We start from the raw sequence: 232,514 nt of genomic DNA on the forward strand, positions 1-232,514 counted from the left end.
CAGCAGACTGCGATCAAGCGATGGAGTCCGAATTTCAGAGGGGCAGAGCACCCATCACCGGGGCTGGGTCAATCCTGGATTTTTCGGTTCGCTGGCCATTGTAAAAAGACAGGGAGAGGAAAGGTGTGTGTCCGGCCCAACGAAACACTGTGTTTCCATTTTGGCCGTTTTCGATGTTTTTGATTTATTTTAAAATAGAAATTAGATTTCAAAACAACAGGTCATTTCGAGGACAGCAACAACAACAAACCATTTTGCTTCAAAAAAAAAAAAAGGCCACGTGAAACAATGTGGCACTCTCCACACAAATTTGCAAAACATTTGGGGGATCACCAAAGCGGCATTTTTTCCCCCAAAATATCACTCAGCTCTACTTGCAGGCACTTAGTACTTGCACTGACTGTCCATGCGGATAAACACAGCCCCTGCAGGGCGGGCACAGCAATGGGGTAAGGGCATACAGTGGGGAGCATAGGCCACTGGCTCCATGGAAATGAAGGGGGGGTGTCACCCTGCAGACCTCCCCCCACCAGCGTACAGACTCGGCAGAAAGGCTGCACCCAACCCTGACACAGCACAAGGGCCGGGTCTGCCCTAGAAACACCCTTCCCCTCGGTGCCAGATGTAGGTCTATAGCGAGCAAGAGGGACAGAGCCCAGCCCCGGCCCCCCAAAGTGGCGATCCCAGCTGCTCCTAATATCTTAACAGACACGCCTGCTTGGGACCACTGCTGGAGATGGTGTGCGCCTCTCACAGCTTCTCTTTGCTTCTCCTCAGAATCTGTCCTTCTGCGGGGAAACAAAAAAACCCTGCAGGGGACATGAATTCTGCATGTGCCCCGTGACACAGAATTCCCCCTTGGAGGATCACTGCCTACAATTTCAGGACATTACCTGCCCCTCTCGGAGTTCACTGTATGCTCCTAGGAGGGAATCATAAAAGCGCAAGGCTGGAAAGGACCTAGAGAAGTCAAGTCCCGCCCCCTGCACTGAGGCAGGGCTCTAATAACCCATCAGGACACAAAACCACCATGTCCCAACAAAACATCAGGCGAGCGTGAGACAGGAAGACCTATCCTGCTGTTGCAACACCCAGTCCCGAGCCGCTCCTCACTGTCAAGGCTCTTCCACGGTTCTCCCACCCAAGCCCTGCCCCTGGACAGCGCCGGAGAGAATGGGGTCAGAGGGATCCACCCCCACAGTCGGGACACTAGGGGGTCTCCGGGCTATTGCAGCAGAGCACGGCCAGGCTGCATCTTTGGGGCAAAAAGAAAAGGAGGACTTGTGGCACCTTAGAGACTAACCAATTTATTTGAGCATGAGCTTTCGTGAGCTACAGCTCACTTCATCGGATGCATACCGTGGAAACTGCAGCAGACTTTGGGGCAGTGACGAGAAACAGTAACTAGCCTCTCAGCAGCCACAGGGCGGTCCTCTTGCAAACACAGCGCCGAGACCGAACCCGTGCGTGCACACCCACACCGAGCAAACCCCCCGCAGGCAAGCGGGCCTTCCTTTTTTGTTCAGCAGAAGCCGCCCAGGGAGGTGACAGAGGGGCCCCGGGGACAGGAAGGCGGGCTGGGCTCTCTCTCTCGTTTGAAGCAACTCTTCCTGCTCACTCATTCTGTGCTTTCCTACTGACAACAGCGCAGGGGGCGGGTTCGCCCGCGGAGCGATCCGGATTTAAGTTACACGAGAGCACGTGTCAAGCTCTGCCCGGATTCAGACTCCCCACCAACGCGGGGTTGAGTCATATCCCTGCAGCCGTTTGGGCAGCATCCGAAAGGCTGGATACCTGCCGCTGCATTCTCCCTGGATGAGTCACGTTCGCGCACTCCGGCCAGAAAGCAGCCTTTCCGGCTGCAAAAGTGGGTGGCGCCCAGATTAGCATAGGCTGGGCGCGAGTGACTCACAAATCCGCTAAACTCTGCCTTTCTCTCATCAGCAGCGCCTGTGGGACGAGCTACTCCGCAGCCAAGGCTGCCTATGTACAGGCACCTCACTCAAAACAGGTGTTTTAGCTGAACCCACGTTGGGAGTAGCTCCTGACTCCAGTTAATAAATACTTTCCCAGCAGATGGTCAGAGATCCGTTGTTTTCAGGTAAAACACTGAGAATATTATTGCAGAGAGGGGTTGAAGGATGAAATGAACTGATCTGCTGCAAATCAACGCATTGCTTTCAGTGCGGCCTCTTGTACAGACCCAGATTTCCTGGATACATTGTCTAATTTAATCAACCAATGTCTCTTGTACCAATCAGCATGATTTCTTAGCACCATCCAAGCAGGAGCTGGGCCAGCCTGAAGGGAAGAATGGGCTTGTGATTAAAGCACTGAATAGGACCCAGGTGACAGGTCCAATTTCTGACTTTGCTGCTGACTGCTGGTGTGACCTCAGGCACATCCTCAAAGGTATTTGGTGCCTAATACTATAGAAATCAATAGGAGTTAGGTGTCTAAATGCTTTCAGGAATCTGGCTTTTAGTCTTTCTGTTTCCTGTCTGTAAAATGGCCTCCATCTCTCCTTTCTATTTAGGTGGTGAGCTCTTTGGTCCAGGACTGTCTCTCATGATATGCATGTGTAACACCTGGCATCATGGGGCTCTGGCCACAGTCCAGAACTCTGACTGCTACTGTAGTACGACTAATAAGGCCCTGGCCATCTTCTCTGCAGATCCTTCATTGAGGTCTTATTGCACAGGCCTTTTCCAGAGGCAGATCTCTAAGGGAGAAGGAAAAACTCACCAGCCAATGTGCCACTGACTCTATTGAGGGAAAGCTTTGCCAAGAGATGTTTTTTGCAACTCAGGGCCCAATCCAAATGCCATGCAGGTCTTGAATGGGATTGGGATCCAGACCTAAAAGTGGCAAGACATGAAGTCAACCTGATATCCTGCAGTAGGGAGTTCCACAGGTTGGCATCCTGTCCTGCAAAAGCTTTCCCCCAGCTCCTGGAAGCTTCCCCCTGGCTAGGCACAGTGTCCCAGTCAATCCTGGTACTGTTGGTTTGAGGCAGGGAGTCTAGTTCTGTGAACTGTTCAGGTATAGAGACTAGAAAAAGTTTAGTGGCAGGGTCCTGAACAGCACCAGTTTATTCTGAGTAAAAAGCAATAAATCCTATCCTGACTGATGGGACTTAGTCACCATGTCAATAAGGAAGAGGGCATCTAGGGAGTCTTCCTCCTTTCCCCATGGGCAAACCTGGGGTGAATTTAGCTTTATACCTCAGTATAAAGGATCTGGATCTCCCCCTCCTGGAATTCCTCTGGGTATCACAGGGCTGATATAACAGCCTTTTGCTTCTCCCCGCCTTGTATTCTTGGTATTAAGGCGTGCTGGGATTAGCCAGACTGCTCTGACCTCCAGCTGTTCTGGGCTGCTGGATGGTCCTTTGGGGCCATTGCAGCCCAGGCATGCATTAGAGCAGCTCCTGGGGCTGATTTGGCCCTGGTAGCCCCAGAATTACAAAGATGCAAACATAGCACAAAGCTGTCTTCTCCTCCAAGGCCACATGCACCGCCAGCCTGGGCTGTGCCTCCTGAGAAATGCAGCTCAGAATCAGGGCCTACAACTGTGAACTGAAGCACTGATCTCCTACTTGTTGGTACAGACCATGTTCTCACAGTTTAAGCTTTCATGGGTTAGAACCAGACAAACATGGCTACCATTCTAAAACCTCATACCCTACAGTAGGAGAAGTCTAGCCTGGAGCCACAGCACTCACGGTCTGTCTCTATTTCAGATCTCTCGCTGTTTTCCAAGGACACTTCATATTTAACCTAGACTCTTTAGGACAGGGGTGGGCAAACTTTTTGGCTCAAGGGCCACATCTGAGTGGGGAAATTGTATGTGGGGCCATGAATGTTGAGCTGGGGCAGGAGCGTAGGAGGGGGCATGGTGTGCAGGAAGGGGCTCAGGGCAAGGGGTTGGGGTGCAGGAGCAGGGCAGGCAGTTGGGGTGCAGGAGGGGTGCAGGGTGTGGCAGGGGCTCAGGGTAGGGGGCTGGTGTTTGGGGTGCAGGCTGTGGCCCAGCATCACTTACCTTGAGCAGCTCCAGGGTGGCAGCAGCATGCAGTGGGGCTAAGGCAGGCTCTCTGCCTGCTGTGGCCACGTGCTGCTCCCAGAAGTGGCCAGCATGTCCACAGTGGCTTCTGGGGGTGGGGTGGGATAGGCGGCTCTGCCACGTGCTGCCCTCACCTGTGGGCACCACCCCCAAAGCTCCCATTGGCTGCAGTTCCCCATTCCCGGCCAATGGGAGCTGTGGGGGGCAGTGCCTACACGCGAGGGCAGCACACAGAGCCCTCTGCCCCCCTCCCCCAGGGGCTGCAGGGACATGGTGCTGGCTGCTTCTGGGAGTGGCACGGGGCCAGGGCAGGCAAGGAGCCTGCTTTAGCCCTGCTGCGCCCCGGGGCTGGTAAGCCCATGGGCTGGATCCGGCCCGTGGGCCGTAGTTTGCCTTCCCTTGCTTTAGGAGTTCCTTCTGCAGCTCAGACTTGGCTCCATTTAGCCCACCCACCTCTTAATACCTGCCCTGAAAATTTAGTCATGCTTTTGCCGGACCCCCAGATCAGTGTTACAAATGTCAACTACTATCCAATAAATCTAATTTCAATCCCTAGTAAAATTACAGGTTTGTTTCTCCTAATATTTGTTCTGTTAACACCTGTAGAATAACGAAACCATCCTTATGGCAAAATTCAGAACCTCTGGTCGATCCCTGAAAACCTTCTTGCCTACTGAACCAATGTGCCTATGTCACACATTGCTCAAAGGCTCCCTGGGTTAGATTTTGCTGTCAGTTCCACTGGTGTAAACCGGGAGTGATGCCAGTGGGACCACTTCAGATTTGCACTGGTGTCACGGACATTGGAATCTGCCTCTTGGTCTGTAGAAGTCAGAAGCGACTTTTGTTTTCTTCTGTCGGTTAACCGGTGATACACTGGGATGACTGGCCCCAGGGGTTAATTTGTAATGAAAGAGGTGCCGGGGCTCAAGCAATTTTTTAAAATTCATAACTGATGCAGGTTTCAGAGTAGCAGCCGTGTTAGTCTGTATTCACAAAAAGAAAAGGAGCACTTGTGGCACCTTGGAGACTAACCAATTTATTTGAGCATGAGCTTTCGTGAGCTACAGCTCACCTCATCGGATGCATTCAGTGCCACTAGTACTCCTTTTCTTATAACTGATGCAGCAAGCCCAGAGGTGCCTGGCTATGAACTGCCAAGCCTAGAGGTGCTGAGGCTCAGCTGTGGCACAAATTAAGCACTAAGTGGCAGATCAGGTGGTTCTCTTACCAAGAAGGTAGATTTACTTTTTGCAACTCTCCTGAATACCAGTTTCTTTAATGAAGCCAGAGATGGTGGTAAGTATTGTTTAGCAAGTGAAGTTTTCTGTTGATTTTTCCTATTTTTAATTGGAACAGATGGAGTTTGATTTTCTCACACTCATTATGTGTTGAGAATAACAACTCTTAGATCAGTGCTGAGGAGGTGGAAAGGGGTCACCAAACAGCACTGCAAATGCTCTTGCTGTCTGGACTTGGCTATGTAGAAATGCAGCTTGGAACGCAGAGAAAAGACAATGGGTACATGAGGTATTGATTAGACACCCCCCCGCCGTCATGTGATGGACCTTCAGCTGGTGAGCAATACGCAGCATGCGCTTCAGAAGCACAAATCGCTTCAGAGGCACAAAGGATGCCAGACAAATTGGGTTGCTTTTTCAAACAGAATTGCAAAGGCTCACTGCACCAAATGCCTTACTGAGACCCAAGCTATATTCCATCCCCTGCATGCCTGGTTCTCTGCAGTCAGTGCAACTCCATGGACAGTGGATTTACTCCTGATTTACACCCGTGGAAGTGAGAGCAAAAATCAGTCTGTCTCTGTCTCAAAGCCTTACCTCCACAATTAATTCTGCTGGCACCGTCACGTGGATTGAAAACTGAGCGAATGCAGTCAGAGCTATAAACAGCAATGTGTCAAAGGAGCTGCAGCAAGCCTAGATGTCAGGTCCTGTTTTATTTACCATCTTCGCTAAGAGGGAGTGAAACGGCATGTTAATAACATTCAGAGTTGTTGCTGAATTTTATGGTGATGTGAACAGAGGACAGAGAAATAGTACACAGGGACTCAGGTTTGAACCCACACCCACTGAAGTCATTCTAGATTCTTCCCATTAATGTCCCTGGGCTCTCGCTGGGCCCCCAGTCAGAGTCAGAAATGGGGACACAAACTAAGAAACTAACAGAGCTGCTCAAAAACCGGGAACATTTTTGTGAGAAATGTATCCCTTCTTTTTTATTGAAAAATGTTGAATTTTGAAAAATTTCCACCAGCCCTAGAAAATAAGCCTCGGTGTGGGAGAACACGAGCGAACGTATCAGCAGGAAAATAGCTGCAAGGCTAAAGAGGCAACAGGCAGTGGGGACCTGAGGTGGGCACATAACGGACTGCAAATATCTGACATGGTGACATACAAGGAAGAGAAAAGGAGTCCTTGTGGCACCTGAGAGACTAAACATTTATTTGAGCATAAGCTTTCGTGAGCTACAGCTCTAGCATAAAAGGCGTATGGGCAGAAGTGATGGGAGGCGGTTTAAAAAAAAAGGAAAACACAGGTCAGGCAGAGCATGAGAAAATATAGTGGAAAGATTGTCATGCATAGGCAGAGGCTCACTCTCGAGTAGGGGTTGGCAACCTATGGCACGCATGCCAAACACGGCACGCGAGCCAATTTTTAATGGCACGCTGCTGCCTGCCAGACCCGGGCAGACAGCAGCGTGCCACTAAAAATCTGGCCCAGCCCTCTTTTTTCTGCCTCCCACCCACCGCTCTCTCCTTGCAGGGCAGGCAAGCTTCCCCCTCCACCCACCTCTTCCCCCAGCGGGCTGGGTTCCTGCCCCTCCTTCTCTCCCTCCCTGCAGCTGACGGCCCTTGCTACAGATGGGGAGAGGTAAAAGCAGAGCCGCAGTGCGCTCTCTGCTCTGGGGACTTTAGGGAAGGGGGTGAAATTGGCATATCCCCTCCAGCCCCCTCCCGTGAGCCGCTCAGGGCAGGGGGCTGGGAGCACTCCCGTGAGCCGCTCAGGGCAAACCCCCAGCCTTCTTCCCTGACCCCTCCTCACACACACCCCCAGCCTTCGACCCATGCACCCTCCCCACAACCCGTGCCCTGACCCTGGCACCCTCCACACATACCCAGCCCCTCCACACCCCATGCCCTGACTCTTGCAGCCCCCACTCCCACCCTGAGCACCAAACACCCCCATTCCCACCTGCACCCCTCGCACCAAATAGGAGCTGCCCAGGTAAGCACTCCACACCAAAACCTCCTGCCCCAACCCTGAGCCCCATCCCTCATTCTAGCTCCTGGCCAGACCCTGCACCCCAATCCCCAGCCTGCTCCTTCACCCCCAGCCCTGTGCTCAGCACACTCCCACCCTCATCTCAGTGCAGAGAGAGGAAGAGAATGGCTAGAACCAGGGAGAAGGTAGGTACCTACTCTATGTGGACAGGGCCAGGACTCCAGACCGGCAGCAGGCTGAGCGGGGCTGGCAGCTGGGACCCTGGCTGGCAGGAGCCGGCGAACGGAACCCCAGACGGACAGCGGGCTGAGCCACTCAGCCCACTGCCAGTCTGGGGTCCCAGCCACCAGCCCCGCTCAGCCCACTGCCGGCCCGGGGTTCTGGCTGCTGGTCCCTTGCCAGCCGGGGTCCTGGCCGCAGGCCCCGCTCAGCCTGCTGTCGGCCTAGGTGAACGGAACTCCCGGCCGGCAGTGGGCTGAGCAGGTCGGTGGCGTGAGATCAGCATTTTAATTTAATTTTAAATGAAGCTTTTTAAACATTTTGAAAACCTTGTTTATGTATGACAATAGTTTAGTTATATAATATATCGAGACTTAGAGAGAGACCTTTAAAAAACGTTAAAATGTATTATTGGCACGTGAAACCTTAAATTAAAGTGAATAAATGAAAACTCGGCACACCACTTCTGAAAGGTTGCCGACCCCTGGTCTAGAGCAGGGGTAGTCAATAGGTGGACCGCGGGTCTGGACTACCAGACACTTTTGAACAGACTGTAAAATCTTTTTAATTGACTTATCATGACTGTTATTTTCTCTGGAGTCTGGATCTTAACTATACCTTGACCAAGAAATCTGGACCTTGACAAAAAATAATTGACTAGCCCTGCTCTAAGGCTGGATGGCCTTCTGGTTAAGGCCCAGGGCTAGGACTCAGGAGATCTGGGTTTAAGTCTTACTCTGCCCCAGCCTCTCTCTGGGACTTCACCTGAATTTCTGTGTCTCAGTTCCCCACCTGCAAAATGGAGATATCGCTTCTGTGCCCTTTTTGTCGGGAAGAGTTTTGGGGCAGTCTGTCTCACTCCATGTATATAATGTGCTTAGTGTAATAGTGACCCAGTCTTGGTTGGTGCCGCTAGGTGTTAATGTAATCACAACACTATTCTTAATGCTCCTAGGACCTGGTGTTTAAAAACCAATGACTTATGGTTTTTTCCAATCTCTGATTTGTCTGTTGCAATAGTGAGTGGGTACTGGGACTCACCCCAGTCCCAGTACTCCCAAGCTATGTTTAGTGTTGCTTTCACGAGACAGCCCTGTTCCAGAGCAAACTGAAGTCCTATCACAATACAGTGTAGTATGACAAAGTGGAAGAGAGACTTCTATGGCCCAAAGATGCTGATGCAGGGCACAGGGCAAATGGTCACCGCCTGTCAGTCTTCCTCAATTTCCAGCTCTGTAAACTGCAGCTAATATCCGATTTTACAAGGGGGTTGTGAAGTTTACTTAATGTTAATCCCCTGAAGGGGCATCTGCAGGGATTATCCCCCAACGCCTGGATCTAAAACTTCTACTGCTTGAGCTAAAGGAGGAACTCCATTCGTTTGGCGAGGGTAGCAGCCTCACCAATCACTTACATAGTCCTGCCCCTAGAGAGAGACAGAGATCCACACTGAAAACTGGGAATTACACTCACATACGTAAAGCACTTTGAGATCTTTCTTAAGGTGCATTGCACCTTTAAATGCCATAAATCGATTTGGCCAAGTGGACTCAGCCTAGGGATGAATTGTGCTCAGCGTACATACTGCCCTGCGGACATTACTTTTTCTGGCAATTGCCATCCTGGAGACCACACGTACTTTTGTCTAGCAAGGAAGGGGTTAAAATGGTTATGAGTTAAAGTGCTCTCTCCACACTGCAGTCATTGTACTTCTTTTTTTGGCTCCGCTACATAAAAAGTCAGCCCTGTTCAAGCTGGGTCTGAAACTTGAATGTAGCAAGCGTCCCACTTCCTCTGACAGCTGCAAAGAAAAGAAACGGAGGAAAGAGGATGCATATTCAGCCAACCCCAAAGCTGTTGCCAAGGTTCCCTTTCTAAGCGAATGTGAATTCTTTCTTCTGACAGCCGAGAGAAAAATTTTAAACCCTTCTGTACATAGGGGAGCTTAAAGATCAGTAGCAACTTGAAATGGATTTGATTTTTTTTTTTAAAGGTGTCACTGTGTTTAAGATCATTGCCCTGGAGTTCTTTCCATATGTGTCCACAGGCATTGAATTAGGCCCTAAAAGTTTCATGAGAACATTGTCAAGGCACCTAAGGAAAAAAAAGAGATGGACTCAATGGATTACTTAAACATTTCCCCCTCAATAGCTCATGCTTGTAACTTAAAAACTAGAGGTATATTAAATATTCTGATGTTCAGCTTTCTGCAATTCTTCTCTGTAAGCTCCCCGAGTGCATGCTTTCTCTCAATAGCAGTGCCCCTACCCCTAGATGTCAGCCAAACTGAAGGGCAGGTAACTTTCAGGAGAAAGGATGATGTAGATAAGGAACTGGATGGGGACTCCGGTGATATGGGTTTGATTCCTCGCTCTGGCACAGACAGTGTGTGCATGATCTTGGGCAAGTCACTTCATCTTCCTGTGCCCAGCACTAAAAGGGGGATAGTAGGCCCTCCTTTCTCTCTCCTGGTGGCTATTTAGACTGCAGCGTCTTTGGGACAGGAACTAGGTCTCTTACTATGGCAACATGCAGCACACAGCACAATGGGACCTCCGGGGCTGCTGTAATACAAACAACCCCAGGTGGCAAGACCCCTGGAAAGGGAAACCCATCTTAAAGCCTAACTTTTCCATAGCTTAAATGTCAAAGAGCAAATATGTTCAAATAAACTAATTCACCCAGCCTCTGGATTGATCTTTATTTGTAATAGGGGTAGCACCATGTTAGGAGTTATTTAAGGACATCTCCTACCTACTGGAGTAGTGCAATTTCGGGAAAAACAATCAATTTCATTACCTACTGTTAAACCTACTGGATAGGTCCAGGCAGTCCAGTTAAATGTGATTTGTACAGCGGGAAACCATGTGTCTCAGACTCACAAAAAATATAAAGGCATGAAGAAGCTCACATTGTTTCCCCCCCCCCATTACAAATTCAAGTCTTCTCCCCACTTTTTCCTGGAAGACTCTATGGATGGCTGGAGAACCAAGGCTGTAACAACATCTCAGGTACTGACAAAATGAATGCCGATTAATTGAGAAAAGAAAGGAGCTTTATTGAGACTGTTCAGAAGTCATCGTTTTTCAATTTCATATTTTTACAACTCACTCAATTTTTAGTACGTTTTAGGAGACCAGGGAAATTCCAGAAGACTGGAAGAGTCCTAATGTCATGCCAAGATTCAAAAAGGGCAAGGGTAAAAGGCCCCTTAGCTTGACATCAGTCTCAGGTAAAATAATGGAAAACATGATGAGGAATTCAGCTGACAGGGATTAAAGGATAAGAATAGAATTACTGCCCTCAGCATGGGTTTTAAGGAAAAGGTCAGACAAACCTACTTCATTTTTGAGGTTACAAGTTTGGTGGGTTGAGGTAATTGCGTAGATGTTACAGACTTAGACTTTTGGAAGGCATTTGATTAAAAAAAATTAGCATGATACATGATCAATAAAGCACATGTTAAATGGATTAAAACCTGGCTAACTGACAGATCTCAAAAAGTACCTGTCAGTGGGGAATCATTATTGAAAGCGGGCATTTCTAGTGGGGTTCGACGGAGATTGGTTCTAAGCCCACCCCTATCCAACATTTTCCTCAATGATCTGGAAGTAAATATAAAAGCACCGCTGATAATGCATGTTGAGGGTACAAAGATTGGTAAATGACGATGAGATGGGGGGATGGGTCATGCAGCATGAGCTGGATTGCTTGGTAACCTAGGCCCATTCAGACAAACTGGTTTAATAAAGCCAAACACACAGTTATATGTCTAGGAACAAGGAATGCCAGCCATGCGTACAGAATGGAGGACTGGATCCTGGGAAAGATGGACTATGATAAGGATTTAGGAGTCATAGCGGATAAGCAGCTCAGCATGAGCACCCAGAGCACCACTGGCAAAAAGCACTAATGTGAGCTGTGGATATATAGAAAAGGGGAGTAGGAATAGGGAGGTGATTTTACCTCTGTATACAGCATTGGTGAGATAGATGCTGGAGCACTGCATACAGTTCTGGTGCCCACACTTTAAAAAGGGATGTTGAAAAACTGGGGCGGGTGCAGCGAGAATTCCTTCCCTGAGAGTCCTGAAGAGCTCGGTGCGTTTACCTTATCGAAAAGAAGATGGAGAGGCGACGTGATACAGTAGAACAAATACCCTCACAGGGAGAAAATACCAAGCACTAAAGAACTCTCTTAATCTAGCAGAGAAAAGAGAGAACAAGGAACAATGCCTAGAAGCTGAAACCAGACAAAAATTCACATTAAAAATAAGGCACAATTTTTAAACTGTGATTCAGGTGATTAACCATTGAAACAAACTACCCAGAGAAGTGGTGGATTCTCTGTAATTTGGACGCCTTTCTGGAAGATATGCTTCAGCCAAGCCACCTATGGTGCTTAAGACAGGGGTGATTGGATGAAATTTAATGACCTGTAGCATACCTTAGGGCAAACTAGATGAACAAATGGCCCCTTCTGCCTTTAAACTCTATTAATGAAGCAGAAGAAGGGCCAATACTGGGTCAGACCAAAGGTCCAGCTAGCCCAGGAACCTGTCTTCTGACAGTGGCCAATGCCAGGTGGCCCAGAGGGAATGAGCAGAACAAGTAATCATCAAGTGATCCATCCGCTGTTGCCCGTTCCCAGCTCCTGGCAAACAGAGGTTAGGGACACCATCCCCGTCCATCCTGGCTCATGGCCATTGATGGACCTATCCTCCATGAACTTATCTAGTTCTTTTTTGAATCATTTGTATTAATACCTATTTAATTCAAAAGCCTAACTAGAAAAAAAGCTCTCTGTGAAAGATTGAACAGAAACTCTCTTTCAATTAAGGGATTAGAAACTTCCTCTTCTTTCCAACAAAAACAGGGAAACAAGACTTGATATCCAAGAAATTAGAAAAATAAAATGCAAGAAAAACACTTTCAGGCCTCTTTTATTGATCATAAAGCAGCAAAAAAGGGCATGGACTTTCAATATTCTCCCCTTTGTAGGTGACCTTTAAAACTGAACAAGCAAGATCCTAGTTCACTGTGGATGCCCTATGAACCTGCATGATACCACCACAAAAGTAGCACCCAAGTTGGCCTGTAAAATGGGCAGCTCCCTCTGAAGGAGCAACATGCACACCACAAATACCTAAGTAAACATTTAATATGTAACCATAATCTCCAGGAGTATGTATTGTGGAAGCATCAATAGGTCCAGTTACAGACCAGGGCCCCCGTTGTACTAGGCACTGTATATACATTAGTAAAAAGGCAGCCCTTGCCCCAGAGAACCTACACCTCCAAAGGGATAATGAATATAGAACCACAGAAATGCAGGTCTGGAAGGGACCGCGAGAGGTCATCCAGTCCAGCCCCCTGCGCTGAGGCAGAGCCAAGTAAACATAGACCATCCCTGACACGTGTTTGTCCAAGCTGTTCTTACAAACCTCCAATGGTGGGGATTCCACAACCTCCCTTGGCTGGCTTAATTACTTTTACAGTTAGAAAGTTTTTTTCCTAATATCTAACCTAAATCTCCCTTGCTGCAGCCTAAGCCCATCACTTCTTATCCTACCTTCAATGGACATGGAGAACAACAGATCACCATCCACCTTATAACACCACCAACCATATTTATAGACTCTTATCAGGTCCCCACTCAATCTTCTTTTCTTAGCACTAAACATGCCCTTTTTAAAAACTTTTCTTCATAGGTCAGATTTTCTAAACTTTTTATCATTTTGTGGCTGTCCTCTGGACTCTTTTCAGTTTGTCCACATCTTTACTAGTGTGGTGCCCAGAACTGGACACAGTGCTCCAACTGGGGCCTCACCACTGTAGAGCAGAGAGGGACAATTACCTCTTGTGTCTCCCATACAACACTCCTATTAATACACCCCAGAATGAGATTAGCCTTGTTTGCATCTGCATCATATTGTTGACCCATATTCAATCTGTGATCCACTATAATCCCCCATATCCTTTTCAGCAGTACCACCACCCAGCCAGTTATCCCCCATTTTGTAGTTGTGCATTTGATTTTTCCTTCCTAAGTAGAGTACTTTGCACTTATCGTTACTGAATTTCATCTTGTTCATTTCAGCCCAAACTCTCCAGTTTGTCAAGGCCATTTTGAATTGTGTCTCTAGTATCTGTAGTGACTGCCTTGCATGGGACCCCTGGGTTCCCACCGAAATTTTGACGGGCAGCAAAAGGGTTGATTTTTTCCCTTTTGATATTCTCAAGTATTGCTCCACATGCAGGGAGCTGCCAACAAGGAGTCCAATATGCAGGTTAGAAAGAGAAATAAACAGCATTCTCCACTGTGCTCTTATCTCCCAGATAAAGAAGTTAAGCAATTTATTTTACTGAATGCTGATGGAGTTGTCTTGGCTGAGAATTTGGGCTCAAGTTCCCATTCCCAAACCAGGCAGCTGGAAGCAGTGTACTGCCACCTATTGTCAAAAGGGTGTTAGTACATGCATCCTTTTGGCTTATTACTTTGAAGAGGGATAGGAGGTCCAGTTAGGCCCAATATGGAGATCACTGAAGTGCAAGCCTTTGGCTTTTGCTGAGTGGAGCAGCAGAGGGAATCCTGCCCTCTTTTGCTGTTGTCATGCACCAGAAAGGAAAGGAACTCATTAGCGATTCACAGGCCACGTTTCCACCACAGCTGCAGTCCAAAACACCTCCCTCTTTCCCAGACTTTGTCTTGTCCCGACTCTACTTGACCCCAGAGAGAGGGAGTCAAGTGTTGCAATATTTCACTCAGCAGGAGAGATGACAGGAGGACTGAAGGAAAACCAGACGTCCTGGCTACTCCTCAGAAGTGCTGTAGCAGGTGCGGGGAAGGATGGTTCTGAAAAGGAGATCCAGGCCCTCTAGCCAGGATGGAGTACCATTAAACCACAGCTGGAGGTGGCTCCCAGAAGGGGAAGGAACAGAGAGAAATTCCTTTTGGGAGAGAACAACCTGTGAGTTCCACTGTGGTTAGTGCAAGAGAGGATTTTCAAAGGTAGAACGCCCCTTGACTTCAAAAGGAGCAGGGATAGTAAGCACTTTTGAAACACTCCCCCACCCCATCGGTCCTAATCCTAAACCCACAGAGTGAGCCTTTAACTACCCTCTTGTATGGCTCCAAATGAAGCAACACTGAGTGCCAATCTGGAAAGCACACATTAAAGAACTCCATGCACGTCCACATATTTATCCAAAGAGCTTGAAAAGCATTCTGGGTAGAGCTACACAAACAGGCATTCCAAGCCACCCACTTGGCTTTAGGACATCCAGATCCAGATCTCCATCCTTTTCTGGAGCTTGTTTGTGGATCTCTCATTCAAGCAGCTGGTAAGTAATAAGGGAAATTTGCATTCAGTCTGAACACTGTTAATGGCACAGGGAGGTGAGCTTTCTCCACACTGCTGTTAAAACAGGAGTTCCAGAAGCAGAAGTTTAAAGCACCCTCTGAAAGTGAAATAGTGTAACCCGTACCTTTGTGGGGCTAAGCTACACCTGATGCTCCAAGCCAGCCTTGGTCCCAGTGAGCCCAAGAGTGAGACAGAAGGGGTGCCAGTTATTTCAATGCTCTCTTAGTTTGAGCTCCCAAGCCCCTGCTTTAAGAAGCTAATGGATTCATTTGTGACCATCTCCGTCTTCAAGCCATTGCTGATACTCAGCAGCTGTCCGTTGCACCATGTACTGTTTAAGCAGCAACGTGCTCATTTCTGTGCTTGGGCTATTATTGTAAGGGATTTTTGGTTAGGAGATACTGTGAATTTGCTTGGCTCAGTGCTCACTGAACAATACGGAGAGGGGGAATAAAGCATGGCTGGGGATCAAAGGCCGTCTTCCCTCTCCCAAACTCCTACATCACTACAGAAGGCTGCACTGGGCATCCAAAAGAGCATCTTCCATGGGGGCTAGAGACATATGAGGCAGGAGGGAGTGGGACTACCACCACCAGTGGTGTTACAAACGGTTTTCACTTTCAGCCCAAATTACAGGGCAACCCAACCTCATCCCAGCACAGAAAATAAAATCTTTTTCTTTTTCTCCAGACTGCAGGCTAGAACCTTGCAGGTAAGTCAAAACCATGGAGACCTAGGTGAAGGGTTGGGATCTGGGGGAAGCATGAGCAGTGATAGCAGGGACAAAGGAGAGGCAAGAGGGAACATAGCAGGGAAATCAAAGCAGTATGTTAGATGTCTGTATACGAATACAAGATGTATGGGGAATAAACAAAGAAAAAATGGTTACTCTAGAAATACTAGTGAATAATCACAATTATGACACAATTGGCATCACAGAGACATGGTGGGAGAATTCATATGACTGGATTATTGGTATAGAAGAGTACAGCTTGTTCAGGAAGGACAGGCTGAGAAAAAAGGGAGGAGGCGTTGCCTTGTATGTCAAAGATCTACACTTGCACTGAGGTTGAGATGGAAATAGGTGATAGTCTTGCTGAAAGTCTCTGGATAAGGACAAAAAGGGTAAAAAACAAGGGTGATGTCATAATAGGGATCTACTCCAGACCACCTAACTGGGAAGGAGAGATGGATGAGGCTTTAAAAAAAACAAAACAAAAAAACAAAAACAACCCACACCACAACAATCATCCAAAGCACAGGGCTTGGTGGTGAGGGGGGACTTCATCTACCCAGACCTCTTTTGGGAAAATAATACATCAGGGCACAGATTATCCAACAAGTTTGTGGAATGCACTGGAGACCATTTTTTTATTTCAGAAGGTGGAGAAAGCAACTAGGGGAGAGGCTGTTCTAGATTTGATTTTGACAAACAGGCAGGAGCTGGTTGAGGATTTGAAAGTGGAAAGGAGCTTGGGTGGAGTCCACATGTCCTGATGAAATACATCCTGGAATACTCAAGGAGCTGACTGAGGAGCTACCTGAGCCATGAGCAATTATGGAAATTATGAGCAAATTATGAGCAAAAAACTCATGGAAGATGGAAGAATTCCAGAGGAGTGGGAGAGGGTAAATATAGTGCAACCTGGGGAATTACAGATCATAGAATCATAGAATATCAGGGTTGGAAGGGACCCCAGAAGGTCATCTAGTCTAACCCCCTGCTTGAAGCAGGACCAATCCCCAATTAAATCATCCCAGCCAGGGCTTTGTCAAGCCTGACCTTAAAAACCTCTAAGGAAGGAGATTCTACCACCTCCCTAGGTAACGCATTCCAGTGTTTCACCACCCTCTTAGTGAAAAAGTTTTTCCTAATATCCAATCTAAACCTCCCCCACTGCAACTTGAGACCATTACTCCTCGTTCTGTCATCTGCTACCATTGAGAACAGTCTAGAGCCATCCTCTTTGGAACCCCCTTTCAGGTAGTTGAAAGCAGCTATCAAATCCCCCCTCATTCTTCTCTTCTGCAGGCTAAACAATCCCAGTTCCCTCAGCCTCTCCTCATAAGTCATGTGTTCCAGACCCCTAGTCATTTTTGTTGCCCTTTGCTGGACTCTCTCCAATTTATCCACATCCTTCTTGTAGTGTGGGGCCCAAAACTGGACACAGTACTCCAGATGAGGCCTCACCAATGTCGAATAGAGGGGAACGATCATGTCCCTCGATCTGCTCGCTATGCCCCTACTTATACATCCCAAAATGCCATTGGCCTTCTTGGCAACAAGGGCACACTGCTGACTCATATCCAGCTTCTCGTCCACTGTCACCCCTAGGTCCTTTTCCGCAGAACTGCTGCCTAGCCATTCGGTCCCTAGTCTGTAGCTGTGCATTGGGTTCTTCCGTCCTAAGTGCAGGACCCTGCACTTATCCTTATTGAACCTCATCAGATTTCTTTTGGCCCAATCCTCCAATTTGTCTAGGTCCTTCTGTATCCTATCCCTCCCCTCCAGCGTATCTACCACTCCTCCCAGTTTAGTATCATCCGCAAATTTGCTGAGAGTGCAATCCACACCATCCTCCAGATCATTTATGAAGATATTGAACAAAACCGGCCCCAGGACCGACCCTTGGGGCACTCCACTTGATACCGGCTGCCAACCAGACATGGAGCCATTGATCACTACCCGTTGAGCCCGACAATCTAGCCAGCTTTCTACCCACCTTATAGTGCATTCATCCAGCCCATACTTCCTTAACTTGCTGACAAGAATACTGTCAGTGTAACTTCAGTATCCAGAAAGAAAATGGAGCAAATAATCAAACCACCAATTTGCAAACATCTAGAAGATAATAAAGGTGATCAGTAACAGTCAGCATGAATTTGTCAAGAACAAATCATGTCAAACCAACTTAACAGCTTTCTTTGACAGGGTAACAAGCCTTGTGGATAGCAGGGAAGCAGTAGATGTGATATATCTTGGCTTTAGAGTAAAGCTTTTGATACGGTCTCCCATGACCTTCTCAAACAAACTAGGAAAATATAACCTGGATGGAACTACTATAAAGTGGGTGCATATCTGGTTGGAAAACCATTATCAGTGGTTCATAGTCATGCTGGAAGGGCATAACGAGTGGGGTCCCACAGGGATCAGTCCTGGGCCCAGTTCTGTTTGATATTTTCATAAATGATTTAGATAATGGCATAGAGAGTACACTGATAAAGTTTGCAGATGATACCAAGATGGGAGGGGTTGCAAGTTGCTTTGGAGGATAGGATTAAAATTCAAAATGATCTGGACTAACTGGAGAAATGGTCTGAAGTAATAGGATGAAATTCAATAAGAACAAATACAAAGTACTTCGCTTAGGAAAGAACAATCAGTTGCACACATACAAAATGGGAAACGACTGCCTAGAAAGGAGTACTGTGGAAAGGGATCTGGGGCGATAGTGGCTAACAAGCTACATATGAGTCAACAGTGTAACACTGTTGCAAAAAAAAGCAAACATCTGTCTGGTATGTATCAGGAGTGTAATAAACAAGACACAAGAAGTAATTCTTCCACTGTACTCTGTGCTGATTAGGCCTCAACCGAGTATTGTGTCTAGTTCTCGGTGCCACATTTCAGGAAAGATATAGACAAATTGGAGAAAGTCCAGAGGAGAGCAACAAAAATGATTAAGGGTCTAGAAAACAGAACCTAGGAGGGAAGATTGAAAGAGCTGGGTATGTTTAGTCTGGAGAAGGGAAAACAGAGGAGACATGATAACAGTTTTCAAGTACAGAAAAGATTGTTACAAGGAGGAGAGTGAAAAATTCTTAACCTCTGAGGATAGGACAAGAAGCAATGGGCTTAAATTATAGCAAGGGAGGTTCAGGTTGGACATTAAGAAAAACTTTGCTGTCAGGGTAGTTAAGCACTAGAACAAATTGCCTAGGGAGGTTGTGTAAAGCTCCATCATTGGAGGTTTTAAAGAACAGTTTAGACAAACCTGTCTAGGAATGGTCTAGTTATTACTTAATCCTGCCCCAGTGCAGGGGGCTGGACTAGATGACCTACTGAGGTCTCTTCCAGTCCTACACTTCTATGATTAATGTTCACTAAGGCACCACTGCTTAGAACTGGCTGTAGCCAAACTTCTTCCTTCCCCTGCTCCCATTACACTATATTCATAAATGAATGTAGCAGTGATCGGATTGTCTCTGGCTTCCCCATCACCATAGAAGCGAGGCTATTGGGGGTGCAGAAAAGTACGGTGCTGGTCTATTGGACCTCAGAGAAGAAGGGAGGGCCCTGGAAGTGCTCACCCACAGGAACATCATTGGTCACCCCCTCAGAATAGGGACAGGACAAATGTACAGGAATGGGTGTGGGGGTCAAAGGGACAATACAAGGTAACCACTGGGGTCTCCGAGCACGGAACTCTCACCAAGCCTGGCCTATCTGAGCTCTTGTAAATGGGCAGAGCCCCCAAAGAAAAACAAACAAACCACCTCCCTCTCGACAGAGGGGCAGGGCCATAACACAGAATTCAGCTAAATGCAGGGGACAAAGAGAAACAGAACAGGGATGGGCAGGCAGATCAAAGGGCTAAGGCAAGGGAATGAGAAGGGGGCCCCGAGCAGAGTATTCAGGATGGGGAAAGGTGCCAGACTGAGGGCCCTAGAAGGCCTGTATTCATCTACAGTAGGGGTGGGCAAACTTTTTGGCCTAAGGGCCACATTGGGGTTCCAAAACTGTGTAGAAGGCCAGGTAGGGAAGGCTCTGCCTCCCCAAACCTTAACCCTATCCACTCCCTCCCACTTCCTGCCTCCCAACTGCACTCCTCAGAACCCCTGACCCATCCAACCCCCCCTACTCCTTGTCCCCTGACCGCCCCCTCTTGGGACCCCTTACCCCTAACCGACCCCCCCCGGGACCCCATCCCTTATCCAACCCCCCCACTCCCTGACTGCCCCAACCCCTATCCACAGCCCCGCCCCCTATCCAACCCCCCCCCCAAAGTCCCTTTCGGAATGCGGCCCTGTGAACATGGGCGAAGGACTCAGGAGGAGCAAGGGCAGCGGTGCAGCTGGAGAGAACCAGCAGTTTCCCCTTCAAAGCGCTGCTTCTGTCCAGCCAGCTGTGCGGCCGCCCGGTGCTCCTCCTGAGTCCCCCGCCCGCATTCGCCATGCTCCCGCCACCCGCACCGCCTGCCTGCTCCCCTGTGGCTGCAGGTGAGCCTCCCTCCCTGCTCTCCCCAGCCCCCGCAGTGCAGCCTCCTCCCGCCCTGGTGGTGCGTCACACTGAGGCTGCGGGGGAGAGGGGAACAGTGGGGGAGGGGCCGGAGGGCGAGCCTCCCTGGCCGGGAGCTCAAGGGCTGGGCAGGACAGTCCCGCGGGCCAGATGTGGCCCGCGGGCCGTAGTTTGCCCACCTCTGATCTACAGCATGTGTAGTGTCAGCCAGCATGACCCTTGACCTCTAGGGGCCAGAGGAGAGTTCAGCAATTGTAACGGTAAGTTTAACGACTGGGATGCCTGTTCTCTCAGAACTGCACCCAGGCCACTAGTGCCTCACACACTGACCCCCCAAAAACAGGCGTCAGGTGGGGATTTCCCCGTCAACAGGGGCTGAATGCAAAGGTACTGCACAGCGCCGAAGGGCTTCATCTCCCCCATCCTTACTTCCAAGGAATACCGCAGTAGTAACACCACCCTTATTCTGAGGCACTTAACGCTCTCTGGGGGAATTGCCTTTCCATAGCCATGCCTTCATGATCCCATTGTTTTCCTCCTCAGCACACACCCTAATTCCAGCAGTTTTTCCCACCAGGCATCAACTAAATGGGGGGGATTTTGTTGTTGAAAGTTTAATGGTAAAAATCATGACAGAAGGAAACACATGTGGAGCCCAGAGAACCCATCCCTGCCTCATCTTTCTGCTTGGTGGGGATTCCCTCTCGCAGAACCTGCAGATCTATCTTTATACTCCTTGCAGTCCTACAATACAACTGCTAAAAGGCCAGCAGAGGCTCCTCAGGGCATAAGCCCAATCTGCTCCTTGGAGAATCTGGCCTGCACGTGGAAAATATCCAGCTAACGTGGATTTCCAGAGATGAGGGTGCAATGGAACCTAACTCAGAGTTAGCTGGAGACAAGGCAGTTTGCATAGGAAGGGTTGGTTGGGAGCATATGAGCCTCACTGGAATAGTAACAGACTGCTGGGGGCAGGGAAACAAGCACTGAGAAGCAAGAAGCAGGATGTCATTCCTGCATGCAGAGTTAGGGTATGTCTACACTACAAAATTAGGTCGAATTTATAGAAGTCGGTTTTTTTGAAATCGGTTTTATATATTCGAGTGTGTGTGTCCCCACAGAAAATGCTCTAAGTGCATTAAGTGCATTAACTCGGCGGAGCGCTTCCACAGTACCGAGGCAAGCGTCGACTTCCGGAGCGTTGCACTGTGGGTAGCTATCCCACAGTTCCCGCAGTCTCCGCTGCCCATTGGAATTCTGGGTTGATATCCCAATGCCTGATGGGGCTAAAACATTGTCGCGGGTGGTTCTGGGTACATATCGTCAGGCCCCCGTTCCCACCCTCCCTCCCTCCCCCCGTGAAAGCAAGGGCAGACAATCATTTCGCGCCTTTTTTCCTGAGTTACCTGTGCAGACGCCATACCACGGCAAGCATGGACCCCACTCAGGTAACCGTCACCCTATGTCTCCTGGATGCTGGCAGACGCGGTACGGCATTGCTACACAGTAGCAGCAACCCCTTGCCTTGTGGCAGCAGACGGTACAGTACGACTGGTAGCCGTCATCGTCATGTCTGAGGTGCTCCTGGTCGCCTCTGTGAGGTCGATCAGGAGCGCCTGGGCAGACATGGGCGCAGGGACTAAATTTGGAGTGACTTGAGCAGGTCATTCTCTTTAGTCAGTCAGTCCTATTGAACCGTCTTATGGTGAGCGGGTAGGCGATACGGACTGCTAGCAGTCGTACTGTACCATCTTCTGGTGAGCGGGCAGGCGATACGGACTGCTAGCAGTCGTACTGTACCATCTTCTGCCGAGCAGCCATGAGATGTGGATGGCATGCAGTCCTTCTGCACCGTCTGCTGCCAGCCAAAGATGTAAAAGATAGATGGAGTGGATCAAAACAAGAAATAGACCAGATTTGCTTCCCCCCCTCCCCTGTCTAGGGGACTCATTCTTCTAGATCACACTGCAGTCACTTACAGAGAAGGTGCAGCGAGGTAAATCTAGCCATGTATCAATCAGAGGCCAGGCTAACCTCCTTGTTCCAATAACAACGATAACTTAGGTGTACCATTTCTTATTGGAACCCTCCGTGAAGTCCTGCCTGAAATACTCCTTGATGTAAAGCCACCCCCTTTGTTGATTTTAGCTCCCTGAAGCCAACCCTGTAAGCGCCCCTCCCAGCGTCAGAGCAATGGCAAACAATCGGGCATCTGAGAGTGCTGTCCAGAGCACTCACAATGGAGCACTCTGATGGGGCTAAAACATTGTCGCGGGTGGTTCTGGGTACGTGTCATCAGGCCCCCGTTCCCTCCCTCCCTCCGTGAAAGCAAGGGCAGACAATCGTTTCGCGCCTTTTTTCATGAGTTACCTGTGCAGACACCATACCACGGCAAGCATGGAGCCAGCTCAGGTAACCATCACCCTATGTCTCCTGGGTGCTGGCAGACGCGGTACGGCTTTGCTGCACAGTAGCAGCAACCCATTGCCTTCTGGCAGCAGACGGTGCAATACGACTGGTAGTCATCCTCGTCGTGTCCGAGGTGCTCCTGGCCACGTCGGCTGGGAGCGCCTGGGCAGACATGGGCGCAGGGACTAAATTTGGAGTGACTTGACCAGGTCATTCTCTTTAGTCCTGCAGTCCTATTGAACCGTCTTATGGTGAGCGGGCAGGCGATACGGACTGCTAGCAGTCGTACTGTACCATCTTATGCCAGGCAGGCAAGAGATGAAGATGGCTAGCAGTCGTACTGTACCATCTTCTGCCAAGCAGCCATGAGATGTGGATGGCATGCAGTCCTTCTGCACCGTCTGCTGCCAGCCAAAGATGTAAAGGATAGATGGAGTGGGTCAGAACAAGAAATAGACCAGATTTGTTTTGTACTCATTTTCCTCCTCCCCTGTCTAGATCACACTGCAGTCAGTCACAGAGAAGGCGCAGCGAGGTAAATCTAGCCATGTATCAATCAGAGGCCAGGCTAACCTCCTTGTTCCAATAACAACGATAACTTTGGTGCACCATTTCTTATTGGAACCCTCCGTGCAGTCCTGCCTGAAATACTCCTTGATGTACAGGCACACCCTTTGTTGATTTTAGCTCCCTGAAGCCAACCCTGTAAGCCGTGTCGTCAGTCGCCCCTCCCTCCATCAGAGCAACGGCAGACAATCGTTCCGCGCCTTTTTTCTGTGCGGACGCCATACCAAGGCAAGCATGGAGGCCGCTGAGCTCATTTTGGCAATTAGGAGCACATCAACCACCACACGCCTTATCCAGCAGTATATGCAGCACCAGAACATGGCAACGCGATACCGGGCGAGGAGGCGACGTCAGCGCGGTCCCGTGAGTGATCAGGACATGGACACAGATTTCTCTGAAAGCATGGGCCCTGCCAATGCATGCATCATGGTGCTAATGGGGCAGGTTCATGCTGTGGAACGCCGATTCTGGGCTCGGGAAACAAGCACAGACTGGTGGGACCGCATAGTGTTGCAGGTCTGGGACGATTCCCAGTGGCTGTGAAACTTTCGCATGCGTAAGGGCACTTTCATGGAACTTTGTGACTTGCTTTCCCCTGCCCTGAAGCGCATGAATACCAGGATGAGAGCAGCCCTCACAGTTGAGAAGCGAGTGGCGATAGCCCTGTGGAAGCTTGCAACGCCAGACAGCTACCGGTCAGTTGGGAATCAATTTGGAGTGGGCAAATCTACTGTGGGGACTGCTGTGATGCAAGTAGCCCACGTAATCAAAGATCTGCTGATATCAAGGGTCGTGACCCTGGGAAATGTGCAGGTCATAATGGATGGCTTTGCTGCAATGGGATTCCCTAACTGTGGTGGGGCCATAGATGGAACGCATATCCCTATCTTGGCACCGGAGCACCAAGCCGGCGAGTACATAAACCGCAAGGGGTACTTTTCGATAGTGCTGCAAGCTCTGGTGGATCACAAGGGACGTTTCACCAACATCAACGTGGGATGGCCGGGAAAGGTGCATGATGCTCGCATCTTCAGGAACTCTGGTCTGTTTCAAAAGCTGCAGGAAGGGACTTTATTCCCAGACCAGAAAATAACTGTTGGGGACATTGAAATGCCTATATGTATCCTTGGGGACCCAGCCTACCCCTTAATGCCATGGCTCATGAAGCCGTACACAGGCAGCCTGGACAGTAGTCAGGAGCTGTTCAACTACAGGCTGAGCAAGTGCAGAATGGTGGTAGAATGTGCATTTGGACGTTTAAAGGCGCGCTGGCGCAGTTTACTGACTCGCTTAGACCTCAGCGAAACCAATATTCCCACTGTTATTACTGCTTGCTGTGTGCTCCACAATATCTGTGAGAGTAAGGGGGAGACGTTTATGGCGGGGTGGGAGGTTGAGGCAAATCGCCTAGCTGCTGGTTACGCGCAGCCAGACACCAGGGCGGTTAGAAGAGCACAGGAGGGCGCGGTACGCATCAGAGAAGCTTTGAAAACCAGTTTCATGACTGGCCAGGCTACGCTGTGAAAGTTCTGTTTGTTTCTCCTTGATGAAACCCCCCACCCCTTGGTTCACTCTACTTCCCTGTAAGCTAACCACCCTCCCCTCCTCCCTTTAATCACCGCTTGCAGAGGCAATAAAGTCATTGCTGCTTCACAGTCATGCATTCGTTATTCATTCATCACACAAATAGGGAGATGACTACCAAGGTATCCCAGGAGGGGTGGTGGAGGAGCACTTTAAGCACAGCACTTTAAAAGTTTACAACTTTAAAATTTATTGAATGACAGCCTTCTTTTTTTTGGGCAATCCTCTGTGGTGGAGTGGCTGGTTGGCCGTAGGCCCCCCCACCGCGTTCTTGGGCGTCTGGGTGTGGAGGCTATGGAACTTGAGGAGGAGGGCGGTTGGTTACAGAGGGGCAGCAGTGGCAGTCTGTGCTCCAGCTGCCTTTGCTGCAGCTCAACCATACACTGGAGCATTCTGGTTTGGTCCTGCAGCAGCCTCAGCATTGAATCCTGCCTCCTCTCATCACGCTGCCGCCACATTTGAGCTTCAGCCCTGTCTTCAGCCCGCCCCTTACTCTCTTCAGCCCGCCACTTACTCTCTTCAGCCCGCCACCTCTCCTCCCGGTCATTTTGTGCTTTTCTGCACTCTGACATTATTTGCCTCCACGCATTCGTCTGTGCTCTGTCAGTGTGGGAGGACAGCATGAGCTCGGAGAACATTTCATCGCGAGTGCGTTTTTTTTTTCTTTCTAAGCTTCACTAGCCTCTGGGAAGGAGAAGATCCTGTGATCATTGAAACACATGCAGCTGGTGGAGAAAAAAAAGGGACAGCGGTATTTAAAAAGACACATTTTATAAAACAGTCGCTACACTCTTTCAGGGTAAACCTTGCTGTTAACATTACATACATAGCACATGTGCTTTCGTTACAAGGTCGCATTTTGCCTCCTCCCACCGCGTGACTACCCCCTCAACCCTCCCCCCTCCCCGTGGCTAACAGCGGGGAACATTTCTGTTCAGCCACAGACAAACAGCACAGCAGGAACGGGCACCTCTGAGTGTCCCTGAAGAAAAGCACTCTATTTCAACCAGGTGACCATGAATTATCTCTCACTCTCCTGAGGATAACAGAGAGATAAAGAACGGATTTTGGTTGAATGCCAGCAAACATACACTGCAATGCTTTGTTCTACAGTGATTCCCGAGTACGTGTTACTGGCCTGGAGTGGTAAAGTGTCCTACCATGAAGGACGAAATAAGGCTGCCCTCCCCAGAAACCTTTTGCAAAGGCTTTAGGACTACATCTAGGAGAACCGCAAATGCCAGGGCAAAGTAATCCTTTCACATGCTTGCTTTTAAACCATGTATAGCATTTTAAAAGGTACACTCACCAGAGGTCCCTTCTCCGCCTGCTGGGTCCAGGAGGCAGCCTTGGGTGGGTTCGGGGGGTACTGGCTCCAGGTCTAGGGTGAGAAACAGTTCCTGGCTGTCGGGAAAACCGGTTTCTCCGCTTGCTTGCTGTGAGCCATCTACAACCTCCTCCTCATCATCATCATCTTCGTCCCCAAAACCTGCTTCCGTATTGCCTCCATCTCCATTGAAGGAGTCAAACAACACGGCTGGGGTAGTGGTGGCTGAACCCCCTAAAATGGCATGCAGCTCATCATAGAAGCGGCATGTTTGGGGCTCTGACCCAGAGCGGCTGTTCGCCTCTCTGGTTTTCTGGTAGGCTTGCCTCAGCTCCTTCAGTTTCACGCGGCACTGCTTCGGGTCCCTGTTATGGCCTCTGTCCTTCATGCCCTGGGAGATTTTCACAAAGGTTTTGGCATTTCGAAAACTGGAACGGAGTTCTGATAGCACAGATTCCTCTCCCCAAACAGCGATCAGATCCCGTACCTCCCGTTCGGTCCATGCTGGAGCTCTTTTGCGATTCTGGGACTCCATCATGGTCACCTGTGCTGATGAGCTCTGCATGGTCACCTGCAGCTTGCCACGCTGGCCAAACAGGAAATGAGATTCAAAAGTTTGCGGTTCTTTTCCTGTCTACCTGGCCAGTGCATCTGAGTTGAGAGTGCTGTCCAGAGCGGTCAGAATGGAGCACTCTGGGATAGCTCCCGGAGGCCAATACCATCTAATTGTGTCCACAGTACCCCAAATTCGAGCCGGGAACGTCGATTTAAGCGCTAATCCACTTGTCAGGGGTGGAGTAAGGAAATCGATTTAAAGAGCCCTTTAAGTCGAAATAAAGGGCTTCACTGTGTGGACGGGTGCAGGTTTAAATCGATTTAACGTTGCTAAATTCGACCTAAAGTCCTAGTGTAGACCAGGGCTTAGTATAGTCACTGGCTGAGGGATAGGGATCCAGAGCCTACAGTGGAAGCTTGACAGAATGGAAGTGGCAGAATTATCAGTAATAATGTAGAAAAGGCAAAAAAAAATCCATAAATATTTCTGTTATGGATCCGGGAAAAAACAGATGATAGTCTCATCATGTGATGATGATAACACACTTTCCATTCCACTAGAATTTCTGGAGGATGTTAAACAGCAGCTATTACAGTTAGACATTTATAAATCAATGATTTGGTCTGGATCACTTGCATCCAAGAGTTTTAAAAGAGCTGGCTGAAGAGCTTGCTGGGCTGTTAATGTTGATTTTCAGTAAGTCTTGGAACACTAAGGAAATACCAGAAGAATGGAAGAAAGCTAATGTTCTGTTCTATTCATTTGCTCTAAAGCATCTGGCACTGGGCACTGTCAGAAGAAAGGATACTGGGTTAGATGGAGCATTGTTCTGACCCAGTATGACCAGTTTTATGTTCTTAATGTTTTGCCAATATTTAAAAAGGGTAAATGGGATGACCCAGGTAATTATAGGTCTGCCATTCTGACATCGATCCTGGGCAAGATAATCGAGCGGCTGATAAGAGGACTCTATTAATAAATAAAGACTTAAAGGAGGGTAATATAATTAATAATCAACATGGGTTTATGACAGATTGCCAGATTAACCTGATATCTTTTTCTATGGAATTACAAGTTTGGTTGATAAAGGTAATAGTGCTAATGTAATATACTTAGATTTCCATAAGGTATTTTACTTGGTACCACAGGACATGTTGATTAAAAAGCCCTAGAATATAAAATTAATATGGCACATATTAAATGGATTAAAATCTGGCTAACTGACAGATCTCAAAATGTAATTGTAACAGGGTAATCATCATTGAGATGGTATGTTTCTAGTGGGGTCCCACAGAGATCTGTTCTTGATCTTATTTAACATTTTTACCAATGAGCTGGAAGAAGACAAAATCATCACTGATAAAGTTTGCAGATGACACAAAAATTGGAGGAGTGGTAAATAACGAGGAGGCAGGTCACTAATTCAGAGCAATCCGGATCACTTGATAACCTGAGCACAAGCAAACAACGTGCATTTTGATACAACTAAATGTAAATGCACACATCTAGGAGTAAAGAATGTCAGCCATACTTACACGATGAGGGACTCTATCCTGGGAAGCAGTAACTCTGAAAAACAAATGTGGGGGTTGTGGTGGATAATCAGCTGAACACGAGCTCCCAGTGCGACGCTGTGACCAAAAGGGCTAACATGATCCTGGGATGCATAAATAGGGGAATCTCAAATAGGAGTAAAGCAGTTATTTTACCTCTATATTTGGCACTGGTGTAACCACTGCTGGAATACGGTGTCCTGTTCTGGGGTCCACAATTCAAGAAGGATGTTGATAAGTTGGAGAGGGTTCACAGAAGAGCCGCAAGAAAAGGATTAGAAAATCTGCTTTACAAATGATAGATCTAAGGAGCTCAATCAATTTAGCTTAACAAAGAGAAAATTAAGGGGCGATTTGATTACAGTCTGTAAGTAACTACATGGGGAACAAATATTTAATAATGGGCTCTTTTGGCTAGCAGAGAAAGGTATTGCACAATTCAATGATCGGAACTTGAAGCGAGACAAACTCAGACTAGATACAAGACAAATTTTTAATGGTGAGCACAATTACCCAATGGAACAATTTATCAAGGGTTGTGATGGATTCTTCATCACTGTCCATTTTGAATCAGGATTGGATGTTTCTCTAAAAAGACATGCTCTAGGAATTAGTTTGGGGAAGTTCTATGGCTTGCGTTATACAGGAAGCTAGACTAGATGATTGCGATGTTCTCTGCTGGCATTGGAATCTATGAATCTAGCCCCACTACAGTTACCAGCGACAGAGTAAGGGGTTATCCTTAGTGGAACAATGATACCAGAGACATTTTTTGGTGAGTGCATTTAATGCTCCTGGAACTGAAGTTGAGCAGCTCAATCCAGTACCAGGACGGGGCTTGACCCAAAGCCCTGGGGACAGTGAAGGTGGTTTCATGCCACCATTGAATCTGCTAAGCTGGCTGAAGGCCACTTTAGTTTTTGGCAGCCCTCTTAGCATTATTAATGATTTCACCTCAGTGAGGCCTTCCATCCTATATACTCCCATTTCACTGGGCAAAGTTATTGTATGTCTGGTGATAGACAGTCCCATACAATAAAGTAGTTTATCTAGAACCTCACTAGATGGCACTGTTGCTCTAGCAAAATAAAAGCTCTTCAGCAAGTGATATCAGCCTTCAACCAATGCGATGAGGGTTGGGCAACTCTTTGGGAGGGGGGCTGTTTGTTGAGAGCTTTGCTGCCCCCAAAGTGAGATTTTTGGTAAAACTAAAATTTGTGGAAAAATTTCAGTTCTTATGACAAAAATACCCCCCCCATGGGAATTTCTAAATGGAAATTTTTGTTTCAACTTAAAATATTGTTGTGAGTTTTAGAAGATGAACATTTTCCTTTTCTTGTTTCGGGGATTTCCTCCCTTTCTCCCCTTTGTACACCCCATTTTTCTCCACTGGAAAAAGCAGTCGAGAAAGGTCAAAAGTGTGTCAGAAAAGGGGTGAATAAAACTCACCAAAAATCCCAAACCTAAATATTCTGTTTTTACATTTCCTGTGGATAACCATTTTTTCCTACAGGAAAAAGAAGTGGGTTGTTTCACGAGCTCTCAGTGCAGCCTTGATTATACAAACCTTGCTTTTTGGAAGCAGAGCTACGGTCCCCAATTTGAAGCTGCAGACTTCAAAGAGGTGATGCTCAGTAACTGATCAGGGAGGCTCAAAGACCCACATGCTCCTGATGCTCCTCCCAAGCTCAGATGCACCCTAGCAGCACCTCAGACTCTGCTGGTCCCAGTCATGTGAAGGTTGTGGGTGCTGGATAATCACAGCCGTACTATATGCAGTTTGTATATGGAACACTGCACACTTGCGCTGCACTAGTCATCTACAGCAGAGCACTTTACAGAAGGTCAGATCAGGGGTTGGCCACCTTTCAGAAGTGGCGTGCCAAGTCTTCATTTATTCACTGTAATTTAAGGTTGTGTGTGCCAGTAATACATTTTACATTTACAGGGGCCAGCGGCCGGAACCCCAGACTGGCAGCGGGCTGAGCGGGGCTGGCGGCCGGGACCCCAGACGGGCGGCCGGGACCCAGGACCCCAAATCGGTGGCACGCTGAGCCGCTCAGCCCACTGCTGGTCTGAGGTTCCGTCCGCCGGCCCCTGCCAGGCAGGGTCCCAGCCGCTGGCCCTGCTCAGCCCACTGCTGGTCCGGGGTTCCATCCATCCAGGCCGGCAGCGGGCTGAGGGGGGCCGGCGGACGGAACCCCAGGCCGGCAGCAGAGTGCCACTGTAAATCAGCTCGCACGCCCCCCTTTGGCATGCGTGCCGTAGGATGCCGACCCCAGGTCAGATGATGCTGACAATCACATGTTAGAGCACAGGAGTTACACGTTCTTTGCCAATACAGAATTATAACAAGCTGGCTGCCGTATTCCCATCAAGAAGGTGGGGAGGGAGTTAAATGAAAAATAGCTTTGATGAAAAATGGTTCAAGGAAAGCTTGTGTTTTCAAAAATTGACCTCAAATCATACATTTTAATTTTGGTTTGTTTCTAAATAAACCAAATACTTTTTATAGAATTCCCTCCCTTCCCCTCCCCCCCACCCCCAGTTCTCTATCTTTTTTCCCTTTGTCTTCTCCTTTATCAGTGGAAATATAAATTGGGAGGTGGATGGAGATGGGGACCAGAATTTTTCATTTAGATTAGAATTAAAATGATTTTTTTTTGTTTGAAAACAAAAAACAAAATAAAAAACAGAAAGTTTTCATTTCATGCAATAGTTTTCCTGGAGAACATCTACTATTCTTTGAGCAGTCTCACTTGTAATGGCTTTTGTCATTTTAAAGGATTAGCTATGCAGTGGTTCTCAAGCTTCTGCATTGGTGACCCCTTTCACACAGCAAGCCTCTGAGTGTGATCCCCTCCTCCTTCTAAATTAAAAACCACATTTTTATATTTATTATAAATGCTGGAAGGAAAGCGAGGTTTGGGGGTGGAGGCTGACCGCTCGTGACCCCCACATAATAACCTCAGGACCTAATGGTCCCCCAATATGGTTCAGTTCTTACAGGGGATATTTTCATTATAGTTAACCCAGGCTGTTGCTTGAAGATTACTTCTAACCCCACCTCCCATCCAAACACACACAGCTTCTCACCTGAATTTAGTGGTGCTTTAAAGCTGGAGAGGCTGGCATGTGGGGGAAGGCCTTGGTTCATTAGACCTCAGGTTCTGTTTTCCCTCAAGCTAGCAACCCACCTGCTTTGCAATGAGGATGCAGGCTGTCACTTGAGTGCCAATAATCCTCCAGTGCCCTTTACACGATTCCCGTGTGCCCAATACGACAGACAAAGTCTCCCACAATTCACTGGAAAAGTATCATAGGAACAGCTCAGCTCACTGCAGCACAAAAAACATGGGATGTGACTCCAGAAGTCCTAGCAACACACAGGGGTGACACAAATAACTCAGGTTGTGGGGATGGGAGATGGGAGACAGAATGAACCACACATGACAGACGTTAATCACGGTGGTTAGTGTACAACTGGAAGATGCTCAGATACTTACAGGGAAAAGGTGGTATAAGAACCTAAATAGAATAGATTTAACAACCAGCGTACACAGGAAGGAGTTGGGTTTAAGGTTGTTTCAGCAGGGTTTACTCACCACAACTCAGCCCTGTCTATACTGACTGCTAAGAGGGACTTAGCATCATGCTGGTTACCACAACTCATCAAAATCATGTTCTAACACTACCTAATTTTCCTAGTGAAGACAAACCTATTACAGGGACGGGATTGAATAATACTTAACAGGGTTCCTGAAACATGTGACAGCCTTTGGGCTGTAACGCAGACTAGGAACATAGCCAAAGCATAGCTCACTCACCTCTACAAGACAAAGTCATGTCGTCACCAGATCCCACAATGCAACGGTTTGTCTATAGCACAGACAGGGCCTTAGCATGCCTTCTCCAGAACAGACTTGTGAGATAGACTAGTCTAAGTCTTTACGTGATTAGCTGCTATATATACTGCAGCCCATGCGGAGTTGTTTCACATCATGTACTTACAAGATACAACAAGATTAAAGTTTCTTTTATTACAAATTAGGGCCATGTGCCAAAGTGCAACACTCCAAAGCTGGAGCAAAAGAACAGTAACTCCCCAGAACAGACAAAAATGACACATGACATATTACAAAACTAACAGGAAGACGAGGTTACTCATATTGTCCAGTAACTCTGGTTCTTCGAGATGTGTCCCCCAGTAAGTGCTCCACTAGAGGTGTACATACGGCTCTTGAGCCCTTGATCGGAGATTTTCAGTTAGCAGTGTCCATTCGGCCCATGCATGCACCCTTTGCCTCCTTGTGCTGGATACTGAGGCTATACAGGGGTGTGTGAGCGAACTGCCCTTGATTCCTTCTCCACCCAGACATCCCCAAAAGAACAGTCCAAAGCAGAGGGAAAGGGGAGGGGGTGGAGGGTGGGTAGTGGAGCACCCATATAGAGACACACATCTCAAAGAACCACAGTTACTGCACAAAGTGAGTGAGCTCTTCTTTGAGGAGTGTCCTTATGGGTGCTCCACTCCAGGTGACTTCCATCTGGCGAGACAGCTTGGAGGAGGAGGAGTTTCAGAACAGAGTGCAGAACTGAAGATAGTACTGCAAAACCGAGTCCCGCGCTCGTTCTAGAACATAAGAACAGCCATACTGGGTCAGACTCATGGTCCATCTAGCCCAGTATCCTGTCTTCTGACAGTGGCCAATGCCAGGTGCTTCAGAGGGAATGAACAGAACAGGGCAATTATCCAGTGATCCAGCCCCCGTCATCCACTCCCAGCCTCTGGCAATCAGAGGCTAGGGATGCCCCAGAGCATGGGGTTGCATCCCTGACCATCTTGGCTAATAACCATTGATGGACCTATCCTCCGGGAATGAATCTAGTTCTTTTTTGAACCCCATTATAGTTAGGCCTTCACAACATCCCCTGACAAAAAGTTCCACAGGTTGATGGGGTTGAATGAAGAAATACTTCCTTTTGTTTGTTTTAAACCTGCTCCCTATTAATTTCTTTGGGTGACCAGTGGTTCTTGCATATGTGAAGGGACAAAGAACACTTCCTTGTTCACTTTCTCCACACCAGTCATGATTTTATAGACCTCTATCATACCCCCCCCCCTTCGTCTCCCCTTTTCTAAGCTGAAAAGTCCCAGTCTTTTTAATCTCTCCTCATATGGAAGCTGTTCCATCCCCCCCATCATTTTGGTTGCCCTTCTCTGCACCTTTTCCAATTCCAATATATCATTTTTGAGATGGGGCGACCAGAACTGCACGCAGTATTCAAGGTGTGGGTGAACCACGTGTTCGCTTTTTTGACTGCTGCTGCACATTGAGCAGATGTTTTCGGAGAACTATCCACAATGACTCCAAGATCTCTTTGAGTGGTAACAGCGAAATTAGACCCCATCACTTTGTAGAAGGAGTTGGGATTATGTTTTCCAGTGTTCATTACTTGGCAGATGAAATTAGATGTCGATAAATGCAAGGTTATTGCCCGGTCACCCAGTTTTGTGAGATCCCTTTGTAACTCGTTGCAGGCTGCTTTAGACTTAACTATCTTGAGTAATTTTGTATTGTCGGCAAAATTTGCCACCTCACTGCTTGCCACTTTTCCCAGATCATTTATGAATATGTTGAATAGCACTGGTCCTAGTACAGATTCCTGGGGGTTGTATGCAAGGTTGGTTCCACCACCCTTGATAATGAGCTCAATGTTCCCTATGCCTTTCAGAAAATGGGAATATGTTAGAACTCTGAACAGAAATAGAGGAAGTCAACTGGAAGACTCCTTCATCCTCCTCCATCTCATCCAGAGGAGGAGCACCTGCACAAAATGGAGGGGAGTCTTGCGGTGCTAGAGGATGGCAGCCCAGAGATCAGGGTCTCTGTACCCAGAGATGCTTGGTACCCATGAAGCGTGGAGACTCCAGTTCTTCTGTTATCAAGAGGTCCTTCTTATATCTGAGCTCCTGTGCTATCGAATAGGGGATCACTACCAACGCAGTAGCCATGACCACGGTTGCTGAAGCCAACAGTACTGCTGATGGTATCTGGCGCTGCCCGTTGCTTGGTGCCGAGGGTGCTGCATGCATGGGTCCCAAAGGCTGGGCTGAATTCAATGGTGCCAGTCCCAAGTGTCTATTCTTGCTCTCCTTGCTGTAGAAGGTACCGAGGCCCTAACACAGCAGGGTCTCTCCTTCGTGCGCTGGGAATTTTCCTCGAGTACTCGCAGGGCTGCAGAGTCCTTTGACTTAACGGTATCGAGTAAAGAAGTTGAGGGTCCAGAGACCATAGATCTCGCCAGGGACCTGGACTTTCTTGGAGCTGGCTCCTTGAGGAGAGTCTCCATGCTCCTCTTTCTGGAGCCTTCCCTGAAGCCTCCAAAGTCTTCCCTTTCTTAGGGGAAGCCTGTGCTGCGGGAGAAGCAGTGTCAGATCTGTCCAGAGACAGATGTACATTGGTGTGGGGAGTGGGGTGATTTCTGACCTGACTCAGAAGCTAGCTGAAGGGAGCGATCCATCAGTAACAGTCAGTTTAAATCTTTCTGGTTTTCCCTGCCCTGCATTTGAGGGCGAGGCCTAAGTTGTATTTCTGGGAGATGTGGGACTCCGCCAAGCAATGGACACCCTTAGAGCGGCCGTCGCTCACAGGGATAGCCTCTCGGCAGGAGAGGCAACATTTGAAACCTGGCAAGCCAGCTATGCCCTGCCAGGAAAAATAAGTCTCCCCAAAGGGTAAGAAAGGAGTAAAACAATCCTCTACCGACTATCTGTAACTATGCTAACTAACTAACTAGATAAACTATCACTATAGATATATTAGAAGAGCAAAGGCACACTCAAGGCAGGTACACCAGTCTCCCTCTCAGGGCAAGGTGACTGAGAAGGAACTGAGGGCAGTTCACACCCCCCATAAAGCCTCGGTATCTGGCATGAGGAAGCATAGGGCGCATGCACGGGCCAAATGGACACTGCTAACTGAAAATCTCCAATCAAGGGCTTGAGAGGCACATGTGCACCTGAAGTGAAGCAAAGCACCCACAGGGACACTACTCGAAGAAGAAATAAGTTTTAAAGCGGCACTGTAAACTTGAACTTAACGAATGAGAACTTGCAGGCAGTGTTGTCGAGCCGACAGTTCCCGGCCTAGTGCCCCGATACCTGGGGTCCATTCCCATGTCTCCCACGGTCCAGCTGTGTGACCTTGGGCAAATCACTTCCTCTCTCTATGCCTGTTTCCTCTCCTGCCTCTTGTCTGTGTAGCTTGTAAGCTCTTCTTACGAGTTTGTACAGTACTTAATCTCAGTTGGGGCCTAAGTGCTACTTAATACAAATAACACCAAACGACAACTAAACTCCAATTTCTATAGAATAATGTAGCATTGATCACATCACATCAAGCCACTGGGCTACCTAGCCCACCATCCTGACTCTGACACTGGCTAGTATCAGCTGCTTCAGAAAGATACAAGAAACAAGTGGACAATTATGGAATATCTTCACCATAGGGGAAGTTTCCTACTAATTCCTACTGATTTAAACTTTAGCACTCAATATATTAAAGGATATTTTTAAAAATTTCCTTCAAAAAAAAAAATCAAGGGTTTTTCTGCTTCCTTGTCAATATTTATTTATAAGTCTTCTCAGCAAATCAAACCGACTCTGAGGTGTAATCAGTAGAAGTGATGATGCACAAAGTAAATAGGCTGAAAACCTTCCCCCCAGAGAAATCACTGTTTTTTGCCAAGATGGATAAAAATCAATGATTTTTTTTTAAATAAGTTTTTATTTAAAATCGGATTTTTTTGATAAAATGCTTTTTGAGGGGAAAAAAGCTATCTAAATATAATTTTAATTAAGATATCTTTGCGCTATAATGTATCTCATCATCAAATAGGAATTATTAATTCTAATTCTATAGAATGAGACAATATATTCATGTAATGTTTAAGAAAAGTTTTGTAAATGAGTTCCAATAGTTCATGGATTAGGGACCCAATCTTATGGGGTTCCAGGGGCTTCCGTATAGATTATTTAGGTTAATCTTTCTATTGACCAATGGGACTCAGTGCTCAGTCTAGAAGATACCATCAGAGATGCTTAGTTTTGCAGTTCTCAGACTGTGGATTTGTGTCTCCAGAGGTAATATGCTTGTTAACAGCAAAAATGGTTTAAAATAAATAAATAGAGGTGAGAAAAGAAGACCTCAACAATATTGTCCCTCTGCAAATTTGTGTACACAGAGTCAATCCCTTACTCCTCTCTAAAAGTGCAAAGTTTAAAAAAGGTCAATGACTAGGAGATTGTTGGGGGTGGAACAGATCTGGACAAGGAGAAGAAGTTTGGAGATAAATGTGAGAAGCGAGGGACATATGCTTGTTTTGTTAAAATATGTGTGTGTGCTGTTGAAGAAAAAATTCAGAACACTTAAATTGATGTTCTCCTCCTCCTTCGGCATGGGAAGAAAATCCTCCAAATATTAATGATTAACCTGTTGAATTGGAGATAGTTCACTTCAATTACCTTTGACAAATGAAATAACCAAACAATCATTCATTTTCTGATATAGCTGTAAAACTAATCTGAAAAGATTTCAAAATAAATCAGTTTAAAAATGTATAGTGTGTACCTTCTGAAAATGAAATCTACATCTATCTCTGAGTTGCGAAGAATATGTATTAAGGTTACAACAAGAATGCATTTTTATGTAAAAAACCATGATTAAATCAAGTCTTCCTGACTAGTGTCAGGTAGACCACTCTGGTTTTTGCTAACTTCTTCCAACTGCAATGGTCATAGTAGGTATAAGATTTTTAGAAAGAAATGTGATTTTTCAAGTTGACGGTATCCCTTCAAGTATTGCTCCCAAGATTCAGTATATGCCATTCACGTCAGTCTCCTAAGGAGCATCCGTAATAAAAGAGGGATTCCAGTGGCTTTTGGGGAGTCCATGGAAAGACTCCCATTGTCTTTATTTCAGGCCAATTATGAGATGGGTTGGAGAGCAGGGGAAGTCAATAGGGAATTCTCATTTACAGGATACTCAGATTAGGAAGGTTAAAGGTGAAGTCAGCACCATTCCGTCCAGATCCCACAATGGCTCTGTCCTGCAGCTGACCTGATCAGCTCTTAAAATGCCACATGAATATTGTGCTTTTCATCCCAAGTGCTTTGAAAACTATACACAGGAGTGAGTGCTGTGACCTCTGAGCTGAACCTCACCTGCTGCCCACTACTGCAGAATCCCACCGCACAGTTTAAGAGAGGAAGTGAAGAACACAGTATCCACTTGAAACTGCTGGGAAACTTTAAAGAGGCAACTTAGAATCCAAATTGGCATTTGGCCAACACAATGGGTTCAACCTCCTAATTCACTGCAGAAAGTAAAATGGAACCTACGGTCAAGAGCGGCTAGGTTTTATGTCTCATCCAAAAGACCTCCAGCCCCACAGAGGCCTAGAGTTGGGCAAAAAAAAAAAATTGTTTTAAAAAAGTAATAATTACAAAATGGTTTTTGAACAAAACAAGAAATTAGAAAGAGTGGAAAATTTCTACCAACGAAAAAAAGCAAACAAACAAACTAACTACCCAAACACCAACATTCCCCTCCCTCCCCACAAAAAACAATTCTCTTTCAGGGTTTGTTTGTTTGTTTGTGGAAGGAAAAAGTCAAAACTGTTTTCACAGGAAACGTAGGGGAAAGGAAAATGTTTCTAAATTTCCCACGCTAAAGACTGTGAAGTGCTCAGATATGATGGTAATGGGGACCATATAGGTATCTAAAATAGATAGCTGGAGGTCTCCCAGTCAACTACTGACCCAACCTTTGCTTGGAGATCTGCGAGGATCACAGCACAAGCTCGTATAGTGGGATTCCCCCATTAAGTTTTACACCAAACACCAGAACACAACTGAATCTGTCCCTACAGAAATGCTGAAAGAAGAGATGTGGTGGGGAATGTTTAGATCCCAAATCATTAGCAGAACATAGGTTTAGGCATAAATTATATATAAATATCTATTACAGCAACATTATTAAAAGCAGTGTTCTCCATTATTTAACTGCTCTGAATTTCTCCACGTCCCTAACACCTAAAGCCAGAGGGCCTGAACTCGGGACTCACCAGCCTTTCCCACACACTAGGAAATTGGCACATATGGACTTAACAGAAGTCACACATTAGCATACCCTTCGCAGAGCATGGTGGGTTAGTAGTGGATGATCACAATCCAGCTGGTGCCCCCCAGCTCCCATGGCAGGTGGTGGCATGTGGATCAGTTGGCAGGTCCCCATGCAGCCATGCCACCTAATGCACAGGGGAGGGATCACCACAGTAAGAAGCAGAGTTCCTTCTGCTGGCTGCTACACCATGGCTATCGTGGAGTCTTCAGCGCTGCTCTCCTGGTCCAGGCCCACCCGGCGGATGGACGCCCTGTATTTCTGCCTTCCCAGTTCGATGACCATTTCAATCTCGTCTGCAATGTCCTGGCGGCCGCTCTCCTTCATGGCTGTGATCAGCTTCTCCACGCAGTTTTGGTCGTCAGAGTTTTGCTGAGCCCAGGAGAAGAGCATGTTCAGGATTTGACTATCCAGGTCCTCCCTGAGGAGAGCAAGAAGCACAGAAATAAACCCACCATCCCTCACGGCATTTACTTGAATCTGTGATTGGGTCCGAACTCCAGAAAGTGCCATCATGCCACAGTAAGATGACTCAGTGGGACTCACTACCCAACCCTTAGTTTTCAGCTGAAAACTAAATTATTTTGATATGAAAATACTGCCACAGTGCCTCAAGTTCCCATTCCTGTCAACAGCATCAACTCCTTGGTCAGACTACATCTCCCAGGATGCACCAGAGTCTCCATTCTTGGAGAGATGGGGTAGTGCATCATGGGAGTCCCTAACCATGATGGGAGATATTATCCTGCCGGGCAGTCCTGCCCATAGAGATAGGGCATAGGAGGCACCCAAACTACAATTCCCGTGAGACACTATGGGAGCATTCCCAAACTGACATATTTCAGTTTTCAGACAAAATATTTTAGGTTTTTAAAACAAAAACAAAACATTTTGTGACTTTTTTTTTTTTTAGTCAAAACCCCAATTTTCCCACCAGCCCTAATGGAGATATTCCTACCCTGGAAATGTGTTGGTCCATGGGGCCACCATATCAATCTCTGCACACATGGCTCACCTGTGGTTGTATCCTATTCGTTCGATCTGCTGATAGGGTAGCCCCAGGTTCAAGCCAATGGTTTGCCAGTCAGCTCCAATGCGCCCAGCAATGCCAAGTAGATTAGCTTGTGTCAGGTAGCCGGTCTCGGCATTCCCCAGGTTCAGAGGAGGGAAGGAGAAGCCATTCTTGGGCTCTGAATGCTCACCTGAGCGGGATTTCAGTTTCTGTTTGATGGGAGAGAGTGACAGAAGTACTCCTGGCTGGAATGATTTCCTTTTAAAGGGGCAGTGCCAAGTCATTTAGTTGAACTTTACCTCTTTGCACCTTGGGGAAGTAGATTTAATGTGGACTCTAGGGACCCAGTTGTGTGAAGTGCTGACCACCCACTGTTTAGCGGACTCCAGTGAGAGCCATGGATGCTCAGCACCCACAATCCCAGCCTGAAGCAGGAAATCCCTCCTTGCCCTGTCTTTGGAGATTCCGTTTTCATTACCAGTTGTTTCCCCGAGTACATGTCCCTCAGCCTTCAGGGAGCTCTTACTCTAGGCCCCAAACCAAGGCTGTGCATGTACCAGAAGTGGGACTGCAGTCCACAGTGCTTACTCTGGGGTAAGCCTTACGGTGATGTTCAAAGAAAGACAACAATATTTACTGGTTCGAGCCAGCTCGAGAGAAATAAAACTTGCCATGACACAGCTTGGCCAGCCAGGTCCCTTTAAGGCACCCCTGGCTCATTCCAGCACACTTCAACACAACGGTTTAATCAAAATGCCTTTGAGCTGCCCTGCACTGGAAAATCCACCTTCCCAACAATACCCATCACTGGGGTATTCATATGCAAGACAGAAACTGTGCTCAGGTCTAACCAGTTTCCTCCTCATTGAGCTCCCTCATTCACTCAGAGCAACAATCTGTCCTCCACAACATTTCATTGCATCAGTGCGAGCTCAGAACGGTGCAAAAGGGAACAGGACAGGAAGGTGGATAAACTAGAGAGAGATGGGGAACATTTCCAGTTACACACTTCCTTGGGGAGGAGGGGAGCTATCTCACAGTGGTGGGAAAATACCCACAGAAAGTGCCCATGGCCATTTACAAGAGCTTCACTCCCAAAAGCAATTGTGCCTGGTCACCTTCAAGTGATCTCACCACCAGCACCCAGTCCCTCACACTTCAGACACGTGAAAGCACGTGCACAGCTATTTGCTCCTCCACCCTTACGGTCACATGGCTGCATGCGCACACACTCCCCCTTTTCAGAGGAAAAGGGATTCTTCATTTTCCATCATGCAGTTTCTACAGACGACACCTCCGGCTGTAGTCCATCCCACTCTTTTCAGGGCTAAGTATGGGAGACTTCAGTTTAGCAGACAGACACAAATATTTCCCCATCTATGTTAGGCTTCCCCGTAGGTGACCAAGTAACTCACAGGCAGTTTGATTGGCAGAGTAGCCAGCCAGTGGGAATCGGGCCCTTTCCTCTTCTTGGTGGCATCTTCAGGGACATTGTCTGGAACTTCGCCACGATAGAAGGAGACCTTCACAAGCAGGCGAGATCACAGAGTAAGACCTAGAGGCCATTTCAACGGCCATGTCTATCTATGCAGCTTGTTTTCTATTTGGCAAGGATTATGTAAGAAGTTTCCCACCCAGTCCCTACAGGAGACCACACATTCCCCACTTGGCGTGCCATCTGCAGTTTGATTGAGTGGGTGCCATTGGCAATAATACAAGGATCCACCACAGAGTCCAGCCCCCTCTCCCTTACTGCTAATAGGCCAAGAGTTAACTCATAACTCTGGGCACCAGCCTGGGTGATAGGTGACCATTCATATTCAAGCCACACTCTCCTGTTGGCTTATTTTACGGGTCAGTCTCTGGTGAGGAAAAACAGAAACTCGATTCACTGACATACTCAAGGCTCGGGCGCTGCAGCAAGGGACGCCACAGGAAAGGTGAGGACTGCGAAAAAAGAAAATGAGGCTCTTGAACTGGTGAGCACTATCCCCAGAAACTCACCTGCCCTTTCACAGCTTGGCCTTTCCTGTCCACTTCAGCAGTCACATAGATTTCCTTCATGTTCTTCAAGTGGGAGTAAAAGATGAAGGAGATCCGTCCATCCACACAGTCTGGGCGGTCTGAGCGGAGCCAGGGAAAACCAATCAATCGATCAATGTACAGAAAACCTTCCTACTCCTAGGCAAGGGCTACATCAGCAGCTTCCCAGACCAGAACCCACTTCTCCCTGTTTTCTGGCTCGTCCCATTCTGGGACAGGGCTGCCACCCGTGACCATGGAGGAAGCAGATCATGCAGAAGCAAAAGGAAACCAGCCACCGGAGGAAGAGGAGTTGCAAAGAGTGCAAAGGGAGGGGAAGATGTTGAGGTTAAATATTGCATCTGTCCTACCCAGGAATGGATCACTAATGAGCAGGGGGAACCAGCTGGAAAGTGACTCCTGTTTACACAAAATAAACCATCCATCTCTTTTACATTTCCTTAAAGGGGGTGGTGGGGGGGGGGGGGGGAGAGATATGAGTAGGGATAAAGGAAAAAGTAATGCTGCATATGTTGCCTTAGAATCATAGAATATCAGAGTTGGAAGGGACCTCAGGAGATCTTGTCCAACCCCCTGCTCAAAGCAGGACCAATCCTCAATTTTTGCCCCAGATCCCTAAATGGCCCCCTCAAGGACTGAATTCACAACCCTGGGTTTAGCAGGCCAATGCTCAAACCACTGAGCTATCCCTCCCCCCCTTAGGACTGTACCATCCTGCCAAATACCTGTGACAAAGGGTAGGTGAGGGTTCCTGGTGCCCTGAGACTAGGCTACAGAGTCCTGTGTGAGTCAGCGGTAAAGGGTCCGATCCTGGGTTCATCTTCCCCAGGGCCAACTGAGAGGGACTATTGTCTTTGATGTCACAGTCACAGTGGAATTACATCAGGAAGAGGCTCAGAGTGCAGCTGTGACATCCCTTCCCACCTGGATGCCCCAGGATACAGTCTTATGGTTTTGGTCCCACCCCCTGTAAGCTGAGTTCGTGAGAGAGGGAGGTAAAATGAGGATGGCCAACAAGACAGATAGGCATTAAACTCCACACAGGGAGTTCTCTGGGCTGGACCGTTCCAAGGGCTTTCTCCCCATAGAAATGGCTTTGTACGTAGACTACATCAGAAATGGATGAGACTTGTTAGATCAGCTAGCGTGTGCTCGGAGTACACAGGTCATGTACTCAGCTTACCTACGGAATAAATACACTGTACTAGACTGTACCCCTCTGGGGGTTGTTGTGGTTTGCTATGAAGAGAGCAGAGTCCAGCATGGTCCTGGAAGCAGCAATTCCATAGGGAGAATTCACTACCAAAAACATGTCCTGCCGGCCTCTCGCTCTGTCTCCAGAGAGCAGAAGGACTGCTGCATTGCCCATCAGTTGATCAGCATAGGCAGCAGTGCTATGCTCCGTTTGCCAAATCTGCTAAGCCAGTGGTTCCCAACCTTTCTGTGGGAACTGCCTATTGCTACTCCCAGAAGACTGTGGCGGGCGCCGGACACCTTGCCAGATGAGTGTGCCACCGGAGAACCGACCGCCAGAATACCGCCAAGAAGCAGCAATGCTTCTCTGTGGCATTTCAGCAGGCGGTTCTCCGTCGGTGGCATTTTGTCGGTGGGGTGTCCTGCGGATGCACAAAAATGCCCTGGCGGGCGCCGTGGCACCCACAGGCACTGCATTGGGGACCACTGTGCTAAGCGAATACAGAATGGAGCAGCAGCTGCTGGGAGGGAACTGAAGGCGAAACAGACGGAGGAAAGAAAGAGCAGATTGGACAAGAGGGCTCTGCTATACCGGCATCGATGTTGATGCCTCGCTCGAAGGCTGCAAAGAACTGCTCTCCCTCAAACAACTCCACAATGTCAGAGGGCTCCGGGCCCTGGTAGCGGTCATGAAGCTTTCCCAGAACAGGATCGACCTACCAGGGATGAAAGCAACATGGGGGTCTGTTTAGGCTTTGCACATTCACAACCCCTCCCCCAACCCCCAAAAAGGGTCCAAGAAATTTTTCTCTTGCACTTTCAATTCAAAGAGTTTATTTTTCCAAGAGAAAAAACAAAAAAACAAAACAAAACCACACAATTCCCCTAAAGGTCTAATCTGTCATTAAAAAGTGACGGTAGCCAAGAATCATGTGGCTCCCATGGCATGCTTATAAAACACATGGTGTCTAGGCACACAAATATGCTCCGCTGTTTGTGGTGGTGGAGAAACAACTATTTATGTTAGCCTTGCTGTCAGCAGGACTAAATACCAGCATGGACTGAACTGTTCCAGCCCGTGCTGACCTAGTGCCAAAGTCTAGCTGGCCCTCCTTTTCTTACACTAGCAGGGTGCTGAAGCCTATCAGTTGTAAACTATCTGGTCTAATTCCATTTTCAGCTCTGGGGAAGGAAGCAGAGTGTCTAAGCTAAATACAAGTTGGGCCAAACTTCTATTTAGCTCAGACTCTCTCGACTTTCTTCCCCAGACCTGAAGAAGAACTCTGAGTAGCTCAAAGGCTTGTACCTTTCACCCACAGAAGTTGGTCCAATAAAGGATATTACCACGCCTACTTTGTCTCTCACATATCCTGGGACCAACGTGACCACAACAATGCTGCCATCAGAGGTTGAAAATTCCTTCGGCATCATTAGCCACTGCAGTGTCTGGGTGTTAGAGCAGATTAATTGTAACCTGTCAGTAACCCTTCAAAACCAAGAAGTTATTCCCTCTCTTTTCCCCCCAACATTTAGTCGTGGGGAGATATTTTCCACACAACTCTTGTGCTGCAATGCCACATAGCTGAGGCCAGGACACAGCCTAAATGTGTTGTCTCTCTGCTGAAAGCCTCATCCTGGGGCAGCAGCATGCAAATACCCAAAGACTATGAGCTCTTACTTCTCAAAGGCAGTTTGAGTGAAGCTAATGCTGTGCAGCCTCTCCCACCCTGCACATGGATTTGGACTATCCTACCAGTGAACCCTCTGGGACCAACTTCCGGGGGTGAAATCCTGGCTTCAGTGAAGCTAAAATAGCAAGACTCCCGTTTTGGCTTCAGTGGCACCAGGATTTCACCCCTGACGCCCAAGGCTTGAAGTTTCCCTTCCGGTGTTTATGAATGTGTTTTATGTCAATACTGGAACACAAGAATTACACACAAGTGGGACCAGCCAGCCCAGGGGATTATAATGGACAGCACAGCTTTCACCATTCAGTCGTCAGGCTGAACTAGACTGGTGATCGTTGCACCAAACAGCTTTGTGAAATATGCTATAGCTCTGTCCACTTCCCAGCGGGCCAGTCTCCCTGGCGCAAAAACCACCATTGCAACAGGAACCCTCAATCAATCAAACAGCCGAGGGCTAAACGGGCAGGGACATTTGGTGAATATGCCAGGCACAATTGCTCCCATCGCCCCTTCTCCCACGGCTCTGGATTGAGGCCCCTTGGCAGGGCAGCGCGTGCAGTACCTTGTGCTTGGGGACACACTGCAGCAAAACTTGCTCGGGGTCCTTCTTCCTCTGCAGCGCTATGAAATTCACCTGGTACAGGCGCAGCCTCTCGTACACCTTCCTGGCGATGCCACCGATGTAGGTCTTGGTAGTATACCACAGCCAGTACCTGGGGAAGGAAGCAAATGAGGGAGGGATCCATCTGCCAGCAGAGAAGCCAAGGGCAAGGACGGGAACCTGAAGGGGTGGACCTTAAAGTGACGCTTCCTTTCTATCGAAGGGGATAGGCAAAAATTAGGAAAATCTGGATTTCAAGGGAGCTGAGTTGAAGGCACCATCCTGTCCGCTTGACACAGGTTATCCTCCAAAAAGCAGATTCCCAGCCCAAGACTGAGCGAGAGAACTTACCAGTGAGGGGGAAGGGTTGCATCAGCAGCCTATGGATGAGGGAAGGATTCCGGCAGCTGGGAGGAGTGGTGGCCGGGAACCTCACTGTTGAATGGATTTAGGTTCTGAGTGGGAATGTACTCACTTGAGCATGGCCTCTTTAAAGCTACCTGGCCTACAAGGGCAACCACAAATCTGCTCACTGCAATCTGGTGGGATATGAAGTGAGGAGAAATAGAAACCACCCAGGACACAGAAGCAAGCTTTTTTTTTCAGTGCGGCTGTACTGTGCACCGAGGAATTGGGAATATTAACCGGAGGTATAAAGCTTCGACATTCCATCCTTCTTAAGGGGAAAGAGCAACCCTGGCAAGGCGCTGGAAGGGAAACTGGCAACAGCAACAGCACAGCCTCTGGTCTGGGGGAAAGCGCAGCCATCCACCTTCTAGCCTTTTCTTCAAACACTGTCCGTGAGCGGGTCAGAGCTCACCAGGAGAAGTGGGTGACTTCAAACCGCGCGTAGAGGTGGGTGAACTCCAGCACCACCTGATTGGTGATGTCATCCCAGGTTTGGGCTTGCAGGTTGCCGTGAAGAAGATGCAGCCTGGAGCGATCTAGGGTGAGACCTAAAAATCAAGAGACACAAGCCGGTTTAGTTTTAGATGAACATGGATTTTTTTTTTTGCCTCGCTTGTTGCTTTACAAATCCAAGTGCAAAGCAGCTGGAGCCTTAGGGGAGTTGTGGTTTGTTTTTTTTTAAAGCCACAATTGCTTACCTTTGGGAAATGCCAAATTCCAGCTCAGCCAGGCCACTTCTTTGAAAAAGACCAGCCCTGAATATCTGATTTGCTATTCCAGTGGAACTCCTAGCCTTAATGCGTCAGCCACTTAATTACCTCCTAAGCCGATGGGTTGCATGACCTAAGAGGTCTTTTTCTACCTCTGACTCCTAAATGTTTGTACGGCACCTGGCACAAAGAGGCCCCAATCCTGACAGGGGTCCACGTGTCCCAGGGGCCTCTTGATGCCAACTGGCAGGGGGCACAGGAGGTGCCTACAATTTTAAAAGGGCTTCCCTGGGCCTGATGTCTACATAATAGAGTGCCAAAGGGTGGCATGTGAAGTCTCTACCAACAAGCAGTAACACAAAGGTCATCCTAATTACTGTGAATGTATGTACAAAGGAGTTATGTATCCATACTGAAAAATACAGTCCTAAGGTATGTAAGTTACGACAGGTCACCAGAAGGTGATAAATGTGCTCCTATCAGGCAGAAGGGAAGAAATGTATCTGTCTAGTCATGTGTGTATTGTCCGTGTCTGAGTGGAGAACTAATTACAGACTGAGCCAAATGCTAATCAAGAGATTGTGAAGTTGACAAGAAAAAAAAAAAATCTCAAGGGGAAAACAAACAAACAAACAACAAACAACAATCAGCATCGGGAACATCCTGTTTATAAGTAAAGACTGAATCGGGGGGGGGTGGGGTGAGGGAGAGATCACTGGGGGTACAGAGGTACACCCTGGATCTTTCAATGAGGGGGCAAACTGAAGGGTGCAGCCAAGCCTGGCTAAAATACACTGGAAGGATTTGGGGTGAGTCTAGCTCTAAGACATAAAAGTAACTCGTTAAATAAGTCTAGGTTCTAGAATGCGAGTTATAATTTTACTGTATAGGCAACTTTTGTTTCTAATATGCGGAGACTTGCTATCATGTGACTCTCTTCTCTGTGTTAAATAAACTTGTACCTGTTTTCACTGTAATCATCTGTATGTGCTGTGAGGTAAGCAGAGCTGTGAGATGAGGTGTAATTAGCAAGCTGGGGGGTACTGTTCCTTTGGGAGCAGTGCATCTGTGAATTCTGAGTCTCTCCAGTGGAACAGGGGTTGGACGCTGCAGGGGGAAGCTCAGAGGACTCAGGGGCTGGCGTGTGCCTATTGCTAACCTGCAGCGGGGCAGCGAAGCCCACATGGGCTGACAAGGAAGTGCTTGGGTTGCCCATGGCTGACAGAGTTGGGGAGCTGACCCATGGCAAGTACAGACAAGGTTTCCTCACACTAAGGGCAGGGGGAAGCAAAGTGTCTCACAACCCTGAGTACCCCTGGAAGCGTCACAGCCCGTTGTGCGCTACGCTAACAGAAACAACAAGAAAGCCAAGGGAGATCAAAGGGAAACCGGAATTAATAAGCTTAGACAAGCGAAACTTCTCCATTTGCCAGGGTCCCCTCCTAGACACCACCCCCATCTCATCCAGACAAATGCCTCTGAGCAAGAAATCAATTTAACCAAAGACAAATTGTCAAGGCAATTGTCATTGTGTGCCATTTCAGTTGGCTGCATTAGGCCTCACTTCCTGTCCTAAGCTATATGAAATGAAGTTCAAGCCTCAGTGAACAGCGACCACGTTATAACCCCATGCAGACAGCAACAGGCACTCTGGGAAAAGCTGCAAATTGGCTTCTAGCTAGGTTGTTAACGCTCTTGGGCAAGAACTGTCTTTCCTATTACTCATTTGGACAGCGCCTAGCACAATCTCAATTGGGGTTCTCGTGTGACACTGTAATAATAATAATTCTAGAGTGGGGGAAATGGTGGGTGCATAGCTTTACAGCTCCCCCCCTTCACCTCCTAAAGTCCACAATCATCGGCAACGGAATCGCTTCCCCGCCCCGCATCTAATATTCAGAGATTATTCTACAACTCTCTTCTTTTAATTCAATACCCTTATGGATGCTGCTCCATCTCCAGATTTTCTATAAAATCCCCAAAAGCAGAAGCTATTGGACAACCCTCTGGCAGCCAAGATGGCTGAGCAAGGAGATGCTGTCCCTCTAAGACTAGCAACACCAAAGGATTCAAGGGATAAAATCAGGGACACAGGAGACAAAAAAAAACAAAACAAACCCCAACCTTTCTATATGCCAATGACATTCTCCTAGATATTAAAAATTCCAGATCCATTCCAAACACCCTACAAATGATAAACGTTGGTAAATTCTATGGCTACAGGACAAACTGGGACAAGTTCGAAGCAGTGACAATCCCATGAGATCTAGTTGTAAGTGGCTTCTCCTATAGGGACATGTAGATGTTAACAGACAAACCTCAGCTATCTTGGCGTCCTATTCCCTAAGGAAATTAAAAACATAGTCAAGGATAACCTCACCCCATTAACCATGCAAATAATAAGCAATTTAAATAGATGGCAGGCACTACTTCTCCCCCTTGGGGGAAAAATAAACAATTAAAAGGAATGCCCTTCTCAGGAGCCTTTTTATTCTGAATTCCCTCCTTTTCCATAGTCCTCCCTTTTATTTTACCAAAATAAACAGGGTCAGGTCCTTCCTGTGTGGTGCTGGTAACACACTAAAGCAGCCTTGCAAAGAGCACAGCTCCCTGTCAAAACATGCAGTTTGAGATTTCCCAACTTTAAACTTTACCACCAGGCAAAACATTCTTAGCCACGCAGCACAGTGGCTCCTTCCGTCATGCTGTCGAGCCCCAGACTGGCTCCAGCTGGAAGCAGAATTGGTTGCTCCTTTTCCTCTTTCCCACGGTGCTGCACTCACATTACTACCGATTCGCTACAAAACAATGACCAGCTATTGTGGAGGCAAAAATCCCGAGCGTAGCAAGTCTACTGAATTTAAAAACAATCCCCTTCTACATACCAGGATCTCTGGTCTCTATCTAACCTGAAACTCTAGCAGGCAATCCCATCATTTGGAGAGTCTGGATTAGGAAAGGGATTTTGACTATCAATATTAAAAGAAAGGTTCAATCTAGAGTCTAAGAAGGAGTGGCAATATATCCAACTTAAACAAGCCATCTCCCATCTGCTTGGCCTTCGATACCTGCAATGCCTCTGACTCTCCTGAACTGCTCTCATATCTCCAAATATTACTCCGATTGCCAAGACCTAGGGCACAACACGATATGCACACTTGGCTAGCAAATCTGAATTAAATATAGATTGGAGGAGGAACTAGGCCAATTACTGTCTGCTCATCAATGGAAACAAATTTTAGCCAGTGCTTCAAACTGTTCCTTGAACCTCCATTTAAGATTAATCCAGCAGAAAATCATACAGGAGGTGGCTTTGGATCACACTCCCACTGTTCAAAACAGGAGCCACTAAGTCAGACAAATGCTGGCGCTTTGATTCAACAGGTGCTAATTTAACCCCTGTGCTCTGGGAATGTGTATGTTTTGGGCAGAACTTAATTGCAGAGTTAATTTTTTCCAGTGAAACAAAATTGGGTTCCCAGCTAAACATGTACTTTTAAACCAAATGGACGTTAACTGGAAGCACCTGAAAACCTGTGGCTTAAGCAGAGCACTAATAATTGCTCAAAGGCTGGTACTACAAAAATGGAAATCCAAAAAAATGACCATCAATTGAAGACTGGCGCATAGAACATTGTAAGCCTGGCTGCCATGATGGGCTGAGATTTCCAAAACAGATTAAAGCACTGCTTAAAATCAATGGGAACTGGGAATCCAAAACAGCCATAATATTTTTGATGAATACATTGTTAAATGTACCAGAGATCACCCTTATTCCTCTAGATCCTGTATTAAAAGACCACTTCCCAAGCATCACCAGGATGTACCCAGTCCAATTTTGCTTTACCTTTATTAGGCAAATGTTACAGCTAAACAGCAGCTTGTCAGTCCCTGATGTTGGTTCACAATATAATCAATCAGTATTCTGCGCACTGCTGGAACCTACATCTTCACATTTCCTGAATTGCTAGGGTTGGAAAGCCTGACTGGACTTGCAACTCCAATGGAGTCACTCATGATTCACACTGAGATCAGAATCAGGCACCAAATTTACAACCTTACCGTTGCTTTCATTTTCTTTTGTGCATTTAAACAGGATGGAACGTTTGGGAAGCATTTACGGAGCCAGAAGGCATTAAATCAAAAAGAGTGTGTTTTCTGTAGATGGCAAAGTATAAGTGTTTTCCCACCTCCCCAACCTCTTTTGATCAGTTACTCTGGAATAAGGGAGAAATATCTTGTTTCCATGGGATGGCACTGGTGTCAGTATTCCTTTATGACGAAAGAGGACCTGTCCCACCAGCACTCTCCAGAAAGCAGTGGAAAATATTAACAGCCTATTATAGTTCTTCTACTACTTATGTACTAAGCTTTGTGCATTGGACCCTGATGTTCCTAACCACAAACACGGAAAGGTGCCATTTGTTCACAGTTTGGTTTATTACATCAATTGCCTGGGGGAAATTGAAAGATAATCTACCAAGTAGGAGGATTTTAAGCACAGAAGCTTTCCATTGGCATTTCTGGGCATATACTAACCTGTGACCCCTGGAGGTAGCGGGAGCTGAATTTTAACTGGCCTGAGGAAATCCACAGTGGAATTCTGGGAGAGGCAGAGCAGGGGACTGGCTCTGGACTCTGGATCGTCCGTGATCTCTGCCAACTCCTCTGCCGACACTGGCAACACCTGGTGGTTGAACAATAATCAAATCAGCTTAATGTCTGAATACCCGAGTTCACTGAGGCAGAAAGAGGGCAATGGCACTGTGACGTTATCTGATTAAAATATGACCATATAGATCGCTGTTGCAATTACTGTTATATATTTGCAACAAATCTTGTACAAAGATTGTCAAGTGAGGTGTCTATGAAAAGATTATGATTTGCTGGTTATGATTATGCTATCTGTATGCATGTATCATTTTTGTATTTGAAGTTATGAATATTGGCTCTATACCTGGATTTCAAATGTTTGCTCCTGGGGTAATGCCCACAAGGTATTTAGCCTGCACATCTTGAAGGGACTATTCAAATTAAGTGGCTCATCAAGAAACACTTAACTGACAGTGGACCATGGGAGACGCTCATCTGCACTGAATGAACTGTCCTGTGGACGTTCCATCTGAAATATAGTTAATGGCCTCCTGCAATGACTAGGTGAAATGCATGGACATGTGACTTGTCCATGTGACTACAACCACCATCTTGTTACTGTACTTTTCAACAGTAAGAACAATGGGATTCCCACCACATGGCAGAAGAGATAAAAGGCCCTGGAAACTCCTCCATTTTGCCTCTTTTCTGCCCAAACCTCTGGACTATGGACGATACTAATGGGAGCATTTTAACCAATGGATGGAAGACTTTCCAATGATTTGGAATGATTTCCAATGACTTACCAAGCCAGCAGTTTATTCCATCACTGCTGCAAGCCTGAACCAAGGAGGTTCATTTATCATATGTATTTGATTCCTCTAACCAATTTTAACTCTCACCTTTCTTTCTTTTTATGAATAAACCTTTAGATTTTAGATACTAAAGGATTGGCACCAGTGTGATTTTTTGGTAAGATCTAAGTTATATTTTGACCTGAGTGTGTGGCTGGTCCTTTGGGATCAGAAGAATGTTTTATTTGAAGAGATTGGTTTTAAAGAACCACTCATCTCTAAGTCTAATGTTTTCGGTGGTAATACAAAGACTGGAATGCCTGAGGAAACTGCTTTTATGACTTCTTGTTAGCCAGTGTCGTGAAACAGAAGTTTACTTTTGTTGCTGGTTTGGTATATCCTATGTGGGATTAGCCACCAGTCTTGGGGTGTATCTGCTCTATTTCTCAGCAGTTTGTCCTGAATTTGGTGTTCTCACTTGTGACCCAAGAAGGCATGGTTACAGGCCCCAACCGCTCAAATGCCAGGCCTGACTCAGTGGCACAGGCTGGCTGCCAAGTGGGAGTGTGAATCCTAATTCCTGAACCACATTTTGCTCAGAGTTATACTGGTGTAAACTTGGCAAACAGGGCCCTGAGCCAGATTGAGTCTTCTCGGTGCTACTGTCACACATTTAATTAAACAGCTACCACGACCACCCCTACTAACTTTGATTCCATGCATCTGATGAAGTGGGTTTTAGCCAACAAAAGGTTATGCCCAAATAAATTTGTTAGTCTCTAAGGTGTCACAAAGACTCCTCATGGTTTTTACTAACTTTAATGGGGCTGCTCCAGAGTTAGAATAAGGGTAAAGTTTAACGCTCTGAATCTCACTTGCTGAGCTGGTCTGTCATGCTTTTCGTTCTTGGATACTAAGCAAGAGGCTAAAGCTGCATGTCCTTTGACAGTGCTGCCTGCTGGCTTATCAAGCGCCTTGGTAGCAAAGCTCTGAGCAGAACCCCATTCAGCCTTCCCCAGAGAAGGACAGAGGGGCCAGGACTGTATCAAGGAAGGTTGTATGGGAGAGGGGAAAGAGACAGGTTTGTTTGTTTTTAAACAGGGTACAGGATTTAGTTGGTGTTGGTCCTTCTTTGAGCAGGGGATTGGACTAGATGACCTCCTGAGGTCTCTTCCAACCCTAATATTCTATGATTAGTCTTGCCAACTCCCCTGTCCCACAAGTCCCAGATACATTTGTCCCCAGCCCCATAGCCTGGAAAGGTCAAAGCCTTGGGGAATGTGGCGGGAGACCCAAAAGATGAACATTGCACTCATGCATTATGGCAATGATTTGCAAAACTCCTCAGCACCCAGCACACCAGCTGAGGTCAGTGGCAGCTGCAGGCATTCAGCACTCTGAGAAGTGAGGTACTCAGGGCCCAACCAAACATCTATTGACTCCACTAGGTGTTAAACCAGGCCCTACCTCAGCAAGACGTGCTAGCGTTTCTCAGATGTAGCTGCCATGTCAGCATGTGGCCATCAGAGGCTTTTCTTGCAGCCACAGCCTCCTGCGCGGTGATTTGGGGGGCAGGGAGCAAAGCAGCAGCCCCTTCCTCGGTCTGCAAGGAGGGGATGGGCTCTTCCCCCCTCTGGAGCCACAAACACCAGAGGAGCAGACAGTCAGTATAAGTTCCCCCTTCTCCCATGGGCGGTAGGGCTCAGTCTTCTGGCTTCAGCCCTGGGGTGGCAGGCGGCAGGCTCCGGCCGCTGGGCTTTGGGCTCACCAACCCCCTCATCACCCCTGGCCCCCGACTCATCCACCTCATCACCCCTGGCCCCAGCTGCCTCCCTACCCACCTCCCCATCCAAGGCTTAATTTGTCCCCCAGCTTGCCAGGACCGAGTAAGTCTGCTGTGAAAAGCGATATTTGTATGCTTGTTACTATCACTGTTTACTTCTCCCAGCTAGCTAACAAGTCTGCGGCTGTGAAAAGTGACAGTAACAATCATACAAATATCACTTTTCACAGAAGCAGACTTACTAGCTAGCAATTCTTAAACAAAACAAAACAAAAAAAGCAAAAGAAACGAGAGCAACAAAAAACCAAGAACATGCAAAGCACCTTCTTTGTGTTTCTATTCTGTTTAGGTCCAGTAAAGACTAGAGACCACTGTACGTTGTTGTTATTATTGAGTCTGCAAAAAAACCACCCTGCAATTACAATGATTGGGACTTGTATGGGTGCAGATTTATTTGTTCTTCCTCAACTTAACTACGTTTTTCAGAAAAATGGACATAGCAGCCCCAGCAACAGTAGGTGGCTGCATTCTGAGGCCACCAAAAATTTTGCTAGGAGAACCTTAACAAGTTACAATGCTTGACCTACGGCGTATGTGAGTGCCAACCCCTGCCAGACAGCTAATGACCCAGCCCATTTCACAGCAGGGGAAACCGAGGCAGGGAGGCTCTGACGTACCTAAAAGCCACAAGAAGCCCAAGTCAGACCCAGTTCCCTGGCTGGTGCTTGGCCCATCCTTCTTTCTCATTTAGTGCATCTATCCTATTGCCTGCTCTCATCTCCAGCACACGCCAGCAGTCCTATCAGAGCTTGCGTTTTAGTTTTAGCGTACACACACACACACCTGCAATGTGATGCTCCGAGTCTCCTCTGTGACTCCAGGAGGGAAGGTCACTTTGATGCTTGGATCCACAGTGGAAAAGAGCAAAGTCCCCGCTGATGGGACACTACATTTATTCTCCACGAGCCGAGAGACGACCAGGAACCAGGAGAAGTGGGGGATGCTACAGCAAGCCATGTGCTTCTGTTACAAAACGTGGGAAACAAAGAAAACACAGCTGAGTGACATGTTACAGTATCTTTCAGACACACGGATTGACACCAGTTGAAGTCAATGGAATCACTGAAAAAAAATCAATGGCTCATAATGTTTCATCAGTACATATGCAGATATATTACACACATTTAGATGCAAACACACGCCACCAATAAAGCTTATTTTCTTAAACACCTGAGAAGACATTTGCACCGTTAGAGCTGGCATTTGAGGTGACCTTTCATACCCCACTCCTGGTATGAGTCACACTGCACAGACTGCAGAAGCAGCCTAGACGTTTTGGACAGGATAGCCTGCAGCACCCGCTGTGCTCCCGGGATTGATTGCTGGTAGGGTGGCAGGGAGAGCACAGGTTGACCCTTAGCACAGTACCCCACAGCACTTCACAAAACATGGAGTAAGAGGAGGTCCCAGCCAAGCAGATCTTTCAGTCCAATGCTAAATTAAGATGGAAAATTGTAGTCTCTAGACAACATTTCTCAAATGCGGCCACCAGGGGCTTTTCGGTCAGCTACAACAGCCTCCTGGGCAGTGATGGCAGGGGGCAAAGCATCAGCCCCTCCCCTTCCCTCCTTGTTGCTCCTGAATGCGCCGCCCTGCACCGCCTCTGGAGAGAGACGAGGCACAACACTGCAGGAGCAAGGTGAGTTCTTGACCCACCTTGAGTAGAGGAGGTTTGAGTAGCAGGCTCCAGTGGTGGGACTTCAGGAACCAGGCCGTGCAGCCCTGGGCTCTGAGCACGGGGCAGCAGGTACTGACCCTCCCACCCCACCCCCACAACTCTGGCCATGTGGCCCTGGCCTCCAGCTGCAGGGCTTCAGCCTCCTGCCCCTGGTTCCAGCTGCATGGTGGCAGCCGCTGGCTCCCGGCTCCAGTCCCGGGCTCTGGCCGTGCAGCGGCAGGCACTAGCCCTGGGCACTGACCCACAGCTCCGGCTGCATGGCAGCAGGCTGCGATCCTTGGCTCCAGCCATGCAGTTCCTGTTCCAAGCTCTGGGTTCTGGCCGTGGGCACTGAGCCTCAGCCCTGGCCACCTGGCAGCAGACACCAGGCCCTGGCTCTGGCCATGGGACAGTGGGGTTCATCACCCACCCCCATCACCCTTGGCCCCAGCTACCTCCCACAGCCCTGTATCCATCCCCGCCAGGCCCAGACCCTGCTGCTTTCCTGGCCTTGCCTCCATCCCCCCGCAATTGCCCCGGGCCCCTGCTGCATCCCCCTTCCAGGATGTAATGGGTCCTGGGGCTTGCTGAGAAAAGTGATATTAACAAACACGCAAATACAGCAAAGAGCCCTGTGGCACCTTATAGACTAACAGACGTACTGGAGCATGAGCTTTCACGGGTGAATACCCACTTCGTCAGATGCGTCTTACAGATCCAAACTAACACAGTTACCCCTCTGATACTAAACATGCAAATATCACTTTTCACAGCAGACCGACTAGCTATCTGAGAAAGTGATACTTGTATGTTTGTGAATATCACTTTTCACAGCCTCCCAGGTAGCTACTAATATACAAATATCACTTCTCACAGCAAGCCCCAGGACTCACTAAGCCGGGGGGGGGGAGGGCAGGTGTGGGTGGAGGTGGAGAAGAGGGCCGAAAGGGGAGGCAGCATTATTTTTGTTATTGAGTCTGCCTAAAAACCCTACAGATATGCCTTCCGATGATCTGGATGTGACTCTGTGCATATTTAATTGTTCTTCCTAAAGTTAATTAAGTATTTTAGGTTAAAAGTCTCAGTGCAGCCACCAGTGAGAGTTGGTGGCCACACTCTGAGGCCATCAAAAAATGTGTTGCGAGAACCCCTGCTCTAGTTGCCACGCGTCTGTATTGGAGAGGAGGGATGCAGGCGCAACCCCTTTATACCAACTGGACCCACAGCTCAGGTCCAAGCTAGCCCTGGGGACTGGACAAAGTTAAGCCCTGCTATCTGCCGCAGGGCAAGTCAGATATCCTGCATGTGACCAGGAGTTAATCCAACCTGCTCACCTTCGGCTTTCCTCTCCGCTCCACCTTGGTTTGCAGGTCGCTCCAGCTCTGCCCATTGAAGGTCCGAACTACCACCTCTCGCTCACGCTGCGTTTGAGGGGAGGTGTAAGGCATCCAGATCTGCACCTCCTGGCAGGGGACAACAGGGAGTTTCCATGAGACGCCAACAGAACGGCACCCCGACTCTAGAGACATCCTCTTACCTGGGCAAGCAGGGGAGGCCAATGTGACAGGGCGTGGCAAGCCTCCGTGCTCCCCTCTCCCCGCTGGAGGCCCCACTGCTCTGCTCCACCCCACCCCTGGAAACAGCCTTCTGAGAGGAAATGAGCAGTGAGCACATGATCTCTGGGCTTACCTAGAGAAGCATCCCGGGAGCAGCCATTGTGGGAACCATGGAGAGCTGCTCCTCCAGCAACTAAAGGGCTGGGGATCAGTAACACCCAATCAAGGGCAAAAAAGAGAAGGAGCTGCCTGCTGCTAGCAAGGTAGTTCCTGGCTGGAGCCGGTGGCATGAGCAGAGATGCTCCCTAGGCTACAGACAAAGGAGCCACGCTGGACCAGGGCCCATTGCTGGCCCCAAATCGGCGGCCGGAGCTCAGGAAGAACCCTGCTGATTTAACTCTGGGGAGCAAATTAAACCCCAGAAAGGTAGGAAACCATTTGATTTCTGATTGGCCCTGAAGGGCAAGGGGCTGCTTCTATCCAAGTTGGCTGTACCCCAGAAGGGGTCTGAGCTGGGTGACCCGACCAAGCCACAGAAGACCCACAGAGGTAGGCTGACAGCCTGCCGGGGGTGCTGGGAGCTGACAAGAGCAGCAACACCATGCCCAGACGCTGGGGGACGCTCACAGGGGTAAGTGCAATCCACCACAGGCAGATTTTAGGCAGAGAGTGGGGGGTGGTTATGAAAACTGATCTCTCCTGCAGCCCACCAGCCCTGGAGTCAGCTAGAACCACTGCCTCCAGTTCCTTGGCTATGCTCCAGACAATGCTTCGGTGGGGGTGTTGTGCACTGGCCTCCCAAAAAGGCCAGTGAGCTCCTGTTGGCCATGACTGGCTTCACCGGGCTACTCATGTAAGCGTCCATTAATGGGGCATGAGTCCTGTTTCTGGCAGACAGAGGTCACCCCCAGGGGCTGGCTCTCCCCCTAGGAGGAGTTCACGAGCTGGGAGGGAGGAGGTTCTCATTCAGAGAACAGCCTGCATTGTGGCAGAAGGGATGGGGAAGGTGTGGGGACAGCATGCTGCCAGGGGAGAAAACACTGCCCTTTTGGGGATTTGCCCTGGTGCTGAGAATCCCTTTCAAGTTTGATCCCCAGGGCTATTTGCAAGCAGGGATGTGTGGTTCAGGGATCCCAGCAGTCAGCACACAGCCCCAAGACATGATCCTTTCAGGCCACAAACAAGGATTTTCTGGCCAGTCATATTTGCACATATGGACCCACGATGGGCTATAACAGAGTTCTGCCCAGCCCCGTCCTGCCCCTCACGTGCGCTTACCTGCTGGAACTCAACCCCGTGAGGCCACAGCTCCAGGACTTCACTCAGCAGGATGTCATGGTGCCTCAGTTTCACCCACCGTGGGTCAGGCGAGAGCGTTTGGAAATGGATTGTTACTGAGGAGGTGGCAGCACCCGGGGGGAAGTAAAACTGGATGCCGCAGGCCAGGATGACTTTGCAGCCGTTGGGGGTCACAGTAAAGCTTTTGAAAACGAAGCAATGTATGAATGACATCTTGCAATGACTCGCATTGGTGTTTACAGTGTTGTTGTAGCTGTGTGGGTCCCAGGATATCAGAGAGACAAAGTGGGTGAGGGCATCTCTTTTATTGGATCAACTTAATCTGTAATGCACTAACCGCCCTTTTTAGCCTATGACTATAGGGGCGTTAATAGGCCACTTCAACTTGACTGGTCCCTTAGAATATGCGCTAACTACTTTTGCCAAAAAACTCTGTTCCATCTTGTATGGAGCTGTGACACTCCCCAGACCTAAGGAAGAGCTCTGTGTAGCGTGAAAGCTTGTCGCTCTCACTCACAGACACTGGTCCAATAAAAGATATTACCTCACCCACCTTGTCTTCCAATGACATCACACGCCATTAAACTTTTGCTTTCCTGTGTCTTGTGACTGGCAAGACAAACTCCCTGCATGTAATGGAGTAAAACTCTGACTTGTCTATTGGGACTGAAAACAATTTGGGGCAGAGACTACTCCTAATAATGTGTATATACAGCACCTAGCACAACGAGATCCTAATCTTGACTGGGGCATCTAGGTGCTACTGCAATACAAAATAATAAATAGTAACAAAAACAATAAAGACACTGCGTGAAATACCTGTCATCACTGGGTACAAGGAACACTCTTCCTAGCTCTCCTGAGCTGGATTCATCTGCAGTGAATCAGAAGAAGAGACATGAACTGGGTGGGTAGCAGGCAGACTGGAGGCAGACATTCCATTGATTTGAGGGGTGCAGGTGATAAAGGAGCATTCCTCTTGCAACACTGTGCTCATAACAGGCTGGATCCAAATTCCAGTGAAGTCAGTGAGAGATTTTCCATATCCCCCCCCATGGACTTTGGATCGGGTTCCATGGGAGGACAGACAGAGGTCAGTGAACTTTTGATGCATCTCTTTTCCTGCACTTAGCAGCTATTGCCCTGGCTGTATTGTCATCGCTGACTCTTCCCTACCTCTGCCTCTTTATGATCTAAATAGCAGGTGCTTTTTGGGATCTTTTTGCTTGCAGTCTGAGGACTTTCCCAAGAGGCCGACTTCCTTTTGCCCACTGACTCCCCCACAGCCCCACCTCTGCATCGCCAGCAAGACCTTTCCAATGATCAGGCTGAGCAAAAGCATCTCCAGAGATTTTTTTTTTTTTTTTTACACCTTAGAACTGACTCTCAAAAAACGAGAATCCCTCCCACAGAACTAGCACAGCCTGTAATTGAAGACACAGGCACCTAGTGTAGGAACTTCTGGATAGCCGTCCTCTCCCTTACACACCCTCTAGTGCAATTAAGCCCACATCAAATGTGGATTGTAAACTCTTTGGACGAGGGGCTCACCCTTCCATGTGTCCGTGCAGTGCAAAATACACCTGTAATGATGCCATACCAATAATGACCCATTTTCTCCCCCTCATCTCCAACAATCACATTCACACACCAGCTTGTGACACTTGCTAGAGCCTGGGAGCAGCTGTCTGAGATGCAGTCAAGCCAATGAGACGTAATTACCAGATTGCAGGGGGATCTCAGGTTCTCCTAAAGGATTGCCCCGCAGGTGCACAAAGGGAGAGCTCTGGATCTCGGGGGGGATGGAGCGTAGCCTGTTGTTCTGCAAGTCAAGCCTGGACAAGTTGGGGAGGCTGGCGAGGGATGCAGGGACAGTCACCAGGAGATTGCTGTGAAGACGCAGCTGCTGCAGAGATCGCAAATTGGCTGCAAGTTAGAACAAGAAGAAAAATTGCCCCCTCTCAGTAAATACATGAGTAGTGATTCTAACCACCATACACATACATCCCCAATTCCCCTTAGCAAGCACCCAGAGCGCCACCCCAGCCTGCCTGCACCAGACCACTAAACACACACACAAATCATGGCTATATTTAAATCATGAGGGGGGGCACAAAGATTGTGGGTTCAGAGAATTAGCAGGTTGGGAGAGCAGTAAGTTCTTTGGGACAGGGACTGTCCTTTTGTTCTGTTTGTACAGTGCCTAGCACAATGGGATTCCAGTCCATGCCTGGGGCTACAACATGCTACGGCAATATAACGACCATGGCAGAAACCTGGGCATAGTAATACAAAAATCAAAGCTGTGGAAATAGCCCCATTCAGAATACAAGTTTGAGATCTGAGAGTCCAGCACTGAACGGCTCTCTGGATTGGTCTGGACTCAACGCAGAGGTCATTTAAAACAGAACAACCCATCATCCATCATTAGCCCTCAGTGCATTGCCTCACATCAGCAACTGCAGAGATGCTGGGATCCTGTCAGGAGCCAGTGCCCCAGCCAGCCAAAGGGCTGGATCCCCAGCTGGTTTATGTCAGTTTGAAGGCAATGGCATTATCCTGATTTGTAACAACTCAGGATCTGGCCCAGTGTCTTCTGAATCTTCAAAGTGCCCGGTTTGCTTACTGACTAAATTGATGGGGCCCTATATAGACAACATCCTGCTCCTAGCAAGTCGTGCAAGAGATACCTCCCAATCCACAGCCCTGCTTGGGGGTGATGAAGTAAGGGGGGCAGTGACAGACACCTAAATCCCATTTAGGTTTTACATGCCTTCCTGTTCAAAGACCCCCTAAAACCCACCCATTCCATGCCAGAAGCTAGGGACTCTTCTCTTTCATTCTCATTCTCTCTTTCTCTGGGTGCACCTCTTACCAAGGGAGCCAGGGACGCCCACCAATTGATTCCCTGAGAGATCCAGCTCCAGGCAGTTATACAGACTCCCGATCTCGTCGGGAAGCGATTCCAGGGCGTTTTCAGACAGGTCCAGTCTCTGCAGCGCTGCCAGCTCCCCGATGCTCCGTGGCAGATCCCGGAGCTGGTTTTTCATGGCAGAGAAGAAAGTCAGTTTACTGAGCCGGCCGAAGTCTTCAGGCAGCCCCACCAGGCTGTTGTGGCACACCAAGAGTACACGGAGGCTGGCAAGGTCAGTGACGCAGCTGGGCAACCTGGAGAAGCTATTAAAGCTGAGATCCAGATGTGTGAGACATAGTAGATTCCTAAAATCTTGTGGCAAGGTTGTCAGGGAACCCTGTTGACAAGCACCGAATTCATCCTTGGCATGCCCACCTGGGGGCAAGGAAAAGCAGAGAAAAAGGAGTCCATGTTACATGGATTCTGCTAAGCTAGCCTCAGATAGGCACACACAGCTCCCTCTCAAATCAACAGCATGGCAAACTGGAAATTCAGACAATGTTAACACGAGGCTGGAGGGATTGGTGCACGCACGCAGATTATAAGAGTAAGGTGTATAGCATGGCCTAATGGCTAGTGCACTAAAGTGTGGTTCAGGAGACCTGGGTTCTAGTCCCAGCACCGTCACTGGGTGAATCACCTGTATGACTTCACCTCCCCGTCTCTCAGTTTCTCCGTCCGTAAAATCGGCTGTATCAACTGTGGAGGACTCTGTATTGTGTGTGGTTCTGTGGAGCGGGACGTATGTACGAGGGGTCTGTTTTAGCACAGTCTCATCTTTTTTTCATTCCAGTCTGACCCCTGGACCTCTGACACCTAAAACTTTGGTGCGTTAACAGCTGAGGAGGACAGGAGAGATTTCTCTGGTACACAGTGGGAGAAGGGAGAACTAGGAATTACAGGATGCACTTATGGAAGAGGCAATTTTAGCTGAAGATGGGGAAATTTCCCTGAGAGGGAGGTATATTTGGCTGTGGCACAGGGTCCCCAAGGGAAAGGATAGACGCCTCACTGCTTGGGACTTTTAAAACTAGCCTGGACAGAAGCACATCAGTAATAACCCACACTGGCAGGGAGGGGGACTGCATGGTCTAATAGCTTTCCCCATCTCTGACTTTGACAAGTCTAGGTTTGATGGGAGGCGTGCTCAGGTATTTAAGGGCACGTCTGGCTCCAAATAATAAATCAAGCACATTCAAAGGATTTCTGGCTTGCTTGAGACTACCAGGGCAAGTGACCCATGTGGGGAAAAAAATGTGGCAGCCACATGATCTAAATTCACACTTCCCTAAATGTACCAGTATCCTCCCTTCCTCCTACTCACCACCCTCCTGCAGTGCAATTTTAAATGCTTACATTAGAGGAGACCACTGGATTTTTTTGTTGTACAATAGAAGAAAGATTAATATTTGAGAAACCCTGGATTAGCAAATAGTAGGGCTCAAATACGGAATTCTTAGTGAATCAAGTTTTTCCCACTTCAGGATACTCAGAGTATCTGAGCACTTCACAGCATAACTCTATGGAGGTAGGGAAGTATTAATGTGCCCATTCTACAGATGGGGGAACTGAGGCCCAGATCCACAAAGATATTTAGACTTCTGACTTCCCTTGATTTCAAACACCTTTGTGGTTCTGGGCCAGAGATATTTGCCTAAGGTCACATTCTGGTGGAGCAGGGGAAATGAACCAAGTCTCCTGACTCCCAGGTTAGTGTCCTAACCACTGGACCATCCTTCCTCCCTAACGTGCACACACAGCTCCCCACAGAAGACTGGGTGGTTCAACATTTTTCCAAGATAACTAAAAACACATCATTTGTATTCACAGCCTCCTAGCATACAAAAACTAGGAAGCCAAAGAAGCAATACAATGGTCAACAGGTATTTATTGAATGTCATCATGCCACAGACTGCAAGCCTTAGGCATATCCACTCCAATACTTTTTGTGCTCCTGATAAGTTGGCTTCTTTGCTGTTCATTCTCAAACCATGTTCCCAGCCTGTACTGCAGGGCACAGGATGACGGTCTGTTCAGAAAGCTACACCAGAACGAAATGCAGTGAAAGGAATGATTATGTCTCATGAGGGGGGAAATAATCACCAAAAATTATTTCAGATTCTCCACAACTGAAGATCTAACCCAGTCTCCATTCAAGTGATATTCAAATAAAAGGCTGCACCTGTCAGACTGAATCAGGTGAGGAAATTGGTCCCCAGCAGCTGTGGAAACAAAGGATGGTAATAACAGCCCCTATGCTGGATTTTGCTCAATCTGCTTGCTGCTCCCCATAAGGCTAACAGACCCAAAGCCGCTGCAAGGAGCTTTAGTGCACAATGGAAACCATAAAGCGCATCCATCCTGTAGGAGCAGAGAGAAAGAGCCAAGCCTGGACAAATGGGCAGGGATGCTTCTCCGTGTCTTACCTTTGAGCACCAGCGACTTCAGGCACTTCAGGACAGGAAGGCTACCCAGCGTGGAGTCTATGAGGGCCTCGTTGCAGTTCAGCCGCAGGAATTCCACCTGGGCCACCTCTTCCCTTCGTTTCTCAAACAGCTTGAGGAACTGATGACAGCCGTCGGGGTACACATCCAGGTTCAGCCTGTTGCCTGCAAGGCGGCAGCCCTCAAGTGCGGCAGTCACCAAACTGCCCTCCCCCAAAGCCGCCCCAACCTCCGGCAGCTCTGCCATCTTCTGCTGTTAGTCCACTGGGGCCGGAGCATGTTTTGACTTGCCAGGCAGGCAGGCACTGGCAGCATCACAAGGCAGCCGTGAAGACGAGAAAGGAGGCTCTAAAAGGGAACATGAGCACACAGTGAAACCCTACTGCCCCTGCACAGCCTAGCTAGAAGAAGCTTGTAAACAGCATCTTCCGACCATAATAAGATGCATGGGGATTGTACATACAGTATGTCACTAAAGATTTTATGGGCAGTTGGTACAGACTTTGAGGCCAGAAGGGACCATCATGATCATCTAGTCTGACCTCCTGCACATCACAGGCCCCAGAACCTCACCCGCCCACTCCTATAATAGACCCCTGAACTCCAGCTGAGTTACTGAAGTCCTCAAATCATGATTTAGAAGACTTTAAGTTACAGAGAATCCACCATTTACACTAATTTAAACCAGCAAATGACTGTGCCCCATGCTGCAGAGGAAGGTGAAGCCCCCGCAGGATCTCTGCCAATCTGACACAGGGGAAAATTCCTTCCTGACCCCAAATATGGTGAGCAGTTAGGCCCTGAGCACGTGGGCAAGACCCACCAGCCAGACATCTGAGAAAGAATTCTCTGTAGTAACTCAGAGCCCTCCCCATCTAGCATCTCATCACCGGCCATTGGAGATCTCTGCTGCTAGCAGCAGTAGATCAGCTATGTGCTAGGTATAGCAATAAGGTGGAACAGCCACCTTGGCGCATTTCCTCCATCTAGCCAGAAAACAGAGTCAGCTCCAGGAATTTAAAGGGTGTAATCAAAGGAGAAGGCTTGCTTAGGATAATAATACCTAGTTCTTCTATAGCACCTTTCATCAGCAAGTCTCGAAGTGCCTTACAAAGGAGGTCAGTATCACTATTCCCATTTTATAGACAGGGAAACAAAGGCATAGAGAGACAAAGCAACTTGCCCAAGGTCACCCAGCAGGCCAAGGGCAAAGTCAGGAGACCTTGGTTCCTAGGCCAGCACTTGATCCAATAGGTTGTGTAATTAGGAGCAACAGGATGAAATTGCAGAGAGGAGAAAGCAGAGGCGGGTTGGCTCACATCAGCACAAGGACTAAGGAACAAAACTTGTAATGTAACTATGCAGTGATGTAATGAAAAAAAAAAATCACATCACATTTATGCACTAGCTGGGACGGGGAGTGCCCTGGGGGAAGCACACACAGCCTTCTGCATTATGGGAGAAGAGGGAAAGGCCAATGTGGGATAAATTCTCCATTGCCCCCTTCACCTTGTGTGGTCATCTATACTACTGGTTTTCAACCTTTTTTTTATTTGCAAACCCCTACAAAAGGAAGCGCAGACCATGTTCGAAATTTTAGACAGTTTGCAGCCCCCACACCGAGTTGCATGGGCCACAGGTTGAAAACCACTGATATACCAGTGCGATTTGAAACCAAAATGCAATTAGTCATTCTGCTTTGCTAGCAGCTACCCAGGTGTTAATGTTAAGCCCTAAATTTCAAAGGAGGGCAGTACCCCCAGCCTCATTTTACAGAAGGGGAAAGTGAGGCACAGGGAAGGAAGCAGCTTGCCCAAGGTCATCGGGCAGGCCACTGGCAGAGCCAGGACTAGAATGTGGCTCTCCGGAGCCCCAGTCTAGTGCGCTACCCACTGGGCTGCCTCCCCTAGGCAGGGTCCCGAGCCATGGGCAGTTTAGCCCCACAGCGCTGTGGGGAACACCCCGGCAAGCCCAGAAGCTGCAGCGATAGGCTCTTGAGGGAGCAGCACCCAGCGCTGGGGTGGGGGGGGGACGCGGGCTGCTGGGAGAGGGAAAGGACAACTCAACCCGCTCAGCCACAGCAGGGCGGGAGGGGACAGGCCCCCATCTGCTCCGCGGACTCAGGAAACGCCAAGTGGCCGACAACTGGGCCCTTGTACCCCGAGCGGCCCGGCCAGGCTGCGGGGATCGGGGGTTAACGCCGCCCCACTTCACCCCGCCTCCGCCCGGGGCAGCGGAGCGGGCTCCGCTTCCGCCGCCCCGCGCACTTGGTGGAAGTTGGGAGGCGGCGCGGAGCGGCCGGTCCCCGCCCCGGGCGCGGGGGGAGCAGCCCGCGGGCTCCCCTTAGCCCCACGTGGCCGCAGGCAGGCAGGCAGCGGGGCCCCGCGCGGCTCTTACCCGGGCTGGAGGGGCCGGGACTGCACCCCGCAGCGCCGCGAGCTCCAGCCCGCCCCGCTCTTAAAGGGACAGTCCCGGGGCGGGGGTGCGGGGGGGGGGGGGCACGATCTGCAGCCCAGGGTGGAGCGTCCCGGGGCCCCGCCCCTCCCGGCTGGCCTAGGCACCCGTGCGCCGCTCGCGGAAGCGGGAACCCGGCGGCGTTGCTTGGCCACATGTGCAGCCACGCTGGTGCACGGAGCTGTTGGCTCGACCCCCTCCAAAAGCCGCGCGCGCGCGCCCACACGGGGGGGGAGGGGGGGGATTTATTTATATTTATGGGAGGGGAGAGGTAGTACCACGGGAGTTACACTTCCAAACCCAACCGATTTAGCCAGTAAGGGCTTTGCATCTTCCTCCTCCTTTCTGCCAGTGATTATGCTGAAGCGCAAGATGCCAGAGCCCGGGCTCCAGTCCTGGCAGGAAGAGAAAAGGAGTACTTGTGGCACCTTAGAGACTAACCAATTTATTTGAGCATAAGCTTTCGTGAGCTACAGCTCACTTCATCGGATGCATACTGTGGAAAGTACAGAAGATCTTTTTATACACACAAAGCATGAAAAAATGGGTGTTCACCACTACAAAAGGTTCTCTCTCCCCCCACCCCACTCTCCTGCAGGTAATAGCTTATTTAGAGTGATCACTCACCTTACAATGTGTATGATAATCAAGTTGGCCAATTCCAGCACAAATCCAGGGTTTAACAGGAACATGTGGAGGGGGGGTAGGAAAAAACAAGGGGAAATAGGCTTGAATAGAGACTGGGAGTGGCTAAGTCATTATGCAAGGTAACCTAAGTTAATTGTATCCAATTTGCAAATGAATTCCAATTCAACAGTCTCTTGGAGTCTGGTTTTGAAGTTTTTTTGTTGTAATATCGCAACTTTCATGTCTGTAATCGCGTGACCAGAGAGATTGAAGTGTTCTCTGACTGGTTTATGAATGTTATAATTCTTGACATCTGATTTGTGTCCATTTATTCTTTTACGTAGAGACTGTCCAGTTTGACCAATGTACATGGCAGAGGGGCATTGCTGGCACATGATGGCATATATCACATTGGTGGATGTGCAGGTGAATGAGCCACTGATAGTGTGGCTGATGTGATTAGGCCCTATGATGGTGTTCCCTGAATAGATATGTGGACACAGCTGGCAACGGGCTTTGTTGCAAGGATAGGTTCCTGGGTTAGTGGTTCTGTTGAGTGGTGTGTGGTTGCTGGTGAGTATTTGCTTCAGGTTGGGGGGCTGTCAGTAGGCAAGGACTGGCCTGTCTCCCAAGATTTGTGAGAGTGTTGGGTCATCCTTCAGGATAGGTTGTAGATCCTTGATAATGCGTTGGAGGGGTTTTAGTTGGGGGCTGAAGGTGACAGCTAGTGGCGTTCTGTTATTTTCTTTGTTAGGCCTGTCCTGTAGTAGGTGACTTCTGGGAACTCTTCTGGCTCTATCAATCTGTTTCTTCACTTCCGCAGGTGGGTATTGTAGTTGTAAGAATGCTTGATAGAGATCTTGTAGGTGTTTGTCTCTGTCTAAGGGGTTGGAGCAAATGCAGTTGTGTCACAGAGCTTGGCTGTAGACAATGGATCATGTGGTGTGGTCAGGGTGAAAGCTGGAGGCATGTAGGTAGGAATAGCGGTCAGTAGGTTTCTGGGATAGGGTGGTGTTTATGTGACCATCGTTTATTAGCACTGTAGTGTCCAGAAAGTGGATCTCTTGTGTGGACTGGAGCAGGCTGTGGTTGATGGTGGGATGGAAATTGTTGAAATCATGGTGGAATTCCTCAAGGGCTTCTTTTCCATGGGGCCAGATGATGAAGATGTCATCAGTGTAGCGCAAGTAGAGTAGGAGCATTAGGGGACGAGAGCTGAGGAAGCGTTGTTCTAAGTCAGCCATAAAAATGTTGGCATACTGTGGGGCCATGCGGGTACCCATAGCAGTGCCGCTGATTTGAAGGTATACATTGTCCCCAAATGTAAAATAGTTATGAGTAAGGAAAAAGTCACAAAATTCAGCCACCAGGTTAGCAGTGACATTATCGGGGATAGTGTTCTTGACGGCTTGTAGTCCATCTTTGTGTGGAATGTTGGTGTAGAGGGCTTCTACATCCATAGTGGCCAGGATGGTGTTTTCAGGAAGATCACCGATGGACTGTAGTTTCCTCAGGAAGTCAGTGGTGTCTCGAAAGTAGCTGGGAGTGCTGGTAACATAGGGCCTGAGGAGGGAGTCTACATAGCCAGACAACCCTGCTGTCAGGGTGCCAATGCCTGAGATGATGGGGCACCCAGGATTTCCAGGTTTATGGATCTTGGGTAGTAGATATATATAGTAGTTGTATATTTAACACCATTATAAGTGCTGGAGGCAAAGCAGGGTTTGGGGTGGTGGCTGACAGCTCACGACCCCCCATGTAATAACCTTGTGACCTGCCCCCCACTTTGAGAACCCCTGTGCTAGGTAGTAAGTCTACCAGGCCTTATACAGGGCATGTTTACACTTAAAAAGTGTATTTGAGCATATGCTCAAATAAATTTGTTAGTCTCTAAGGTGCCACAAGTCCTTTTCTTTTTGGGGATACAGACTAACACGGCTGCTACTCTGAAACTTAAAAAGTTGCATTAACGAAGATTCTGTCCACCAGGGGGAGAGAGCACTGTCCACACAGAAGAGAAAAGGGTTAAATTGGTTGCTCAGAGGTGTGGATTTTTCACACCCCTGAGTGACATAGTTATCCCAATATAGGTCTGTAGTGTAGATCATAAACTTCCCCCACTTTGTTGCTGTTACATGTATTTAAATGCATGGTTCCAACATAAGTTAAAGTTATCTACTTTAACACACACATCTCCTATGAACTTCTTTCAGAGATGATTTCTCAGTCTCTATAGTCACCTGCATTCTTCTGAGCTTGAGGAAAAAAACAGCAACATCTGTGTTCTTTACCAAACACTTAAGAGGCAAACAAAATTCTGGTACTCCATATAGTTTGCATGCATCCTCCACACTTCTCTCTTTCTTTAGGCCACAAACAAACAAAAATCAAATGCTGCAGTGTTAATAGGCTTAGACGGATTTGATTTTTATTGGTAAATGTCAGTAAACATTGATTTCACTGTACACACACAAATGAACAAAACATATTGCTATTGATAATAATCAAAATTTACAGATAGGCAAAGTAAAAACAACCCCACTGCTTGAGAACTTAAGAGTTTGATTTAAGGATATTATTTACTTTTTATAGATTGACATGTGATGTTGACAATTTTTGTTTTAATAATAATAAAGCTGTAACTTTTTGAATTTCAGGGTCTACTGTTATTACATAATTATTGTCTGACCCTCCATAATTTCCCCAAACTGTGAAAATTTAAATAGATAAAAATGCTTAAAAACAAACATTGATATTATCTGCTGACATTATAAGAACATAAGAATGGCCATCCATCCATACTGGCCATCAGCTCTAGGCTCCACAGCCACCTTCTCTCTTGTGTGGTGACCTGTGTATCTCTACTTCTTGACTGGGATTTTCCCAGGCTGCACAGTTGCTCAGCAAAGTCAGACAAGTAAGGCCTGCTTTATTTTTTTTCCCCTCTGAGACAGTAAACAGTATAATTGCTCAGTTAAATTGCCACACAGCTCTTTCTAAGGAAGCACATTCTCAGTTTAAAAGAAAATATATTAAAAACAATAAAAGAAGCTACCCACCTGTTAATAAGCTTACCAGAGATCACCTCAACTCCAGCAAGGGCTCTGCTAGGAGTCAATCCTTCAAACCCCACCAAGATATTTTCCTGTGGTTACAAATTCACAATGGCCTGGGCTCAGAACAAGCACCCCCATGAATCTGTGAGTCACTCCTTTATCCAACTGGGATCTTTGACATGCAGAGTACTGACAGGTAATCAGCCAGACAATGGGATTCTCCTCAAGAGGTACAGCTTTGCATCCCCTTCCTCCCAAGTATTTCCGAGGAAATGCACTCAACTAAAAACTTGTCTACACTGGCGCTTTACAGCGCTGCAACTTTCTCGCGCAGGGGTGTGAAAAAACACCCCTCTGAGCACAGCAAGTTTCAGCGCTGTAGAGCACCAGTGTAGACAGTGCCCCAGCGCTGGTAGCTATGCCCCTTGTGGAGGTGGGTGTTTTAGAGTGCTGAGAGAGCTCTCTCCCAGCGCTCTGCCGTGACCACACAAGCCACGTTAAAGTGCTTCCAGTGTAGACTAGCCCTAAATCTTGTCTGGTCTGTTGTTTCAAGAGAGTCCTTTGGAAGCTCATAACACTTCCCAAGCTTTACATTAGTCCTGTTTCCCCCTTAAAGAAGTTACATACAATCCCACAGCAATATATAAACGTTTGCGTTTTTAATACAATGCACTCCTAAGATATTTAAACTTATTCCTAAGATTATTCCTAAAATATTTAAACTTAAATCAGTATTCAATATTTAATCAATATTCAATAATAATTCAATATAATCAATATTTAACTTAACTCAGCAAGGTTTGTCCAGGATATTGCAGGGAATTGCTATATCTGTCACAGTAAGTATAAAACAAGAGACAACATACGGATACATAATGTTATATGGGCTAGATTCATAAGCCAGCTCCATGCACCTACATGGGAAACGGCCATTATTATTGGTACCCTTTCTGTGGCCCAAGCAGTTAGTCGATATGAGGGGGTATTGCTGAGAGCAATTAATGATATGAGTCAGGTATTTCTTGGGTGCAACTCTGTTTATTTACAAAGAATCTACACAAATGTGTTTCCCTGAACAAATAGAAACAAACCACAAAAGGCAGTCTCTGCTCAGAAATCCAAAGCTGCCCTTTCAGTAAGTACTGTACCATAAGAAGCTCTATACCACAGCTTTTCTCCAGGGCTACGCTCACTGCTACTTCTCTCTCTGCAGTGTCTCTTGGCTTTCTGCCTCTCACACATACAGTCACACATAGCTGCAAGCAAACAATCAATCCCCTTCTAGTCCTTTTATTTGCAGGTACATGGTTTAACTCTGCTCAGGTTTTCTAATGCAGCTTATTAGCTTGGGCAGTGGCTTCCTATTGTTCCCAGTGATCACTAGATAAAGGGGCCGAACTGCTCTTTCCATCAAGCCTGAATGAAGGACTGTTAGCACACTCATCAGTTTTAACCAGGTCTATGATTATTGGCAGCAATTAATAGCTTCCAGCATAACACTATTATCTGCATTTTAATAATGTCCAAAGGTCCCAAGCAGAATCAGGGCTCTATTGTGCTAGGTGCTGTACAAATACACAGGAAAACATGGTCCCAGCTCCAACGTAATTTAGCTTTCTAATCTAATCCAGAATGCCATCTGAGTGTATTTGTACAGGACATAGGGACTGTAAGGCTGTCTGAATGCCCTCATATAACAGTGTGATGTGATAATTCAGAGAGAGTTAAACTCTGTCTCTGACCAGAGGGACAACAAATGCAACAGGAACAACTCAGCCATGAGGGGAAGGTGGCAAGAATGAGACTGGTCTCAGGTGAAGAAGATGATTGGTCATTCAGGGAGTATAAAAAGGAAAGGCTGGTGGGTGTTTGTTTAGAGTGGTATTAATGTAGGGAATATGGTAAGACTGCTTGAGAGGAAATTAGTTCAAAGTTGTATGTTTGAAGAAGAGGACTCCAAGAGTGCCTTAATGTTTTGACCTCTGGCTGTGAGAAATCATTTGCTTTGCGTTTGGCTTCAGTGGCTTGGGTCCTCATCTATACCATATAGAGAGATTTCCCATTTGCTGAAATTTGAGAGTTCATATCAGTATTATTGGGGCCTGGTTTGGTTTTATTAAACCATTGTCCTGCCTTGTGGATTGTGAAAATAGGGTATGAAGTTCCCACCTTTGGATGTCAGGTTTAGATTCTAGGGTCATCTGGGGGTACCTGTTACAGACCAGTGCTATGTCTGATGGTCTAGGTGCACCTTTAATACACCTAAACTGTGTGGATTTGTGCTTGGAAAGAGTTTACTCTATTTGACCTACAAATTCCAACCCGTTGTACCTATTCTTCAGCTGTAACTGGTTTATTTGCAGGTATTTATCCAGTATTCAGGGGCCAAAATGCTCCTCTACATCTCCTTTATGCAGGGCTTGACACTGCAAGCACTTTATCTGACGCTTGCTATGGTGTCCTTAGGTGCCCTGATGCTGAAGCAGCTGTAGTAAACAACCAGGGTGAAACACCAGTAGAGCTGGCTTTGTCTCTTCCATTTTCCCACAAAAATCTGCTCCTCTAGTAGTGTACCCCTGCACAAGGAAACATGTTCATGCTTCCATCAGACCACTGTATAGGGCCCTTATGCTCCCCCTTCTGTTTTCTTCTTTGTTGTTGCCTTTAGGGGAGTCTGTAAAAGGCAGTTGTACTCTGTAAAGTGGTTACCTTCTTATTCAACAGATCTCTGTTTAATTGGTCAGATCTGTTGACTTCAGGGGTCAAAATTAATGTTAACTCTTCAGAGCCTACCTAGCTGAGAGCAGGACCTGAATTCTACCCTGCTTCATGCATCATCTAAATAACTGTTAATTAAATTCCAATTATCATGTCAAGTTTCCTGCTCCAAGTTTATCTGTGTAACCGAATTGAAGATAGTAGAGTTGCACAGATGTTAGTAATGTCTGACAATGGGGGTTGGTTCAAGATGTATGATCCAGGAAGAACATGCTGATTGCAGTTTGGGTTTGTAGGGCTAGCAGTTAGAAAAAGCAGCTTTTGTAAAATGAGCAGACTTTCTCTGGAAATTATTGTTAATAGAGTGGGCGTAAAATGTAATAGAGAGAGTTTTTTCTTTTATTCCAAGCTTTTCACAAAGCTTCTCTTTTTCTATGACAAACTTTAAAATGGAAATTTGTCTAAAAAATTCTTAACTTCAGTAGGTTAAAAAACACTCCTCCATAATGAAAATATCTTCTGTCAAAAAATGTTACTCATCAAATTGGTCACGAACCCATCTGACTAGTTTTAAGTGCAAGAATGAACCCCACAATGCAGTTTTTACAGCTTCAGAGCAGAACTGCACTTAGTTTATTTGCAGGCTTGTCAAAGAACAAAAAGGTATTAATCAACATTGCATTTTTTATTTCACTTCCTAAATTTAAGGTGCAGTTCTTCCTTCACAAATGAATGTTTGCTTGTTTGTTTTTTGTTTTTTAAAACATTATAGGGTTACAAGTTTATTCTTGCAATCAGAACTGGGCAAAGCAACACTTTTTGTCAACTTGGTTTTGACAAATTATTTGAAGAAATCCGATTGTTTTGTGAAGTTTGAACTCTTTTGAAAAATTATTTTCACTTAGAACTTTTAAATATAAAATAAAAACCATTTTATTTTTGAAGTGGATTTCCATTTTAAACTTTGTCATGCAGAAAAAGAAAAACTTTGTAAAAGCAAGCTGCTGTTGGAGGGTTTTTCCTGGATCAGACAGGTGTTAACTCTGCATAATGCCATGTTCTGATGTTGTCTAACCATGGCACATATGTTATTATCAACTTGTAAGTAGCCAAGTAATGGAGGATTTCCTATAATTGCAGATTTCTGAGCAGCACACTTATACCATGGGCCACCATTTACTGCTGTGCAATGGGAAATGTTTGTCCACCTGGGATATGTAGGTGATGTATGGTTCCTGGTTCCAGCCCCCCTTCTGTTCAAAGGTAAACATGGGTTCAGCAGTGCCTCCAGGAAGGTTTGTGATCTTGGAGGTAGCAACAGGATAGCTGTCTTCAAATACTTGAAAGGCTGCCATAAAAAAGATGGAGAAATATTGTTCTCTTGCCACAAAGGGCAGGACAAGAGGCAATGGATTCAATCTACAACATAGCAGATTTAGATTAAATCTCGGGAAAAACTTCCTAACTGTAAGAATAGAAGGACAATGGAACAAACTGCTTAGGGAAGTTGTGGAATCTCCTTCCCTGGAAGTTTTCAAAAGGAGACTGGGTAGCCATCTGTCTTGGATGGTTTAAACACAACATATCCTGCATCTTGGCAGGGGGTTAGACTAGATGACCCTTGCAGTCCCTTCTAACTATGATTCTAACAAAAAAGTTATACACATGGCAATTGTTTTTTTGATTTACCATGTTGCTTTACTCCAGTCAGATTGCCCAGTGTCTGAGCTGCTTATAGGAGGCACCTAGTTCCAACAGCATGTAACTTGGAAGTGCTTATAACTGCATATCAGTTTTATTGTTTCCTGTCTCCAGGATAGGTACAGCATGAGCAGTGGCAGTATAAGTTTCCCTGCAATACTTCCATCATTGTGGTTCAACCTTAACTGGGGCTTCTGCGTGTTATAGCAATATTAATAACTGAGTCTCCGTGCCTATTTTAGTCCTTAGCTTCTTTGCCAGGATTGCCAACCATGGTGATGGACCACAGTTCTTGCTATGTGGATTCTTATCTGTTAGAAAATTTGCCAGAAACAGTCAAGCTTTTTTTGCACACATCCATCAGGAGGTGATAATTTTCAGTTACTGCTAACTCAAGATGGATTTGAAGCAGACAACTAAACTTCCTTATCCTGTCGTCAATTCCTTGAGCCATCCAGTCTCCAGAAAGTAAGTATGCTATGGGTGTGATTCTTCTCTCACTTGCCAGGACTTTATGATGACTGGAGGTGCTCTGGATTTGATAACGTGATAATGAATTAATTACTTGGGTAATGGGGTGGACAGTATACGCATAAAATTTGCAGATGACACCAAGCTGGGAGGGGTTGCTAGCATTTGGGAGGGCAGCCTTAAATTGACAATGACCTTGACAATATGGAAAATTGGACTAAAATCAATAATTAAATAAAGACAAGTGTAAAATATTCTTCTTAAGAAGGAAAAATCAAATGCCCAAATACAAAATGGGGAATAACTGGGCTACGCAGCAGTACTGCTGAAAAGGATCTCGTGTTATAGTGCAGTGGCTCTGTCTTTCCAGACTACTGTACCCCTTTCAGGAGTCTGATGTCTTGTATACCCCCAAGTTTCACCTCACTTAAAAACTACCTGCTTACAAAATCGGACAAAAAATAGTGTCACAGCACACTATTACTGAAAAATTGCTGACTTTCTCATTTTTACCATATAATTATGAAATAAATCAATTGGAATATATATATTGTACTTACATTTAAGTGTATAGTAAATAGAGCAGTATAAACATTTCATTGTATGCAAATTTAGTTTGTATTAACTTCACTAGTGCTTGTTATGTAGCCTGTAGTAAAACTAGGCAAATATGTAGATGAGTTGATGTACCCCTGGGAGGACCTGATAGGATGACAAATTGGAATGAGGATATGGAGGTAGATATTACCATATGGGAGGTAGAAGCCAAACTTGAACAGCTTAATGGGACTAAATCAGGGGGCCCAGATAATCTTCATCCAAGAATATTAAAGGAACTGGTACATGAAATTACAAGCCCATTAGCAAGAATTTTTAATGAATCTGTAAACTCAGGGGTTGTACCGTATGACTGGAGAATTGCTAACAGTTCCTATTTTGAAGAAAGGGGGGAAAAAAGTGATCCAGGTAACTACAGGCCTGTTAGTTTGACATCTGTAGTATGCAAGGTCTTGGAAAAAAATGTTGAAGGAGAAAGTAGTTAAGGACATTAAGGTCAATGGTAATTGGGACAAAATACAACATGGCTTTACAAAAGGTAGACCCTTATCTCCTTCTTTGAGAAGGTAACAGATTTTTTTAGACACAGAAACGCAGTGGATCTAATTTACCTGGATTTCAGTATGGCATTTGATACAGTTCCACATGGGGAATTGTTAGCTAAATTGGAAAAGATGGAGATCAATATGAAAATTGAAAGGTGGATAAGAAAGTGGTTAGAGGCAGGGCTGGTGCAAGGTTACTAGTGGAGTTCCTCAGGGATTGATTTTGGGACCAATCTTATTTAATCTTTTTATTACTGACCTCAGCACAAAAAGTAGAAATGCGCTAACAAAGTTTGCGGATGACACGAAGCTGGGAGGTATTGCCAATACAGAGAGGGACTGGGATATCATACAGGAAGATCTGGATGACCTTGTAAACTGGAGTAATAGTAATAGGATGAAATTTAATAGTGAGAAGTGCAAGGTCATGCATTTAGGGATTAATAACAAGAACTTTTGTTATAAACTGGGGACACATCACCTGGAAGTAACAGAGAAGAAAGACATCAAAGTATTGGTTGATCACAGGATGTCTATGAGCCGCCAATGTGATATGGCCGTGAAAAAAGCTAATACGGTCTTGGGATGCATCAGGTGAGGTATTTCCAGTAGAGATAAGGCAATGCTAGTACCTTTATACAAGGCACTGGTGAGACCTCGTCTGGAATATTGTGTACAGTTCTGGTCTCCCATGTTTAAGAAGGATGAATTCAAACTGGAACAGGTACAGAGAAGGGCTACTAGGATGATCCGAGGAATGGAAAACCTGTCTTATGAAAGGAGACTCAAAGAACTTGGGCTTTTTAGCCTCACCAAAAGAAAGCTGAGGGGAGATATGATTGCTCTCTATAAATATATCATAGGGATAAATACCATGGAGGGAGAGGAATTATTTAAGCTCAGTACCAATGTGGACACAAGAACAAATGGATATAAACTGGCCATCAGGAAGTTCAGACTTGAAAGTAGATGAAGGTTTCTAACCATCAGAGGAGTAAAGTTCTGGAATAGCCTTCCAAGGGGAGCAGTGGAGGCAAAAGACATATCTGGCTTCAAGACTAAGCTTGATAAGTTTATGGAGGGGATGGTATGATGGGATAGCCTAATTTTGGCAATTAATTGATCTTTTACTATCAGTGGTAAATATGCCCGATGGGATGTTAGATGGGGTGGGATCTGAGTTACTACAGAGAATTCTTTCCTGGGTGTCCGGCTGGTGAGTCTTGCCCACATGCTCAGAGTTTAGCTGATCGCCAAATTTGGGGTCAGGAAGGAATTTTCCTCTAGGGCAGATTGGCAGAGGCCCTGGGGGTTTTTCACCTTCCTCTGCAGCGTGGGGCACGGGTCACTTGCTGGAGGATTCTCTGCTCCTTGAAGTCTTTAAACCATGATTTGAGGACTTCAGTAGCTCAGACACAGGTCAGAGGTTTGTTACAGGAGTGGGTGCATGAGATTCTGTGGCCTGCATTGTGCAGGAGGTCAGACTAGACTATCATAATGGTCCCTTCTGACCTTAAAGTCTGAGTCTGAGACCTCTGCATACCTCCTGGGGTACGCAGACCCCTGGTTGAAAACCACTGCTATACAGTATTGGATCACAAATTGAGTCAACAGTGTGATGCAGTTGTGAAAAAGGCTAATATAATTCTGGACTGTATTAACAGAAGTCTTGCATGTAAGATGAGAGGATAACTGTCCCATTCAATTCAACAGTGGTGAGGCCTTAGCTGGAGCTCTGTGTCCAATTCTGGGTGCCACTCTGGACTCTCTCCATATATTTAATGAAGAGGAGAGCTACAAAAATGTTTAGAAAATCTGACTTATGAGCAGAAACTTAAATAACACTGGGCATGTTTAATCTTAAGACAAGGGGGAACTGATAAGTCTTCAGCTATGTTAACTTTCTATAAAGAGTATGGTGATAAATTGTTCTCCATGTCCACTGAAGGTAGGACAAGAAGTAATTGGCTTAATCTGCACCAAAGGAGGTTTACATTAGATATTAGGAAACACTTAAGGCTTGTCTACACTGGCACTTTAAAGCGCTGCAACTTTCTTGCTTAGGGGTGTGAAAAAAAACTCACCCTTTCCCCCCCACCCCCGGAGCGCTGCAAGTTTCAGTGCTGAAAAGTGTCAGTGTAGACAGTGCACCTGCCCTCCCAGCGCTGGCAGCTATGCCCCTTGTGGAGGTGGGTGGGTTTTTTATTAGAGCTGCCGCAACTACACAAGCCATGTTAAAGCACTGCCATGGCAACACTTTAATGGTGCCAGTGAAGACGTGCCCTTTATAACTATCAGGGTAGTTAAGCACTGAAATAGGCTTTCAGTGGCAGCTGTGGAATCCCTGTAACTGAAAGGAGATTGGTCAGGGGTTTAGCGAGTGCATGTCCCTGGTTTATCTAACTGTAAGAACAGGTTAGATAAACACCTGCCGATGTTCTTGGTCCTGAGACTTCTGCCTCACCATAGCGGGTTGGATTGATGACTTCTCAAGGGCCCTTCCAGGCCATTTTTGGGAGACAAACCAGGCTGTGTATTTACCAGTGGGAGAATCAGAGGCCATAACTAACCCACCTGAAGAAAAAAATCAAACTAGAGCTGAAACACAGCAATTTTCTTATGTAGAGGGGAATGGGAAACCTAGAGGGACAATTTCTAGCTTTTAAGATCTATTTTATCTTAAAGCAAAAGGGAGGAGGGACTTTGAAAGGGTGTTAACTTCCTTCTCACTGAATCCAGTGGATACAAACTCCAGCTATGGGATTGCTTTTTTTTTTTTTTTTTCCCCTGACCCAGGGGAGAGGACGGCGGCTAGGAAATAAAAAGGGGTCTCTTCCAAGCCCTCCTGTGCTGTGGTGCCTTTGTTACAGTTCTCAGCCAAGGGGGGGGGGTGACCCACGTCTGCGCGGGCTGGCTCTGGCGACCTAGGCAGGGCCGTCAGCCCTGGAGACGGTGCCCAGGGGACGAGGCGTGCCATGTTCCTGTGACCGCTCAGGGGGGCGAGCTGCTGCAGGGCAGGCAGGAAGGAGGGGGAGGGCTGCGCCATCTCCTGCCCCGCCCTCTCTGCGGCCCCACGCTGCCCCAGCTTGGCGGGCTGGGGGAGGAAGGGTCCCCACTGGGCCTGGCACCATGAGGCTGCCCCCGCCCAGCACGGCCGGAGGCCTCGGCCTGCCTGCGCTTCTCCCCCCCTCCCCGCAGGAGAGCGGCTGGGGGCTGGAGCACGTGCCAGCCCGAGGTGTGGCCTCTAGTGTCATGGCGGCCGCAGCGCTAGTAACAATCTCACTGCTCATTGGCTGTCTGCCGGCCTCGGTTCGTCCAATGGCAGAGCTGGTTGGTGAGGCGTTGTAAAAGGAAGAACTGTCGGTCTAGGCCCTGCCCCTTCCCTTTAGCCGCCGGGCCGCCGTAGCGAGTGCACGTCCCTAGCCCCAGCTCCCGTCCCACCCCACTCAGTCAAGTAAGTGTGCGGACCTTCCCCCCCCCCCCCGCCTTCCCTCTAATAAGCGCGCCCGGACACCCCCCCCACGCCCTGGCCGTGAGCAGGGCTGGGCCGAGACCATGCGGAGCCCGGGGGGGGAGGAAGGAGCGATGGCGGCCCCATGTGCTCTGCCGCGCCGGGCCTGGGACGCTGGAGGGAGGGGTACCGGGGGGGAGGGCAGTGCTGGGACCGCAGTGGGGGGCTACAAAGGGGGATTTACCAGGGCTGCGGGGAGCACCCCACTGAATGGGGGCGGGATGGGAACCTGGGAGTCGGGGGGGGGGGAAAGCGGGGTGGTCATAGAAGCATAGACTATCAGGGTTGGAAGGGACCTCAGGAGGTCATCTAGCCCAACCCCCTGCTCAAAGCAGGCCCAATCCCCAATTTTTGCCCCAGATCCCTAAATGGTCCCCTCAAGGATTGAACTCACAACCCTGGGTTTAGCAGGCCAGTGTGCAAACCGCTCTGCCATCAGCGTCGTGCCCAAGCAGCTGCCCCTCCACGCACAGCCCCTTGTAGCCCCCTGCCTGCATAGCTGGGGGAGCCCCCTCTCCTGGGCTCGCTGAGCCCCTCCGGGTGCCTGCCAGGGACGTGTCCAGCTGGGCTGCCCCCCTCCTGCATTCAGCTTGCAATGGGCATTTACCCAGCGGGCTCTGTTCAGAAAGGTGCCGAGTTGCTAGCTGCTTAGATTCTCTCCCCCCACATCCTCTGATGTCACTGTTAAGGGTTGGAAGTATAGAGCTGTGTATGTATCAACTTTCGTAGCGGCTCGAGGTAAAAGCCATTTATTTTAGGACACTTAAAACCAACTGTCTTGACTAACAGCTTCTCTAAGGCCTTGTCTTCTTGGGGGGTGGGGAGGGGACATCTGTTCTTAACTGGAGGTAACATTCTAGGGAAGATGAGGTAATTTGTAGTTTTAATATAGCTTAGCAGTTAAACACTAGGCTCCCGTAGAACTCGATCTTAAAACTCATGAAAACTGCCTCATCTTCACTAGGATTTTATCTTGAGTTAGCTAACTCAAGCTAAGAAGGCACTTTTCTTTTTTGTAACTGCAACAGGGCTCCAGCGAGCTGGGAACAAGTCCCTGGCTTCTAAAATCTGTAACAGCCTCCATGATAAAGATTTTAATTCTCTTTCAGAATGCGTTACGTTGCAGCTTATCTTCTGGCCGTCCTTGGGGGCAACGAGTCCCCCGCTTCAAAGGACTTGAAGAAGATTCTCGACAGTGTAGGCATTGAGACGGATGATGAACGCCTGAACAAGGTGACAATGCAGTAACTGACAGTGTAATATCCAAATGGGAGCCATTTCTGTATTCACTTGGCTATGAATCTTATCTTATTAATCCAAGAGATGTTAAAAATATTTGTGTCGTTCCAAGTATGGGTATGTATGTGGTTATGGTCTCTCAAGTGCCAATTGCCCAATAAAAAGTATTTGGGGCAGCATTTCTGTAGATCTCAGGGTCTCTTATTTACAAAAATTCAGTCTGAATAACCTCACTGGACAGAGCTAATACAAGCTATGTTTCTAACTGATAAGTCTCTGTAGAGAGACAGGTGGTGGTAACCTGGAACTGACACGGCTACAACTACACTGCATACAACAAGGGCTGCCTAATGGCGCTTATCAGAGGCTGGTAGTTGCCTGGTTAGTGGACGCTGGTGGCAAAAAAAAATTCTAGTGAGATACAGTGTTCAATTTGCAGTTATGCACGGCCTCAAAATAAATTGATCTAAATCTAGTGGAGGGTCATACCTTTCAGGCAAAAGGTAGAACATCAGAATGGTCACTCCAGCCCAATATCCTGTCTTCCGACAGTGGCCAATGCCAGGTGCCCCAGAGGGAATGAACAGAACAGGTAATCATCAAGTGATCCATCCCTGTCGCCCATTCCCAGCTTCTGGCAACATTATTGCACTACATTTATTGGGGTGCCAAGTGTATACACAGCATTTTCCATAAAACACACAAGCCCTTGTACCTGCTACAAGGGACATATGTCAACTAGTCATACAAAGAGTTTGAGGCCAGAAGAGACGACTGTGTCCTCTAGTTGGACCTCCTGTGTGTCACAGGCCATTAATACAAGGTGGCCACTAATACAATCCAGCCACTCGCACACTAACCTAACAACTGGAATTAGACCAAAGTATTACAGCCCTCAGGAGACAAACTGTTGGGTGCCATGGGCAGAGCATAGGAAACACTGAGGTGGACCAATGCCTGAGGCTCCTGTAATGGCATGGAAGTAAATGAGATACACCCAGATGATACAATACCTAGGAAAAAACATAAAGATTCTGCAGGATTAGTGTCAGCCTGGAGATCAGTATTGAAAGGCTGTGTGGCAGAGAAGGGCTTGAAGGAAGATTGGGAAGAAAGATTTAAATACTTTTCATAATGTGGTGGTGTTGTGTTTAAAAAGAAAACAATTGATGAAATTCTATAAGATTTTTTCAAATGAGAAATGATCTTATTTGCAGACACGGTGTGTCAGGTATTACAAGAGATGCATTGAGAGAGAGGATATTGGGGAAACTAGGTTTTTCAGGTGGATAGTTGTAATCTTCAGAAATCCAACCAAAAGAGTGGTTAGTTCTCTGTAACCAGAATCCATGCAGTACTAGGATATAGTTCTGCACTCTGAAATAGAGGTTCTTATTCTGTTGTGTGTTTCAAATTGACACTTTTTTATTATGGTTAAAAATATAAACTCACCTAGTTTTCACTGATCATCCCTTTTCCACAATGTTTTGTTAGAATTTGTTCTTGTCATCATTGACTTATCTGTATTTGTTAACACTGACCAGATATTACTCCAATATAACTCTAGAGGACTCTTCAAACACACCTTTCTGAGTAAATAAACACAAACATGGCAATTCACATATTGCATGCTTCACTTGAGCAGGAGATTAGCTGTTGAAAAATGTTGTTTAGATATGTCCCTATCGCTGAGCTGCAATGTATTTTGACATTACAGTTCCTATCGTTAAAATCTTGCCTCCCCTGTTTGTTTACATTGGTTTGTGACTCTCCTTTATCCTGCACTGCTGTCCAATAGCTGAAATACACTGGGAGGAGCTGCAGCACCCTTGACCTTTAACGCTTGCTTCTGAGATGGTAGCAGTTTCTGTTTTCCTGTTTAATCTTTGCCAGCCTGGACTCCAACTTTGATAGTAAAATTTACATTCCAGTGAAAAGCTGAAATGATCAGCTGGGCTTTAGCATATGTCAGAGTACTGAGGAACACACATGCGGGTTCAGGATCCCATGCTGTAGAGCATGTGCATGGAAGGGGGTACAGCATCAGTTTCATAAATGCCTAACAAACCATTGCAGAGGGTCTGTTTTGTGACTTGTAGAAGGCTTCTATAGTCTTCATTGCTGTGAGCTTCCTGAATTCATTGTGAACTCATTGAAATGGATTTCATGAGGAGATGACTACAGAAAAGCACAGGTGCTCCAGTGTGTCAGTCTTCAGTTTTCATTCATGGCACATTTTTCAGAGTAGAAGCCGTGTTAGTCTGTATCTGCAAAAAGAACAGGAGTACTTGTGGCACCTTAGAGAATAACAAATTTATTTGAGCATAAGCTTTTGTGGGCTACAGCCCACTTCATCGGATGCATAGAATGGAACATATAGTAAGATATAGGTATATACATACATACAGATAAGTTGAAAGTTACCATACAAACTGTGAGAGGCTAATTAGTTAAGATGAGCTATTATCATGGCACACTTAATGTTTGTTTTTATTTCCAACTGTGGACTTGTTTGGATTTCAGTGTCCTATAAACTATATTGATTTAAATCATAGATTTTAATCTTGTTTTGTATTTATACTTTTTGGTTATTCTCCTAAAAAAGAGATTGATTCGGTAACCATTGAAATTTGTTGATTTGCTACTAAATATAGCTTTTATACAAAATTTGGTCCTGCTTTTTGCTAACTATGTGGACACACTATATTTACATAAGCAGTTATATAGCTTAACTTGTATTTATTTCTACCTTTGTATGTTAGCAATTGATGAATGACACATTTCTATTTACTAGATTAATTTTTTTCTTGTGGCTCTATTTGGATGGAAATTCAAATTCAGTTTAAAAAAAGCACAAAAACAGCATTTAATTTTATTTTATCAAAAATTATCTTGAATGTGCCTGATACCTAAGGAAGAAAGTTCATCAAAACATGTTTTGCTGTTAAAACTGATTTATTAAACATAGGAAATATTATCTATAGTTGTTGAATTGAACTGATTATTTCTGGTCACTGTGTCCTTATTTTTAGAACTAGTAGATATCATCACACCTAGCTTTTATTCATAGATTGGAAGAGGGAAAACAAGTTTTCCTGCTTCTTCAGCTCCCAGTTGGTTTCTTAACTTTGAATGAACTAGTCATTGAACTGAATTAGAGGAATAAACTGAAATGAACAAAATAATCTCTGTAGAGCGCGCCTATTGTCAAAATCTGGTTTAGCGCTTCAACCAGCTCTGGTTCCTGGTACTTAACCAGTGCTTTTTCCCAGTTCAGTGGCTTGACTTTTTTTAAAACATCAGCAGCAAACATGTACTGTTTAATACTATTTTTACAATTATTTAAATGATTTTAATAGATCATAAATTTAGGTCTTAACGTAGGTTGTCAATTCAAAATTAAATGTTAAATTATTTATTTTAAAAAAACCCTATATTCATTGTTTCTCCTCTTGAGAAACAGGGCAAGATGGAGTCTTACAAGCAGCTGGTTAGGTGGTATTACACAGAAGCCTGATTGACTAACACTTAAAACAGCTTATCAAACAATTTGTTTTAATACTTTATATGTAATTTCCATAGGTTATTGGTGAACTGAACGGAAAAAATGTAGAGGATGTCATTGCTCAGGGTAAGTGTAATCTCATGGTATTGGCATGAGGGGGTGACATTTATGATGATTGCCTTTCTAGTTAAGTCACTAATTTAAAGACCCTTAAGAGCGGAGAATTACCAGATTTTTCTTTTCTTTTCTTTTTTCCATTTTGTTTTTCCTCATTAAATCAGACTTGCTTTAGAGGGCTCTCAATTAAGATAGAAATTGGGATAAATCATGTAATGGGTAGGGGTCCATCCTAATTCCTGCAGGTCAGTGCCAGTACCTGCTAGGTTTCGCTTGTGGACCAGATTAAACTGGAAAGTGCTCTTAAATATGAGTTTACAGTTAGTCTGCTCATAACAAGAGTTTTCTGGACATGTTGCTAGGTGAGAGAATGAGCCAGATTTTAGCATTCTAAATTGTAACTCTTGGTTTACCCAATTGTGTTCTTGAACTTTCTTTCTCCGAGAAGTCACTTCATGAACTAAATCCTTCATTCACAAGCCTTCTGTTTATTTCAGGGAGACCTAGAAGTGATAAATCTTGTTGAGAGAGAACAATGAAGTAAAAAAAAAAAAAATCACATTTTACCTTCAGTGCAAAATTAATAAATATAAATTTAGAAGGGCACAACAATTTGAATGTTCCACTTACTGAATATTTGGCTCTGACCAAATACATTGTTTTTATATAGCATGTTGAATACTTCGAGTAGCCCAAAGCTCTTTAATGATTTACTCTCCATTCCTTCAAACATTTAAGCAGATATTTTTGTAACTTTACTCACATGCCTTAAGTGCTCACAGGATCAGGCCTTAATGATTATCAGAAAGTACAGCAGCTGTTAGATACTTCTGTGAATGTTGTATAAAAACCTGAAAGAGCCATTATGCATGCACTTACCACACACTCTTAAAATGATTCAGTTGTCTGCTGATGGAATAATTTATTTTAGAAATACAGTAGAATCTCAGAGTTATGAACACCAGCGTTATGAACTGAGCAGTCAACCACACACCTCAGTTGGAACGAGAAGTCCATAATCAGGCAGCAAACAAAAAAGTACAGTACAGTACTGTGTTAAACGTAAACTAGTTAAAAAAACGGGAAAGCAGAATTTTTCTTCTGCATAGTAAAGTTTCAAAGCTGTATTAAGTCAATTTTCAGTTGTAAACTTTTGAAAGAAGAACCATAATGTTTTCTTCAGTGTTATGAACATTTCAGAATTACGAACAGTCTCCATTCCAGAGATGTTTGTAACTGAGGTTCTACTGTACGTGGTTTCTTAGAATATCTGACCTGATTATAAAACATGTTTATTTTGCTAGTTATAGGAATCTGAAATTCTAAGGAATTATTTAGAAATTGATTCTTAGAAAAGAAGTACAAGCAAAAGGACTGGGTAAGCAAACTTCGAAAGCAGAGGGACTCTCAGTATTCACAAGGGAAAAGGGAAAACTTTTCAGAAATTGGAGACATTAAGCAGTAGTGAGGTCACTAATCTCAAAGGTCCCATCTGTAATGTAATTCCTTCTGTGTTGGAGGGGCCTAGTTATTACACAGTACTTCTTGGAACAGCTCAGTGTTGTTTGGTCTCCTTCTGTACATGGCAATCTAATCATATTCCCAAACAGTGCTGCATTGCTGCACAGTCCAAGGTTGTAGCACATTGTAGACAACATAGAATAGACAGGACCTAGCAGAGGTCATATAGGAAATGCTCTTCTCGAAGGATACCTTTTTCTTTATTTGGTAAAGTTTGCTTGCTGTTGATGTCTTAACTTTTTAATATGGAGGTTTGGGGGATTTTGTAGGCAAAAAAATACTGCCCAAAACTATTGTCAACACCATGTTGTTTGTTGGTTTTTTGGGTAGGCTAGCTGCCCAGTGTTTCAGTCTTAAACTCTAGAATCTTGTTGTAGAATGTGCTGTATTTTAAACAAACAAATACCTGGCACCTCATTGTTCCTTGCAGGTGGCTAGTGTGCGTTAATTTGTCAGAGGCGAGCCTGTAATCACATCCCTTAGATATTTTTATATTTTTTTCCTCATTCATTTCATCCTATCATAGACATGTCCATATACCATATTGACTAGGTGCCATCTTACTACATAACTTTGGTTCTGCGTGTTGCAGTATTTGCAGGGCCAGGTCTATTCTGAGTGCTTAATTAGTGTTCCCCACCCTTTTGTTCCTTACAGGTAACGGCAAACTTGCCAGCATGCCGGTTGGTGGAGCTGTAGCAGTCTCAGCTGGACCAGGTTCTGCTGCTCCCGCTGCTGCACCTGCTGCTGGTGAGTATAGTTGTGCAGTGCAGTAGAAACAAGGGGGGAAATGGAGCCCCTCTATGAAAACTCATTACATTCAAATCTTAGTGCCTTAATTCCCATCATGTAAACTTAGGAAGCTTTTCTTTCTTCTGCTGTATTTTGGCTTCTTGTCCTGAGATTGAAATATTAACTGACATGGTTTAGCACTAAAGACTATCTCTGCACTGTACCTGGGAATGAACTGTTAAAGTGGTGTGCATAGAAGGCAGTTAGCTAAAACCAGCCAACCAGTAAGAGTTGTACACAGTTGCTTGCTCCTCACCTTCATTAATTTGTTCTGGTTTAAGTCTGTAGAGCCAAAATGGACCCTCAGGTGTGAGTATGCAACTCCTGTGGATGTAATTGAGAGTGGTGCATATGTCTCTGAAGGCAAAATTTGGCACTTAATCTTTAAACATATAGGTTAAAAAGAAATTGAATCTGTTAGTAACGCACAGAGTAGATATGGAGACTGAAACTTAAAGGGGTGACTTGTGTCCATTTAATTGGAAGATACCCTTTCATGAAGAGTAAAAAGAAAAGGAGGACTTGTGGCACCTTAGAGACTAACCAATTTATTTGAGCATAAGCTTTCCTGAGCTACAGCTCACTTAAGTGAGCTGTAGCTCACGAAAGCTTATGCTCAAATAAATTGGTTAGTCTCTAAGGTGCCACAAGTCCTCCTTTTCTTTTTGCGAATACAGACTAACACGGCGGCTACTCTGAAACCTTTCATGAAGAGTGTGTGTTTTGGGATCTCCTCACACCTGCAATGTCCAAAATGTACTGTAAATATTCCCAGATGAGAGTAAACACCGTTTAAATCTTTTCTCTCTGCAGCTGAGGAGAAGAAAGAAGAGAAAAAGGAGGAGTCTGAGGAGTCTGATGATGACATGGGATTTGGCCTATTTGACTAAACTTTTGCTACAGAAGCTAATAAAACGTTTTGTTTAAAATGGATGTTGAGGTGTTTTGTTATAATAACCCTACTGTCCCTGAAGTTTTCTCTCTCATCTAAGAAGAACGGTGATCTGGATTTGGGCTTTGTTTAAAGAAAAAAAAACTTCTTAACTAGCCTCGTTGATTCTCCATGTAGGTGAAGCCAATTAAACTTATGCTCCTAAATCACTTAGAAACCTTTGAAACCCCACCCTGAAGGACCTAAACATGCACTTGATTCTAAATCATGTTGTAAAACCCAATGGAAAGAAAATCAGAATTAGCTTGTAAATTCTACTGCATCACTTCAAAGCTAACTCTCATAAAGATTATATTTTGTAAATGACCAAAGCGGCACTCATTTCTTTGACAAATTAGATCTTATTCCAAGACTTGTTCATTCCTTTCTACCTGCATGTTGCCTACAATGCTGTCAGTAACACATTCTTTAGGGATTTCACTTCCATCTCCAACAGATCTCTAAAAGCAATGCTCACCTCAACTTCATCAAATGTGCAAACACAAAATCTTAAATCGCTTCACAGCTTTGATATCCATTATATTATTAGTTCTCAAACTGTGGGTCAGGACCCCAATGTGGGTTGTAAACCCATTTTAATGGGATCATCAGGGCTGGGGTTAGACTTTCTGGGGCCCAGGGCTCAGGCTTCGTCCCCCAACACTCTCCTGGGGTCGTATAGTAATTTTTGTTATAAGTGGGTTGCGGAGCAGTGAAGTTTAAGAACCTCTGATAACAGATTGACTTGCATTCCGTGTGTTTGGTAAGTAATTGTGGGTAACACTGCTGAAGTGATGTATGATCTTGTGTTGTCTACATACAGGTATAGTGGAGATGTACAACTTGTACACTTAAAATGGTACAACCTGTCCACTAGAGTGGATGCAATTCTAGATTGGTATAAAAGTTCTTATGCCAGTAGAGCTTATTCGTGTATGGGAAGGGGAATAAGTTCAGTGTAAGATGCCTTTACAGCTGTATAGCTGCATCCACATTAGGGGTTATATATGTATAATTTTCAGTAAAATATATCTCTAACCAACAGAGTTTATACTGATATAAAATCTGTGTAGACCAGGCTCAAATATGAAAGGCAGTGTTGTGTGGGGGATAGGATTGTGTTTTCTCAAGTTAGGGTACCATTTTCAAAATGTCTCTAGTAACTTGGGCACTGAAAGTCACTAGGATTTAGGTGCCTAACTTGCATAGGCACTCTTGAAAATCTTACCATTAAAGACCTAGGTTTCATGCATGTAGTGTCCTTGCATAGACTCTGTGCTAACTTATTTTCAACACGGGATTCAACAGCTCTTTCTTGACTGCCTTCTAGGTTAGAGTTAATGAGCTTGGCTAATATTAAGGGTAGTAAATTACATGGAAATTTAAACAGGTGAGATTTGAAATGATTTCCTCTTTTCCAGCTCAAATACCTTTCCGCTAGGTTCCCTGTCTGACTCATTTAAAGTAGGTCAATTCTGATTTGCCTCTTTTCTGTTATGGCTAAAAAGTTATAGAATACTCTATAGACAAACTGCTCAATTATCAGTTATTCATAGATAATCAGCATAAGACGACTAATATTGTGGTCCAAGGACAGGCCCCCAGAGTGTTGGATTTGTTTATAAAAGGGTACAAAGAAAAGAGTGAAAATTTGCCAAAAAGGAAGTATTTTTTAACTTTATTCTCTCTACCAATTCATTTTTCATCAACCCACCATGAGAAGATAAAACAGTGCTCAAAGATAAGACTTTGGCTTCTGCTATTTCAATGAGATTTGTACAAAATAAAAGTTTTAAGTTCCTGTTGAACTGAAACCTTAACTATGCTACAGTTCCAATGTAATAAATAGCCATTACAGGCCCTCAAAAACTGGTGTCAAGGCAAGATGTATCCATAACAAGTGAACCTGGCATCGGTTTCTGGATAGATTTAAGAAGCGTAGCACCACCAATCATGTTATAGTGGTTGCACAAGAGGATGAAAGCACAGTTGCCAATGTCTATGAAAGAAACAGACACAGCCTCTTGTTTTGTACGTAATCGAAGAAAGCTGATTGTGGCTGTACCCTCTACCTGACTTTCTAATAGCAGCTGGAAGGCCAGCCAGTCTCCTAGGTTGCTCACTTGCCCCACAAATGCTGAGCTAGCCCCTCCCTCAGTCAGAGGAGGAGATATTATCTCTGCCATCTCTTCCACTTGTTCCCCTACAATCAGTATCACCTCCATGTTCTCTGAACCAAATGTAAGCCAGCTCGTTCTCATCCAAACACCAGCTGAGGCACTTGACCCTTTTGGCTGCTAGGAAAATAAAAGAGCTGGGCCCCATCAGCATAGTGAAGTCAGAGCAATCTCCACCTCCTCACCAACCCTTCTAACTGCCCCATAGCTCTGTAAAGAGGACAGGTGACAAGATGGAGCCCTGTAGCCCTCCAAGGGAGGGCCCAACCACCAGCCTTTGAAAGCCCTTACCTATACAAGAATGGTCCCACCCCAAAGCAACCCCATTCACTCCTGGTGCAGCCCCCAGCTGAGTCCATACACCTCATGATCAAAAGTATCAAAGGCAGTTTGCAATTCTAAGAGTGTCAGGGTGGAGATGCAATCTTGGCCTGTTGCTGGGAGATTATCTACTGATGTAACAAGAGCTGGTCTGTCCCATGCCTCCAAATTGACAAGTATCCAAGGGTACTGAGGCCACCTGATTGTCACCATTTGTTCAATAATTGTAACCGGAAAAGGCAGCTGAGATGCAGGCTGATAACTGGCCTAGCCGAGTCTTGATGTCTCCTAGTCTAGCACTTTGTATAAGCTGTGCCCTGCACAAGAGGCCTAACTACGCCGACTGTCCTCCCATTCTTCAGGCCTGGAGCTATCAACCCAACCTGATGGTTGGCCACCTACCATCTACTTCAAAACTCTCCTGAAAATGCACCATTTCTGCTAAAGCTTATGCAACTAATCTGCCCTGGAAAGCACAGTCTCGGGTTTGTGTGTTTAAAAACCACCAACTGACTACATCACACCACTTTGTGATAAATATATAATCAGACCACTTGGTGCTCTGTTTGTCTGCAGCACGTTCGTAGAATCATAGAATATCAGGGTTGGAAGGGACCTCAGGAGGTCATCTAGTCCAACCCCCTGCTCAAAGCTGGCCCAATCCCCAATTTTTGCCTCAGATCCCTAAATGGCCCCCTCAAGGATTGAGCTCACAATGCTGGGTTTAGCAGGCCAATGCTCAAACCACTGAGCTATCCCTCCTAGTCTATAGTAAACCCCTGGCCGCAGAGACCACTTCTGAGTTCTAAACATACCAAAACTTGTTAAATACTTGGTGGAGTTCCCAGAATACCCTCAAGGTGGCAATACGCTTTAAATAACATTCCATGAAGCTTACAGAGGGAGGGGGACTTATGTATGTTTTAAGCAATTAGCTATGCCGGAAGTTTGCATGCCTGTTTCACAATTCAATAGCAAACCATCTAGCCTGTCCTGTGAAATGATAAAAGTTTACTCCAAACAAGGAAGCAAAAGTACTTTAATCTATTCTCCCCAACTCCAAGTCTTTTCAGTTGCCACTGAACTGGTTTATAATCAGAGTGCTGTATCTAGAAATCTCCATCAGCTTCCTGTAATGCACTGGGTCAAATTAATCATGGTTCTAACTCCACTGTCTTCAGCAGGTGTCTACCACTGAGCAATTTGACCCACCCATTGCTTTGTCTCTATGGATGCTGTTCTGTATTTTCAGTTGTAGCTTCCTTCTTCACAGTCATAATGCTTCTTATATCATAGAATCATAGAATATCAGGGTTGGGAGGGACCTCAGGAGGTCACCTAGTCCAACCCTCTGCTCAAAGCAGGACTGATCCCCAATTAAATCATCCCAGCCAGGGCTTTGTCAAGCCTGACCGTATGAATCATTGTAAAAGGTGCCTTAAAAGATAAGGACAAGGGCATGTTCCTACTGAAACCACAGGTAAGGCCCAGAAAGTTGTGGTATATTGTATATGCTATAAACTTCTAAATATATCCCTTTCTCTTTATCCTAATGTCAGGAACATGGCTCACTTTGGCACATCCTATGGCACAATCTCTGTTCCAAAGGTAGTGACATCAGCAATATTGGGAAAGGAAGGAGAACCAAATCTTTATCCTGGACGTTATGGTGGTAACTGATTACCATAGCAAGGGAGAGTGATCTGCTAATAAGGTTGATGGTAAGAGATGGACACTTTCATCTCTGGGATATTAGTTCTACTCCAGCTCAGTAGTGAAGGAAAATCATTTCTTGCAAGCACCTCAGGACAGGAAGCATGACATCTTCTCTATTTGGAGACTACCAAGTATTTCCCAGGTGCTACTGGAAATGGTAATTAAGTGATGGCTCCGTGGTGGCATCTGTGAAGTCAATTAGTGTTCTCGATTGAGTCACTGAGGGTAGGTCTACACTGCACCTGGCGCAAGCCTCCCAGCTCAGGTGAACAGACTCAAGCCAGCATGCTAAAAATGGCAATGTGGAGCTTGGGGCTGGGGTGGAGCCTGGTTAGCTACAGAAGTTCAGAGATAGGGTGTGGGGTGGCTTGAGAGTCTGAGCTGCTGCCTGAGCCACAACATCCACACTGCTACTTTTAGCACGGTAGCTTGAGTCCATCTTGCGTGAGTCTGGCTACCTAGGCTGGGTGGCTTGCTCCCAGCTTCAGGGTAGATATACCCTAATGCCCCGGTTTTGTGCGCTGCTCCAGAGTGGCAGCACCCCATTGAAGTCAATGGTGCTCCACACAGGCACAAGCATCCACCTGCACAGAACAGTCAGCAGGGGCTTAAATGTCCAGTCACTGCTGGCACCCTTACTAGCAGCCCTAAAAGGAAGCTCAAGGATCAATGGAGCATGGAGACTGCCTGCCCCGAGAGGTGGCCCTGGAGGTGTCCCTCCAGATTAAGTCTGAAGCATAGTGGTGGGGAAGCTTGTTCTGATGTATCCAGGCTATACATGTTCTGTGGATGAAGACTTATTTTCCCAGGCTATTGCTCCAGCCCACACTTCTCTGCATTAAATTTGGGTTTGTTTTCAAAGGGAAAAGTAGTTGTAAGAACAAATATTGCCGTACTATGAAAGCAAAGACTCTGGACTGGCCTAGATTAGTAAAGCAGAGCTGTGTTATGAAGGTCTAATACATAGTCACAAAGCACAAAGGCAACCCTAAAATAGGGAGAAAGTCAACTGGAGTCTTTCCATCAGCTTTAATGAGAGTTGGATCAGGCCCTGGATCATCTAAAGGAACACGGTGTCGTCAAGCTGTAATATATGAATGTCATCAAGAAGAGAGGCTGACATTGGTTTTGTATGTGCTGTACCATGATAGTAGCAGGATGTTAACTGTACGTAACCCACATGAGTAACAAGAAGGTAATGAAAGGGTTGCAGAGGAAGCTTTCTTGCTGCATACTGAGCATTCAATGGGCATGAATGAACATGCGATTTTTGATGAGTATCCAACATGTCAGAAAGGCACTGGTATAAAGCCTGCTTACACAACACATTTGAGGGTCACGCTGATTTCCCTGCTGCTGGTTGCTTACTGAAAAATCACTGGCTTGGGGGGATTACCACCTGGGAGAAAAACACCATTATTATTTTGTTTGCCAGCATTTTCTTACCAGCTAAAGAATCCAGGAAATGTTCAGCGAGAAATTACTGTTTACACTGTTTATTGCAACAAGCATAACAGTGTTGTGCTATTTTGCCAGGCAATAATAAGGCCTCAGTCGTATAACCTTGAAGGCCAAAGACTGGGTGATGTAAACATCTGAGGAGATGTTTCTCAACTGGTGCAGCCCCAGCACCATTGTTCTCCTTCAGCTACAGACGGAACCGTGCGGTTTGCAAGGTGCGGAAAAACAGGCAGAAGCAACATTAGCCTGAGAGGAAAGCTGGTCTTTTGGTTGAAGCACTGAGCTAGAACTCAAGGGATCTGGATTTAAGTCCCAACTCCTATGTGATGTTAAGGCAGTGCCTGAACCCCTCTGTGCCTTGGTTCGCCTTTGTAAAATGTGGCGAGGAATGTTTCCTTTGGCTGTGCCTACAGCAGAAAGTGTGGGTTTTTTCCAATATAACCTAAAGTATGAATTTAAACCAATACACTTACACTTGTCAGGGATGGTCTAAATCATACTTAGTCCTGCCATGAGTGCAGGGGACTGGACTAGATGACCTCTCGAGGGCCCTTCCAGTCCTATGATTCTTTGATTCTGTGATATGCGGTCACAAATTGAGCTAGCCCTTTAAGAGGATTGGGGTGCCGCTGCACTTGTCCCAGCTTAGCTCTCCTCCCCAGATGAAGGCGCTAAGTGCTGAACTCACGTGACAAAGGTCCTGTGACTAAACCAGGAGTGAACAGCCTGTGGGGCATGAGCAGGGAGGAATTGCAAACAGCAGTAGAACTGGGAGATCAGAGGAAGTTGGATTTAGTGCTCTGTAAAGAGTGGGAGGAGAGTGAATCCAGGAAGCGGTCCTGGGAAATCAGAGCCCCACAATGAGGTTATCAGAGGGAGGCTAGATAGCCCTGTTATGAAGTGTTCCCAGGATCGGGAACCTGTAGTAGAGAGTGGATGTGGGTGCTCCCATACTGGTGTTGCACGTGAGGAGGATGGAAAAACTGTTTTGTCATCTGTCATTTGTCAGTGAGGTGATGTGGTGAGCCTTGTGACCAAGGGAGGATGACAGTCTGACTAGTGCCCAGCACCTGAAGTGTTGGATGCCAGTGGATGCCTGGAGTGAGGGAAACTGAGGCAGCCGATGGACCTGAAGCCAAGCTGTGTAGCTTCCTGCTGCAACTTGTATAATCCCTATGTAGCTGTTCTTGTTATGGTATATGTCTTTTGGGTTAGCTTATGTGGCTTAGGAAGGGGGTTAAGCTAAACCAAAAAAAGCCACTCTGACTCTAGAATAAGAGCGTCCACATGGACAGTTATACTGGGATAAATGGAAAATTCTCTTGTGTAGACGAGGTTTTCATCAGCCTTGTCTGTGAGCTCATCAGGGCACAGGCCAACTTTTAGGCCTTGTCTAAATGGGAACATGTCACCAGTTACATGCATATCAGTGTTTTGGTTTTTTTCTTGATTTTGAGACCATTGAAGTCAATGGCAATTAGGGTACTGGATTCCCTCACTGCAAGTGTTACTAACCTGACTTTATTGGTGCTTAATTTGCAGCTGTTCTGATTTTTTTTCAGTCTCCTTTAATGCCTCTCTCAATAATGCAGTTACACAAGTGATCTAAACAAGCACAGTTTAGGGCTGGGAGTCTTTTCTGTTTCCTGTAGTGTTAATTTTGGTCTCCCGTCAGCGTTTCTCATTGTCACATTGTTGTGCCATTTCACCTGCGGGCCATAATTATGGCTTACTCATTCCAGGATCTTTCTGGGCCTGTGTGCTGACGTAGTGAGGAGACAGTATTTTGTCATGCTGTCCATGGGACAATCTGATAAAGGCAGCTGATCCAATGACCACGGGAGTCAATGGCAGTCTTTCTACTGACTTTGTCTGGCTTTGGGTCAGGCCCAAAACATGTTGTCCCAGAGATGACTCACTGCTGTATTACCCATCACTCCCTGCCCTCCCACAAAAAATGAAGAACATGGACACACTGATCCCCCTGCGTCCTGCACTTTGCATTCTCTTCCACTGAAGGAGATAATCCTCTCTCGTCCAAGTTTGTTGGCACTGCCTTCTTCCCAGGAAAATGAAGCATTGCATTATAGGGAAGCCCAAGAACCTCCCTGTGGTATCCCTCTGGATCAGCGACCTCCGAGAAGCGGAGTCCCTGAGGAAGGCAGGTTACAGCACTGAACTGGAGCCTGTGTCTGGATTACTTTCAAGAAATCTGCTATTATAAGAGCACAACCACCCCTTCGAGGCGCAACCACTGCCTTGTCCATCCAGCTAATTATAGGAAATTGGGAAGAATTGCTGTGTAATTACATGCTCCCTACTGGCAGCATGATGCTGATCTTGCATTCCTTAGTCCACCAACCCCCTCTATTGGTGTGGGGGGTGACCAGAGTAAGGGTCATAGGCCTGGATCTCATGCTTGTGCTTCTGTCAGTTCCATATATCCTGGCGTTTCCAGCACAGTTTCTGGCTTTGCTGACTGGCGGGGAAATGGAAAATCTTTTCAGCAAACATTTTTTGTGAATTTTCCTTGCTCCCCCATTTTTTCCTCAAAATGTTCCCACTAGTGCTTTCCTTCGGGTCCTGATCCTGTGAGTTCTGGACTCCCACAGCGCACATTGACTTCGGCGACGGTTGTGGGCACTTGGCATCAGGCTCGTAGTTTCTATTATAATGGGGCAGTAGCTCCACCATAGCAGAGAATGGCTTACGGTTTAACAGCTGATTTGACTATGTGCTCTAAACGCCACATGCTGACTCAGATTGCCTTGACCTGTGCTGCGCCTCAATACAATTCATCCTAGGGTCCATATTTGGGGTCATTGGAGCAAGGGGGTCCTGAGACACTCCCCAAAAATCACATCCACATTTTACAGTTATGTCTTATTCTGTACATGGGGCTCAGACTATTGTACTCATCCACCCCAATTTTCTGTCAGCTAGTGTCCAGCACCCGCTGACCCTCTGAGGAAGCAATACAGGCATTACCACCTCTGCTTACACAGCATTTCTGAGCAGAGCCGCAAACTACATGGAAGCTATGGGGAACAGTCACAGCTCTTTGTACCCAAGAACCATGAGTCTGATTCTGTTCCTTGGGAGATTTGCATGCTGTGCACAATCTGCCTTTGCTTGGAGACGGGCCACAATGGGGCTCTCCTTGGAAGTGCAAGTGTTGTTCATTATTTTGAGGGAGATCAGCTCCCCACAACTGTACCCTCAATTCCATCTACCTGTCTGTGAAAGTCCTGCCCTGGGCTCAATTGGGCAGCATAGTATGTGGAGTATGAAGCCTGGTATGATGTGTGGGGCTGGGCTGATCTGGGAGAGACTAGGTGCCACATAAAAATGACATCAGCAGGCTGGTGCAAGAATCCCAGCCAGGATGAATCAGTTCTCTACTGGTAGAGCTCCTACCAGATAGCTTTCAGCATGATGGGCTAGAAGTTTGCTGGCCCCTGGAACAGGTCTGCTGGATGCACACACGAGGGACACAGCACTGCGGAGAGGGGTGAGGGAATATGAAGAACGGGCATGCTCAGTGTGTGGGACAGGCACTTAGGACTTGTCTACACTGGGGACACTAATTTGAATTAAAGTAAGGTACGAACTTAAAGTGCAATATCTATTCCTGAATCAATCCACGTGCAGACATCAGCAGACCAGAAGGTAGGGAGACAGGGATGAGAACATCCGTTAAAATGAATGGAGGAATCAGTCTAGAGAGAGCTGCCACTGCCAGGGACTCGCTTGATGCAGCTGCTTCTTTGTCAGCCAAAAACTTTGTTCAGTGGCAGAACAACTAGGCCATGTCTAGACGTACAGCGGCACAGTTGTGCTGATACAGCCCTGCCGCTGCAGTGCGTGAGGGGAAGATGCTCTGTGCTGGCGGGAGAGAGCTCTCCCATGGGCATAAAATCCCCCGCACCTCCACAAGGGCAGTTCACATAGCTCCATTCAGTGCCATGAAGAGTACTCTTTTAACCGAGAACAACCTTTGAGATGAATGGTGCCATTTCACACTTCTGCTTCCAAACCTGCAGGTAGATGTGCAGATCCCCTTCCCCATACAAGGCTCAGGTCTGGGGTAGGAACTCTGGATCTCCTCTCTCCTCCATCTTGATGCCCCCAGCTCTTATGTGCAATGCCATGGCTCCTCCAATCTTACCAGGGACAGGGAGGGCCCAGGGAGAGATGGGATTTGGTAGCTGAGTGATGTAGAGGGCTGCCAGATGCACAAAAGGAGCTCAGCAGTGTTTGGGAAGCAAATTCAGCACCATTTGATCAAACGTTTCTTGAGATGCAGCCCACCAATATGAGATGCTCCTAATTATCAGAATGCTCTAGAGTCCATGTGCACAGATATACTGGCATGTTGCAAGAGAGTCTGGGACTTGTGGTAAAAATCTGGGGCTATTGGAAGCGGGATCCCAATATATGGCCACCCACAAAATGAGCAGTTTTAATTTTCAAAATGCTCAAACATCCATGTGCATAGGACAATTATTTTGAATGTTGGTACAGCACAATAGGAGCCAGGGTATACCTCCTGGTGCAAATTTGGGGTAATTTGGTCAAAGGGTTCCTCAGATACAGCCCCCCACCCCACTAAGGACCTCATTTTAATATTCAAATTACTCTAAAATCCACAGGGAGGGGAGTGAGGTGGCAGCTTTGAAAACTAGTATTCTGCAACAGGGCATAGGCTCATGGGAGATGGGGGAGAGCACCCATAGAGATAAACAGGGTGGTTCATGCCTCCCACAGCTGATGTGTCATTTCCATGGATGAATAGGGAAGTTCAAGCTTCCGCAATCCTCCTGTGCTGCAGGGTGCTGTGCAGAGCCCCTTCCCGCTCTGTTAGTCCCTGAAGTGGAATATGGAGTCTTGGGCTTTTCTCCCCATTTCTGCCTCCAGCTGGTACCTGTGCTCCTGCAGCTACGGCTTTTCCTTCTCCCCATAGCCCCTCCAGTTGATGTAGAGATTAGTCACACCAAGGACTGGGATCCTCCTTGTAGAGGGTGATATGTATGTTTTCATGTGTGGTCATCTCACTGATGATGTGCAGGAAAATGCGGGCTGGGGTAAACAGCTGGGGTAGGCCAGCTACAGAGAGCAAAAGCAACAATACACTAAAATATATATTTTTCTTTGTTCCTCAGCAACACACACAAAAACAAACCACCCCACAATGTACACACCTCACTGCACTATCCTGTACTCCCACCCCACGATACACCCCCCCCACTCCAAAACCTTGTATGCCCACAACACCCCCCCCACACACACACACTCCAAAAACTACTATTCCCACATACACAAACCACCCTAGAATACACACACAACATGCCACAACCGCCCCACCCCTCCAGAACTCTCCACCCCACAAAAACACATGCGCACCAGGCCAACGCCCTCCACCCCCTTCACACGCAACCCATCACACAGTCCTCAAAACACACACGCGTCATCACAATACACACAAGCCACGCCACACACACACACACACACACACACAGAGAGTCATTAGGGTGCCTAGCCAGACTTCCTCTGGCCAGCGAGGGGATCTCTTGTCATCGGTCTGGGCCGAACGCTACCGCAGCCGGCAGCCCCACAACTGCGGAGCGCACCCCAGCGAGCCGCATGTGCCTTCCAGCTGCGCGCTCCCCAGCTGTGCGCCCTTGCGGGCTGCCCCTTTAGCACGGGGCCCGGCAGCGGCTGCCGGCGCCGGCGCCGAGCGGGATGTCCTCTCCCAATGCCACCCCCGGCTTTGCATGGCCCCACCCGCCGGGCGGGCGGTAGAGGCTCGCCCCCCCGCTGCCATTAGCCGGTGCAGGAGTCTCCTCCCCCCGGCCCCTGGCATGGGGCGTGGGATTGGCTGCTCCGACCCCACGGCTGACAAACCGGAGCCCCTCCCCGGGCAGGCCCGCCGCCGATATAACGCTGCCCCCCTCCCCTCCCTTCCCTGCCGCTCATCAGGCGCTGGCAGCGGGCAGAGCAGGAAGGGAGGTGCCGCCGCCGCCGCGCATCCATTCCCCTTTATCCCGGGCCAGGGCCGGCAGAGCCCCGGAGAATGTGAGCGGGAAGAGCGACGCACGCGGATCCGGGGCGCCGCAGCTTCTCCTGCCCTTACCTCGCTGGTGCCCCGCTCCGGTCCTCCGCTCGCGTCGCCCAGGCGGGGCGTCGGTCCGCCGGGGGCTCGGCGAGCCTCGGCTGCCCCCCATCTCTCTCCTGCCAGAGGCGCCGCCAGGCGGGGGGGGGGCGATGTTCCCCCTGGACTCCCCCTGGAGTATCTCCTTCGCGGGCTGCGGCTTCCTGGGGGTGTACCACATCGGGGTGGCCAGCTGCCTCCGGGAGCATGCCCCCTTCCTGGTAGCCAACGCCAAGACGATCTACGGAGCCTCCGCCGGGGCCCTGACGGCCACGGCCCTGGTCACGGGAGCCTGCTTGGGTGAGGAGTTCAAATAGCTTCGGGGTGGGCGGCGGCGGTGGGAAATCAAAGAGCCTGTCCCCGCTGCTAGTGCAGGGCAGACCCGGCCTTATGCCTTCCCAGCCCATGTCAAGTAGGGCCGGGGTGTGTGGGGGTGTGTGTGTGTGGGTGTCAACCTGGGGTTGTGGCTCGCACGCGCGTGTGTGTCATAAACAGGTGTGTGTGGGGGGGGCGGGAGGGGGGCGTTCATGATCCTGCCCTAGATCCTGGCTAGATGGGAGGCGGGCCATGGGATGGAAAAGTTTGAGATCCACTGGACAAGGGAAGGCCGATAAGGGATCCTCTCTGTTCACCAGAACAAAAAATACACTCCACTAGGCAAACTGTTTTGCCCCCAGGTGATCCCTTCTGCTGGTAAATTCTGAGCTGCACATAAGCAGTGTTTTGTTTTGTTTAATGTAGAAGCTCTTTGAATGGGACTGACTGTCTCTTATGGCTGGTCTTCATGGGGAAACTGAGCAGCATAACTGTTGTGGAATAAGCTATTTGGGAACAGCTCCACCTGTGGACACTAGTCTGGAATAAAAGTGACTCTATTCTAGAAGAGTGCCAGCATGGGATCTCTTTTTCTTAAATTATATGTATCTTATCCACCTTCAGGGAACTACTACTTCTCTCTTCTCCCTCCAAAATATCCTTTCAGGTTTGTTTGTTTGTTATACAAGACCATGCAGGAACACTGAGCACAGACTAAAACCAAAGAGGGACCTTTGATCTGAAATGGCAAGTGAAAACAACCCAGATTAGTCTTGTTGTTTATGGATGGGTATATGTGGCTAGACTTCAGAGAAGCTGGTTTTTCAGAGACCAGCTTCTGTGTAAGTGATCACTATGAGCCTGATATAGCCCATGAAAACTTATAAAAGGATGCCTAATGAGTACAGTGGGCCCGTAGTGGATGTTGATTTATAGTGTAGTTGATTGGGGGGGACCTTTAGAGCAGGGGTGGGCAAACTTTTTGGCCTGAGGGCACATCTGGGAATAAAAATTGTATGGCAGGCCATGAATGCTCACAAAATTGGGGGTGGAGGGCTCTGGTTGGGGGTGTGGGCTCTGGGGTGGGGCCAGAAATAAGGAGCTCAGGGTGCAGGAGGGGGCTCCAGGCTGGGGTGGGTGAGGGCTCTGGCTAGGGTGGCAGGCTCTGGGGTGGGGATGAGGGGTTTGGGATGCAGGAGGGTGTTCAGGTTGGGACTGAGGGGTTCAGTGGGAGGGGGATCAGGGCTGGGGCAGAGGGTTGGGGTGTGGGGAGAGGCTTGGGGGTGCAGGCTTTGGGTGGCGCTTACCTCGAGTGGTTCCTGGAAGCAGCGGCATGTCCCTTCTCCGGCTAGGCCAGGTGGCTCTGCACACTGCCCCGTCTGCAGGCACCGCCCCTGTAGCTCCCATTGGCTGCAGTTCCCGGCCAATGGGAGCTGTGGGGGCAGCGCTTGGGGTGGGGGCATCATGCAGAGTGGAGCCCCCTGGGTGCCCCTACACTTAAGAGCCAGAGTGAGGCCCTGCTGCTGCTTCTGGGAGCTGCATGGAGCAGCCCCCGACCCTGTTCCCCAGCTGGAGCACCAGAGTGGGGAAAGCCCCAGACTCTGCTCCTCAGCAGGAGCTTGAGGGCCAGATGCAGCCCATGGGCCATAGTTTTCCCACTCCTGCTTTAGAGCATGTCTTGCAATGTGAACTGTTTTGTACATTGTAATGCATTGATAAAATGTGGAACTTTGTTCTAAAAAGGTACTTTTGTTATAACATTACCATGCTAGGTGGGAACTGCTGTGCATTCGTGATACTGGACTAGCATTATGGTTGTGATGCAGATTGATCAAAACCAATTAATATAGGAAATTAAGCATGACTTTTTTTTTTTTAAACCTGCATCATTGTTGGACCACAATGGCGCAAGCTAAGCGAAGATTCAGCTTTTGATGAAGTTCTGTAACTTCAGTGTAGTTAAAAGAAACCTACTCCTTGCTCGTTGTCACTCTTACCACCGTGTGGGGACGGAAACATAGAGCAGATGAGTTCTTAATGGCTTTGTACTGGAAGCAGAAAAGTGACTGGAGGAAAAAGTAGGGACAGCATATAATGTGCTTATGAGTTTGGCTACCCACGCTGATCATCTGTGTCTCCAAGAAACTAGGAAAGCTCTTTAAATAGAGAGGCTGAAAATAAGGGGGACAAGGGGCAATCACCTTTCTAAACCTGCTCTTTTTCATTCCTGAGCTGCTTACGAGACCCTATAATACAAAGAGTTCAGTGATGCTGTCAAGGCTGATTCCCCACTCTGGCACTTCAAGTGCAGAGGGTGGGGGCCCGCAAGGATTTTAAAATTAATACTTGCCACTCCAAGCTTGTAGTAAACTCCCAAGGTTACAGCTTCTCTCTGACCTTGGCTTGGTAAACGCTGCCAGCACCCAAACAAAACCCCTTTTGGAACCCAAGAAGACGCACTTGGGAATTCCTTCCTGTTGGTTACTCTCAAGCCCTTTCACCCTCCCTCCCCCCTTCAGGGAAGAGCTAAGAAACAAAAGAAATCAGCTGTTGCTGCCAGGTAATTAAACATATGCATAAACCTTTTAGGACACCAAAAATACAATCCTGTTTTTTAAAAAAAAAAAAAAAAAAAAAACCCAAAGAAAAGAAAATACATTTGGAACTTAGGCTTTTGCTAGATTTTTAAAAGAGCAATTACAAAAATTAAGCACCCAAAATAGCTTTCTTGGGGGTTCAGCTTAAAGGTTACAAGCATACCAAAGCATCTGGGGTTAGCTCAGAGGAGTCCATTAGCCATAAGAAATAAACAGTAATAACCCTAATCCCATCTTTGTAAACATTCCTGATCTACTTACACATTTGGGAGTTACAAATAAGTAGTTCTAGGATCTGATGATTTATGATCATACCTGCCTTAAAGCTTCTCATAGCATAACTGCTTCCTGTTCCTGTCTTTTCCGGAGAAAAACAGACACAAAGAGGAAGTTTTCTTTTCTCTCCCCCCCACCCCATTTTAAAAAGTTCTGTCCTTCCCATTGTCTCTTTTGGTCAGGTGCCCATTCCCTTTCGTTTACCTGGGGGACTTTTTTAATCCTTTACAGGTAAAGCAAGCAGAGAACAGCCACCAAGAGGGACTTATAGCTGGCTGGCTGGGTGTCCATAAAAGGGACCAATTCTCCCCCCCCCTTTCATTTATCATGATGAAATGTCCAGGAAACTGTAGTCACTTGGTGGACTGGATTGCCAGACCTGTATAGCTAAGAAATGCCACCATGTCCAACATGCAGCAATATAATGGATTTTAAAATGTTCTATGTAACTAAACTGAGGAGAGTGTGTGCACGTATACACACACTGAGGCATGTTTTGTGTATGGGTGCAAAGAATTCAGAGGTGAAGGGGTTAACAACGACTCACGAGTATCTGCCTCTTTATACTAGGATATAATCACACTCTACGCTTGGGTACAATAACAAGTGGTTATACTTGCCACTTGGTGTTCCTCTCCCTTGATCCCCGGAAGTTAGGCCTCTCTAAAAGTTCTGTCTGTTCTGTGGAACCTGCTGTGGTTTTGGAGTGGGGGGCCTGCATGCAATGGATCAGGCCAACTTGTGTGGCAAGACCAAACCATGTTTTACCTACATCAGGGACTTATAGGCCAGTGGCTCTCAACATTTCCAGACTACTGTACCCTTTCAGGAGTCTGATTTGTTTTGCATAGCCCGAAGTTACACTTCACTTAAACTACTTGCTTACAAAATCAGACACAAAAATACAAAAGTGTCCCAGCACACAATGACTGAAATATGGCTGACTTTCTCATTTTTACCATAGAATTATAAAATCAATTGGAATATAAATATTGTACTTACAGCTCAGTGTATAGAGCAGTATAAACAAGTCATTGTCTCATGAAGTTTTAGTTTGTACTGACTTTGTACCCCTGGTTGAGAACCACTGCTATAGACTGTAACTGGCTTTTCCCCCAACATGACTACTTCTACAGTGACAACCAGTCTAGATGTAACTGCGCCCTATGGGACCTCAAACACTTATTTGCAGGGAATTTGCCAGAATGTACCATGGGTGGGGAGTATATGGGCTACCCATACTGCAGTCTGAGACTGTAGCCTTGCTCCTTGTGCCAGTTGCTCTGGTGGAGGGGGTAGGACTTCTTTAATCTATCACTTCCCATGGAGTATTCCGTCTAGAGAGAGCTGCCGCTGCCAGGGACTCGCCTGATGCAGCTGCTTCTCTGTCCACCATTGAACTTTGGTCAATGACAGAACAACTAGGTCATGTCTAGACGTACAGCGGCACAGTTGTGCCGATACAGCCCTGCCGCTGCAGTGCATGAGGGGAAGATGCTCTGTGCTGACGGGAGAGAGCTCTCCCATGGGCATAAACTCTGCCCCCCCCCCCCCCAAAGTGGCAGAAGCTATGTCAGCTGGAGAAGCTCTCCTGCTGACGTAGCGCTGTGCACAAGCACTTAATGTTGGTGTAACTTACGTCACTCGGGAGTGGCTTATTCACACCCCTAAGCAACATACGTTATGCTGACATAGGCTGTAGGGTAGACATAACCTTCATTTCTACTCAGAGAATCCCATTGCCACCCTGATCTGCAAGGAAAACTCTTGTAAACAAGAAACTGGGTGCCAGGAACTCCTGAGTACTGCTTTTCGCTCTGACACAGATTCCCTTTGTAGCCTCAAGCAAGTAACTTATCCCGTCTACCGCTATTCCTGTTTGTATTCAGGTAACACCTATAGTATGCCAGGTGCTGTCTAGGCACACAGTCCCTGCCCCCAAAGAATCCACAATCAGGGACTCCTATAAACTAGGATTAATAATATTTATTTGCCTATATCCTGGGGGGTGTTGGGGGATAAGTACTGAGGAGAGACCAGCCTAAAACCAGATCCTGAGCTGGTGTGAATCAACACAACTCCATTGAAGTCAATGAAGCCAAGTTGATTTGTCTGCAGAGGATTCAGTACCTAGATCCAAACCCTTCTGTGTTCTGTAGGATGGTTTGAAATCTGATCTGAACTTGGTGTGTCCAGTCTATTTCTGTAGCTGTGTGTGGTGCTCTGTAGGTAGCTGGCACCTGTCATTTCCGTTAATGGGAGAGCAGACGAGTCAACAGAACGCAAAATGGCTGACTCTGGTTTGCCACTGAAGGTAAAAGTGGCCTTGGTGCCCAGCTGGGCACGTCCAACAGTCCCTGCACCTCATCCCTGTCGTAAACACTTGACTCTGAACCCTAGACTGTAGTTCCAAGGTTAGGCTTGGAGTGCATGGACTGAATCACTAATGGGAGAGGACACAAAGGTTGCAGACTCCTGCACTTGTCAGCAAAACAGCTTGTTCCAGGAAAAGCTATCAGTGGCTGCATGACACATGTTGGAAGCTGGGTGGTAGCAGGTGCTGCAGGATACTGGTTGCTCAGGGTTCTAATGCAATTGTGGCAGCTGCCCTGTGGTGCCCTCTGATCATCAAATTACAACACTAAAGTATCTTTGTTTCTATTGATTGATGACAAGCAGAGGGGCACTTTGGAGAAGCCCTGTTTGCCTGCAGATATGACTGAGGCTATGGTGCATATGTACCTTGCCTCTGAACTCAACTGGACCTCATCATGCCATGTCAAATGCTGTCTGGGCAGGGGTGAGGTTCTCTTGTATGTTAGCGCATTCTGCCTGATTTCATTCTGTCTCAAAAGTCCTGATCCAAGTCAGTGGAAAGACTCCTTCTGCTAGCTTCACGGGGCTTTGAGTCAAAGCCCCAAGGCCCCTACAGTCAGGCTTCTGTTAGTAGCAGCATCTTCCCAGTCTGCACTTGGTCCCTGCAGCATGCAACTATCATGGTCTCTGATTGCCTCCAACTTGTCACTGGGTTAATTCTCCAACATCCCTGAATTAGGAGCAATTTATTTGTATTATGGTTGAGCACCAGTCAAGATCAGGGCCTCATTGTGGTAGAGGCTGTACAAACATGGAACAGAGTGCCTGACCAAAGAACTGTTAGTTTAAACAGGGGCAAGATGCCACAGGTGAGTGAGAAACACAGAGCAAAGACAAGGGTGATAGTGGAAGGAACACAGTTGTGTATATGCACTCTATGTGGGCTCTTATTTAGAAATAATATAGGTGAACAAGAGGTTTTAATAAATCCCGAATGGACCCTCACCTAGCTATTGTTAGGTATAGGTATGCCTCCATGGGCATCACAGTGGATTGAGGATTTTGGATGCTTCTGAGAGGGTAGCTGCATTGGTAGCATATCCTCTACATCTGAAGTACGTAAGGTAGTGTCCTACACCAGTACGATGCCTGTGCACTTGGTGTGGAGCACATTCTACATTAGAGCCCTCTTAATGCGAACTTGGATATCGCTAAATACTTGTAGCGTTGCAAACAATTTCAAGGCATGTCAATGTGCAAATTACAGCTGTAGGTAGCATGAACCACTTTTAAAATGTAGCCATGTCTGGGTCAGAGGAGAAAGCAGCTGTTTTTTAAACAGTGGGGAAGTGAGATGGGGCAAACTTGGATGTGAACTCTAGGACAGAACTCTGTTCTTAGTGCCATGGACTATTTAAACTGGGGACCTTCTCTACTGTGCAGTAAAATCTCTCCTGACCCCATCCTTTGAGTTACCTATAACCATCTCCAATAATCCAATTGCATTGTTGATAGATCTGCCTTAGAGGGATGACTGCCAATATCAACTCTTCTGGACTTTGAACGTTTGGTTCTAGAGAACCTTGGCATTTTAAACCTGATGCTTAGACCAGCAGATCATCCTTTCTGGGTTATGTAACCTATAATGTCCATGGACCTGTAACCATCTCTAGTATTCCTGTAACATGCAATTGCTCTCTGCTGTAGAGTAGCATAAATGAATGCAGATTGGCTCTGCTAAATCCTCCACTTTTTCAAGGAGGAGGCAGCTTTGTTGTACACACCTGGTTACCACAAAAACATGTTATCAATGATTCACTTGAAGCATAAATAATCTGACACTATCAGCAAATGCCATAAAGCATGTAAGGACTTCACCAGTAATGAGAATCCTGCACACACAGCTGTGAGCCAACATAGAGGAGGCCACAGATTTATGAGCAGGATAATGTTGTTTGCTCATGACATTCTTTAAGAGGGTGTCCTTAGGTTAGAGGCTATACCAAGGTTTTATTGGTGTCATAGTTAAGACCTTTTGTCCCAGCCTTGATCTGGGACGAGGCAATGGCTATTTGATGTTCAGGTATATGCTCTCGGGTGATAACACAATAAGCTGTCATGTGACCCCAAGGAAGACCACTGCTCAACACCAGAGACCTTTGTGCGGGCAGCACATTTTCCTTTCTGCTGAGGCTCACTGAGGTCAATGAACAATAATAACCCCTGCTAAAAAGGACACCTCGGGAGTTTGTTCATAGCGTGCACACAATGGCTTATAAACAGACAGCAGAGATTACTGTGTATGGAAAATGTTGGACCAAATCCCCTGTTAATAGACCTAGGCAAAGCCCCCCCCCACCCCCTGAAGTCGGAGTGACCCCATCTTTCATTAGCTGAAGTCTGGCCAGCAAAGTGTAGATTGGGAGGCAATAGTCTATGACTTTCTGTGCAATCATGGAACGAGGGAAGGAAATGGGACAGCCTGAAGCTGTCTCCACATGAAAAGGAGATTCCCTACCCCAGGTATAAATTGCGTAGTTGTGGCATATGGACAGCTTCTTAAGATCCTGGGAAGAACTTGTGTGGAAATCTGTAATTATGCATGGTGCCTCACAAACACACTTAAGAAAGGGGGGCCCCTCAAACTTTAAGTAGCCACTATGGCCTTGTTTGGAAGAACTACCACCTTGCATCTACATGCAAAATACTCCATTGATGTATATATATTTTTTTTCTTCCCCAGCGATCAGTATAACCTACTCCAGAATCAGTAGAGGTGAAGCCCTGAGTCTTAAATCATGATGGTATGGTGCATCCACACAGGCACCAAATCTGTCAGCTGGCAAATGTCCTTGGCTTGCAGACTGACAGTTTCCCTCCCACCGTGGTTCCACAGGTCCCTGACTTGCTGCCCCCTCACTAGTCTTCCCAGCTGGAAAAAGTTGACAGCAATGATGATTGATCATATTACTTGCTCATCTCTAGAGAAATCCTTTTAAGATCATGTGAGGCCTGCTTATAATATGGAAAGTCTTTTTTGTTTGCCATTTGACTGTTAATGCATGTCAGGTTAGCATTTTATTTGAAGGGAAATGGTAATTCTATTCCATTGGCCTTTCAAAGGATTATATCAAGACTGACCTCCTCCAGACTGAATCAGTCCTTTTTCTCCCCCGAAATCTCTTCTCAGTCTGAAATCTCCCTTGGCTTCTCTAGAGCTAGAAGTGTTAGGTAAACCAAACTTAAGGCTTGTGAACTGTGTGTGTGTCTGTTTGTCCAGTAGCCCATTGGATCATTTTCTCTAAATTGCGTGACTCAACCACATGAACTTCCAAAGCACTGGGTTTGCAGATGATTGTGGTTGGACTCTTGCCTCACACTCCCTCCCCACTCAGCCCAGACTATCTGTGCCCGACTCTTTTGCTTGCTGCCTTGCTTCTTCTGCCGTTTATACACGTGCAAAGTGGGTGTAAGAGACCTGACCAGCATGAGTGAGTGAAGCCTTCTGATGTAGTTGCATATTGCACATGCCCCATACTGCTGTAAGGGATCGTGCAAGTGGCAAAGCAGTAGAGTATCTGGCCCTCTGCTCTCATGAGCTGGCAGGGGTTGGAAACTGACAAGAATCCTGCTGTCAAAGAGCATTATCTTTTGGAGTTTCAGCACCCCTTCAGCTCACAAGAATGGAGCAAAGAGAGTGGGTGGCATTGTGTGTGCTTGCTCCCCAGGCAAAATACAGCTGATACCGGAATGCTGAGCCTGCTGGCATCCTCTCACACTGGTGGCTTTTCTTCATAGCCTCTAAACTTACCCAGTTCAACCCTTTTGTCTCCCTCACTCCTTCAGTTGCTAAGTGTGCTTGGTAGCACAGAAGGGAGGGGAGCTGGACTGCAGCCTCAGAGCTCCCAGAATCCTGGAGATCTAGGAGTGGTCACTCTGTAGCACTCTTGTCAGGCTGCCTGGCTTGTCAAGCAGTAACAAGTACATTAAAGGGGTTGGCCGATAGCAAAAAAGACGAGGAAGAGGAAACTAACTACTCTGTGGCTTTCGTGGGTAAACTTGATCCTGTTGCAAGAGGCCACAAAGTGATTAGAATGTCCTGTGACCTTTCTAAGATGGCTCCTGGGAGGAAGGCATTAATCCACTGTATTAGAGCTTACATGTGATGCTGAGGCCTGCCCTGCCAAGGCACCTCAACAAAAATGAACGTGAAGATTCTCACTCGGATTTCCTGGGCAGAAGAACAAAAGGGGGTCTGTCTGGATCATGCTCAGGACTGGTTGCAGGCACAGCCAACAACTTGTGACATCAGTTCACAGTACTGTGGAGGTCGCATGGAACACGTTTCTGTGGAAAGTGATCTGCAACTAAAATGCCTAAACAAACCAGACGTTGAGGTGATCCCAGCAGGGATTAGTTAGGGCAGGTAACTTGTCTGGTCTAATCAGTGCCTAGAGGGGTGCGGTGCAGAAGTAAATTGCCATTGCATTTCTGGCGCAGCCTTCTGTGGCTTTGTAACTACCTGTGATCAGACTGCAGGAGCTTCGGGCTCTGAAAGGAATGATTCCGACAGACTATGAATGAAAGAGTAGGGACTTCGCTACAGACTAGTGTATTGGGCGGCCAATCTGAGGAGCTTTATAATTAGAAGCTCATTGTAGCCTGCTGGCCACCTCCCAAGGTCTACAGCTACATCACTCATCCTCCCTGATGCAGAGGATCATTACAGAAGGATGACTTCTCTCTGTCTCCCCACAACATGGCTAAGGGATTCAGATGCAGATCTCTCTAAGTCATGGTTTTCCCTTCCTAAGTCTTGGACCTTGTCCATGCTGGGAGTTTTGCCTTGATTCCAGCCATGGCCAATCAGTTTACGAGAGCAAACACCTAGTGTCGTCCCTGTGGACCATACCTGCTGTGATGAAACCAGGATGAGCTGCACCAGTACAAATAATGGCTTTTCTCTGTCTGCTGGTGCAGGTGCAGCTGTTGTGATGGCTGCGGTCTGGCAAGTAACCAGGGTATAAAACCCTGGTGAATGTGTTTTGAGCAGCCATTTTCCAGACTCCTGGTTGAGTGGGAAACCTTGATTATTGTTCCTTGCTGTGAAGGGGAAATGGGTTCATACCACAAAGTCTCTCTCTTATCGTTTTTGAAGACCCCTGTTTGGAGGTAGGATTTGAAGGCTGCAGCATCTGGGAGACTTTCTCCCCTGCCAGTTATCGTGGCTGAGAGGAACAGAAACTGATGAAAGATCTTAATGGTTGGGTGAGCCCTTAAGCAAGGCCAACATGACCTGCCCCAATTCACCTCTTAGTGGGGTCCCTGGATGCAACTTACTTAGGGCTTGGCTACGCAGGAAGGCTATGCTGGCATATGGTAGGGTGTGAATTTTAAACCACTATATTTAAATTTAGTATAATTCCCTGTATGGATGCATTCTGAAATAAGAGTGTGTGGGGGACAGCTACTCTGCCCTGTTGACAAGCCCTAAGTCTCCTAAAATACATGCACGTACAGAGAAGCCAATTCCAGGCACATTCTTAGCTCCATGAGGGCTCTGCTCTGCCTGGCAGGTCTCAGGCTAAACTCTGCTGTCTCATGATTCCTCAGGCTTCTATCCTGTTTAACAGCTTTGTAGGAGGAGCAGAGGGTTAGCTTTTAAACAGGGCTGCATGCTATGCTTTGTGACCAGTACACTCAGATCTCAGTTGGTTAGAAATGTCAGTCATTTTTTGTGCTCAAGAATCGGCTGCTTGTGGGCCATGATGATAATCTTCCCTTCATTTCTGGTATTGTAGCATCACAACCCGAAGAGAACCTGCTAACCTTTCAGCCCTTCCTCCCCACCCCCATAAGTAAATCCCATATGGAAAGGGATTCCTTGCAAAGCTAAATGTGTCCCTGGTCTCCTCCCAGGGTGACTCAGAGCAAAATTTCTCATTATGACTTAGTTGCTGTCAATTTGCCCTGTCGGCCTAATACTGCTGGAGAAAAGTTGGCTGGTGTAATGTTGCTCTTAATACATACCCACATGATGGAAGGGCAAAGAGGACATAGCAAGTGGGGCCATAACAGGCGCTTGGCATAGCATAAGGTGGCTGGCATATAGTGCCAACTGGAAAAGCTGATCTCTTGTGCACAGAATGTGCTTGGAGCCTAACACTGCTCCTCAAGGGCCCTGGTTTTTTCATGAATTGGTGCAAGCTCTTGAAGTCTTATTCTTATTGTGGTAGGTGCTGATCTTGGGTGGGAGGCTCTAGCAAAAGGAGACTTCTGTACATGCACCTATTAAGAGAGGAGTCCCTGTGCTAAAAAAATTACAGCCTAAAGAGACTATTCAGACACAGGAAGTATTACTAGCCCCTTTTTATTGAGGCACAGTGAGATTAACGACTTGCATGAGCTCACAAGAGGCGCCTGTAGCAGAGGTAGGTATCAAACACAAGCTTCTCAGGCCTAGTTCAGTGCTTTAGGCACAAGACCATCTTTCCTATCTGGGGAACGGGAATCTTTTTTTCTCTACATTCAATGGGATTTGGGTTAGGACACTAATCCCTGGAGTAGATATATTTTAAACTTTGACCATGTGGGCCCGGGTGGGGTTGGAGAAAGAATGGCAAGGAAAGTAACTCGCTTGGTAATCTGACACAGCCAGCATGACTCCTGTGTTCATGCTTATCCCCCATGGGCTAGTGGCTATTAACTCCCCCAGGCCCAGTCAGTACAGGGCCCAGATCTCAACAGAAGCAGTCTGGCTTTCTCCAGTCTGAGTGAGTGACAGGAGAAACCAAGGTGATAAGGGCTGGTTCTCATCAGCTGACTAGGGCAGAAATTACCTTTTGTTCTTGCTGCTTTCCAAGGCAGATGGCCTGGTGAGCTCTGCAGGGGTGTGGGTGGGGATGTGCTATGTATGGTCGTTCTGCTCCCCCCTCCCCCCCAGGTTTTGAGGCTACATGAAATCTGTCAAGTACTCTGTGGATTTTTCTCTGTGCTACCCTCTACCCCTGAAAATGGGCACAGACTGACTGCTGCTTCTTTGCCTCTCTCCTGCCTTGCAATGGAAGTACAGAGTTCTGGCTGAAAGGCTGTCTAATTTCACTGCAGCTTCTCGAACAGCTGCACCAATGCTACAGGGTAAATCCATGCAGCTCTGCTGATTTACCCCCATTGAGGAGCTGGCCTTAGCTTTTTGTGTGTTGGGTTCATTCTCCCAAAGCAAGACTCCCCTGTCCTAACCCGACTGCATCTATACCTTGGGGCAAGAGCATGTAGCCGATATCTCCTGTAGTGGAGGTGCGCCCAGTGTGACACATTTGTACCAGGACAGCAGTTTTCGCTGTGCTGATCTTGGCTTGTCCTGCAGACCTGTCAGCTGAGCACCTGATTCTTCACTGCCTCCCGCCTTGGGTAGTCACTTAACCCCAGGTGAAGCAGTTGTCACTCACTAGTGAGTTTGAGTGGTAGCATTTTACCCGCACCTGATGCACATTGGACTAGTTTCAACACCATTGGTTTTAGTGGAGTTGCTCCAGATTTGAACTGCAAGAGAATAAGGCCCCATTTTTGCCCTGTGTGTGGTCATCTATGCCTGTACAAGGCAGTAGAGACTCAGGCCATTTAACTCTCCTGGAGGGGGTTTGGGTGGGGGTGTGTGCGTGCGTGTGTGTTTGTCTCCTGTCTTCCTGCTTCTGGCATTTGCAGGGTGGGGACCTCAAAGAAATGAGCATTGCAGTTTACTTGGCATGCAGCTCCTGATCAATCTCATCTCCTATAGATGCCACATGGCAGAAAGTTCTGATCTCTCCTTAACCCAGGAGCAGGGGGTCAGAACAGAATCGTCCCTTGTGCTTAGTGGGTTTCATTCTGTCCTCCCATCAGAGCGGTTCCACTGAGTTCTGGAGGGTTGCCTGGAGAGAGAGAGAGGGCTGAAGTTGGCTCTTCAGTATGTCTTGCTAGATTCCTGGGTAGAGAGGGTCAGTCTTATTTTAAAACCTCCCCCTTTTGTGCTTTGTTCTGCCATGCTAACATCTCTCTAATGCTGCATTGCTGATCACTGTATTAAGACTTACATAAGGGAATTATCTTATGATGAAAGAAAAGATGATCCAGCCTGGATCAACTGCTTTAATCCCAATAGCAACAAAGCAGAATGATCCTGGCTGCCAGTCTAAGCTAAGCTCTTCTCTACCCGCTTGCTCAGCAGCGGCTCCCTTATTCATGGCTTGGCATAGGCAAGTATTTCAATGCCTGATACAAAGGTAGTAGTGAGTCAGACCGCTGTTCACATGACTTACTATTGTGCAATGCCTTGGACTCTAACATAAAGGTTTTAGATGTAAAATGTAACTAAGAATGGCAGCTTGTACAGTTCACCTGCTTGCTCCCACTAGCTCTCTCCAGTGTACTGTTTAGCTGAAAAAACACAACTGAATTCCTGTTAGCCCTTCATGGCCAATATATCCTGCCTTGCACTCTGGCAGAGTTGCCAGCTGCCTTGCATAGATGGAACTCAAACAACTGTGCTTACATATGGACTCTGGGACGGTGTCTTACCGCGCTGTGTATGCGGGGTGGAAGGTAGCAGCATGTGGGATGATTGACTTGTGAGAGCTGAGGCAAAACCCAAGGTGGCTTAAATCCATTTTTATCTACCATCTCCTCACTCTTCGATGGGGCAGGGAAAGGGGACAGACCTATTTCTAGTTGGGGTTGATCTCCTAATAGGAAACTGGACCACAGCTGATGGCCACACCTCTTGGTCTCCAAAGACTAACCCCAAAAGGAGCCTTTAGGTTGTGTGTTTTTGTTTGTTTTGTTAAATAAACTGTGGCCAGTGGGTCTCTACTCAGACTGAAACAGTTAGCATAACCTGTACGTAATACCTATTTATTAGGTAGGAGGGCTGGCCTTGTGGCTGAAGCACTGCCCTGGGACCCAGGGGAGGGAAGTCCAGTTGTCCACTCTGCCATATTCCATGTCTTTCGGCAGGTCACATGAAGCCAGACCTCTAGTACTTGGCACCTATAGTGTGGGTCAGATGGATGCTGAGCCCTTCTGAAACAACCTGCTGAGCCCTTTTGAATATCTGGCCTTGATTGTGGGGGCTGAGCTCCAGCAACATTTGTTCCTTGATCTTGCAGCTTTAGCCACTCACCTGTAAAATGGGGGTGTTGAAGAGTAACCGGCCCCTTTGAGAGAATGGGTTCAAGTCACCTGTGATGAGATGGATGGGGTCTGATACAGGGCACCTGGCCTCTAGAATGACCCAGGCAACAGGAAAGAGCAGCAGAGAGCTGGTGAGAGTTGCATGAGAGCCATAGTCAGGAGCTGCTGGGGGGAACTAGTGTGTAGAGAACTGATGCACTATTTGAGGAGTGCTATGGATGGGAGTCACTGGAGGGAAGCCCTGGTGAGGGGAAGGCTTGTGCAGAGGCCCCCCCAATAAAGGGGAAGAACCAGCTCAGCCAGTGCAGGCTGAGGGTTGATTCTGGAAGGAGTTTCCCATGAGTAGGGATAAGACTTGTCAGCGAAGGGGTTTCCAGAGCAGAACACTGCATCAAGCTCTCTTGCAGAAGGTCTAAGTTGCAGGCTGTGGAGAGGAGTTGGAACAGCCTGGGGAACTTTGAGGGGCGTAGAGGCTCTGGAAGAGGGGCAGAGGAATTGAAGTGGGACTATTGACTCTCTGGTGGGTGGCCTGGAGATGGTCCCTGGTGTGCAGCTGGAGAACTGCTACATTTTAATCTGTTTTACTTTGGGGTTTTGAGAATCGTCGTAATCTGAAGGATCTGCTGATAAATTTTTTAGTATAAATGCAACTATGCCCAGAAGCAGGGTTACAATTAGGATGGTAACGTTTCTGTCCTCCACCAAGGAGGTGACAGTCAAGTTTTATTGGTGGTAGAGAAGATAAGGAAACTCAGGCAGCCTCAGGGACTGTAGGAGAAACTGAGGCAGGATTTATCAGTCTTGCCACAGGAGGGCACCCTGGTGGGGACAAGTCTGCCGTAGAGGGTAACAGTACTTGCTTACCTAGATAGGGGAACTGTAACCGATCTCTTATTCTGCTCCCATTGAAAACTAGAGGGAAATGAGCCGGAAAACTCAAGGAAAAAAGAGCAGGCTATTTATGGCCTATGGCCAGGCTTTCTAGGAACCCTCCTTCGCAGAACTGTTTGTACAATGCTGTATCTGAGTTCTGCACAGGCCCTCTGACGAATGAAGCATTTACCATAGGAGTAGCGGATTATGCAACAAGGCTGACCTATAGGTTGACCTCGAGGGGAGGGGAGGGGTCTGTATTTACTATGTCTACAGTTTAGAAAAGTCTCCTTTCTCACATGCTCATCAGGAACAGTCAGCCAATCCCCGTCTCATTAACAGGTGCCAAAGCAGTGGGGTGGGGTGGGGTGAAGGGAGGGACTGAATCTATTCAGGAAAGAATTTTCTGTAGTATCTGGCGGATGAATCTTGCCCATATGCTCAGGGTTTAGCTGATCGCCATATTTGGGGTCGGAAAGGCATTTTCCTCCAGGGCAGATTGGAAGAGGCCCTGGAGGTTTTTCGCCTTGCTCTGTAGCATGGGGCACGGGTCACTTGCTGGAGGATTCTCTGCTTCTTGAAGTCTTTAAATCATGATTTGAGGACTTCAATAGCACAGATATAGGTGTGAGGTTTTTTGCAGGAGTGGTGGGTGAAATTCTGTGGCCTGCATTGTGCAGGAGGTCAGACTAGATGATCATAATGGTCCCTTCTGACCTAAATATCTATGAATCTATTTAAAAATTTAAAAAATAAAGTCCTAGAGGAACTCTTTGTACTAGTATGACACTCCTTAACATGCTTGGGTTTCATAAATGATCATACCGAATGCCTGCAAAAGATTCATGCTAATTCTAACTCGGAGGTAGGCAAACTGGCCCACAGGCCACATCTGACCCGTGGGACCATCCTCCTGGCCCTTGAGCTCCTGGCCAGGGAGGCTAGCCCCCAGCTCCTCCCTTGCTGCCCCACCCCCTGCAGCCTCAGCATGCCATGCTGCCAGCACTCTGGGCGGCAGGGCTGCAAGCTCCTGCCAGGCAGTGCGGTGGCATAGCTGGCTCCAGCCGGGGGGTGCAGCTGCCAGACATGCTGCTCTGAGCATCATGATAAGGGGGTGAGGAGCAGGGGGGTTGGATAAGGGGCAGGGGATCTCAGGAGGCAGTTGGATAGGCATGGGAGTCCCCGGGGGCCTGTCATGGGGCGGGGGTGTGGATAGAGGTCAGGGGACAGGGAGCAGGGGGGGGTTGGATAAGGGGTGGGGTCCCAGGGGGCCAGTTAGGGGACAAGGAGCAGGGGGGGGTTGGATGGGTGGGGGGCAGTCAGGGGGTAGAAAGTGGAAGGGGGTGGATAGGGGGTGGGGCTAGGCTTTTTGGAGAGGCACAGCCTTTCCTACCAGCCCTCTGCAGTTTTGGAGCCCCAATGTGGCCCTCAGGCAAAAGGTTTGCCCACCCCTGTTCTAACTCCCCATACAGGACTCTGGAAATATTATTTTAAGTAGTTTATGATCTAAGGATTTATACACTTTCCAGACAGCAAACAAATTTGAAAAGGTGTAGAACATGAGACACTAATGCCTGTGAGAAATCCGACACCCACCCCTCCACCCAGACAAGATACAGTACATGGTTCTCAAAAAGAAAAGGAGGACTTGTGGCACCTTAGAGACTAACCAGTTTATCTGAGCATAATCTTTCATGAGCTACAGCTCACTTCATCGGATGTATTCAGTGGAAAATACAGTGGGGAAATTTATATACAGAGAGACCATGAAACAATGGGTGTTGCCATACACACTGTGACCAGAGTGATCACTTAAGGTGAGCTATTACCAGCAGGAGGGCCGGGGGTGGAGGGGGGGACCTTTTGTAGTGATAATTAAGGTGGGCCATTTCCAGCAGTTGACAAGAATGTCTGAGGAACGGGTGTGTGTGTGGGGGGGATAAACATGGGGAAATAGTTCTACTTTGTGTAATGACCCATCCACTCCCAGTCTCTATTCAAGCCTAAGTTAATTGTATCCAGTTTGCAAATTAATTCCAATTCAGCAGTCTCTTGTTGGAGTCTGTTTTTGAAGTGTTTTTTTTGTTGAATTGCCACTTTTAGGTCTGTAATCAAGTGACCAGAGATTGAAATGTTCTCCAATTGGTTTTGAATGTTTATAATTCTTGATGTCTGATTTGTGTCCAGTACATGCTTCTGGGATGCAGGAAGCAGTCGCTGCAGAAAAGCCATGTATGACACCAAGTGATCTACAATACCTGCTCTAGAGATGGGGAAACTGTGGCAGACACAGTAAGGCATAGACTGTTTTCAGGTGATCTGCTGCCTGGTCTTCACCCACAGGTGGGCCAAAAATACACACATGGGTGCTGTGAGCAACACCCACCTCCACATGTACAATACACTGCAGTTGCAAACCCCTGATAATGCCACTGCTCTGTGTGTGCAGTTGTTCGTATAGACACAAGTAAGTGTGTGCACATGCCTGGGGGAGGTTAAGGCCTGACAATCTGGCCATAAGTGACATGTCCAAGGTCATGCAAGTATCTGTGGCAGAACCAGGACGGGAACCCAGTTTGCCTGCCTGCTATGATATTCACTGTTCCTCCCACAGTGAATAGCCTGGTATAGGTTCTGTGGTATTCCTTCAGCATGGATGTCACCTGTGAAGCATAGGAAGAAAAAACTGAAATGTCCAAATCTTATCTGTACTGTTTCTGCTCCAGATTCTAAGGACCTGTGACTTTCAGTGATTGCTTGTTGGCTTTTCATGGAGTTAGTTTTCTGTTCATTTTTGGTGGTAGGTGAAGGAATCTCTTACCTCTTCCCTTCTTGGCATGGTGCCCCTTTTCCCAGTTTGCTCAAGAGCTTTGACATGCTCCCTTCCCCTTCTAGATTTCCTAGCTTTAGCAGCTGATCAACATTGTAAAAAGTCCAACCAAACCCACTTCTTGCTCCACCCTAAGGAGCCCAGAAGAAAGTGACAGCATGAATAAAAGCAATAGACAGCCTGTAAGAGACAGCTAATGAAGAGGACTGCACCCTCCCAGTTACACTGCAGTGTGATTCCCTGGGTTACCCTGTAAGAGGCAGAGATGGCTTAACCTTGGAATTCAGGGAATGGTTTAGTTTGCAGCCATGCGAGGTTCCTTGTAAATGGTGAACAGAGACCATTCTGGCAATCGAGTTGCCCAAGGAAAAGTTCCATAAGCAAATCTTCTCTCCCTGTGAAATTTCCATGCTGTTGATTTGCAAATCCTGTTGCGGTGAATCTTGTTTACATCTCAAGTTGGCCAGGAAATGGTTTTCCAATCCCTGGAGAGGGTGGTGCGTGTGTGTGGGGTGTGTTTTTTTTTTTGTGTGTTTTTTTTTTTAAGATTTCAAAATCTTTCCCCATCATGAATCAGGATGAAAAGTCCATCTTAAAAATTCTCATGAACCAAGCCAAAGAATTTCTGGTTGGGTCAATCAAAATGTTTTGTTTAATTTTGACCTTTTTTGTGTGTGGTTTTTTTTCACTTTTTTGTTTTGAAATTTTAGTTAATTTATACTGAAGTCATTTGGAACTGAAAAATGTTTTGTCTCATGTCAAGATAGACTGTTTGGAAACTTTGACTCGGGAGAGTTGTTGCAATTGACCCTTTCCCACCAACTGTTCTGGATTGACAGATTAGTATTCTGATTTCCGCCCACCACTCAAAAGCCCCTCAGTTGGAAAATTCCAGATCAGCTCTGTTTAAAACATTTAAAATGGAAACATAACCATCCTGGCGACAACTGGGGAAATAGCATGTGACTTACCCATAGTATTCAGAAAGCAGGTGAGTGTAACAACATGGACCCCCATGTGGAGTGAGCAGAGCACAATTCAGTTCTATGCTGTTTGCTCCCAGGGAAAAGCAGACAAACCCTCAAAAAAGCTGTTCTGAGCAGGAGAGAGAGAAGGGGAAAGTAGCAGGGAGGAGCTGTAATGCTTTACCAGAGCAGGTGGAAGGCAATAAGGCAACTCCTGTAACGCTGGAAGAAGAGTCTGCTTTGGGGGCAGGCGGGGGTGGGGGAGAACATACATTCTTCTCCTTATTATGAGAGTCTCGGGGAAGTTGGGAATGTGGACATCTGATTAGACCCTCTGTTACAGTATCTGTACAGCAGCATGTAAATGTGGCCCTGATCTTGGTTGGGACTTTGAGTGCTGTGTACACCTGTTGGAAGACAGCGCCTGCCCTGAAGAGTTTACACTCTAAATAGCCAAGGCAGATCATAGTGCTTGACTAACATCCTGCTGCTCTTGCCATTCCCTATGCAGAGGGGAACTCGCTTGAATCCTCTTGGTGACAGCTGAGTGGAGTGATTGAATGACAGCAGGTCTTCTGCAGGGGTAAAGACAAGGGCAGCAAAATGGGGCTGAGTGCATTAGAAATGGGAAAGCTGCACCTAAACTAACCATGCTGGTGCCTAGCACTGGTGTTGGCAGAGGTGGAGGGGTAGCATAGGCCAGTCTCTGGCATGTCCAGCACGGCCCCTGACTTCATAAAATGCCTGAATTCTATTTGAAGCCCTTAAATCTCTCTTGAGGAGCTACTATCCATTTCTTACCCCCCCCCCCCCCCGGGGATGGGGACAGGCAGAGAGGGTGTTAGAGCAATCCATTCCTCACTCTTTAGTCTCATCCTTTCTGGGTACGTTGGAAACCAAGCACAGTGATGCCGTTAACTTTCCCTTTACTTGTGGTTCCACCCAGCATCAAATTGCTTCCCCACCCGTGTTCTAAGTTCATGCTCCATGTGTGCCAGCTGCTACAGCTAATGGAACAGGAATGTCCCTGGCATGGACTGGTGCTCTTTATACCGAGATGGAGCCTTTCCAAAGGGAGCCACAACTCCCCGGGTGGGTGGCAGCAGGAATGGCTTTAGGCTAATGTTAAAACTCCTCTTTCATTCTCCTGGATGCGCTGTTCCTATCTTTTTATTTGCAGTCATTCTTCCATTTTGTTTTTTATTGGCTTAAATATTTTGCAGGTCAGATTATCTCTTGCTGATAAGAGGGCAGATGTTAATTAGGTCTGGTGATGCTTTGCGTTCTTTAGTACTGTACCATATGCCCTTGATTCAAGGTGCTGCTTTTAGATCCAGTTCTAATGCTGAAAATGACCTATCATCCGCTTTCCCCACCCCAAACTTTATTGCAGAAGTGTGGTTAGATTGTCATTAACCCCTGGTAGTGTGCTTGGCCTCAGTGGAGAGCATAGCCTTGTAGGCTCCTTTAGATCTCTGCAGAATATCTGTCTCCTCCTCTTCCATTTCTTCTTCCCCACTTCTCCTGGCAGCTTGAGGCCCAGTTCTCTGTTGCCCTGTGCACTGTGTTCCTTTACACACCCTTTGCACTAATGTGTGAATGATCACACAGTGTGCATGGCAAAGGAGACTTGGACCTCTGGTATTTTGGCACCAGGTTCTACTTGTTATGGTTGTGGGAACCAGACTGCAGCAGCTTCACAGATGGTGGGGTCTTTACCATGGCTAGCTATATAGTAACCTACCATGGCTAGCTATATCGTAACCTATGTGGAAATGGGTTTGGTGTAGCTAGAAACAAGACTAAGAACAAGCAGACCAGCCCCACAGCTAGTATTAATTCACCCCTTTGGTAGCCTCTACACAGAGGCTAAGGTCTGAGCTGGCCTGGAGACTGAACTATGGCCTTTCCTCAGAGCTGATTCTGCGAGGGCACAGGGATATTTGGGACTTCATTCACCAGGGCTGTCAGTCTGGCACTTCTCATGTGCTACCATGTCCTGGGATTCTAATAGGCAGGTGCTGCTCAGGAGCATTCAGATGGCATAGAGGACTTAAGGGGGGGCAGGGAGAGGAGGAGTCTGTTTATAACTACTGCCGGTCAAATTTTTCCATTGACCTGTCTTTTAGTGGAAATGGCTTTTTGATGAGACAGACTTTCTACATGTGTCCCACAGGCACAGCCAGAGCAGACAGAAGTGGCATACAGGTTAGGTTCTTCTATACGAAGACCCATTGGAGCCTTTCCACTGACTTCTTCTGTTGGCATTAGATCAGGCCCAATAATGAGGCTCATGTGCAAACATCCATTGCAGGCTAGTTGGTACCTTGTGGGGGGGAGGGGTAGGTGGGCTTCCTCTTTCTCCCTCTCCCCTTAATGTTTGGCCTTCACCAGCTCTCTGGTCATCCTCACTGGCAGTCCCTAGCAAAACCCAAAGCAGAATTTGTTTTGCGCTTTCCTAGAACAGCATCTCTGGTTGTCATGGGGGTATAACACCCACCCATTTATGTTCAGATGCCTTCACAGATGTCACCTGTCCTGTGACGATGACCACCCAAATGAATGAACATGATCCCCTTTGGCAGGACCTCTGCACTGGCCCTGATTCCAGGAAAGTCCCTGGCTCTGGAGTTCACTCTGCCCATCCCTCCCCAAGGGAGTTTTTATCCTTCAGTGCTGTCACACCCAAGCTTTCAGGGCAACGGCTGTTTTTAAATGGAGTAGCCGAATAGTGGCTTTTCATATACTTACAACTTCCTGTATGTAAGGACTCAAAGAATAACTAGCTCACGAGGATCAATGGCTCATCTAACATAATGTGGTGAGCTTAGTGCTGTACTGACAGCCTTGGAGACTATCATTTCCGTCCAGGGAACAAATCCAGTAGAGGCAGCAGCAGTGCAAACAGCTCCCAGTGCTGCTCCATCAAGCCTTCTCTGCCCATCTGGGCTTGCTACTTTTGATCCATAGACCCTCTATCCAACTTCTTTGTTTACAGTGTGTTGTCAACCCGTTGCACTGGCTGCTGTGGGAGGGCAAGGGGAACGTTTATCAAATGGTGGGGTAACTGATATGACTAGTAAAAAGCCTCTGGCTATGCAAGCTGAATAAGAGTAATCAAATCTCATGCTTCTGCTTTTTAGCTGCTGCTTGTGGCATTCTGGAAGCTTCTCCTTCCCCTCGACCTCTGTACAGCATTGCACAATTAGTCTTGCATGGCGTGCTAAGAACCCTGCCTTTGCAGGCTCAGGTGCTGGCCATTGCCAAAGGCAGGATAACAGGCTAGATTGGGCTCCTCATGATACACTTCTCTTTTCTTTACACACACACAGAGCAGCCCTATACTTTTCGCCTAAATGACTGAAGGAAACAACAAAACAAGGAAGAACCAAAGTGGTTCTCTGAGGATAGGACATGAAGCAATGGGGTTAAATTGCAGCAAGGGCAGTTTAGGTTGTACATTAGGAAAAACTTCCTAACTGTCAGAGTGGTTAAGCACTGGAATAAATTGCCTAGGGAGGTTGTGGGATCTCCATTGGGGATTTTTAAGAGCAGGTTGGACAAACACCTGTCGGGGGGGGGGGGGGGGGGGTCTAGATAATACTTAGTCCTGCCATGAGTGCAGGGGCCTGGACTAGCTGACCTCTCAAGGTCCCTTCCAGTCCTGTGATTCTATGAAAGTGAAGTCTCCAATGAGCGCTCAGTATGGCCCATCCTACCATTGTCTGTAATAGCTCAAAATAACCTAAGAAGCTCACAGCCTACAGCAGTCTCACCTCAGTTCTTAAGCACTGAATAGCGTGAAAGGAGGCGGGAGAAGTCCCCCAAAGATGTTGTCCATTCTCAGTCCCACAGGGCTCCAGTTCACTGTCTCTCTGCACCCCATACGCCAGTATCTGAGGTTTTAAGGCTTCTGCTTCTTAAAAGATTTTTGCTGTCCCCTGTTTGCGGAGTGGGGGAAGGAATTGGTGTGGGGAGGGAAAGGATTTCTCATCTCTTCCAGTCAGTGTTGCCTCATTCCCCATCTTCCTCATTTTACCTCTTGCCCCCTTCCCGCCATGTCACACCAGGCCCTATTTTACAACTGTCTGGGGCAGGAGGGTGGGGGAATAGGTGGATGCTCAGACATGAGGAGCAACATATCTCAGCTTAACCTAGAGTTTGCTGGTCAAGCTCTGATTTAAAAAAAAAAAAAAAAAAAAATCCCACCCAGATGTTTTGCTAATCAATAACTGGCTAAAATACTAACAATATTTGCGCTAATTGTGTGTGTGTTCTCTCTCAGCTGTGGCCAGCAAACTGAAGTGCTGGCTCTAAGAACTCTCTTCTTGTCAGTAAACATCTCTTGTTGCATAATCCTCCCTATGTGGTTCTTTAACCCTGTGCCCCTCTCGTTCCATACGCAGGCGTTCACATCCAGAGTGCAGGAACCACAGCAAGGGAGCTTGGTGTTCTTGGCTCAACCCATAGTTTCCCAACATGCACATCCCAGAATTGACCCAGTTTTGCATGGAGGGCTGGATGGCCTTGTGGTTAAGGCACTGGACTGGAACTTGGGATACTTGGGTTTACGTCTCAGCTCTGCCATAGACTTCTTGTGTGATGTTGGGCAAGTCACTTAACCACTCTGCCCCCCCCCCATCAGTAAATAGGCCAAATATACCGGTCCCTTATAGGGGTATTTGTGGGGCACTTGGATACTATGGTGATGGTTATGATATAATAACCTAAACAGAATACTGATAACCTTCTAGGTTAGGTTCTCAACCAGGGGGTCTGAGGCTTCTGGGGGGGGGGGCACGAGCAAGTTTCAGGGGGTCCCCCCAAATAAACCAGAAAGCAGGGCTGGTATTAGTCACCAGGGCCCAGGGAAGAAAGCTGAAGCCTGAGCCCCACTGCCTAGGGCCAAAGCTGAAGCCTGAACTCTGCCACATGGGGATGAAGCCAACTTAGCTTTGCAGAGCCCCCTGTGGCATGAGGCCCCATGCAATTGCCCTGCTTGCTGTCCCCTAGTGCTGGCCCCTGCTTTTAATCTACTGGATATGCAGAATACCACTTTTTTTGGCACAAGTGGGCCACCATTTTTATAACCTGTTGCGGGGGTGGGGGGTCCTAGTAGATAGCACTAGCCCCCAGTGCCACCAGCTTTAGATAGGCAGAGATAGAATGGGGGCAGGGATGAGAGGAGATGAGTAAATGTGGCTAATTCATGCTGGACTGAGATCAGAAGTGAAGCCACTCACTGAATACTGGTCTCAGGCAGAGCAGGACAAAGGGTTGGTCGTGCTGAAACCTGCTTAGCAGATGAGAGCTCAGACTGTTCGGCTCCGTTGCAGCCTAATGGTTTCCAAATTCCACTTAAAAATTGGAACCTCTTTATTTATAAATATTCAATGAAGTTCAAGGTCCTAATCCTGCACCCACTGAAGTGACTAGCAAAGGTCCCATTAACTCAGTGCTGTGGAATTGGCTTCCGAATGCTTTTAACCGTGAAAGAGTGGTGTATATAAGTGCTAAGTGGCTTTTCATTTCTTGTTTTCAATGGGGAACATCACAATACCTCGGGCTCTGACAATGTGATTGCTTGTTGCTTATTAGCACATTGGAATCCTTTTTATTCCACACCAAATGTTTCCCTCCTGCAGTTGGAGAGGGGGATGGCACTGGATTCTGAGCTGATTTTTAACTGGGTCTCTGCCTTCCTGCTCTACAAATCAGACAAACAGTTCCTGCATGAAGCTGAAGCTCTATTTTGTGAGAGTCCTTCACCCCCCACGTTGTCCCCTCTCCCTCTGTCTCTGAGAGTAGCTCTTATCCTGCATGTAAAGCAAAGGCTCTTGTTCCTCAGCTCTACTAGGAGAGGCTTGTGGGGGTGGTGATGTGTGCGTGCAAACAGCAGCACTGCAGCCTGGTTTTTGGTTTGGCTCAGGCTGGTATTCTGCCCCCTTTGCCTCTGTTCCTTCAAACTCTCTCTTTGCAGAGCTCTGATGCTTCTCCCAAACTGGGCTGCTTGAGGCAGCTCAGCAGAATCAGCTGTTCCTTCCCTCTGCAGGGAGATGGCTGCATCCCTGTCCAGTGCCAGCTAGGTCACTGTGCTAAAGTTGAAGCAGGCTTCCCATTGGGTCCTTCTCCAGAGCAGCCCAAGTTAAATGGGGTGGAACCACTCCACAGGGAAAGCGTCACAAGGTCACGCTATCGGACTGTAACAGCGCTCAGCAAATCAAATCCTAGACCGTGGCTCACCAGCTGAACCTTTTCTAAATGTTCCCTTCTAGGCTTGGAACTGTGGAAGGATTTTTAATCACAACTCCCTCTCTTCTACTAAAAGCAGCGGGAGACTGCTCCAAGGCTTGGCTGAGCAGCACTCCCCATTTCACCCCATGACTTCTGTTTCAGTCTAATTTAGCCACTCGTTTAATGTCTGTTAGAGCAGTGCCCTACAAACTGGGATATGGAGTCTTTCCTTTGTAGGCCCCTCATTCAAATCCAACCTAGGTCAATAGTGTCTGTTTCATTGACTTCTTGGTGATATGGGTTGATGGTCACATACTAGGTCTGGGTGGCCAGCTGACCTCTGGCCCTCTGGAGAGGCTGAATCTCCAGTCTGTGGAAGGGGGAGCAAGGTGAGGTGGTAAATCTAGAGAGGTGGGGTCTGAGCAGAGCCCTGGGAGCAAGGGCTCACTGTGTATGAATCCCAGCTTTGCCATGAGCATGCTCCCTCTCAGACGTCTTAGGTAATCACTTGGCCCTGAACTTTTCCAAAAGCTCTGATAACTTTAGGTACCTCCGTCATTTAGGTGCCTGACCTGAGAGTCCTAGGGCTTGATCTACAGAGGTGCAGAACACCTGCAACTCATATGAAGTCCACTGGAGTTGCAGGTGCTCAGCACTCTGAAAATTGAGGCCCAAGTGTCTCCGGTTGGGCACCTAAATGACTGAGGTAGACAAGTTGAAAAGATCTTTTGGAAAGTGGTGGCCTAAACCTCGCTGCCTCAGTTTCCCCATGTGAGATGTGGGTGGTGCTCACAGAGTTGAGGATAATTAATGGTTTGAAAGCACTTACTATTTCTATTAGTAGCAGGAAGGTTCATTCCAAACTAGGCAATTTCCCTCAAAAGGAGTTTCCTTGGAGGTCAATCCATGAGCATAAGCAGGGGTGGCCCAGCTGCTGGCTTTAATAAAGATGCACCTGCCAGACCTACATTCGGCTAGTAAAGAGCCGTACTGGAAAGGGGAAGGGTTAGGTAAACTCTGGAGTCTATTCCCACATGTCAGGCTAGCATAAACCAGGTGTATGAGACAATGGCCCTTTAAAAATAAGGAGAATTCACCCCCAGTCTGGGGGAGAGGTATGTGATAGGAAATGCAATTAACTGAGGTGACTTTTGTGTAACACTGATCCTATCCCCAAGACTTGACTTGTCAGATGCCAATTAACAAAGCACAGTAGCAAGCCACAGGAAACCTGCATGTAGAGCCGGGCCAGAATTTTTTCATTTCATTTAAAGTGAAAATGCAAGTTCTGCAAACTGAAAGTTTCAGTTTGAAATTTTCCGTAAGAATTTCCATTTTTGGCTAAACTAACCCCCCTCCCACCCAGTCGGGGAAAAAGAAAATGTTTCAGGTTGAGTACACCTGAATGGAAACCTTTCCGTTTGAACTGAACCAAGCTGTTTCCCATGATGCGCTGCCATTTCCCCTCTGACCAAGTCACATGGTGTGTTTATGGGAGATATAGTGCAGCCAAGGATCCTAGTCAGTAAGGGAGACAAGGGACATCAGAATTACAAATTCTATAAGGCACCATTGCCTCTTACATGGATGCTGTGTCAAACTGACTCGGAATGTTTTGATACTTCCGAAATAAAACTTTTTAAAGAAACTTTTCATTCCATTAAAAATAACCTCTTTCAAATTTTGTCCCAATCCGAAATGAAAACAAGTGTTGCAATATCAACTTCCCACAGGACTGAAATGCTAAATGCCACTCTGCTTTACCAGCAGGAATGTATGGGATGGCAGTAAAGTTGGGCCAGTATAGATGATGGAGGGGATGGATGAGCAGGGTCTGACCAGATCTGTGTTGTCTTAAGGACTGGCCTCTTGGGCTGACTCTGTCTGTGCTGAGGGGATAATGCACCAGTGCAACCATGCAGTGCTAGAAATATACAGAGTGGGGTGGGTTGGAAATATTTCTAATCTCAAGGCAGATCACCTGATGCTCCTGAAGAATGAATCTCATTTACCTCTATCTTGAGCTGCATAATTACAGATGTTGTTAATGGTCATAAAACTAACTGATCTGGCTCCAGGATCAGGCTCCGTGACCTCCCATCACACAAAGTGACTGTCCACTGTGTAAGGTTTTTTCTTTTTCCCTGGCTCCCTCGAGTTTCGTGGTGCATCTTTTACCTGTTTGCTGGCTATCTTGGTTGTAGGTGAGGCGGGCGCTAATATCATTCAGGTCTCAAAAGAAGCCCGGAAGAGGTTCCTGGGCCCTCTACACCCATCCTTCAACTTGGTGAAAATCATCCGCAGCTGCTTGTACAAGACCCTGCCAGACAATGGGCACGAAGTGGCTAAAGGACGCCTGGGCATCTCGCTGACACGGGTCTCTGATGGAGAGAATGTGATCCTGTCGGAGTTCCATTCCAAAGAGGAGCTGATTCAGGTGAGTGGGGAAATTGTTACCCCCCCCGCCATTCCACCGCTTAGGTCAGGGGTGGGCAAACTATGGCCCATGGGCCGGATCCAGCCCCTCAGGGCTTTGGATCTAGCCTGTGGGATTGCAGCCCCTGGGGGGGAGGGGCAGAGGGCTCCACATGCCTGTGGGTACCTCCCCCGAAGCTCCATTGGCCAGGAATGGGGAACTGTGCTCAATTGGAGCTTCGGGGGAGGTACCCACAGGCAAAGACCGCACAAGGAGCCCGCTCCCGCAGGGACATGATGCTGGCCGCTTCCCAGAGTGGCACAGGGCTAGGGCAGGGAGCCTGCCTTGGCCCCAGTGTATGCCGCTGCTACTCCAGAGCTGCTCCAAACCCCTCTTGCACCCAACCCCCTGCCCTGAGCCCCCTTGTACACCTGGCACCCCAGCCTCTTGCCCTGTGCCCCTTCCTGCACACTGCACCCCCATCACACCCAACACTCCCTCCCGTACCCCAACTCCCTGCCCCAGCCCTACATTCATGGCTCTCCAATTTCCCCACCGAGATGTGGCCCTCAGGCGAAAAAATTTGGCCACCCTTGGCTTAGGTGATATCTGCAGGCTCCCTCCTCTGTTGGAGAATTACTGAGGGATTGGTCTTTGTTCCAAAATTCTGTCACATTAGAATATAACCACAGCCAAGACTCTCTGAACAGGTTGCTGTTGGTCAACAGGCCACCTCTCTCCAGATGATCCAGCAGGTGGCTGAGCCAGCCTTCCCAGGGAATTGCTGTCTTCAGGTCCTGGTTTGTTTCTTACAAAAATGTTTCTGATCTCTTATGCTGGGTTTGTGCTCTCTCTTTCAGGCCTGTGTTTGCAGCACCTTCATCCCTGTATACTGTGGGCTGATCCCACCAAGCCTGCAGGGAGTGGTAAGTAGCCCTCGTAACATTCCCCTTGAGTGCAAGAGTGAGACACCTAGATATAGCCATGGTGGATCATGCTGATAGTCCATCTAGTCCTGAATCCAGCACTGTCTGGTTACATACTTAAGAGAAGTGCAAGTAACCCTGAGATCAACAATTTATGGAATACCTTGCCCATAATGGAAGCTGCTTCCTAACCTCATCAGTGACTGACTGGCTTATGCTCTGAAGCCTGATGGTTTGTATTCTTCAAGTGCTTGCTCATATAGATTCCAATTAGGTATGTGCACACCACATGCACAATCGTCAGAAGATTTTTACCCCAGCAACACTCGGTGGGTTGGCTGAGGCACCCCCTGGAGTGGCGCCTTCATGGCACTGGATATATGCCCCAGCTAACCCAGCGCCCCCTCAGTTCCTTCTTACCACCCGTGACGGTTGTTGGAACTGTGGAGCGCAGCATAGCTGATCTCCACTCTCCTTAGCTTTCTCTCTTAATACCTGTTAATAGTTGTTAGTCGTTAATAGTTAGTGTAGTTTAGTGTACTTAGGGTGGAGTGGGCTCAGGCTTCATCTGCTTTCCTGACACATGTACCCATACAGGAGATATGTAGGGCAGCGACTTGGTCATCGGTGCAAACCTTTGCCCCCCACTGTGCGATAATTCAGCAGTCCAGGGGTGATGCTGCATTTGGTTCAGGAGTCCTTCACTCCATGATATCTCTCTCCAACCCCACTGCCTAGGTAAGGCTTGGGAGTCACCTAATTGGAATTGATATGAGCAAGCAGTCGAAGAAGAAAAGACGGTTACTCACCTTTAACTATTGTTCGAGATGTGTTGCTCATATCCATTCCAAACCCGCCCTCCTTCCCCTCTGTCGGAGTAGCTGGCAAGAAGGAACTGAGGGGGCCCTGGATCGGCTGAGGCATATATCCGGCGCTGCTTAGTCAGGGTGCACTGAAATTGCATCAGAGCTCTTGAATGTAAGCCATCTGGGGCTGGTGACTTGTTGTTTTTATCATAAACTCTGGTGTTGAAAAGAAAAAGTTGCAGATAATGCATCTTTATTGTCTGAGAAAAGTCAGTAGGTATCTCCCCAACCTCCTCTGGTGGAGATTGGTGCTAAGAAATCCACTGAGCATCTCCATAGCGTTCATATCCTCCATAACTATTTTGTTTACTCCCTATCCCTGTCCCACCAATCTTGTCACAGGAAACCCATTTCTCTCTCTTGTATCTGTGTCTATTTGCTTTTCACGTTGGCTTTCCTAATTTTCTCCTTACACATCGATTTGTTGGCTTCAAGTGAGCTGGCTTTCCATTTTCTTAATGGCTTGGCTCAAAAACCTTTCCATTTAATTATACTGGTCTATTTGCCTTCTTGCTTCCTTTCAAGTATAGGGAGTATGCATTCCTCTCGTGACTTAGTTCAGAGGCTACTTACACATCCCATGTCTGAGTCTAAGGATTTGAATTGCCTCACATTTGACTTCAGGGCTGTGGTGGGTTGTGTGGTTTTTTTGTTTTTAAGCCCTACTTCCTTGTTTTATTTTTAGAATCCCCTCCTGTTGCATCTTGGCATGCTACATAACATTAAGAATATTGGCGGGGGGGGGGCTACACAGATGCAATTGGGTTCCAAATGACACTATCTATATCTATATTTAAACATACAAAGCCTTGCTGCACATCATTCCTGAGGGCATTCTGCACCTAAAAATTCTGTGCACAATATTTTAAAATTCTGTAAATGTTTTTTATTTGTCAAATGTGGGAGCTCCAGCATGTCATTGGAGAACACAGGCCACTGGTTGCACGGGGGGGGATCACTCTGTAAACCCCTCCACCTCCCCTGGACACACTCAATGATGAGGCTTCCCCCAACACTGACACCACACAAGGACCAGGCCTGACCAAGAAACACCCCAGGGCCCTGCCCCTCTGTGCCAGGTGCACCAGGTGTGGGCAGGCAGGCTCAGCAAGGCAGTTTCAAAGTGTGGAGTCCAGGTGTGGGTTGAGAGGGTTCTGTGTGGGCAGCTCAGTCAGGGCTCTAGGTGCGGGGGGGATCTGGACGCACGGAGGCATGTTGGGGGTTCTAGTGCAACAGTAATTAGACTCTGCAGGGGTGTCCAGGTAAAGGTGGTTAGGGCTTAGTGGGTGAGGGGGGGGTGCAGCTTGGGTGTGGGGAGCTCAGTGGGGGAGAGGGGTGGGGATCCAGGTGTGGGTGGCTTGTTGGGGGAGTAGGGCTCATCAAGGGGGGTTCTGGGTGGGGGTGAGGCTCCATGGGAAGGTCTGGTCTAGATGCACAGGGGTTGGACAGATGCAGGAGCAGCTCTCTTTACAGCGATCCCTCCCCCTGCAGCTGATGAGCAATGGGTGCAGGAAGCACATGAGGGAAGTGGGGCTGGGGGGGGGGGAGAGAGAAGAGTTTGTAGAGCTTCCTACAGCCAAGCGAGAAATCTGGGGGTGGGTCTGACACTGCCCCGGATGCTGTGCAAGGGAAGAGGAAGTCCTGTCCTCCCAAGCCCAGCCAGGACTAGCAGCTGAGCTTGGCACAGGGTAGGAGCCACCAGCCAGGTCTTCCCCTGACCCACAGTGAATTACCTCTCTGCTGGCAGCCCTAGGCACCCAAAACATACTGCTCAGGAGGGTCACATGACTGGTCTTGTGGTTTCCCTTTGCTTCCCCATCAGAATGTCATTTTTCTGCAGGGAAGCAAAGAAATCTGTGTGGGACATAAATTCTACACATGTGCAGTGGTGCAGAATTCCCCCAAGAGTAACATGTATGCAGCTGCTCTATTGTGTTCTGGTAGCCTCTGCAATAGAAAACAGGGAGGACTGCTAAAGGGCTCCCAAACCTTTTAAAGGGATACCACCCAGTTCCTGTACACTTCACCTCCCCTCTAAATTGTAATATTCAATACTAGTCTCTGGTACAATCACACCAGGAAGGTCACATTTAATAGTTGTATGTGGCCACTAGTACTCAATGGTTCAACTATAGTTACATTCTGAATTAACTCTAGATGGTACCTGAGGTGAAATCAAAACTAGCTTCTCCTTGTGTGGGCTGTAGAACAATTATTGCTTCCTGGAGCAGCTAAGAGGTGTTTATTCCCCTACACCTTGTCCTGCCATGACACTTGTCCAGGTCATATGCAGGGAGTTGAAGTCACCCTTGATTTGTCTCTCATTAGATTCCGTTGCCTTCCTGAACTCCTGCCTATGCTGTCAACCTTATTGTCCTGATACAGTGAAAACATCAGCAGCCATTTTCTGCCCAGTAAATGCTAGAGCTCAGCCAGGCCTGGTATCTAGAATCTCTGATTCCTCCCCACCACCATATCAAGCTCTGGTAAAGCAGAGCCTGGATACAAACCATCCCTGGATTTTCAAAACCAAAACCTAGCTCCTTTAGTCTACAGTGATTAAAAACTCTGCATCTTGCTCGACTGCCTTCAGACCCACCCCTGCCCCAGAAGAAGCAAAACTAAAATGTCCATAAGGATATTTGCTCACCTTTGTGTGTGAGTTTGAGAGACACACAAACCCCTGTGTGTGGGGGGACATCTGGCTGCCCTGATCTGTGGAATCATTGTGTTCCAGTGGCACAAAGGAATCCCCTGACATGGCTATGGTCAACGAGTTGCTACTTTGTACTGCAGGTTTGGAAGTGGTGAGGCCTACAAAGCCCAGCCCAGTTAGCAGATTTGGGATGGGTTTATCCTTAATGGCTCTCCTTGAGCTGGGTGAATTGCCTTGGGACATTGTCATCTGATGCTGGTTGTGTTTTTTTTTTTTTTTCCATTTTGACACAGAAACCCTTAAAACAACAATTGTACTTCAGTCAGTGCCATAACAAGGGGAGTCTGTTAAAATGCCGGAGTGGCTCTCTTCCCTCCTTGCTAACTGGGGAGTGTTGGTTGGAACTGGGCAGATGAGGATTCCCTAAGGGAAAACTGTGTGGGAGGTGGAAGTGGGTCACTTGCTATGTAAATGCTGCTGAGGGCATGGGAGATGAATCACAATTATCTTGTATAGGCCAGGATTGGGCCTAGCTGTTCATCTGAAGTGGAATGTGCTGAGTGGCTACAACAGGCTTGGGTGGAGGCTGCATTACAGAACTGCGAGTGCAACAGACTGTATATAATGCTCCTCCTTTGGCTTGCATTAGCTGCACAAACAGAGGAGCTTAAGGCTTTTGCTGCAGTCAATGAGGGGTAGCAGTAGAATTTTTCTGCTTTAGGGGGCTGGCACGTTCCCTGCCAAGGGCAACCACATTGCTGAATTTGCTGTGTCATCGTGCTGGAGACCTGGTAATGGCTGCTGCTCTACCTTCTTCTATCTGCCTGGGGTGGGCACCTATCCATACCAACACCTAACAATTTAGCAGACTGTTGCTTTGGCTTCCTAGTAGAGCTGGCCTGGCCCCCAGGTGCTTGCCAAATTCCTAAGGCATGCTGCCTAATTAATCACAGCGATAGAAATTGCAGATAATCCAGTAGGTTTAGTCATCTAATCAAACCCTTTGTATCCTGCTGGATTTTCTCAAGTGCCTTGTCTGTTCTAGTTCTAGATCCCTTATCTAGGAGGCTTTTTTTCCACCATTTCCAGTGGGGATGCTGTTCCAGACTGAGAGCTCTTCAGTGAACACATTTGTCCTAGGCCTCTGCTTAAACATTGCTGCTTTCTTCAGTTGCCTCTTGTGGGAATCACCCTGGACAGTTTTTCTCCCTCCTTGGTCTTTTTAGGTCCAAGTACTTGTCTCCCTCCCTCCTTTTTAGGTCCAAGTACTTGTCCTGGCTGTCTTCCCTCTTCCAAGTGCTAACATATTTGTTTCTATTAATGTGATACCTAGAGACCCTAATTGTGCTAGGTACTGTTCATACACACACAAAGGACAGTCCCTGCCCTGAAGAGCTTACAGCCTAAACAGAACTGTTATCTTTTACAGATGGGAAACTGAGGCCTGAGAGTTGAAGTGACTTGCCCAAGGTCATACAGGCAGTCTGTGTCAGAGTGGGGACTTGAACCTAGCTCTCCTGAGTGCCAGGCCAGTGCCTCAATTACAAGGCTAGCCTTCCTCTGATACAGCATAGCTGTCTCCCTCTTCATTAAGCAAGCAATATGGGCAAGGAGGAGAAAGGGGGCAAAAGGCTAATGTGAGCAATAGCTGACCTTTAAGAAAAGTGATTGAAGTGGTAGCATGTGCCTGGGATGACCCCTAGGGAGTATAAATGGCAGAGGGGGCTGATGCTGGGTCTGGTCAGTGCTGCATGAGAACTTCCTGATTGTGCCATTCTGTGGTGGCCCATCTCTGCCAAAACCATTCATGCTAAAACCACATTAAATACCCAAGGCTCTTTTCCTTCTAATGTTCTGGATGAGCTGTTTTGCTGATGTATCAACATAGCTTTTCATGGGGTCAAGGTCTCTAATGGGGAGGGACAGAGGGGATGAAGAAGTAAACTCCCCCACCCCCTTCCTGTACCACGGCTGCTGCTCCCTGGGATCGCTTTTGGAGTTAGAGGGTTTGGGGGTGAGAGGATTAACTCACTAGTGAGTATGAGGGGAGTATACTTAGCACCTGGGCTTCTTGGCAAGCACCGTGCTGCTGGTGAGGGGGGAGAACACAGCAAGGACAGGGTCACCATTTGCCACATACCACCTTGCCACCCTGGCAAAAAAAAATGTGAGCATATGAGAAAAGGGCTATAGCTGCCCATTCACACTACACACCTCCCAAGCCCACCCTGGTAACTCCCCTACACAATCAGGTCATCAAACTGCACAGCCCTATCACACAGAACTACCCCAGTAGATACTCAGACAGATGTAGCAAGAGGACTCCCCTTACAGCCTGCAATGGATAACAACCAAAAGGCCATGTGCACATCTCCCATAAGTCCCTCATAGCATTCCTTTCGTGTTAGGTCCCCTCAGACTGTTTCTTGCGTGATTCAGCACTCTATAGGCTTCTCCTCCTCCTCCTCTCATAAAGCAACAATGTCTTAAGCCTACACATGTGGTGCTGTAACCACTTGTCAACACCACTATCCTGCTGGCACCAGAGCAGGCCTATGACTGTGCAGCAGGTGGAATATTCAGGGGAGGCATACAAGGAGGGTAAGTTTATGCTTCAGGGAGTAGTTCTTCTGGCTATCCTTAAACCAGCAAAAGCCACCACCTGCAAGATTGTTAAAATATCTGACCGTACTAATCCCACCCAACATAGCCCCTATTCATAATGCTGAATACAGCCTGGGCCTTGTAGCCACAGGAGCTGTAAAGCAGAGCAAAGCCCTGTGACAAGGAAGGGCCATGTCACCAAGTGGAATATTTCAGGGTGTTCTCTCCAACTTGGCTTTAGACTAGTTCCTTTTCTTGTTCCCTATAGCCTCAGTTCTCCTACTGAAAGCTCCTGGTTTTGCTATTGAGGAGCCCACCAGCCACTAAACATTCCTCACCCTGCCATGCTGGGCCTGTTGCTCTTTATGTTCATCCAGAGGAATTCCATGGGTCTCCCTTTATTGGGGGAGGAATGAGGGAGTTTGAACACAGCCCCTTGCTGGGCCCTTGTTTGGCTCCATTTCAGCAGGAGCCAAGTAAGGGGTATGACAATTCTTATTCCCAGCAGTGAAAATGGAAAGCAACCAACCCAGTCTTCTCCGGGTGTGCGCTGTATCTGTGTGCCATACATACCAGGGCAGGACCAGTCAGCTCCCACTATGGCATCAGCTGAGACAGCAGGTCCTGAGGGGGAAGAGACCCAAAAGGAGGGAAAAGGGGCCCAGAACCAACCCCTGGCAACTTGGCCATCTGAAAGAAACAGAGCTTGTAACGTGCCTTTGAGGGGAGCCAGAGATGGACCCTCCTCCACAAAAGAGGACCCTTGGCTGAGACACCTGGTCCTGCCCCAATCCTGGCAGCTCCTAAGGACTGAAAGCTAACCTGCCTAGCAGGGCTGTAACTGCTGGGCAGGAACAGAGGGAGAGGGGGGATCGCTCAAGGACTTAGAGCCTAGGTTATAATAGGCTGTGTAGAGCAAGGCTGGGTTTGCACAGTGGTAGTGTTGGCTAGAGAGGGGCACCGTGGCAAAGGTGCCTCTGCAGATGAGCCTGAACTAGGAACAGTCAGTAGCAGTCAACCAGATAGCAGGGTGCGCTGGCCCACACGTAGATTCCTTTTGATTAGAGAAGCCCTTGGAACCATCACCTTTGCTGCAGTAACACACCCTTTTTTGGAGCTGTTGCTTTCCTGCAGGTGGCAGTATAAAGTATCTGCTTCTTCACCCTGGCTACAAAAACTGTCTGTGCCATGGTCTACTCCAGTGCTACTCAGAGTGGTGGTCCGCAGAGCCATCGGCTGCCAGTCTGTGTGCACATTGGGGAAAAAAAATTGCCAGTCCCCCACATCAGATAGCTTGAGAAGCACTGGGCTACTCTATACCAGTGGTTCTCAATCTTTCTAGACTACTTTACCTCTTTTAGGAGTCTTGATTTGTCTTGCGTACCCCCAAGTTTCACCTCAATTAAAATGACTTGCTTACAAAATCAGACAAAAATACAAAAGTATCACAGTACGCTATTACTGAACAATTGCTGACTCTCTCATTACCATAAAGTTATGAAAAATAATTTGGAATATAAATATTGTACTTACCTTTCAGTGTATTGTATATAGAGCAGTATAAACAAGTCATGAAATTTTAGCTAGTGCTTCTTATGCAGCCTGTTACAAAACTAGGCAAATCTGTAGATGAAGTGATGTACCCTTAAAAGACCTCTGTGTACCCCTAGGGGTATGCATACCCTGATTTAAAAACCACTGGGCTAAACTTATTTAATACTTATACTACTATAGTGCCTAGGAACTGTGGTAATGACCCAGAACCCTATTGTACTAGGCACTGTACAAACAAAACAAAAAGATAGTCCCTGACCCAAGGTAGTCAAACATTCATCCACCTCTCATACTGTGGAGCAGACTTCTCTAGCTCGTCTCCTTCTGCCTTCCCCTCTCCTCCCGCCCAAAATTGTGGGGTTAGCAGGTCTCTCCATCTCTGGCTATACAAAGTGACCCTTCAAATGAGCTGCTGCTAGGGTAGGGAATGGTACCTAACAACTGCAGCTCTCTTCAGCCTGGGGATAGAGGAGGACTGTCTGTGAAATACCAGGTGGAGAAGCAGGGTCCTCCTTTGCGACTTGTTGAGGCTGGGTTCGCTAATGCCCAGGCAGCGCCCTGTGCAGGGGTCATTTATTGCTATTCCATGCTGTGTTTTCCCCTTGAGTTTGGTTGGTTCCCTCTTATCTCTCTCCCACCTTGCTATTGCGACTCCTGCATGGTCACCAAGTTCCACATATCTGGTGTGTCGAGATGCCAGTGTCCACTCAGTAAACACCACCCAGCCCATTCGCTGATTGCATTGCTGTAGGCACCATTGCCTGTAAAAAACGATGGGGAATCCAGCCCCTCCTTGAACTCTTACTTTTAGGCCCTTTGAAGCAGAATTGCCCTGCAAACCTAACAATAAAAGACCAGGGTCTTGCTTTCCCCCAGGTTTATCTCAGACAAGTGTGCTGGGCAGCCCAGAGATCACCCGGTGGGCAAAAGCACTCAGTCCAGGCAACAGTAGGAACCATGCAGGTGAACTTGTTCGCCCGGGGCCCCGGGAGCCTGCTGGAGAAGTTCAGTGTGTGCTCTGTGTTCCCCAGTAGAAGTAGGTGAAAGGCCATCTGTGGAGAAGGAATTTTTTCTGGCCTGTTACATAAGGACGTGAATAACAGCGACAGCAGGGGGCTGGTGGGAGCCGTTCAGAGATAAGCCACTTGTTTCCCTTCCAGCTAGAGAGAACAAAATGTAAAACATTTTCTCCTGCCTCCCCTCTCCTCCCAACATCCAGCCTTCCCCGGCACTGCACAGTGAAAGATCCGCCCTTCTTACTGGCCTGGCTGAAAAGGGAGCCAGAACTCAAGTGTCCTGTTATGGGGCTGGACTGACTTCCAAAAGGTCTTGCCAGTTTCTTGTTGTTATAATGCTTGACTGCCCTCAGCCTTGCAGTCCTTTTAATGGGCTGTTCAATGGAGCTGAGTGCGGGGGCATTTCCCTCTTCCTCCCAGCAGCTCCTTAGTCTAGCTTGGGTTCTCCTCTAGCCAGCTATTAGTCATCCAGGCATTCCTTTTTGTTAGTCACCTGCCCAGACGGAAGGGTCTCTTACATTGGGGCTGACCCTGCAGTTCACTGCAAGTCAATAGGAGCCTTGTCTGAGAGGCTACAGGTTCCTGCCTCGTTGCTCTACAGGAGTCTCTTCTGTCTTATTGCTCTGCCAGCCGAGCCAGTAACATATCCCTTTAGCATCTGGCTACTGCTTGCTGGACCAGGGTGGGAGTCGTCTTGTTCAGTCTATGATCATGCAAAAGCTAAAGGATGCTTTGAATTGACCCATGTAGCAAAGCAATGACTCACTGGTGCGGTACCTCCTGCTGGTCGTCTCAGGAATTAGCTCTCCAGTATATGGAACGCCTCCTCCAGGCCAGTGTCTCGCCTGTCGCTGGCCCCCGTGTTCCTCCCAGACCCCGGTGCCCTTTACCTCAGGGTTCTGCCCCAGCAGTACCCACACTGGAGGTCTCCCCTCCCAGGGGAACCCCCAACCCTCTAAACCCACCTTGCCTCAGTGGCGACTGCCAGTCATCATCTAGCCCCTGCTCACTGGGGCAGACTGCAGTGGCCACTCATTATTGGTAAGGGGTTAGGACCAGCTGCCTTTGCCTGTCCTTGGGCTGCCCCTCTGTGGCCCAGTACCTTTTGTAGGCCTTCAACAAGGCCTGCAGCCTGGGGGTTTAGTCAGGCTGGAGCTCCGCAGCTCCTCTTGCCTTCCCCCAACCCTGCTCTACTTCAGGTACCTTGATCTCAGGCAGCTAGGCCCTTTTCCTCCAGAACTGAAGAGAAACTCCTTCCAGCTCCAAGCTCGCAGCCCCTTTATAGGGCCAGCTGTGGCCTGATTGGGCTGGCCACACCTGTGGTCAGCTACTCCAATCAGCCTAGCTTGGCTGCTTTTAACCCCTGTTCCAGGACTGGGGCAGCCACCCCACTACAACCCAGTTAGCTAGATCTGAACATGCCAAAGCTGTCTCTCCACCAAGGATAATTAGCAGTAACTGTGTGCACAGAACCATCGCTATTAAAAGAGCATGGTAATTGTGCGCAACACCAGAGAACCCTCCTGTTCCACTCCTATGCCAAAGCTAAACCTAGCCAGCCAATGGGTTCCTTTAAAAGGGTTTAAAATGGGCACGTATGTGACTTTTACAGCTGAGCAGACAAATTGGCAGCAAAGAATCTACGCCTTAATTTTTTTTATCGCCCAATTATCCACCAGCAGGCCTCTGTATTTACTAACTTGTTTGTTCTAAAATGTCTAGATGGGTGGTTTATAGGAATGCTCAAAGTACAGACTTCCTTGCAAACTAGTCACTGTGAACGTAGCTTAGGTTAGTGCCACCCACACTGTTATTGGTCACCTAAGTGTCACCATATTATTTCTGCTGTTTGATTGGATGGCTCCCAAGCCCCCAAAGAGTGCTGATTATGGTTTCTGTTGCAAATTCTTGTGAATCTGTATTCACAGGGGTGACCTTTTTCCTGTCTCCACAAACATTCCTGTGACTAAAAATTCATGCAGGTGAATAGGCACAGAAAGCCAGTTAGAAAGTATCACAAACTCCCTAGATGGGAAGACATGGCTGTCAATCCAGCCACTGTTAGTGTAAACTCTATTTGTAGTACTCTCCTGGCTTGTGGGTGTGTGCACTAGGGATGCAGAGGATAGATAGAAACTGGCTTACGGAGGAAGAGGTGGGGGAAAAAACCTTATCCAGTCATTTTTGTCTCCTTCCCTCCAGAGGTATGTTGATGGAGGGATTTCGGACAACTTGCCACAGTACGAGCTGAAGAACACCATCACGGTGTCTCCGTTCTCAGGCGAGAGTGACATCTGCCCCCGGGACAGCTCCACAAACATTCACGAGCTGAGAGTCACCAACACCAGCATCCAGTTCAACCTTCGCAACCTCTACCGCCTCTCGAAAGCCTTGTTCCCCCCAGAGCCTCAGGTGAGCGGCCTGTTGGGGCAGCAGAATGCTGACTGTGCACCACGGCTTGGTGGGTGGCGCTCTGGATCCTATGTTTGCATCGACATTTAAGCCCCCAGAGTTCATCCCATCGCCATTTAAACAAGCTACACTGGTGTCCTTCCCCCTGGGAAATCCTGAATGCAGGCGCTGGTGGAAACCCTGAAAATACCCTCCTGTGGGTGGCTTTCGATTTAATTGGCACCATGCAAGAAATGGGAACCACTTCCGAACAAGGACGCACATGCACCCAGGACCAATCCGCCCCTGCATTTTAAAAGCCAGTCTGGAACCTTTCGGCATAAGGTTAAGCATCATCTTGCCATTGGTGGCTCAGCAGTGACTGCCCGCCAACCAGCTGATAGGCAGTCATTTTGAGTGCGCTTGTTTGTTACAAGCGCCATGGATAGCTTGGATACTGTGAGCTGCCTCTCTCTCTGCCTCACATGCGCTGCCCACCCCCCTGTTCTCTGGAGGGCTTTATAAGGGCAGATATCCAGTGGACCATCCTATGATTCTGTTGGTGAAGGATTCCACAACTTACCTGCCAATCGGAGCAGCTTACCAGGGAGGCCAAAAAATACTTTTAGGGCCATGTCTCGATGTGACATGCCCACTGTGACCTTGGATCAGAGAGGGCTGGCTCTTGAGATGCAAATGGCCATGCAAGTGGTGCCTCCTTTCACATGGTGTCCCCTTGCCCCCAAGACTGTTTCTGACCCTCCCCTCCCTCCTTTGCTGCTCAAGTGCCAGGATGGGGAGCAGATGAAGAGGTTGGCAGGGATGAGTTTGTGGGGGGAGGAAGGATAAGCAATGAACCAACCTCCTGATCAGGTGGGGCAGGATGGGGAGAGAGTTCTTGCATTTCCTCTAGAAATCCCAGCCCAGGATTGAAATCTGCACCACACTGCACCCAACCAAACAACCTTGGGCTCAAACTCCCCTGCCTCCCCAGTGACCCCACTCTGTGTCTCCATGCAGGTGCTCCGGGACATGTGCAAGCAGGGCTACCGGGATGCACTGCACTTCCTGAAGAAGAATGGTAAGACGCTAGGCTACTACCTTGCACTGACTGCATTTGCTTATGTTAAAGGGACACTGTCTGGCTTGGTTAACCCCTTCTGTGCCAGGCCATGGGGTTTAACTGAAAGTTGTTGGGGGAGGGGCGGGGATATGCAGGAAAACTGAGGGCCAAATTGATTCCTAGTGTAACTGCAATGAAGTCGGGGTTACACCACGTGTGAATTTGACCTCTGATGCTTCAAAGCCTGTAAGCAATAAAATAAACCGAAGTATGTCTCAGCACTACAGAGCTCTCGTATTCTCTGCCTTGATGCAGTGAGACACTTCTGCTCCAGCTTTACTGACATCCTGTGTTAATGCTAAAAGAAACGGAGGACTTGTGGCACCTTAGAGACTAACCAATTTATTTGAGCATGAGCTTTCGTGAGCTACAGCTCACTTCATCGGATGCGTTCAGTGGAAAATACATCTGTACTTTCCACGGTATGCATCCGATGAAGTGAGCTGTAGCTCACGAAAGCTCATGCTCAAATAAATTGGTTAGTCTCTAAGGTGCCACAAGTCCTCCCGTTCTTTTTGCGGATACAGACTAACACGGCTGCTCCTCTGAGGCTGCTCCTCTGAAACCCGTGTTAACGTTGTTTTCATGGCACACTGCATGTGCCTCTGGTGCCACCTTGTGGCCAGGCTGTAGCAGATCAAGCTTTTTACTCATTCATTTTGTCCTGTGTACTTCGCCCCCGGGGATGGTAAGGAAACAAAGGCAGCGTCTCTGTTATGTCACTGGATGTCCCTGTTCTGGGGGAAGCTGTGCTTTCTGTCAGCATAGTGCATTGGTATGGGGGGGCCTGCACCAGTGAAGTGTGCTTACACTGGTGCAAACGACCTTCATGTAGGCAGGGTCTGCCAATGGTGAAGTTACAAGCAGCTATAGTCTTGCAGGGTGGGCTGGATCTGTGCCGTATAGTAAATCCGAGAGGTTTGGATTAAGCATGGGTCTGACTCTGCCTATGGTTTGAGTATATACCAATAAAACAGTTATGAAAGCAATAACCTACGGTATTTCCAGAGTGTACTGGGAGGTGTTAGCTTATCTGGCTGAGAAAGGCACTCCAGCTTCACGTTGCACCATAGGTGAGCAGGTATCTAATATACCTGGCTATGCACCATAACACAGGTAGCCAAAATGGCTGCCCGCGGTTGGAGATAGAAGGCCTATTTCACGGCTGTAAGGTTAATCCCCGCTCGTGGCATCAGATGAGGTAAAACCTAGCACTCTAACCAATCGGCAAGCAAAACGACTAGCTAAATTGCCACAGTCCCTCCACTCACCTTCCCTCCCCAGGTCTCCTTCACCGCCCAGGGCCCTCACACCGTCCCCTGGCTGTTGAGAACTCGTCAGGGGAGAGGGACCCGGAGGAGGAGGAGGTACGAGCTGAGGACCAGCTGAGGGAGAACGCTGCGCTGGCTGCTGTCGAAGACCACATCTTTGAACACCTGCCACCCAGACTGAACCAAGGTATGGTCCCTAGGGGGACAGTCCAGGCTTCTAGCTGTTCCAGTGAAAAACTCACTCCTCTCTAAGCTGACCAGCATAGCTCACTGGCCTGTTGGGATGTGAGTGTTGCTTGTTGACCGCCATGTTAGCTAATGCACCGCGTATTGAACTGGAGCCCTGCTGAGCTAAAACCTGGAAACTCTACACCTTGAGCTAAAGAGCCAGGGTCTGTAGTTGAGAGCTGTACCAGCCTCACTTTCTGTATAGACTGGGCACCGGTGTGTGTGTGTGGAGGCGGGGGAGCATATGCAACACATCCTGACTACTGGGTTATGCTTCCGCACCTTCTTCTGAGGGACCACAGAGACTATGGCCTGGTCTACACTAGAAATATAGGTTGACACAGCTATAGCACTCTGGGTTGTGAAAACTCCACACCCTCCAGCACCGCGGCTGCGTCAACCTAACCCCCTGTGTAGACGCAGCTAGGCTGATGGAAGAATGCTCCCACTGACTGTCGCTCGGGGAGGTGGTGTTCCTACCCCACGGGAAAACCCCCTTCTCTCACTGTAGGTTGCTTCTGCACTATTTAGCTCTTCGGTGTGGCCTAAGTGAGCGGGAGCGGGAACTCGCTCACCTCCCCTTGGTGGGAGGGAGAGAGGGGGGTTTCTGGATTTTGCTCCTCATAAGCCAGATGAAGCCAAAGGCTTGAACTCCTTGTCTCCTCGTTTGGAACGGCGCATGCTCTGAATGAGACAGGATAATTTGTGAAGCTCATGTAGCACTGGGGGGGTGGTGGACAATCACGCTGCATTTGCTAGGGGGCTGGTCTGAACCTGTGGTGTTCTCTGTCCTCAGCCCTTTTGGAAGCTTGCACTGAGAAAAGGGGCCTGCTAGTTGGCATCACCAACTTGTTGCCTGTGCGCTTGGCCTCTGCCATGATGATCCCCTACACGTTGCCTGTGGAATCAGCCGTCTCCTTCACGGTCAGGTAAACCTCGCACCCGTTTGCTTGGTAGCGCTGCACAGCACGCCATGTGGCCAGTAGGGCATGGATCTAGGGCAGGGCAAGGATCTATTCCAGCCCTCCTGTGTACGATAGTTGCCCAGGAGACAACTTCAGTTCCTCTCGGCCACTGTGTTGGGACTTCAGCCGCAGCCCGTCTGACTCATGAGGCTGAAGAGAGCTGGTTCTGTTTGGAAACTTGCTCTCAGAGTTGTAGTAAACTTCCCCAGCACCGCGAATACAGGAGTGGAAGGATACAGGAGGGTCGAGAGGTGTGGCGTTAGCGTAGGCCCATCCCCCCCAATTGTTAATCTGGGGGTGGGATGAGTCCTACAAGGTTTAACATGCCATTGTGGTCTGATTGGGGAAAGGAGGGAGAGGAGGATAGTTTTGGATCTGAATTTTGACCCCATTTTGCCACCTTAGGGGGAAGGGGAGAGCAACAAGTCTCAGTGCTTTGTTGGGATTGGTGTAAAGCATGGACCCACCCTACGGAAATAGTGTTTCTGGCTGGAAGAAGGCAATAGAGGCAGAGGAAAACCACTGTTTTCTATTCCCTGTTCAATTCCTGAATTGGCTACATTTTTAAGCCTTCTTAGAGGTTTGGAAAGTGACGTGGCCTTTCATCTCTTAGTTACCTCCTCCTTGGAGTTCATGAACTAAATTTCCCTGAGATGGCAACATGAATATGCTGACTGTCAGTGCCTCAGGGGTGAAATCCATGTATATCTTGCTGCTCCAGGCAAGACTAGGCTGTGCCCTATCAAGGAAGCAGTGGAAGCGCCATCATTCAAGTCATTTGACATGAAGCTTTGGAAAACAGTCATGCATTGGCCCTGCTGGGCTAGGACTAGAAGGTCTGCAAGATGTTTTCCATCTCTCATGTCTGCAGATCTAGCAGTGGCCTCTCAGCTAATTGTTCTCTTTCTGTGCCTCCTCTCCTGTTCAGGTTGCTGGAATGGCTGCCGGATGTCCCTGAGGACATTAGGTGGATGAAGGAACAGACGAGTAATCTATGCACCTATCTCATGAGGGAAGCCAAGAAGAAACTGGGAAGCCATCTCTCAGCCAGGTTCTTCTGCTTTCCTCCCAGCCCTCCCTCTGCAGCCATTTAGGGGTGGGTACGGCCTGTGGGAGGGGGACACATCTGTTTCACCTTCCGCTGTGTCACTCTTACTGAATCGACTTGGAGCAAATCAAGAGACCTTGTCTGTTGGGTTGCTTAGTTCTGGGGTAAAGTTCCCACCTTCCCTCCCAGAATGATACTGTATTGAAACGATCAGATCGCATAGCAGTGGGCGTGGTATAAAAGCCGTACTCACTTGTCCACCTGGCTCCATTTCATAGAAGACGCAGTGATGCCCGTTTGCATGGTGGTTGTTAGCTTGATTACTCTGGAGCCTCAAAGTTTCCTCTGAAGATAATTCAGGTCAAGTGGCCGTTTCTGCTTAGAGGCCTATGACTGGAGTAGCATAGGTCAGTACTAGGGGAGCCAGGGTAGTCCAGGTCAAAATGGAGTACAGCTGGGTGGGAAACCGGTTTCTCGTCCTATGAAAACTGTGGCGATTTTCAAAAAAATTTCCCATTCTGCACTGGGACAAAACTGAGGAGCATGTGACCATGAGACAGACACCCCCCCGCCACTTCCCATAACAGCCTGGTAGGGAGGGCACTCCTCTTGGATGAGGGAGACCGAGGTTCAAGTCTTGGCTCTGAATCAGGCAGAGCAGTGACTTGCACGTGGGTCTCCCAGCAGAGTCCCCCAAACACCAAGCTGTTGGTTATTCTGGGGTACAGCTCTTTCTCTGTCTCTGGTTTTATCCAGAAATTCTATCCTGGACTTAGGAAACCTTCCCAACAAAAGTTTAATCAAAACTGACTCTTTCCCATGGAAAGATGCCATTTTGACAAATCTGGATTTTCCAACGGAAAACAGTTTTGGCAAAAAATTCCCAACCAGCTCTAGTGTCGAGATACTTGGGGACAACTCCAGCATTGCTTGTCTGCATTATGCCTGGCCAGTGCCCTGCGTGGGCCGAGGTTGAGGTGAGAATATAATGCTTTATCTAAATAACATTCCTTGTGGTATGGAAAAGCCTAGAGGTGCCAAAGGAGATCAGGATTTCATTGTGCTAAATACTGTACGTACACCTAGTAAGAGTTAACCCCGACCCAGAAGAGTTTACAGTCTAAATACACAAGATAGACAAAGGGGGGAGCAGAAATGGATGGGTATAGAGGTGAAATGATTTGCTCAAAGTCACACAAGCAGGTTGGTGCCATAACTGGGAATAGAACCTACGTCACCCAACTCTCTGTGCAGTGCCCTGGCCACTGGACTGTGCTGTCTGAGTGTCCCTACCCTCATGTATTTAAGTTGTAACCCATGTTCATTGCCTTTCAGGCTGTACTACCATTTTGAGCTCCGAAGGACCCAGAGCCTGCCAATCCCCTTGGCCTCTACCTATAGTGAGGTGCTGCCCCAGTGGGTGCGAAGCAACCTCTCCCTGACAGACGTTAAGACAAAGTGGGAGGAATATCAGCGCCAGCTCATGCTAGGATTGTTCTGCATCAACGTGGACATGCAGGCCTCCATCTTCCCGTCGGATGGGCTGCAGATGAGACTCTCGCCAACAGACCATGTGCAAGAGAGCCTGCCACACTTCTGAGCCCCCAGCCGCAGCCAGGAGGAGGCAGGCTGCTGGGGTCAGACCTGCATCTCAGCAACTTTCCACCGTTGGTTCTTGGAAGCCTGTGATGGGAGCTTCCCCATGAACAAAGCAGTGGCATCCATTGTAGCTAATTGCTACTTGCCTGACTAGGGGAAGGGGGCACTGTGTTAAAGTGAACATGTTTGCTGATGATGACCACTTAGAGAAGTGTATCAGCACCCAGCATGGGGGAGGTGGCAATCCCCGACTGTGCTGTAACGGTTCCAATGGGCTCCTCCAGGAGACATACGTGGAGGGATGTAGCCTAGATCAGGATGTAGCTCATGCTCTGGAGCTTGTTTTAATTGTCTCTGGTTTTAGATCTACAAATTCATGGCTTTGCTTCTTTGATTTTTTTGTTTTAAACAATCCAGCACCCTGTGGCTCTTCACTGTTTGTGCTACCAGGAGGTAAAGCAGCCCATAGTACCAAAGCAGCTATTGTATGGGCCCAAACCCGCCTCTCAACTCTCCTTCGTTGGAGCCAAATTTTGACCTCTATCCTCACTCAAAGCCAGCTCTGACCCTGCTGCTGTTAATGTAGATTTCACTGGCATTGGGACTACAGAGTTACAGGAGAGAACTGGATACCCACAGATGGTGCTCTAAGCTTCCTTCATCTCTTCTTGGTCTCTCTTGCCTCTCTCCTTTAGGGATCTTTGTCTCCATTGGGCTCTGGAGGCCTGAGATCTGAAGTGATAAAACTGGCTGGGAATTTTTTTTGGTGTGGGGGGGAAACATGAGATGTTCATCTGAGATTTTTCAGGATTTAGGTGCCTGATTCCCATTCATTTTAATTGAACTAGCCTTAGGTGGCATTGCGAAATCTCAGCCTTCCTTCCCTGGATTGGCCCGATGGCTGCCGCTGGGGAAGGAATGTGAAGGGCTTGTAGGAAGGCCGAATGTGAAGACTGTACAGTGCATGTTGTGTCCCAGTGGCTTGTGGTGGAATGTCGCAGCAGGTGCCCAGGAGATGGTCATCTGGAGGGGGAATGGGTTCCAAGTCCCAGGGACCATGGAGCTGGAGAACCCTGAAACCCAATTCCCCGCTGGCGCAAAAGGACAGAATTCCGTCATAACCAGTGATGTTGCACCTGCGTATGCTTGTGGTGATTTTGGACCTTAGTGAAGGAGCTGACGTTGGATGATGCAGATTGCCAGTCCCAGAGATGCTGCCGTGTCAACTCCCCAAGCGGGAGCTGTGTGCCCCCCATTCTGACCGAAGGTGGTACTGCCCCAAAGGTGACAGCATAGTGTGCGCAAGAAGAACAAGGAAGTCGGGGAGGTGAAGCAAGAAGTGCCAAATCTGTGTGCAGGCCACTGTATCTTTATTTTGTCACTTAAAAGATGAGTCATTGGGGTTATACCAGGGCTGAACTCTGCCCAGTGTTCGGAAGGTGCTGCCTTGAAATATGCATTGTCCCAAGGTAACCCAGTAGCATTCCATTGCACATATGCTTCTAGCAAAGCTGTTTCTTTGGCACATTCTCCGTGAGAGGATGGGTGTCTAGTCCCACCTGTTACTTGCCTCATTTCTCAGTGGGAGGGGAGAGATGGCCGCCAGTGGGGATTGTACGTACTGAAAAAGCCAAAATCCTAATACTGTGACTGTGTCTGTGACACAAAACCATCTTCAAGGTTCCTCTCCTTGCAATGCCTCTGGCTGTGTGGGGCTTCTTTCTACCTCTGCTAGCACAAACAAGCTGCAATAGGCCAAAGCAAAATGAATGTGTCCTTTTTTTTTGGAGGGGGGCAGGTTCAGCTATATACTGTATACATAGACTAGTGACTCATACAAGGTTTTCAAATGCCACTTTGTAAAGAAGAGGAGATGCACCCAGAAACCCTGGTGATTGGCACATGATCAATAACTAACAGCTTGGAGAGAGAGAGAGAATAGAAAGTCCAGCAGAGCATATGTGTCCTGGACCTGATGAGAAAAGGTGTCCCTCCTTCTGAAGGTGAGGTTGCATGCTTGCTAGCAGCCATGGCCTGGATGATACACTTGGTGTGGGTGGGAGTGTCTGCCTCCACCAAAAGGAGTATTGCTATAATGCTTATAATGACATGCACCATAGAGACCTTCTGGCAGAAAGCAGCCAGGAGCTCACCGAGTAACCACGGTGTTCATTTTGTGGTTGCCATCTGCAAGCAGGACTCTGAAGGTGGAGAGGCCCTGGTGGTGGTAGACCTGTCTGTGCCCACAAGACACTGGTCTGGAGACAAGCTTGTGTGATTTAGTGTCCCCTTGCCAATCTTCAAGTGACATTCCCTGCATAGTGCAAGCCCCTGCTCAGTTGATGAAACGGGCCTGATATTTGTCTCTGCAATAGTCCAGGCTAGCCAGTTTTCCCCCATTCTGTATTTGTGCATTTGGTTTTTCTTCCCTAAGCATAGCACCTTACATTTGTCTTTGTTGAATTTCATTTTGTTGTCCATAACCCAGTCCTCCAATTTATCAAAATCCCTGTGAATTTTAGCTTTATCCTCCAAAGCGTGGGCAATCCCCCCTTGTTTTATGTCCCGTATCTTTGCATTAATCATTACGCTTTGTCTGCAATTGTTTAACCAATTATGTATCCACTGAACCGTAATTCCACTGCACCCACATTTCTCCGACTTCCCTATCAGAATGTCACGTGGGACTATTTCAGAAGCCTCGTTGAAATCCAGGTATATTATGTCCACCGCATCCCCCCTATCCACCAAACCAGTTACCCTGTCAAAGAAGGAAATCAAGCTGGTTTGGCACGATTTGTCCTTGGTATATCCATACTGCCTGCTACTGATCACCCCTGCATCCTCTAGGTATTTGCAAATTGAATGTTTTATACATTGCTCTAATAGCTTCCCATGTACTGAAGTCAGGTTGATTGGTCTACAGTTCCCTGGCTCCTCCTTTCCCCACTTTTTAAAGGTGGGCACCACCTTAGCCCTTCTCTAGTCTTCCAGGACCTCTCCTGTCATCCATGAGTTTGTAAATATTGCCACTGGCTCTGAGATTTCTTCAGCTAATTCCTTCAGTACCCTCAGGTGAATAGCATCATGCCCCACTGATTTGAATTAATTCAAATTGATCAGAAGATCTCTGACGTGTTCTTTACTTATCCCGATCTGTATCTCTTCCCCTTTATTGTCTATGGTAACTTGGCTAATCGTTCGGACACGTTTTTTGTGAGAAGACTGAAGCAAAGTAGGAGCAGCTCTGCCTACCTATCATCTTCTGATACAGCTCACCTTCTCCAGTGAACAGTGGACCCACACCATCCCCCTGATCTTTCTTCTATGTCTGACATATTTGAAGACCCCCTTCTTGTTATGTCTAACATTCCTTGCCAGCTGTAACTCATTCTTTGGTGAGACAAACATTGATCAGCCCAAAATCTGAAGTGCCCAACACAAGAGGACACTTTGAAAACTTGGCTTGAGAGAAACCAACTTCAATGTGCATCACGCAATAGTTCAAAGCCCTTGAATGTGGTGCTGCTGGTCCTAGTCAGCGTGTGGCTTTAAGAAATGAGAGAGAACCCCTGTTACATTGAGCCAGTCGCCTGGGATCCAGTGCAGGATACTTCCATTCAGCAGTTTGCTAGTGCTTTGTCTAATGTCCTGAGCCACGTAGCTTCCACCACTTTCACACCAAGGTTGCTTTCTGTAATGTCAAGCTTATTAATATAGCACCTTAGCCCACGTGCACAAGAAGCTAAATATACTTTATGTAAATACTGCTTGCTGCTTGTAATGAGGCACATAATGAACTTGTGTATATAACCAATGACTAAATTAAGTTGTACTGTATAGTTATTTTATGTTATGCACAACACTGCATATCTTCTGAACTCGCTCTGTAAACTATGATGAGTGTACCCTATGCTGGGTGTGTGTCGTGTCTGCCTCAATCCTAATATTATTGCAAGTGGCTCTTAAAGGGGACAGGATGCCAAACACTTCTCTGATATTCAGTGGTCCTGGGGATCACTCCCTTCTGGAAGATCATAGGGGGCCAGAGAAACTTAACTCTCTCCAGTCATCTAGGTTATCCCTCTGCCAATGCAGCAGGGCTGTTACCAGACTACAATAGTCTTCCTGCTTCTGTCTGGTTTTCGATGGTTTTCTTCAGTGATGAGACTTCCGCCAGTTACCATGGCAGAAAGGGCAAGTGTGGACGAGGGGTGTGTGGACAAGATTCCTGCTGTCTGCCTTGTGTAGTCCATCTCTGGTCAATGCTATGCTGAGCTTTGCAAGCGTCCCATGAGGTCACCATTCAGAGCGCATATATATGTTTTTCTCAGATGAGAGCTGGGATTTGATTTAGGAGGAGATAAGGAAACAATGGACTAGCTTGGTCAGTCAGATGCATCTGCCAGTTCAGCATTGCGTTGAACTCCACAGTGTGCCTTCTTTACACCGTGTTCCCACCCTTTCCCTTCCTTGTTGCACTCCCCATCACACTCCCTACCTCCCCTTTCCACTCTCCCTGTGGAATCTGCCTTTCTGAATGCGGCTGCAGTTAGTTGTTTCTCAACATGCTTCATGTCGGGGAGGGAAACGAGAGAAATCTATCTGCCACCACCACCACCCCATGCCGGTGCAGGGCTCCACTACAGTAAATCTCTAATGCATTAGCGCCCTTGCCCTGAACTGATGCACTCAGGCCTGCCTACAAAGGGCAAGGAACCACAGATGCCAAGTACAGGTCTAGAAATAAAACTTGTTTTCTGTTTGTGTGTTTCACTTGCAGTGTATAGGTGAGAACTCTGTGGGCCAGCTCCTCCTTAGAGCTCTCCTGCTGATGTGGTGGGCCTGTGCAGAGCATATAGAGCAAACGTAGAGTACTGCGGGAATTTACTGAAGTCAGAGCAGTGATTAGATCAGTGACAACATAAGCAATTGATTTATTTACACGGCAATGTCATTAAGTAGCACTCAGTCACTTGAACGTTCAGCATTAAAATTTTGATGCCTTTTTTCCCCCTCCTGTTCTTGTTTTCTAATATTTTGCTGAAGAAAGTGTAACTATTTATTTTGGCAAAAATATACCTCTAATAAAAACTTTCTAAAAATTCTCAGCTGGTGTGGTGGCTTGCTTTCTTCCTTTTACTACTAAAAGTTTATGAAAGATTTTAAATGCACTCCAAGATGTACATTGGAAACTTTGGGCTGCACCCAGTTCATCAAGTTCTAGGCAGCCTAAGGGGAGCCACTCCTCTTGAGTGCATTGGAGGTCGTGTGGCCCAGTGGATAGTGCACATGACTGGGATTCAGGAGACCCGATTGTGATGTTCCCCTCTGGTGTTATTCAGACGGGTGATCTGCTATGCCTCTCCAATCCTTGACTCTGGGAGCCAGCCTTACGCTGCTCTGCTGTGAGAACCCCCCCTCCTGGGCTGTTCATGAACGGCCTCTGGCATGTAAGCTGCTCCCTGCTACCTGCAAGCGAATGACACTAGCCAATATCTCTGGTCCCAGACACAGCTCTAGGAACCTCCGTCTTGCAGTGTCCAGTTATGCCCTCTGGATGCTGCAAGCTTATATAAGTTCATCAGTTTAACAAAGAAATTGATATGTACCAGGTTTGTTATCCCAAGGGGAGCCTCTGACACCCCAAACGCACTGCTTCAGGTAGAATAAACATTTATTAACTATAAAAGTAGATTTAAAGTGACTATAAGTCAAGTGTAACAAGTCAGATTTGGTCAAATGAAATAAAAGCAAAACACATTCTAAGCTGATCTTAACACTTTCAATGTCCTTACAAACTTAGATGCTTCTCACCACAGGCTGGCTGGTTACTTTTCCGTCAGGCTGTCCCTGAACTGAACATGGCAGTGTAGGGTGTTCCCCCGAGGTACAGAGCGTCACACTGGTTTCTATTCCCAGCTCTAATTAACTCTCTGAGTGGTGGGGAGCAAGTTGCTAAGAATAAGTGGGGGCGTGGGAACCTGGGGCAGCCTCCCCCCAGAACTGCTGCTGCTTTGTGTTATTTTTGGATTGGCAAAATGGTTCTTTGGGGTACAGCTCAAAAGCATGTGAGAGATCGTGAGGTCCCTTGGCTCCTGCTGCAGAGAGAGAGCACAGATGCAGGTCCTGTTCAGTCTCAGCAATCTGCTAACTGGTGCCAATCACCAGGCTCTTCAAAGGGTTAAAAAAAAGTTAATGAAAGCTGAGAGTCTCCTTTACATTTCAGTTTCCCCTGCTTACAAACAAGGGAGAAGAGGGAGGTTTCAGAGGGGACAGAGAACAGCGCTGCTCCTTCCACTGAATGGTAGACACGAGGAGTGAAATCTTGGCTTCACTGAAGTCAATGAGAGTTTTGCCATTGACTTCAATGGGGCCAGGATTTCACCCCAGGGTTTAAAAAGTGATATCAATTCTTGTGATATTTGGAGTTTTGACTTTTTAAAGCTCCAGCTCCTGGAGTCATGTGATTATATTAGATTCTGACCTTTCTTTTACAGGCTCTAGCACTCTGGTGGTGGAGAAAAGTTTGAAAATGTGATCTGAGTGCATCTGAAAGGCTCCAAGTTAAAAAAAAAAAGGCAAAAAAGAACCCCAAAACTTGTCTGAGTTAAAATAATGAGATTTTAAAAATCTCATCATTTGTGGTGGCCTGACTCCTAGTTTTCAAACACTTGAGTTTGCCAATACTGACAATAGTAAAATAATTTTGTGCACTTCATGTGTTACAGAGGGATGTGCAGGTTCAACACACAGCAGGCAGTGGAAATTGGAGCCATATTTTAGAGTCTGTAGTGCAGGACTGACAGATCAAACAACCTTTTGCTTTTAATGACAGTGCTGGATTCTTCAGAATAACCAAATATCCAAGTCCTGGGCATGCCATGCTCAGAATTTATAGTCATTCGATAAGGTCTTGGTGACACCTGAGATGCCTTTTATTCTTGGATGCAGGTTGTGAGCGGAGTCAGGGGGGCTATGAGAACTGCCGGGTAGCTGAGCACAGACTATGCTTTGCCTGGGTACTGTTTCATCCTCAGGTTGCTGTTGCTTTTATTCCTGATATTTCTCCTGCTGGCCATTCCCACATTCTTCTGACAGAGGAAAAAGGAGGTAAAACAGAGGGATGTGTCTGAATACTTCAGGTAATTTTCAGGACAAGTGAGGTGGGAGGGATCCTTACAACATTTTGGGCCCAATTCTTATCCTAGGTTAAGGTATGAGGAGATGCATCATCACAAGCTATTTAGGGGCAGATTGTAATGCTCTTAGTTATCTTGGACTGTACCTTACACCATCCAGACCACACCACACTATCCATTATCTGCAGCCAAGCTCTACGATACAACCACATTTGCTCCAACCCCTCAGACAGAGACAAACACCTACAAGATCTCTATCAAGCGTTCTTACAACTACAATACCCACCTGCGGAAGTGAAGAAACAGACTGACAGAGCCAGAAGAGTACCCAGAAGTCACCTACTACAGGACAGGCCCAACAAAGAAAATAACAGAACGCCACTAGCCGTCACCTTCAGCCCCCAGCTAAAACCTCTCCAATGCATCATCAAGGATCTACAAGCTATCCTGAAGGACGACCCATCACTCTCACAGATCTTGGGAGATAGGCCAGTCCTTGCTTACAGACAGCCCCCCAACCTGAAGCAAATACTCACCAGCAACCACACAACAGAACCACTAACCCAGGAACCTATCCTTGCAACAAGGCCCGTTGCCAACTGTGTCCACATATCTATTCAGAGGACACCATCATAGGGCCTAATCACATCAGCCACACTATCAGAGGCTTGTTCACCTGCACATCTACCAATGTGATATATGCCATCATGTGCCAGCAATGCCCCTCTGCCATGTACATTGGTCAAACTGGACAGTCTCTACGTAAAAGAATAAATGGACACAAATCAGATGTCAAGAATGATAACATTCATAAACCAGACGGAGAACACTTCAATCTCTCTGGTCATTCAATTTCTGACCTAAAAGTGGCAATTCTTCAACAAAAAAACTTCAAAAACAGACTCCAACGAGAGACTGCTGAATTGGAATTAATTTGCAAACTGGATACAATTAACTTAGGCTTGAATAGAGACTGGGAGTGGATGGGTCATTACAGAAAGTAAAACTATTTCCCCATGTTTATTCCCCCCCCCTCAACCCGCCACTGTTCCTCAGACGTTCTTGTCAACTGCTGGAAATGGCCCACCTTGATTATCACTACAAAAAGTTCTCTCCCCCCCACCCCCGCTCTGCTGCTGGTAATAGCTCACCTTAAGTGATCACTCTGGTTACAGTGTGTATGGTAACACCCATTGTTTCATGTTCTCTATGTATATAAATCTCCGCACTGTATTTTCCACTGAATGCATCCGGTGAAGTGAGCTGTAGCTCACAAGAGCTTATGCTCAAATACATTGGTTAGTCTCTAAGGTGCCATAAGTCCTCCTTTTCTTCTTGCGAATACAGACTAACAGGGCTGCTACTCTGAAACCAATAATAGCACTGAGCTCTTTTCAGCTATAGATCTCAGATTCCTTTACAAAGGAGGTCAGTATCCATATCCCCATTACACAGATGGGGAAATTGAGGTATGAGGGGAGGGGTGTACTTGCCCAGGAGGCCAGTGACAGAGCCCAGAATAGAAACCACCTCTCCTGAGTCCTAGTCTAGAGCTCCATCCCCTAGGTCTAGGTCACTCTGTCTCCAACCAGTGGCTCTACTTGTGGAGGAATGTACTATTTAGCATAAGTAAAAGCATCACAATCTGACTCTTAGCAAAGGGAAATATAATTCTCACTAAAGAGGACAGATAGTGCATGACATGTACAGGTATAATATGACAGAGCATGCTAACCTTTCATCAACAACCCATATTCTCTAAGGGTCTAATTTGGCCCTATAGAATCCGCTCGGAGCTGAATCAGAGTCATCAAAATCAATTCCAGAACTATTTTTTCATATATACAAATGAAGGCTCCGATCTGGTAAGATGTTTAACTCCTACCTTCCCTACATCCCACAATTATTTGTACTATGCACCCCTTTTCCATGCCAATAGATCAAGAGAGCTTTACACTGGAGAAGGAGTTTAACCTCAACTTGAAAATAGGTATTTATCGAAGTATACTCCACCCCGCACATTGCCAAGCGCTTGGAAAATGTAGATAGGACACAAAGCCTCCCTTCTCTTGGGATGCTTTCGACAGGCTAATCTCTCTTTTAGAAAACCTCTCCTGCTTTCCCCCCTAAAATGCCGCCTCCCTCCCTCCCCCCCTCTCTCTCGAAGGGACATTATTAATCGGAAGCCTTGTTAATTAAACAGGCATCAGCGTGAGTTTTAGGCTTGCGACTGACCCATGGCAGGACTGAGGTTGGATGTCCTTAATACAGAGTGGGGATGAATACAACCTGGCCAGGCTAATTTGTATATATTCAAATTCTCCAAGTGTCCCATTGACCGGCGGCTCTTTCTAGCTTCACAGCCCTGTTCACTGCCCCCCCCTCACCCCGTCTTCCCTGTAGTTTGCGGCGGGGGGACAGATTGAACGGGAGGGTTTGTTCATTTCATCCCGTTGGCATCTGGCCCTGGGCTTCCTTCCCCCTCGCGTGTGAGCCCTTCAGGCTGATTCCCTTTCGCTCCTCCCCGCCGCCCCTGAAGCGGCTGCTGGCTCGCCTTTGAGTGTCTCAGCCTGGGGACAGCTAGATTCAACCCCCAGCCCCGCGGATCGTTTGTGCCCCCCCCCCCAGCTTTCTCTGCCTGTTCCCCATGGATTTCCCCTCGGGGCGCTCTCCCTGCGCAGGGGGTGGAAAAAGCAATAACTCCACGTGGGCTTGGCAAACGCCTTCAGCCTCCCCCCGGCTGCTCTAGCCCCGCGGGGGGTGGGGGGGCATCCCCAGAGCCAGCCCCAGGGCAGCCCCCCCCGCGGCGGAGGCTGCCCTGGGGCTGGCAGGCTCGGGGCGCTGCGCCTGCAAAGCAGCAGCCAGCGGGTTAAGGCGCCTGGCGTGTGCGGGGCTTTGCCAGGGCTCCTGGCCCCGCTGGGCTCCTGGCATTTCCGGGTTCAGACGCCTCCAGCTGTAAGCGCCGGCGGCTCCCGCTCCGGCTCCCCGGCCCGGAGCCCAGGCGCCAGGTAAGCGGAGAGCAGCCGGCGGCTTCTCCCTTTCCCCTGCGCGCCGTGCCCGGCTCCAGCGGCGCTCCCGGGCGGGCGGGGGTCTCTGGAGGGATCATTTCCCAGGTCGGATGCTTTCCCAATGAGCTCCGTCTGCAGACTCCCAGGCGAGCCCCCCCTCCAGGCCAGTCTCCTCTCTGCCCTTCCTGTGGCTTCGCTTCTGAATCCCCAAGTCTGGCCGGTAAAGTTGGGTTCAGTCAACATGGGGTGGGGCTGGATCTTGTTAGCCCAAGAAGCAGGGGGGGGGCATTTCCCTGAAAGCTCTGCCCTGGGGTGCTCGCCCTGGAGCCAGTGCTATTCAGTCTGGCTCTGCCCCTGTGGCAGGGAACTAGGGTGACCAGACAGCACATGTGAAAAATCGGGACAGGGGGTGGGGGGTAATAGGAGCCTATATAAGAAAAAGACCCCCAAATCGGGACTGTCCCGATAAAATCGGGACATCTGGTCACCCTACAGGGAACTGGGGCGGGGGTGTATGTGTCAGATTTCCCAGCTCCTACCACTTCCAGGGCCCTCATTTCAGAATTCTATTGATCCGTGCCCCCCCCTTCTCCTCCCCCCTCACGCTGTCTCCCCCCTTCCTCCCCCGGTTTCCTCTTGCCCTGTGTGATTTCCATCAGGGGGCTGAGTAATGAGCCGGTGACACATGCTTGTAAAACTCTCATTCCATCAGGCCCCCTCCCCAACTTGTGTCCATAATTTTGGCTCCTTGTTTTCCATTTGGCCCTGGCAACATAGGTGCTGGAAGTCGGGGTGCAGGGGGTGCTTCAGCACTCCCTGATTTGAAGTGGTTTCCATTATATACAGGGTTACAGTTTGGTTCAATGGCTCTCAACACCCCAACTATAAAAACTGTTCCAGAGCCCTTGCCTGGCAGGTTGGTAGATGATAATTATTGCCAGGGAAACACTGGTCTGTGTTGTGAAAGGTTAAGGGGGTAGTTAAATACTCTCTGGGAGTGACCAAGGAATACCTCCAGTTGGCTATAGATACAATAGGCCTAATCTACTCTATTTTGGGGCTGTATATTCTGCTGCCCATATCTGGAGTTTCTAAGCATTAATGGGGAGCGTCCCCCTGAATTACCCAGCTCAGTGTTTCTTCTCAGACTGAGAACTCATTCAGAGCTTTTGCTGCTTTAGCCTTTGTATATACTCCCTTTCCCTCCACACACCTATCAGAGCTGCTGCTCTGCTGAGTGTTTAGATTGGATCACTAATGTTTGATTGAAATTGTTAGAGTGGCTTCTTGGTGTAGGAGAGTGTTGTATACAGAACATTGTCTGGAACATTCATTGTGACTGTATGTTTGCTTGGTGTTTTGACTTAAGCCTTTAGCTCAGGTCCTGCAGCAATAACCATGGAGAGCAACAAGAGAGGATATTTTTGAGCTTTTCATTCTCCCTGAGCTGGAGAACTATAAAAGTTCAGCACATCTGTTTCTAAAAGCCTTTTATGAAAAGATTAGTGATTGGAGCTCCTGGGTTTTTAGAAGGGTACATTTATATCCCTTTTCACAGCTCCTTCCTTCTCATCCTGTACATTGCCAGTAGGACACAGAGGTGATTATGACAGTATAAAGATGGAGGTACTGACTGGTCATAAGCCATTGAAAGTGAATATTCTGAAGGCAGCTGCCAACAGAGTCCAGGGAGAGAAATGCGGGGATTAGGACAAAATCGTTGGTTCAGCTCAGTTCCAGAGCTTCACTTTCATGCAGACTAGTCAATGGAGCACCCCGTTCACTTGAACACTCACCTGGCTTTATTGGATCACCTTGCCTAGATTAAGTAGGTCTGACTGTCTCTTAAAAAAAATTTTTTTATGCTTCACTCTGCGTTTATCTGAAAGCTTGTAATGTGGGGTATGTAGATTAGTGGGGAAAGTTGGCCTAATACTGCACTGGGATGATCCCCCTGAGCTGGGAATGTTCTTGCTCATTCAGAATTAAATATGCCTCTCTTCCTAGTCACTGCAGGGCTCTTCTCACCCTGTCTGTCTAACTTATTAGTCTCTTTCTTGTAAAAGATGGCAACCTGGTTTAAGTTTGCTGCCTTAAGCCCTCTTCCCTCCCAGACACTGCCTTATAATGGTAGGGTGATTAAATATGGTTCTAACCCTATAGGATGGAGCAAACTGTAAGGCTAACTGTAAGGCTTTTGCACTTGTATATAGTGCTGTGGAGTGCATGGCACGCTCACGAAAGCTTATGCTCAAATAAATTGATTAGTCTCTAAGGTGCCACAAGTCCTCCTTTTCTTTTTACAGACAACAAAGATGTGGGCACTGACCAGAGCAGTTTACAGTGTAGGGCCTTGATGCTGCAAGTCATTGTGTGCAGGCAAGTTCCCACTGACTTCAATGGGGGGCTCTTCCCTCCTTCTTTTTCCAATATCTACATGCAAATCGGGTGATCATCCACCTCCTCCCTTGCCAGTGTCTGGATGCAGATGACATTCAGTGTGCAGAAGAGGGTGATGTTTGGGTGGGGTGTAGGGGACCTCTATAGAATAATGACTTGCTCAGCTATAATGGAAAAGGAGTACTAGTGGCACCTTAGAGACTAACCAATTTATTTGAGCATAAGCTTTCGTGAGCTACATCCGATGAAGTGAGCTACATCCTTTTCTTTTTGCAAATACAGACTAACACGGCTGCTACTCTGAAACCTATCAGCTAAAATGGTTCTCTGCTAGCTGAACTTTCTAAGTCAGAGCCAGTAAAGCATGATGTTTTACAATGGAAAGTCCTGTCTTTGAACCCTGGTGCCTTCCTCTCAGCTACACATGAGTATGGATGACTGCAGTGACTGTGTATGTAACCTCAGATCCTTCCTGTGGGGCTTCCTGAAAGCAGCAGGGGAAAGAGACCAATGACTGCAAGCTTCAGATACATATAAATGTCAGTGTATCTTGGCCAGGAATATCCTGCAGAGACATCATAATCTGGGAGTGTCTCTCTCAGCTATCCAAGATTTTCTGGTGGAGATGTCCGGGAGATTGCTGTTGTGAGCTGATGAATGTGTCCTTTACAAACAGCACATGCATAAAGAGAATATCTAAACACCTAGAACCTCTTACTAAACTGGTTTACCCTGAATTCTGGGTGTAATTCAAACCATCCTGTCCCTTTTTTAATACAGATTTTTATTGGGCTCATACTACTAAGTAAACATATACTTTAAAGAATATGCATTCTGTGCTGCTAAAAGGGTGCTGGCTGGACAGCCCAGGAGACTGGAACATAGGAATTGCCACAGCGGATCAGACCAGTCCTCCATCTAAGCCTGTACGCTGCCTCTGACACCAGCTGCTTCAGAGAAGGGTGAAAGGAACCCTGCAGTAGGCAAATGTGAGGTAATCTCTCCCCCCTAAAGGTTTTAGCCTAATCTTTAGACAGATTTAAGACCTCAAGCATGAAGATTTAGATCCCTTTCAACATTTGAATGGATGAAGTTCTGTACTGATTCATAGGATAGGTGATTGTCTGTTCATAGTCTTCAGCCTTGGTATGTGGAAATCCCCTCAATGGGTGAGAGATCTGTTTACTCCCAGAGCCTCTCCATCTTTGTTGCCAGTATCAATAGAGAGACCAGCCAATCAGCTGATTTTTCAAGCCCTAACAATTTATACTGTGTGGCATAGGCGCCGACTTCCCCTCTTTCCAGTGGATGCTTGACCCTGCTCTTACCCACCCCCCCGGCCCTGCCCCCACTCCACCCCTTCTATGAGACCCTGCCTCTTCCCACCCCTGCCCTGGCACCATTCCAAACCTTCCCCAAAGTCCCTGCCCCAACTCCACCCCCTCCCTGCCCCTATTCCAACTCCTTCCCCAAATCCCCGCCCCGGTCTCGCCTCTTCCCTGCCTCCTCCCCTGAGCGTGCCACATTCCCACTCTTCCCCCTCCCTCCTGGAGCATGCAAACGCTGCCAAACAGCTGTTTGGAGGCAGCTGGGCAGGAAGCCCTGGAAGGTAGGCAGTGGAGCAGGGATGCATCGCGCTCAGGGAGGAGGAAGGGTGGCGGGGGGTGAGGGGAGCTTGGCTGCTGGTGGGTGAAGAGCACCCGCTAATTTTTCCCCGTGGGTGCTCCAGCCCCAGAGCACCCATGGAGTCAGCACCTATGCTGTCTGCCACTAGTGAGCAGGAAAATTTTCTCATGCAACTGAAAAGCCCTTGCCATCAATTTCTGCAGAATATAAACTATTTTAAAAAAAATAACCTTCTACTATTTACTATTGCAAAGATCAGTTTCCAAATGAGAACTAGATATACCATCTTCCTTAGTCTGCAGACAGAAGACAGTTCCCTGTTTCTCTACTATTGCTCATGGCTTTGCCAAGAAGCAGCAGAGGGGGGAAAAAAGGGATCCGATCAGTTGACAGTGAAACAAATCATACCAGTACCAAATTCATTACCCACGTAACATTTTTCATGCTGAAAAGACTTTACAGATATCAGTCATTGCAACAGCTTTGACATGTAGGAGGATAGAGTTACTTTTCCCAGTATAATGGCAAAAATCTCATACATGGGATTCACTCATTAAACCTGTTCTGGTCTGATGATGGGACTGCCCTAGGGGCTGAATCCCATTTAATCTACTTGAAGGTGCTTAGCTTGGCTTTAGAGAGACTGGACAAGGTTCTCAAGTGGTATAAATGTGCACAGCTCCATTGACTTCAGGTGAGCTGTGTCATCTTACACCAGGCGTGGATCTCTGTGTAGAGACTAAGGTGCACATTTTGTTTCACTAAATATTTGAATCTTGAGCCATTGGTTTTGCGGCAACATTAAAAAAAGGGCAGCTCTATGAATATAGGCCAGCTTCTCTTTCCTTTGATTGTCACTGTGCTTACTGTGAGGTCTGGTGAAGCATGGAGGAGTGAAATGGAGATGATGCTACCTGGAGATGTTCTGATCACTTCTATTGGTGCTGGTAAAGCAAAAGTCCTCTTTTCCTCATCCTGCATCCCAAAGCCTTAAGTCCATGATTGTTGCCAAGAGCTATTTCCCTTCCTGTGGAACATGTCCTAAGGAACATGCTATACCAGTGGTTCTCAAACTTTTGTACTGGTGACCCCTTTCACATAGCAAGCCTCTGAGTGCGACCCCCCCCTTATAAATTAAAAACACTTTTTAATATGTTTAACACCATTATAAATGCTGGAGGCAAAGCATGATTTGGGGTGGAGGCTGACAACTTGCAACCCCCCCATGTAATACCTCGCGACCCCCTGAGGGGTCTGGACCCCCAGTTTGAGAACCCCTGTGCTATACTCAGTGTGCCTCACCTTGACTCTGCTTCTGTACAGGAAGTCCTGAGGTGGCTTCAGTGATTTATTCCCTCTCTGCTTGTCCCATGTTCTAGGGCAGGGGTAGTCAATAGGCAGACCAAATCTGGAATGCCAGATGCTTTGGAACGGACTGCAAAATCTTTGTATTTACTTATTATCCATATTGTTATTTTTAAACTTTTTTACCCTCTCATTCTCTCACAATGCGACCTCTAATATGTTATTCTGTGAAATAATGATTGACTGGTTCTCCTTAATTCCTTATTTGCTTAATTTTTGCCATCATCAGTTTCTGCCAATAAAAAACTGAGCATATATACTTTCTCAGTTTCAGATGTAATTTATTACATCTTTCTTGGAGGTTATTTTTAGGTTATACGGTGGTTTGCTTTTATGTTTCATTTAATGCACTAAAAATATAAGCAATGGGGTACATTACCAATGCACAGCGTTGTATGTGTTTGTTGAACAGGGACACTTCTGGTGTGAAAAAAGTTTCTCTGGAGACTGGACCTTGACTATACCTTGACCAAGAAATTTGGACCTTGAGAAAAATAATTGACTGCTGGTGTTCTAGGGCACATTGCATGTTGGCAGCTCAAAACATTCAAAAAATCATGAGTCAAGCACCAAAAATCACGAGAATTTTCAAAATAAGCTGGGGGGTTCATTTGCTGTGTTTTGTGGTTTCTGAGCCTTTCCCCTGCTCTCAGATCATGTGTTCAAGCTTTCCGCTGCAACCAGGAGGGCTAGAGACATTTTTTTTTCATTTTTAAAATGAAACCCGAGAGTCTTGTTTAATCACATGACTCCAGAGCTGGACTTTCAGAAAACCAGCACGTATTGCAAGACTTGTGACAAACTCATGCGAGCAGACAACACTGCACGTCTCAGGGCTGGCGTCTGTTGTGGGTCGTGTGGAGATTCTGGTGCTGTGAACTTTGAGTCAGAGCCAGAGCTCTGTTGAATTCTCCTGGCCCTAACCCAGGTTGAGAGAATGAGTCCTGCACCCCCCAGATGCTGGTAGGTAGTTAGGCTTTCCCAGCAGGTATTCTCCCTTTGCCACCTGTGGCAGGGCTTCGTGACTCATGTCTAGAGTGTTGGCACGGACTCCAAGAATGTTTTATTTGACTCATTGGTTTGTTCGAGGAGGAGGATGTTTATTGCCAGCGTGCGAAATTTTAGCATGATGTTCTGAGCCGATAGGCAAGGAGGAAATTCAAGTGTTAGATTATTTCTGCGTGGGAGGATGTTAGTAGCATCCATACCCTGTTCTCGAAGGGTATGTCTACTTACAGAGTAGCCAGGGTCCTGGATGGGATTGTACTCGGGTGGCTATCTGTCCTGCCAGCTGTGCTGTCTGTATGAGTATGCATGCAGGCGTGATTTTTTTTTTATGCCTATAGCAATATCTAGTGATATACACATTCTAAGGGTGTGTCTATACTGCAGTCATGAGGAACGATTGCAGCTTGAGCCAACATACCCAAGGTAGCCTTAATATAGCTTGCTCAGCCCCTGGAACAGCAAAGCCGCAGCAGCGAGGGCTGTACAGGCCCGGCCAGATCTCTGAGGAATTACTCATGGGGCGAGCAGAGTTCACGGTGGTGGGGAGAAAGACACCCCTGTCTATGAGAAGTAGCTGGGGGAGTCTTGAATCCTCTGACATACACTCAAAAGGTCCCAGAGCGTGGCCAGATGGAGACCAATAAGCTTACGCTAGGTCTGGGGATGTCATGGCAACGTAGCATGGCGTAACTGGCACCTGCCTGTGTTAAGGAGGCACTTACTTGAAAGGATCAGTGAACATATGAATATGCTGAGAGTTTTTGTGCTTTTCTCAAATTATTATCCTTCTGTGTGTATATGATATCAGGTGAGTAACTCCTGTGGTAGGGAAGGTGTTGCTGTATACAGGAGGAGGAAGTTTCTGTTTCTATCTAAGGTACTTATGTGGCCACATCACTGTAGTATCTGAGCATATCACAGTTGTTGTTGTATTTATCTTCACAAAACCCCAGTAAGGTAGGGCAATGCTACCATCTCCATTTTATAGCTGGGGACCTGAGCCACAGAGAGGCTAAGTGACTTGCCCGAGGTCACATAAGAAGTCTGTGGCAGAGCAGGGAATTGAACCAAGTCTCCCGAGGGCTGAGGTAGCACCCTCACCATTGGACCATCCTTTCACGTTTCTTGGAGAGTTGTTCTGATTAACAGATATTGGTTACTATATGATCTGGTTCATGATGACCATCTACATTTCTGTCTGACAGTCTAAATGGACACCAAGCAGTCTGGATCAAAGTGCAAGAATCTTAATTATTTGTCTTCCTGGTCTGTGTTTTTGTAGGGGGAACCTTCTGATGTAACTCTCAATGTCTCAGTACTAGCATATTGGGACTTATTGATCTAATATGCTAACGTCAAAGAAGGGGTCTTAGTTATAAATAAAACAAAAGCAAATTGGCATCTTGCTAAGGAACAGCGGAAAAGAAAAAATAAATCGACTATGGGCTTTTCCTCAGAGGTTAGGATGAAGCTGGACAAAATCTTATTAGGCAAGAGATTCTATTTATCTCTCTGGTTTCTTGGGGTTTTTTTTGCTGGCTCCCAGAAGGCTGGAGAGTTGCATACATTTTCTGCATGGTTCTGCATCCTGTATTGTATCATGTGAATAAATGCTGTGTTCATTAAGCTGTAAATGACTGGGCGTAACATGATGCCACTATTGGGATGAAAATCTTTCCTTGGAGTGATTGGGCTGCCTTCATAAAAGAATGTAAACCCAACTTGGTTGTTTTTTTCTGTACATGTGCATCTACTCTTGCCTGGTCCTAATCTAAAGGCAGGGAGTATGCTGACTGCTCAAAGTGTTCTGAAGAAATCCAGCTGCACAACCATTGCAAATACAGCTGAGACACAGAGGCAAAAAAGTAAGAGGACATCTGTGAGTATTTCTCAGCTGCACAGCATCGCCTCTTTGGCCGATGTGGTGAGAGTGCCCCCTCCTGGCTGCTTGTGTGAGACTGGGGAGGTTGGTGACGGTTCATACCAAAGCACTGGGGACGTACTGGGGGAAAGGATGGAGGGTGTATGCAGATTTTCCTTTTCCACCATAGCAGATTCTGGGGTTGCCAGTTTTGGCTGGATATATTCCCAGAGGTTTAATCAAATGACATAATCTTTAATTAAAGATTAATCTTTAATTCCTGGAGACTCCAGGACAATCCTGGAGGATGGGCAACCCTAGCAGATTTCCAATGAAGAGCATTAGCTTGGGAATCTTTTACAGCCAGACTGAATCCAGCTCCCCTCCTAGGTACAATCTTGCAAATAATCAGGTTGAGACTGGCTTACTCTAGATGAGGCAAAATGTATTTAATCCTTCTCAGCTCTGGCAGTCATGGCTACATTCTGGCTTGGATTTGTGGGCCCTCCTGGACTAGCTGGGACCTGAGAGGTAGGTGTGAATGTGATGGACCCCCTCTTGGGAACTCACAGGGGACCGTGGCAGGTGGTAGCTTTGTATCTGCGAGGCAGATGTGCGGCGGGGGGACCCTCCAATAGGTGATACCACTAGTGAGAGGGCTGCGACTGCTTTCTCTTTCTCAGGGAACGGGGATTAAAATTCAGTTTTTAAATGGTCCCAAGATCATCAGGCCTTGGGAGCATTTAATTACTTTAATTAATAATGGCTTCCTAGAGAATATCTGCAGGGGGAGGGGTTGGCTATCACCTGACAAGGGCCGTGTAACCTTACCCAATGGCTTTTCACCTGTGATAGATGTAAGAAAATCCTGCTACAAATGCCTGAGTCTGGCTTCCCATCTCCTAGACACAATGGCAGCTTTCAGGTCCAACAGCAACCTGTTTCTCTCCAGTTTTTCCCTTCTTACCTAAAGAGAATTCCCCAGTATCTCTAATCTACCTCTAAACTGGTACTCAAAAGTCTAGCAGGACCAGAGTGAGATAATCAAATGGTAAGATACAGCCCCATTCTGCCCCTTCCACTTGTGGGTTAGTAGCCATAAGCTCCAGTATGGATGGATAATAGGTTTCAGTTCTTTGCTGTGTCATTGGAAATATTTGGCTCATCCTGTTGCTTTCCATGCAAATCTGGCTTCTGATTTAAGCTGCCATGTCAAGTGATCCATTTGCATTTCTCCCCCGCCCCCCCCCCACCCCAGTGAGATGTGTACCAGAGTTGCATAGAATTTAAAGGTAAGACCTCAGCAGCTGTGTGAGTGGGACAAGGCCTGGACTGATGACAGAGAGGTGCTCAAGGTCCCTCATACCTGATCCTGGTCTCTTTAGCTTGTTTGTGCTGGTGAAGTAAATTGTTCATGTCAGCCCAGCTTTGCGATACTCTGTTAGCTTCTTGAACTTCTCCTTTGCAGGAATGGACCATTCAGTGGTGTAGGTCCTACATAATCAGTTGATCAGTCTAGGAATTTATGGTCCTCTTTCCCATAGTTCCCCAGTGCCTCATGATTATTAATGGATGTTATCTTCACAATACCCCTGTGAGGTAGGGATGGATTGTTCCCATTGTAAAGATGAGGAGCTGAGGCATAGAGAGAGAGAGATTAAATGACTTGTCCAACGTCACATGAGAAGTGAACTGAAATCTCCCAGGGTAGCGTCTGAGCCACAAGGCAATCAAGTGTAAAAAACACCCACCCACACCCACACCCAGCCCTTTCTCTGAGTTTGGGAGGGCGAGAAGAGGAAAGGAAGAAGAGAGAAATTGCATTGAACAAACTCTAACAGAATACTAAAGGCAGTGATAGAACTACAGAAAATCCCCTGAGAGATATTAATGAGATCGAGTTGAACACTGTATGTTTTAATCCACACTTTAAAAAAAGACGTAGCTTACTGCAGAATTGCTGTCCAGACATTCCTTAACATTTTTAATCCCCTTTATTTTTCATTTTTCTCTGGTACTGGCTGCCACTGGTTCTGTTGAGGGGGCATAGCGAGAAAGGGTGATCTTGGTGTGTATCTGTCACATCAATGATTCTCTCTTAGATTTGTGCCAAAACTTTTTAGGTGCCCAACTGGAGATGCCTGAAAAAGCCCTGATTTTTTCAGAGGATGGGCGCTCTGCCCTTTCTGAAAATAAGGTCCTTTTAAGTCGAGTTGAGCAACCAAAACTTGGAGGCACCCAATCACTAGTCCCTCTGAAAAATCCTTGCTGTTGCCCTGATTTAGGACAGCACTAATGGAGCCCATACGGTTTAATCAATAGTATGAATTCTACCTGGAAATCCACTTGCCCTAAGAACAAAATTTAAAAATCCATAAGCAAAACACTTTAACTAAATCAAAAACCTTTTTGGCCTCAGTGGATGAACTCTCTTCCCTTTGAGCAGGTACCATGAAAAACACCGGATGAGCAATGTGGTTGAGTTAGCACTACTTTGGAAACCATAACTTTTGCCAGGTTTGTCTCTGTGTGTATATAATGTCTTCTGCAGTTTCCACGGTATGCATCCGATGAAGTGAGCTGTAGCTCACGAAAGCTCATGCTCAAATAAATTGGTTAGTCTCTAAGGTGCCACAAGTACTCCTTTTCTTTTTGCATAACTTTTGCATTTCCTGACCTTTATCCATGTAACCTTAATGCTGCATTAACATGGCTTTGATTTTTGTTATGTTTTTACTTAATAAGCTCAGTGTTTCAGTATGCAAAGCTCAAAACTAGCTTCAGGGAAACCTAGTGAGTATTGTTAACATGTGGCTCAGGTTTATAAAGGAATCTAGGAGGAGGACTATGCTGAGGGCATGAGAAATCTTCTGCAAAACTCAGATGTAAGCAAACAGTTCCCTTCTTTATTGGTATTATGCTTGCACCTAGAGGCACCAGCTGAGATCAGCAGTCCACTGTGTTAGGCACTAAACATGAGCTTGCCCCAAGGAGCCTACAGTCCTGAATTTGAGATGACAGCGGGAGCCACGGTGGTGAGGAGAGGAGTACGAAGATAATGTTGTTAATCAGTAACAGCTGATCTTGTAATCTCATGGGCAGATACTTATGACTTTATGGAGTCGCACTGAAACAGGCTACAGGATTCCTGTAGAGCAGACTACAGGATTGGGGTGTAAGGCATGTCCACATCTTGATGATTCAGTGAATTAAGGATTTTTTTCTTCATCCTTCCTCACTTCCCATAGGTGAGGTAGCAAAAGTGAGGGGGGGAGGTTGGTGGGGGGGGGGTTGTGGCTTGTGGGGTTTCGGTTGGTTGGCGGAAGGAGGGTTTGGTGTCTTGGCAAATGGGTTAGGGGAGGGCATGCCATGTATGGGGAGAAATGGAAAAAGGCACAGGCTGGAGTAGGAGAGGGACTGAAAGGGGTATCACAAATGGACTCATTGGCACCGTATCCAAAACATACACTGGCTCATCCTAGAGCTAGAGAACTATACACCTAACCAGTGTACCTGTATCTGGAGGTTAATATGACTGGGTTCTACCAACTTGTGCAGATCACCCTGGCAGCATGTCTCCATTGGAGACCACCATTCTCACTACGTGTGTAACCTAAACCTGTCTCTCCTGATTGAAGAGCTAGTGTGTTAGTCCCCCCCCCACACACACATCTGTGCCACAGTCATTTGAAGACCTGTGTGCCCGTGGGTGACAGCCTTTGCAGCTGGATCAGTACCTCCTCTCTTCCATTTTGGAATCTGAGCCATTAGATCATACTTCAGAAATTCCCTCAGAACGACCCGCATTTCTCTTTGCTTTCCATAGGTCATGTTGTCATTGGCTCCTGCAGGTATGGGGATTATTTGAAGCTCACAAATCCTCCCTCCACAGGCTGAAAATTGCATAACTGATAAAAAGCCTTTTCTTTCAATTAATCTACTGGTTGGAGTTTCTGAGCTGGTAACGTTTCCAAGAATGTTTTCTCTCTAAGGAGCTGGCCACTCCCACCCACCCTGTCATTTTTTGTACATTGGGACTTGTATTTGGTGGACAAATATTATGCTTGAGGGCTGCTGTGGAGATATGTTGGGCCCGGTATGGGAAGTGAAGGGGATTAAACCTGGCCACACAATGGTGAGTTGCCCTGTCGGGGCCTCAGTGTGTTTTTTCCTCCTGGCCCTGGGATAAGGCCCCAGCCCAGCTGATAGGAGTGGAGAAGGCCAAGGACAGCTTTGTATTGGCTTGAAGCCCTGAAGCTGCTGTCTTTAATAACAAACCAGAGTCCCGGTTCATCATCACAAATTGGCTGGCTTTTCCTTTCCAGTGGAGAAAACGGGAGGGAGGGGAAGGCTCTGGGTGGTGCCAGGAGAGAGGAGGCCAGCAAAGGCTGGTTTAATAGAGAACTCATGGGGGACCATATGTTCCACTTTACTCTGCTGTGCAGGGCCAGTCCCTGTTTAGCCAAATGTTTAACTCTTCTCCCTCCATGTCCCCAAAGCTCTATGTGCTTCTCTTTGTAAGCAGGTAGCAAAGCACAAAACCTGGGGACAAACATGGGGCAGAATTTACAAAGGGAATTATGCACGTACTGAAATTCCAGAAGAGATGGGTTCTCTTAGGCTGCTTTGGAAATCTAAGCCATGGCTGTCTGTTTACAGGGTAGCCTCTGACTCCATGCTCTTACCTCTTTGCATTTCCCATCTTGCCTGAGGAAGCCCTTCCAAAACAGAGAGGGACAGAAGCCCTCCTTCTTCAGAATATAAACCAGCCACTAACGAATGGGGGTTAGGAGGGAACTTCCTCTGGGGCTTGGGACAGGTTATCCCATTACTGCCATCTTCAGAATGTCTTTCATCTTCCTCTGAAGCAGCTGATATTGCTTGTTGTCCGAGACAGGATGGATGTACTAGGGGCTCGTAACGTCTGTGTGCCTAAAGGAAACTGCTTACCCCAGAGCCAAATACTTTATAACTTGACTCATTAGTGAGCTCCGCCTCCTAGAATGCACCTGATCTGACAAAGTCTGATTCATTTTGATGGCACTGATGTGTGTATCCCTCTCTCATTTCCTTCCCTGCTTTTAGATTTGGAATGTTGGCAGGTCCAGGAGTGAGAAGTGAAGGACAATTCCTGTCTTTCTCTGAAGGGTTACAGGAACATCTGAAACCCTGGGGGGCGAGGGAGAGAGGCGGTGAATGGTGACAATATGAAAGAGCAGCACAAAGAGTTGTTATCCCAAAAGCAAGTGAAGCAGAGCTCCTTAGCTTCCCTAGCTTCCTTGGCTTCTTGCTTTAGACTTAAAGAAACAGTACACAAATGGGATGGGGATTTGGATAAGTGGAAGAGAATTGCATGGTGCTGTTACCAATAAATACATAAGTCTGCAGAGGCAGACTTATTGATTGATTAAGTTTTTGATTAACCATTAGGGTGGCTGTGTTTCAAAACAACTGTGGCACTTTTGTGGCAACACCTGGTAGGTTCCCAAAATACTCTTATAAAACTAAATACTAGACCTGGTTAGGGGGGGAAAAAATTGCTGAATATTTTGACTTTTTTGGCAAAAATTCAAAAGCTGAAATTTCAGCCAAACCTGGGAAATTTTGACTTGGATATGCTGTTGCAGTGCCTCATCTCCCTGTTCTCCTTTATAAGCTGGGGGCCACAGCTGGACTACATCTCCCATGATGCACCACGGCTAGAGACTCTTATGTATACTGCCAACCTTCTCCAAGAGGGTGAGACCTTGGTGCATTGTGTGAGATGTAGCCTGACCTTTGAGACCAACCTATGGAGGAGAATGGATGAGTGAAACAACTGACCTATAACTCCCATGAGACATTGTGGTGGCATAGTCAAATAAAAATACGTAAGTCTTCTGTCTAGGGCTGTTGATTAATCGCAATTAACTAACCCGATTAACTCAAAAAAATTAATCATGATTAATTGTACTGTTAAATAACAGAATACCAATTGAAATTTATTAAATATTTTGGATGTTTTTCTACATATATTGATTTCTATTACAACACAGAATACAAGGTGTACAGTGCTCACTTTATATTATTATTTTTATTAAAATATTTGCACTGTAAAAATGATAAAAGAAATAGTCTTTTTCAATTCACCTCATACAAGTACTGAAGTGCATTCTCTTTATTGTGAAAGTGTAACTTAGAAATGTAGATTTTTTTTGTTACATAACTGCACTAAAAAACAAAAAACAATGTAAAACTTTAGCGCCTACAAGTCCACTCAGTCCTACTTCTTGTTCAGCCAATTGTTAAGACAAACAAGTCTGTTTACAGTTATGGGGAATACTGCTCCCTGCTGCTTCTTTACAATGTCACCTGAAAGTGAGAACAGACATTCTCATGACACTTTTGTAGCTAGTGTTGCAAGGTATTTACTTGCCAGATATGCTAAACATTCATATGCCTCTTCATGCTTCGGCCACCATTCCAGAGGACATGCTTCCACGCTGATGATGCTTGTTAAAAAAATAATGTGTTAATTAAATTTGTGACTGAACTTGTTGGGGGAGAATTATGTATGTCCTGTTCTGTTTTACCCACATTTGATGTTATAGTAGTCTCAGATGATGACCCAGCACATGTTCGTTTTAAGAACACTTTCACAGCAGATTTTCAAAACGCAAAGAAGGTACCAATGTGAGATTTCTAAAAATAGCTACTGCACTCGACCCAAGGTTTAAGAATCTGAAGTGCCGTCCAAAATCTGAGAGAGATGAGATGTGGAGCATGCTTTCAGACGTCTTAAAAGAGCAATACTCTGATGCAGAAATTACAGAACCCGAACCACCAAAAAAAGAAAATCAACCTTCTGCTGGTGACATCTGACTCAGATGATGAAAATGAATATGCGTCGGTCCACGCTGTTTTGGATCGTTATCGAGCCGAACCCATCATCAGCATAGATGCATGTCCTCTGGAACGGTGGTTGAAGCATGAAGGGACATATGAATCTTTAGCGCATCTGGCACATAAATATCTAGTGACGCTGGCTACAACAGTGTCATGTGAATGCCTGTTCTCACTTTCAGGTGACATTGTAAACAAGAAACAGGCAGCATTATCTCCTGCAAACCAAACTTGTTTGTCTGAGTGATTGGCTGAACAAGAAGTAGGACTGAGTGGACTTGTAGGCTCTAAAGTTTTACCTTGTTTTATTTTTGAATACAGTTATATTTTTGTACATAATTCTACATTTGTAAGTTCAACTTTCATGATAAAGAGATTGCACTACAGTACTTGTATGAGGTGAATTGAAAAATACTATTTCTTTTGTTTTTTACAGTGCAAATATTTGTAATCAAAAATAAATATAAAGTGAGCACTGTACACTTTGTATTCTGTGTTGTAGTAGAAATCAATGTCTTTTAAAATGTAGAAAACATCAAAAAATATTAAATAAATGGCATTCTATTATTGTTTAACTGTGCAATTAATCGCTTGACAACCCCACTTCAGACATTTGTTTTTTCAATAGAAAATTGAAAATTTCCACAGAAAGCAGACCGTCTTTGTGAGCTTTGTTTAGCTCAAAACCCAGTTTTTCTTGGAAAAACCATTTTGACAGAATTTTTGACCAGCCCCACAAATACATGTTTTTTTTAACACTGTGCTTGTGTTACTGCTGCCAGCTTCTGACTCAACAGTCAGCGAGGAGGACGTTTATCCAGTACTGTAAACTCCTTCAGAACGCAGTCGGAACAGCTGAACAAAGGTAGTTAAGCGAGCGACCCACGCTGATAGCGTCTGCTCTGCTCTCATTCTGCTTCTTGCTTGATTTCAAACACTGTTTCACACACTGAGTGCTTGATCCATGGGGCAGCTCCTGATAAACACAGAGCACACGCTGTTCAATCTGTCCAAGGCATGTTGCTCGTTAAAACAAAGCCAAATGTATGTGGGTTTTAACTGGAAAACGCAGGACACTTCAGCTGTCCTGCGAGAAGTTTCCCAGAAGCCTGGGGACTCCACATTTGATCTATGGAGTGAAATCCTGGCTCTGCTGCATCCCGTTGAATGCAGTGGAGCCAAGATTTCATCCACAGTTACTTTATAACGAAGGGGTCAGGTAAACAGGGTGCGTTGTCCTCAGAAAATGTATTTAGTCTGTGCACCTAAAGCACCAGATTAATCCTTTAGAAGCTGGTGAAGACCTCTCAGGCCTGCTTTGAACAGCAAAGTTAAGGCTTTGAACAGCTGGAACTTGCTTTGTGCAGAAAAAGGGGCAAATCTCTGCTTTTCACCCACTGCTCCCTGGGCAAATTTTAAACTGGGATGTGTCTGATTGTCCTAGAGTTCAGCCACTGGGCGATGTGTGTGTGTGTCTCTCATTGAATGTGATCCTCAAAGGAAAAAGCAAGAACATAAGAACAGCCATACCGGCTCAGACCAATGGCCATTCTAGTCCACTATCCATTCTTCTGACAGTGGCTGGTCCCAGATGTTTCAGAGGGAATGAACTGAAAAGGGCAGTTTCAAGAGGTCCAGTCCCAGCTTCTGGCAGTCAGAGGTTTAGGGACACTTGGAGCATGGGGTTGCATCCCTTACTATCTTGGCTAATAGTCATCAATAGACCTATCCTCTGGGAACTTATCTAATTCTTTTGGAATCCAGTTATACTTTTAGCCTTCGCAGGCATAGTATGAACTGGAGAGAGGAGACATGGTATAAACTGGACACAAACAGCCACCCCCACCGTGTTTGCTGTTGAAATGCCTTGTGCAGAAAAGTTAAGCCTTCTAGGAGCCTTGTAAACCACTAAAGGGAGAGGTTGATACAACACCAAGCACAGAGTTGGGGAAGATGGTGGTGTCTGGAAACCCTCTTGTGCTTTTAATTTTTGCAAACCATTGCTGGCTTTTGACCCCATCTCAAAGGCTGGGAATAGCAAATGAATGGTTCTGTTCACTTTGCCCATTAGGCTGCGTGAGACCATCTCCTTTCCCCTGTGTGGCACTTGCAGCCTGGAAAAGATTATGGTAAAGAGACCCTCAGATTCATTCTGTCCATTTCTAAAGAGACTTGAAATGAATTGCTGGGGTGAGGGAATATGGATGCAATGTCTCTTAACTATCTGCCTCCCCTGTAACTCCAGCATCCCATGTAGTGATGTGACTCATGCCAGATGCCGTGGAGATCTGCTGGAGAGGCAATCTCTGTACAGCAAAGACATTAAATAACCACTGTCACCCTTGGGAAGCTTTAGCTAAATGTTTCCCTCCTCCACAAAAGGACTCAATGGACCAGTGCTCTGATATAATACAGTAAATTCCATGGTTCCGTAGGGCAAACGTGAAATACACCAGCAGAGCTGTACAGACTAACAGGGAATGTCATTTGTTGTTGTTAGTTCCTCGAGGGCCTCACCAAGATCAGGGCCTCATTGTGCTAGGCACTGTATGTATGCCCAGTAAGAGAGAGTCCCTGCCCCCAAAAGATTTTCAATCTAAATAGACGAGACAGAAAAAGGGTGGGAGAAAGGAATAATATCACTTCCTATTTTACAGATGGGGAACTGAGGCACAGCGAGACTGAGAGGGATTTTCGAAAGCGATTTGTTTTGGCCTAAGTCTGCTCCCATGCAAGCCAGCTCCCATTGACATCAATAGTAGCTGCGTTAGGCCAAAGCATAGTGCTTTGAACATCTCCCAGATTATTTTCATAAGGTTGAACAGAAAGTCAGAGTGGGGATTTGAACCCACCGCTCCCAAGTTGCAGTCCAGTGCCTTAGCCTCAAGGTCATCATTCCTCAAGATGTGATGGCCCAACGGTCTGGTCTGCTATAGTAAATGCCATGATCCTTTAGCCCAAATGTGCAATCTACCAGGCAAGCTGGGCCGACTGACAGGGAAAGTGACCCCTCTTCACACTTGGAGGTTAGCTGAGGGGGAAGGAACCCCACCCCACCCCTTTCTTTTAAATGACTCCTACCAGTGCTGAATAGTTAAAAGACCAATAGTTGATTAGTGGTCACAACTTTACATAAATGCAGAACCTAGAGTGAAGGCAGGTGTGTGTGGGGGGGGGGACTCTTTACCCGCTCTACTTACGAAAAAGCAGCCTCCCGTGTAATATACTTTTAGTGACCTTGAAGTATATTCAGGATGTAGTACAGGATGTCCAGCTTTTTTTTTTTTTAATTATTATTGTGGTAACAAGGGGAGCCTCTCTCTCCAATGTCACATTTCTCCACATTGGACGGCATCCAAGTGTGTGCGGCCAGGCAGTAACAGTGCTTTCCCGAGAGCAATGAAATAACATGCTGCACATGAGAGAGACTGGGGCGCTGGCAGGATGCAAGAGGAGTCTTGGGGATGCTGATGTGCCCCTGCTGAGCTCCGGTAGCTGAGCTGGTGGCAGTCATGTGTTAAGTTTTCCTGGATGGCACATCACCTGTTGATTAACAAGTAGCCCGGGCCCAACAGAGTGGTGCTGACTCTCACTCTTCAGAGCTTTCATGAAGTGCTCTGGGTACAGACTGGCTTTCTTTGCTCAGAGAGCCAGATCTTCAGCTGGGGTGAGTCCGCAAAGCTCCATGAAGTCAACAGAGCTATGTCAATTCACCCCCAATGAGGAGGAGCTGGCCCTGTGTTATTGTCTCACCTGCCTGGGAGCGGAACTGTGAGAGCTTTGAGTTAATGGCTTGGAGGTTTGTCTAGTGTTACTGAAGCTTCGCTTCTTCAAGCTTGCGGCACTGTACCCTGCCAAGAGAGAGAGCTGTGCGATAGGGTTCTCTTCAACCCTAGCCCCACAGGCCCCCATAAGCTGGGACTGTCTGGGTAATGGCAGCCTTGCTTGGTCATGAAACCCCAGTTGTGTTGGTGCTAAACCTTCATCATCTTAAGGTTCCAGGTTCCCCCCCCCACCCCGAATCTTCTTCCTGTCACTGCAACACTCCTCTAGTAAGTAATGCTCAGCTGCCCCTCCTATTTAGCCAGCAGGTGTCACTAATCGTGCAAAACAAGATTTGCCATTTGTCAGCTGATGGGGCATCTGCCGTAGAAAGAGCAAGTTCTTTACACTGGCGCATTGCTGTATTCTAAACAAAGCCTACCCCTAATTTCATAATTTTTATTATTGAATTAACAATCTTGTGCAAATTCCTCCTAGACTGGTATGCGTTGAAGGTCATTAGGAAATAAATAATGATTTCCCATACATTTCAAATAATGTCATGGATCTGATTGTTTGACCTGAATGCCTCAAGCGCCTCCATTAGTGATCATTTAATTGCCAAAGAACTTTACAGCATCATCGCTGGTAAAGCAACTTCGGATGTTTCTCAGCCCCTCCATTATTAAACTGAATGAATGGGCTTTATTTGCTCATTCTTGGCTATAGTGTCCTTTATAGATCTAGGGTCTGCTCCCAAACCCATTGAAATCAGTGGAAGTCTTTCTAGTGAATTCAAAGGGCATTGCATCAGGCCCATAAAGTAGCAGTTATCTTTCCCCTTGTTGCTATGGTATAGGTGTTCAAGCATCACATAGCAGGCATGTGATGATGTGGCATTATTTCCTTAAATATCTTTATTTTATTTTAAAGAATTGAGTCATCTGAACTATAAATCCCCATTAAAGCGAAACACAGTTCGAATTGTTTTCAGTGAATTGTTTCAATGTGTTTGATGCTACCATTACTGCCATATTACTTATAGTCTGAAAAATGCAACTGCATACCACTTTCATTATATCAGTAGCTGTAAACTATTAGTTGTATCTGGTGAAACAGCATAAACTGCTAGTGTCATGTTAGGGAAATAGAGACAAATTTTTGACCCCAAATTTAGATGTGTGTTTTTTTTTAAACACATTTATAAAATATATAATATCAGAAGCGGCCATGATTTAAAAAAAAACCCACCATCACTTCTAACAGAAACAGTTGTGCCGAAATAAGCATTCCCTCTCGCTGTTTGCAATCCAAACGTTGTGTGTGATGCACAAGGTATAACTGATTAGAAACAGAAGCGAAACTGGCTTGTCTGTTCATGATCCTAACAGAGAGGTGCTAAATGATGAGAGACTATTTCTTCTATTCTAATATTCTGAGATTTTGCTTGTAACAGAACATATTCTTAATAGTGATTTTAACTTCATATCCTTTTGAGTCAGAACATTAATGAGTGGATACAATTTTAAGCGTATAATTTGTACTGATTTTCTGAAATAAGGCGCCATTGTATATATTTGTTACCACGCTTCCACTATTTATATACAGGAATATAGAATCAGTGTATCAAACTGTGGAATGAGTTCTCAGTGAGAAGACTTTATTGGCAAAGATCATGTCAAAATATAGGTCATTGTTGCAGGCAAAGGAAATTCCATGCTTGTTTTCAAATTAAGATAGAGCATCACTAATTAAACAAAGCTGTTTGTGGTTAGAACCGCATTTTTACTGTAACTGCGCAGCAAATGGCTCTTTTCTCTCTTTCTGTAAACGTCCATGGGATGAAGTAAGAGGGGGATGGAGAGACTGGGATGGGCAGCCGCTTTATTTATTTGTTATTGATTGCCCTATATCTCCAATGGCAAAGCCTTTTCCAGCTGACTGTGTATTCTGTGAATAAGCCAGTTTATCTTTCTGGCTCGTTCCATGGTACAGTCATCAGTAAAGGTTGCAGCGTATTAGCACAACCTGCTACCCAGTTAGGGCTAATCTTTTTCTGCTGAGCAAACAACACGAAGGTTCCTGGATTCTTTCCTGTTTCCTTAAAGAGATACAAGCAACCTGAAATCTAGTCAATAAAAAAAAAAAGAAGAGAAAGCTTAGAGATGTAGTTCCAGATATTATACCTGCTCCTGAGTCCCCAGGCCAACTTTTGTGGAGGTTTTTGTTTGCTTATTTTTTTCTTTTTTTACAATTTGTTTCCCTGTTTCTACTGGATTTTTTTCCTCTCTTGTTGATGTATGAAAAAAACAAAGAACAAGGGCCACTAACTGCTCATATAGGGGAAAGAATGACTTTAGTAACCTTAGTCTTTCGAAACAGTGGGGGTGAGATTTTTCAAAGCAGCCTCAGATTAATGGGTATCCAAATTCCTTAGGCAGTTTTGAAAACCTCAGCCTACATACATACAGGGGGAAATCAGTGTAGGGCATTGATCTTTGTGGTTCTTTGGCTGGACTTCTCTGAATCTTTTAAATTGACCTGTTCCAGTAGATTTATGCGGCTTTACTTTCATCCGCGTATTCAAGGTACATGATTTTGTATGTGACCAGGATAATAATCTCCAGTACCTATAGCTGTCTGACTAGGGCACAAATCTCCAACCATTGTAGAGCTGACTGCATATTGCATCTGTGGATGTCACTACGCTCTGCCTTTTCCAATGACACTGTTTCCATAGTAACCAATATAACTTCAAAGGGGGCAGGGGAAAAAGCAGAGAAGAGTGAGGAATAAATAAAGCGAGTGGCATAAAGTCTGTGTGAAATGGTATAAGGACCTATAAAGTTTTTTGGGTTTTTTTTGCCTCTTGCCTTAAAACCAACATGTGACTACACTACTTACCAGTAATACAACGATCCCAAATGCATGCAATAAAAACTTGATAGGATGCCACACTACCATAAGACACTCATTCCAACAGAACAGCTGCTTTAAGAGAATATTTCAGGATGTACATTTTAGCACTTAGAAGAGAGGAAGTGCTATTGTTCAGGTAGCATATGCAAACTTAACTTTGCCCCTTTTGTGCCTGGGCATTACAATACATGATGCTATTATTTCTATACAACCCCTGGCTCTCGTTCAATGCTCACATTAAAGGATGATATGGAACGGTCAATGCACAGCTGAGCACATTGCATAGAATCAGATAGTACTCCCTCAGTGTTTTAATGTGAACCTAAATTACTTGCTGTGCAATCTTCTTTTCTTACAAGTCTGATCCAGCAAAGCACTTATGCAGGTGCTTTTCTTTAAGCATGACTGCACACTTAATATCGAACAAGTGTTGCTGAACTGGGGCGTTGGTGCACTGGGAGATATCTTCTTAAAAGCATTATCATTATTAAGAAAGCTAATGGACACATATGAGCCCTTGTAACTCTCAGCCAAACCGTAACTATATTCCTGGAGCACAGAAAGTCACATGTTCTCCTCGAACACCTCCCCGCTCCTGAGTGTCAGCTTTCTAGCCTAAACCCCTTTGGTGCTACAGCTGTGGTTTTATTGTTGCTGGGTATTTTTAAAGTGGCAAGAATTACTTTATAATAGGAAAAGGGTTTTTCTCCTCTCCTCATTCTCAACAAACGGGTGGATTGTTTTAAACTCAAAACTTAAAAATCACCTTTGGGAGATGAGGCCAGGTCAGAGTTACGCCACTCTTGATTTCTCAGTCGTAACATTTCCTCACAAGCAGCTCTGCACTTTCTCACATGGCACCCCTTAGCGCTGGGGGGAGCTCCCTGCAAATATCGAGGAATGAAAACAACACACATTCTGAACATACACATGCACATACTAATCCTGGCTCTGAACACTGACAATGGGCAAGTCATTCAGCCAGCCGGCGTCTCAGTTTTCCTCATCTGCGAAACAGTGGCTGACCAGTGACCGACCTCACTGGGCTGTTGGGAGATCTGAAGATAAATAACACCTGCAAGGACTGACGGTGAATAAAGAAACCCTGCTTTCCTTTCCCACCGTCTCCTGCCTTGACTGGAGATGAAGAATTCCACAGCCTAATTCCCTACAGGCTGTGAAAGAGACGGCACATGTACACAAGGCAGAGCTCACAGGTCACATCCACCCCATGGTAGCATTAGTGTAGATGAGGTGCTAGTAGCCACCAGCATTTTAATCACGTCAGCGACATCTATTTTCAAGCCCCCTACTAACACAAGCCCCCACCCCCCAGCATTATTAAAATCAAAAGAGAATAGAGACAAAGACTGACACGTCTTAATAAATAGGAAGGGTTTTATTTGTACTCCTGAAGTAGCCAGATACAAACACACCCACAGGTTGTCTTTGCCCCCAAAGTACTTCCACCCTAAATAGATAAGACAGGCACAAGCTGTGAGGGGATACAGGCACAGCACTGCCAAGCAGTCAGAAACTATGAGTGGGGCACCAAACAATGAAACTGGTTTAAAAATCTTGAGATTTTTTTTTTATTGCCAAAAAGTAAGAGCTTTGGGATTTTTTTCTTTGCCTTCTGGTTTGTGAGCCTTAGGGAGGGCTCAGCTCACCTCTTCAACCTTTTCTCTCCAAACATAAGGGCTAGAAACTTACTCCTATTATTTTTTTTTTAATGAAAGCTGGGATTCTCTCTTAATCCCCTGTCTCCAGGAGCTGGGGCTTTAAATAAAACATCAGCTATTATGAGACTCATGACAGGAGTGGCAGAAAGTCCCTACAAGTGTGGGAGGAGCCACCGGTGCCCGAACCATGGCCCTGTTCCCACTGCACTGCCCCTTCTCCCCAAGCCCCCCCCTTGCGCTGCCCGTTCTCCGAAGGCCCCGCTCCCATGCCATCTCTTCCCCTCAAAGACCCTGCCCCCTGCTCGCTCCTCTCCACTTCCTCCCCCCACCCCGTTGCTCGTGGGAAAAAGTGTGGGGGCCATGGCCCCCTGGTTCCCTCTTTTCCGGTGCCCCTTACTCATGATAAATTCATGAGAGTTGGCAACATGGCAGGCACAGGGAGGTGAAGTGATTTGACTCAGGTCACGCAGCAGGGCAGAAGCAGACCCAGGATGCTGCTCTAGCCCACACTGACTCTCTGGCATTTCTCAGCCCTTCTGGAAGCTAGTTTCATGTTGTTTAGTGCTGACTCTATAATTATTAACTAGAAGGCATGGGGGTCTGGGATTAAAGTTCCACTTGCACTCTGCGTGGACTCCCTGCCTCAGTGAAGCAAGGCCCACGGGCACCACCTTGACCGGCGGTTGATTCCGCTGTGTCTAGGCAGGGACACTCCATTCTGAGCTAAGGCCCGGGGTCCGTTTCCATGAGGTCTTCTTGCTAAGGAAGCTGCCCCCCAGGATCTGGTGACTGTCTTTGCTGCCTGCTGAGCCACAACAAAGCCTGTGGCAGGAAACAGCTGCTGTAACCCACAAGACTTGGGTCCCACTCAGCCCAGGTTTACGAGAAGTGCTGTGCTCACAGGCGTCTCCTTTACAGCTGTGCAGCTATTTAACTTGGAGCTTGTCCTGCACCACATTGCCAACAACCATCTAGAAGGGAAAGCGTCTGTCTGGTTTACACCAGCAGAACCAGAGTCCCATCCAGGCATCAATAGTAACGTCCTTAAGGTCTCTCCTCCTTCAGTCCAGATGCCCAAGTACCAGCTTAGACTTAGATGACAGTCCTCACCCAGGATCATCTAAATGAATTTCCTTCCCAGTTGGCATAGGAGCAAGGTAATCCTGAGGGTGCTCCTGTCCTTCCCTAGTGTGCGCGTCTCGTTCTAAACTATAGTAAAATGTCACGTTGTTTGTTGGTTCGCATCCTGAAGGCAGGGGCCTTACTGGGGCAAGCCACTTGGCTAGAGGTAAAGCACTGGGTGCTGGGACCTGTAGTCTCTGTGGGCTGCTCCTTGGCACTAAAGAAGAAGGCACCCACTCTGTTGATGCAAGCTAGCTGTGGCTCTTGGGCTCCTAGCAAGCTGACAGTTCTGCCCCTCAGTTGACCAGAACTTGGATTCCACTGGGCTAAAAGCCAATCATCTCTGAGTTCTTTTGCCCCAAAGAGCCCCATTCTCTGTACACAGGTGAAGAAGAACTTCTTAATACATGGTCATGTAGAGAAAAGTCGCTGAAAGTTTTGAGTGGTTTGCTTACCATGTTCCCTTTTATGTAATATGTTTTTATTTCTGTTCAAGTCAGCCAGGGTCACCTGAAGACCAGAGCCAATGGAGCACTCTACACAAGAGAGAACTCTCTCTCGAAATGCAGAATTAATTAGCTAACCCTCTCGCTGGGTGATTCAAACCTTTTCAGATTCACTTTGCCAGGAGCTCTTCTAATTAGAAGGCGTTTAGCTCTCCTAATTACTTGGGAACTATAATAAAGTGGGGTCTTTTGATAAAATGATGATGTGCTGGGGGTAACGGGTAGCAATTTGTCTTGGAGATGGTTGATTCCAGCTCATGAATAGGTCTCATAATTGGGCAAGAATATCCTGCCTCTTCAACCTTTTATGTACTAAAGAAAAGTGCCTTGGGCTCATTATCCATGTGGGCTGCTCCCACTTTTGAAATGAAAATGATTAATCTCCTAACAAGGAAGACGAGGCCTGCGTGTGCTGGCAGTGACTGAAGAGATCCCACCGCCACCTACACACACCACAGAGCAGGCTTTTTCAGTGTCACATGTTTGTTTTGTTCCTCGTTACCTCCCATCTGTACAATGCTGATGCTGCTCTTCCCCTTGTCTTGCAATCCCTCCTCTCCAACACACTAGCCGTGGTACCCTCCCACTCTGGCTGGCATTGCCACGCATCAGTGAGAAGACAGAATTACCTTTGTTTCAGCTCCAGGGTCACCCAGTGTTCTCTCAAACAGCAAAGCCACCATCTTCTCACACCCCGGGCAGAGCAAGTTCTCTGCTTACTACAGGGTGACACTCCGAAGAGATGACACTGGACTCCAGCAAGACTCCACTCAGCTAAGCTAACAGATGCATAAGGTTGGCATTGTCAGACTCACCACTCTCCAACCTGTCATTGGCAAAGGCCCAGATTATGTGGTGCTTGAAACCCTGGGCATGAAGTTTTTTACTTTACAGTGCTCTGAGTGTGAATTTATTCCACCACGCAATTGACCAAACTGCGTCCCTCAGGCTTCGAGGACGATACGCCTATTCCAGTCTGCTTTAGAAGAACAGTGGTAGTAGTTTCAGAGTAGCAGCCGTGTTAGTCTGTATCCGCAAAAAGAAAAGGAGGACTTGTGGCACTTTAGAGACTAACCAATTTATTTGAGCATAAGCTTTCGTGAGCTATAGCTCACTGCATCCGAGTGAGCTGTAGCTCACGAAAGCTTATGCTCAAATAAATTGGTTAGTCTCTAAGGTGCCACAAGTCCTCCATTTCTTTTTTAGTGGTAGTAGTGATGACTCTCTATTAAATGTTTTAACTTTCCTATGCGATAAGAGACACCGAGGAAATCACCCACTTTATGAAACAGTGATCTGAATGAACTCTTCTCTCCTGGGAGCTTCTGCAGTATAGCCTGTTACCGCCCATAATTATCACCCATCAAGGTATAGCCACATAACCTGTCTCCTTAGACATTCATTAAGCTACACAGTCCAAGGATGGTTTTGGTGAGTGCCTACCCTGCAGTCTCAACCCAGAATGTGAAAATCAAGGTGAGTTCTTTCTGTAAAGATTCTGCAGTCAGGAATGAGTTAACAGTTAAGTTATTGATACATAAGCTGGAATAGAGTCCAGCTCAGTCTCCAAATGTTGCATTGGCTCTACAGGACTACAAGAACAGTAAGTATAAAGGCTTATTATAGTAAACGGCAGGTGAGGGGATTAATGAATGCAACTGTGATGACAGATACAAACAATGCACTTCCGCACAGCTCAACTTCCAGCTTTGTTTCCATTGTTTACCAGGGACAACCGCTTGTCTGGAGATCTATACAGCACACAGAGACATCTGAATAATATACTGTAAATAAATATGTCATCATGGTTGCTGTTAAAAATCAGGAGACCTGATTCTGAATGCTCTCAGGGAAGATATCTCATAGATAAAAATGGCACCTTTTTACTCAGTCACTTTTCAGAGCAGAGCCACATTTTAACTCTCCAAATAGCAATAATGAACAAAAGACTGCCTAGTCCTTTTGGGTTAGTGTCAGTTACTTCTTGCTTAGGTACATGACATTCTTTGTCCTTCCAGTGTATCAAGAGTGCAAACAAAAATTCACTCAGCTATTGTTCTTGCACCTGTACAATGGTCTTAATTTCTTGAAAATTAAATAAATTCCTTGGCTAGTGCTGTTAAATCTGTCTCAATCCTCTTGTCCTGCTCACTCCTTCCCTGCAATGCAGAGTTGAAATCTAAAGCAATTTGGTTTAGGAAGGCTTAAAATGTGTTACTGGTAATAAGGAAAAACAGTCCATAGGGAACTGTACTGAACCTCTCACTTGGAAGGTGGGGGGTGCATGTGTGTGTGTACACATGCACAGTATCACAGTAGCAATGCTATAGTCAAGTTGATGCCTTTATTTCTAGATGCTCAAAACTTATTGGAAATTGTTTTATATGGCAGCTGAAGTTTGTTTGTGTGTGTGTGTTTCTTCCTACAAAATGAACATTTTAGATTAAAATTCTATTTGGCAACTTTTGAGTTCTCAGAACACGTAGGCTTGGAGATAAGGGGGAAAAGTGTTTGTTTGGTTTATTTAGTTAATTTCCCATTTCATGTCCCATGCAAAACATTTTCTTACTTTTCTTTATGCTTGAATAAAATGGGGGGAGGGTGGTTGAAAATCTCCCCCCCCCCTCCACATATATTAAAAAAAAAAAAGTTGAAAATCAAAGTGAAAAGGCAGGGAAGGAGAACCAAGCTGAGGAGAGTGGGGAGGTGTGTGACTTATTTCTCTCTTCTCCCTACCCCTGGTTGTGAAAACTCTCCTTGATCCCCACCAAAATGGTACTCTGTGTGTTGGTCAACCCCCTGTTCTGGATTTTCATCACCCTGGTGGTGCAGATTTGACAGTAGTGGGTGAGCCGTCCTTAAACACTGGGCAGGGGGAGAAGCTACTAGCAGGAGGGGGTAAGATCAAATATTTGGGGGGAAAGGTGTGGGGGGGTGTGCTTTTATCTTAAACACTCCTGAGGGTTGATTTTCTTTCTATTTCCTTTCTGCCCCATCATGGAAACCTTGTTCAACCCAAAGGATTTTATCCTCCCCACACTTTAGAACCCCCTCCCCACATCCCATCTACAAAGGGGAGGGGAGGGGGGAAATGGAACTGGCTGCCTTCTGAGCTGCTCTTAACTCTGCTGAGTGTCACCACTGAGCTGCCATGGCTTACTACTTTCACTTTGCCTCTCCAGAGCCTAAATGCTGCCTGCATAGTTTGCCCAGCCTGTGGAGGGAATGACTAGGGTTGGACACTGAAACCCTGCCTCCTGTAAGGAAGGATTATTATACCCATTGTGCATGTAGGAAATTAAGGGACAGAGACTAAAGTGACTTGCCCACGGCAGAACCAGGAATTGCACCCAGCTCTCCTGGGTCTCAGCCCAGTGCCTTAAAGAATATGCAGCCCTTCTTGAGAATTGCTGGGTTTGTTTAAATAAGGGCTTTGCTCCTTCCTGTACCATTTTCTCTTAGGTCATGATCCCATCCTGATGAATCTTTCCTGGCAACCGACTGTTGCCAATGGAGAATTGTGACTTCACTGCAGGTCTGAGGAGAAGGTGTGCATGTCTTTGTGTGAGGACATGGCAAGAGCCAGCCCCATCGCAGCCAGCAGCATTAGCTCTCTGACATCAGTTCAGCAATGCCTGCACCTTGTTTGTAGCAGGCAGCTCTTTGTGAGGCAATCAGAGGTATTGCCCTCTCTCCATCTGAGGTCTTGTCTCCTGCCTCCCCAGTGACCCCAGTCAAAGACATGAGATGCTCTCAATGCTGCGCTTCTGACCAAGGAGGCGTTACTAGGTAACCTGCCGTGAGTTGGCCTCTCTCTGAAGCGTGTGTATGGTGGGTTGGAGCATGTGTGATCTGCAGTTCATTTTCATTTAACTGTTTCAGCTTCCTCCATCACGGCTGTTGGACCCTGGCCGGGAGAGCTTTGGGAAGATGGAGAACCGGAGGCGAGAGCTCCTGGATGCCCTGTGGGAAGAAGAGGAAGAGGAGGAGGATGGCGTGGCTGCCGGTGCCTCCTCCAGCCTCTGCCTGAGCAAAGCAGAGGACGTGCAGGTAGAGATGCTGGAAAAGGCCAGGGAGCTCTTTCAGTTGTGTGACAAGGAGGAGAAGGGCTTCATCACCAAGCTGGACATGCAGGTAAGGGGAGAAAATCCTCCTGCTCTGCTTCTAGACAGGAAGCTATGGAACCATGTGTGCCATGTGTACTCAAGGGGGCCTGCTTTACCTCACACTGCTGGGTGCTCTTGGTCAGCCCATGTATAACCTCTGTTGTCTCATGGCCCCTCTGAGGTGGACTGTGCCAGTAGCCCACTGGAAAACAGAGAGAACTGAAGCAGAGTGATTTTTTTTTAAATAACATTTTGATGGAAATTTCTAATTTTGGGGTGGAGAAGGAGGAAAGGTGTCAGAATTTTTCCAAAATTCACCCCCTTTACCATCACCACTACCCTGGCCTGCTCTACGGCGCGGGGCGGGGGATTTCAGAATTCTGACACTTCTTTTCAAACATATTGTGTCCCATCTCCCCACCACGGCCCCCATAACAAGACACATTGCTTGATTTTTCTCACTTTGGTTGTACCTATAATTTCTGTGGATGGTCTCTTTCCTTTAAAAACTAGCTCCAGGACTGAATTATGACTGTGATCTGGAGAGAGACATCTCTCTGCTTTCTATTTTGAGTTAAAATCTTGGGGTTTTACAGCTGTATCAAAAGTTGGATAATTCCCTTTAGTGTACATACGAGGAAGGTCACTGGGATTCTGTTCTGTCCCAGCTTTTTCTGAACAATTAACATTACCGGCATACACTATGTTTAATAAACAAGAGCTGTTGAGTCATTTTGTATTGGGCTGTGCAATGCCTAGTTTCATGTGCTTTTAATAAGAGGTTTTATTAAGCTTTAGCCATAGCTGTTTGTTTAACAAGCACTACTAGGATCTCTGCTGTGGTTTTCGTTATGTGTATGATGGTAGCTCCGAGGAGCCCCAGCTGAGATCATGGCCCATTGTGTTGGGCGCTGCACACACACATAGTAAGAGATAGTCCCTGCCCTGAAGAGTTAATCTTCTTTCTCCCATCCTTTGTATATTTAGGTTTGTATTATTATTCTCCTTTTACCAGGTGGGAACTGAGGCACAGAGAGATTAAATGACTTGCCCAAGGTCACACACAAAGGTTGTGGCAGAGCTGGGAGTTCAACCCAGATCATCTTCTGAATCCCAGTCCCCAAGACCATGTGTCCTCTTTGATAGGAGTAGCATGGGTGAGGGAGCTGATACCCATTATACCACATTGTTATGCCATAAGCAGTCCTTCTAACTGGTGTTGATGCTCTGAGAGAGCCACAGCCAGCCCTCCTCAGTCAGAATGACAGGAAAAGTCCAGTAGATGATGGAGGACAACTAAAAAGATAACAGGTGGTACTGGAGGAAGTTGGGGATAAGGGCCGATCCTGGAAGAATGCTCCTCAGAACCAAATAACACGTAGAAAGCAAAATGCCCTCTGCACAGTCCTGGCCATTAATCTAGTTCCCCGTGCTGATGGGCATTCCAAACTACTTCATACTGGCCCAGCTGCATTGTCTTCACAGTTGCAGCATCTCACTCCCAGTAGGGTGAGTGTGAGGGCACTGATCCAAGCCCAGTGGGAGTCATTGGAAAGACTTAAGTTGGGCTGTGGGTGGGTCCAGAGTTTGGTATTTATTTTGTCCCTCCTCCTGTCTGTCCAGCGGCTGCAGAGTGAACTGCCCCTGACCCCAGAACAGCTGGAGGCTGTCTTTGACAGCCTGGAGCAGGACAATAATGGGTACCTGACGCCTGTCGAGTTCAGCATGGGACTAGGTAAGAGCAGCAGGTAGACGTGGGTAATGTGTTAAAATGTATATAGGAGAGATGGAGCAGAGCTTATTGGCTCTAAACCCTCACCTGCCAACTGCCTGCAACAGTTGGCCCATCCTTCTTGTTTCTTCTCCACCCTATGTTAATATTAACCTAGGTCATGTGTGTGTATCATAACCCTGAGATGTCTCCCAACCCTCCTAGGCATTCCTGTCATTCCAGTCCTGTAGAACATTCCTTTTATCAGCTTCTGCAGTACTTTCACGTAACTGCCAGCCACATCTCTGAACCTCTCTGACTGGCCACATGCCATGCCTGGGCTTCCATCAGCAGGCAGGAAATCCCAGGTCAACCGGCTGCATAAGGAACATTATTTTCTGAGGGGACAAAATCTGCACCTTGGAAATCAGCTCCATGCATAGATTTCAAGGTCAGAGGGGACCAGTGTGATCATCTGATCTGTCCTCCTGTACAACACAGGCCATAGAACTTCCCCACAATAATTCCTAGAGAGTATCTTTTAGACGAACATCCAATCTTGATGGCGAATCTGTCACCACTCTTGGTAAGTTGTTCCCATGGTTAATTACCCACAGTAGTAGAGATTTATGCCTTTATGGATTTATATAACGCAGCACTTCAGCTGTCCTGTGTGCTGATGAAAGTGCTGTTAGTTTGATAATACAGTGAAGAGAAATGAAGCCCTGCTTTTCTGTTGGTTACAAGTACTCTTTATTAGCCACTAGAAAATGCTGGTATGGTAAACAAGTCCACAGTGCAGTTCAAGACACAACTGATGAGGGAGAGGAATGTTTATAACAATAATGACCTCCATGACCTCCACTCCATTCCTCCAGCTGGTCATGAAGTCTTAGAAAATACACTCCCTGTTGGCTCTGATTGTTTAAATAAGAGACATTTCTGTATGTGGTGGATTGTGTGGCTAGGCTACGTGGACAGTTTAACGGCTCTCTGGCTTGGAGCAGAGGGGTAGTGTATGAATCAGGGCCGAGATTTTCCAAAAGTGACTTGGCATTTGGAATACTTCAATCTGAGATAAAAATACTCAATAAATAAAAACAGTAGGAAATAAAATAACTAATAAATCAAAACGAAAACAGTAAGAGAATCAAAACATGCTACTATGTCTAAACAACAGTGTAAAAGAGGCAAATAGAGTCAAAAAGACTTCCTTTAAAAATTGGAAGTCAAATCCTGGTGAGGAAAATAGAGAGGAGCATAAACTCTAGCAAGTCAAGTGTAATTAAGCAGGCCAGAAAAGAATTTGAAGAGCAACTAGCAAAAGAGACACGGACTAACAGCAAAAGCATTTTTTTTTAATACATCAGAAGGAGGAAGCCTTCCAAATAATTAGTGGGCAACTGGACAATAGAGGTGCTAAAAGAGCACTTGGGGAAGACAAGGCTGTTGTGGAGAAGCTAAATGAATTCTTTGCATCAGTCTTCACTGTAGAGGATGTGCGGGTGATTCCCACTCTTGAACCATTCTTTTTAGGGGACAAATCTGAGGAACTGTCCCAGACTGAGAAGTCAGTAGATGAGGTTTGGAACAAACTGATAAATTAAACAGTAATAGGTCATCAGGACCAAATGGTATTCACCCAAGAGTTCTGAAGGAACTCAAATATGAAACTGCAGAACTATTAACTGTGGTATGTAACCTATTATTTAGATCAGTTTCTGTACCAGATGACTGGAGAATAGCTAATATGACATGGATTTTTTTTTAAAGGCTCCAGAAGTGATCCTGGCAATTAGAGGCTTGTAAGCCTAATTTCAGTACAAGGCAAATAGGTTGAAACTGTAGTAAAGAACAGATATATCAGACATGTAGATGAATATGTTGGGAAAGAGTCAACATGGCTCTTGTAAAGGGAAATCATGCCTCACCAATCTATTAGAATTCTTTGAGGGTACCATCAAGCATGTGGACAATGGTGATCTGGTTGATACAGTGTACTTGAACTTTCAGAAAGCCTTTGACAAGGTCCCACACCAAAGGCTCTTAAGTAAAGAAAGCAGTATTGGGATAAGAGGGAATGTCCTGTCATGGATCAGTAACTGCTGAAAAAACAAGCAACAAAGGAATAAAGGAATAAATTATCAGTTTTCACATTGGAGAGAGGTAAATAGGAGGGTCCCCAAGGATCTGTACTGGGACCTGTGCTGTTTAACATATTCAGAAATGATCTGGAAAGGGGGGCAAACAGTGAGGTGACAATGTTTCCAGATGATACAAAATTACTCAAGATAGTTAAGACCAAAGCTGACTGTGAAGAGCTACAAAGGGATCTCACAAAACTGGCTGACTGGGCAACAAAATCGCAGATGAAATTCTGTGTTGATAAATGCAAAGCAATGCAAGTTGGAAAACATAATCCCAATTATATATATGAAATGATGGGATCTAAATTAGCTGTTACCACTGAAGGAAGAGATCTTGGTGTCATCATGATAGTTCTCTGAAAACATCTGTTCAATGTGTAGGAGCAGTCAAAAAAGCTAACAATGTTTGGAACTGTTAGGACAGGGATAGATAATAAGACAAAAAATATCATAATGCCAGTGTCTAAATCCATGGGACAACCACACCTTTAATACTGCATGTAGTTCTGGTCACCCCATCTCAAAAAAGATGTGTTAGAATTGGAGAGAGTACAGAGAAAGGCACCAAAAATGATGAGGGGTCTGGAACAGCTACTGTATGAGGAGAGATTAAAAAGACTGGGACTGTTTAGCTTAGAAAAGAGACGACTAAAGGGGGATATGAGAGAAGTCGATAAAATTGTGTGTGGTGTGGAAAAAGTGAATACAGAAGCGTTATTTACCCCTTCAGATAATACAAGAACCAATCACCCGAAGACATCAATAAGCAGCAGGTTTAAAACAAACATACTAAAGTACTTCTTCACACAACGCACAGTCAACCTGTGGAAATCGTTCCCAGGGGATGTTGGGAAGGCCAAAACTATGATGGGGTTCAAAAAAGAACTAGATAAGTTCATGGAGGACAGGTCCATCAATGGCGATTCGTCAAAATGGCCAGGGACGCAGCCCCATGCTCTGAGTGTCCCTAAGTCTTTGATTGCCAGAAGCTGGGACTGGACAACAGGGGATAGATCACTCGCTAATTGCCCTGTTCTGTTCATTACCTCTGCAGCATTCGACACTGGCCCCGGTCAGAAGATAGGATACTGGGCTAGATGAACCACTGGTCTGTCCCAGTGTGGCCATTCTTATGTTCCTATGAGATACTCTACAGGTCCTGGTTTTAAGAGGGCAGATACTCAGTGCTTTCCCTTATCTCAAGTTGGGCATCCAAAAATGGAGCCACTCAGAATTGGTAACCACTTGTGCAAACCTTGGCCCAAGTGTGTGTGTTACCGTCTCCTCAATCTAAGGGAGACCCTTCTCTCAAGACAAGGTCATGTTGATTCTATGGACCCACTTACTCCATCAAAATTAACACAACAGACAGTGGGCCTGATTTATTGCTCTGTTACTCCAGTCTGGCCCATTGAAACTGGTGTAAAACTGGAGTAACTTGGTGGTCAATCAGGCTCTGTGTCTTTAAGAGGAATTCTGAATTCCTATTCAGGGGATTTTAAGAGAGACCTTGAGGAATAGACCTGGACAGCAGGAAGGGCCTCTGGTATAGTGTTTGACACTAACCAAGCTGAGCTGGGTTTTGGTTTATAAAAAACTGCAGAAACACACAAGTATATTGACAAATGTCTAACCTGACCCAGCTTCTGTGTGTCCTGGTGCTTCCTGTGTTCTGCCTCTTTCAATTTTAAGCTCTCTGGACCAGGGACTCTTTATATGAGTAACTGGCATGTGGCCGGGGTGAAAGTGAGCCGGTACGGGCCAGTACGGCGTATGCAGCCCATGTTAAAGTGCTGCCACCCACCTGTTGGCAGCCCTGCTGGTAGGGTCCATACCGGCAGGGCCGCTGACGGTGGGTGGGGGAGGAGAAGGGGCACCAACGTTAAAGCGCTGCTGTGGCAAGGGACCCTCCTTTAACGTTGCTGCCCCTTCCCCACCCCTGCTGGCAGCTCTGCCAGCAGGGACCCCACCGCTAGGGCTGCCGACAGGTGAGCCAAAAGGGGCAATGACGTTCAATCGCTGCCACAGCACTTTAGCATTGTTGCCCCTTTCCCTGCCCTGGGCCGCCGACCCGGGGGGAGGGGCAAAAGAGCAGCTGCCCCAGGGCTGGCGATTGAAAAGGGCCCAGGGCTCCCAGCGGCCAGGGCCTGGGCCCTTTTAAATTACCGTCGGAGCTCCGGGTGGCGGAGGCCAGGCAGCTCGGATGGACCAGCTGGGGGAGACTGACTTCCCCCCCAGCCCCGCCCCTTCCATCCGTGGCGCCGGTCCCCGTACTGGTAAGAATTTATTATTACTTTCACCCCTGCATGTGGCATATGGTTGGCCAGATAACAATAATGGGAGATAAGCACTGCCAGGTACTCTGCTCTCCTGGATTGCTCTGAGGTTTATGAGTTAATCCGATCAGGCAGGAATCCCAGCAGGCCTGCCTTCCATACCAGACTTGGCACTTTATGCTGGCATCAAGCCTGTAGGGTTACAGCAGTCACTTCAAGAGCAGATAGTTAAACTGTTGCTACTAGAGAAGGATATACTTTTATTACAGTGCAACCCACCTATTTCCTGGGCATGTTCCACATGTCAGAGAATGGCAACTGCCTGGACATGTTTAAGGCCTTTCACTGACAAGAAAATTGAGACTGAAGTTTTCATAGTCTATGAATTGGCACAGAGAGCACTGACCAAGGCTGTTAGGGGCAGGCTCAGAGGAATGACGGGATCTCATTCAAAAGAAAACAAAACACTGTGCTTTACTGCAGTGTGTGTCATACAAATGACATACCAAAACACTGTCTCTAGGTAATGGAAAGGATGCAGTAGACATGTGGTCTGAGCATGCAGCTTGGAGCCAGGAAGGATGGAGTTAAGATTCTACTCTGCTGTTGACTTGAGGCACAGAGGAGTTGGGTGGTTTCCCAAGAGTCATAAATATATTTCAGGACAGGGATTAGAACCCAGAAGTTCCTGGCTCAGGAAACTAGACTCTGGCTCCCTGTGTCTCTGCTTGCTTATCTTTAAGTCCATACTGGATGGTTTTTGGTTTTTTTTAAAGCTAGAATCATGGAAATGCAGGGCTGGAAGGGACCTAGAGAAGTCAACTAGTCCATCCTCCTGTGCTGAGGCAGGACCAAGTAAACCTACACCAGCCCTGAGCAGTGTTTGTCTAACCTGTTCTTAAAGACTTCCAATGATGAGGAATTCACAACCTCCTTGGAAGACAGTTCTCTGAGCTTTAACTACCCGTATCTCAAGAAGTGTTTCCGAATATCTAGCCAGAAATCTCCTTTGCTGCAGATTAAGCCCATTGCTTCTTGTCCTACCTTCAGTGGACATGGAGAAAAAATTGATCACCATCCTCTTTAGAACAGCCCTTAGCCTATTAGAAGACAGTTGTTAGGTTCAGGGCCCCCCCCCCCAGTCATCTTTTCTCAAGACTAAACATGCCCAGTTTTTTAAGCTTTTTTCATAAGTCAGGTTTTCTAAACTTTTTATCATTTTTGTTGTTGTCCTCTGGACTTTCTCCAATTTGTCCACATCTTTCCTGAAGTGCAGCGCCCAGAACTGGACACAGTGCTCAAGCTGGGGCCTCACCAGTGCCGAATAGAGTGGAATAATTACCTTCTGTGTTTTACATACAACCGTCCCATTAATACACCCCAGAATGATATTAGCCTACTGCATCACATTGTTGACCCATATTCTGTCTTGATCCAAGATCCTTTTCAGCAGTACCACCACCTGGCCAATTATTCCCCATTTGGTAGCTGTGCATTTGATTTTTTCCTTCCTAAGTGAAGTACTTTGCATTTATCTTTACTGAATTTCATCTTGGTGAATTCAGACCAATTCTCCAATTTGTCAAGGTGGTTTTGAATTCTAATCCTGTTCTCCAAAATGCTTGCAACCCCTCCCAGCTTGGTGTCATCTGCAAATTTTATAAGCCTACTTTCCACTTCGGTATACAAGTCATTAGCGAAAATATTGAATAGTACTGGACTGAGGACTGACCCCTGTTGGACCCCGCTAGATATGCCATCCCAGTTTGACAGGGACCCATTGATGACTACTCTCTGAGTATGGTTTTCCAATCATTTGTGCATTCACCTTATATTAATTTCATCTAGACTGTATTTCCCTAATTTGCTTATGAGAATGTCATGAGGGACTGAAGCCTTGACTTCATTATGGGGGTAAATCGACCTAAGTTACGCTACTCCAGCTAGGTGAATAACTTAACTGGAGTCAACATAGCTTAGCTCAATTTACTGTGGTGTCTTCACTGTGCTGCGTCAACGGGAGACGCTCTCCTGTCGACTTCCCTTACTCCTCTCGGGGAGGTGGAGTACCAGGGTCGACCGGAGAGCACTCTGCCATCGATTTAGTGGGACTTCACTAGACCTGCTAAATCAACACCTGCTGCACCGATTGCAGCCGCCTCAATCTGTGAAGACAAGCCCTGAGTCAAAAGTTTTACTAAAATCAAGATATATCATGTCTTCTGTTTCCCCACATCCAGCGGTAACCCAGTTAAAGAAGGAAATCGGGTTGGTTTGGCATGATTTGTCCTTGACAAATCTGTGCTGACTATTTCTTACAACTTTATTATCCCCTAGGTGCTTATAAATTGAGTGTTTAATCGTTTGTTCCAGTATCTTTCCAGGTATTGAAGTTACACTCTTACTCAGAGGTGGGCAAACTATGGCCCGTGGGACCCTCCTGCCCAGCCCCTGAGCTCCTGGCCCGGGAGGCGAGCCCATTGCCCCTCTTCCCCAGCCTCAGCTCACTGCTCTGCTGGCTCAGTGCTCTGGGTGGCGGGGCTGCGAGCTCTTGCCAGGCAGCCCAACTGCAGAGCCGCGGGGGCAGTCAGGAATGAGAGGAGGGGTTGGATAGGGCGGCGGGGGGCAGTCAGGGGACAGGGAGTGGTGGATGGGACAGGGGTCCTGGGGAGGCTGTCAGGGGTCAGGGAACGGGGGGGTTGGATGGGGCAGGAGTTCCAGGGGGGCCATCAGGGGGCAAGAAGCATGGGGAGTCGGATAGGGGGCAGGAGCCAGGCCATGCCTGGCTGTTTGGGGAGGCACAGCCTCTGCTAACCAGCCCTCCATACAATTTTGGAAACCCGATGTGGCCCTCAGGCCAAAAAGTTTGCCCGACCCTGCTCTAACTCCAACATAAGTGATGGGCTTGACGCAGGAATCACTGAGTGAGGTCTTCCGGCCTATGCTACACAAGAGGGCAGATTAGATTGTCATAATGATCCCTTTTGGCATTAAAATCTTTTTTTTTTCCTAGAGAGAGCCGCTTGATGTATTCCTTTAGAAAGAATTTCCTGCCCACTCATTTCCATCTCAACTCCCAATATTTTCCACCTTCCTAGTGCAGCGCTCCGGATAAACTGAGACCCGAGGAGAGGGAGCCATCTTTGCAGGGAGGGGGCCTTGTTCAGAGAGCTGTACTCATTTTGTTCAGCATAGTACCTGGGGAGACGAGCGGCGTGAGAGGAGAATTATTAATATTATGGTAGAACCGGTAGAGGTCCAAAGTGAGATCGGAGAGACTCTGTTCTAGGCACTGTACAAGCACATAGCGAGAGACAGGCCCTGCCTCAAAGAGCTTTCTGTCTAAACAGACAAGGTAGACACAGGGCAGGAGAGAGGAAGGATTTTTATCTCCATTTTACAGACTGGGAAACTGAGGCACAGAAAGATTCAGTGACTTGCCCGAGATCACTTGCCCGAGATCAGCTTGTGGCAGAGCTGGGAATTGAACCCCCCAGTGCCAGTCCACTGCCTTAAGTGCAGGCCCACCCTTCCATTCTTATAATGCCTGAACTGTGGTGTAATGAATTCAACTCTAAATGCACATCACCTGAAAGTCCTGAATTCCTGAGCCTCCAGCAGGGGGCTGCTTCAGCTCTTACTAGATACTGATCAATTTCCTCCCGTTCATAATGATACAAGAACAGGCTCTCTGTTTGCTATCTGAGGGCAGTGTTTAATAGACACCATTGGATTTGGCCATCTCTACTGGAGCTGGTTCAGGCTGCCCCTCAAAGCTTTCCTAGTGTTAAATATAGTGTGACCACCGGCTCCCTCTTCCCTCCCTCCCCCTTCCTGCAGGGAAGTTCATCGGGATTGAGCTGTACCAAGGGTCTGGGAGCACAGATCACTCCAGACTCGAGGAGACCTTTGAGTCAGGCTGGTCAGACGACTTGGACCAGACAGACGACGAAGAGGAGAAGCGATTTTGTTCAATGATGGAGCAGCTCAGCGCAGCCCAGGTCTTTGAAGAGTAAGTCTCAAATCTCAAATTCTGTCCTGGTCTGATCTTACAGTAACAAAACCTCAGTGCTTCAGCATGGACCGAGAGAAGTTGACCTGGCACTGCTGGCTATCTTCAAGGACTTGCTTTCAGAAGTGTTGCCTTAGCACTTTGTATCCCAACCTTGTGTCAAGTTCATGTGTTGCCTTAGAAATGCAAGGGAGTCTGGGATATCTAGCCTGAATAATCACCAGTGGCCTTTAATACAGCACTTTTCCCAAAGAACTTTACAGGCTATAGGCTCATGTTTCAGCTATGAAGTATTGCTGTCATCAGGATGGCAACCAATTGGTGCACAGTACGCAGCACAACCATGGGTGTGGGGAGGATTTAGGCAAAGAGATGAGTTCTTTGTCTTTCCAAAAGTGCCATGAGGTCTTCAACAGCCACGCAGAGGACCTTAGTCTTTAAGGTCTTATTTGTAGATGGCTGCACAATGCACTGCCTGGAGCTTGACTGATCCACCTAGAAAGATGAGGAAGTAAATTGACCCTGTTGGGACTTGAATCTGAACACCCAGAGAATCTGGGTAATTCAGATCTGATGTATATGTCATTAGCCATCCCCTCAGACGGAGCATTCACCCCAGGGCAGATCATTCTTTGAAATACATGGCTGCGCATTCCTCAGTTGGTAGGATTTTTTTTCCTCTTCGTTTTCAGGATTCTCCTTTAAGTATGAACAGGAGTGGGTCGGGCTGGGTCATAGGCCAGGCTGCTGCTCCAAAGAGCAGGGCACAGTGGATGTACATGCACAGCTCAAATATTACTCGTATGATTGGATACATCATGAACCATGATAGGTAGAAGAAGCTGCCATACATCAATCAAAGCTGGAGTGTCCAACTTTCCAGTGATGTATATAATCAGTCTCTATCATCATTGGTTCACCTGAGATGTTCCTTGAAACAGTCACAGATCCACCAGCCCAGGAAAAAGTTTATTTGGCCCAGAGAAATAGTTTTAAAATTAAACATTTGCCCTAAACCCCAACAGAACTGATCACCTTGCCTAAAGAAATATAACTTATTCACTAGGCTAAGGTGGCATGGTCTTTGGTTACTGTCCAAAGGAATTTAGATGTGCCATGCAGCAAGCATCCCCATAGACAACCTCACCGGATTTAGGAGAAGAGGTTATAAACAGGCAACGTTCCAAAAAATATAGTGAATGCCATAAAATGCTGCAGTGAACAAAATGATACCGGCTTCATTCCTATCTTATTTCTTTTGAAATCTGACAGCTTCTTTAAGACTAGACATGTATATCTGTCTAAGCACCACTTAGTCACTTGCAACAGGGTAAATGTGGCCCCAGTAAGTGGAACTGATGATATCGTTGCTCCTTTTTCTGAGACCAGTATTGCCCCCTTGCCTGGCAGTAGCAGAATTCCAAGGCCTTGCTGGGTGTTTTCCAGGGAAGGGGAAATCAGTGAGGCAGAGTCTGGGTATACCCAAAGTGTCACTTGTTTTATTTACGCACATATACCAATTCTGGAAAAGAGATGATCAAACAGCATCCAGGACAATCTCTTCTTTCAGGAATCTCAGCCAACACCAATGCCCGGTTCCCAGGGAGCAACTCTGACTCAAGAACTGACTCCAGTGAGAGACCAAAGCAGAGAGCAAACTCTGTTGCTGCTCACAAAGTTTCCTCTTTGGAGCCTTGCAAAACAAACAGGCATTTCTTTTCAGACTAAAAACTTGTTCACACGTTAAGAAAAAGAACTGGGAAACTGATGTGAAACAGCACCACCTGGTCACTTTTACCATAATGATATTACCATCCCAGTTAAACAGCATCCATTGCCCTTCATCTCTGTCTCCTGAGAAATATCCCAGTGAAAGAGTTGTCCAGGTTAAATGGAATATTTTGCACTGTATTGTCCACTAGATGGAGTCTATATGTTCAGCAGAAACATATAGTGAAATTGATGTTAAAATTGAATTTGTATTGGTCAAACTAGCTTTTTCAAAAGATGAATACAAAGCTGCATTAGTTGAAAACTGTGGGGGAAGGGGAAATCACAAAGTGGTGTTGATTTTGTTTCAGAGAGTTCAAAATGGACAATTTTTGTTCAATAAAATCTGGGGTTTTGGTAAATGAAAAATATTGATGATCATATTTCAGGTCATGAAAAATGAAAAAAGTCAATGCAAAAAAATTGTTGGGGGGAAAAAACGACCATTTTTTGAGGGGAAAAACCTTTGAAAAATGTCGATCAGCTCAAACATAAAAGCTTTCAGTCGTCAACTAAATGTGTTCTGCAGGCACTTAGTGGGTTTAGGTGCACACATCCTGTTTGACTGTCAATGGGTCTGTTCCTAAATCCCTTGGGTATTTTTGAACACCTCTCCCTTAATTTCCTGTTTTTTGTCATGAGACCCGGGTTCAATTCCCAGCTCTACCACTGCTCTGCTGGATAACTTTTGGCAAGTTACTTCCTTCCCCGTGCCTCAGTTTCTCCATCTATAAAATGGGGGGAATGATGCTGATCTGCTTTGCGAAGTGCTTTTGGGTCCACTGATGAAAAGTGCTATTGAAGAGCTAGGTCTCCTTATTATTTTAAAGTGAGAGTGCTAAGACTTAGTCTACATTTTTTGATCTGTCTTATTATTTGTATTGCAGTAGTGCCTGGCAGTCCTGGATCAGGACCCCACTGTGCTAGGCACTGTACAAGCACAGACCAAAAGGACAGTCCCTGCCCCAAAGACATTTTCTCCAGAAATAGGGCACAGAAGTAATTCTCCCCCCATCCCTACCTCTCAGTGAGCAGCATTTTAAGCCTCCTATTTCATTTTGAGAAGAACTGTTGAGTTTAGGAGGGATTATCCCATTCCTACAGGAATATGGAGACCTCTTCCATCTTTTCCCCATCACGCACAAAGAAACAGTAAGTTCAGATGCATGGTTCTAGCGGTGAAAAATAATAATAAAGCCTAGCTGTTATATTGTGCTTTTCATCAGTAGATCTCAAAGCGCTTTACAAAGGAGGTCAGTATTATTATTCCCCTTTTACAGATGAGGGACACTGAAGTACAGAGGGGTGAAGAGACTTCCCCAAGGTCACCGAAGAGAGTGGCAGGGGTAGGAATAAAACCAGGTCTTCTGAGTCCCAATCCAGTGCTCTATCCGCTAGTCCACACTGCTCTAAAGAGTTTGAATGCTTGGGTCATTTTGAGAGGGGGTGAATCATCTCAGGTTTTTGTTAAAAGTAGCATAGTCTGGTGGTTAGAGAAAGGGACTGGAAGGTGTGACTCCTACCTCTGACACTAGCTTGGCATGGGACTTTGTTCAAGGTACATCACCGCCCTGTGCCTCAGTTTCCCCACCTGTAAAACAATGGGGTAATGCTGATCTACTTCACAGTAGCTGTGTGATAATTAATATTTGTAAAGTAGCTCTAAAATCCATGCCTTATAATAATTGCTGCTTTTTATTAGGTTGAACCAATTTTATTATTTATTTATTGTTTATTTTAAGCCTCATGATTTTGGAGGGGCCTGACTCATGGCAATGCTGAGTTAGTTTTATATGGTGGTTTTGGGATGACTTATCTCATTCTGGCCACCCACTACTTCGTAGTCTTCATTCCCAGTCATGGTCCACCCCCCACACTTCAGTATTACAGGCCCATCCAATGCAACCTCTAAGGTCAATGCAGGGCAGCCCTTCTTTACTTGAACGTGTGTAAGTTAGAAGAAATACCAATCCTGTGATAACATGGAAACTCCCTGGCTCTCCCGCTCTTATCTTTGCTCCAGTCAGAGTGAGGTTCGGGAGCTTTGGTCTCGTCTCCGGAAAGAACAGCCAGATCTCTTGGCCAACTTTGAGGAGTTCCTGTTCCATGTTTCATCGTATATCAGGGAGGTGCATTATGAGAAGGAATCCATGGAGCAGGCACTGAAGAGGTAAGAAGGCCTCCAGGGCAGCTGGAAACCAGCTGGTACTCATTTAGATGCAACCTGACTCATTGCCTTATCCCAAAATGCGAGGAGAAACTGGCGGAGGCTGGGATTAAGGAAGAAAAGGAGACTTCTGTGCCATGTATAATACTGCATTGACTCTCTTAGCCTATTCCCTCCAGATTTGGGCATTAACATCTAGCCAGAGTCCTAACTCCAACTTATGTGGTTTTCTCCTTGCAGAGAGGAAGGATGGTCTAGTGAGTAGGGCACCAGTGTAGCACTTAGGAGACCTCTGTCACTGAATTCCTGTGTGACCTTGGGCAAGTCATGTAGTCTCTCTGTGCCTCAGTTCCCCATTTGTAATATGGGGATAATCATACTGACAAGCCTCACAGGAATGGTGTGGAGATAAATACTTTAAAGATGGTGAGATACTCAGATACTATGTGGAAGCCATATTAAGTACCTAAGATGGATGACTCTAATAAATAAAACTGTGTGCAAATAAATATGCTCCCATGGATGTCGAGTGGCCATGAAATCCCTTATCAGTGTATGTAAACCCAGGTGCTTGGGGTAATACCAATAAGCTATTAGTGTGGATTCTAAATTAAATCTGTATCCTCCTATTTGAGAATGAAGATTTCCCACTCCCTCTCCTTCTTTATTTCTCCTTCTTTTCCTTTCACATTCATTCTCAGTCTCCCTCCCTCACACGCTCTTTCTCCTTGGTAGGAAGGAGACAGACCACGACAGAGAAGTCAGGTGTCTTTATGAAGAAATGGAGCAACAGATCAAAGCGGAAAAGGAACAACTGCTCTGCCAGGTAAATCCTGCCTGGCCATTTCCTCCCTACACGTGCTCAGCTGGGCATGCATTTTGATTAATAAATGAGGCAAATATTTGGTTTCCTCTGCATTTGCAAGGGCAGTGACCCTGTTGCCTCTGCTCCCTGTGTGACTTCTGTTGAAATCTTCAGTGGCCTTGTTCTTCTACTGGTGCAAGGATCTGTGTTAGCTGGAGGAGACTGGGCCAGGACACCCCCTGTTGCAGTGCTCATGGTGCATCTCAGGAACCTCAGTTAATATGCTCTGACACTGACGACAGCTACCGCCTAATCTGGGCTTCACTTTTTATCTCTGCCTTGTTGGGAGGTTGTGGTCTCTGCTCTCAAGGGGCCTGAAGAACACCCTCTTGTTTTCAATGCAGAAGAAGTTAATTGTGGAGTGTCCTTTTCTCATCTGTGATATTAGCCAGCTTGAGAGGGACTATTGAGATTTCATTTGGTATGGGGAAATTAGCATGAGGGAAGACTATAAAGACAACCAGAACCATCTTTTAGAAGAACTGCTGTGTGTCTTCTGCCCTGCCCTGCCCTCCTCTTCTGTGAGCAACTCCCCTGCAATGAGACTGTTGGAAGAAAGGGACAGCTGTTCCTTGTAAATCTTCTTCAGTGAGAGGCAAAAAATAAATAGAGTTGGGAAATGGGTGGGCCAAGGGATCAGCAACAAGCTTGGATGTTCCCTAGGGAGACTAAACCACCAGGTGGGAAACTGGCTTCAATACAAGGCCCAATGGAGAGCCCTACAACTTTCCTGTCTCTGAAGCAGGAGGGGATTGCGGTGGGTCATTTAGTGGCAGGCTCCTGGGCAGCAATGATATTTTGGTCCCTGGTATTGGGAAATGTCAGTCCAGGGTTCTCTGGACAGTATGAAAATCTATGGGTCTTTCCCCTCTGCAGGAATCACAGAGGCACGGCAGGAGCAACGTGCTGCAGAAGGAGCTGCGCAGCAAGGAGCAGGAGCTTGAGAAAATCCTCTACCGACAGAAAAAGGTAACCTGGCCTTCCTGAAGAAATAGGTGCCCCACAGTGTCTTTCTTTAATTCCTTTTTAACTGCCCTTGGCAAGCCTGAAAGCTACCGCCCTGCTCCTGAAGTTGTGCTGAGAGTGGGCGATAATTGGCTGCATTGCACCAGTCAGTCCAGTTCCTGCCTACTGCTCCAGCTAGGCTCTGCCCTGAGTATTCTTGCTGGTTACCACAGTTCATTTAAAAATGCTACTGTATTCCTGTCCCATCCATTTTGGAATCTCCTCTTCTTCCTGCAGGATAATATAATTTGGCGAGGTATGTGCAATAAAGCGCGCACGCGTGTGTGTGTCCGTGTGTGTCCCCTTCCACAATTCTGACCAGCAAAGCCATGCTGAAGAAGCAATTCATGCATGTAAACACCAGCAGCAATTCCCCTTAACCTCTGTGGTTTGTGTTTTCTGTCTCCTTCAGAATAACTCATGGAGTAAAATGCTGCAGCTGGATTTAAAAAGGGTTTGGATAATTTTATGCTACTTCAGTTGTATGTGCTGAAATTGGGGTGCTCCTGTCTCATTCTTCACGGTGGGGTAATCCATAGGCAGACCATGGGCCAAATCCAGACCACAAGATGCTTTTGAATGGATCCTGAAATCTTTTTATTTACTCATCATTATTGTTGACAAGTATCAGGGGGTAGCCGTGTTAGTCTGTATGCATCTGAAGAAGTGGGGGTATTACCCACAAAAACTTATGCTCAAATATATCTGAAAGTCTTTAAGGTGCCACCAGACTCCTTGTTGTTTTTATCATTATTGTTGTTTTTTTATTATTGTTATTTTCTTTGCTGTCTGGACCTTGACTATACCTTGACCAAGAAATTTGTACCTTGACAAAAAATAGAATACCCCTAATTCGCGGTATTGGTTGATCGTCCACAGGGCCAAGAAGGAATCTTCTCACCTGTTCATGTACCTTCACAAGTGACCATGTGCATTAAGGTGGCCTTTGCTTTCCTCTGAAGCATGAGTATAGGAGGTGTTGTGGTCATGTCAGCAGTGTCCTAGACTGGGAGTTGGGATGCCTGAGTTCTATACCCAGCTCTGGTGCTGATGTATGTGACCATGGGTAATTGACTTAACCTCTCTCTAACTCACATACTTGCCTTCCTTTGTAAAGTGCTTTGAGATCTATGGATTTAAAGCTCTCTGTGAAAGTTTATACCAGACTAGATGGACCACCAAAGCAATCTAATATGGTAAATCCCATACTGAGATGCTTGCAAATCTCCTATGTTGCTTCAGACTATATGTATTCCATTCTGTCATGCTGTAGCTTTCCTAACCAGGAGCATGGGCTTAACCCCAAGCATATCTACTAGCCTATCAGAGGACCCAGTGATACTGGGCCAGCATTCCTACATTCTGCTCTCATAGGCTTCTGGTGTTTGACTTCAGCCACCAGAAATAGGGGATCCCACTTTAATTTAGCCCGACCTCCCACTCACAAGAGGTACTAGTGCTCTGTGACTTACAGGCACCAAACGCTGGCCTGACTCCAACACTGCTGTAATCCTCGTTTCAGCCAGCTGGTCCCCTTTCTATCAAGATAAGGAAGGGCAACGATGTTTACTCTTCCTTGTTATTGTATGGCTACGTCTCTTAAAAGAGTATAGGGAAGAAATAATTGCTCTGGGTCATGTAACGCTATGCTGCTTGGGTAATCGTTGTGTCAATATTTGCGAAGGGTGTGCTCAGCTCCTTATACAATGAATGATATCATTCTGTATGTCAACTGGATGAGAGGGTCTTGCTTTGATCTAATGAGGACTTTCTAAAGGGGAGTCATGAGTAGTAGCCATGTTCTTCAGTGCTTATTAGACCTGTGCCCTTCCCCTCTCTGCCCCCCGCGCACACACGCTGGGTATGTGTATAGGGGTGGGGATGGAGAATAGTGTCCCAGCGCCAGATCCTCAGCTGGCGTAAATTGGCATAACTCTACTGACTTCACTGGAGTTGGGTCAACTTATGTCCTCTGAGGATTTGGCCCCAAATCTCGCACTGCTTCAAGGGCCATGCTCTTACTGAATGACCTAGGCTGGCAACAGCATTATGATAAAGCACTGTGCATCTTACATTAGGAATCTATTACAGTTCGTAATACTGAGGTAAAAATATAGGGGAGCCTCACTCGCTTCCACGTGATAAATGAGATGATAAGCAAAACGTGCAAAGTGTTTTGAAAAAGGGGCAGACAGTGAGATGGCAAAATTTGCAGACAATACAAAACTACTCACCATAGTTAAGTCCAAAGCAAACTGTGAAGAGTTACAAAGGAATCTCACAAAACTGGGTGACTGGGCAACAAAATGGCAGATGAAATTCAGTGTTGATAAATGCAAAGTAATGCACATTGGAAAACATAATCCCAACTACACATATAAAATGATGGGGTCTAATTTAGCTGTTACCACTCAAGAAAGAGATCTTGGAGTCATTGTGGATAGTTCCCTGGAAACATCCGCTCAATGTGTAGCAGCAGTCAAAAAAGCGAACAGAATGATAGGAACCATTAAGATTGAAAGGGATAGATAATAAGACAGAAAATATCATAATGCCACTACAAAAATCCATAGTACACCCCACACCTTGAATACCGTGTGCAGTTCTGGTCACCCCACCTCAAAAAGGATCCATTAGAATTGGAAAAGGTATAGAGAAGGGTAACAACAATGATTAGGGGTATGGAACAGCTTCTGTATAAAGAGCAATTAAAAAACCTGGGACTTTTCAGCTTGAAAAAGAGACGACTAAGGGGGAAGATGACATAGGTCTATAAAATCATGACTGGTGGGGAGAAAGTGAACAAGGAAGTGTTATTTACCCCTTCACATAACACAAGAACCAGGGGTCCCCCAATGAAATGAATAGGCAGCAGGTTTAAAACAAACAAAAGGAAGTACTTCTTCACACAACACACAGTCACTCTGTGGAACTCATTACCAGGGGATGTTGTGAAGGCCAAAACTATAATGGGTTTCAAAAAAGAACTAGATCCATTCCCAGAGGATAGGTCCATCAATGGCTATTCGCCAAGATGATCAGGGATGTGACCCATGCTCTGAGTGTCCCTAGTCTCTGTTTGCCAGAAGCTGGGAGTGGCCGACAGGGGATGGCTCACTCAATGATTACCTGTTCTGTTCATTGCCTCTGAAGCACCTGGCATTGGCCACAGTCAGAAGACAGGATACTGGGCTAGCTGGACCTTTGGTCTGACCCAGTATGGCTGTTATTAGGTTACTTCCAGAACCGGAATAGATCTTGCCTATGAATAAAAGTGAGAGATACTTCTCTGGTTGCTCTTTCAAGCTCACCCAGCTAGGGGTGTGTGGGTGTGTGTTTAAAGCTCTGTAGATATTCTTCTGACTAGGAACTGCCCATGGATGAAAGCCCATATCAGTAGATAACCATGATGCAGGTCATACACTGTAGCACGCTGTAAACAGTGCGGTCAGTGTCTAGAGGATGGTTCTAAAGTTTAAGTGTACTATTTGATGGCACCAAAGTCCAAGTTAGGGAGGGAAGAGGCATCTTCAGGTGAGTGGAGGGAGGGTATCAAATCAAACAGATAACAAGACCTTGCCTGATATCCACTCACTGTTGGGCATGAAGGGTCTTTTACCTCTTTCCTTGGTGGGGATAGAGGCCCCTTAACCCAGGGGCTAAGGCTAACACAAAGAATAAACGTATCGTGCCAGAGACACTTATGATCTGATGACTACCGAGACTGCAGGAGTGGTTAACCATCCCCAAATCCTCTTGGGGAGAATGCATTTGCAGTTCTGGTCCATGGACTGTGAAACTAAAACAAACAGAGAAGTGGACACAGAAAATATGTCTGATCTGCTTCATCTCCCACCATTGAGATAACCAGGGGAGCAAAATCCTTTCCATGCTAGGGAAAATAGTGGCCCTTACTGGCACAATGAGACCGAATGATAACACTCCCACCTGTGAGGGGATTCTATCAAAGAGGAAAATCACCAGTCTGTAATTGGCAGACTTCATTCCTTTCCACATGGTCCATTTCCTCTTCCTTAGTGAACTGTTGGTTAACTCCTCTGCTAAATGCTTGGGGTCTCGCATGGGGGAACAAGTTCAGGATGCCCTGTGTATCCTGCATGGAAAACTCAGGCTTTTTTAAGGTGTGTGGTTTCGTACCTTGGCACAGATAAATGCAATAAGTAGGAGTGAAGGTTGCTAATGTATGGATCGTCATGACGAAACCCACAGCCAGCAAGGAGGGGGCAGCACGGTCACGTGACAAAACAAGATGAGGGTCAATGTTTGAGTCTCGAGCTCTATGGGTTGACAAGGATTTAGTGATGTGATCCAAAACCCACTGAAGTCAGTGGGAAGACTCCTACTGTCTGCAATAGGCTTTACGTCAGGCACTAGGAGCATGGCAGCAACACTCTTGCAATGCAAGGAAAAGGCGAGGAAGCCCCTTGTGACATGCTGTGGGGATGGCCTATCTCGCTGATGCTTGTGGTGACAGAGACGCAGGCTGAGTAGGGCAGCTGCATATAAGCTGATTGCCCTGTTCCCCTCACCCTGATTTCCATTTATGCACCCGTGATGGCCCTAATCTTGCCTTACACAGCAAGACACGTGTGTTCAGTGGCTGCCTCTCCTAAAGCAGCTCCCTGTTTTGCTCTCCTCCCTCTGCTAGAGAGCTTCCCCATTGCAAATTACCTGCCTAGCGCCTGCTGATTGTATCCAGGGAGAACTCATGCCAATCAGAGGTGCTCATGTCAGTGCTGGCCACGCCAGATGGCAGAGCTGCCGCTTTGGGAGGGGACTCCCTAGTGGTCATATTGAAGTGGCTATATATATATATATATATATATATATACATATATATTGCCATAAGTATTCCTGGCTCAGTGTAGCAGACAAACTGCCTCAAACCAATGGCACATTCCTGCCCTGAAAGGATGCTGTCTTAAAGTTGGATTCAGTTTATACACACAGTCCCATGCAGTCATTGCAGCTGGGATTAGGGCTCACTGAAGCTTTTTTGGATGAAAAATAGGGTTTTCAGCTCAGTAAAAATCTGTACGGAAGGCATCTCTGTGTTTTCATCACCACATTTCAATGCTTTTTGCGGGAACTGGAGATCGTTTCTGTTTTCAACCCGACGTTTTTCTTTGTTTTGGTTTTGGTTTTGTTTGTTTGTTTTGTTTTTAAATCAAAATTTTGCCCAGGAGGAAGAATGACCCAACTTCTGACCTGCTTTATCTGGAATTCTTTGGGGAAGAGCTAGGTTTCCAGAAATGGCTTGTAGGAGATGGGAAGGGCTTAGCTGGAAATCCATGCACTAGGCAAATCTGCAGCAAGCAAAATATCAGAGACATTTCGCTCTTTGGGTGTCTTCTGGGTTTTCCTTTGTGTAGATTCCACGACCGGACCAGCTAATGATTCTGCTTTAGATACGTACAAACTTGTTCTTGTTCAGGGCTACGGTAGGGTCCCAGCTAGCCACATGGCTTGAGCAGCACCAAGCAGCTTTATCTAATCAAGGATCAACAGGCATGGAGGAATGTTGGCCATCTGTTAGATAGGGAGGTTTGAAGCGATGGGGTTCAAGTAACTGGGATTCACTGGGTCTGCTCCGGGTGCTTAGCAAGCTAAAACATTTAATCTTTGAGGCTGTCTGCAAGGCTTCCTTAGATATGGGGTCCGCATGTGGCCTTCCAAGAAATCCAGGATGAATGGCCCTTGCTCTAACATACCCCTAGTAATCCAGTGTTTGCACGCACCACCTGTCTCCACCTGGCCTGGTAGAGCAGGCGCAGCATACCATGCTGTGGAGGAGAGCCAGGCTTCACCAGCATAGTTGGATGTTTATATTCCATGGGAGTCTTCTGCCCAGGGATGGCCATGCATGAGATCCTGCCTTATCTCTCGCTATCTTGCTTTCAGATAAGGGTCTGACTTAAGCTTGCAGCAAGAAGGCAGTTCAGAGTACACATCCCCTCCTAGAGGGGCCCTAGCAAGGTTGGCATGTGCATGAGATCAGACCTCACCTTGTCCTTAACTCGACCTCGTGCCCAGGTAATGTAGCACACATCTACTTGTCTCCACAGGGTTAAACTTGGCTCAGCAAGGCGCTTGCCTGTGACATTCTGGTGGTGCATGAAGGCCTGTCAGGGATAGCCCCTGCCAAAGTGCTGTAAACCTTCTCATTCTAGTTTGTAAGCGGGCAGCTGCAAGATGAGATTTAAGGGGTATTTTGAGTGAGATCCAGGCAACCTGACTTCCAGTTCCCTGCTCTAATCATTTCACTCATTGCCTCTGCCAAGCAAACACCTAACCTCAATGTACTCAAAAAACCTCAATGTACGTCTAAGATCACTGCCTATCAGGCTGACCAATGTTGTCTCATCGTTTCCTTGTGCTCCCCATGTGTCTGCCTGCATCCATCTGTTGTTTCTTGTCTTATACTTACACAGTAAGCTCTCTGGGGCAGCGGCTCTTTTTGTTCTGTTTGTAGAGCACTTGTCAGCCTGGGTTCCTGGGCTGTGACTGAGCTGCAAGGTGCTACTGTCATGCAACCAGTAAATAATAATGTTCTATTCTTGGTGTGGGGTGAGCAGAATTACTGCTGCTTCTCCAGCCTTGACTCTTCCCCTTTGATATTACTGTTCCACAGTGGGGTGCGATTGTGCCACATTTGTGATGCATCGATTGAGAGGGGTCAGCACAGGATAACAGGGTTTGAAATACCCAGCTTGTGGCTTTACGTCACACTGAGTGTAATGCTGACAGCCTATCCACATCCTTGTGGGCAGCTTACCTGGAGCAACTCCTCAATAGCACCTTGTGTATCTGCTTTTCTGGCCCATTATACGGCTGTGGCTTCCTGAATCTGGCAGGTGTCTCTTTTATTATTCTTTGTCTGCCTTTTTCCTCTTTCCCAGCTGGAGCATCAAATACAGTCTCTGAACTCTGAGCAGCTGGAGACCCGGGTGCAGAATGAGCGGCTCCACCTTCTGAATGAAAACCTTCTGGAGCAGCTGGAGAGAAGCAAGTGGGAGCTGGAGGTGGCCAAGGGGCATCTGGAGCGTCTCCAGAAGGAGGCTCAGCGTGAACAGGAACAGAAAGACAGGTATGGCTGGATAGCGGTTACACAATGTGCAGTGGAAGCTGGTAGCTGCTTGTGCAGCATGACTTACCTGGTACCCAGTAGGAAGAGCTGTCTAGTGGTTAAGGAATAGCGCTTGGAAGCTGCAGACCTGGGTTCTATTACGGCTCTGTCATGAGCTCAATACCTGATCTTGGGGAAGACAAGTAATCATCTCCCTGTGGTGGTTTTCTCGCTGATAAAATGTGACACATACTAATAGTCCCCTGCTAGGGGAATTGTGAGGCTAAATTAACGTGTTACTAGCTGCTAGGCTGGAAAGCACCGTACAAGGGCAAAGAATTGTTATTTTTATTTAAAGCAGTAGGGGGGTTTCTTTCATGTGCTCTCCAGTTTATTGTAGCCTCAGCTAGAGAGGTTACAATAATTGTATCGTAACCACTGTGGGGTGCATCTCTTCAGCCTTTACCTAATAATAAGACTTAGTTCTTTTACATAGCAGCTTTTCATCTCATGATGCATTAACAAACAGAGGCAAGTATCATTATCAGTCATGACCCGCGGGTCTCAAACCTGGGCCCACAAGGTTCCTGGGAGCAGCCACTTTCCAACCCTCCACCTGGCAGCAGCTTATATGGGACCTACAAAGCCTAGCCCCAGTGTGGCCCACTGGTGCTACATAAGCCAGCAGCAGGCACCTGTCTGAACAAGTGGGCTCCATCCTGCTCTGGACTGCATGCCTTGTGCTTCCTGCTCCATTTCCTGGCATCTCCATCCAGTTTGACTCCTAGCCTCTACCTTGTGGTTCCTGAACCTCCAGCGTGTGTCCTACTTCTGACCTCCCGGTATCCTGATCAAGCCAATTCTTAATTCCTATATTGTGACTGCAAACTCTGGCTCTAATTACTAGGTTGGGCTGCCCATGACCCAGACATGACATTATCCCTATTTTATAAGTGGGGTAACTGAGGTGCTGAGAAGGAAAGTGACTTGCCCAAGGACACAGAGTAGGCTAGTGGCAGAACTCAGATCTTTCGCTGGCTCCAAAGCCAAGGCTCTATCCACTGAACTATCATTGAAGCTGGCAGGCTTGTACCTTTAGCAACATCACTTGTGTGTGCATGAGAGGGCGGGGGGCGGGGGGTTCCATCCTTTCTAATCTTTCACTTAACCTTGTTTCTTTTTCTTCCTTGTTTTCTTTTCCCCTCCCTTTACACAGGGATGTGTTTAGAGTCTCTAAGAACATGCAGAAAGAGAAACAAAGCCTTCTTCGACAGCTGGAGCTCCTCAGGTAAGAGGGGTGTTGAGAAACTGCTACTTCCCTAGAGAGGAGACTAGAGAAGAGGTGGAGAGGTCAGAGGCATTATCCACCCCACAGACAGAAATAGATTCAAAACTCCAGCTGTGCCCAAGAATGCTTGTTTGCTCTGGGAGAGTTCCTTGGCATCCAGAATTAGTGACTCTTTGGGGTGGGAGTTGGGAATCCTCCAACCAATAGCCAAAGGGATTTGGGCTGGTTTGTTAGCTCTGGTCCTCTTCTGGCTAGCTTGTTTCCAGATGTGACAACACTGCCAAAGCACCATACGAATTCTTTGTCTCTCCAGAAAGCTGTAATAATATTGAATGTATTTCGGTGGCATCCATAGATTCACAAAGGGGCCAGTATAATCATCCAGCTTGACCTCCTGCATAACACAGGCCATAGGATGTCACCCAGCAATTCATCCAGTGAAGAGGATTATTCTTTCCTCCTGTTTAAGGGAATACTATGGAGTCCCATTGTTATCTGGACTGAGACCCCCCCTCCAACCCATCTGGCAGGAAGGGGATCCTTATTTCCCTAATTAGCTCTCCAGTGTTGGTGTCTGCCCTGCTCCCAAGTTGTGTTTGGTAACCACTCTGCTTCTCTCTCTCTCACCTTCCTTTGGAGCAGAGAGATGAACAAGAAGCTTCGGGATGACAGAGATGCCTTTGAAGCCAAGAAGCTGGTTAGTCTAAGAAAGAAAATCCTAATCCCCAACCACCGCCCTTTCGACTGCTGCTGTTATTGTCATCATTCAGGGGCCCTGCACTTCCACGGGGGACACTGACCCAAGCATCTGAGGCCTGGTGTAGCACCTTAGACTTCCACGCACTTCTCCTGTTCTGGAGAGTGCCGTGCAGATTACATTCAAGCTGGTGGGATGGGGCTGCTGGAGTCCACTGTCCTGTGGCAGTGGTGAAGGGGGAGCCCAAGTGTGGGGACCAAGGGAGTTTGTGATTGAGCCAGGGAATTCAAGGCCAGGAGGACATTGGTGCTGAATCCCACGCCGGAGGTCAGGCTGTGTTAGCCTGAATGGTGATGATGGGGTAGAGTCCAGCGAGATTGTCTGCCTGCCGGCACCCATCTCTGCAGCCTCCAGGGCCCATTTGAGTTAATAGCAAGTAGTACTGCCTGGCCCCTCCGTCCTTTGTGCCAGCCGCTGCCAGCCTGGTCCCAGCCCTATCCCTGTCAAATGTGCTGCACGGACATGCAACAGCAAGCCCTCAAGGAGGGGGATGGGGCTCAGACCCCATAAAGGAAGGGGAACAGCACCACTGGGTTCACTGTGGGCCTCATCTGCATCACCTTCGCCTACAATCTGATCGTCTTGAAGATGCAGCCTTGGATGGGGGGTGAGCTGAGCAATTGGCACCATATGATGTATGAGGCAGGCGGGCTCACCAGCATCCCAGCATTTACTTAAAGGCTGGATGGCCTCCCAGACTAGTAAGAGCGTGTGGTGTAGGTGGACGTCCTTGTGGGCCTTTCATTCATCTTGCAGCAAAGCTCCTTTCCCCTCCCCTTCACCCACACTTGGATCCATCCTTGCAACCAGGGGTCATCTTCCCCCAACCTTGCCACCGTGTTCCACTGGTGAAGATGTGGAGGGGACGGCCTTCCAGCAATGTCAATGAGCATGCAAGGAGGGGATGAAGCAAAGCGGAGGGCTGGGGTAAGGAGGATCCAGCAAGTCCAAGCCAGGCTGGCACTTGGGTAGGGGTCAGTAAAACCAGCAAGACCAGCCTGATGACATGTGACTGGGATCAGTTCCAGGGGTCCCGTCTATGCTTTGGCTGCGAGCTGCTCCTCCTGGAAGAAAGGCTGGAGTAAAATCCAAAGAAGGAAGGGCTTGTTTCAGAACAACGTAATTGCATTGACGATTTCCTCTAGGGCTCAGGGGGCGGGATTTGTTTCTGAACCCTGCATGGGGAAGCTGCTAATCGCGTGCGTGAGTGTTGTGGTGCAAGTTGGTGGTGGGTAGCCAGCCACAATCTAGACCATAGCTGGAATCCACCCTGTCAGAGCACACAGTTCCAGCTCTGCCTGTGTCCTGGGTGAAAAGTGTCAGCTAAGCCATCTGGAGGAGGTACCAGCTCACCTCTTCCAGAGGAACCGGAGTGGCTGCTGCACCAAGAGCTGGTATGCAGTCATTCAGGATATCCAGTCCAGTTGCTGGCTTTATCATAGGGATCACATGGCATGTTCGCATACTGCCTTCTCCTGGAAAAATAACCCAATAAAAACAGATCACCGTATTGCAGAGTCCAATGCAAACAGGGGGGGGAAATGGTGCTTTTACCTTTTTCACTATATTCTGCTTCAATGCCAGGCCTTTCCGTCACACCTACCCAGACTGCTGAGCTCCAGTGGTTGTTGGGATGATAACCACCCTCTTGGCATCCTAGCTGTTCTTCTTAATGATCTGTTGTGTCAAGGAAACCTCCCCCCTGGCTCCTTTTACCTTGATTTCAAACGGGGGCAGTTGTACTGGTGCAAGGCACTTGTGACACCGGTGCAGCTTATTTGCACCGGTTCAGTGGCATTGGTGTACCTATATGAATAATCTCCCAGTGTGGACAAGGCTTTAGCATCCCCTCCCCCTGCCGAGAGGTTCATCTCAGTTTTCAGCCTGTTGTGGTATCAGCCTGTTCTCGTCCTCCACCAGTATGAAGGAAGTCAGGGCCTGGTTTTTCTGATGTTAAATAAAATGGGGGGAAGGACCCTCTTTGAGGCAGTCTGTATAGCCTAAAGAGCAGAAGCAGAATCCGTTTGTGTTGTTTTGTTTTAGAGCCGTTCAGAGGAATACTACAAACACACCTCCACTCTAAGATATTTCTGCCCTAGAAGTGTGGGGCTCATCTCGCTTAGCTGGGTTTTTTAAATGTGGTTTAATTGACGGGGGTGATGGCAATAGGAAAAAAGTTAGCAACTTATTTAGGAAACAGTCACAGACACCATTAAAGAGGCCAGTAAAAGCTTCTGTACTGAACATGGGGCGCCTGAGGTATGGACTGTCTTGGAGACTGGAATCTGTCCCCGAGCCCCGACCTGGGCGTTGCATTGAAACCTCAGCCACACCCAAAACGACAGGTCAGGAGAAAACACTGATCCGTTTCTTGCCATATTTCTTTATTTTGGGAATTTGGGGGCCAGATCCTCATCGGGTGTAAATCAGCAGAGTTCAAATGAAGTCAGTGAGGTGGGGCTGATTTATATCAGACCCATTTTTCTAGCCCTGTGTGTGAAATGTTACTGTATAGAGTTAGCGACCAAAACCTCAGTTACCCATAGGCTTAGATTCAACATAGATTGCAGTCAAAACCTGCTCCAGAAGAAAAGCCAGGTCAGCACTCAGGCAAGACCAGGCTACTTCAGCTGTTACAACAATAGTTGGGTCTCTTATTTTGAGGCATTCAGACATTTAGCTGTTGTTTGTGTGTGTATGAGTGTGCATGCATCTATATGTAATATATATGACACGTATTTAAAATCATGAGCCAGGTGCTGTGGTATGGCTGATGCACAGAGTCCAGTTCAGGGGTATGCACACAGAGGCATGCGCTGCTCCTGCTATAGCTCTGTCCAGGGCTGATCCCCTTGTACTGCATTAGAGCAACTGGGGGCTGCTCTGACTTGTGCCAGCTGTAACAGGCCCATGAGGCTGAAATGCAGCCTAAGAACAGCGTGGCACAAGGTACTGCCTGGTAGCAGGGAGGGGGAATGGTGTAAGAACCCTGACATCAGCTGTGTACCACCGGCCAATCAACGTCCCGCTGCTTTAAGAGCAGATTGTACTGATGGTATGGTGCAAAGAAAATCTGTCCTTCAAGAGAGAATTGGTAATCTGGGCAGGTTATAATGGGAACTGCATTCGAAGTCTGAGGCATGTATTGCAGACACAGGGCTTTCTTTCCACGGTGAACCCTTAGCAGCGGGACAGGGGGTGGGGACTTCAGACTTCCCAGCCTACTGTTTCTATTAATATTGGAGCTTGCTGCTTTTAAACCCAGGGGTTCTGGTGGTCAACCAATCCACATCTCATTTCAATATGAAGTCATTCAAGGCCTGTGAGGCTGTCAGGGGCATTGATTTGCCACAGATCCATTACAGGGACTCTACCTCCTGGAATGTGATGCAAGTTCTAGCCATCGGCAGCAGCAACAGGGCGTTTTCTATCTGGTCTTTTCTGTGGTTCTGGCATGTGTGTTTAAACAGAGCCCCTCGTGGAGAGGGAATGTATCTATTTTGTAAATATGCAAAAATAATTTAAAAATTTAGTTCTTTGTAAAGCTTAGGAAGGATAATGTTATTTCCGTGAAATGAAGGTGCAAGGAACAAGCACATGGGCTAGAGCGAGGGGTATAGGACTGTATGTGCCTAACTGCAACAAGAACCCTGATCCTCTGCACTCTTTTAGGAAGGGTTTTATCCCTCGTTCTTCCGAAAAGCTTCTAACATTGCCACGGGCATGGTTGTGCAGTCCATGCTAACATGGTGTGGCTTTGCATCGCCCTCTAGTGGCTTGACCACACACACAGGTTTATGAGCAAACAGCTGAGCCTTCAGCAGAAGCAATACATTGTGCTTTTAAATCCGGAAGTCCCAGGTTTGATCCCCAGCCATGCTGTTATATTTGTATGGTGTGTGTTAGCAAAGGTGCTGTCCCGATCAGGCAAGATTCCTCTATTCACCACTAGTAAGGCACTGGGACCTAAACTGCCAGGACATGCCAGCAGAGGAATGTGAATGAGAAGTAGAGGACATGCCTTCCCTTCCCCCCATAGTAGGTCTTTGCATTCTGTTGTCTTCATGGAATCCTGGGCATTGTGTATTGTCCAGTTGTGATGTCATGTTTGTGTCTGTACCATCTATGTGAAAAGCCAAAGTTACACGAAGCCAACAAGCCAATAAAAGCCTGATGAACCAATGGGAAAAAAAAAAAAATCCCAGCAACTGTCTCTCTTTTTTTAGAAATAGGTATTTATTTAGTAGGTAACGTTTACTCTCTGGGTAGGGCTGGCTGGTAACAGATTACCCAGGAGTCACCTGAGCTCCCAAGGTGACTGACGGGCTCTGCGGGATTGCCTGAGGTGCATGTGACATGTGGGATGGGATGGCTGCATGGTTCCAAGCGCTGAGAGCACTCAAATTTCAGCTGCTATTCCCAGTCGGACCCTTGCATGTTTTCTCCTCCCGCTGTGGCTGAGTGTCTCCCGTGCTTTGCTTCACCCTGGGAGGAACACTTGAACCACATTCTGATATGAGCTTCAGGAAATGGGCTACCAAGACCTTATGGTGGGGGACACGTGCTCTGTGGCTGTCTGAGAATCAGGGCCCTCCTGATATAAACTAGCCTCCGACAGAACTCCTTTTTTATAACCAGATACCATCAGCCCTAGGGCATGACGGGGTTTATATTTAAATCCCTTTCCTCTGCCATGCTCTGGAAATAGAACCAGCTGACGTCCCCCTGCAAAGCAGGCTGTTTTTGCTGGTTTCCGTGGGCGTGGGATCTGGTCCCAAACGTTTATTTTCTGTGGTAATATTTTTTTAACTTGCAGTTCAGCTTAGCCCTGTAGGCAAGGGAGGCCATCGACTCCAGAGGACCATTTTAAAATACCACCGATTTAGAGTTCCTGTCCCCTGAGAAGCTACTGTCCACATTTGATTATATTTTTAAAAAATTGCCTTGGGATGAGCTTTGGGGGGAAGGGTTGTTTGAGGGTGGGGCGTGGGGGGGTTTCTTACTTGGGGGGTGGGAGCAGGTAAACAGCCCAGCCTAGGCTATATGCATGTGAAGCTCAACCCCTGGGAGCACTTAGCGTGAGCCACTTGCAGGGGTTCTCTTAGTCAAGAAGAGCTGCTCCTGCAGATGTAGGGTAGGTTAAAAACCCACTTCCACATCCTCCTCCTCCTTTCTCCCCCCCCAAAAAATCTTGTGTTTGTGTCTGTAGGCCTGCAAAATGATGTGTAATCTGGAGACGAGACCTCACCCCTCCCCTTAGCCAGCATATGGATCACACTTCCTCGTCTGTGTGTGGTCTCATTTGTTGTGGCTGGTGGGTGGATGAGGGCAGGCTGATCCAGTGGTTAGCAAGCTAGCTTGAGATTAAGGAGACCTGGGTTCAATTTCCCTGCTCTGCCATAGACGCCCCAGCCTGCCCTCGGGCAAGTCCTTGAGGTTCTCTTTGTGGGAATGACTCTACCTCACAGACGTGTTTATTTTCTTTAATATTTTTTCCTGTGCTCTCTGGGAAGCTGGCTGCAGGGAAGGGACCAGTCAGACAAGTCTAAAAATGAGAAATGCCATTGAAAAGTTGCAATGGTGTGTGGTATTACTTTAGGTGGACTAGAGGGGGTCCCAAGATATTAACGTAAGCCAGTCATGTCCAACATTAAACAGTGTTTGGGATTGTTATACTGAGACCTCGGCCTGCTTAGCACCATGGCAAACATACCATTTAAACTCCTTTTAACCTTTAATTAAAGATAAAGAAAAGAAAAAAACAGTTAAAGCATTTGAGACATCAAGCATTAAACAAGGGTATGATTTTAAGAACATCCCTTGGTCCCTTTCCCTTCAGCTGGAGTGCGATTTTAGAAGGGGAAAACCCCCGTGTCTGACAGTCTTCTTAGGTGGGATCAAAGACAGTCAGAACTGTCCTTTTGAGTAAAAGAGAAGTTAGTTGAGATGAGCTATAACTGTTGCTGCCACTGTTAGGCTAATCGCATTTCACCTCAGGGATTCTGCTATAGCTGGTAGGGGTGGTGATGTCATCTGGGTCCCTCCCTCTGGCCTGGTGTGGGGCAGGACATCTCTCAGGATTAGGACGAAGAAGGTGCGAGGTCCCAGGCGACAGTAGAGGTGGCAGCGAAGATGGTAAAGCTACCTCCAGTAGCCTCCATCTCTTCTTCTATTTTCTCCCCCCCAAGTCTCTCTCTTTAAGGACCCACAAAGGGAATGATGGGTAGAATAGCCCACCCCCTTGTTGGTTGCTCAACCCATAATAGCTGCCACACTGATTTTGGTTCATTGCTTTCCAAGTCCCCATCTTCTGTTGTTACCAAGCATGAGTTCAGCATAGTTCTATCCATGTGGCCTTTTTGGTTTGAACTCGGTTAGTCTCTGGTTCTCTTGCACCTATTTATAACAGTCATTGTTGACAACTTGACCGACTTTCCACCAACATTAGTTATTAAAGGTTATTGTAACAGCTTGTGAATGCATGTCTTACAAGTGAACTCCCGCCTCTGGTAACTTTGTCGGCTCAATTATCACAACAGCTGCCAAGTGAAAATTTCTCCATAGACACACATGCATGTTGCTACCGAAGCCCCTATTGGAGAAGTGATTTTTCTCACCTGCTGTTCCTATGGAGTATGTGTGGCTTTCTGCCTAGTAAAAGCAGGAGGAGGTCCTGGCACAGGTCCCCTTTGAGCCGCAATCTCCCTCCATCTGCTGCAATCCCTACATGGGATGGAACTAGGTGAACAGGTGTGCAGCAGTTGTGATTAAGAACAGAATGTGTGCAGTAACCACAATCTCGAGCGTTATGAAACACTGAGCCATACAGAAGAGCGGTGTGACTCCCTACTTAACAGGAAATGCCTGTTTGCTATAATCCTTCCAATCGTGACACCGCCTTTACCACCTCAGAGTATGAAAAAATCATAAGAAGGGCCCACATTCAGCTAGCTATTTCTGCTCATGCTGAGAATAAGGCTGGTGATTTTTACTGGGACCATTCATGTGCTTAAAGCTAGGTGTATGCTTAAGTACCTTCCTGACTCAGGGCCCGGAAATGTAATGTAGCGGTTACCATGAAAATCTCGTGAAGTCCTCCATTATGACTTCTAAGTGCATGTAATTCTTTAACCCCTCTTGCATATCCACCCAACGCTGTGGCTATTGGTTGGACTCCATTGCTGTACATGCCAAAGCCTTGAAAGGGTTGAAAAACCATCTCCCTTGTGAGGCTGGAGCTGCCATTCGCTCAGTGGGGTTTGAGCTGGTGCCTTCTGGTGCTTGGTCATTTGGCTGATGGATCCTAATTGCTCTTTTCATCCCCTCTCTTTAAGTTCCAGGCACATCAGAGCAAAAGGCCCCTGTTGAAGAAAGGGTCAGTGATAGGCAAATGCCTGTTGGAGGACAAGCTGGTCAAACGGTTAGACAGGAATTTGTGTTGTGTTAGTCGCATGCCATAAGTCTGTGATCAGCTGAGCCAGCCTGCTGGCCCAGCTGTGTTCTGTGTCTGCCCCGCCACAATGTGGGCCAATGATGGGTTAATTGTTGGAGCTCGGTGGGTTGCAGCTTGATGGGGACAGGAGCGGCTAGCCAGTGTTCTTTGTCTACACACGGGGCTTGCACTGGTGCAGCAACGTGGGTGGCCGGCTATCAATTGTTGGAATCAAGGCAAATTCCCCATGTAGACAAAGCTACAGGCGCTACTAAAGTGGTTGAATTACTTAAATCACAAGGACTAATTTTAAGAAATAATCTGCAGTTGTGAGGGCCCAATTTTGTCCCTGCAGCTAAGAGAGTCTGCAGTTAACTTCTGGCGTGCACGCTCCTTTAGCCACTAGCCTGTTTACCAGACTGTGCATGCAACCCCCCCTTTTTACCCCTGCCGCCTTAGTGGCCACATATTTAAGCCCCTGGTAAAAGTCTGGTTTACAACATCTGAGCAAATCCTCTGCTGGGAATTTGAAGAAGCTGGGGAGGATCCCTGAGCCTCTTGCTGAGATTCTACCCAATGCAACCAGAAGGGCCTGGAGATATTGTCCTCCCATTCTTCTCAAGAGTTGTGCCTTTGGTGAGCCAGCACACAGCTGCTGGCATGTGATGATCCAAAGGGTTTAGCAGGGGCAGAGGCTTGGCGATTACGGTGGTGTGGGGAAGAGGAGGAGTGTTTGATCTTCCTTCTGTTCCATTCCTGCTGTCGAGCGACCACGTTACGTAAGAATTGCTATAACCTCAGGAGAGCCTGTAAACGTGCAGCTGCACCACTCCACCTGAGGTGGTGGTTTGCCTTCAGTGGCCTTGATGAAAACTATTCTCTGAAGTAGGGTGACCAGGTGTCAGGTTTTCGATCAGAACAGCCGGTCAAGAAGGGACCCTGTCAGCGCCAGTCAGCACCACCAACCATGCTGTTAAAAGTCTGGTTCGCGGTACAGCAGGGCTAAGGCAGGCTAGTCCCTGCCTGTCTTGGCGCACCGCACTGCACCCCAGAAGTGGACAGCAGGTCCGCTCCTAGGCAGGGGGGAGCCACAGGGCTCTGCATGTTGGCCTTGCCCCGAGCACCGGCTCTGCCCTCCCATTGGCCAGTTCCTGGCCAATGGGAGCTGGGAGGGTGGTGTCTGTGGGCAAGAGCAGCGTGTGCTGCAGAGCCCCTGGCTCCCACCTCCCCACCAAGGAGCCGGACCTGATGTCCGATTCTGGGGCACAGCGTGGTGCCCCAGGACAGGCAGGGAGCCTGCCTTGGCTCCGCAGCACCGCCGCCCAAGGTAAGCCCATGCTCCAACCCCCTGTCCCAGCCCTAAGCCCCCTCCTGCATCCCAAGCCCCTCATCCCCAGACCCACTTCAGAGCCCACACCCAGAGCCCTGACCCCCTCCCATACCCAGAGCCCTCACCCCATTACACCTCACCCCCCTGCCCCAGGCCAGAGCCCCCTCCCCCACCCTGAACCCCTCATCCCCAGCCCCACCATAGAGCTCTCACCCCCCTGCACCTCAACCCCCTGTCCCAGCCCTGAGCCCCCTCCTGCATCCCTACCCCAGAGCCCACAACCCCAGACCAGAGCCCTGATCCCCCCTGCACCATCAACCCCCTGCCCCAGCCCAGAGCCCCCTCCCACACCCTAAACCCCTCATCCCCAGCCCCACCCCAGAGCCCCCTCCTGCACCCCAACCCTCTGCCACAGCCCCCTCCCACACTCTGAATCCCTCAGCCCCCCACCAGCTTGGAGCCCCGTCCTGCACCCCAAACCCGTCATCCCCAGCCCCACCCCAGAACCCATACCCCCAGCTGGAGCCCTCATCCCCTCCCACACCCCAACTCCCTGCCCCAGCCTGGAGCCCTCTCCCGCACCCTGAACCCCTCATTTCTGGCCCCACCCTGGAGCCCGCACCCCCATTTAGAGCCCTCACTCTCTCCTGCACCCCAGCCCCCTGCCCCAGCCCAGTAAAAGTGAGTGAGGGTGGGGAAGAGTGAGCCACGAGGGAGGGGGAATGAAGTGAGCGGGGGGTGGGGCCTTGGGGAAGGGGCAGGGCAGGGGTCGGGGCTTCAGGGAAGGGGTGGGGCTAGGGTGTTCGGTTTTGTGCCAATAGAAAGTTGGCAACCCAACTCTGAAGAGGCCTTTGCCTCTCAACCCCATATTCCAGCCAGTCGTGTTTGTGTATCTTTAGGGTGTAGAGGGAAGGTCATGCACATTTCTATTCTCCAAGAGCTGGAGCCCATGTGTGAGCTTCCTCCTGTTGGGAATTTCAATCGGTCAACTATTCTCCATCACTTCTGGTCTGATCACCCTATAATACAAGGAGGAAAATGAATGCACTTAGGAGGTAATGAATGTTCACAGCCCTAGTGGTATTGGCCACATGCAGGCTTAGGGGAGAGGGAAAAGAGCTGACCCCTGGTCCATCCACTAGTGCCTTGTATTAAAGGCGAGCTCGATACAATTGTGAGCGTGCTACCCTAGGATTAGGCTGTAATGTAGCATGCACGTCTCCCCTGGCCCCACCTCGTTTGGATCTGGTCCAGTGTCCATGGAAGCGAAAGGAAATCTTTCCACTGAGTTCAAGCGCTTAGTTCAGTTTTACATCTTCCCTTTCCCTTCTTCTAGGTCCTTAACAGTGGCGAGCCAACCCGGCCATAGCTCTCAGCTCCTCACTGTGTGCTCCAAGTGCTAACAAGCCCTCTGTACCAAGTGAATTATTCCAAAGGTGCCTGCTCTCCCTGCCATCCGATTAACATCATATATGACCAGTTGCACGGGGCAGCCTGCCCTAAGGTCCTGTAATCCTCCCTCTTAGTGGAGACGTGGCTTCAAACACACGCAGCGGTGGGCGGTCATGCCGCCATTTCACAACTACGACAGAGTGGGTGATGACCCACTCGACCGTCCCTAGGGAAAAGCTCCACTGCAGTTGAGAGGTTACAGCTGGGAAGCAGCCGGCTCAGAAGAATAACCGTCTGTCAGAGCCCAGATCTTTGGTGTCTTCCTTCCCCTGAGCCAGTTGTGTGTGGTGTTAAGACCCAGTTTTTAGAACTGGTTTGCGGAGCTCACACCAGAGGTGAAAGTAAGCCAGTCTGGTACGGTACGGCATATCGGCAAGAGCCCGTACACCGGGCCGGGCCGGACCGGCTTCCCCAGGCTGGCGCTTTAAAGGGCCCCGGGCTCCCTGCAGCGGCTGGAGCCCCGGGGCCTGTAAAGTGCCACCCAAGCCCCACTGCCGGAGCCCCTGGGGTAACTGCATCAGGCTCCGGCGGTGATTTAAAGGGCCAGGGGCTCTGCTGTGGTAGCGGCGTCCGGAACCCAGGGCCCTTTAAATCGCCCCTGAGCCCCAGGGCTCCCAGCTGCCTCTGCAGCTGGTAGCTCCGGGTGTGATTTAAAGGCCTGGGGGCTCCCAGCCGCAGCCGGAGCCCTGGGGTCTTTAAATCTTGATTTAAAGGGCCTGGGTATTTAAAGGCCCCCGCCTCTTCCGGTTGAGGCCACGCCCCCTGCTCAGGACTCCGGAGTACCAGTAAGTCCTTTAAGTTGCTTTCACCCCTGGTTGTAAATCATAGCGATGTTGGGTTGGAAAGGACCGTGAGAAGTCACCAAGTCCAGCCCCCTGCACTTGGTGGGGGAATGTGATCACTCAGCTGAAATGTGGCTGCTAATAAGGGACGTGTTTTTGATGAAATTAGAAATTGAAAAACAGAGTCATCTTGCAGTGTCTTGTTTTTCCTCCCCCCTCCCCCCATTCCTTTCTCCCTGTTTTCCCTTCCCTTTTCCTGTGGCAATAGGAAAAAGGAAGGGACAGGGTGGCAGGTGAGAACCAAGAACTGAAAGAACATCAACAACGAAAAGCCAGCAAAAATAAATTTTCTATTTTAAAAAAAATCCTAAAAATGTTCAAATAAACCAAACATCACTCTTTTTGGAAACCTGCCACACACGATTGGCTACAATTTGTTTTCTTGAAATCCCCCCTCTCCCCCATCTAATTACAACACAGACAGTCACCATAAGAAATGGTTTGAAATGGACTCTTAGTCAGCCTGTCCGTACCCCTACTGGTGCCAGGATCCTATTGCCACCATCTCTGAGTTTCCTTTGAGTTTTGCTCCATTAAGAGGCCTTGAACCTATATAACATGTGGGTAAGATCCACAGTCTCGGATCCCAATCTTGCAAACACTGAAACGTGCGTAAGAGGTTGCAGAACTGGGACGTGTGTGCTGTGTCCTCTTGCCTCCTTCTTCCCCTAGGGGGCACTGTTGGTCTTGAGTCTTAGTCTGTGTGTGTGTCCCAGTCAGTATTCTGCGTGCTCTAACTTGGTCACATTGATCATTTCTGGGGCCTCCCCATCCCATCTCTGGGGCACACATGGGTCTCGGCGCAGACAACTGGTTCCTGGGGATCTTCCTCTCACTTTCCTGGAGGATGTGACTGTGGAAGAGCCCAACAAGAAGAGCTGTAAATACTTCCTGGCCACCACAACCACACTGAAGAAGGAGAAAGCAAACAGCATGAGCTTTGGAGAGCGCTGCACCTCAAGCTGTGAGCGAAAGCTGCAGCAAATGGCAGGGGCTGGCGGGCACCCAAGGACGGCTCCAAAGCGTGATGTCAACTGGAGGCAAACACCTGATGAATTGGACGATGATTCCCTATTGTCCTCCGGAGAGCAGCCCATTGGCACTGAAACCATGGTAAGTCTAATCATTTAGGGCTCTTCCTTTTCCCTCATGTGTTACTGGGGGCAGATGGGTGAATCTTGTGGAGCTTTTGTGAACCTTACCACCCACCTCCAATCTCCATTGGTTTATACCAGCTGTGGTTCTGGCCCATAAAGCACAACTCAGACCTTGGTTTCTATAAACTCTATTCTCCTCTTGTCTTCCCACCCTCTTTTGCCCAAATTCAGGCACCTGAACCAGTCAGCTCTTCCCCAGAACATGTCTTCAAAGTGGTGTTTGTGGGCAACTCTGGCGTTGGCAAGAGCTCCTTCATCCATCGCTTTTGTTATGACAGGTTCATGGCTGAGATCAGTGCAACCATTGGTAGGTGAAAGGACTCCCCTGTGCTGCCAGGTCACAGCAGTGTGAACCTCTGGCCTGGGAAATGAGGGACAGAATGACATATCAAAAAAGGAAGCTTGAAATGATCCCATTGTTGTGTGTCTGATCCATGGCAGTGCAGAGTTACTCATGAACACCTTCTCCTTCAGCATTAGCGGAGTGGATAATTTCTCTCTCCTGTATGTTCCACACAGCACTGAACATGTTGTCGACACTGACAAATAATGGCCAAGATTTTCCAAAAAGGATTAGTGATTCTGGGATGCGCAACCTGAGACACCTTAAAGATCTTCAGAGGATGGGTTGTTGATCTCCAAATTATCCAGGGAGCTGTCTGACCTATGGCCACCCATGTAAATTCTGGGGAAGAGAAAGGGAAAAGAGGGAGTTGGGAAGGATTGGTGCCTTCACTGTCACCTCTTTAGACTGCAGGAGCACCCCAAATGAGCTGGGCCCCTCCCCAACACAAAGGAAGACAGAGTCCCTGCCCCTACAATTTTGTTTCACTGAAGTAATTCAGCTGATCCTTTCCTTAGGCCTCATTTTCCTGTTTTCCCCTGCCCCATCCTGCAATCCCCATGTGCTGTTGCCGCCCCTACAAGTATTGATTACCAGGTGAAGAGTTTAATGGTGGATAACACAGGAGTGGCCCTGCAGCTGTGGGACACAGCGGGCCAGGAGAGGTAAATGAAGCATTTGGGTTCTATGCTAGCATTTCATGCTGCCAGGCTCACAGCAGATAACAGTAAGTGCTGAGAGTGGCTACTGAGTTTGTGGGCAGGGTGTGGGAGAAGAGAGCAGACCTGTACCAGGTCCCAAGGAATGTGATGTTCATTTTAACCTTATAGGGCTTGTTAGCTGGCACCAGAAGGTTCTGCCACCAGTGTCTGTATCACAATTCCATGCAGGAGATCTATAGGATCTGTGGTTCCCAAGCAGTCATGGAGGGGATGATTACAAGTGCCATGGAAAAGGTGTGAATTTCAATACACCTGGAGTACTTGTCCATATACTTAAGGCTGGGGCCAGCCTTTCCATACATCATTGCATCGGGATACAAACTTGCTGTGGCCCTCAAAGTTCTCCTACCTAAGTTGATGTGCTCCTGAAAAACAACAGGGCAGGTGGCATTCGAAACAGCTCCTGATGCCTTGAGGAATGTTGGAAAATAATTTTATGTAACAATGGCCCTGGCTGGGATTGAATTTAGGACCTCTGGATTTAAAAGCACCAACCTGTACTTCTTAAAATAAAGGACTAGCTCTTTTAGTTTAGAGCCAGTAACACAATCATAAACCTCTTCTCTGGTGTAGCCACTAGAGGGGACAAAGAACCACACTGTGTTAGAGAGAGCTACTTTTATTTACTATGTGCTACTCCTGTTTAATTATGCTGTGTTTTCAAATCTGAGTTTACCACTTCAAGGGGGCCATTTAATTTCATGGAGTGTGGCAATAAATACACTGAAATTGTCTCTCATACTGCATTTTTTCTCTAAATATGCTGCGACATCAGACCTATCTCATGATGAGGTTGAGGTCACAGGGGTGGTGTGACCCTCTGCTGGCCACTAACAATGATACAAGCCCCATCTCAGCCAATCAGATTTTGCAGTCCAGAACTGCCATATACTTGGTTATTATAAATAGAGACTGCCCCAAATCAGACACACGTAAGAAGCAAAATTTCCATTTAAACAAGTTCTTGTAGCCATATTTATGCCAAGGCAGAGCTGTCAGGCGATAATTGTTTCTAACCTAATTGTAACATGCTTTCCCTGAATCACACAAGGACCCCACTTCAGGAAATCATCTCTCGTCAGGAGAGCACTTGAGCATGTGTGTAAATTCCATTGAAATCAATGGGCCTTTAGGATGTGCTTATAAGTAAGCACCTGGCTTGACTGCTTTCCTGAATCAGGACCTTGGAATGGTGCAAAAATCTTTCTTAGCTCTGAAAATATTGATGTAACAGCTTTTAACTGGTGGCACGCAGCCAATGCTTGGTATAAGAAAGGGGGACAAACTCCTCTGCACACATGGGAGATCTTCTTCATGATCTCTTTTGGCCCATAGAAGCAAATAACCACTACATGTGGTCACCACTCCACTGTCTAGTGTGCTCTGTAGTGTCAAAAGTGTTGCTGGAACTCCAGAGACATGCTACAGTAACTCCTCACTTAACGTCCTCCAGCTTAACATTGTTTCAAAGCTACGTCGCTGCTCAATTAGGGAACATGCTCATTTAAAGTTGTGCAATGCTCCCTTATAACGTCGTTTGGCTGCCTGCTCTGTACACGGCATGTAAGATTTTGTGGAAGGGCAGCGACTTTACAAGGGAGCATTGCACAAGTTCCTCTTCTCTGCCTCCTCCCCCTCCCTCCCAGTGCTTCCCCCACCGCCAAACAGCTGTTTGGTGGCGCTTAGGACTTTCTGGGAGGGAGGGGGAGGAGCGGGGAAGCGCTGCGTCTCCACTCCTCCCCCTCCTTCCCAGAAAGTCCTAAGCCCGCCAAACAGCTGTTTGGCAGCACTTAGGACTTTCTGGGGGCGGGGAAGGAGCAGGGATGCAGCGTGCTCCGGAGTGGGGGTGGGAAAAGGTGGGCCTGGAGTGGAGCGGGGATGGGAAGAGGCAGGCCTGGAGCATCCCCCAGCAAAGTTGGCGCCTGTTCTTCTCCGGCTAAGCTGCCACTGCTGCTGCGAAGGTGCTTCCTAGCATCCTTGCCTGCAGTGAGCTGTGCCTGTGTGGGGTAAGCCAGGGGCACTTCCCAACCACAGTACAGTATATAATGCCTTTTGTCTGCCCCCCCAAATTTCCTTGGAACCTGACCCCCCACATTTACATTAAATCTTATGGGGAAATTGGATTTGTTTAATATCGTTTCACTTGAAGTTGCATTTTTCAGGAACAAAACTACAACGTTAAGTGAGGAGTTACTGTATTGGCTCTCTCAAATGGAGAGTTTTTCTGATGCCAGCCCTTAGTGTAAACAGCACCCCCCGCAGGCCATAGAAGAGAACATGCTCCAAGGGAAGCAGAGTTATTTAGTTTAGAAACTTCACTTCCTGCTGCATGTTCTTCTAGCCTTTATCCAAGAGAATGGACTTACTTCTCAGCCTGTATCCTAAAGTGTTCTTCTAATAAAGCACAAATATGTGGAGATCTTGCAATCTCTACTTCACTTAACTCAGTAAACAATGTGCCTGTAAACCCAACTAGAATGTATGTTCCCCAAGACAAAATACATACTTACCCAAGCTGCTGGAGTTTGTCTTGGAACTCAAATCTATCTGCCGAGTCATCCATGAGGTGGCTGCTTTGTATGAGACATTTGCAAACTGGGGCAAATAAGATGAAGGCTTTGTCCCTGGTGTGGCTGAACTGGTGAGAGCCCTCACGTAGATGTGGTTTATACTGGGTCAAAGCTGTTTACTCTGGTGCAGCTAAACCAGTGGCTGAAATCCCAGTGCAGAAAAGGTCCAAGTTACAGATCCACCAAAACATCACTCTGCAGAGATTTCCCTGCCCCCAACCCCACCAGGCCCTGCAAAGAGGATCCATGTTAAGAAAGGGATAGTTTGTTTGCTTGTTAACAGCTGAATGGGTGCTGGAAGTGTCTTCGGTTTCATTTGACTTCAGGTTTCGGAGCATCACCAAACAGTATTTCCGGAAGGTGGATGGTATCTTTGTGATGTATGACATCACCACTGAGTGCTCCTTCGTGGCAGTGTGGAACTGGATGAGTAGCTTCCAGGTAAGAGCGAGACACGTTTGGGCTTGTTTCTGACATGCTGGCATTGCTCAAGATTCTTCTTTTACTGTAATGACCCCACGTGGACCTGCTCTAGAGATGCGGCCATTTGAAACAGCCATGTTGTATGCTTGTAAAGGCCTAGAAGGTCCTAAGGTCTGTAGGGTACTCAAACAGTATTAACCATAATAGCAGACATGGGTAGCTAAGCTACTGTAGCTAAGATTTGGTTTGGGTGCTTGTAGTAGATAGGAATTGGGTAGTATTCTGTTCAATTATTTCGAAGCCCACTAATGGGCCTCCTGGTCTTCTGTTGCAGAAGTCACCAAAACCTAGCACAGCAACAGTGTATTTATGTAGCTAAGTGTGGCATGTTTGTATATATTTAGTAAAACCTGATTATTTGGAACTCAGCTGTTTCCTAATATTCTTACTGTTGTGCAGAAAGCAAAGACATGATGATGGTCTGTTTTGATCAAAAGCCCTTTGAGGCAGAGACTGTCTCTTACTGTGTGTACGTACAGCACCTAACACAATGAGGAACTGACCTCAATTTAGAACCTCTATGCATTATTGTAACACTAATAATAAATAAATTCTCTTCCAACCCCTATTCCAGTTTGCTGTAACTTTCACAAACATATTCTTTTGGGGTGACGTTATTTTGCAAAAATCTCTGTCGATTTGCAAGGGTTTTTTGTGTGTGTGTGCAAAAGTTTGAAAGCAAAATCATTTCAGATATATTTGAGTTGTGGGGAGAGGAAAGGGGTGAATACTTTCCCTACATGTTCTGAGTAGATATTTTGTGTATGGGTGATGCAAAGCTGAAGCTGAGAATGAGGAGTAATGGTCTCAAGTTGCAGTGGGGGAGGTTTAGATTGGATATTAGGAAAAACTTTTTCACTATGAGGGTGGTGAAACACTGGAATGCGTTACCTAGGGAGGTGGTAGAATCTCCTTCCTTAGAGGTTTTTAAGGTCAGGCTTGACAAAGCCCTGGCTGGGATGATTTAACTGGGAATTGGTCCTGCTTCGAGCAGGGGGTTGGACTAGATGACCTTCTGGGGTCCCTTCCAACCCTGATATTCTATGATTCTATGTCAAACTTTGCTTGTTTGTAGATCATGCTGAGACACAAAAATCAAGCCAAGGTTGAAATAAATCTGCTCAGTTAGTTTTATGAATAATGTCAACAAGTTTGCACATACCCATTGGAAATAGCTTGGTCATTTTTTTCCAAGGAATTTTAAGGATTCAAGGCCAAGATTTTCAAAAATGTCTAGTGATTTCAGGTGCTGCTTTTTTTTTTTTTAATCCAACTTGAAACCTGAGAAGGGCCTAGTTTTCAGAATGGGCTGAGTACCTGCTCTCCAAAACTCAGGCCACTGTGGGCACCCAAAAATTGAGGCATCCAAAATCTCTAGTTGTTTCTGAGGATTTGGCCCATACTTTTCACCTGACTCTAAGCCTGAGCAGTTCAAATGTTGTGGATGGTGCAGAGTAGAATCCTTAAATTTGGAAATGATCCAGGGTCAAATTCTGAAGTTCTTATTCAAGTTCACTTCCAGTGAAGTTATATGGGGGTTTTACCTAAATAAGGGACTTCAGATGTGAATCCTGAATGACAGCTGCTGCTAAAATGCTATGTGAGGGCTTAAGTTTGCTTACCCTGTTTAGCTTGTGGATTTTCAGTTAAGGATGGCTGGGTTCAGCAGGCATCAAGCTGAAAGGCTCCAGACCAAGGAAATTCAGGCTGTACAGGAAAAACTGGCAGGATTTTTAAATTCTCATAGGGCAGATTTCTCTTTCTTTCTTTCTTTCTTTCTTTCTTTCTTTCTTTCTTTCTTTCTTTCTTTCTTTCTTTCTTTCTTTCTTTCTTTCTTTCTTTCTTTCTTTCTTTCTTTCTTTCTTTCTTTAAAAAGTCAGTGAAACTAAATACAACTCCTTTCTTCCCCCCTCCCTCCAATTAAAATCCCATCTCCTCCCTGGCCGACTCACCAAAACCCTGGCATTAAGGCTTGATAAATCAACTACTTGGAATCAGAACATTCCCATAGTTTAACTTCCTTTCCCAGTGTCACTTGAAGAGCTTGCAGAACAGTTCCTAAATAAACAAAATCTCCCAGTGCCCTGGCAGGTCCCACAGGGTTTGATCCTGCTTTCATGGAAGTCAACAGCAAGTAGGGTGACCAGATGTCCCGATTTTATATGGACAGTTCCAATTTTTGGGTCTTTTTCTTATATAGGCTCCTATTACCCCCACCCCCGTCCCGACTTTTCACATTTGCTGTCTGGTCACCCTAATGGCAAGGCTCCTGTTCATGTCAGTGGGATCAGGATCCAGCCCCGAGATACTCCTGTCTTCCAAACGGTTCTCACGGGAGCCTTGCTCTGTCTGTCCTGCTGGAAGGGATTGAGGATGGGGCCATGATCTTTCTGCTCGGAAACAAAATGGATGCAGCAGAAGGAAAGACCCAGCACGTGCCCAAGACGGAGGGGGAAAGGCTGGCAAAGGTACGGCTCTGTATGCTACTCCCCAATCCAAAGGTTTTGTAGATTTCGCTCTGGTCTGGTTTGCGTGCTCACAGCCATATTTAGGAAATGGGAGGGAACTCTCGCATGCTAACGGCTATTGCAGAGTATGGTCCTGCCCCCCTGGAATCAACAGCCAAGCTCCCCTTGACTTCAGTGGTGCAGGGTGAAGTCCTTAAATGATAATTAAGATGACGATTTTTTCACTGAGGTCATGGAAGTCATGGAATCTGTGACTTCCAGATACCTCCGTGAATTCAGCCCTGTCGGCCAGGAGCTGCGGGGTCCTCCTGCCGCAGGGTGCTGTGGGCTCCGCGAAGTTCCCAGCCACCTCAGGAGGCATGGCTGCAGCTCCTGGTTGCCGCAGGCAGCAGGGGTCCTTCAAAGCTCCTGGCTGCCACGGGTGGTGGGGGTACCCCGGAACTCCAAGCCAGGGGACCCTGGAGCTCAGAGGTTGCACAGGCAGTGGGGGCCCCCAGAGCTCAGAGCAGCCCCCGCAACTGCCCAACCTCTGCAGATGGTGTGGGGACCCCGCAACTGGGCTCCCCATTTTGTCATGGATAGTTTTAGTAAAATTCAGGGACAGGTCACGGGCTTCCGTGAATTTTTCTTTATTGCCCGTGATCTGTCTGTGACTTTTACTAAAAAGATCCGTGACAAACTCTTAGCCTTAATGATAATATAAAGTGGCCAGCTTGTGATAGACCCTGGCTCTGGAGGGACTTCAGGTCTCTTTGTGCTTGGGCTCGGTGCATCCTTAAAATGACTTTGACCCCTCAGGGTGAGGGTGCAGCCCACAGCATTCCTTTGAAATAGTGGCCATTTAACCAGGGATCTAGCAAGTCTGCCAGCCCAGGCTCCACGCTCTTGGCATACCCTAGTTTTGCCAGGAATGCCCTGGTTGATTATGAAATGGGAATTTATTTTCCACGTTTCAATGCCTAGTGGTCCCTGCCTCCCCTTAGCCGAAAAGACGCCTGCACTGGGGCCTTGCTGCATTGAATCATGTAGTGGTGCATGAGGTGTGCTCCAAATTGCACCCGACCAGGATCTTGACTCTCCTATGTTCTGCTGCATGGCAGCACACACAGGCCAGTGAGGGGGCATTTCCCCCGGTCCTTCCAGCTGCTGAAAGACCCAACCCAGTGTTCCCCTTGGCTGCTAGAGCTTTGACACCCTCTGGACACCAGGGCCTCCAGCTGCTGAAAGAGAACGTGCCTGTACCACTCACGGGATGACACTCTGTGATGCCAGTATTACTGGGGGCATGTATGCAGCATTCTGTGAAACCCCAGAGGGTTCCGGAGCGGAATTGCATTACATTGTGTGTGGGGAGACGGAGGATAATCTGTTGTAAGTGCTGGAGATGGGGAAGGATCATTTGTGTGTGAGTGTGAGAGAGAGAGAGAGAGAGAGACTAGGTGGGGCGGGGGGTTGAGAGCGGCAGAAGTTATCTTCTGACTCTCCCTGCCGGCAGGAATACAAGGCTGTCTTCTATGAGTGCAGCGCTATGACTGGCTATAACATCCTGGAGCATATGGCAAGGTGAGTGGAGTGGAACAGCATCACCCTTGGATCTTTTTCAGCCAGGGCCAAGCTGCTACAACCTCTCTCAGGTACAGGCAAGGAGAAGGGGTGTTCATCTGAGATAGCACTTGGTCCCAAATGAGAACTTGGATTAGCGCATTGTTTTTGGTGACTCAACAGGCTGAGGGGTCAACATGCCAGAGAAGTGGTTGTTGTCTTCCCCTGTGTTTGGAAAGCATCTTGTATGGACACTGTCACAACCTAAGGAAAGATCAGAGCTTGTCAAAACGTGTGATCCACTTTTGTTTTGTTTGTTTTTGTGGCCAAAAAAGACCTTTTAAAAAAATTCCCCAAATTAAATTGCTGGGTTTTTCTATGAAAACTGGACAATTTTCATTTTCAGTTTTTATTTTTTTTCAGTTTTTCCTTTCTCCCTTTCTTCTACTTTTTTCATATTTCTTTTTTAGTGGCAAAATGAGAAAAGGGCAGGGAAACAAAAAATATCAAATCTGACAAATTTTCGTTTTTAAATTGCTTCAAAAAGTTCACAGGCATTTTTTTGGGAAACAAAGAAAAATAATTTCTCTTTGAAAGCTTTGACACGCAAAAGTCTTTTTACAATTTTTGACCCACTTTAGTAGTTAACGGTTTATTAAGCAGGAAGTCCTGCTGTGTTTCTAATGTAGTGTAATAATAATACCACCTAGCTCTTATACATCTTTTCATCAGTAGAGCTCAAAGTGCTTTACAAAGGATCCAGCATTCCAATTTTACAGATGGGAAAACTGAGGCACATGATTGTCTGAGGTCACCAAGCAGGCCAGTGGCAGAGTCAGGAATAGATCCAACATCTTTTGAGTCGTCGGCCAGTGCCCCACCCACTATGACACACTGTCTCCTCTAGTAGATGCTACTTCCTCCTCTGCATGCATTTGGAATGTCTCACCAATATTGTCTGTCTGTCTGTCTGTCTTTTATGTAGCCCAACTCCAAAAGAAGCTCAGCTCTCACTATTTCCCTTCACTCTTCAACATCTAGTTTATTTTTGCCTGATGGGGACCACAGGGCATGAATGACTTGGCAGGAAGCAGGCAGTATCAGGCCGCTGTGTTCTTGAACTGCTAATCTGTTGATCATTCCAGGCTGCTGACAGCTCAAGAGGACAAGCAGAAGGAAAATGCCCTTCACCTGGAAGATTACCACAAGAGGAAGGGATGCTGCATGTGATGGAGCAAGGAGCAGCTCTCCGGAGCATGTGGGGGCTGCACATGGCTGGCTAAGCAGGTTGCCTCCCAGCTAGCTAAGAACTGATGTTATCAGCTCCACAGGGACTCAAGGAAGGTGCAAGCTTGTCCCAAGAGGGAACATCCAGATGTTAAAACAAAACAAAACTTATGTGCAACAAAATAATTCTAATCTCCCTCCGCCCCATGCTCTCCTACAGCTGCAGCATCCTCCCCCCAACCCCACCCCCCAACTCCAGGGACATACTGCTTGAGCCGTTGCACTGGCCACACAGAAATTGGTTCTCCTCTTTGCTTGTTCCTTTTGCGTCTCACCCCCGATGGGAAACAAACACAGGAGAACAGAGGGCACCCCTAACACTCCGTTTTAAATCAACTAAAGCAATGTCCAGCTCTGTAATAAGGAGACGATTATTTTAAACTTGGAAATAGCACTGGGAGTGTTGGTGCGTCTTAAAGGTGATGTTTGCTTGGCCTTTGGGAGCGGACTGACTAATCAGAGTTACTCAGCTATGTGACCTGCATGGCTCTTTGTCTCCTTCTAGTGGCTGCTCCACTGAGTCTCCTAGCAATGAGCCTTAAAGGAGGTAGTCCTTTAGTTCAGTGGTTTTCAAACTTTTTTTCTGGTAACCCAGTTGAAGAAAATTGTTGATGCCCGCGACCCAGTGGAGCTGGGGCTGAGGGGTTTGGGGTGTGGGAGGGGGCTCAGGGCTGGGGCAGGGGGTTGGGGTGCAGAAGGGGGTCAGGGCTCTGGGGTGGGGCAGGGGATTGGGGCAGGGGGTTGGGGCACAGGCTTCTCTCGGGCGGCTCCCGGTCAGTGGTGGTGCAGAGGCAGGCTTCCTGCCTGTCCTGGCACTGCAGACTGCTCTGCATCCTGAAAGCAGCCAGCAGCAGGCCCGGTTCCTAGGCAGAGGGGCGCAAGCGGCTCCGTGCGGCTCTCACCCACAGGCCAATGGGAGTGTGGAACTGGTGCTTGGGGTGGGGTCAGCGCATGGAGCCCCGTGGCCCCCCCGGCCTGGGAGCTGGACCTGCTGCTGGCTGCTTCCGGGGCGCAGCGCGGTGTCAGAACAGGTAGGAGCTGGCCTGCTTTAGCCGGGCAGCACCGCTGACGGGACTTTTAACGGCCCGGTCAGCAGCGCTGACCAGAGCCGCCGCGACCCAGTGCCTGACATTCTGCGGCCCACTACTGGGTCACGACCCACAGTTTGAAACCCACTGCTCTAGTTCAAGTAGCGAATGCTTATAGTTCTGAAGGTCCCTGGTTCAAACCCCAGCGTCAACCCAAACAGCGCTGGTTCTACCTGGCTTTCGCACTTGTGTTTTCTGAAGGGAGGTGTAGGCCTTGTAGCATTTTGATCTAAGGTTATAACAAAACCTGTTTCCCTGTTTCCTGCCTTCTAGGTAGGAACATGGATGTGTCATGGCCCTAACACTTGTCAGTCCTTCAACCGCAGCCAGCTGAGACGGTGACGCTGGAGTAGGTTGACACTAGCTTTCTTCTTTGCTCAAGGCGCATGGATTCTGCCTGCGGGTGCAGTTTGGAGGCTAGCACAAACCTGCCCAAACTCAAGCCACTGATGGC

The 232,514-nt window shown here is 47.1% G+C and overlaps 4 protein-coding genes across 7 annotated transcripts; 3 read left to right on the top strand and 1 right to left on the bottom strand.

Moving 5' to 3' along the window:
• Nucleotides 1–35,995: 35,995 nt before the first annotated feature.
• PIDD1 (p53-induced death domain protein 1) lies at nucleotides 35,996–65,544 on the bottom strand. 3 transcript variants are annotated; one of them, XM_084631632.1, is made up of 16 exons: nucleotides 65,459–65,544; nucleotides 63,044–63,409; nucleotides 60,579–60,992; nucleotides 59,426–59,629; nucleotides 58,523–58,577; nucleotides 57,683–57,884; nucleotides 56,183–56,311; nucleotides 53,975–54,154; nucleotides 50,501–50,648; nucleotides 45,664–45,799; nucleotides 44,805–44,955; nucleotides 43,147–43,270; nucleotides 41,322–41,440; nucleotides 40,733–40,840; nucleotides 39,321–39,526; nucleotides 35,996–38,726 (listed from the first exon to the last, which is right to left on the bottom strand). In XM_084631632.1, the coding sequence occupies exons 2-16, from the start codon at nucleotides 63,306–63,308 to the stop codon at nucleotides 38,489–38,491; spliced, it is 2,679 nt and encodes an 892-aa protein (XP_084487758.1). In that variant the 5' UTR covers nucleotides 63,309–63,409; nucleotides 65,459–65,544; the 3' UTR covers nucleotides 35,996–38,488. The 3 variants fall into 3 exon arrangements, with proteins under 3 accessions (XP_084487758.1, XP_084487759.1, XP_084487760.1); XM_084631633.1 differs by lacking the exon at nucleotides 65,459–65,544 and adding an exon at nucleotides 65,129–65,217; XM_084631634.1 differs by lacking the exon at nucleotides 65,459–65,544 and having other exon boundaries at nucleotides 60,579–60,954; nucleotides 63,044–63,147.
• Nucleotides 65,545–78,499: 12,955 nt separating this feature from the next.
• Nucleotides 78,500–86,809, top strand: RPLP2 (ribosomal protein lateral stalk subunit P2). The gene is made up of 5 exons (XM_084630870.1): nucleotides 78,500–78,645; nucleotides 79,812–79,935; nucleotides 83,524–83,572; nucleotides 85,742–85,834; nucleotides 86,690–86,809. Exons 2-5 carry the CDS (start codon nucleotides 79,813–79,815, stop codon nucleotides 86,764–86,766), a joined length of 342 nt encoding a protein of 113 aa, XP_084486996.1. The 5' UTR covers nucleotides 78,500–78,645; nucleotide 79,812; the 3' UTR covers nucleotides 86,767–86,809.
• An 11,655-nt stretch (nucleotides 86,810–98,464) lies between these two features.
• PNPLA2 (patatin like domain 2, triacylglycerol lipase) lies at nucleotides 98,465–149,947 on the top strand. Of its 2 annotated transcripts, none has more exons than XM_084630868.1 (9): nucleotides 98,465–98,933; nucleotides 126,412–126,644; nucleotides 127,484–127,549; nucleotides 138,448–138,657; nucleotides 139,657–139,717; nucleotides 141,044–141,217; nucleotides 142,055–142,187; nucleotides 143,152–143,274; nucleotides 144,607–149,947. In XM_084630868.1, exons 1-9 carry the CDS (start codon nucleotides 98,747–98,749, stop codon nucleotides 144,869–144,871), a joined length of 1,452 nt encoding a protein of 483 aa, XP_084486994.1. In that variant the 5' UTR covers nucleotides 98,465–98,746; the 3' UTR covers nucleotides 144,872–149,947. The 2 variants fall into 2 exon arrangements, with proteins under 2 accessions (XP_084486994.1, XP_084486995.1); XM_084630869.1 differs by having other exon boundaries at nucleotides 143,152–143,319; nucleotides 144,607–144,736.
• A 4,935-nt stretch (nucleotides 149,948–154,882) lies between these two features.
• Nucleotides 154,883–230,940, top strand: CRACR2B (calcium release activated channel regulator 2B). The gene is made up of 18 exons (XM_084629786.1): nucleotides 154,883–155,020; nucleotides 184,036–184,287; nucleotides 185,883–185,994; nucleotides 194,234–194,405; nucleotides 198,199–198,345; nucleotides 199,078–199,168; nucleotides 200,084–200,176; nucleotides 207,133–207,320; nucleotides 208,516–208,587; nucleotides 209,230–209,284; nucleotides 216,685–216,764; nucleotides 221,207–221,513; nucleotides 221,729–221,868; nucleotides 222,485–222,565; nucleotides 225,519–225,633; nucleotides 228,036–228,143; nucleotides 229,639–229,706; nucleotides 230,831–230,940. The coding sequence occupies exons 2-18, from the start codon at nucleotides 184,084–184,086 to the stop codon at nucleotides 230,913–230,915; spliced, it is 2,118 nt and encodes a 705-aa protein (XP_084485912.1). The 5' UTR covers nucleotides 154,883–155,020; nucleotides 184,036–184,083; the 3' UTR covers nucleotides 230,916–230,940.
• The last annotated feature ends 1,574 nt before the right edge of the window (nucleotides 230,941–232,514 follow it).

This window comes from Lepidochelys olivacea (assembly GCF_965140295.1).
Source record: "Lepidochelys olivacea isolate rLepOli2 genome assembly, chromosome: 6".
NCBI classification, from domain to species: domain Eukaryota; kingdom Metazoa; phylum Chordata; order Testudines; family Cheloniidae; genus Lepidochelys; species Lepidochelys olivacea.

What these genes read in the sequence shown, in the direction of transcription:
- PNPLA2 (XM_084630868.1), top strand. Translation starts at nt 98,747, where the DNA reads ATGTTCCCCCTGGACTCCCCCTGGAGTATCTCCTTCGCGGGCTGCGGC. An exon ending in GGTCACGGGAGCCTGCTTGG is followed by an intron (nt 98,934 to 126,411) that starts GTGAGGAGTTCA and finishes TCTTGGTTGTAG; the next exon opens with GTGAGGCGGGCGCTAATATC. An exon ending in TGTTCCCCCCAGAGCCTCAG is followed by an intron (nt 138,658 to 139,656) that starts GTGAGCGGCCTG and finishes GTCTCCATGCAG; the next exon opens with GTGCTCCGGGACATGTGCAA.
- CRACR2B (XM_084629786.1), top strand. Translation starts at nt 184,084, where the DNA reads ATGGAGAACCGGAGGCGAGAGCTCCTGGATGCCCTGTGGGAAGAAGAG. An exon ending in TCACCAAGCTGGACATGCAG is followed by an intron (nt 184,288 to 185,882) that starts GTAAGGGGAGAA and finishes CTGTCTGTCCAG; the next exon opens with CGGCTGCAGAGTGAACTGCC. An exon ending in ATCCTGGAGCATATGGCAAG is followed by an intron (nt 229,707 to 230,830) that starts GTGAGTGGAGTG and finishes TGATCATTCCAG; the next exon opens with GCTGCTGACAGCTCAAGAGG.
- PIDD1 (XM_084631632.1), bottom strand. Translation starts at nt 63,308, where the DNA reads ATGGCAGAGCTGCCGGAGGTTGGGGCGGCTTTGGGGGAGGGCAGTTTG. An exon ending in CTCGGAGCATCACATTGCAG is followed by an intron (nt 50,649 to 53,974) that starts GTGTGTGTGTGT and finishes TTCAACCACCAG; the next exon opens with GTGTTGCCAGTGTCGGCAGA. An exon ending in GAAGTCACCCACTTCTCCTG is followed by an intron (nt 44,956 to 45,663) that starts GTGAGCTCTGAC and finishes TTCCTTCCCCAG; the next exon opens with GTACTGGCTGTGGTATACTA.
- RPLP2 (XM_084630870.1), top strand. Translation starts at nt 79,813, where the DNA reads ATGCGTTACGTTGCAGCTTATCTTCTGGCCGTCCTTGGGGGCAACGAG. An exon ending in ATGATGAACGCCTGAACAAG is followed by an intron (nt 79,936 to 83,523) that starts GTGACAATGCAG and finishes TAATTTCCATAG; the next exon opens with GTTATTGGTGAACTGAACGG. An exon ending in CGCTGCTGCACCTGCTGCTG is followed by an intron (nt 85,835 to 86,689) that starts GTGAGTATAGTT and finishes TTCTCTCTGCAG; the next exon opens with CTGAGGAGAAGAAAGAAGAG.